At 39.3% G+C, this 257,883-nt stretch overlaps 6 protein-coding genes across 19 annotated transcripts; 4 read left to right on the top strand and 2 right to left on the bottom strand.

The window, feature by feature from the left end:
* The first annotated feature begins 17,840 nt into the window (after positions 1-17,840).
* Positions 17,841-56,179, top strand: TMEM184B (transmembrane protein 184B). Of its 4 annotated transcripts, none has more exons than XM_087723183.1 (10): positions 17,841-17,994; positions 24,814-25,036; positions 30,673-30,838; positions 38,440-38,530; positions 41,247-41,322; positions 45,552-45,643; positions 47,466-47,635; positions 49,468-49,656; positions 50,895-50,918; positions 52,355-56,179. In XM_087723183.1, exons 2-10 carry the CDS (start codon positions 24,833-24,835, stop codon positions 52,594-52,596), a joined length of 1,254 nt encoding a protein of 417 aa, XP_087579309.1. In that variant the 5' UTR covers positions 17,841-17,994; positions 24,814-24,832; the 3' UTR covers positions 52,597-56,179. The 4 variants fall into 4 exon arrangements, with proteins under 4 accessions (XP_087579309.1, XP_013910417.2, XP_013910418.2 ...); XM_014054942.2 differs by having other exon boundaries at positions 17,841-18,161; XM_014054943.2 differs by lacking the exon at positions 50,895-50,918 and having other exon boundaries at positions 17,844-18,161.
* A 13,495-nt stretch (positions 56,180-69,674) lies between these two features.
* On the bottom strand, positions 69,675-90,915 carry MAFF (MAF bZIP transcription factor F). 6 transcript variants are annotated; one of them, XM_087723189.1, is made up of 4 exons: positions 90,712-90,915; positions 88,133-88,198; positions 76,131-76,202; positions 69,675-73,026 (listed from the first exon to the last, which is right to left on the bottom strand). In XM_087723189.1, exons 3-4 carry the CDS (start codon positions 76,164-76,166, stop codon positions 72,613-72,615), a joined length of 450 nt encoding a protein of 149 aa, XP_087579315.1. In that variant the 5' UTR covers positions 76,167-76,202; positions 88,133-88,198; positions 90,712-90,915; the 3' UTR covers positions 69,675-72,612. The 6 variants fall into 6 exon arrangements, with proteins under 6 accessions (XP_087579315.1, XP_013910421.1, XP_013910422.1 ...); XM_014054946.2 differs by lacking the exon at positions 90,712-90,915 and adding an exon at positions 89,306-90,539 and having other exon boundaries at positions 88,133-88,179; XM_014054947.2 differs by lacking the exon at positions 90,712-90,915 and adding an exon at positions 89,395-90,538.
* Positions 90,916-97,630: 6,715 nt separating this feature from the next.
* Positions 97,631-125,287, top strand: PLA2G6 (phospholipase A2 group VI). Of its 4 annotated transcripts, none has more exons than XM_087723179.1 (17): positions 97,631-97,722; positions 100,766-101,013; positions 101,688-101,903; positions 104,046-104,229; positions 105,349-105,536; positions 109,266-109,362; positions 110,228-110,410; positions 111,486-111,594; positions 112,005-112,136; positions 113,225-113,315; positions 113,980-114,143; positions 115,570-115,720; positions 116,636-116,772; positions 118,397-118,551; positions 120,408-120,575; positions 122,237-122,310; positions 124,061-125,287. In XM_087723179.1, the coding sequence occupies exons 2-17, from the start codon at positions 100,805-100,807 to the stop codon at positions 124,203-124,205; spliced, it is 2,403 nt and encodes an 800-aa protein (XP_087579305.1). In that variant the 5' UTR covers positions 97,631-97,722; positions 100,766-100,804; the 3' UTR covers positions 124,206-125,287. The 4 variants fall into 4 exon arrangements, with proteins under 4 accessions (XP_087579305.1, XP_087579307.1, XP_087579308.1 ...); XM_087723180.1 differs by lacking the exon at positions 97,631-97,722 and adding an exon at positions 99,749-100,517; XM_087723181.1 differs by lacking the exon at positions 97,631-97,722 and having other exon boundaries at positions 99,747-101,013; positions 124,006-124,126.
* Positions 125,288-128,918: 3,631 nt separating this feature from the next.
* On the top strand, positions 128,919-158,055 carry BAIAP2L2 (BAR/IMD domain containing adaptor protein 2 like 2). The gene is made up of 14 exons (XM_014054955.2): positions 128,919-129,065; positions 131,530-131,605; positions 132,981-133,067; positions 134,366-134,427; positions 137,021-137,092; positions 139,540-139,656; positions 140,483-140,629; positions 142,241-142,381; positions 145,182-145,311; positions 147,060-147,294; positions 148,144-148,197; positions 149,223-149,409; positions 154,928-154,968; positions 157,843-158,055. Exons 1-14 carry the CDS (start codon positions 129,027-129,029, stop codon positions 157,922-157,924), a joined length of 1,470 nt encoding a protein of 489 aa, XP_013910430.2. The 5' UTR covers positions 128,919-129,026; the 3' UTR covers positions 157,925-158,055.
* Positions 158,056-171,296: 13,241 nt separating this feature from the next.
* On the top strand, positions 171,297-179,174 carry SLC16A8 (solute carrier family 16 member 8). The gene is made up of 4 exons (XM_087722501.1): positions 171,297-171,525; positions 173,807-173,950; positions 175,256-176,122; positions 177,402-179,174. Exons 1-4 carry the CDS (start codon positions 171,297-171,299, stop codon positions 177,779-177,781), a joined length of 1,620 nt encoding a protein of 539 aa, XP_087578627.1. The 3' UTR covers positions 177,782-179,174.
* A 2,936-nt stretch (positions 179,175-182,110) lies between these two features.
* PICK1 (protein interacting with PRKCA 1) lies at positions 182,111-196,932 on the bottom strand. 3 transcript variants are annotated; one of them, XM_014054957.2, is made up of 13 exons: positions 196,755-196,932; positions 193,718-193,808; positions 192,211-192,322; positions 190,977-191,105; positions 190,804-190,870; positions 190,594-190,683; positions 189,733-189,786; positions 188,245-188,307; positions 187,151-187,284; positions 185,335-185,427; positions 185,010-185,060; positions 183,297-183,441; positions 182,111-182,686 (listed from the first exon to the last, which is right to left on the bottom strand). In XM_014054957.2, the coding sequence occupies exons 2-13, from the start codon at positions 193,756-193,758 to the stop codon at positions 182,433-182,435; spliced, it is 1,233 nt and encodes a 410-aa protein (XP_013910432.1). In that variant the 5' UTR covers positions 193,759-193,808; positions 196,755-196,932; the 3' UTR covers positions 182,111-182,432. The 3 variants fall into 3 exon arrangements, with proteins under 3 accessions (XP_013910432.1, XP_013910434.1, XP_013910433.1); XM_014054959.2 differs by having other exon boundaries at positions 193,718-193,804; XM_014054958.2 differs by lacking the exon at positions 196,755-196,932 and adding an exon at positions 196,577-196,677.
* Between the last annotated feature and the right edge of the window lie 60,951 nt (positions 196,933-257,883).

Raw genomic sequence — 257,883 nt, 5'->3', positions numbered from 1 at the left:
ATAACACTCAGCCACGGCAATCAGATCTGTTTAAGAGGAAGAGCACTTAGACTTATATACCGCTTCATAGTGCTTTAGTGCACTCTAAGCGGTTTACAGAGTTGGCCTATTGCCCCCAATAATCTGGGTCCTCATTTTACCCACCTGGGAAGGCTGAGTCAACCTTGAGCCGGTGAGATTTGAACTGCCGAACTGCAGCTAGCAGTCAGCTGAAGTAGCCTGCAATACTGCACTCTAACCATTGCGCCACCTCGGCTTTAAGTCATTAAGAGTAATGATCTTTTTGCCATTCTTGCTCAATAGTCCAAAACTGCTGTCAGAAAGGTGCTCTGTCTAGATCATGTTCCCCCCACTGACTTAAACAATAGACAGAGATGGATCTGTTCCGCCTGCTTCATATCAGATGTTAAGTGCAGCTTTGACTTTAACCCCAACTGCCTAAAATATGGAAGGCATTGCAGCTGTGGTGTAATTTAGCCAATTCTATCCGGTTCAGCCAATCTGGTAGCAGTGGCGGCGGAAGGCTCCGCCCACTCACCCAAAGTCATCACGTCCTGTTTTTTACCCTCTGCGCATGCGCGGAAGGTCCAGTGCATGTGTGGAGGTGGTGTGTGCGCACTCACATTTGCATACCGGTAGCGAAGGTAAGTTGATTTCACCCTCCATTGCAGATATAGTAGGGTATGGTAAATGACTCACAAGCTCTTATCACCAGATTCGATTGGTTTATATAGCTTGTTTCCCACTTGGCAACTCTTTTCATTTAGCTGCTCTCTACCTAAAATCCCCATGTCTTCCACAATAGCCTATCTATGTTGAGGGAAGGATTGGGAGAAGGAGGGCTCGTCATGCCCTGTTGGGCTATAAAGCTCCCCTTGGCTATCTATTCTCTGCTTCTGCCTGGAAACATTGCTCTTACACTTGAGAAAGCCGTACCAGTTTTCTTCACTCTGTTCAGTTGTTCCCTGCAGGAGCCTAGTTGAGATCTTCTGATGTTTTAATTTGATTCTTTAGTGCAGTGGTCTCCAACCTTGGTAACTTTAAGACCTGTGGACTTTAACTCCTGTGGAGTTGAAGTCCACAGGTCTTAAAGTTGCCAAGGTTGGAGACCACTGACTTAGTGGAGTCACTGCTGCTGAACAATGGTAGAATCTAGCAAAAAAAAACAACCCTCCCCTTGGTCTTTCCCACCACAGAATTGTTACTATGAATGTAATGGTACTGTTGACTCCACAAAGGGTCTTCCTTGAAAAAGGGAGGCTGGCTTCCAATAATGAATATTCTAAATCTAAACTACAAAGAAGCTGCAGCAGCTCTTTCTGCTAATGGGAACTTGGCGATTTGTGATGGTTGTGTCTTAATTGGGCACGTGTACCACCAGAAAACTGCTGTCTCAGTGGGCACGATGTGCTTTACCATTTTGTGCTACTGGGGTGCAGAATTCATTAATATGCTTATATGTACATTAAGATACATATAAAAAATTGACCCAGACTAAGAGCCATCAATATGTGAATTCGAAAGTACGGTGTAATATTGGCACAGTAGTGAAATAGAAAATTGAACTTGATTCAAAATAAAACAATCTTTAAAACTGGAACAGTTATATAAATAATTAGGAGAGATTAAAGACACAAGCCCTTGAATTTTTCGAATATTATTGCTCAGCTGACTTGGAACAGAGCAAAGCATTCATCTGCTTTGTGCATCGCATTAAAAGTCCAGTCTACTTTATTATTTGTATTAATTATTAATTACTTCACTATGATTTGAATAAATCTCCATTAATTTACTCCATGCTGTACCATGAGCAGTAATTTATCATCCACAATTAGTCCACAATCCCCCAGTTTCAAGTATAAGAATAATTCACTATTACTTAAAAGAGAAAACAGACTTGCTATAGGTACAGATTTCATTGTTGCCAATCTATAGCAAGAAAAACAATTATTTTATTGGCATAGAAGCCAACCTGAATCTGCTGTTGTTAGTCAGATGGAGCCTCTGCAGAGAAAGATCAGAACTGGTTGTACTTAAGTGGTACAGTCAGTCAAAGCCCTCCTATTGTAGACTCCCAACTGCCGTCATCAGATCAGCTGGTAGAGGCAAGAACTGGCATGAGGAACAGCAGTGCCTTTATTGCTAGCTCATCTCGTCTAAATTGGGACTTGGAATATGAATGTGCAGGAGAGGAGTGAGTTTCCTGGGGCTGGAGTTGCTTTTCAAGATATAATCTCAATGGTTTTAACAGGAAGGATAAAAAGGCAAGGAAGAATCTATTTCCTATACCATATTTATAAGAAAATCTGTAATCTTTTTAACTCCTTTTCTTCAAAAGTGTTGTATACATGCACACTTTTTCATTTTTATTTACCCAAAATAAAAGCTTAGTGGTTTGTTCCAACAATTTACTTTTAAATAGTTTCTTACTGCTGAGAATAGAAATATAGAAATAAAACTTGTGGGGGAGGGGTGTCTAACCCTTTTTGAGGATGATTGTTTTAAATTTAAAGTAGCAGGAAAACCATGTGAGTTGTATTCTAAAAATGTAATTTTGGCTGCTCTTTTTGTGGTTTATATTGTGATATGTCAATCAATCTTTATTTGGTCATAAACAGCAAATATTTTGATGCAGTAAAGATTTGCAATGGAATTCCCTTTGAATTAATATCTAGCATAGCTTTAAGCATGCAAGTACACTTTGATATTAATTTATTCCCTTTCTATTACTGATGTACTATAAACTGGGCCAGCTGGATCTCAAATTGTTTATCTCATTCATTAATTCACTCAAAAGAATTCTCTGGGTCACTATTCTGGGCAACTCACAAAATCATAATAAAACCAACAGTCAAACCCAAATCCTGACATCCTAAAACAATAACTGAACTCTAGCCTCACTTCATCCCAGTGGTTTTGGGAAGAACCAGCTTTTTAAGGTCTTTCAGAAGGTTAGAAGAGTGTGGACCTGCCAGATCCTTGGGGAATGGTATTTCACAGGAGAGGCTCTTACCTGTGGCTGGTCACCTTCTCTCTTCAACTTTTTCCAGCAACTCTATTGGCATTTCTTGCATCACTCCACCTCAACAGACAACAAAGACAAAGAAGTCCATATTTTGAACAGAGAGGATCGCTGGTTTGAAAGAGGGGTTAAAGAGGCTATCTATGTCAAAATTGAACAGCCCTTTCTCAACAGAGGGGGAGGGGGATACAACTTCATCTATCTCCAATCTACTACAGTCCTTTCAACAGTTCCAAGAAGGCTCCACAATCCACACCAATGTGCACCACTCACATGACCTTGATGACACAGATAAACCTTCAGAGGGGATCTTAATGACCCGCTAAAAGAATGCAAATGTCTAGCTGTCTGCAAGGAGTTTAAATCCTTCCATTCCCCACCATCCCGTCAGAGCTGAAGAAGCTTCTTGGATGAGAAGCAAAACATCTTCAAAGAAATACCAGAAAGTCCAGTTGCCTCTTGAAAAAAGCACCTTTGAGACAACCAGGATCTGGGATGACTGAGAATCTCCACAGACACTCCATCTCAACGTTGCTCTGTAGTGAGCCTGCAGGAGTTCTACAAGACCAGCAACCGCAGAATCCATACCAGTGTGACCCAATCCATAGCCCTTGCCATATGCTTATTCCAAACTATGATAAGAGGCCTTGGCTGAAACTTCATTGTCTCCATCAGTCGCCTGGGGCAGGCCAATTAAATAAACCCTGTATCTTTGCAGTGTGTGTGTGTGAGAGACCACAGGAGATCTGGGCCAAAAGGGCTTTATTTGTCTATGGAACTGATATTAATATTCTGAAATTCCAGATCATCATGCCGCTCAGTGATGAAATTCAAATTTTTTTTACTACCGGTTCTGTGGGAATGGCTTGGTGGGCATGGCAGGGGAAGGATATTGCAAAATCCCCATTCCAGTGGTGGGTTTCAAAATTTTTTAGAACCTCTTCTGTAGATGTGGCCTGCTTTGTGGGAGTGGCTTGCCAGCCATGTGACTGGGTGGGAGTGGCTTGCCAGCCATGTGACCAAGTGGGAGTGGCTTGCGAGCCATGTGACTGGGTGGGCGTGGCTAACATGTAAAATGTGGTGAAACTCACTTAACAATGCTCTTGCTTAGCAACCAAAATGTTGGCTCAGAAACTCTGCCATTTGAAGCACGCAAGTCTTAAAGCTGTCAAGTTACAAGACCCTTGCACCCCTAACCCTTTAGGGAAAAAAAACCCAGGGGTGTTCAAACTTGACAGCTTTAAGACTTGTGGACTTGAACTCTCAGAATTCCTCCTCCGGGCATGTTGGCTCAGGAACTCTGGCATTGAAGTGTGCAAGTCTTAAAGCTGTCAAGTTACAAGACCCTTGCACCCCTAACCCTTTAGGAAAAAAAAAACCCAGGGGTGTTCAAACACAACAGCTTTAAGACTTGTGGACTTCAACTCCCAGAATTCCTCCTCTCGCTCTTCATCTTGATGATGTGCAGACGGGCGGGGGGAGGGAGCTGGAACCGGTTCTAAACGGCACTGTAGATTTGTGGAACCTCTTCTATAGAAGAGGTTAGAACTGGCAGGAACCCACCCTTGCCCCATTCCCACCCCACTCTGGAGCCAGCCAGAGGTGGTATTTGCTGGTTCTCCAAACTACTCAAAATTTCCGCTACCGGTTCTCCAGAACCTGTCAGAATCTGCTGAATTTCACCCCCGATGTCGCTGCCTTAAAACAAAAACAAAACGTTGTGTGACCTGCTCTGAGAACTGGGCTCTAAATAAATTGGGCCTACCCATGATAGCCATAGGGAGCACCTCTAATTCCAGGCCCAAAGAAGGCAGGTTGAAGCCTCCCAGGATCACAAGCATGTGAAACTACAGCCAAGCCGGCCATAAAGTCAATAAACATGGGAAGACACTGCTACACTGCAGGGAGAAAGTTAAGACAACGGGTTCCAACAGATTCTTACAGCCAAACCTCATGAAGGGAATATCACATTGCACATATCTGGGGCAGAGCCTAGAAAGGCCACCAGGAATTCCTGGATGACAATGGCCATTCTGATGCGGGATATTAAAGTTATTGTGATAGCAAGAGAGTGCCAAAGAGCAGACAGTTTTCAAGCCTATTTATAATTCCAGATTTTATAGTTTTTATTACATTTTATTGTATCTTTTCATCTGTGCTCAAGGAAGCATGGCTCCTGTCTATCTTCTCTCCCTCCCCAACACTGTAGTTTGATTGCAATGTGAAAGATAAGAAATGGCACTTAACACATACCCTCCCTATAAAGATCAGAATTAAATAGAATGAAACCTGCCTTATGATAGACACAATGTAAGCAAACCCCAGGCTCTTGTATTCTCATTGTGATGTTACACACACTATTGGTATTGTTGCTGTTAGTTGCAAAGTCGTGTCCGACACATTGCGACCCCATGGACAATGTTCCTTTAGGCCTTCCTGCCTTCTACCATCCTCTGGAGTCCACTCAAGCTCACACCTACTGCTTCGGTAACTCCATCCAGCCACCTCATTCTCTGTCGTCCCCTTCTTATTTTGTCCTCAATTTTTCCCAGCATTAGGCGCTTCTTCAGTGAGTGTTGGTGTATGTATCTTAATTTTTGAAGAAAAGTAATTGAAGTTCATCTCAATACCTAGAGTAGAAAACCTATCGCTCAATTTACATATCACATTAAACCGTAAACTCTTCTATACAATGATTTACTGAAGAGGCCACTGTTGGTTGTGTTGATAGTTTACATTAATCATATACATTGATTATAATCATAATGACTTCATACCCACAACACAGGAAGATAAAATCAAAGCTATTACATTATGGCTTGTCATGAACTCTGAGGCAGTATAATTTAGAAATGTTTTCTTAATGGCCTTCCTAATAAAAGATAATTATAATTGGCTGCCACTTCTTAGGCTGACCCTACCAACACCCTCTAGTTTATCTGGTTTGAATTCTTACTTCAAATGAGGACTTCTCCTTCTACCTAGCCCAAGCAAAAAGCAAGAAAAATATCTTCATTATTCCAGCTCAAAAATCCAGAAATGCAGAGCTAGACAAATTTGGTCCCAATTCTGAAACACATGTACAACTGTATTGTATGTGGAAAAGGCTTTAATGCGAAGCCCCTTTCTTAATTAATGCAGTAAAATCAGTAGGTTAAATAAATCTGATGTATTTGGAAAAGGGAATACAGGAAAAAATTAAAAGGTAACTAACGACCATTCTTTTATTTCAAGAATTTGAAATAAGAACAGTAGAATATCGTTTAGTTAAGTTTACTTGCTGAAATAAGATTTGAGGTTTCAGCATCTTTTTTCACACTACAGGAAAAAATGGTGATTGAAGAGAGACAACTGCGTCTCTTGCTCAGATGTTGTTAGACAGGCCATCCTGCTATTGTTACTTCCTCTTCGGCTAGCCTCAGTTTATACAAAGTAGAAGAAAATCATCTCCCCTGTGCAACATTTGTATTATTGAATGTTATTGGTCCAGTGATATTCCATCTCTGATGTTATGGACAAACCTATTAAATCACAAAATTATCTAGTGGCTGCATCTGCCTTTCTAGTGACCATTATTGGAATGATAAAGGCATCAACCAGTCTTTACTGTTTCAACCCTATATTAAAAAGGCGTCAGGTCCACATATGAAGGCTCAAGTTAACTAATTTATCGCTAAAAGCCCACACACAGGAATCATCTGAATGGCAGTCAAAGTGGAGGGTGGATTTAGTTTATTGGTGGCTATGCAGTGATTCTAGGTTGATCCCTCTTTTCACTCCTCCCTCTGTCTTGCGAGGCCTACTTCTATATCAGGTTTATATGGGAAGAAATGTTTTCTAGGAACAAAAGATAAATTCTGTCTATTCAGGCCTCTCAGAATGGGAATTAATTTACAAGATATTTTTAAGAGGCCAAAACACGAAGATTGTCATATTATTTAGCCTAATGTGGGAACCCATTATGAACACTTATCTTCTACTCTAGCAAAGGATACCTGCATCCAAACTCTGCAGCTACTCACTGAAGCTCTTTACTTCTTACCACTAAATCCTGCAGATGACTGAACATTTGTCATCACTAATATGAGGGAAGCTCTCCTCTCCTCTCATCCTTTGCTTCAGCTTTTCTCCATTTTTAGTTCTTTGGCACTTCTTTTTTGTGATGCTATGCCAGCTGAGCAACCGGTTGACAACTCATCTGCTACCACTTGTCTCCAGAGAGGACTTCTTGAGGTGACTGCTGATTGATTGCCAGGCAACTCTTCTGACCAGACATGGGGCAGAATTAAAATGGCTCTGAGCTAGCCGAATACAATGTACTACATGAATATAAGAATGTAAGAAAAGGAACTCTAAAGGAAGGCTCTAGTAAACTATAGAAAGGGAACAGGCGGATAAGAACATGAGACAGGTAGCTAGAAAGATAAAGCAATCAAATAAATGGAATAAGCATAAAAGAGAAAAATACTAAGATAGGAAACAGTGAAATAAACCAGAAGTTTTGAATAGATCTTAGAAGATTGTCAGCTTTTAGAAATCTATTGTAAATATGAAAGCAATGGGTGGCCTTTTTAAACAAAGGTAGCCTTTCTTTTATAATACAGCAACATACTTTTATAATAAAAACACTTTTTAAAAGAATTGGCATCTCTTATGTTCTGCCTCAGTTTGTTACCACTGTATGAATCCACAACAATATGCTTTTGGTGTGTGCGTGTGTGTGTGTGTTTGTTTGTTTGTATGTATTTTAGTCTACTGTTTCAGCTAGTGGCAATGGTGTAAAATACAACCGTAAAAATCTATTTCAGTTGAACAAAATATTATCATAAATTCTTAAACTTTGAGCAAAATAGAATATCCTTTCCTCAACACTGGGCATTACATAATAAAATGATGCAAGAACAAGGAAGAGACGAGAACAGGACCTCAGAAATATGCTGCCAGTATTCAAATAAAATGAAAGGCTGAAATGATCTCATGAAAAGGAGATTGGAGCAAGAAACTTACGTAAATATGAATGTTTATGTAGTGTTGCTTCTGAATACCCAAAACATAGCAACCAAATTCAGTCATTCTGTCAACAGTTTCAACCAAATAATTCTGTGTGGGTTGCTGTTTATCTAAGATGTTCATTGCATGGGAATGTTTCATAATAAAACAACATATAAATATTGAAATACAATAAATAACAAAGGATTCAGATTACTAAAGTTCTGGTGAGAATTCCTGGTGCGTACAAACTGATTAGGGAGGCTGCATTAGCTTGAAAAAGGACAAAGTATCCCATACAAGGGGCAGCTGAGTATTTCCCAAGTTTAATTATTCTGAAACTGATTTAACATTTACACCTACACAACTATACACTCATAGGATTACGATACATACATTCATCTCAATGGTATTTCTTTTATTAAGCTGAACGTGTAGGTCTCACTATTACAAGATGATGTTGGAACAACTAACTTGGCAAGATCCGCATTCTGGCAAACCTAAGACAGACTAAGAACGACATCAATTCTGAGCTCTGCCAATACAGCAATTACAAAGGCATTTTGTTCACCTGTTCCAATGGTACAGCCTGATGGATTGTATACCAGGAAATCCTCCTCCTCCTCCTCCTGCTAGTATAGCATCTCAAAAGGTATTCAGCTCTGGTCAATGGGAACAGACTTAAAGCATCCATATATTGGTTGCACCCAAAAAGTGCCATTGATATCTTGGCTCTTCACAGGAGCTTGCAAGGTTAATAACAATTTTAAATTAATGTCTTTTTAAATGGCAATAAGTTATCCCATTTTTAACTTGGGCGGAAAAAAGAGATCCCAGCTTCATTATTAAAGGGGTTTACTTAAAAATTGCATGAGAATGGAGAAGCAAATACTATCCCCACCATCTAGGAGGACCTGGAAGTATAGATCTCTCAGCTAGCTTCATCTTTATAGTTGGCAAGATCCTTGCTAAGCAGTGTGATTGGCTAAGCATGCTACAATTAACAGGTGTCAGCATGGGTTTGTCATATCTAAATTATTGCCAGACTAACCTCACCTTTGATAATTATAGATTATATATATATGAAGAAAAAGCAAAGGGCATAGAAATAGACGGGTGGGCTTCAAAAACGTCAGCAATGGGTTCTCTGCCTGGTTGCTGGGGGAGCATGGCAGGTAGGGCCTAGTTAGCCTCCTGCACCACAGCAGGGGGGGGGGGGGGCGTTTTGACATTTCCTCAGGCTCCGGAGGCTTTCCTTGAGCCTCTGGGAGGATGAAAAGTTCCTCCCTTGGGCTCCGGAGGCCTTCTGGGGGGCCTGTTTTTCTCCCTCACCAAGCCTCTGCATGGGCCTTGCACTTGCCTCACATCCAAAATGGGCTGTGTGGAGACTCCTGGGAGGGGATGGGTGGGGTGGGCAGGGCCAGCCAAGGGTGGGATTTGGAGGTTCTCCGCAGAGGTGGGTTGGTAATTTTTTAACTACCAGTTTGAGTAGTTTCGGGCATGCAGAGATACATCCACGTAGGTGGGCAGAGCCTCCCACTGCCGTTACTAGCAGTTTGCCCGATCCAGCAGCCCACCTCTGGTTCTCCGAACCAGCCATAATGTTAGCTATGGGTTCTCCCAAACCCGGGCAAACCCATAGCAGCCCACCCCTATAAATAGGGCTATGTCATCCTAAACAGCTTATCTGACTCTAATAAGTAGATGAATAATTATACTAAAAAATGCTTGTTAACGCATCTGCTTTAACCCAAAGAGAAGTACAGAGTAGAATGCAACAGGGACTTGCATTTGTAATAATGACTTGAGAAAACTGAGGGAATATTTATAAATGTGTAGATGAAACAAAGCTGGAAGGGATGGCTTATACTTCAACAAAGAGGTAGAAGAATCAAAAAGATCTAGGAAACTTTGAAAAATGGACTGAAAAGAATAGGATGGAATTTAACAGGGTAAGAAAAATGAAAGGGACATATATTGGGAGACCCAGTTTGGCAACAGTATATGTGAAAAAGATCTGGTGTCCAAACTATGAGCCAGTGTGTTCAACTTTTGATAAGTTATCTCAATCACCCTAGCAAGATTTCTTTTCCAGGCGTGCAATGGCATTAAGCCAGCATTCTGGGGAAACAAATGATTGCTGCAACTGAGGGTTTAAATCTAGCTCCTCTATTGAAGTGAAGAGCAAAAACCTGAGCATATCCTTCTCCAGTTTGGCACTTTCTAACTCTGCTGGTCTAAAACTCACAATTTACAGCCAGCATTGTTTACAACAGAAATAACATTCGCCTGAATACATTTTAATCCTCAGAAGATCTCTTCGGGGATTCAGAAATGAACATCTGAACAGGCTATGAATGAGTCCCACTGTTATAAGCCTTGGTGTGAGAGAACCCAGACTTTTCCAATTTTATTTAATTGACAGAACTGGTTGTGTTCACAGATCATGCTACACCCTTAATATCCTTTGTCTGATTTTGGCTTAGCATGCTATGTGGACCCAGCCCACTTTGATCTATCTCACAAATCATGACCCACAGCAATGTCAGCACAGCTGTTATGTCTCACATAGACTGTGAAAAGTCACACCAACTTTCTACACCCCCTGAAGTAGCTGCCTCACGGTTAAGCCTGGCGGAACAGAAAGACATTTCTGACAACAGTCGCTAGCAGGGAAAGTGTTAGAAGAAGAAGCAAAAGGAGAGGTAACACATACAGGGTCTGTATGAAAGAGATTCACTAACTATACTTTACATATCTCTGACAAAAGTTTTGTGGAGCTCTTCTTTAAGAATACAAACTTCTCTAATCAGATGCGAAAGAGGTTTGTTTTTAAAAAGCTCACGAATATTCTTAACCTGCTAGGCTTGATGACATATTTCTCAGAGGAAGCAGGATGGTGTGGATCAGATCATCCCGCATGGAAGAGGCTCTTGTGTGCATGAGACATGCCTGAGCGTGTTTGTAATTATCTTTTCAATTTGTCTATATGTAAATTACGATAGCTGGCAGAATATTCCTCGTGTGCCTTATCAGAAGGATTCTGGCTGTTTTATTAAAATGTTAGATATCACATACCCACATCACTAACACATTTTTAACTAGTCTTGTTGAAAGATTGAGTAGCATATGATTTAAAATGATTAAGCAAAATCATTAAAAAGAAAGCTTTACATGCAGATAAAGCATGTCGAGAAAACTGTTGGAATGGTATTATAGACGTTTCCATATGGCACAACTTCTAGTCCTTCTGGATCAGTTTGAAGAGAATTTGCTGATCATCTTCATCCTGACAATTGTGGGATGCTGAGAACCTTTTGCATCAGTTAATGCTCCGTCCAACTAAGCAATGAGGAATTCGCCCAGAATTGCACTTCTCATGAGCAAGTGGTGGCCCTGAAGAAATTAAAGTTGTATTCTTTACCACACAAAACAGAAAAAAGGAAAGATTAAAAACCTGAGCATTTGTTATAAGATGCAGCTGCCCAGCTATTGAACCACTATTCCAGAGGTGGGTTCCTACCGGTTCGGCAGAACCGATAGTGGTATGCCAACCTGGATCGCAGAACCAGCAGCGACCCAGCTGGACATGCCTCTGAACCGGTTTCCCGATAGCCACTGTCAATGCCATCTTGTTTTTGAGTTCTGCGCATGTGCAGAACAATTTCCATTGAACTGCACATGCGTGCACAGCGCGCATCCAATGCACAGCACACATCCAGCACACAGCATGCATCCTGTATGCACATGACCAAACCGGCAGTAACACTGGCCAGAACCCACCCCTGCACTATTTGCATGAAATTCAGTTACCTACTCTGAAATTAGATGCTTTTCTCAAAGCCTCTGACCATGGTCATAGATAGTGCCTGAAGTGGGGGGAAGGGTTCAAAGATGTAAACAAAATATATATTTCTTAGGATGTAAGGACTGGAAATCACTCATTTCTAATATTTCCATTCCATTGGAGTAAGGAATTTTCAACTCCACACAAAAGGGAAAGAAAACAACTTTTTAAAAACCCAAGCAGCCCGCCCTCCTCTGTGCCCACTTCAAAGTGGTGTAAATTCAGGAAACTCTTGTCAGTTTTCATTACCGCAAAAAGATAACACAAAGGAAACAAAAGCACATCCTCTCTAGCAACTGACACCCAGACAAGCAATCAAGTAAAAACAATACCCTAATTTAAGAACTACCACAGAAAAAACCACTTACCCACAGCAAAGCAAACTACTGTGTACAACCAGGAAGCAAACCCCATGCTCACAAGCACTGATCATGTTATCTAGTTAGGTACTAAAATGTCTGCAAACAAATAACCAAGCTCAGAGAACACCAAGGACTCCACATGTATAAGATCATACTATAAGTGAAAGCTTTTCATTTTGGAAGCTGGATATAGGTGCTAATTTCTATGAAATATGAAAAATAACCCACCAATCTGAACAATAGTACTGAAGAAGTCTTAAAGAATGAATGAATATGAATGATGAATAGAATGAATTACTGAACTACTAAGTTTCGTAGTAGTTTCAGAAAAAAATCTGAAAGCCAAAATAGGTTATAGTGTGGGAAACTCTTGCTAAGCAATGAAACATGGCCTGTGGAATCTTTTATTCCAGCCTGTAGCATCAGTTCTTCATCTGTGTCATACAAAAGTTAAGCTTGGGATTTTGGGGGGGGGGGGGGGGTTGGAAGACATTATTCACATAAATGGAAGCTTATTCTTAGGCCTAAGTGTAGAACTGAGAGAAATGTGTTCAAGAGACTATAACATATGAGGAGGGGAAAAGGTTCGTTTAGATATGAGGAAAGAGAAAAAAAGGACTATGAGAAGGAATATTTATTTTATTTGTTTGTTTGTTTGAATGTAGTTATGTAGTTATAAATTTGTTATAGCCACCCAACTCCAATTTATATAGCTCCAGAGGAAACCCGAGAACTGAGAGAGAGATGATGTTCAAGGGACAGTAGCATATGAGAGGAAAAGGTCCATTTAGATCAGGGCTGACAAACCTGTGACCCACCGGCCAGATACAGTATGTCATGCGGTGGCCACACCCATGTCCAGTTAGTGAAGGGGGAAAAGCCGCGCTACATGATGCTGCTGTGGCCAGCAAGTTTGACACCCCTGATTTAGATGTAGGGAAAAAGAGAACTATGAGAAGGAATGTTTGTTTATTTATTTGTGTGTGCATATTTGTTTGTTTGTTATAGCCACCCAATCCAACTTCTATAGCTTCAGAGGAAACCTGGCAGACCTAGCCTTTGTGAAAGGTTGGAGTATTGATATACGAGATACTTAATGCTGCATTTCAAAAATGCGTATCGTTCTTTGCCAATAAATTAACATGGTAAAAAATTTACCCAGTGGAAGTAGAAGTGGAGTTCTTCAGGGATCTGCACTGAGAATAGAACTGCTTAAGAATGTAGACATCCTGGATAGTTTTTTAATAGAAAAGCAGAAGAGATTCACTTTCAAACATTTGCACAGAAGTTGTTCCTTATGTATCTTGCCTAGTTCTATAAAATGATTCAAAGCAGCTAAATCTGCTTATGTCTGTGTCTGCAGAGTGAAATGGAATTTTATTCTAAAAGGTATGAAAAAACCACCTACGTATATTCAGAAGCGTTATTTGTGGGCTGTAAATGTTTGCCTGAAGTAGCAAAAACAATATCATATTTGTTGATACTGAATTTGATTGTCTACTCAGCCTTAACAGCTTTAATACCAAATATCTGTTATTCCTCAAATCCTATTTATATAATTTACAACTTGCAAGGTGCTCTTCAAAACTTAATTTTGTTTGTCTTCACAGTAACAGTGGTTGTTCTTATTTGATAATAGGAGACTAACACTGAAAGATATGTTTTATAACAGCTGGATTTGAGTGTAAATCAGTCTCTACGCTTTTTATAGGTTTCGGATTTTAATAGCATAAAACATTTTTGCGGATATAATGTTCATAATATAGCAGAAGTGGCAATAAACTGATAAATCACATACAAACATACTTATGGGAAGTGATATATAACAGCATTTTATAAATTATAGCCCAAATTGCGGCAACTGAGTATCAGGTAGAGCATTCAGGATATGGAGCATCTAAATGGTGCAGCCTCAAATATAAATGTGAAGCCCATGCTGGGGTAGAAGTTGCAATGCCCAGATGTGTCTCCCCATGACAAGAATAATAGTGTCTATTTTTCAAATGACTTAATCAGAGAGTAGAAGCTCACATTAAATAACAATGTGGCAGATTCGTTTTGTTATCATTGATCAAATTATTTTTAGTATGTTTTCTTTATATTTTGTAATACAGATTTACTAAATCATTTAATGGAGAGCCAGTTTTATGAAGTGATTGTGGTATCAGACCAGAGTCAGGAAAATGTGAGTTCTAAGGATGAAAGCCAGCTGGGTGACTTTGGGCCAGTCACTCTTTCTCAGCCTAAGGAGGAGGTTGTAGGCTGTGCCCGAGGGAGAAGTCAAACACATCATCAGTCTCAAGTCCCTTCACACTCATAAGAGACTTATATTCAGCTCATCTTGAATTCTGTTAATCTTTAACTACTGCCAATTTTCTTTGATTGTTAATAGGTCATATTGTTGTAGAGAGCATTAAAGATATAGGTAAAGGTTTCCCCTGTCGTGTCCTACCCTAGGGGGTGCTGCTCATCTCCATTTCTTAGCTGAGGGAGCCAGCATTGTTCAGACACTTCCGTGGTCATATGACCAGCATGACTATATGCTGAGGCAGAACAATGCTACCTTCCCACCAAAGTGATACCTATTTATCTATTTGCATTTGCATGATTTCAAACTGCTAGATTGGCAACAGTTGGAGGAAGTAATGGGAGCTCACCCCATCATGTGATGCTTGGATCCTGAACCCGGGTTGTTAGCTTTCCAGCTGACAAGCTTAATGTCTTTAACGCTATATCTCTAGATGTTTGTCTTTACTATACTATATCCAGAACTGAAAATTATCTAGCTACACCCCTCAGTAACAGCACACACATACTATAATAAGGGAAGGATGCAACTGAGATTCCCATGAGAAATTATTAAGGACATGGCAAAAGATTTGATAGAAAGAACAAGACCAGAAAGAAGAGAAACTAAAGTCCTGGTTCACATTTCTTAGCCAGTGGAAAACATTCTGGTTTGGGAATGGGTGAAATGTACTGCAGTATAAGGCAGGCGACAGATCCAGGAAGAAAAATCTGTTCTGTCAGCAATTCTGCATAAATACAGCCTTCACTCGTTCTGTGAAATATAAATGAAGTTACAATTCGTTTAGAAAGATATAATTTGGCTTTGGGGTTAGAATTCAGTAGGAAGTTTCTCAGAGGCTGGGAAACTTAGTTACTGCAGAGTTGCTGGCAAGGTTTTATGATATCACCAATTCCTTCTCTGTTGGTTGGAGAGGAAGCACACATCTGTACAGGAAACATAGAAACAAAAGGAGAGAAGGAAAGCAAAAAACAAGAACAAAAAAACCCCAAGGACCAGCATGCTTCAAGCAGCAGAACAAAGATTTACACACATACACACAATTTTCTCTGTAACTTTGATTATCTTCCCTTCCAAAAATTACTCAACCTCTGCCATTTAAATCTCTGATCCTTTCCCAGCAGCATTCTCTCCTTGAGCGCCCTGAGTGTAAGGCGACTATCCAAATAAATGGTCTGTGGAGAACAGACACTCCAACCCTCCTTGAAGGAGAACAAAGATTTTAAAGAGGGTCAAAGAATTACAAACCACAACAAGCTTCATAGGTCCTGGAACAACTGAGTGGGGGGGGGGAGTAAAAACAGAAATATAATAATAAGGCTTATGATTATAAGCCAATCCCTGGCATCCAGGAGACACCAAATTGGGAAGCCCCCCAAAATAGGTCAGCACCCAAATCCTACTTCTATATAGCATGTGAGTGGTCCTCCTAAATAAGACTCTGCCAAATATGAAGAGAGTGCCTTGTGCCTTCTGACAGATGGCACTATTGGCCTAAAGGTTGGGGGTGGGATTTGCTTTGGGATGGCATCTGCTATAGCACTTTCAGAAGGCAGAGCAGAAGCATTATCCATCAACACATGCCATGAAAGTCAATATGGTGTTAGCAAACCAGGTATTGGACTAGTACTCCAGGTTCACCCGTGGAAGCTCCAGGAGTGATTTTAGTTACTCTTTCAGTCCAACTAGTCTCATACAAGTTGTTGTCCTCCATTCTTTGTTTGCATATGCCTTGTTCTCAAGTCCCTTGATTGAGATGTGAACTCAAGGGAACCATCTTTTTGGATGAAGGTTCTCCTCTAATTTCTCTCTTTACATTAGCTTTGTGATTCAATAGATTCAAGGTATAAAGATATGCTGTATAGTGTTTAGTATACTAAGTGGAAACTTTTATTCCTATCATCTATCTATCTATCTATCTATCTATCTATCTATCTATCTATCTATCTATCTATCATCTATCTATCCATCCATCCATCTATCATCATCAATCTATTGCTATCTCTATTTTCAAATATATAAAGAAAGTTGGTCCACAGTATCTGGACTTCAAAAACTGGGCAAATATTTGCAGCAAAGAGATCAATTTTGAGAAGAGCAAAGCAGGCTTTAAATAAATATAGCAAAAGGATATTGCAATGTGTATCCACATACTTAAGTTTGTGCTTATGCATGTGTGAGTGTGAGAGAGAGGGAAAGAAAGAGAGAGAAGGTACCATCACATCCATATTAACGTATTTTTTCTCAAATCCTTGCCTCAGATATTTCTTTCTGTCTAGCTTCAAGAGCATCCCCTAGTGTCGTCTTACAAGATCAACAAGAATTTTTTTTCATATGATCAGTCAACAATAGGAATAGTGAATTGTGCAAAAAAACTGCAATTCTGTATTCATTAAACAATGTCCCCCCCCCCCTTCCTCTCCACTTTCCACTTTCAAACCTGGTTTACAAAGTTTAACCAAGACTTTCTAGATTAGAGATTCCCAAACAATTTCATTATACAGTAATGCTTTCATTATTCTATTTTTTATCTTGGTGTTTGGATTTTTAAGGGAGGTGTATTCATTAAGAGTACACTAAAAGGAAGTGTGAAAAACAAAACGTATTGTAATCCTTACTCTAGATGAATAATATCCCTAGATTTTTGTCTTTACCATTATATCCAGAACCAAAAATTATCTAACTACACTACTCAGTGAAAGCACCCATACCTATGTAACTTCATTGGCCAACAAGAAAACTTCCCCCAAAGATAAGATGCCCAAATTCTAGAATTTCTCCAAAATGTTACAAAGTAGACAACACATTTGTAGTACTGCAGGATTCTTTGGTTGGGTTTGCAGATTACATGAAGCGTCGTGAGTGATCATTAAAATCTAAATAAGTTAGAACTAATTTAAGAACGCGCTCCATTACCAGACTGCCTCCACCCTAAAGATCCAACGAGAAAACCTATTTTCATACCTCGTACTTCAATCTGAAGTACAAATTGAATCGGATGTTAAATAATTGAAGCCGTTCTTGGACTTTCGCCCCAAGAACAAACTGTTGAAAGATGGATAGCGAGAAAAAAAACCACGACGCCACATCTTTTAAGCAGAGCCGCGTCCGCCCCGCCGAGGCCCGCAGGAGAATCCCTCTCCGAAGGAGGGGGGTGGGTAGGAAGGAGGGGGGGAGAGGAGGAGAAGACGGCGCCATCTCCTGAGAGGCCGCCGGTTATGTCACCCGCTTGTGGCTCCTCCCTCTCCCTCTCAGGCGGGAGGGGACCAGTGAACGAGGAGGCACTCCAAAAGGGAAGCCAGAAGCCTTCGCGCCTGCGCAGTGCGATTTCGCGTCTTCGTCTGTAAAAATCTCTCCTTCTCCCACCCTCCCCTTTTCTTCTTCCAAACCCATTAGGGCCGCAGCGGTGAGCCCCAGTGGAGGATTTACAAGTGGCTCCGCGACGGGACGGAGAGCAGCTGCCAAGGCACGGAGCTGACCGGGGAAGTTTCGGCCCGGCCATGGGGTCCTGAGGGCCTTTCCCCCCGCCCGTTCCCTTGAGCCCCGGAGGGTCGGGTTCCCTGGCAGAGAAGGGAAGGGGAGCGGCGGCGGCGGCGGCTACAGGGCGGCTGGTGTTTGCAGTGCCTCGTGGCGGTGAGGGCTCAGTGGGAAGCCGGAGGGAGGGATGGGGAGGAGGGATCGGCGCTGAGATGATGGACATAGCGGCAGAGCGGTGGCCTGACTCCCCCGGGTGGGGAGGGGAGTTTGCTGCCTGGCACTTGCAGCGGTGTTGACGGGCAGCTGGCCGCGATAATTCTCATACTGAGTGAGTGAGAAAGATGTGAAAAAGCGAACGGCAGCAAACTCCGAGATTGATGGCGCAGGAGGATGGGAGGTCCTGGGATACACGTTGGTGATGCCCACTTGTAGTAGAAATAGCTGTGGGTGGTGAGTAGGTCTACAAGGGGATCAACGTGGCACCACTGAAAAGTGGGTTTGGAGTTACTTATCAGCAACATGGCCTGGACTCTGTTTATGATAATAAGAGTATGAGTTTTACAGGTAGTCTTCAACTTATGACCACAGTTGAGCTCAGAATTTATGTTGCTAAGTGAGAAATGTATTGAGTGAGTTTTGTTTCATTTTTTGACTTTGCTTGCCCATTTGTTAAGCGAATCACTGCAGTTGTTAAATTAATAACATGGTTGTTAAGTGAATCTAGACTTTGCTGGTCGAAAGGTAAAACATGATCACATGACCCCCGGGACACTGCAACCTTATAAATGTGAGTCAGTTGTCAAGCATCTGAATGCAAATCACATGACCATGGGGATGCTGTAACAGTTATTTGAAAAATGGTCATTGGTCACTTTTTTCAGTGCTGTTGTAACCTCAAACGGTCACTAAGCAAACTGTTGTAAGTTGAGGACTACCTGCACCTATACAAATTGACAGCTCAGCTTTTTTTCAGTGTAGTTAAAGCATTTATAGTACAGAATAATAACCCCATGGTTTGTCAGAGGTGCACCAAGGTTCTTAAGTACATTGTGTGTAGTTAAAGATGGGTACTGTGCACTGTAAAATAACAGTAAGTTCTGATAGGAATGGTTGTGGGAGAAATGGCATATTTAGTGCCACATTACTCGATGGCTTGTGTGATTACCTGAATAATTATGTACATTTCATATAGAACATACTTTGTTCTTTCCATCTGAGAATTTTCATGCAAATACTAAAATTTGAAGGGTCATCATTTAAAAAAAGGAAAATGTTTATATAAGTTAGCATGCTAATTTAGAAAAGATTTTCCTTCTATCTTTCCACTAGTTGAATCTCCTACCTTTCTCATCTTCTATAGTTTCAGTGCTATTGATTAGTTCCTTTGCTTGAGATGGGAATCATGCCATACTTTTAATTCACAACCCCATATTTCAAAATACAGAAATGCCTATTATTCTTACTAAGTAGAAATTATTGATTATGTAAAGTACAGTACATAATACCCTTTATATTTCATAGCTCAGTAGCATATCTTCATTTTTTCTAATTTTTATTATCAGCTAAATGTACATCAGTCTTCTGAAAAGAGTAAATAGATGTTACTGTATATTACTGTATATAGTGATAAATTACTTTTTTATATATTAGAAACGAACTCTAATGGTCAACAGCAGTAATCCCTTAAAATTTCTGCCAGTGGTATCATAGGATGCCAAGGAGACAAGACAATAATGAACTAATGAATACAGGATTTAAATATTTTTAAAATTACTTTATGCCTATCTAATTTGTTCTTGAAGAATTACAAGTAGAATTTCACTTCGATTTCTGTCAAGATAATTAATCCTGTTTAACCCTTTGGGAGTCTTTTTAAAAAATAATCTGTAACTCTCACAATGGTTAAATTGCATTCATATTGTCAATTTATCAAAGTTGTACTGTATGTTTCAATTAGAATATTAGTGTCTGATGTAATTTGAGTCAAGTTTTTCTGCCTTGGGGTTTTCATTTTTTTAAAAGACAAACTAGCAACAGCAAAAGTATTCACTGCAGGTTAGTTTTGTTTGTCAGTGCAAATGCTGAAGGAGAAGGCAACGGATTAGCTTGTGTCCAGGGAGTATGAACATGAAGACTTGAACATATAATGCAGCATGGTGATCATTTTAATCACCCCTGTGGGATGCAATTTACTGGAAACAAATAGGGGAGGGGTGAATTAAAAACCAAATCCTATCTGCTGTACAATATTATTTTAAACATATATTAACTATTCTGCTCACGTTATACAGGAACATTTAGCTTTGGCCATATATTGCAGGTTAAGGGCATTTTATGATGAAAACTATTACCATCTATATGAAACTATGTTATGGAAATAGCAGACCTCAATACAGGTAGGCCTCAATTTACAACCACAATCGGGACCAGAATATGCAGTTGTGAAGCAAGGCATCATGTGACTGGACCTGGATTTATGACCATTATTACTGCACCAAGTCTGGATTCCTCAATTGACTTTTTGGAGGCCAATTGGGAAGATTGTAAATTTTGATCACATGACCATAAGGTGCCGCAGCTATGGTAAATGCTAGCTGATAGTGTGTCAGTCATACAAGTGTAAATCAAGTATAGGCTGTACTTTTCTGAGGCCATCATAAGTTTAAACTATTTGTTAAATGAACAGTCAATAAGTTGAGACTACCTGAAATACTCTAAGGCACGGGTCACAAACTTGTGTCATGTTGCTGTCATGTGATGTTTTGCAACATTTTTCCCATTTGCGGAGCTGGGGTGAGGGTGGCCTGCCCGTGACGCATCTGGCCCATCGGCCGCCAATTTGACACCCCTGCTCTAAGGCATGCTTCTAGCTATTATGTTCTGCAGCAGTTCATATATTCAGTTTCTTGCATGGGAGGCTCATCTTCTATATAAATATCTTTAATTAAATACTGTACATATTGAAAATTTAGGCATATAATATTACTTTTCAACTTGTATTTGCTCACAGACACACCTGTCTAACTTTCTTTTATTTGGATTAGCCCATTCCACCCATATTACTTATTTCTCTTTTTTAACTTTCTTTCACTGTTCAGTATTCAAGCAATCAAGTTATTTTATATTATTATTCTTCCTTAGAATTTTACTTATTTCTGTTAAATACGTTATGCAGATCAACAGTGAAAGCCTCTTACCATGAAATTCTTTTTTCAAGAGAGTTTTTCTCCTCTATTAACTTCTATTTTTCTTTGGCGCATGTGTTGCGGGGGGATTGTAAAATATATGTATGTGGTATAGTCAGGACATTCTTTTTTGGGGAAAGAAACAGGAAATAAGTCAAAAGGGAGTAGTCTAGTTACAACTTACTACTTTTCCTTTGAATATATCAGACAAAGGCTACTGCAGGGTGTGTCTATTTCCTAGCATCATTATGGCAATCTCTATTCACAGTATTAAGAAGAAACGAAACAAAAACTGAATGCTGCAAGTAGAAATTAATTTTCATAAACTGACCAAGTTAGAATGGAAATGGGCATAGTTTTCCCCCCTCTAATTCTTCAAAATAATATCCAGTTATTTTTGAGATGGATCAAGTAAATGGATTTGCATCAAGTTATTTTGAATAATCAAATTCTCTAGTTCTAGTTACAGAGATTTTTATCAGTGATAAAACATACTGTAGTAATTAGTTTGTGGGAAATAAATCACAGGCTTAAGATATTGATTGTATCTTTAGTTATAGGCAAGCAAGAATTCAAAAATGTAAGTTTTAAGCCTCCTACCTGTCCAGATGGAGAAGAAAAGTCAATTTTCTCTGCTATTCAGCACTACATAGATAGATCCTCCACTCACTCAAAAACAACTACCACATCATCTATACAGGTAGTCCTCGACTTATAACCATTCGTTTAGTGAAGTTACAGCAACACTGAAAAATGTGACTTATGACTTGTTTTTTCACACAACTGTTGCAGCGTCCCCAAGGTCATATGATCAAAATTTGACTGCTTGGCAACTGTTTCATATTTATGATGGTTGTAATGTCCCAGGTTCATATGATCCACTTTCCTCTGACAACAAAAGTCAGTGGGGAAGCTAGATTCACTTAACCATGTTACTAATTTAACAACTGCAGTGATTCACTTAACAAGTGTGGCAAGAAAGGTCACAAAATGGGACAAAACTCACTTAACAATCGTCTCTTTTAGGAACAGACATTTTGGCCAGCACCAGTTCAGGGGTTCCCCTGAGGGAGGGGGAGAGAGAGAAACAGAGGGAGGCAAAGAGAAAGAAAGAGAGAAGGGGAGGGAAAGAAAGAGAAAGAGAGGGAAGGAAGAGAGAGAGAAAGAGGAGGGGAGAGAAATGATATTACAAAAATGTAATATTGTTGCTAAATGTAATATTTCAAAAGCAGGGGAAAAATGAAGGGAAATGAAAGTGCATTTATCACATTTTTCTTAGAACAATTAGTTGAACTCTGTGTTTATCATTATTTTAGGTAGTGAAACCTCATTATTCAGGTTAATTTTCAATAAATAAGTGGGCTTTGGATTGCAGTTTGGACACTCAGTCCCTAAAAGGTTCGCCATCACTGTTTTAGAGGGATGTTGAAGCACTTGGAGGCTTATCTGTCCTCAGGGTCAACTGAGTAGGGCTTCTGGTTCCTGTAGTCTTCAATTGGGGCTCAATCGTAGTCATACATCAAGGACTACCTGCAATGTTTCTTTGATCCATTTCTTTGATCCATTTCTTTGATCCATGTAACAAAGGGAAAATACTTCTGTTTTGCTGATTTCTGCTACTAAACACTGAAGGTTGCAAAAAAATTTTTTTTGCACTATTCCATTGAGGTTTGCTATCTTTGACATACTCGGGGTCACTGAAAAAACCCAGGTACAACTTTGGGACAAAGTGCAGAGCATTATTTAGGAAAATTAGCAGGAAGATTCCCAATTCAGCAAGACTGGCTTTTTGCTTTTAGATGAAAGTAAAATATACTTTATAGGGATGCGGTGACTCAATGGTAAGACACTGAGCTTGTCGATCAGGAGGGTTGGCAGTTTGAATCCCTAGCGTTGCATAACCGAGTGAGTTCACGTCCCAGCTTCTGCCAACCTAGCAGTTCAAAAGCATGTAAAAATGCAAGTAGAAAAATAGGGACCACCTTGGTGGGAAGGTAACAGCGTTCTGTGCGCCTTCGGTGTTTAGTCATGCCGGCCACATGATCATGGAGACGTCTTCGGACAGTGTTGGCTCTTTGGCTTTGAAACAGAGAATAAGCACACCACCCCCTAGAGTCGGGAATTAGTAGCACATATGTGCAAGGGGAACCTTTACCTTTACCTAAAATATTCTTGCAAAGAAGACACTCTCCAATATCTGGTTCTAAAATACTGAATTTCACCAACATTCATATATTTGCCTTTTATCAACTGATTTACAACCATCACAGCGTCCTGCAGTTGTGTGATCAAAATTTCAGCACTTGGCAACTGGTATGTAGTTACAATAGTTGCAGGATCCCAAGGTCACGTTATTACCCTTTACAAACTTCCCGGGGGGGCTTCCCACAAGCAAACTCAGTGGGGGAACTCAGATTTGCTTAATCGCTGTTTGATATGACCATGGCAAAAAAGGTTGTAAAATTAAGAGCATTTCACTTAATGATGGCATTACTTAGTGATGGAGTTCTGGTCCCAGTTCCTAATTAGACCGGTAGCCCCTGACACCATTTTTTAAATGACAGTTTAAAGATACGACAGTGATTTTAAAAAAGTTGTTTCCAACCACTCCTCGCACTAATGCAGCATTCCTGCAGTCATGGGATTCAAGCACTTGGCACCCAGCATGTATTTATGATGGCTGGAGCATCCTGGGGGCAAGTCATTGTCATTTGTGACCTTCCCAACTAGCTTCTGACAAACAAGTCAGTGGGAGAAGCAAGATTCTCTTAATGATTTGTTTAATGGCTGTGGGGGGGCGGGGAAGGTGATAAAATTGGGTGTGGCTCACTTAACAACCACATAACTTAGTGACAGAAGTTCCACTGTCAGTTGTGATTATAAATCAAGAACTGTCAGTATTGTAGAGTATAATTTCGGGTTTCTAAAACTAAATGGCTTTGGTGGATTTTGACAACATTATTTTGTCCAGAATAAAAATCAACAGGCTAATGTTGTCAAAGAAAATATAGTAACTATCTGTATTTTCATAGCTTGTGTGCTGATTACATACATACTTGTCTTCTAAGGCTGATCTCTAGTGAAGTCTGCTAAGTATCCGAACTTTATATAATTTTTTAAAATGAACTAACTACAGAGATTACTACGTACTGTAGATGTAAAAGCATTTAGATTCTCTTTAGTATCACATTATAATCTCATTTGTATGCTATGTTTTGGATTGCTGCGGTTTCTTTTTTGGAGGGAAGGTTGTATCAGTTATGGATTTATGTATTTATCTAGTTATTTACAGGGTTTATAAGCCACATAAATTGAAGCTAGTTCTGAGCAGTGTCCATCTCAATGTTTTATAGATTGAGTTAAAACAAATAATGCACATTACATTACTACAGTTTAGTTTTTTCTGTCCTTTCTTCTGTGTTTTCTAAACTTGAGGATAACCATGCTATATATATCGTAAATGCATATATAGGTTGTACCAATTATTTCCTCTGTATGTTTAGCATTGAAGGAAATTTATCCCCCCAAGATTCATGGTTTTGTCTTAGCATTTTTGGATTATGTCTATGTTATTTCAAGTCATTCTGCTGATTTTTTTCCCTACTCTTTCCATTTTCCTGTAGGTTTGAACAACAAAAAATAATGATGATTGTAGTAACTGGAGCCATGTCAGTGCCTGAGTCAGAATTCCCTGCCAGCACCCCTGCCATAGCCCCTAATTTATCCAGGATGCCTGAGGATGGCAGCCTCACCGCAGTGGAGCAGCCAATATTTCTAATGACAACAGCTGCCCAGGCCATCTCAGGTTTCTTTGTGTGGACAGCTGTGTTGATCACCTGCCACCAGGTAAAACAAACAATTTAACATTTTGAATTGCTCTCCATCAACTTCATCATCTAGTAGAGAAGAAGCTTGTTTTCCAAAGTGTTGTTTTTCCATTAACACAGGGCTGTCAAACTTGCGGCCCATGGGCCGCATGCATCACGTGCTGGCCACGCCAATGCCCAATTTAGCGAAGGGGAAAAAAGTCGCAATACATCACATGACGATGCCATGACGACACGAGTTTGACACCCCTGCATTAACATATCCCAGTCTCCTTTCAGCTATAAGCACTGCTGTGTTGCATGATGTAATGATCTGCAGTATATATAAGCAATCCTCAACTGAGACCGTTCTAACATATGTAATCCCCTTAGGCTCCAAATAAAAAATTGAGGCCGGGGATGGGGGTTAACAGAGTACCTGCCAACACGACCACATGTAACAACCACATTGTGGACTTACAACCCCAGAATTTCTGTTGTAAGTTGTTGTAATGGTAAGTCAAGTTGCACCCAATTTTATAACAATTATATACCAGTCATTAAGCAAATCATCATGGTCATTAAAAGAATCAGGTTCCCCAATTAACATTTTTTTTGGCCAGAAATAGGCCAAAACAGTTGCAAATTGTGATCGCTGGATACTGCAACCAGTTGTAAATGTGAGCTGGTTGCCAAGTGCCCAAATTTCAGTCATGTGACTGTGGGGGTGATACAATGATCCTCCATACAAGTATAGATAGAAAGCCACTTTTTCCAAGTCCATTGTAATTTTGTAACTCTCATTAAATGATTGAGTGTAAGTAATGACCTCTATGTGCAAACAGTCATAGGGTGTGAAACTAGCTGCCTCTTTTGGTCTAGCCCTCTTTTGGGCTATCGTATAGCCAATATAGATTTAGGGCATGCCCATCTACCTAGTGGTTAGCATAGTTCTGTGTTAGCCCATTGTTACCGTGGGCTGAGGGGATTTTTAAAGGGCCATGTCCATCCACTGAATAACAGGTTCCATTTTAGCAACCAAGAAGCTGATAGACGAATCTTTTAAGCAAGATTTTACTGCATAGGGACTGTTTTATTGTACTCACAGATCTCTTGTCAAAACAAAGGGCTACAAAGCATGCTGTTTCTCTTTCCTCCTCTTCCTCTACTGTGTTTTTTGTTCTGCATTCTTTCCCAAGCTATCCTGTCTGCAATTTAAAACAAAGGCATTGCTTCACAAATATGTTTTATATGACTTGGATTTTGAATTATATTTTGGTTGAACAGCTTTCCTGGAAGTATGGAAGGGTTACTGCTTCTGTCTTGTTCCAAATCCTCTGCACTTTTAAGAGAAAGTAGGTCACTGTAATTCAGAGTGATATAACTTGACTTTGAGCACTGATAAACTCACGGCAATCATTGTAGGACAATTTGTTTTTTTAATAAACAGCTCTTCTCTGCCAGTGGATGTATGATACTTTAAAGGAGAATTTGAATGTTTTAAAATGAAAACTGTTTATATTTTGTTTTATATCTAGGAGGTTTCTTTGAGATATATGTTTAATTTTTAGTTCAAGTTATGTGAGTATTCTTTTGATTGAATGCATAATTTAAATACCTAATTTTAATTTATTTTATAGTAACTCTTCTGCAATGTTAAATTTAGAGGTGGGGAGGCTGCAAACTTGACACACATTGAGTCTCCAAATTCTCTAAACTGGTCCTGTCTCCAACACTGTTTTCCTTAATGAACAGGTGTAACCATCCTTTTGGGATAAACCAAAAAAAAGTACTGAAAAAGAGCATGGGGCTTTTTTTCCTTTAGTTGCAATACAAATGATTATTGATGATAATTTCTTAAAAATAAGGGTACTGACAATTTCAAGACTAATGCAACTCAATAGTGTATAAGAGAAATAAGGTTTAAAATTCTGCAGATATGCCAATGGGAATTGAAATGGCTAGGAAGCTAGATGTATTTTTCCCCAGCTTGCTTTTTAATTGATTATGCCCACTTCTTTTCAAAAAAGGAATATAAGCAGTAATTTATAGGGAAAAGTGAAGCAATATGAAATTTACAGAAAATCAAATGTCTCTTTTAGGTTTTAAAACAATGAGGCAAATTGTCATTTCAGCCCTGGAGACATTTAGATAAGGTTAAGATAGAGTAAGGTAGGATAAGATCGGATAGAATAGGCTAACTTTTATTGACACTACATACATACGTACGTACGTACGTACGTACGTACATACGTATAGATAGATATATACACATACACCCACAAACACACATATATATATACATGTATATATTAATCACAATCCATTTTGAATTCATAGCAGGAAAAAAAGTATTCTAGAATTCTTCATCATCTGTGGTATATAAGCAATGCACTTCACTCATGATAATATGTTTGGCTAATTTAGGAATTTTATACATTTAATTATATAGGGATAGGTAGAAGGATGAGATGATGATGAAAAACTGTGATTCATAAGGTTTAATAACCCTTTGGCATTATCTTCCCACTTTGTACCTCTGTTTGGTCTCAGTACACGGAATAAATAGTAATGTTTGATTCTTTCTTCCCATTCTATCTGTCGTCATCATTATGACTAATTTCACTGCAGTGAAAAGAAGAGATATATCCACTTTTGTCCCATCTTAGCCTTTGTACCATAAAGTCTAGCTGCTGACTTTTATCAGATACCAACGCAAAACAAATGTGACTTTCTCTTTTGCAATATTATACTTACATAGGTAAACTCTGCCATTTAGCTATCTTGTTGAGCACTTTTTAATTATTAGATAGTGACTATCAGTTATAGAACTTCTGCATGTGATTGAATCAACTGGTGGATTAGGATTCAGGAGTGAATTACTCTCAGGCCCAAAACCAAGAATGGCCTTCAGTAATTCTTCCAAGATGAGTTATTTATTGTTTCACACCTATAGACATCTTGCCAGACTGAGAACTTCACATACATGTATAATATGTGAATTATTAGGGAGGGGTTCTTACCTCATGTTACCTGGACTGAATTACAATTTACTCCTCTGGAATGTACTCCTTCCCTTCTGGGGATCCATCTCCTGGCTAAATTCCATCACATCTATTCATCTTGTTAATTCTACTTCAAAATTTGATCAGGTCCTAGGATCATGATTCTTAATGGAATTCTAGAGTACAGGAACAGGGAATTCCTGTTCCATTATCTATCTACTGTTACAGAATTGCTACAAAAGGTTGGCATAGGCACTGATCTAACAGTTTTTAAAGACATTAATGGATCCGTCTATAGTTTTCAGATGTGATCTTATAGGTAATGAGTCTGTAAAACTATGTACTTTCTGATTGCCAGATGCTACTGTGTTTCCCCAAAAATAAGACAGGGTCTTATTTTCTTTTGACCCCGGAAATAAGCACTTGGCCTTATTTTTGGGAAGGTCTTATTATTTTTGAGGTGCAGGAGGCAGTGAACGTGGTCACCTCATGGCTGCTGCTGTGTTGCAATATTTTTGAGGAGGGCTTATTTTCGGGGAGGGCTTATTTTAGCGCATGCACTCAAAAACCCAATTGGGCTTATTATTTAGGGAGATCTTATTTTCAAAGAAACAGGGTAGGAATAAGGAAAAAAAACTATTTGCTTCCAGTTTGTAAATTTTTTAGTTTGTAAGTTCTGTTAGCTGTCCATGGAAACAAAATGATACTTTTAACCAGGCAAAATAAATTTACTATGCAAAGAAACCGATACGGAACTGCTGTATGATATATGATGGAACTTTTCGTTCCTATGTTGTCTTAAGTCATGGGTTTGTTCTTGTTGATGTGTTTATGTGTGTAAAATAAAAACTTTAAAAAATTTTTACTATGCATTTATTTTGCATGATATTGTTATATTAATTATATTCTAATTAAAGGGTTATATCAAAGTTTTCCTTTGAACTGTTTGAAGCAATAATTGAACATTTTCATCATGAGTTTTGTACTTTTAACGGAATTGACATGAAGTTTCAAAGAATTTCTTTTTTCAGTAGTTTCTGTATTGAAATACTAGGTACTTTGCTGACTAGAAAAACATTCAGTCCGGGAAAAGCCTATTTCAGAATTACAATTAATAATCAACATTTTCCAACCAGTCCAAATATTAACTTGCAGTGGAAGTGTGCTGTTAAATTAAACACAGAATTTTAGACATATTTTTAAAATTATTTTAAAAGTTGCATTTTTTGGCTTTTGAAAGCATGAAGTACATTGAAAGCATGAAGTACATTGAAAGCATAATTGACTTATAATGCCTACTGCAATTTTAATTTTTGTGTTATAGCATTTCCTGTTTTTGGTTTCCAAAAACATACTAGGATTGTGATGGTAATCACATGATACAAAGCATTGCCACAACACAAAGATGGGAATGACCTTGTGTATGCAATGTGCATTTGTGTTATAGTACTACCGTGTTTTTCGAAGTATAAGATGCACCTTTTTCCCTTACAAAAAGAGGCTGAAAACCTGGATGCGTCTTATACGCTGAATACAGCATTTTTTGCCTCCCGAAGCCCCGCCCCCTTCACAAAAATGGCTATGCAGAGCCCGTAGAAGGCTTTCAGAGAGCTCCTGAGGGCTGGCGAGGACAGAAATGAGTGACAAACGGGTCGTTTTTTGCTCAATTTCCCCCCCCCAGCCCCCAGGAGTACTCTATAAGCCTCCTAAAGGCTATACATGCAATTTTTTTGACAAAAAACGGGCCCGTTTTTGCAAAATGTGGCTTTTTTTGCTCGTTTGGGGGGGGAACCCCCCAGGAGCACTCTGAAAGCCCCCTAAAGGCTATTTATGCCTTTTTTTGGGGGGAAAAAACAGGCTCGTTTTTCGCGAAAAACGGGCTGTTTTTAGGAGGTTTGCAGAGTGCAAAAACCTTTTTTTCAAAATTTTCCTCTTCAAAACCTCGGTGCGTCTTATACTCTGATGCGTCTTATACTCCGAAAAATACGCTATATTGAAACTGCATTGTATTTTAGATAGTGATTGATCAGGTTGTAAACTGTATCTAATTAATCTGATAGTGAAGCTGATTGACTTTACTATCCTTATCTTTTATTAGAAGACAGAATTTTGTGACTAATCATAGATTGTATCCTATTAGATTAAAAGGATTTACTTTGAGATTAAAATTAACCCCCAATGGAAAATGATCTCATTAAAATTCACATTCCTGTTTTTGTAATATGGAATTAGCAAACTTCCTGTTTGTAGTATCACTGGAATTTCATTGAAAATAAAATTTACATCTTCATGTTATATGAACTGCAGGACAATTGTTTTTTTTATTATTATATTAAAGTTATTATGGAGAATATAATTGAAATAATTTTGAAACATGTTATATGTTTATTAATTATTCTATAAATTAATATCACAGGTTATTTTCTAAAATAACAATAGAAGGTAATATGATGTATGTCAGCTTCAGTTCCTAGAGAAAAAGCAAAATCTAACTATAATCGATGAAGGGAAAATTTTCAGTGAATGCATCTGACTAAATTATTATCTTTCAGTATAAGAAAACTAGGGAAAATATTCTTGTTTGAGGTGTCCAGTTCTTTGAGTTTTGCATTGATTTTTTTTTTAGTCCATGATTGGATTCTGATCCCAGCCTCCATTTTCTCTTATTTAGATCTACATGCACCTTCGCTGCTACAGTTGCCCCAATGAACAACGCTATATTGTCAGGATCCTTTTCATTGTTCCCATTTATGCTGTTGACTCATGGCTCAGTCTCCTTTTCTTCACCAATGACCAATACTATGTTTATTTTGGGACAATACGGGATTGTTATGAAGGTAAGGTGTTTGAAAGCCTGGGAAGTGGGGGAAAGGAAGGAATGGTCACCATATTAAAAATGATGTTGTTTCACTTACATTTGATTCTGTGAAAGTACATGCAGCTTCTGACCAAGATAGTAGGATATCCATAAGCCCCCACCCACCCACCCCCGAGTGCATCACCTATTGATAATACATTTCTGGTTTCCAGAATTGAAGTTCTCTGAAGTAGCCAATTGAGATATTGGGAGAAAAGGCTTTGTTTTACAGATAAGGTTTGTGGTATTCTACAATAGAGAAAGAGATGTAAGTTGATATTTCTCATTATGTAGGAAAGGAAGTTAGATATAAACTGACAGATATTCTAGATTCTCTGGGTGCAGGATAGAACTCCATTGTACATGCAGCTGAAAGGCACTTGTTTCTGGAGGCTGGCTGCAAACACCCCATGGGGCAAATATTTCATGCCAAAATCCTGTTTGGATTTCAGGATGAACTTTTTTCCGCTACCCTGTAGAAACTAGAAAGAGTCCTGTTGTCCCCGAGGTCTGGCTGCAAACACCCCATGCTACAAATAGCTTGTATTGAAATCCTGCCTGGATTTCAACATAGACCTTTTTCAGCCAACCCTCAAAAATCAGAGGGAATTCTCTCAGTAGACGGTAGCAACTTGGGACTTCCCTGTTAGCTTCCCCATTGACTTTCTGGGGAAGCCGTCGGGTAAGCTATCAAATGGCAATCACATGATTGCAATCCATTGTAAATGCAAACTAGTTGCCAAGTGTTTCGATCACAATCACATAAATGTGAGGACACTGCAACTGACATAACTTTGGGCACAGTCCTAAGTCTTTTCATTCAGTGCCATTGTAATTTTAAATTACAGTATCACTGAATATATCATGTTTAAGTGAGGAGTATCTGTTCTTATATGTAACATTCTTTTAAGTACTTGAAGAATGCTATCCTTTAATCATCTTTTCTTGAAACTAAAAATAACCAACTCTTTCCAGTTCTCTTTGTGGATCTTAGCTCTAGTCCCTAATCATTCCCACTGCCTTTCTGAGAATTTGTTCCAATGAATCCTTCTTTAAAAGTGTGTGCCAAATTAGAGCAGAATCAAGGGGAACAATTCTTTCCTAATTTAGAAATATATTGATGCAGTATAGAAGTGATTTTTTTCCTTCTTTGGAAATCTTAATACACTGCTGGCTTATGTTCCAAGATCTTTTTTCATAAGTACCATTATTAACAAGATAACCCAATCTTTTATCTTTACGTTTAATGTTTGTTTCCTAAGTGAAGAATTTTACAAAATTTCAACTTTTTAGGACATTTCTCCAATGAATGTATAAATTATTTATTTATCAAATTTAGAGACCACCCATCTCACTCACAGAGCAACAGTAATATGGTTCTAGATATTCCATCACATTTTACACTTAATTGCAAATGTTGTGAGCATTTTCTCCATTAACATTGTATCTATTTATTTGGATCATGTCCTGCCTTTCATTTCAGCAGGCTCCTATATTTTGTTAAAACAGTAACCCTGTGAATTAGGTGGGCTAAAAGGGAGTGGCTGGCCCCCCAAAAAAACAGTTTTTTATTTTTGTTTTGTTACTTTCTGCATGTGCAAGATTGTAAACAAACTTTTGCCTTAAAATACATTTTTTAAAGTAGAAGGTCACCCTATTGCCAACACTTTAGTCTAGAGGTCTTCTAATTTGGCAACTTGTGGACTTCAACTCCCAGAATTCTCCAGCGAGTTTAAAGTTGAATTCTCCAGCAAGTCTTAAAGTTGCCAAGTTTGGGGACCCCTGCTTTAGTCAAAAGAGAAAAATTGCAGTTATTTATATACATTTAAGGATGGAATTTTTTTTCTAAGTTTAGTATTGGTACAAAAACAACACTTTAGAAAACGTGGAACCAGGACATCAGCACATTTTTTCAGTATTTCAGGAAACCAATCACCAGCATCTGGAAATTTAAAGTAACTGAAAATAAACAAACATTTCCTGACTATGTTTGTATTAACTCAAGCATCAGGCCTGCCTTTTCTCTCTATTGTAATATCATACTAGATCATGTATGATTTGTTTGAATTAAGTAGCAACCAAAAGCTCTACATTTTCTGTTTCTTAAACTTTTTTTCACCATCATTGAGCAATTAATATACTCATTCATTTTTCTTTTATTTTTAACATATCTAAAAATGTTCACCTTTTTTATATTCACTGCCTCCTTTGCTAAGCTGAGCTCATTATGAGCTTTCTCTTTCCTGCTCTATAATTCCAGGCTTCCCATCTTCCTTTATGACCACACAAATGTCATCAGTGGTGGGATTAACTTACGGTTCACAAATGTGCATGCGCAGATGGTCGGGCATTACTCTGGGGCGGGTGGATGGAGCATTCCGCAGCCGCTACCGGTTTGCCCAAACTGGATACAACAGCTGAATACCGCCTCTGAATGTCATCCTCTTTTCAGTTTCTTGTGTATCGTTTCTTGCTTTCAAGTCTGCTGCAAGCTTTTTGTACAGCTACTCCAGCTTCTTTATGTTCTCCTCTGTTATTCAAATTATTTATAATTGTGTTTTTAATGGCGCTTTATTTAGAAACATTGACATTGTAGGACCCCTTTTCCTACCAGCTTCTCCTATCATAGGGTCCTAGTTATTATTTCTCAGAATTAAATAAAATTCACTTTTTGGAAAACCAAGATACATGTTAGATGGTGGTCAGTTTTAGTTTCTCCTAAAGTCAAAATCATTCCATGGTGACTTTCCCTTGAGTGTACTTAACTCAGGTTTTCTTAACTAGCTCTTCTTTATTGATTAGTTTTAGGCCAAGAATCCTGTTGGGCTTTTCTTTATCCTGTGTAGCAAGAAATTGACACAGAAAACATTCAATCTAAAATTAATGCATTTGTATCCATTATCAGAATACAATGATAACAATTCAAGCAGAAAAAATGTCACTCCTCTTTTTTAAAAAAATGCTATGGTTCATTTGAACACACAATTCAAGAGAATAGATATTCTCATTTCCAGAACATGATTATCTTAAAAGCATTTTGGCATGACATCTTTTTTGTTCTGAGACAAGCTCTTTAAGGGAATTGATGTCATGCCCTCCTTAGGTGACTCATCCTAAGAGTAAGAGGATGACTAGGAGGTGGCTAAATCAAGATATCCACAGACCTAGCCCAAACATAAGGACTTGCAAAGAACCAATCCCCAAGTTTGAGGTTTGTTTCTCACAGCACTAGTGCAGATTCTCTAGCATATCCTCTAGCTCCAAGAGAGACCCAAGCAGAATACAATCAGATATCAAAGGACTGAAATGTACAGAAATACATGACTGTAGGAAAGAGCTCTGTGAGAATGATTGCTTTTACTTTTGTTTTCTGAGCAAGATATCTACACACTGACTGCGGTGAAGGTCTGAGAACACCACCATAACACATTCTCCCTTGAAATCTGCTGACTGTTAAAGATAATGTGTGTTTGAAGCCCTGCTCTAATCCTCCAGCACTTGAAGCCAATTCATTCATCTGAACTCCTGAAGTGTGGTGGCTTGAGCCTTCAGAGTCCGCCTCTCTAGTATAGTTTTCTCCTTTCTGTCATTATGCCATATTCCTTTATTTTGGGATTTGCGGGTGTGCTTTTTTGCTTGGACCACTTGGGATGAAATAAGACTATTTTCCTTTCACAAGAGACTATGATGGATCCCAAATTCTTTCTTTTAGAGAAATGTGGAATCCTTCATAGTTGTAACAATTCATTGGAATATGATACCCAACGGCAGAAATATACACTCCTCAGTAACGTTGAGCCAGTGACATATTCTCTGTCCAACCTACTTCACTGAGTTATGTTATTCAAATAAAATGAATACAGGGGTTTTTTGTAAGCTGTCCTAAGCCTCCTGCAAAAAGGCAGGATATAAATCAAGCAATTGCACAGTCAGAAATTATTTTTGTTTGGTTGAGTGTCCCCATTCCTACCCACTACTGTTTATATCTAAATACAAAGTCATAGGAAGAAGCCTGTTGTTCTGTAGATCTCATCTCCTAGCAACAGCCATTATTCCCTTTGCTTCGCTTAGGGAGATTGCAAACATCATAACATCTGCTTGGAGGGTCAGTTCATATTCTAAAATTTGCCACTTTGTCCAGTTCAATATTCTGTGTGTTAATGGTGTTTTATTTCCCCTCCCTTTCTGTATTTTCTGCTCATGAACTGTTCAGAACTATTTCTAGAAAAAGCAAGAGCAGACAAGGAGAAGAATGCCTTCATTTTAAGGGAGGTGGTTTTGTTTTTGTTTTTTGCTAGGGAAAGACTGCCTTTATACAAAAGTAAATGAACACATTCAGTACTTAATATTAAATGTTTTTTAAGTGTTAAAATATATATGCAAGCCAAATGTATTCAGTTCTTCCTTCCATCTTCCCCACATCACTTTTTTGTTTGTTTCTTAATTTTCTTAACATGGCCTGATGATAGTGATCTGATGAGAAACATTAGTTCTAGAATTTGTAAATAATAAGCATATTTGATAATAAAAATATTGTGGCCAAGCTATTTGCAGACATTTCCACGCAATCTTATATATATCTTCTTGGAAGTTAATTCCTTTCTGGGTAAAATGGACATAAGATTGTTGTATCCTGTTGAAAACATCTTATGATAGACTCCTGCTTTTATATTGTTTGTTATTTATAAACAAACAAACAAATAAATAAATATAAAATTGTAAATAATGTCTACTTTCTAGGAGGATAAAGACTTCCTGGACAGCATGATTTCTTACCTACTTTGACCTGCATCCCTGTTCTGTCTCCCACTATGCTACTATTGATAAGAGCAATAGCACTTAGACTTATATACCGCTTTATAGTGCTTTACAGCCCTCTGTAAGCAGTTTAAGTTGAAGATGTTGGACTATTTTCCCCTTCTGCGTAAAGATAGATGAAAAGAAGGAATTATGTTGATTCATTGGTCACCTTCTTACCATCTCCTCCCATTAGTGGACTGATCATTTTCTTGACTTTTCTTCTTATATTGAAGTAAACTATTTTTGCTATTTTTTTGGCATTTTATTTTGCAAGATTTAGTTCATTCAGAGCCTCAGCCCTCCTGACTCCATCCTTACAGATTTGAGCTGTTAATTTTGTTTTAGTTATGTGTCCCTCTTTCCCCTTTTTATACTTGTCCTTCTTGTGCCTCAGTTTGTCAGAGAGCTCTTTGAGCAACGATGCTGGTCTCATCTGGTGTCTTTTGTTTTTCTTTTGGGCCTTGGAGTATTTTTGTTTTTCAGAGTTTCCCATGCATCCTGAACTGTTTTTTCTTCTAAGATTTCCATCCATGGAATCCTTTCTCATCTCTCTCTGTTTGTTGAAGTCACCTCTCTTAATGTCTAAAACACTAGTCTGACTTTGTTCAGTCACCTGTGCCTACATTGTGGCAAATCTTAGTATAACCTGGTCACTGTCAAATGCAGGATATCAGGAATCCAGGGAGATCAAATGAAAACATAGTTTTATTGTATGCTGAAGCTCTCTATAAGAATATGAATATGCATGAAAAACAAATTCCTTATATGTCCAAATATGCACCAAAGACAAATTCCTTGTGTGTCCAATCACATTTGGCCAATAAAGAATTCTATTCTATTCTATTGAATTAAGGTCAAAGCAAGTTGGAGGTAGATAAAAGTTAATGGAATTCAAGCTAGGCTGGAGTTAGATCTCTTATGGTCACAAAGGGGAGTGATTAAGGATGCATTTGACCCCTCCCTCAGGCTCAGCCTGGTCATCTCCTACATTCACTCTCCCCCAAATTTCCTACAACTTCCAATCCTTCAATCATTCCATCCCTATTAGTTAGGATTAAGTTTAGTATAGCGGACCTTCTAGTTTCCACCTCTACCTTTCAGGTGACACAGTTGTTAGCTAGGCACATAAGAAATCTGTTTAATCTACTCATTGCAGAATTTGTTTCTCAATTGATGTAAAGATAGTTAAAATCTCATTACTACAGTGGTGTTTCCTGCACACCTGGGCTAACTGATTAACAAAGAATTCATCTATTTCCTCTGCTTGGTTGGGTGTCTTATAGTACACACCTATAGCAATGTCATTTATTTTTCCTCTGTTAGTCACCCAAGAAGGCCTTCATTCCTACCTTCCTTCATGTCATTCTTACTATTTATTCTTTTCAAAGAAGGAAGTATATAAGAGCCATCATCCTGCGCATGTCATCTCAGTTGCATGTAAACACTATGGAACGAAATCATAGTGATATCTTACAACATAATTACAGGATAAAAAAATTAAGATGCTCATATTTGCAATTCAGTATATCATATGATAGTTGAAACATCCAGCAACAATCCACTAGCAAAACAGTAAATTGGCCACAAATAACTGGGAAAATATACCATAGCTTAAATAACTCTCTTTGTTATGGATTATTTGAGAAGATATGTTCTTAGAAATTTGTGATTCCATAACAGTTTATTCAGTTAACTAAGACTAAAGCTAATTCTCCTGTTGATAGCAGTATGTGACATTTCAGGTGCTGAAAGGCCTCATGTATGTATTCTCAATAATTTTTGAAAATAGACATGTAAGGTGTTATAATGGGTAGATTCTGGCAACTATTCCCTTTGGATGAGAGAGAAATTTGAATTAGGAACTCACCAAATTATATTATGAGTGCTGGGAAACTACTATTATTTTAGGTGAGCAGAAACTTGTACTGTTCTCTTTATAAAACCTTTTAAAAGCTGGGTTAACCTATGTTCTTTGAAATGTTATAATCGGGCTAAAATACACTATTTTATTCTAAAGGGCAGATTTTTTTATTATTTTTTTATGAACAAGTTTACCCATGTAATAGCTGACTAGTATTTGGATAAGAAACCTTGTTAAGTCACTTCTTCATTGAACATACTAACAATGTCACAAACACTAGGGAGCACTATGATTCTAAAAATATGTTTACATTGCACTGAACAAGACATCTGAACATGTTACTTATTAAATGCTGCAGGTTTTCTTTCAGTTGCACAGCACTTTCTAAAAGAACAAATCAAAGCTCAGAATTTTGAGATAAATTTTATCTAGTGGAAGCATTAATTGATTGTCTTCTAATTTCATTTAATGATCATTACATACATGAATGGGTGTATTATGAAATGCTATATAGGTTTCCTTATTGCTTTCCCCCCACCATTTCTGTTTATTCTGCTAGCCCTGGCAACAAGCAAATCATTTTGTCTTGAGCTATTTATTTGCTGTAGCTGCCAATAATGGTTTTTCCGTATTATAGTGTTTAGCAACATCCATCATATCTCCAACTTGTTTTTTTTTAATGAGCCATTTAAAAGAGCACATCCCATTACTGAAACAGCAATTTTAAAAAATCACAAGCACGTACAAAAATCATAAAGGGCATTTTTCAAACACTCATTCTTATAGTGACCTCTTCTTACAGTGACATTTTTGCTTATACTGAGTGGTATTTTACTAGCTTAATATGTGTTTTTCTTTTTTCTTCCTTCCTTCCCTTCCTTCCTCCCTCCCTCCCTCCCTTTCTTATTTCTTTTTTGCAGCTTTTGTCATCTATAACTTTCTTAGCCTCTGCTATGAGTACCTAGGTGGAGAGAGTTCCATCATGTCTGAGATAAGAGGAAAGCCTATAGAGTGAGTATCTGGTATCTAAATATATACATATGCATATTTTATATGTTTTAGGACTGCAGGAGATTTGAAAGAGGTGCTTTGTGCCATATGGATTGTTAAGGAAGCAGTCACTTTGAATGGTTCAGGAGTTTTGCCTTTTTCAAGGTTTCTACAACCGAAAATTGTTTTAACTCTTGCAAAGGATGCAGTTGCTTTAATGATTTGAAGAGAGATGCTTCATTTGTATTCCCATATTTTTGTAAGCAGTTCTTTCAGATACTTTGCAATATAATCATTCTCTATTTGGTGGGGGAAAGACTAGGTAGATATTAATTGTAGCATTTGTTCTATCTCTTCTACAACGAGCACTCAACAAGGAGATGATAATTTATATTTATAAGACACCTAATTGCAACTCTTGTGATATATAAAAAGTATAAAAGATGTAAGGAATCCAAAACAAAAAGAAACTAGTAATAAAAGTAGCCGAACAAAATGTGTTCACCTTATCAATATCTGCCTTCAGCTGATTGATTAATTGGATTGAATTGTAATATTAGTAGCCTTTTTGTTCTTAATCCAGCTAGAATTTAATTTTAATCATTCACATTGTCTAATGCCATTTCTATTCTGTTCCTATTTCAAATTAACATTGAAATTAACAGGTTCCACACTGAGAATTTGTGGAATTTGTAATACTCTAGAAATACAAATAATGTAGTGTAGCTCTATTGAAATAAGTAAAAGTTTTGTCTTAGAGCAGTAAAAGGAGCAGATTTAATTTGGCACGAAAAGCATGGTGAAAGAAATGTTTGTGTGCCTATTTTGTTTATTTGCTTCTTTGACGGATTTTACTTAAAAGAGATACCACCACTGTTCCCTCTAAGGTGCGCGGCTGCGCGGCCGCGCACATGGCAAGAAACCCCCGCGCAGAGGTTTCTAACTGCCGCGCAGAGGTTTCTTTCAAAGCAAACGTGGGGAAGTCCTTTGCGGGTGGCTAGAACTGGCCGCCCGCAAAGGACCTCCCCAAACTTGTTTCAGCGGCAGCTCTCAGCCTACGGCGGCAGCGTCACGCAGGCTGCGGAAGGAGCGAGAGGAGGAGGGAACCAAAGAGAGGCTTTTGCCGAGTCTGCGCCCCACAGCCAGGACCGTCCTTGCGCCTCAAGCTGCGTTTCTTCCTGCAAAGCCCTTCTGGCGTCAAGCGGAACTCTCAGGTTGCCTGAAGGGCTTTGCAGGAAGAAACGCGGCTTGAGGTGCAAGGACGGTCCTGGCTGTGGGGCGCAGACCCGGTAAAAGCCTCTCTTTGGTTCCCTCCTCCTCCTCCTCCTCCTCCTCCTTCCACAGCCTGTGTGGCGCTGCCGCCGTAGGCTGAGAGCTGCCGCTGCTGCACAACTGAGGGAGGGAGAGCGAAAGCAGAGGTAGCCTCAAATTTAATTTAAATTCTTTAAAAGAATTTTTGGATTTCTCCTCACCAAACCTTTAAGACTGAAAGTTTTTCCTTACATGAACTTGAGCTAATATACTTAATATGAGAAAGGTGCAGCAATTAACACTGCTTTTTAAAAAGAACAATATTTCTCAATTGTTTATCTGTATGAAGTCTGCCTATCTTAAGTTCCTACTATACAAAAGATATTACCTTCTAAGGCAACCTGTATACAATACATTAGTGGCCAATGTTACATTGCTCCTAATGACAAAATTAGAGCTGTGTTAAGCCTGTGAAAAAAATCCCAAATGAATAAAATCATTATTAAGACCCAATGAAAAAATTACAAAAATTATGCATAAACTTTCATGTTCCCCAAATTTCCAATCCAAAACTTAACCCAGATTCTTCAGACATAGATTTGTAATTCAGAGTCAGACTCGATTATTAGAATGAATGCATTAATCAGGGGTGAATAATGTTGGTGAAATCTCATCTAACCTTCCATAATAATAACATACATACACAAATAGCTGACAGCCACATCTCTGAAACACTATTAAATCTGAACTAAATGTTTATCTAGAACTCAAATAAATAGCTGCTTTTTGGTTTTATTTTTTTAAATATTTATCAGTCTCTCTTTTATTCCATACTTCTGGTTGAAAGACTATTCTATGTCATGCTAAACAAATGCATATTCTAGTGGCGGTGGGGGCTCGTTGGCATCTTCAGCAGCAGCCCTGCCTCCTGTGAAAAATACCGAAGATGGAGCAGATCCACGCAGATGACGTTGCTGCAACATGACTGGAGGAGAAATTCTGGGAGTTGAAGTCCACAAGGCTTAAAGCTGTCAGGTTTGAAGACCCCTGGGGTTTTTTTCCCTAAAGGGTTAGGGGTGCAAGGGTCTTGTAACTTGACAGCTTTAAGACTTGCGTGCTTCAATGCCAGAGTTTCTGAGCCAACATTTTGGTTGCTAAGCAGGACCGTTGTTAAGTGATACTGATATTATATAACACTTTTAATTAAGCGGGTACTTTGAATAAACATAACTTTGAGTTTCAAATAACACTGATTTTGTTGTTGTCTTAGGTGACATCTGTGAAAAAAATTCAGGTGCTCAGGCATGAAAATGTGCCGCTCAAACACTATACTTTTCCGCTCACACTGAAAAAAAATTAGAGGGAACATTGGATACCACATTGTAATTCCCTTGTTATATACATAAACATATATTAATTTTATTAAGCCAGTTCCACATACAATTTTATTTTGTTCTAATTTGACCTACTGTCCTGTTGCTTTTAGGTCCAGCTGCATGTATGGGACTTGTTGCTTATGGGGAAAGACATACTCGATTGGTTTTCTGAGATTTTGTAAACAGGTATGGATTAACAGTATCAAACTGAAAAACTGAGTACTATTCACAGTGTTCCCCCCTCCCCTCCATGGCAAATTTCAAGGGGGATCTCTGGAGATGCTTTAAGATTTATCTCATTGATAGAGGTTTGATTTCAGTGTTGATTAATATGAGTGGATTTATCCAGGAAATTCGTTCCTTGTTCTCTCATATAGTATTTTAATTTCAAATCATACAAGTAGCTATGGGAATTAGTCCTCCATTTGTGAAAACTTTAAAAATTAGAACTAGAAAAAAACCCAACATTATTTAGTTCCCATTTAAGCCAGGAGTTTGTGTCAATGAAGTGCAAATTAAGGAACAGGAAACTATAAATTGAAATTTCACTAGCTGCGCTGATGTGACCTGTCACTTCAGTTCTCTCTCTAGTTAAAAATGTTTATCACCTTCATTATTGGTGTCAGTAGAAAGTCCAAAAAAGTAGCCAGAAGTAACAGCATATCTTATTTTATGTTCAGTAAAGTGACATTCTGTTCCTTCCTTTTGCTTTTAGCAGTCTTAATCTTTAGTTCATTCAAACTTTGTTGTAGGATTTGATTCCTTTTCATTTTTTATTTGTCCCATTGCACAGAATTTTTTAGTTTCCTTTGTAGATTCTGTGAAACATCCTTTTCGGAATCATTCTCTTTGCCTGTCAGTTATAAATCCATGTCTTGTTTCGACAGACACATTTCTTCAATAATATTTTTGGACCTAATCCATCCATAGAAGAGACATCATGATTGACATTATTGATACAGCAGCGGTTATTTTCTGATTTCATTCTTTAGAAATCTCTTTAGTACTTTTATTGTCATAATCATTTTTCAGGCCTATATAGCTTTTCTCTGCCTAAAATCTTTAGACTCTTCTAGTTTTTGACTCTTCCTGTTTTTGAAATCATGAAATTGTTTATTTGTGCCTATATCTTATACAAATCAAAACAGGATCTATTTCTCATGAGCAACAGCTTGTACTTTATAATTATTTCCAAAATGATTTTTGTAAAAGTTTCAATGTTCCATTTTTTTCTGGACCTCCGGTCCATTTATATCTCTCTAAGATATAAATTTAGCTTTTTGTTGTTTATTTCAGACTTTTTAATTTCAGACTCTATAATTAAAGATTTCTTTCATTCAAGATTAAACATAGACTCACCTGACATTTTCAAACTTGTCATTCTATCTCTCACAAATTTTTTATTTTCATTTTCATACACTCACATGTCACAAATAACTTAAAAGTGGTTAATGAGTGATTTTAGGGGTGATTAGAAAATGAAGTTTGCAAACTTTGTGTCCTTTGAAAGTCTCTGCTGCACTTGTGAGCAAGATGGATAATCCCATTATCTCCTGACACAAAAATTCATACAAAAATATCATCCTGAAATCTCTGCATGGGTCAAAGCATATATGGTGACATCCTGTTGTCTCTAGAAAGTTTTCAATGAACAGGTGTATTCACCACTCCTTTGGTCTTTTCTGCAATTGTTGGCTTCATTTTTTCAGAAACATCTTCAGTTAGCTCTACCTCTTCCGGAAGCTTCCAGTAATGGAAGAAACTGACTTGCTATTTCACTGAAAAAATAAGGATACTTGAGCAGGAATAGTAAGATAACTGAATATCAGGATGGTTGTTCTGAAGTAATTGTTCGTTTTAACCAATTGATATTGGCAGTCATATCCATTTCATGGGAACATAGAAACATGATTTAACCATGCATAACTTTTAGTGTGACTTATTGCTTTTACTGCTGTAATTATTTTGAATTCGTTCTTCTTCCACATCTAGCTACTACTGACAAATTGCTGAAGAATTTAATAGTTTAAGTAGTAATTTGTGAATACTAAAATGATATGTTTAATGTTTATGTATGCTGAATACTATATGCTTAAGAAGACAGGTCATAAGGTTGTGATCCTTTAATATTTGTTTACAAAAGATTGGCATGAAGAAATGTATGTGCATGGCTTATATGAATAACAAAGGGTTTCTTTGAAAACAACTGTTGAAACTACAGGTTTGACTGGATCATCAATCCATTCATTTCTAGGAACAAGGAGCTTTTATGTGCTTTTTCCTGGCATTCTGCTTGCCTAGGGCAAAAATGGCATTCTTAGGTCTCAGAAAGTGATAGGTGAAGAGATTCCAAAGAGCCATCATAGGCTTTGATTTGTCTCTTTGTCAGACATCTGCCTGATGACTGTGTAGTTGTGTAGGTCATTTGGTCCCACTTGTTCTTCCACTATGTCTTAATACTTTTTTTTACAAGGAAGTGTTTAAAAATAAACACTTGTGGGATTGGGCTACAGGAAAATGATTAAACAGCACCCAGACTGAAGAAGAAGAAGCTCAAATGTTTAGTTTAACAATTAGCTTGACATTTTCCAGTTCACAAGTTGGTTATGACTCACTGTTTGGATTGTGCTTCAATTTTAATCTCTTCAAGTCTTATGATCATCACTCAAGAATTATCAAAAACAAACTTTTCCTTTTCTTTGACTTCCTTTTCTGTCTGACTGAATAGGCAGCTTACTTCCTTTGAAATTATCTTATGGTTTCGCTAGGGCCATTCTATCTAGGCTGTAAAACATCAGGATGACACAAAATGGCAACAAATAAGTAAACTTTTCTATATCTCGGAGATACTATCTAGAGGTTGTCTGTTGATATGGTAGTCCTACTCATCCTTGGATTCTTCTGTGATTGTTAGGCCTAGTTTACATTCAGCTGCATCCAAGACATGTAGTTAACATTTCCTATATTTGAATCATTTCACGGCTTCCCAAAGATCTAGTACCCTAGTCTAAGATAGCATATCACATAGCTAGAACATTTCTAAACTGCTATTTAGGCAGTTACTTAGGCCACTTTTAGCTAGTATTGTTCCCTGCCTTCCAACAATAAATAGAACCACTGCTTTATACTTCATAAGCTGTGGCAAACAAATTTAATTAATAAATAAGGGCTAGAACATTCTTGGCAATAATGATTATGAACAGTTTAAAAAATTAAACAGAAGTAATTTAAAAAGTCTGTAACAAAAGAAGCTTGTATACAAGAAATCCAATAAAATCTATATAGTACATGATCCTGCCTATTGCTAGGTTTATGCATCTGACAATAAACAGGACAGGAGTACAAAGTTATATATGAATCTGACAGGGTTTTTTTCTTGATGTATTTTCGAATTTTAGCCTGCTATTTTAAGTACTGAATTAATTGCATTTGTATTAATATTTGCATTAATTTATATTAATTAATGTTTGTAAAAGAATGATTTCAGACTCTTGATTGCTGTGAAGTATCATTTTTTGTATAGTCAAGGGTTCTTTGAATTGAAGGAAGTTTTTTGTGTACTTTATTCACAAAATTTTCTTTTGAATTGAACTCAGCTTTGAATAATTTACATGGATATGTGCTACAGAAATGGTTTCTCACACATTTCTTAAACTGCCTTATAGCCTATAGTTCTGCTCCTCCAAGATAGACTTTTTTCCCACCTTTTCCTCTTTGGGAATCAAGCATGAAGCAAAGTCTGATTGTCTCTTCTAGAATTTAATTCAGAGAAGTCACATCAGACATATTTTACCTTAAGTACAGTTAATTAGTATTCAAACCATCTGCTTAAACAGAAAAATGAAAGAAAGTAGGTGATCAGAGCAGTTTAAAGAACCTACTTTTGCGCCGTTGAGATGCACTGGGACAACAGTTTCAGAATTCCCAATCCTGCTGGTGGGCAATTGTCACCCATCCCGCTGGCATGCACAGCAAAAGAAACTCCTGGGACATTTTTATTATTAAGATTAAAACTTTACTGATAGATCCATACAGGCACGGGAGAAGAAAAGCCAGTTCTAAGTTTTGATGCGAAGTGCAGTATTATGATTTCCCGGCTGCCCGGTGTTCATTGTCCACCAATCCATGTCAAGCATTTTATTTTGGGAGAACAGTCTGCACCTTTCGAAAGTCTTCAGCTCACAACCTTGGGGTTGTACAATTTTGTCAAGCTGCAAATGGCTAACTTAAATTCCTCTCTCTCCCTCCCAGCTTCCCACACATTCCAATCATACCCCTCCCTCCTCCCATGTTTCATTGTAAGCAGAAAGACAGCAATATTGGGAATTAACACATAAAGTAAAAGATTAAGGAAGTCTACACCTGTATATTTCTTATCTTCATTTTGTTTGCCTTTCTGTTTTCCTTTCTTCCAGGCCACACTACAATTCTGTGTGGTGAAGCCCCTCATGGCAATTATTACAGTTGTTCTTCAGGCATTTGGAAAGTACAAGGATGGAGACTTTGAGTAAGTAAATAGTTTGATTGTAAAGACATTCTTTGTTAAATAACACATACCTGACATGTGGAAACAAGTCAAGTCTTTATTTCAATCACTGACCACCAAAACAAAGCTTTGAATGGGAACTAGTTTTAGTAAAAATGAATTCTTGCCGTAAGAACTGGAAGAACAAAAGAAGACTATGAGCATAAGAGAGAGTAGCATAATAATAATAGTATTAGATGTAGAGTTGAAAGATCAGAGCCAAATAATTATTTTGGCATTATATTTTATATTATTGGAGACTGGATGGGCACAAGATGGGGTGGGGGGGAAACAGTATATTGATTCTATGCAAGTTTTTTCACCTGTAATTAGTATTTCTTCAGATACTTCCAGGCCCTATATTATGTATGGTATATATTTATATTTATGCGAATATAGTGCTTTAGAATAAAGACAGAATAAAACAAATAAAAGACAATAAATCAGAATATAAATGGAGCGGATCTTAAATTCAAAACTTAGACGAGTATCATATTATCTTCATTTGATTTCAGGACAAAAGAAGTGTTGGCAGTGACTTAATTTCTGGAAAGGTGAATTACATTCCATAATTAAGATGCCACAGTCAAAAACTTCACATGTTGTACTGTACCCAATGATGCTATACAGAGCAAGACCACTTAGCAGAGCTTAATACGTCAGATGCATACAGAATCTGCCAAAGCTTCATAGCATTACAGATTTGAGCATTATTACCAACATCTTGATTTTGGATTGGATATATGTTGCCTATAAATATTATTTCTTTAAAACCAGTATAATGTAATTCCTAAATCATATTTCTTCCAACAAACAAAAACTGTCCTTTCTGTGATAACTCTGTAGACTTCTTGTTGTCTCCAGACACTGTCCCAGCATCTGCACAGTTCTACCTGATTCTGGCATCAGGGAGAAATAACAGTTAAGCATTATTAACACCCTCGTGTCATCCAAATCCTAAGGCATGACGGACTCACCAAGTTCATATAAGTGTAACAAATGAGTGGGACCAAAAAAAAGGAGCCTTTTGGCATAAGCCAGCAGTCATTGACTTAAATGTAGCTGCCGTAATACAATCTCTTTGATTGTACTCTTTGAATATAGTGTAGTATTCATAGTGTATGAATGCAGATTCATTCATAAGTCCACTTCCCTAATTTTCATTTTCACTGTTCAATAAAACATCACTATTTACTCTTTTTAGGACAATTCAAGATATTTTTAATTGGGATTGCTATAATATTATTGAAATAATTAATCTGTGTATGCCTCTTTGCAATGGTTCATTGTTTAGTGACTGGCGGATATATTTGGCTAAGAGAAAGTCTATACCCGTGATGGAGAACCTATGGCAAGTGTGCCACAGGTGGCACATGGAGGGCTCTGCGGGCAAGTGGGCTGTTTCCCCAGCTCAGCTTAATTGCACATGCACGCCTGCCTCATGCCGGCCAGCTGATTTATGGGACTCTGCTGCGCATCCGTGGGGGTGGGGCACACACAGGAGATGCACGTGCATGCATGTGGGGGGGAGGAAACGGGGGTTGCAGAGTACTCCTGCACCCCATTTATGGTACCAGGAGGCTGCAGGGATGCTTTCTAGGCCCAAAATGAGGCATGGGGAGGGTTGCCCGCACATGAGCGGGGTGTGGTGTCATGCACGCATTGCATTATGAGTGTGGACATGCATGCATGCATTGTTGGTATGCAACAACAAAAAGGTTAGCCATCACTGGTCTATACTCTAACTTTTCTTAAGATAAACAATACTGAAAACATCTGACATGTTCTTTTTTTTCCTTTCCAGTGTCAGAAGTGGATATCTCTATGTGACAATCATTTACAATATTTCAGTCAGCTTGGCCTTGTATGCCCTCTTCCTCTTCTATTTTGCCACCCGTGAACTTCTCAGTCCTTATAGTCCTGTCCTAAAATTTTTCATGGTCAAGTCTGTTATTTTCCTGTCTTTTTGGCAAGGTGAGGTACTAATGTACATGTTTACAACTTGCAAGCACAAATAATTCGGAACATTTATTAGGTCATTATGATTGAATAATGTTACATTTGATTTTTTTTTTATTTCCGATGCCATTTTTATATGTTAACTTCATTTATAATTCAGTTGTAAATCAGACCTCTTCTTTAATCCTTTCACTTAGTTCCTCTCTGGTGTATTAAGGCAATTCATTCAGTCAAGTGCCAGGTGGTTTGAGAATCAGATTATTTCCAATTGTTATGAATAGAAGATGCTAAATGAACAAATCAATCCTGCAGCAATTTTTAGAACTATATACTTAAGTTTCATTCATTGTAGTTTGAGCAATAAATCCCCATTTGAATTTAGCATCCCTTCTGGATTAGTACATAATATACATAATCAATCACTGGTCACCATATGTATGCTTTATGTTCAAATTAGCATAAAAACATAACAAATGAAAACCTGGATTGGTTAGGGAAAACTTGACATCACGTCTTATATAATCACTTTTCTGAGTCTGATTAGTCATCATTCCAGACTCTGGATGGTGTAAACAGGCATAGAAGTCTTTTTAAAAACTTTTTAAAGATATATCATCAGCAGTGTCTAAACCGATTCTAAACCGATTCTGATATGAACTGATTTTTTTTTTAAGTTTACTCTTTGAGGCCATGAGACATGGACTGTTGTTTGCAGTGGTTCAGATCCTTATTGTATCTGAAGTATAGAAGGTGGTTCTAGAGAAACAATGGTTTAACAACATAGGGCATGAGTTAGGTCTTATTTCCTATGCTATTTGGGATAGGATGCTAGTCAGCTCAACTGCTCCCTATGTTCTATTTCCAAAGAAGAAATAATTACCTTTTAACACTGACTAAATCTCAATAACGAGCTGGTATTCAGCACATGGAAAACAGAAGTGCTCTTGATAAGGAGAAAGTTGGACTCTGGGGTTGAAATTATCTCTGGATTGGGTTGGAGTCCCCCAGAAAGAGTAGATTTACAGTTTGGGAGTTCTCCGTGACCCCCAACTATCACTGATTTTGCAATTGAGGTGAGGAGCACTTTTGCACAATTCTGGCTAACTACAACTTTCTTTTAGGTGATTGTATGCAGTGACTGCCCTAAGGAGCTGCATTTGGCTCCCATCGTTTAGGCAGAAGTAAAAATACACCTCTTCCACCAAACAGTTAACTAGTTAATTTATTTTCATTTTTGTTTTTGCTACTAATTGCACCCAGAATTTAAAAATAAAGTTGAACACTAAGTATAATTTACACTCTATTTTATATTGTTATATTCTGTTTGGAGATTTGGAATAAACTGTAGTAGAATAAAAACACAGGGACATTTAAATCATAGAGTCCAACTCTTAGCTTTGCTCAATAATCCAAATTACATCATCTACACAAGGTAGTTGTCCAGGGTTAGAGTCCAACTCTTTGCTTCGCGCAATAATCCAAATTACATCATCTACACAGGGTTTTCTTGACTACTTCAAATGGGATAACTTTCTAGATAATTGGCTTCATTGTTAAAACATTCTTATCTTTTGTTTTTTTAGTGTGAATCTGTTTTTTTAGAACTTAAAACCATTACTCGGTGTCTTCAAGATGAAAGAAACAGCATGGAGGGAGGGAGGATGAAACAAAATATATTAAGCAAAAAGTTTTAATATAACTAAAATGAATGAAAACATGAACCAAAATCAGTGATAATCTTAGTGAGAAATGCTTGTACTAAAATATCAGAAATTAACAATCCTCATTAAAAACATAAAAATGAATACATGGGGGAAACAGACTTCAGAATATTTCTTTCATTTCAGGGATGCTATTGGCCATTTTGGAGAAGTGTGGTGCAATCCCTAAGATCCGCGCAGCCAATGTATCTGTGGGGACCGTAGCGGCTGGCTATCAGGATTTCATCATCTGCGTGGAAATGTTCTTTGCAGCTATTGCTCTGCGGCATGCATTCACTTACAAGGTCTATGCAGACAAGCACCTTGATGCGCAAGGTATGGAGGTCATTACTGAATTTGCAATAAAAAGCCGACTTAATTCATTCTCTGAATACTTCATTTGAAAAGTAGAATGCGTTTTCCTTCTGTCGTATTTGTACATAGATTAGTACCAGATCTCATTTTCATGTCTGAACACAGCTACGTAGAGATGAAAGACAATTTTATGTAGGATTAGAGGTCATTGTCCTGTGAGCTCTGCCATAAGTCTTTCTAGACTTATAAGGACTCCCCTGCACAGATTATGAACTGAGCAAAAGGCGACTAGAAGGCACATCCCTGTTGAATTGTGCATCTGTGTAAAATCAGAGAAGTCATTTTGGAATAACAGTCTTAAAATGAAGAGAGTAGAAATAGTGAAGGCACAGGAAAGCCAAGTAGTATTTTGCCACTAGAACATATCTCCAAGGATGTAAATACAGACAGCATTACAAGTCTTGTGTTCACTTTTTTTAAATATTAAAAGTGGGGTGAGTGCTTTTATTTCTATTATAAGGGCTCTCTGTGCTTGGTTTCTTGCAGCAGTCTAATTACCCAAACTAGGTAACATCATCAGTGCTAGTAGGGAGTGAGGCTTGCTCTCAGTTTATGTTCTAGTGGCTTGTCCGCTGAGCATTGCTGGGAATGGTCTTGGTTGTTCTTTGATTAGTCTATTTGCTGTTAGCATGTTTGTCAGTTCCTTGATTGTAATATTGTTTACTTCTTGATTGTTGGTCTTGGTGTCAAAGAGGTAATTGGTATCCCAATCAAGGAACTGCCGAACAAGCTAATAGTAATCAAGCCAATCAAAGAATAACCAAGATCACTCCGACCAACATGGACAGGGCAAGGCACTGGAATATAAATTAAGAGCAAACCCCACTCCTTACTAGCATTGATGATGTTATCTAGTTTGAGTAATGAAACAGCTGCAACAAAACAACAAAGCTCAGAGAGCACCAAGGATCCCCCCCCTTTCATTTCAACCCTGAGCAACAAATATTCTCCTTTATTGGTATTTCTATTGTGCTGTTCAGAATTGATTGTATAGTGGTTTTTTTTTTTTTACTGTGAATAAGAGTTGTGGGTCAAGACCTTTGGTGAAATTGGGTGGAGGGTGAGAGTAAAGAATTCAACTTGCTATACAACCTAAGAATTGCTTGCCTTTTCAGACTGTTGTTTCCCATATCTTCCTCTCTTTTTTTTCTCTCCTCCTTTTCTCTTTCCCTTGCTTTGGGCTCTGGTATCTGGCGCAGCGGTTCCATCATATGGTCCATATGGTAGGTGCCAAGCTCTCTCTGCACTTGTTTGTTTCTTCGTTGTTGAGACACTTCAGCTTCCTGCACTATTTCTCCTTAATCATGTTAGGAGCAGTAAATATTTCTACTTTGGGGAAATAGTGAAAGTCCTCATTAAACATATTTCCTGAACACTACAAAAGTTCTGCCTGATAGGAACAGCTGTAATGAAAACTTTAAAAATCCTACAGCTGGAAATCAGCGTCTCTGATGGGTTGGTACACAAGATGACTCAATATGCCTTCAGTAGCAAAGTATTAGTATATAAGACTATATGAAATTCTATTGCTTTTGCTGCAATAGATTACAGGTAATCCTTGCTTACTAACTGCCTCATTTAGTGACCATTAAATTTATGCTGGTTTAAAAAAAAAACAGTTTTGCAATCAATTTATGATCATCACAGCATCCTGCAGTCACGTGATTTGCCGTTTGTGTACTTCCGGTGGAATTAAGGGCAAACACCGAAGTAAAATCATACATTGCGGTCAGTTGCTGTTTCACTTATAAATGGAGTTGCAGGTCTCAATTATGGATGCTAAGCAAGGACCAGCTATAATATGTCCACACCTCTGGAAATTATCTATACTATAGGTTATAACTGCTTTTATTTCTTTAATTGACATAGTGTCAATTATCCCGATGATCTTTTTATTTTCATATTTTAGTTCAATCATAATCGATATATTGTGAATAAAAGTAGCAAAGGCATTATTATTATTATTATTATTATTATTATTATTATTATTATTATTATTATTATTCTGTAACAGTATGTGACCTACACTAGCGGTCACCAACCTTTTTGGATGCCAGGGACTGGTTCCATAGAAAGAGGTTTTGCATGGTGCCTACTTTCCGCACAGGTGCAGATGGGGTTTTGCTCATTTGCATGGCCTGATTTCTGGCGTATCACAGACCAGGGTTGGTCCATGGCCTTGGGGTTGTGAACCCTGATCTACACCACTGGTAGGCAAAATACAGATTTTCTAATTTTTGATAGATTTCTACGTGATTCACAACTTAAAGATTCCCCCCCCCTTTTTTTTTAACAGGAGCAACCAAAAAAATCACCCGCTCACTTCAAATTATATGCTAAATAAATAAAGTTTTACAACTTTATCTATTCATTTAAGTAAATTGACTCTGAGCAGCTTACGAAGATAAGATTTAGAGTTGGAGTCGATATTTTTTATGAAAGAACTGGAAAAAAAATCCCCAAAGTATACTTAAAGTACGTTCACTCCTAATTTGAGATAGTATCAAAACTTCTTTAGTTGTCAAAATTAATTCCTGCCTAATTTCTGCCCTTGTTAATATATAGGCACCAGGGGAAACTACTGTAGGTAGCTTTTGAAAAGGTTTATGGGATAACTGGAGAAAAGCTTCTGTTTTTCACATACGGTGTTTCTTTTTAGGACGGTGTGCCCCAATGAAGAGCATCTCTAGCAGCCTTAAGGAGACCATGAACCCCCACGACATCGTGCAGGATGCTATACATAACTTCTCCCCAGCCTACCAGCAATACACACAGCAGTCCACCCTGGAACATGGACCACCATGGCGGAATGGCAATCACATCATTTCACGTTCTCATAGCACCTCTGGTGTCCGGGATAATGAGAAGACCCTGCTTTTGAGCTCAGATGATGAGTTTTAAGGGGTTGGTGGAACATGCCATAGCCTGGAACTTTCCTTTATTTATTGAACCAGAAAACAGGTTATATTCCTTTTTTACATGGTGCTCAAGTCAGGATTGGGCACCTTCTGATGCCAATTGTAAGCAAGGACCATTATGGCTAATGCGGGTGGTATGGACTTTCTTTTCTAAAAGCTTAACTAGTGCACATTTCACTTAATAAAGAAAAAATTTAAAAAAATACTAAATTGTAGCCTAGAACAGAGATGTAAGATGAGTAAAACACATTATGTTTGAATAGTTTTTATGTTATTTGTAAGGCAAAGGGCTGGTAATACTATAAAATTCAGACAAATGATCCCCTATGTATTTTTTTTCACTTGCTAAATTATTTCAAATGAATAGCAGAAAATTTGCTTTCTGCACTCTATTATGAAAAGGTATCTCCACCCTCATAATTTTGATTATTTGTTATCCTTAGCTATTGCTCAATTAATTTGTTCTATTAAGTTTTTCATTGTGGCCAGGATTTATTTTAATTAATATTCCATAGTATGATATATGCAATTAGTCTTTGCAAAAGACCCAAAGTGTGAATGGGGGAAGACAAGATTGAAACAATCCATAGATCTTTTTCCCTATGCAGAAGTGAAATACAGCATTTGTGGGTATTTCTGGTTGCCTAGTATTTCAAAAGAATCTGCAAGATATTTTTTGCAAAATAAGATTTCTCCCATCTTTAGAGAAAGACATCTCTGTAAGTACTTAATGATCCAGAATTTCAGGGAAAGCTGCCCAAGATACAAATCTGGATGCATATTCCCAGGAAAGTTGCTCAATAAATAGGAGCCCGTATCCTGTATATACACTATATTGCCAAAAGTATTCGCTCACCATCCACATAATCAGAAGCAGTTGTGAGCGAATACTTTTGGCAATATAGTGTATATATTAGGTGAGGGTCATGTTGAATTATTTTTCTTTAGACCTCATCCGATCTTCCTAGATACCAAATCCAAATGTGCAAGATTGCTTCCCTCCATTGATTTAATTTGTGATTCTATGCACTGTTAGAATCCTGTTGCCTTTTGTCATTCGTCTTTTCTTCTGGGGGAGCAATTGTACAAGCAGTGATACTGAAATCTCTTTTGCCTTTTGTCTGTTTTTGAGCCGTGCATCTCCTGAACTTTAAATTCTATAACATTTATGGCAAGTTACCGTTTCTCTTTTCTGCTGTAAATATTTTACCTATGTTAATAGTTAATTTTAAGTGCAGTGGGATGGAATTCGCCTAAGATGGAGAACGTTCCATTTTCCCTTCCCTTCCTCTTGTTCTGTTCCAATCTGGCCAAGAGATCTAAACATATCTGTGTGGTTTGCCATTATTTTCTACAAGCCATGAGATTAAAACATGCTGATCTCATTAGGCATGATGTATCTTTTGTCTAAGAATCACAGGCTCCCTTTGCAAGCAGTAAAATTTGCTGCCACTGGTTTTGCCAGACACATTATAAAGCTGAAAAGGGCAATCAGATTAATTGCAATATATTGCACGTCTTTGTTGCTGTTGTGGTTGTGGTAACTGTGCCTGTTTAACACATTGCTGCATAAAAGGAGGGTAACATTAGGCCCCTCCTGAGTTTCCTGCATAGATTATGAAATCAGTAATGCTGATTCTGTTCTAAGTTGCTGGATCTCCCACAGTATGTTGTGGTTATTTGGCACTTTTTCATATGGTGCTTTTTAACCCCTTCACTGGAAAGTCTAAATATGAGATCTCGGGGGAGTTGACTCTATTGCTCCTTTTCTCTGTGCCTTAATATTCTCACCTGAGACCCCCGCACACACCACATTATAGCAAAGACAGATTTCTACAGCAATTATTAGCATCCTTTGTCCAAATTGCATTTATTTGGGCAAAATGTGTTTGTGTGGACTTGGGAACTTTGCTGAAGTTTGTTTATTTTTTTCTGGGACAGCAAGTGAGGTTGTGGCTGTTATCATTATGGTTTGCACTTCCCTTTTTCCAGAAGATATTGGAGAGAATTTGGATAATGGAGGACAAAAGCGCCATTCACATTTTCTGCCTGAAGTAGTTAGAGAACTTGAGATATGAAGAAAGGAAGACAGAACAGGAACATGTTTCGTAAACACACAATCATCTGCCTTGCTTCAATTTGACTTGTACAATGTATTCATATGGGCTAACTTTTAGAATCCTGTCATTGGTTCTGGGCACCCAGAATTCCACAAACTGTCAGTAGATAATTGATATCCAATTAAAATAACAGACCAGTGGCACCAGATCTATGATGCGAAATACATACATACATACATACATACATACATACATACATACATACATACATGACATAACTTTGGCCAAAGTAACATAAGTATGTTTGTAATTCTTAGTAAAGGAAGGTTGAACACTGTTCTTGCATAAATTATGGAGTTCAGCTCCCTGCAATTGGGGAGTAAGGTCAGTTCAATTATCTTTTAGTGCCAGCAGTAGGGAATTTTTATTGAGTAGGATGACGTATGACCTCAATATTTCAAAAAGACTTTGAAATTAGCATTTTTCTGCTATTCATTAAAGAAGCTGGACCTTTTTCCAGTTTTGACCTTGTGTAGAAGCCAGGAAAAGTGTTGCTACTGCTTTAAGGAATTACACTCACTGAAGGTGACTCTTACAAAGCAACAACATTTTTTCCAGCCATCTGAAGAAACCTGAACAAGGTCAGGCTCCTTTATTGAATTGCAGAACCTCTCATGCACTTCCAAATAATGTTTGAAGCATGCACAGACTTTCTACCGGTATTTATTTCAGCGCTACTTTGCTTCCAAATCATTTTCCTAACTATGTTGCTCTCAGTATACCTTGCTAATACTTGCACGTGTTAAAAAGTTTTCATCCGTAGCCTCCTTTTTAAATAGAATGGGTGAAAAATGTGACTGACTTGCAGATATTTCAGTGTTGGGGAGAGCTCTGTTTTTTATTTCTATCAATGTATACCACATATATGTATACTGTGTGTACAAGCTGATTACGTTGAAGCAACCTTTAAGCAGTTTTAAGTAGTTTTGACATCCACAAAGCAAGTACTCTGGGTCCAATAATAGTGTGACTTTTAAAAACTTAGAGCCATATGAAAGCACCAGTGCTGTGTGATGGGAAGAGTTTATTGTATATCCATACAGGAAAGAGATGAAAGAGATTATTGGTCAATGATTGCCTCCTGGAAGACCAACCATTGTAATACACGTGCTTATACATGAATCCCATCAATGTAATATTGGCACTGCCTGCTTCTTGATCAGCTCTTTTCCTCTCAATCTCTCCTAGTTTTTTTTGTTTTGGCCATGCCACATACTGCGAGTTTTGTTTTACTATTTTTCCATATAGTTTAGATATTTGTATATAAATGGGGAAAAAAACTGTATAATAAGACAGAGTTACTTAGTTTTGTACCTACCATGTAATAACTGACGTGAGTTCAGAGACAAGCTGTTGCCTCTGTTTTTGTTATTTGTGATGTTATATACTGCTTTGCGGAAACAAGCAAATATGACAAATAAAGATATAGAGATAATATAGATTGTATTTATATATGTTTCTGCTGTTTTTGTTCATTTTCTTGGTGGAGTTACTTTTTAAAAGGTAGCAATATTTTTTTTTAATTCTACACTTTGCAAAGGTTGCAGAGAATTGCTTTGAAGCAGCAAAGGGTTACATGACATATGGGAAAGACTTGAAAAGGCAGGTACCTCCAGCCAGTGAAATTTTCCACTTGATACAGATTTACTTTACATAGCGTTATTCTAACATAATGGATTCAATGTGAAGGGATTTCAAAATCCAGTAAAGATCATTTCTTATGCCTGAAATAATACAATGTTCAAATTTGGGGAATTCTTTTGTCTTCTGTTGGAACTAAAATATTGACATAAGAAATACAATCATTCTTTTCAGTTACTGGCTCATTAACAGCAAAATGCTGAGCAGAGTGATTTGAATTGGAAAGAACAGGAAAGGGCACTAAAGGAGTAACCTGGTAACCTTTCATAACTTGGTTGTGTAACTTTACTGATCCCAAGAATCTTGTTTCCTGCTTCCTTGCCTTCCCACACCCCGCCCACACATAGAAATTTTGTTTATCTAGGTCAGAAGTCAGATAAACAACATCTTTTTCTAGAACTAGCAGTGGCAATCTAGTGATGGGCATGGCTACATACAGCTAGCAATGGATGAATGGATAAACTCGGTTCAAATGATAAGTGTTTTGGCCTTGAAGGTGTTGATTTACCAGCTATTTTGGCAGAGCAGGAGTATCAATTTTAATTTTTGCGTGCCTTCCTTTGAATTACAGATTTGTATGCTTAGACTTGTTTCGTATCTAAGTCATAAAAATGAGGAAGTTGTGTGCCTGTTCAATCAAAAGAGTGGGAAGAGAATGTACTGGTGGAAGATATTAAGTATCAACCACTTGTAGACATTTAGATTCCCCATAGACCTTAAGATAAGAAGAAGATTGCTTTTCATGCATATTCTTCCTCCTTGTCTCAGTGTCTCCTCAGACTTCTGAAGGCGGTACAGGAGAACCATTCTTTCCCGTTTTTCTCTTATTTCCTCACCATCAAGCAAAATTTCAAGATTTTTACATTTCATGTTCTATTTCCACTATTTTAAGGCACATTCACATAGCAGTTTTTCACTTTATTTCCATCCCTTTAACAACTGTCTTAGATTGTCGTTAACCAAAAAGAAAAAAGAAAAAACATTTGGTTACAATTCATCCAAAAGTGAAAAATAATTTGCTAATTGAGAGGAGCAGTGAGGCAAGCATTCAAAGCTGGTTATTTTTTTTTTAAAAAAAAATCAAACTGGGAATAATTTTTAACAGATTTTGTAATTAACTAGAGCAGGGGTGTCAAACTCAAGGCCCAGGGGCCGGATCTGGCCCACGGTGTACTTAGATCTGGTCCATGGAGCCGTCCTAGAAACAGCAAAGAGCTGGCCTGTAGTGCCTCTGCCAACGAAAACGGAGCTCGGGAGGGCTGCACGTGGCCCTCCTGAGCTCAGTTTTCACTAGCAGAGGGTTGCAGGAGGCTATTGCCCAGTCCATCCTCCCCAAGGTCAAACACAACCCTGATGCGGCCCTCAATGAAATCGAGTTTGACACCCCTGGACTAGAGGCTTCAATACTAAAGCATTCTGTGTATCTAACAGCCACTGGCTTTTTTCAAGCAGACGAAGCATGGACAGAATATGAATGAAACATGTGGAAGGAGTAGAAGTACCTCATTGGCTAGAGTGAGGGATGATAATTTTTGTTACTAGTGGCAACTTCTAGCAAGATGCTGACTGGATTCTGTTCTATGCATCCTTCTACTGATCAACCACAGGGCCCACTAATTGAGCAGCGCTGCTTTCTGCCTACTCTCAGTGTTTTAAGGCTGGCAGAATTAAAAATGATTTGAGGTTGACTTCAAATTATCTCGGAAAGTGGAAATGGTAATGTTGTGGAAGTTCCCTTTATCTATATTCGTTTAACAAGAACTTGTGTTACATCTCATGACCTCAGTATGTTTGGCTTCACCCCAACCCTTTCTCCATACAATAATGACATTAATGATATAAATATATGTAAACTTCCCCCGGTCCCTAGAAGGAATATGACTATTTCTGGCAACTGACACCTAATGATGAGACTACACTTTCACTTCCCCAAAACTTGCTATCAACGGCTAATTTGTGGCATGTTGCTGGAGGCAGTGTTTGTCACATTGTTGACAAACATGAAATATTTTGTCAGTGTTCCTTTCTTTTGATCAAGAAACTAAATTTGAAATCATTTAATGTAATTAAAAGGGACATGGTGACTCAGTGGCTAAGATGCTGAGCTTGTCGATCAGAAAGGTCGGCAGTTTGGCGGTTAGAATCTCTAGTGCCGCGTAACAGTGAGCTCCCGGAACTTGTCCCAGCTTCTACCAACCTAGCAGTTGGAAAGCATGTAAAAATGCAAGTAGAAAAATAGGGACCACCTTGGTGGGAAGGTAATAGTGTTCTGTGCGACCTTGGTGTTTAGTCATGCTGGCCACATGACCACAGAGACATCTTCGGACAGCGCTGGGTCTTCGGCTTAGAAACTGTGATGAGCACCACCCCCTAGAGTCGGGAACAACTAGCACATATATGCAAGGGGAACCTTTACCTTTAATGTAATTAAAATTTATGTGATTTAATATATATTTTAATACAAATTTTATTAAAAGTTTTAAGAAGGATAATATGAACTATAACAAACTAAATTAGAAGAGAAAAAGTGAAAAATAAAGCTAAAATTGTAACAAGAAGACGGAAAACGGAAAAAAATTAATGAATAAGATTACATGTTACGATCTCGAGAAGTTTTGTAAAAAGATGTATCATAGAACATAGAGTAACAGGGTTGGATGGGACCTTGGAGATCTTCCAGTCCATGGGTGTCAAATTCACAGATTCAAGTTTCTGTCATGTGAAGTTTTTCTTCTTTGCGGAGCTGGGGTGGGCATGGTCTGTGTGTGACACATCTGGCCCACGGGCCGCAGTTTGACACCCCTGTTCTAGTCCAACCCCCTGCTTGAACAGGAGACCCTGCACCATTCAAAACAAATGGCTGTTCTTTTCTTTAAAAACTCCAGTAACTGAGCACCCACACGTTTTGGAGGCAAGCTGTTCCATTGCTTAATTGTTCTCATTATCAGGAAATCATCTTAGTTTTAGGTTGGATGTCTCTTTAATGGTTTTTCATCTGTTCCTTCTTTTCTGTCCTCAGTTGCTTTGGAGGCTAGGTTGACCCCCTCTTCTCTGTGACAGCTCCTCAAGTGCATGCTATCATCTCATCCCTGGTCCTCTTCGATAGACTAGGCCTGTAATGGTGAACCTATGGCACGCATGCCCAAAGTGGCATGCAGTGACGTCGCCTGTTGTTCTTCTGGATTCTGGTGCCAGCCAGCTGGTCTTCACATGCGTGGGAGCACCAGAAACTGGAAGAGCAACCACCCAGTGCGCATGCACGCCCCAACCACCCGGTCGTCCAGTTTCTGGCATGCATACGTGCACGAAGACTAGCTGGCCAGTGTGCATGTGATCGCTTGAAACCAGAACATCACCTTCCCAGCGCACGGATGTTCACCGGGCAGCTGCTCTTCCAGTTTCTGGTGCTCCCGTAAGCATGAAGACTAGCTGGCTGGGGCACTGGAACCTGGAAGAGGCTAACTATAAGACTGTAGTTTTATCAGACTGAATTGTATTTTGTTAGATAGAACCAATATCAAGAGTCTTCTATATATTGAGTCTCAATATACTGTTGACTATTTCTCCCAGCTTGGTGTTGTCTGCAAATTTGATTAGATCCCTTTCTATTCCCTTGTTTATATCATTTATAAAAATATTTAAAAGTACTGGGCCTAAGGCAGAACCTTGAAGTACTCCACAGCATGCTTTTCTCTATTTAGATATAGACCCATTGCGGACTACACACTGAGTGCAGTTGGTCAGTTAGTTACAAATCCATCTGGTGGTGATGCTATCTATCCCACAGTGTTCTATCTTACCAGAAAGTGGGCTGTGGTCTACCCTGTTCCCAAATTCTGCAAATTGTCAATCCTACATTTTCATGATTGTCTTCATTCCATAGTACATCCTGCCCAATCAAAACCAGAAATCACAAGTTCATTTTTATTTTTACACAAAAATTCTATATGAAATTTCTTCTCACCAATAAATGCAGATATCATTCTAATCAAAGACGTTAGTTTATCCATCTGAGCAAGATCTGTCAATTTCACCAACCATTCCTCTATTATGGACAATGTTGAATCTTCCCATCTTACAAGTAGTTTTTGGCTTACAAGCACAATTGGGACCAGATTTTTGTTCATAACTTTTTGTGATTGTAAGCTGAGACATCACCTGACCAAACAATTGCTTTTAAAATGGTTGTTAAGTAAATCAAATCATTAAGCAAACCATTAGGTGAACTAGATGTTGTAAGTACAGACCAATTTTATCCAATGGGTATTTTGAACAGAATTTTGACTGAATAACTGAGTTTGAAAGAATCTTGGAGGTCTTCTAGTCCAACCCCCTGCCCAAGCAATAGACCCTATACATTTCAAACAAATAGTTGTCCAATCTCTTATTAAAACCTCCAATTATGGAGCACCCACAACTTCTGAAGGCAAGCCATTCCATTGTTTAATTGTTCTCACTGTCAGAAAATTTATCCTTAGTTTTAGGTTGGTTCTCTCCTTGATTAGTTTCCATCACTGTTTCTTATTCTGTTTTCAGGTGCTTTGGAGAATAAGTTGATCCCCTCTTATTTGTGGCAGACCTTTAGATATTGGAACATTGTTATCATGTCACCCCTAGGCCTCCGTTTCATTAAACTAGACATACCCAATTTCTTCAATCGTTCTCTATGTTTTAGCCTTCAGTCCTTAATCATCTTGGTTGCTCTTCTATGCACTCTTTCTAGAGTCCCAACATTTCTTTCTATATCATAGCAACCAAAACTGAATGTAGTATTCCAAGTCTGGTCTTACCAAAGCATTATGGTACTAACACTTCACATGACCTTGATTCTATCCCTCTATTAATTCAGCCTAGGACTATGTTAGCTTTTTGGTAACTGTAGCACACTGCTGGCTTATATTTAAGTGATTGTCCACTAGGACTCCCAGATTCCTCTCATAGTTGCTTGTATTGAGCCAGGTATCACCTATTCTATACCTGTGCATTTTGGTTGTTGTTGGGTTTTTGCCTGACTTTTCTCACCATTGAATTTTGTTTTGTTAGATAGGACCCAGTGTTCAAGTCTGTCAAGACCCTTCTTTATCTTGAGCCTATCTTCTGGAGTATTGGCTATTCCTGCCAGCTTGGTGTCTGCAAATTTGATGAGATCCCCTTCTATGGAAAAATGTTGCAAAAATGATCATGTAATCATGGGACACTACAACAGGTTGTTTTGGGGAACAGACAGCTAAGTTGGAAGGAGGAGTCAAATGGGGGCCCAACTTGGAATTGTTGTACAGCTGCAAATGGCATAACCTTGACCTTCCCCAAAGTCCCTGAAGTCTTATCTGGCTGTTTCCAGGGAAAGGAAAGCTTCCTGGGGACATTCTTGCAATATAGGTAGAAAACAATATCATTTTGTATACTTTAGTTATTAATAAGTGACTCTGGTTGCTTGTGCTGACAAGTTGTAATTACGAGGTGGTTGCCAAGTACCCAGAATGCAATCACATGACTGTGAGTGATGGTGGTATGGCAGCTGTAACTTTAAGGGCAGGTCCTAAGTAACTTTGAGTCCATCATAATTTGAACAGGCATTTAGCAACTGGTTTTACATCAAGGACTGCCTATATCATAATCTTGCCACAGTAATCACATATGGATTGAGTAATGACATCTTGCATGACTTTTCTAACTGTGTAGCCATGAATCTTGAAAGGAAAAGTTCTGGTTTCATTTTAATGTTAATCTTTAAGATTAATCTTATCAATGTATGTATTTGAATCCATTTTTAGCTTTATTACATGTCCACCAAGAATATCAGAATGTCTATTCATGTTCATATTTCCAAGATATATTTGAAGTGTTTTTATATATTCTAGATAATTTCTCTGGCATCATGTACCAATTATACATCATTTTATAAAAATTCTCTTTAAAGTTATAATACAATGTAACTTTCAGCCCTTTTTAATCACATATTTTCCCATTGTTCCATCTCTATGTTATAACCAAACTTCTTATCCCACTTTATCATACATTTTTAACCTTTTCAACAAAAGTTTATACATTTTAGCAATTGCACCTTCTTCATTGTCAGCACAGAATTGCACCTCAAATTCCATTTGATCCATACTATAAGTCTTTTTGTCCATTTTGGATCTTTCTGATAACTGTACATGAGAAAACCATTAACAACTATTTCTATCTGCTATTCATTGCTCTCTTGATTTAATTTTAAATTTCCTTTGACAATTTTCCAATAATTCCTGATATGTCAACCATTTGTCTTTACCTGCTGTTTCTCTTCTGTGGCATACTTCTTGAACTTTTTGGGCATTACTTGGCTTTATATCTATACCATATTCTCAACATGGTACAACAAATAAAATTGTTTTTAAAATCAATATTTTAATTTTATCATACCATAAGTATCCATGCTCTACATGGGGCAGCCCTTGAAGAGCATTCGGAGACTTCAGCTTGTCCAGAATGCAGCCGCGCGAGCGATCGTGGGTGCACCTCGGTTCACCCACGTAACACCTATCCTCCGCGAGCTGCACTGGCTGCCTATTGGTCTCCGGATACGCTTCAAGGCGCTAGTCGTCACTTATAAAGCCCTTCATGGTATTGGACCTGGGTACTTGAGAGACCGCCTGCTGCCAATCACCTCCACTAGACCGATTAGATCCCACAGATTAGGCCTCCTCCGAATTCCATCCGCCGGCCAGTGTCGACTGGTGACTACCCAGAGGAGAGCCTTCTCTGTGGCTGCTCCGACCCTCTGGAACGAACTCCCCGTGGAGATTCGAACCCTCACCACCCTCCAGGCCTTCCGCAAAGCCCTTAAAACCTGGCTGTTCCGACAGGCCTGGGGCTAAAGAGCTGTTGCCCCCGTCTCGAATGGTATGACTGTTGTGTGTTTTTAAATTATGCATTGTTATGTTTCATTTTTTTAATTTTTTGTCTGTACCCCCCTTCCCTGATTTGAGTTGTGAGCCGCCCTGAGTCCCCTTCGGGGGAAAAGGGCAGCATATAAATATAATAAAATCCAATCCAATCCAATCATGCTATCCAAGCCTCAGGTGAGGATCCTCTAACTCTAAATATCACTTGCTTCTCAGCAGCATCCGTTCTTTCATCCAGACCAACCACAAGTTGCAAAATAAATCTGAAATCCGGTAAACCCAGTCCTCCTCTTTCTTTTGCATCTTGTAACAGTTCTTGTTTCCAAATCTCCTTGATAAAATCTATGTTCCGGAAGGTTATTTCCTAAAATAGTTCCACTTACTTTGAAACTCAAGTTGATTTCACTTATGTGATGTTCCAGAATTGTGATTTTTTTTTCCAGTCATAAGGTTCTTTGCGTTAGTTCATTTTGCAGCATATGAATTTTATAAGATTTAAAACTGTCACTGATCATGCTCATATCTACTATGACTTTTTCAAGATTATAAAAACCAAAACAGCCTCCAGATGTTGTAGGAACGCACATTTCCCTCTGGAAGAATTTAAAAGTGGTAAAAATCCCCAGTGGTGACCTTTTACAGAAAAATGTACCAAATGTCCTAATAAACACGGCTAATTTGGCGTTCCCTGAGTGTAACTGGATCTGCCAAAACCCACTAGCTGCATCAAGCACTGAGAGTATTCAAACACCTGCAAACTGTAGAAGAACATCAGCTGTAAAGAAAAGGATCTGCATTTCTTTTTTGACAAACCTGTTCTGTTCTTTCTGGTCTGAGTTCTGTGTAAACGTGATCTGAAATTATTCAGAAAAAGTGCAAACATTTCTCTGCTATTTATTAATAAAGAGGGCCATTTTTTCAGAATTTTTGCAAAACTGCAAAAACAACGCTATTGCTTTCAGGAATAAAACTACAAACGCTTCCATTTTGCTTGAGTACCAATGAGATGTTGATTAATTGATTACCTCAGTCCTTTCACATTGGATTATCCTATGGTTCTATTTTTACATTGGGCAGCAGTACAGTTGATTCAATTGTGGCTCTATGGACTGCATATGGAATGGGTCCTTTTTAAAACTACCTGCATGGGAGAAATCTTTAAGCTTTCTCTTTCTTTGTCAGGCTCTGCAATGAAATCTTCACATGTACATTGACCATTAGTTGCTTCCCCCCTAGAGATGAGTATTAGGGGAGACCAGTGTTTCTCAACCTCAGCAACTTTAAGATATGTGAACTTCAACTCCCAGAATTCCTCAGCCAACTGAGGAATTAATTAATTAAGCCAATGCTTCACTCAGATAATATTCCTGTCCAAAGTTCTGACCACAGGATACATGCATTTTAGATTTTGTTCCTCTGATTTTGAAACAGACTATAAAATACCCAAGGCAATATGAGGTCTTCTGGGATCGCAGTTGGAAACAAAGCATTTTTCCAAACTTTTCTAGACAGATTGTGAAATCACAGTGACAAAAGTATCAGTTTTAAGACACACTCAATATGCATTGATTTGCAAAGATACTTTCCACAGGCTGGCAGGAAAACTAAGGTCATAGAACTGCTTCTCAAAGGAAGTACTTTATGGTATCACTTTTTAATTTTAATTAATTTCTCCTATCATTTCAGTACAGTATAGCTAGCTTCAAAATATTCCATTTATGACAAGTTTCTCAGGAGAACATTTTTAGTTTCTGTGCATGACTTTCCCTAAATGAGGTTCCTTCAACAGTACCAGTGGAGATTTACTTATTTATTTATTACATTTATTGGCTGCCCTTCTTACCATGGGTTAACTCTAGGCAGCTCACAATATTAAAAGATGCCCTTGATCATGAAACAAAATTGGTCCGATGAGGCTTTTTCCATTTCTCTATAACTTTCTTTTTAGGGATGCGGTGGCTCAGGGGCTAAGATGCTGAGCTTGTCAATCAGAAAGGTTGGCAGTTCAGCTGTTTGAATCCCTAGCGCCACGTAACGGAGTGAGCTCCTGTTACTTGTCCCAGCTTCTGCTGACCTAGCAGTTCAAAAGCATGTAAAAATACAAGTAGAAAAATAGGTACCACCTTTGGTGGGAAGGTAAGTGTCCCATGTGCCTTTGGCATTTAGTCATGCCGGCCACATGACCACGGAGACGTCTTTGGACAGCGCTGGCTCTTCGGCTTTGAAACGGAGAGGAGCACCACCCCTTACAGTCGGAAACAACTAGCACATATGTGTGAGGGGAAACTTTATCTTTTGTAGCTTTCTTTGAATGTCCTTGATGGTTCAAAGATTATCATCTCCACTGCCCTTCTACAGTTAAAGCAGCTTCCATCTGTAATTTTTAGGCTAAACACTTCTGCAAAATACAATCTGCCTGTCTGTAATAGTTGCATTTCTCTCACAACTCAGTCATCTGTTTTCACCCACTTTTTATATAACCTCAGGCTTTTGTATATGAGAAGCTTTTGTATGGATCAGGGCATTGGGGGATAAAAAGAGAAAGAGTCATTCTTACCTACAGCAACAAAGATTTGCAGTTTAGGCCTTTTGGCCCATGGCAGAAATGAGGATACATACCTGGATTCTTCCATTTGCCATCAGTTGAGTAGCAATGTTGGACTGAACAACTATACCATTATACCATGCTTTCAATTATACCATTTAATAGGCTACTGAAATCAAAGTTTGGTAGAAAAACACCAAGAGGCCAAGTCTCAAAGAGAAATGATTTTCAGTTTCATTTCATAGCAATCTCTATAGCTGCAACATGGTTTACACTGTTGCAGAGGTGGGTTCCTACCAGTTCGCACCTATTCAGTAGAACCGGTTTGTCAAATCTACAGAACCAGTTAGAAAAGGTTCCACCAGTGGACCTGGAAAGCAGGCCACACCTACAGAAGAGGTTCCAAATTTTTTTGAAACCCACCACTGCACTGTTCTTCACAAAATGGCCCGAGAGTTGCATTTGAATTATAACAAATCAATAACTAAATGTATAAACTGCTTGTCATCTTTAATCTATTTTTCTACCAAGATGGCCTCTTTCATCTGTGGGATCTTAACAATAGACAAAATTGGCAGCTCTTTCTATTCTCTTATTAGGATTATATTTCACTACAGCCATGCAGCAATTCAGATCCATTTACAGTATCGTGAACTTTTGATATTTAGCCTAGCATTAATTATTATATGTTATACAGGACACTGAGATTGCAGGTTGCCTTTCACTCCTAAGCAGAAAATATTAAACGGTACCAAACTGGTAGTGGAGGAAATACTGCTCCCGGTAACATGTAAATACTACTTAATATGGTTTTGCCAAGAAAATAATTTGTTAAGCCTTCCCACTCTGTCCCTCTGAGTTTTTTTCAAAATCGTGACTACTGTAGTCATGTTTTATTGAAATGGGCCAAGTACAATTTACTTAGAAACATTAATTTTGAGCTGCTGGTATGTTTGTGTGTGCGTGCACGCTTTCCCCCGGTATGTAAATAGGAACCTTTTTATAATTATGATAAGTCTATGGAATGAGGAATAGGCAAGTCCAGTTGCCAAACTCTGACCTGTAAGCCACATTCCAGGAGATGTTTTTTTCTAGCTGTTTTTCTCCATATTCATCTCGTTTTAGAGCTGCTTTTATTTGGCACAGATTGCTTAGTGGTCTGCCAGTGGTGGGTTTCAAAAAAATTTAGAACCTCTTTTGTAGGTGTGGCCTGCTTTGTGGGAGTGGCTTGCTGGCCATGTGACCGGGTGGGAGTGACTTGGCAGTCATGTGACTGGGTGGGCATGGCCAACTTGTAAAATGTGGTGGAACTCACTTAACAATGCTCTTGCTTAGCAACCAAAATGTTGGCTCAGAAACTCTGGCATTTGAAGCACGCAAGTCTTAAACCTGTCAAGTTACAAGACCGTTGCACCCCTAACCCTTTAGAAAAAAAAAACCCAGGGGTGTTCAAACTTGACAGCTTTAAGACTTGTGGATTTCAACTCCCAGAATTCCTCCTCCAGTCATGTTGGCTCAGGAACTCTGGCATTGAAGTGTGCAAGTCTTAAAGCTGTCAAGTTACAAGACCCTTGCACCCCTAACCCTTTAGAAAAAAACCCCAGGGATGTTCAAACTTCACAGCTTTAAGACTTTAAGGTTTAGTTAGGACTCTTAGAAGTGGGCAGTGCGATTGGTGAGCCAGCCAATCAGTGAGCAGCGGGTGAGGCAAGCGTGGTACAGACCGGTGGGGGGAGGGAAGGAGCTGGAACCAGTTCTAAACGGCATGGTAGATTTGTGGAACCTCTTCTATAGAAGAGGTTAAAATTGGCAGGAACCCACCCCTGTGGTCTGCATATGACAAGAGTCCCCATGGCACTATTTTAATACTTTGGTGCACATGGCAGTTGTAATTTTGTTTCTTCTGCTGCTTTTTTGGGCTAAATGTGTACAGCTGCAACGACTGTGGTTTCACTTAGTCAGGAAACTTCCTGTTTATTAATGCATGGTCATTCTTCAGTATCAGTGAGATCTGATTTACCCTTCCAAAACTCTCTCATTCAGACATTTTCTTTGAGGACATGTGCCATTTACTGAACTAAAGGGCTCAACGAAAATAAAAGCATCTCAAAATACAATATGCTCTGGACGAGGCTGTTTATAGGGTTCTATCATTAATATGTTTTAATATACAATGAGATCTATATGCAAGAATTTGCCTGTTTGTTTGTAAGAAAGCCAATTTAGTTCTTCACACTTCACACCATGCTTCAGCAGTAAATCACTGCTCTTCAACCTTTTAATGTCTTATTCAGCACTTGGCAGAAGATGCTTAGATGTGACTCAGCTAAGGTAGAATTATTATTGCAGGCGAGGAGGTCTGAATACAACAGCTGACTATCCACCACAAAGTCAAGAAGTCAGAGCCTTCATAAATATATAATGCTCCAGAGTTTAAACTCTGAACTTTTTCTGGCTGCCCTTTGAAGCTAGGAGATATTTGATTGCTTTCTTGATACCCTTAGAAGGTCCCCGAGATATATTAATATCTAAAGGTCTCTTTAGCCTGGGAACTGCTGCTCTTCAGTCCTTACAGGTTCCTTACTGGCTTGATTCAAAACTTAATCTCTGTTTACGGTTTGAATCTCTGTTTACAGTGAAGTGGTGATTGTTGTGATAGGATAAAGCAAAGCTACAAATGCTTCATTTTGAAACAATGAACAAGGGAGTCCATCTACCATGAAGTTACTTCTGCTAGAGCAAAAAACCTATTTGTAATCCTCTTCCCTTATGCAGATAAAAAGTTCCACATATTTATATTTAGAAAGTGGTCTGAAAAAGGTGTTCATCAGGCCACTGCCAGAGTTATTTCCTAGGACTTTTGGGCTCTGTCATCCCTCAGAAAAGAGGAAAGAAGAGCAAATGACTCTCCAGTGTCGAGAAAGTGAGAAGTATTGATAACTCTGCATAGTAACCATGAGAAGGGCTTCCGAATATCTGCTCCATCTAGTCCTTCCCCGAATATCTGCAGTCCATGTACTGTATATTGAAATGTTTGTATTTATACTCAGGTAGGATGAGGGGGCGTGGGGTTGAGTGTGATTTGGATGGATGAGAAACCATACAGGCTTAAAGGTAGCCTGAAAGAGAAATGGATAACTTTGATAAGGGACCCTTGGGTGCTGCATTTGGTTGTGCAACTGTGAAAGAAGGATACAGAACGAAGGTTAGAAAAATAAGATTTTGGATTTGCATTTTGGATCTCAGATTTAACCTCCACCACCAAATAATAGCAAACAAATTATTTCTCTTTAGCCTAGAACAGTGGTTCCCAAACTTGGCAACTTTAAGACTTGTGGACTTCAATTCCCAGAATTCTCCAGCCAGCTCTTAATCAGTCGCAAGGCCTAGAAGGTCGTGCCACAAGGCAGAACGGCATAAAGAATGTGAAAATAACTTATAAAAGTTGAAAATTGTACTGTAGATTAAATGAGTACTTATGTATTCCTACATTTAGACCTGTTTCGTGTTTTATTAAGATCGGACTAATGATTTGTACAGTATTTTAATATTATTGGCTTTTTCACAAAAATGTGCCTTGTGATTGGCCTAATCACACAAGCACTTCGTGGTGTACTTAAATAAGAGATACACCCATTGTCTTTAAAAGGTAGAAAATAGTCCCAATACTGGCTTCCAGTAACTCAGAAGCAGATTTTTATCCCCCACAACCTTACCTGGTGTTGAAGGCTCCTAAAAGTGGATGGCATATTCTCTACTATGTCTGAAAATGACCAGCAACCATAAAATTAATGCTGTATACATTTTCAATGAAATTCCCAGAATTGATTCCTAGATCTTCAGCACAATCTCTTTCATTTTCACAAGAAAAGAGCACATATCACTTATTTTCAGTTTCTCCATTTTGGAAAAAAAATCTGGCTTTATTTGTAAATTCTACAAAATACAGAGGAGTCTGGCAGGACACACTGTAAGTCAGAAAATAAATAAGTACTTTTTTTCTTGCTCTATAGAAGATAAAATGTGATTTGCATATATAAAATATAAAGTACAGCTCTGTACCAACATCCCGGCCGTGCCACAAGGCAGAACGGCATAAAGAATGTGAAAATAACTTATATTCGTGCAATAAATAAATCACAGAGTAGGAACAAGGAAAAATAGGGTGAACAAGGGTAGAAACGTTAAAGAGGGAATCCCCACTAAGGATCAAAAGGTTGGAGAGGAAGGATGGACAACACTGGTTTGGAAGCTGATTCCATCTTAGGGGTAGAAGTCACGTTAAGCTGCAGGATGGGTAAACCCAACCATATGTCTTTTTAAAAAATGGATCATATTTGCCACTTAAATAAGTCACTGGCACATGCCTGGAAATGATTACCCACAAATACTCACTGGTTCTTATATTAGCAACATATATTTAATGGAAGAAGGTGCTTTCCTAAGTCTTCTAATCTAACCCTTCTCCATGCTTTCTCCAGAATTACTGTATCCATGTCTCCCAGGTGTATAAACCTCCCAGTTTCTTAAGCAATGGAACTGCCAGCGTCTCTTGATACAGATGTGCTATTCTCATATCATCCATGCTTGGTGTAAAATTTCATACTCACTTTAAAATGAGAAGGCAATGGGCTAAAACTGCTTGGCCAAAAAGGCATACAGATAGGCAGTATATCAATAGCTGATTCTACAAGTCCAGTGCTAATGATATTCTGTGTGTACATGCAGGCAGTTTGGTTTAAATGACATATGGGATTCATGACAGCATGGCAGAGAAAGGGAAACAATACACTGTTCATGTGTTTACTAAGTTAGGCTTTTGAATGGTATCAGTTTTCTCCATGTTTGTGTTGTCTGCAATACACATTTCCAGCCAATATGGCAGAATGCATCTGGAAAACCACTGGACGGTATAAAAGCTGCTATAATGAAAAGGGCAAGATTGTGATTGTAAACATTTTAAACAGTGTGGTTTTTACAGTAAATCCTACTAAGTGCATATGAGAATATTATCTTAAAAGAACAAGAGACAAACACAGTGGCATCCAGGAGAACCTAACTCTGCCATTGTGCTAGCTTAGACCACACTAGGTTTTATTTTCATGATAGAAATTATTTTTGGCTATGATTCAAGCTATTTTCCTGCTCTTGTGAAAAGGCATCCTTCAGATATAAAGAAGAAAAGCGTTTTGAATTTCAGCTGCGACACTTTCCTCAAGAGAAATGCATCTTCCATTTTACATAGCTGAATGGGGCAAAAATTAGGCCACAAAACAGAGGAACTATATTCCTCACCAATGTTTTTCAAACTGAAGCCTCCTTTCCTTGTTCTACGTAAGTGACTGGATCTTTCTCAACTTGCTTTTGGGGAGAAAAAAGAAACTGGAAGAGATGTGCTGGGTTACACTGCATCGCTATGATTAGGACTGATTCTGAACCTCTCAGAACCCCACACCCAATTGCCTGTACTGCTTCTTGGGTTGGGCCAACCTTCGTATAGCTTGGTTCTCTTGAACATATAATGTCTTAATCTCTGTAATAGTTGGGTATATTTCTTTCCTGAGTTTCTATTTCTAGTATTTTGCCAATGCAAAAACAGAAAGAAAATACAAAAGGGTCTCTTCATTACATTCTGTTGGTTGCTATTGGTACCCCTCATGGAACTCGTTGTTTTAGACACCTCAGTGTCTTCTCTAGAACTTCACTTGTAATTCTGATGCCCTTCACTATCCATCAGTCTCACTTGCTTTATCCACCCCTGCCTCATTTAATACACTCCCTCTTTACTTTTCCCACTTCCTTCTCTCTCTCTCTCTCTCCTTCTTTAGAAAACTGCTTCTATTTTGTCCATAAATCTTATAACTTCAGCAAAAGACCACTTCTACAATCAAAAGAGTATTTGGAGCACAGCTGCATCCACACACAGTTGCAGAGAGATTGTCTCTCCAATCACTGCAATGGGCATAATTCCTTTATTTCTTCCTAGGTTGGGTTAGCAGCAACTAGCTCTTTTTTGACCATGTCCCTTTTGTGATCTGTTTTTCCATCACCCTTGCAGTCACCAAGCAATAACCCTTTTCTTGACCATTTTTAAATGTCTACTCATCAGAGGCTCAGACTGATTCTTGTAAAACAACAATTTCATGGTGAAGCAATCAAGAGGCTCTGAATTAAACAGTAGGTAAATGGGAACTATGGTTTACAACAAAAAGCAGACAGGGTTATACATGAATACCTAGACTTGTGTCTGAACAACGCACCAAGAAACTGGGAAATTGATATCCTCTGATAACATCTGGATTATTATAATCACTAGGTTTTAGACATTAAAAGGAGACTTCAATCTTGGCATCCCCTTTTTTTCTCCCATCAGGTAGAAGCTATCTGCCTTTCTCTATAATTGCTGTCAAAACTTCTCTGAAGCAGCATTTCCAACTAAGATCTCATCTTCAAACCTCTCTGTTTTACATTTAATCAGTCGCAAGGTATGAAGCAGCAGAGAAGAAAACCTAACAAATATAAAATGGAAAAGAAAAATAACTGGCCACTGTAATCCAATTCACAAATAACTGACAGCTAAAATTACACACAAGTTGGGCACCACTTTCCCACAATCTTCCAATGAAGGCAAGGACTAAGGACAAAGTTCAACATTTAGCCATTTGGTCTTCAAGTCAACTGTGTCTCCTCCAGTGGCTGGAACAAAAGTGGGAGAAGGAAAGAGCCAGTGCAGCTACAGCCGCTTTAGGTAAGAGCTGTGCAGAGGCATGGCAACAGGACTTAGTTCATGGCTCGGCTTGTAGGCACTAGGAGTAGGTGGCCTGGTTGGAACCAGATTTGACAATGGTGATAACGCTGGCAGTTGCCACCTTTGCAGCAGTGCCATGAGCAGTGACTGTGCGGGCAAAGCCCTGCAGCGCTTCATACTTGCCACGCAGGGCGTCCAGCTCAAGGCGCATGGCAGCATTCTCACGCGCTAGCTTATCAACTTCCCTTTCTAGCTCTGTCTTTTGCTTCTGCAGCTCCTCCTTTTGACACACCCGCTTTACTCGGCAGCTGGCCGCATAGCCACGATTCTTCAGAGTGCGCCGACGTTGCTTCAATCTGGCTACCTCCTCCTTGGACAGGCCTCTCAGATGATGGTTAAGTTCCCGCACTGACAATCCCATAAGCTCCTCATCTGAAAGATGTGGTGTGTTCTCACCCATCTCCCGTTTGATCTGTTTAAGAAAAGGATCAAGTAGTTGAGAATCAGATGTACAAGTACGGGAAAAACGGGAAAAACAACAACAACAACAACAACAACTGGAAAGAAAAATGGGAGTCTAGAAGAATAAAACAACAACAACAGGGTAACAGTTTGTAGCAAAGTATGTAGCCATTGCTATTTATATATACTTGTATATATTTTCTGCAATGTTCTTTGGATTAGGGTTTTCCCCCTCCTACACTGTAATAATTATATTAAAAATTCCTCATAATAAAATTAATTGATTTTATTATAAGATTTTGAGATTTGAAAACTTGACTAAGATCTTTAAATCATTTAGCCAGAAATTGATGGCAATGAACTCAATGGAATTTACTTCTCAGTAGAGGAGTTGTGTACATAAATCAGTGTCAACTGAATCAATAAAAGTTACCCATCAACTAAATAAATAGGATCAAAGTATGACTAGCTCAGTCTGGATTTATTCCCATCACTTTATTTCTTTAAAGACTTCTTTAATCTTTCATTTTATCAGTGTTATTATTTCACAGCAGCAGAAATTACAACCAAATATAAAATTTTGTATTTCTTTTATGCAATTCCCCCATAACTTCATTGTATTAACCCTTTGATCCAGTGCATCAATACAGAAACTGCTTTCTATATAAATTTCATTTTTTCCCTCTTATAAAACATTTTTGAAAGATGGAATGTTCTTTGGATTCAGAGGAAAAAATCTAGAGGAGCAACGCGAACATATCTAGTATTGGATCTCAAGTAGCTCTTTGGGAAAGAACTGCCACAATCCAGATATCATTGCGGAAGATACTCCATTTCTGGGAGTAATAAATCTGATTCAGAGGGCATTCAAAAAGTAGGATCCAGGATGCAACTCTTAAAATTGGTTTGATACAATCCTTTATATCTGGGATCATAGACCATTTACAGTGCAATCCTATGTAGGACTGTGTAGAAACAGAAGAAAAAATCTGTTTCCAAACTCTCAATGGAGAAAGTAACTACATACATATGAGACGTTAGCTTTTGAGGACATCGAGATTATCATATAACCCTGACTAAGCATTGCTCAATGTTGGTGTAAGACACATGTGATATTTTCCTGCTGCAGTTCAGATGCTACTGGTTGCATTCCAGGTCAATTTCCAAACACTTCTTATGAATAGAATTTGCAATTTATCTGCCTTGAGGTATTTCTAAGCAAAGGTTAGTGAATCAATACTTTATTGTCCTGACTGTTCCATCTTATAGGAACACAGCTGGAATACCCATTCCTATTCAAATTGTTTTGGAGCAATAAATAACTAGAAGAAAGTGGCCATTTGGCCGAATAAACTAACCTAGTTTGAGTTTCCACACTTAGACTACATATTGTTTGAAACTATTTTATTTAATCAGTTGACAATTTCTAATAGTCTCAGGAAAACAAAGTCATGTAAACAATAGCTCAGTGTTCCTTTGCAGATCATGCATTGCTACTAGAAACAAAGTTATAACTGAATATTGTCATTATGATATTATCATAATTTCCTAATAAAAGACCTGCTTAGTTGCAGGTCTTTTAACAAAATTCACCAGCTTCCGGACAATAATTGTTGGCTCCCTAAAAAACCTTGGGGTGAGCACACCCCTGGATGTTTCCTACAAAATCTGTCCTAAATTAATGTGCGGGGTTTCCTCTTCTAGAACAGTGAAGCAGATAAATACAGTTCCCAAAATTACTGCCCTGGATTTTTGTTTTAAAATAACGTACTGCTAGAGGCTGACAATGAAGAATGCATTTCTTCACTCAAATATAAAGGAGGAGCTGGCTTCCCTTGGCAATTTCTGTGACTTCTCTGCAGGACACACCTCCACTAGTCCTTACTTTACCTGCATACAATAATGGGTTGCCTCTGTCCTCCAGGTTTGTGTTTAAAGAGCTGTGGTGGCGCAGTGGTTAGAATGCAGTACTGCAGGTTAAGTCACTGCTCACTCCAGGAATTCAATTCCGACCGGCTCAAAGTTGATTCAACCTTCCAACCTTCCGAGGTCAGTAAAATGAGGACCCAAATTGTTGTGGGCAATATACTGACTCCTGAAACCGCTTAGAGAGGGCTGTAAAGCACCTGAGGCGGTATAAAAGTCTAAGTGCTATTGCTATTAAATAAACAATGTGTCAATCTTAAAAATGGGGAGGCAATAGTTTCAATTTTTTGTTGTTTCCTTTCTTGGATACAAGCAGGGAAAATACTTATATGGAGAAGCAAGTGCCGTTCTTCAAATATTTCTGAGAAAATTAAAAGGGGCCCAGCTTGCCAAAATTTGTTTGTGTATGCGTATGTATGGCAAGAATTTATAGTTCACATTAACAAAGCCACATCAGTGCAATAACTCTCAGAGAGGAAAATTACATTAGGAAAGACAGAGAACATCCTTCCCTTTTTGGCTCAATGCTGCTAGACCCATTTGCAAATATGCGTCCATATGTGCTTCAGCAACTGTGTGGATTACAGACTGGCTATTCTTTAAAAAGAAGTCCTGTATCAGCTTATTTAAAATAATTTAATTCCATACAAATTTCCACCCACATGTTCACCATTTCTGAAAAGAGGGTGAGGCCAAAAGAGAAAGTGAACAACAACGCAAGCAGGAAGGAAAAAATGGAGAAATGGGGGGAAGAGAGAACAAGGAAGCAAGGGCACAAAGAAGAGGGAAAGTAAAAGGTGGAGCTAGAATAATTGCAAAGATCATCAAAGGAATGGAGATGTATACAAATTGTGCACAAATTCTGTAGAGCAAGGATCCCCAACTTTAAGACTTAGGACTTCCAACTCCCAAAACCCTGGGACTTGAAGTCTACAAGTCTTAACGTCACCAGGTTTGAGGACTTCTGCTATCGAGTTTGTAAGGTTTACTTTTCTTCCAATAAGAACTCTGGATGTTGTTGGGTTTTTTTTAATGCCAGATAATAATTACTGATTTAAGTCACGATGATCAATCTGTTATAGCAGAATACCAGAGTTTTATGGAAAGGACATGAAATCTCTCGGAGACCCTCCAGCTTTCAAAAAATTGCAGAGAAATGTGTTTTTTTCCAAACGGCTATGTGCTTACCTTTAGGGCTTTGGTTGACAAGCTGTCACCTGACATTTTCTTGGGTACTCCTGACAGTCCCCCAGAAACAGCCTGTAATTGAAGAGATAGAGGGGGGGGGTATAGAAAGATCTGTGATTGCTATTTATTTTTAAAGATTGTTGTTATTTAAAGCTTGTCCAGAGATTGTGTCTTTCACAGAATTTCTCTTCTTTTTCATCTGTCTTCCAGTCTCATTTTCTTACTATCCATCCTGCCCAGCTGGTTTTTTAAAATAAAAATAAAAATCCTGGAGTCACAGTTCCTTACTTCAGCAGGAGCAACAGAGTTCCCAAAGTCTAAATGATTCTGTGTTTTTTGTTTTGTTTTAATAAATGTATTTTTTAATGCTGTTAATTTCCTCCAAAGCAGAGTTTTTCAAACGTGGCAACTTTAAGACGTGTGGATGTCACCTCCCAGAATTCTAAGCCCGAAATGAATTTTTTTTTTGCACAGAACATCTACCTAGCCACCCAAGCAAAATATGAGGTATCTCCAGTACATTCTCCTCCTCCACTGTATAGTGACTCTATAATGGACATGCTCTGCAGTTGCCGGAAACACAGAAGGGCAAACATTTCCTGAGGAGAAGGAAACTGAACAGTGGAGAGCCAGCTGACGGGTGTGTCTCTGAAATGGCAGGGCCTGAAAGGAGACACGAGGGAGGGAATAAGAGCAATATATTTTGGTCTTTGGCAGAACAAGAACTTCAGTCCACTGGGGGAGGGGGGGCTGAGAGTGACTAATAAGCCAAACCCTTACATCCCAAAGGGCAGATGTACTGTATGTCAACCGTCACTACTAAGAATTATGCATTAGAACAGTGTTTGGAAAACATCATTGGAGAGCTGTGTCTGCAGTCAGATACATCTATACAATCTGTGGATCTACTAAAATTTTAACCTATGTTAAAATACTGAAATTTGCAGATGATACAACAGTGGTTGGTCTCATTTGAGATAACAATGAATCTGCATACAGACGGGAGGTTGAACAACTAGCCTTGTGGTGCAACCAGAACAATCTTGAACTAAATACACTCAAAACCATAGAAATGGTGGTAGATTTTAAGAGAAACCCTCCTATACTACCTCCTCTTACAATACTAGACAACACAGTATCAACAGTAGAGACATTCAAGTTCTATTGTATCTCAAGACTTAAAATGGACACCTAACATCAAAAATGTCATAAAAAAGTACAACAAAGAATGTTCTTTCTGTGCCAACTCAGAAAGCTTAAACTGCCCAAAGAGCTGCTGATTCTGTTCTACAGAAGAATTATTGAATCTGTCATCTGCTGCTTATAACTGTCTGGTTTGGCTCCACAACCCAACAAGACAGACACAGACTTCAACGGATAATTAGAACTGCAGAAAAAACAATTGCTACCAACCTGCCTTCCATTGAGTACCTGAACATTGCACGAGTCAAAAAGAGAGCTGTGAAAATAATTAGACCTGGATATAAATTGTTTCAACTTCTACCCTCCAAACGACACTATAGGGCACTGCACACCAGAACAATTAGACACAAGGACAGTTTTTTTTCCAAAATGCCATCACTCTGCTAAACAACTAATCCCCACAACACTGTCAAATTATGTACTAAGACTGTATATCTATTCTTCTTCTCTTCCTTCCTAGTACCTATCTCTTTCCACTTATGACTATAACCATGTTGCTTGTATCTTTAAATTTTATATTGTTTTATTTGTTTCCTAGTATAATTTGATTGCTTATTAGTAACCTATGTCTATCACTAAGTGTGGCATCTGATTATTCTTGATGAATGTATTCTATTTTATTTTTCTTTATGTACACTGAGAGTATACGCACCAAAGCAGTGGTGAGTTCCGGATGGTACTCTGCGCACAGGGCCGGGCGTCCTAGACGGGCACGCATGCACACGCCACCGCCCTGCGACACCTAGCTGCTCGGCAGAGGTCGTGCAGGCGCTACAAGCTGTGTGCGCGTGCACAATGGGCCAGTTGCATTATAAACAGCCATGAAACATGGGCTGCTTGGTCAAACAAGCCACCGTATCGGTACGGTGGCCACTGCTCCTGGCTGCTACTGGTACGGCCGTACTGGGCCGTACCTCCCAGAATCCACCACTGCACCAAAGGCAAATTCCTTGTGTGTCCAATCACATGTGACTTATAAAGACTATTCTATTCTATTCTATTCTATTCTATTCTATCAGCTGTTTTCAAAAATTGGGATTATCCTCGGTTTATCTCCTTTTGGGGAAGCCCTTATTTTTACACTGCCATATTTGTGATTAAAAATGGATTCTTATATAGTAAGGCCAATGGCAGCAGCTGATATCTTGGAAAATTATCCCCCCCCCCCCCCAACCTGGCATTCTGAAAATACCTGGTGGCTGGATCTAGTTGCTCTTTTCATTTTGCACAGCAGTACTTTGAGGACAGCAAGCCATCTCAAATAAAAGTCTTTTAATTAAGTCTTGGAATTCAACATATGACATAACATACAATGCATATACCAGGTTATACCAGAGGACCTGTGTCCCAGGATGATCCAGCAACAATTACAGATACATTAATGTTTAGATGGAGACCGTCCAAAGCAACTTAAATAGCAGTATTGTATAAAATTGAGGACAAATATATAGAATTTTCCATTCTTTCCTACCATCCTTTCTCTTATTTTCTTTAATGATCCTGGCATTTTTCTGATAGCTCATCAATGAAGGGAGCGTCTTGCTGACATTTGCCTTTTTTGTCATTCTTCTTTGGAAAACTGACCTCCAATACAACTGTGCTATGTAGAGCTTTTGGCAGCTAGCAGTCACAACATTGTATTTTATTCTTGGAAGCCTTCTGGAAACAGTATGTGAAGCTCAGATTAAGGCGTTTATACTTTACTAAATTATCATTTCACTTCAGTTGCAAGAGTTGAGAAATGTGGTTCTACAGATGTCCCTGAATTGCAGTTTTCAACATTCTTCAGAACTGCCCCTGACATCCCTGGGAATTGTAGTTCAGCAACAGAGGACAGCAAGGAACTTCCATTGTTCTAATACAGTGGTTCCCAAACTTGGCAACTTTAAGACTTGTGGACTTCAACTCCCAGAATTCTCCAGCCAGCTCTGGGAGTTGAAGTCCACAAGTCTTAAAGTTGCCAAGTTTGGGAACCACTGTTCTAATACATAGTTTCTTAAACTTAGCAACTTTAAGATGTGTGAACTACAACTTTACAAAATGTATGTATTGGTACCTAGTGGCATCATATGATAATAAGTTTGCTCAAATGCATAGGTATGTTTTAAGGATTATGCCCTCATGTCGCTCAGCTCTTAAGAATATGGATAACACCAATGAATTTTTACTTTGTAATAGTATGATTTCACGCAAGTGGTTCTAGTGCTGTCAAATTCTTTGAAGTAACCAATCCAGAAGTGTTGTATTAAAGCTCACCTCTATGCTATGGGAAATGTAATCTAGTAGTCAGAAGGCTAAATTTCAGTTTGCATAAACTATTTATATATGGGATCTGAAGATACCAAATGTAAAGCCCAGCGTATTAGTGTGCAAAGATCAGACTGAGCTGATATATCTGGTGAGCTCTTGATTATTTTGTTGTTCCAGCCTAATTCGTCCAAGATTTGAAGTGAGGTTTAATGTGAGAGATATATTGAGTGGGAGCTGCCCAGAGTTGGTTATCAGATGAATGGCTATATAAATATTTTAAATAAATAGATAGATATTTATATCTATTTATATCTAGAAATAGATATCCAAATAGATAAATATTTTGAACTTTTATCTACTCCTCCAGAATCTCAATTCTTTCACACAAATGAAAATTCAATTGTCACTAAAATGTTTAACATTTACTTTCAGATATTGATGTGATATTTATTCTCAGTCCAGGTTTTGAGGATGTGAATGTAAATGGAAAAGTACAGAATAAGTAAGAGCAGCCTTAGGTAATGCTGAAAATGTTTAAGGGAGATTTAGGGTTTTTTTTAATCTCTCGGAAAGTACAAACATTTGATATCTCAATCTCTGAAGTCAGGATTTCTAAACTTCTCACTTCACCTCACAAGCTTTCTGCAGTACCAGGGATAATATTTGAAGCATTAAGATCATATGTATATTTTTCAATCATCTGCAGGGATTTCCTAGAATTAGGTTATCAACACTTATTTCAGAGTAACGCCTAGCGTTCATGGTTCACAACATGAGAGATGGCCACAGAACATGAGCACATCAAGGAAGGGTTGTGCTTTCTTTGAAAGACATTCAAATTTTAAATAGTATTTTTTTTATTTTATCTTCTGGTCAAAATTAAGTTTTTTTAAGTGCCATTAGTCATTTGGCTACAAATCTAAATAGTTATTGCTGAGATCACATTCATACGCATATCTCATTGGGAAGCTTAATTTTTTTCTCTGCAGTAACTATTATATACAACAATCCTTCAGCAATCTTAAAGGCTGATATTTATTATGGGATGAGGGTTAGTTACTTAATAGATTTAGATGGTTGCCCCACTGGAAATAATAAATATTCCTTTGCCCCTCTCCTTCAGAGAAAGAGTTTATGACTGCTGAGCAAATAATGTTCTTGTATTCTTAATAAAATTACCTTGGTTGAAATACAAGTGACTTAATTGAATGTTATGTCTTTAATTTTAAAATATCTTATAATTCCCCTGCTTGCAAAGCAATACTAGGAATGATAGATTATGATAGAAACAAATATCTAACTTCATTAAAACATGCTTTAAGAATATAATCACCTTTTTCATCTCTAGAAAAACATGGTTTAATTAACAATAGTTAATTAAGCAAGACCTTGCAGAAGACCTATTTTCAAATCTAGTCCAAAGAATTTATTTTCTTCTTTCCCATAGACTCAAATGTCTTACAGCTGAATATACTAATTTACTGGAATCTGTACTGTATATCGGATATTAATACAATTGAGAGAGTCCAGAGGTATTTCACAAGAAGAGTACGCCACTCCTTTACTTACAACAAAATACACTATGGCACCAGGCTTGAAATTTTGGGCTTGGACAACCTAGAACTACGCCACCTATGATCTGACCTAAGCATAGTACTCAAAATTATCTGCTACAATGTCCTACCTGTCAATGACTACTTCAGCTTCAACCACAATAACACACGAGCACATAATAGATACAAACTCAAGGTAAACTGCTCCAAACTTGATTGCAGAAAATACGACTTCAGCAATAGAGTGGTCAATGCCTGGAATTCTCTGTCTGACTCCGTTGTTACTTCCTCAAACCCCTTAAACTGTCTACTGTGGACTTCACCCCATTTCTAAGAGGTCTGTAAAGGGGCGTACATAAGCGCACAAGTATGCTTACCATCCCTGTCCTACTGTCCCCATTTATTTGTACTCATTTCATGTGCTCATGTCCATGTTTATACTTATACCTGTCAACTTTTACATATTTGACAAACTAAATAATTAAATAAATAATAATTTGTTTACTCTTAGTTTACTACAACCAAGGGATAAGGTATCCTACATCTAGTCTTGAATCAATTCAATTTTATATACTTATATAATTTCTCAGCCTTCTCATACCATCAGGATAGGATGGGCTATTTCTTTCTGAAGCCTTGTGTTTCTAAAGCCCCTTGGTCCATGGTCATTGTAAATCAGTAGAAACAGAAATGCGTTACCATCTCTACTGTGCCTTTTGTCATTACTGGAAGTGGAATTCAGGTTCTGAAGTATTCAGGCAGATATACAGATCTTTGTTATCCCAAAATCTTGTGGAACTGAGAAGACATATTGCAAGAAATAATAACAGGTTGGGTAAAGACATTGATGAGAAAGAGGGTTGCTACAGAAACATGGATGACTTAAAAGTTGCATGAATGACACTGAAGAGATTCCAAGGTTTGTACAGTCTGGAGCAGCAAGTGATGCAAAGCACGCATTGGACTATAATAACGACAGCATTTTTGAAAGTCATCAAGCTTTCATCCTTTGCTTATCCTCAAAGCAAATTTGCATCACATCATCTCAAGTGAAGATTCTCTTGAAGTAAAGTCAGCTAGTCCAGGATAAGGTGCTTGCCATAACCCATCAATGCAAAGTTAAATTCCAGTGTGTAATCTATATGAAGTAATGATGTTTTCTCAACGTTGATTCAAAACATTTGGGAAACAAATACTCCTTACTCGTGAGACAGTCTCATCACCCAAAGATGCAAAGACAAAACTAAATATGCATCAAGAACAGCTATTCTCCTAAGAGCTAACTAACTGGGAATCAAGACGTTGAGGTTTACAGTATAAACCCACCAGCTGGAAAATCTGGTGCTTGTAGTACATTATTTCTGGAAAATAGTACAATGGAATGCCAGTCTCTTTAAGTGTCAACCTAAAGAAATGTGTAACTATCCAATTCCTGATAGGAGCACTAATCCAAAGTTTTCCTAAGTCTCTTTACTTTTTAATTGTCTTAGTAAGACTGGAACTAGTTTACAGTTTAGACAAGGTCGCTGGTTGTTTAAATAATGCTGAACAAATCATAATTAGCTAGAACCCAATAAACGATAAAACAAGGTTTAACAAATCATAAGGCCTGACCTAGTAAAATCAAGACTAAAAAATCATTAAGGTTCACTTTTCTGACGCTTCAGTTTTTAAATACATGGTTTTTAAGCGCTTTAACATAGAATAATAGTGAAACAAACACACCAATGGGGGTAGGAAGGGGAAATAATGCCAATAATATAGAAACATCTTTAATCTAGAGACAGCAGACTGATTTATTAAAAATATCCAAATAGTTCAAAGCAAGGTCCTTGTATATTCAAGCATTAGAAGATGCTAAGAATTGTCTTCAGCAAATCCATTCTGTCCATTTTCTGTACAATGAAAACTTGCTACAGCTCTGTTTCATTCTTTGTCATTCCTATATGCTTTAAGTCAGCACTTGTAGCTCTGTATGCCATTTCTATGGATGGAGACACAGAACACATTTCGCAGAGTGCAAAATTCTTGCTGTTGGGAGGAGTTCCTTGTAGATTTCTCTCACCATTCTAAACTTTTAATTTTTTTAAGAGAATAACTGAGTTGGAAGGGACCATGCAGGTCTTCAGTAAAATGCTCTGCTCAAGTAGGAGACCCTGTAGCATTCCAGACAAGTGGCTGTCCAGTCTCTTCTTAAAAGCCTCCCATAATGGAGCACCCACAACTTCTGAAGGCAAGCCATTCCACTGGTTAATTGTTCTCACTTTTAGGAAATTTCTCCTTAGTTCTAGATTGCTTCTCTCCTTGATTAGTTTCCACCCATTGTTTCTTGCCTTGCCTTTGGAAAATAGAATGACCCCCTCTTTTTCTGGCAGCCCCTCAAATATTGGAACACTGCTATCATGTCACCCCAGGCCTTGTTTTCACTAGATTAGATAAATCCAATCCCTGCAACCATTCTTCGTATGTTTTAACCTCCACCCTTGTAATCATCTTTGTTACTCTTTTCTGCACTCTTTCCAGAGTCTCTGCATCTTTTTAGTAATATGGTGACCAAAACTGGATGCAGTATTCCAAGTGTGGTCTTACTAAAGCCTTAGTACAGAATGCAGCCGCGCGAGCGATCGTGGGTGCACTTCGGTTCACCCACGTAACACCTATCCTCCGTGAGCTGCACTGGCTGCCTATCGGTCTTCGGATACGCTTCAAGGTGCTAGTCGTCACTTATAAAGCCCTTCATGGTATTGGACCTGGGTACTTGAGAGACCTCCTGCTGCCAATTACCTCCAATAGACCGATTAGATCCCACGGATTAGGCCTCCTCTGAATTCCATCCGCCGGCCAATGCTGACTGGCGACCACCCGGAGGAGAGCCTTCTCTGTGGCTGCTCCGACCCTCTGGAACGAGCTCCCCGTGGAGATTCGAACCCTCACCACCCTCCAGGCCTTCCGCAAAGCCCTTAAAACCTGGCTGTTCCGACAGGCCTAAGGCTAAAGAGCTTTTGCACCCCCCCTCGAATGGTATGGTTGTTGTGTGCTTTTAAATTGTGTATTTTCCGTTCGTCTTTTTTATTCTTTATTTGTACCCCTTCCCTTGACTTGGATTGTGAGCCGCCCTGAGTCCCCTTCGGGGAAAAGGGCGGCATATAAATGAAATAAATTCAATTCAATTCAATTCAAGTGGTACTAATACTTCATGTGGTTTTGATTTTATCCCTCCGTTGATGCAACATAGCCTTGTATTGGCTTTTTTGGTTGCTGCTGCTCACTGCTGTATATAATAACTAATGGTATATAATATAATGACTATATACTCCCACAAAGAAAGTAGGTTGGAATATATATTCTCCAAATATATTTCTGTTGAATGCTGTTAGAAATTTCTGTGCAGAATCAGGGCAGAATGGAGATGCCGAGTACATTTCTGTATGTTTATAAAATTAAATAATGTAGTAAACTCTTTCAAAATGGACAGCTCAAATACAATAAAGGGAGTGTAATGTGGGCAAAACTAATTCTTCTTTCGGTACACACACATTCTTACCCTTTTGTGACCCTTTACAATATATTTTAAAAGGAAGTTCACTGAGTGCTGCAAACTATTATATGTGGAGGAGGGTAGCAACTTGTCCCAGACATCACTAATTGCATCAGAGGGAATGTCCAATAAGTCTCCATGATACTTGTGTAACTGCATTCCATGAAGCAAATGGAACTTGTTTGCTAGATAAGGGAAATAGTGGACCTCTCACAACCCATTGCTTAAGAACCAAATACTAAGAACTTTTGCCTCTGTCCTGGTACACCGTATAACTCCTATAAACAAATCCGCAAATAAAAATAGTATTCCCATTCTGAATATGATTCCCTGGGCCTGACACAGTTCCTCCTGGAGTGTTCTAGCATAATGTTGAAAGACGTTTGCAATTTCCCTGTTCAATTTTCAGAGGATAGAGTAAAGCAAAGACACTCCCTCCTGATTCAAAAGTATAAGATCAATATTTGGATAATCTATTTGCTAGCATAATTCATCATAACTCTATCAATATATAGTATAGCAGCTGTTTGCACAGTATCTGGTTTTTATGAATTTGGCATCCAGCATCTAAGAAGTTTATTGTTTTGCTAGTGTACAGAACTATTGCAAAACTAACAGATTTTCCCCTAAATAGTATGTTAACTTTTCTGATGCCAAGATGTGCATTTGGATGTGCATACACATCTGTATTCAATGGACTTCTCATATAGGGTATCAAATATCCAAGACAACATAGAAACAGCAAAGAAACAGACATATATCTTTGTTTTGAAAATAGCGAACCTGTCTCCAAACACGTTCACTATTTTCAAAACACAGATGCATGCACAATTTTTAATATTTTGGTTCAGCTCATCTATTTAACTGATTCCAAATTCATAGCCCTTATAGTTCAACAATTCTTAGATATGACCAAATTTTACACAGATATCCGCTGTAAGAAATCCCTGTGTGTAGAGTCTGGTAGTTGTTGCTTCTATTCTGCTATTGATACACATATAGCTTGGAAGTATGGGAATTGAGCTAACATATCTATTGCAATATCTAAAACTCTGATAAACTGAAAGGGGGAAAAAACCCAAGAATCATGATTGGGAATAGTATATATATCCCGTCATAAAATGCCCTCCAGGAATTTCAGGATTAACCCAGAGTCAAGTCAACAACACAGAATTGTTTAGAGGAGGAAAAAAATATCTATACATTCTAAAACAAATTTGCCTTGATGGAATTCTGATTGTAATGGAATGAATATCCTTAAATGCACACTTAGCAAATTTCACTCAGAAATTTTCTTCCACCAAGATCAAAGGGATTTATTCCTGAGGAAATATACCTAAGCCCAAGCTGTGTATTTAGCATCCATAATCTGATTTATTATTCAATAAAAATGACCCTTCAGCACAACATGTGGAGCAATTTTCAACATAAAGCCCAAGAAAACCTATTAGCATTCAAGTGTCCATATATGGTGTGCATTTTCAGCACCAATGCAGATTTGCTTTTAGATTTTTTTAAAAAATGTTTCATTATTTTACTTGTGAGCCACAAACAGTACTGTGCAAATGAGTGGTCAATAAAAATGACATATAGAATATGCACATAATCTGTAAAATATTTTCAACACATATTGGCACTAAGTTTGTCCTCTCCCCACCCATCTCTTCCCTTCCTTGATCAAATTATGATAAAGAAAGCAAAATGTGAAATGATCCTATCAGTATGCTATAGATATAGTTATTCAGTATGTTTTTCATTCTAGAGATTTGTAGTCATGCAAACAGGTAACCTGTGGTAACTTTAAGTGCCCTTAAAATACACTCCAGGCAGAACTGTTTGCTCATCATGAGGCATTACATGCCACAAAATTTAATCACAGATGACTTTGATTAGAAGCTTCCCATTGTAAAAGAAAGCTTCCCAAGAGTTGCCGCTATACAAAAATTATCAAGAAACCCAAACATGGGATCTGATACAATAATTATATGAAATATTCAGCAAGAAACTTTAGCTAGTAAGCATATTCACAGTGGCTTTTTTTTACAGTCCTCCCTGTGTTCACCTCTTCAACAGATGTTTCCAATTTCATGTGACAATCAAATTATAAACATCTGCCTACTTGGGTATCCTTTAACCAGAATGGCATCTTTGAGATTGCTGCAAATTCTAATTACAGTAAAGGGATTCAGTATGGGGGCTTTTTTAGAATCTGTAGGCATAACAAGGAAGCCTCGTTTCCAGAACTGCCTTAATACATTGTGTAAACCCAGCCACTATGGTTATAAATCACAGTTACAACATAGTATACTCCTACCCCAGCCGGTTACATTTTATTTTGTAAGATGTGGTCAAATGAACCGTGTCTTAGCATGATTTGTCCACTCTTTCAATAAAAGGAGATTCACAGGTTTATGTAACAGCCTTCTCTAATCACTGTAGTCCAGTATCAGACTATAATTTTCAAAATTTCTCACCAGAAGGGTTAAGATAACTACAAAGAATGAGAATTGGGAAAGCTGTCTGAATATCCAACACTACATAGAAATGATCATATGAAACACCATATCAAAGGTAGCTTTAATTCATTTCAGCTCTCAAGCTCTTTCCACAGATTCTCTGGTTTAAAAAAAAACACTTTCCAGTTCATTCTTTAAATAAAACAAAGGAACCTTCAATTATAGGAACTACTCAGTTTTGCTATAATCCCAAAGTCTACCAAACACAATCCGGTGTAAAGAGACTTCCCTGTAAATTAAGACATCCCCATTCCTGGCAATTATATCATCTACAAGCAAAACTCAAAAGATCTTCTCTGCAAAAACTCTTAATTATCCCCAACCTTCTTTCACTCTGTGCCTGCTATATAATTTGGATAGGAAGAATGGATTTAATTGTGTTACTAAAAATCTGCACCAATGTACTTTTAAGTACAGCATCTACGTTCTGGTCCTCAGTGTGGTGTCATAGAGGAAGATAACAGCCTTGAAAACAAGCTAACAAAAGTTGCAGGTTTGCATATTTTTAACTTGCCTGCTAAAAAAGCAACCTACATTACCAGACAGGTTTCAAAAAAGGAGTAGCTTCCTCCTCTGAATTAAACCTGGAAGTGGAAACTACATACCTGTTAGTAAGTTAATAACCTTGATTAAAATGTTTTTGCTCAGGAAAAAGGCTGTTCTAGTTATGCTAGTTACCGAAAGGAGAATCTACCTCCCTCACCACCACCACCCCGTCCCCCCATCCTTCTGCTTACTTACTTGCACAGAACTGCAGGTTGACTCTGGCAAATAGGCAAGTAGCTAAATACTGGATGGTTACTTATATAGATAATGGGAGCCAGAAATCTGCACTTTTAACTACTGCTTTTCTTGATCTAGTCTTTCAGGTAGAAGCCTATAGATATCTATTCAGATGTAAGCCTAAATGCAGACTGTTTATGGTTATAAAAGCCAAGTTACCTGGGAATTATGAAAGATACGATTGTATACATCTGGTAGGCGCCAACCTGGGGAGAGTTAATGCATCTTCAAAAAAAGATAGACACACAAGGTGTTACTAAATATAGGCTTAATCAGAGCAATAATTAAAGGATGGAGCACATCACCAGTACACGTTCCTTAGAATCTATAAACAAATATCAGCTGTAGTTTATAAAAGGAATGTGTATGTCATTATGGGAACTGTGAAATCTAACTGTACTCTGAAACAATATATCTTGAGGAACATACATTTTCAAAAATGTGATACTATGCAGACACACATTTTAGAATCCTTAAAAGTTAAAAAAAATGAAAGTTCCCTTTCAATTTTTTTTCTATGCACTTTTACAGAAGAGAAAACTTACAAATACATGGGCTAGAAATTGTTTGTTGAGTCTATAAATTGGAAAAAGTGGAATTAATGCAAAACTACATTATTACAGTAGTTTCTTTTTGTTTCTTAGGCTACATTAATTTAAACTAGGACAGAAAATAATTGCAATTGTACTTATTTTGGCTTATAAAGTTTTTGTTTTACTCACAAGTGAAGGCAACTTTGAGATCAGATCAAATCCTTTTGCTAAATAAACATTTGAGAAACATTTTGACTTGGTTTTCTTCTTTTGTTTTACCATCTGCAATATTTTCTTCTTTCTCTTTAATGGTTAACTACAAACCACCTGCCCCACAGATTAAATATAAACTTTCAAGAGAACTGGCAAACCAGAACTTTTGCAGACCACAGAAGCAGAGTTATTAAACAAAACATCCAAAGAATTAAATAGCTTAATAATCACTTAATTGTGGTTACAGCAGCATGAGTAGCATTAAATACAAGATGCAACTCTATCAGCATGTCCTCAATGATATTCCAATCAACATCTAGCAGAGGTAGGTATCTTTTCAAGAAAAAACAGTTTCTTCTCTATTCTGCAGATCTTTAGATATGTCTGTGACTACACTGGCTGAGGATGAGAGGTCTATAGCCAAATGTATTTTGGGGATACTGGATTGGAAAGGTATACCAAGAGGCTACAAAGCTCCAGGGCAAAAAGAGGCTGGCCATCTTTATATAAAACAAGAATATCAAACACTTTATCCAAAATGCATGGTCTTTTGTGAATTAATAACTATAGACTGAAATCATACTACCTGTTGATGCCAATCCTTGACTGAGTGCTTCTTAGCTTAGCAATACCAGCCTCGGGTAACCCAAGTTCTCCTCAGCTGCATTTCCATACCTGTGCTCCACTCTCCCGGAGAAATCCACCTGCTCCTATTCTGGTTGCTTTTACAGTACTCCTCCTTTTGACTTTGCTTTCAAAAGATGGCTGTTCTACTTCTGCTTTCTCACCCTCCCCCCGTCTCTCTTTGATCTTTTTTCAACTTTGTCATTTACATTGGTGACTTAGAAAAACAACAACAATGAAAAGAATTAAACCCCAAACAATCCCGATATCCTATTAATCCCAAACGGAAAACGAAGTGGGATTGTGCATTTGTTTATTCATCTAAATGAGGCGCACCGAAGAGGAAATAACCCCAAATTAAAATTGAAGACATCCCTCTAGATGTGCGCAAAAAACAACAACAACAAAGGCCCTCGTGATCTTTAAGGAGTTTAACAGGACGGGGTTGGGGGATTAATTAGGACCCCCTGTGCACGGAAGCAATCCCAGGATCTTCCAATAGGAGAAAAAAATCGAAAGTCCCAAGTTCAGGCCAAGTTTTCTTTAGGTTTTTTAAAATGCTGATGCAGGTTATCTGCACGGTTGGCTCCCCAAACTCCCAAGTCACCCTTCGTTTGCTCTTCACTTTCCCTGCGTCATCAGGCGTTCAGCACCATTCTGGAGGTTCAGCCTATTTCGCCGGGAACTCCCGAATCCACCTGAATATTCCTCCGAAGCCGAAATACACCATCATTAAAACCCAACCATTGCCAACTCGTGTATTGGCGGGATAGGAAGGGAAGGGAAGGGAAAGGGAAAGGGCGGATTTAGACCAATCCACATGATTTTCCAATGGAATCCATACCCCACCCCGCACATCGGAACTCGCCTGGGTGCCAAACGGCTTCTTACATGTGACCGAGGCCTCAGCACGTGCAAACACAGGGCTAATAATGTAACGAGCAACTCCTATTTATTAAGCGATTTCCTGTTCTCTTATAACTGCCTCGCAACTGTGAAACCGAGGCAAGTCAACACAACACGACACAGTTTCTTAAAAAAAAACAAAAACAAAACAAAACGCCTTGCTCCAAATCCGAATTCCTTCTACGGATTCTTTCTTCGGAACAGAGCTACACGCTGTACATCAGCGAAATTGAAACCTCTCCCGAGGAACAACTATGACTGTCTAGCTCTGTAGAAAATCAACACCAGACAGCCCCTCCTCACCGCACGGAAACAATCCACAATGAACCACCCTGCCACGGATTTCTCCATCGCTTTCACCTCTCTGCGTCTGACATTCAAACGCCTCACTTTGGCACAGTGCAAGCCGCCATCCGTCCCTGACCGTCTGTAAACTAGATTAGAAGCGAAATAGTCACTTACTGCCTGCCAAAGCGTCCTTTTGTTTGCCGTTTTCCTCTTTATGCAATCGGAGGGGGCCGCGTTTTCGTGACAATTAAGCTTTCGAATCGCCTTGTTTATTTCCCCAAATGAAGTTGTTGTTTTCCCGAAGCGAAGGGCTGAGCTGGGCGCTGCGCTGCGATCTGCTGAGTTGTAATATGAGTTTCCTGGAATTACTCACTCACAGGATTCTTTTCATTCATAAAAACACAGTCATACAATGACATCATTCTTTCCCCTCCCTCCCCATCTTGGTGAAGGGCACAGACTGAAGAATGGTGAAAGGAAGCTGCCATCTTGGTACTGGGCATTTATTTTTAAAGGGACCATACCTAATGCTTTGCAGTTGGTAGCTAGCCTTCAGAATCAAGGCTTTGATACAAATAGATGTTATTTCCGAGCAAAAATAAAGCACTGAAGAATGAGTAGATAAAAATAACCTAACCTAAACTACTACCAAAATTATATACATTTTGTTTAGATCGAAAGGTGTCAATTTACATGATTACTAATTAGCCCTACATCCACTTCAGAGCAAGGAACCTACCACATAGTATACAAAGCCTTTCAGAAGATTGATGCTTGCTGGAACTATACAGTTCAGGTAACATATCTAATGTAACCCAGGGTGAAATTCAGCAAGTTCTGACAGGTTCTGGAGAACCGGCAGCTGAAATTTTGAGTAGTTTGGAGAACTGGCAAATACCACCTTTGGCTGGCCCCAGAGTGGGGTGGGAATGGAGATTTTGCAATATCCTCCTCCTGACATGCCCACCAAGCCACGGCCACAGAACCGGCAGTAAATTTTTTTGAATTTCACCACTGATGTAACCTCATGCCTTCATCATTTTTAATGTTAAGCTTTCCAAAACCATTATTTTGGCAGGAAAAAAATGCTATTGGCCATCCTCACTTCTTTCAGCGATGGACATGTTCATAAGTAGTGCCATAATTTATTTTTACATTTAATTCTTGACTTACGACTACATTTGGGATCAGAATTTCCATTGCTAAGCAACGTAGTTATAACCTGAAGCATGTGACTGCATCATTTAGTGACAGCAATCTTGGCACTCCTTGATGCTGTTATTAAGAGACCGCAACCAGTCATTAGCTGAGGATCCACCCCAAGCTTCAGTTAAGAACTACCTCCACCTCCCCCCACCTATCTCACCCACCCCACCGGCATTTCTGTTCTTTTGGCTCCCTTGCACCCTGCCTTGCAGGAAGGCAAGCAGTCCCAGAACCACTTGGTTCTAGTGTTGCTTGTCGTGTCCTACACACACACAAAAAAGCAGCACTAGAACCACAGTGCAGTGCACAGCCTCACTCCTAAAAGGACTTCCTGCAAAGTCTCATGAACAGTTTGTGAGGCTTTGCAGGTACACTTCCAACACAAACTGCAGAATGCACCCTGTCCCTTGATTCACTTAACTGTCTTGTTTAACAATGAAAATTCTGATTCTTTGAACTTTGAACTTTAATAAGATTTGTATGATTCCAATTGTAATCTTGGTTAAGGACTCCTTGTATTCATTTAACATTTGCTAGAAGCACTATCACTGTCCTGAGAAAGCAAGAAAATCAATTTCCAGATCCCTGGGAGGCCTGGAGTAAATGACTGGTGTGAACTGAAAGAAACAATACCAGATGTATGAAACCTAATGCACTTGAAAGTAAACTAGAAAAAGCCAAGGAGTAAGATGAGAATGTTATGTGAATTCTGAAATTCACCGTACATAAAAAAAAACTACAGAATTTCTTCATCACATTAATAATGAGGTCTGAAACAGAATCTCTAAAATTATTTGAAAGGTTTTAAATTCTTGTTAGAAAGATACAACCATTTGAATGGATATGCATAGATGAATTCAAAATTACGAATTTAAAGGGAAATAGACGTTAGACTTTGTGTAAATATGCCTAAGACTACCCTGTTAAATACTCTGTGGAGTTGAAATTACAATAATGATAGTGAAAGGCAACACACACAATGCCAATGAAAAATCCTTTAGATTAAGGTCACATCTGCACAATGCAATTTGCATATCATGACCATCTGGAAAAGAAGTTTTACTGGCTTCCCTGAATTCTGTTCACACTTCCATGAATTAATAGAGGCTATTGCCCTTCAGTTTTCAAGAACAATTTGTTATATGCTTTTTGCTGATCTAACTATTCACAGTTAAAGAGGCCATGTAAGCAGCAAAAAAAAACCCAACCAAAAAAAAACCCGTGGGGAAGAATGCATAATAAAGAATACATATTTTTAATTAAAAATACATGTCAGCGTGATGCAGTGTGTAACAGCATTGAACTAGGGCTGGGAAACTCCACTTTCATTCTCAGTCATGAAAACTTACTAAGTTCATCATCAGTTCAAGTACTTGCACGTCAGTTGTTAGTACAAAATAAAAACAGATTCCAGGTGCATCCACAGGGGTTGAAGTGCTTTGAAAGCTCAAGGAAGAAAGGTGGAATGTATAACATAATCCAATAAATATATTTTAAAAATCACCTCTAATATTCACACAAGCCCAGAATCTACATTTAATAACAAACTAATCTAGTAAGTAACTAAATAAACATAACACATCCAATTACTACTATTTAAATAGCAATATAGTATCTCTGACTACAACAGAGAAAGCTGTAATGAAGTGAACTTTGTATCAGTTAATCTGTGTATGTCCAGGAGCTGTTGTTGTGCCATGCTGTTCAATGCAATGAAATGTCCTGGTTTTCTTTAAATGAGATTTGAATTCAGGACTCCTAGAAGGCGGAGAGTTGTCCTCTGAGGCACATCAAAGTCTTTTGGTGAAGTAGGGTATCTGAGCATTCTTAACAAGAAGTCTCCTACTTAAAGATGAAGACGTCATGTCTATAGTTCATAGCTTCATGATGGCTTAAAGATGAAGAGGGCATAATAGAGCCAAACTGCTAAAGGCTTTAAAGGTCAAAATCACTACACTGAACTGTACCCATCACCCTAGAGAAAATATAACCCCAAAGTATTGCTGTAATGAAGTATTGTGATCCTACAGCAGCAAAAGACTGGACCGATGTCAGAATAAGTGTCAAATAATAAGCTTCAAATGCCTTGCTTCAGAACAGATATTTCTACAGTATAAAATGGAAGATCTTTAGTTATCATTAATTAATTAATTATAATTGAATAATGTAATTTTATTATAATATATCTGAATAATTATAATCAATTAATCTTGGTATAACCAATACCCTATTGGGTCACTATTTCAGAGATATAGAATTTCCTTCCCTAAACAGAGACATGGAATGACCAAGGATAGGCAAAAAGAAGAAGAAGAAGAAGAAGAAGAAGAAGAAGAAGAAGAAGAAGAAGAAGAAGAAGAAGAAGAAGAAGAAGAAGAAGAAGAAGAAGAAGAAGAAGAAGAGGGAGCAGGAATGATTTCCTGCTAGCTTCCCTTCTTGGGAATTCTGCAGGGAGCATCAGAAATCTTCCCTTTGTAGCAGACAGCTAAGTGGCTGCTGGTGGGTGGGGGAAGGTGCAAGACTTGCTGGGAAACGGTTATAGAACCCTGACTGACTGCAACAGCAGCCAGTAGCATTGAAGAAGCCACAATTTCCCCAAATTTCATTTTCTCGGGAATGATGGGTCCCAGAATTTAGACCCTTTCTGTACATTAATCCATTTGAGATAATCTTATTTCAACAGTTGCCCTCTGGTGCACTATTTCACCCAGTTAAAGGTCGTGATGAGAATGCTAGTGGCATACAGATAGGTTGGATTTGTACTACTACTAAATTCCAAAACATATCAGATTGCAATGTTGGAATTTCATCTTTTAAAGCAGGTTATGGGAAACTGCTTCAATAATAACATGTTTTCAGAATGAATGGGCTGTTTTCCAAAGCACTGCAATTTACTTCTATTGCTTCCTCTGAAAATGTTTGACTACGTCAAGGCTTGGCACTTGGATAGATCTGTTTGAGTCTACCTTTTCTAGTGTTGGAGTACAGTACATCTGTACTGTACTGCCCATCATGCAATGCTTTACATTTTTCTTAAAGAGGTTTGTTGTCTTTCACAGCCTCAGAAACAACATCCAATGTCAAAAAGCAGGAATAGGAATATTGTGTAGGTAAACATCTAATATTCCAAATTTGCACCCAGACCTGCCTCACCTCTAGACATGGCTAGGAAAATGTTGTTATTTAACCTCAACCAACAGGTTCCATTTCTTCATACCAAACCAAACAATGCTCCCCCCCCCCCAAACGCTGAGCTTCATTCTTACATAACAGCAACATAAAGTTAAAGATAGGAATATGTGCAAGTAAACTCTGGCTTTTTTTGAAGGATGAAGGCAAGGTTATAACTCTTTAGCTGTATGTAAAAAGCTGGAGATGCTGCAATTTTCATAACTAACAATAGTCACTAAAATGAGTAAGAATCACACCATATGTAATTATGCAATACAGTATCATTCATGTGTAGGAAATTCATCTTTTATCACACTGATTAACAGAACAAACTAAGGCTATCTAAATGGTGCCCAGTGGTACTAAACTGAATGAAATGATATTAAATATATACTGCATGATTTTAAAAATAGTTTGTTGATTACATATAGACATCACTATAAGTAATATTTACACATACACATATATTATATATCACAATGGTTGGGTGCACAACACAACACAAACCATTTTATATTATAATATGCTGTGTGAACCCAAGTTAAATCTTTAACACTGTTGCTGGATTAATGTTTATGTAACATATTCAAAATTGCAGAATTTAAACACTATCATTGATAATCACAGTATAAGGATATAAAGACATCTCTGCTAAATTGGTGACAAAGTTCTACCTATTTGTCTACCTACTACAGTGAGTAGACAACCAATTCCTGTGGGAAGTACATTCTCTTGTTCAACAACTTTAACAATTGGAACTGGGTTTACAAAACATTCCACTCTGAAAGATGATTGGATATTTTATCATGAGACCCCCACCAACCTAATCAATTAAAAAAACTATGACTCCATTATCATATGTATTGTAAAACATAACCTTTGATTTTGGAAATATGTAGACACAATTGATAACCTTATCCTCAATAAATATGAGGTTCTTACCAATATTAATATCAATTCCAGACTTTCATTGGATATTTTTGCGATGTTCAATTGCAGCTGCAGCTATTCATCAGTTAATATAATGTAATGAGACCGTTTACAAACATTTTGCTTCTCCTCCAATATACCAGTTTAATGATGCAGAGAAGGAAAAATACTGTACACTTATTTTTAAATTTTCCAATCCTTATCACATCAAGATAATTAGAAGTATAAACTCGGGTACTCTTAAAATAAGATTTTTGAAAAAACTACTAAGGGTTAATTTACAGTCAAACGTATGTATAGATATAATCGGGTTTAATTATACTTCGCTTTATTGCACTTTGCAGATTTTTTTTACGAGACCTTCCAACAACAAAAAGATTATATGGCTCACTGAAGGCTCAGATGATTACCATTCTTCAGCAAAAAATATTTTTAAATTAAGATATGTACATCTTTTTAGATATAGTAAATACTTTATAGACTTTAGTCTAATATAGATATCTGTTTTACATGCACTGGGGAATTTTTTTTTTTAGTGTAACTTATTTTATTGTGATATTGACTTTATTGTAGGGGTCTGCAATATTTTTGAGATATGCTTGTAATAGTTCAGCAATAATATGATTAAATTAAGAATCGCCCAACTGATTAGACTAAAATTTAATCAAGCCAACAATTTTCTTTCCTACCAGTGACCCAAGATGCCTTCAGAAAGCTTAATAATATATTGTAAATTCAAAAACCTCCTTTCACCAAGCACACCATACTCAACAGTATATATGGCCACTAGTAACTGATACTCCATTTGACTGGGGCTGAATTATTTTCAAGAGGGTTTCCATTTCTCCAAACTGCTGAACAGACCCTTGATTTGGCTCAAGTGCTAGCCACATACTTCGCTCTGCAGCATTTTGCCAGTATTTTTAACAGGTGTACAACCACAATTGAGCCCACAGTTTCTGTTGCTAAGTGAAACATTTATTGAGTTTTGCCCTGATTTGTGACCCTTGTTGCCACAGTTATTAAGTGAAGTTATTAAGTTAGTAACACGGTTGTTAAGTGAATCTGGCTTCCCCATTGACTTGGTCGTAGAAGCTGATCATATGACCCCAAGGCACTGTAACTGTCATAAATATGAGTCAGTTGCCAATCATCTGAATTTTGAATCACATGACTATGGGGATGCTGCAGCTCCTAAGTGTGAAAAATGGTTGTGTCACTTTTTTCAATGCTGTTTAACTTCAAATGGTCACTAAATAAACTGTTATAAGTCGAGGACTATGTGTACTACCCATAAAAGAGCCGACTGTGCCTTTAATCTGAATCAATTTTAGCTTGTGTCTCAGTCTCCCGTTAGCAGTGTTGTATTGCATTCAGTGGAATTTAAGCTTTGCAACCTTTGCAACCAATGAGAAAACTTTATTTTTATGTACCTCCCGCCTTTCATCCTGAGAATCTTTATTCTGCATCTTCCCATTGTGATCCTGTGTGTACACTTTCTCCAATGCTTCTAGTCCTAAATACTCTTTTATTATTTGCTCTCCACTCAATGTCAACGTCGCATATGCCGTAAACACCAACACTGGGTAAGATGGAAGCAGTACGCTCTAAAGCCCCACCCCACCACCCCGCCTTTACAAATATGGCGGCTTTGGTTCTACTGTTTTAAACTAACATCCGCCCGGCAGAAAGATGGCTGATCTGCCTCCTTTCACGTCAAGGCGTAATGGTTGTTCGCGCGTAATCACGTCGCCCTCTTAAGAAGATCCTGTAAATCGAGAACGAGGCGGCAGTTCGTGATTGGTAGAGGCGCGATCACGTGAGGCAACTGGGACTTTGTTGGCGGAAATAGCTGGGTGAATAATAGCTAAGTAGGAGGTGAGTATCTCTGAGCCCTGCAGCGCAATGTAGGAACTTGGTTCACACGGGTTTTCGCATAGTATTCCTGGTTTCCTCCCAATTTTCCTTTTTAAAATCCTCCAAAGAAGGCCTTTTGCCATTAAGGAAAAATAAAATTGTGATAACCTAGTGCAGATTATCCAAAGATGCCTCCATAGACTCCGATATACCTTCAATCCGTTATTTTATTCTGGGGTTGGAGAATTATAATACTTCCATATAATCCTTGATTTCCTACACTGCGAGCTTGTCTCCCGAAGGAAATCCTGAGTAGAGTTACTTCTTTGTAACTGTACCATCGACAACCACTCTGGGGATGGGGACTTCCAGTTTAACCACAACGAAAGTTTTGGAAGTGCAAAGTTTTTATCTCCTGCAAAATCTTAAAAGGGAAAAAATCATGCCAAGAAAAAGGGTGATTTCTACATAAAACTGCATCGATTGTATTTGCATATTGTGGTTAGCTAGAAATTAGGTTATTTGGTTGGCTTGGTGAGCTATATGAATCTAGTTAATTGTTTTTTGAATAAACACATTGTATTGTTGTTTCAAGGGCTTTTAAGCAGCTTCAATCATTCCAACGTTAAGCACAGGTCACTTAACTAGAGGAAAACACAAGGGTTAGTATTTCCCATGCCTTTGTTTGAAAGGCTAAAAGGATTGTAAAAAGCACCTGACTGTGATTAAAATTTTACACTGATAATCACTGTTGCCATATATATCAGTCTTTTCAAAATTAACTTAATTTAGGAACATGGGCATTTGCTTCGTTAAACAAGAGTTAGATAATTTATTTCATCTTGAAATTTGTAAGAACTTTCTTTTTAAAAAGCAACATAGAAAGGGTTATTTTAATGGGTTCTGAAAGAGTTCTCGGCCTTAAATGGGGGTGGGGGAGGGAGGTTTTGCATAGTGGTACAGAATATGTACAACTTGATTCAATGATGAGGAAATATAGCTCTCCTGATGTGGAAAGTTTTCCATTTGGTTCTATGGTATTCCTTTTAACATGAAGAGCAAGTTTCTCAGTTACTTTATAAAAGCATGGATATAATTCAAAAGCATAGAAATAAAGACAAATGAAAATATTTGTGATGTCAAAAATGCTTTATCATAATGTTCCTTAAATGCTTTCCCCTGTTCCACTATGATGCAATAGTAATCTTCCCCTAGAAAGAAGCATGGTTGATTAGTAAAGTAAAAAACACAACAAATGCTACTCTAAAAATTCCAAGTTTAGCTTTTAAGACTGCTGTTTTTTTTAATATTGTTGAATTAGATTTCACTTCTCTTTTTCCCGTGTATATTTTTATAGAGTGAATAGAAGACTTCTATATTTTTTCTTGGTCTTGTGAAAGTAAAACCATAAAAAGAAAGAAGTCTGAATAAAAATTAGGCACAGTTGTTTTTGTCATTGGTTTGTATATTTAAAAATGGGTAGTATGAATCCTTGGCATAGAATCATTTTTTTAAAAGTATACAAGTCCAGCATATATTATGTTGTACATTGCAAATAAATATAGAGTGCTGAATTTGTTCAAATATACTAGAGATTGTATATGGTTTCCCAATGTTTGCATGCCAATGAAATGTATTTCCATATAAATCAAAAATATTTGCCATTTTTTCTTCCAAAAATATTTACCCTGAAAATTAATAGAAGAAAGTAGAACATAATTATACAAATAGTAAGTACAGCAACCCAATCCATCTTTAACATTATTTCAAATAGCATATAATCAGCCAGTATGTTTTTGGTTCAAAACTTACTTTAAGCAAATACTCAAATTATGGAACAGTAAAATCTACTGCATACTTGCTATATTTTCTTAATGAAGAACTATGCCATGCTACAAAATGCACTGATAAAAGTCATTGCACTGGAGAGTAACTTTATGGAAAGTTTACTCCCATGGAAGTGAGAAAGGAAAACATTCACCAGTTGAATGGCAGAATGATTCTGTAGCGCAGGGGTATCAAACTCGCCATGTCATGTTGCCATCACATGATGTATCGCAACCTTTTTCCCCTTCATGGAGCTCTGGTGGGCATGGCTTGTGCGTGAGTGACACATCTGCCAGTTTTGACACCCGTGCTGTAAAGTATAGTGCGAAAGGAACAGACATGTTTTCTACAAACTAAATCCTCCAAAGCTAAAACAGCCCCAAAATATCAGTACTGATGTTTTCTTTGCAAATAGCCAGTGCAATAAATCACCTGTAACTTGAAAATATTTAATCTATCCAATGTAGTTTGAATTACAGATTACTTACATTGTATTCAATATTTTCCATTTTACGGTAAAATAAAATGTATTAACCTCTCTTAATTAGGAGTTTGCCTTTGGAACCAAACTCTTAGATCTGTAATGGATGCAAGGCTATTAAGTAAAGTTTCCTTTTCTTTTTAAAGTAAATACTATTCCGTGTAACCTTATTACGTGGAAATAGAGTTACAGCCAAACTTGTGTTCATTTATGAAGACTTTGGTGATAAAGGACCATTTTTCAGTCTGTTGAACGCTGATCCTCTTGTTTTGGCTATTTAGTGGCTTCAACATTGGATGAATTTCATAGTAGATATTTCTAACCAGAGTCTGCTTGTTTGTTTGCTTATTTATATGTATCTGTTTATTTTTTATAAATAACTCAAGGCGGCGAACACACACAATACTCCTTTTTTCCCTATTTTCTCCCCAACAACAACTCTGTGAGGTGAATTGGGCTAAGAGAGAATGACTGGCCCAAAGTCACTCAACTGGCTTTCTTGCCTAAGGTAGGTTAGAACTCACAGTTTCTTAGCTTCTAGCCTGGTGTCTTAACCACTAAACCAGACTGGCTCCTCAGTTTGAGTTCCCCAATCCAGTGAACATTAGTAGCGGGCTCCAGACAAATAAGGTTGATCCATTTCCCATCATTACACACTATAGTAACTGATGGAGAGAATAAAGAAATAATTATGCTAGGTCAGAGTTAGTGAATGTCCATGATATTGTGGGAATAAAGATTTTTTCTTTTTGCCAGAGTATTGAAAGAAAATTGTTTAGGACAAGTTTTTGAGGCATGCAGTTCTTTGGACGACTTGTTCATACTCTGAACAATGTCACCAACTTGTTCACAAACCCTCACCGGGTAAAGGAGGTATCCCTGACAGACTATACTTCTCGGAACCTTGTTAAACAAGACGATAGGATAATCCTGTATGAGAACAGTTCAGCTCGATCCTGGGACTGTCTGCTTATTAACCCTCAGAATCAAAGTTCTGCCTTACGGTAAGTAACAAGTCTTTATTATTTTTAAAAAAATATATTGTACCTTTTATCTGTTCACATGGGAGGTTGAGAACAGAAATATGGTGGTTCTGAAGTCCTCAGGACAAAGATGTGAATGATGGCTTGGAAGGCATGTAAAGGACTCGAAATATGTTTGCTTTCTGTTTCTGGTTTCTGTGAGTGAGTGAATTAGCTTCATCCATAGCTGACAGAGAAACAAAAAGAACTGGGTTTGTTCTTAACTGCTTGATAAAAGGTGGTTTGTGCTTTACTAGTTTCTTAGTGAGGTATTACATAATGTTGCAGCCCAAATAACTTTGGGAATACAGTATGTATATAGAAAAGATTCCACCCCTCCCCATCTTGTAGTAGGGACTACGTTGTAAAAAAAATAAAGAAAACATTACTTCTGTTGCCATGTAATTTTCTCTCTATATTTGTAAATGTTTATTTGGCTTCCTTGTTTCATATTCTTTATGCTTACAATGACCTCTTTGTAATAAAGTCTATATGGAACTGCCTTGGGAACAGATTGTGAGGTGCCCCAAATACTATTTTTCTCAAATGTCAAGATTTGGGGTGATTTTCTTCTGATTTTGTGGCAGATGCATTGACTTCCAGTTGATTAGAGCCATCGAAAGGCTATAAACGTTCCAAAACCATTTCCTTTGTAGGCTGTTTCAAGTTGACACTGAACCAAGTGCACGTGAATATTTTGATCTGTATGCGAAGCAATTGCGTCCGTTCTATGAGAGCTATCCTGATCCTTTGTCTCTGGAAACTTTGCAACAGCTGACGGACTCTTTGCGAAGTCACCCCGGCTGGTCACCAGCCCACGTAGCTGTAGAGTGTGGACTTCTGGGATGCTTCCGACACAATCTCATTCTGAGGTACGATGTGGAATGGGTCTTTTGTAGCACATTGATTGACATGGGCACAACACCCCCTCCCCAAACATCATATGTGGAATAATCAAATCTGAGCTGGCCAATATCAGAAGAGATCTTAGAGTCATGATTTATAACTTGGTGATAATGTCAATTATTAGTGCACAACCACAGTTATCCTCAATTTACAACCACAATTGAGCCCAGCATTTCTGGTGCTAAGTGAATTTTGCCCCATTTAATGACCTTTCTTGTGATGGTTTTTAATTGAATCGCTGTTAGTAACGAACCGAGTTAGTAACATGGTTGTTAAATGAATCTGGATTCCTCATTGATTTTGCTTGTAAGAAGATTGCAAAAGGTGATCGCATGACTCCAGGAGACTGCAACCATCATAAATATGAATCAGTTGCCAAGTGTCTGAATTTTGATCATGTGACCATGCAGGGGATGTAAGTGTGGAAAACAGTCATAAGTCACTTTTTTCAGTGCCACTGTAACTGAACAGTCATTAAATGTACCTTTAGGGACTATCTGTTCTGGAGAAAAAAAGATATTCATGTTGGAATCATTGCTAAGGGAACTGAAAATAAAACAGCCAATATATAAACCTGCAAAAAAACCAAAAAACTATAAGTAGTTAGAGCAGCTCCTCTCCAAGAAAAAGTCACAGGGTTTGAATTTTTTCCCCACTTAAGCAAAGATGGCTCAACAAAGTCCTGATAGAATTCTATAAAACCATACTTGCAGGAAGAAATGTTTATCTTCCCCCCCCCCTTTTAACTTAAAACTCAGGTTCATCCATCAAGCTAAATATATGGAGATTCAAGCCTAATAAAAGTATTATGAATTGACAACATATAATTAAAATGTGGAATTTTCTGCCACGAGTTATACTGATGGGCACCAATTCCAATGGCTTTAAAACGGAAGGGAACAGATAAGAATGGACTTTCGGTGATTACCCTGGTAGTTTGATGGCTGTCATTTATCTTCATAACCACGGACAGCATGGTTACCTTCAATGCCAGCAGCTAAGAAGCAATGGTGGAAAAGGCTTCCAACCTCTTCCTGCACATGTCTTTTAACATCCCAAATGCATATGGTTAGGGAGCATGTGACAGAGAATGCTGGACTTGATGGACCACTGGCTTGATCTAGCAGGCTCTTGTTTTTCTTTGGCTCAGTCTATTGTATGAACCAAGTTGGCTGTACTTTAGTAAAGAGTAGTTTAGCATGAAGTGTGAACCCAATTGTTTAAGATAGACTTTAAGATCATTTAATTTTTTTCCTTAATGAAATAAGCTAGCCCACAAAACATAGCGAGTTGCCTGTTTGAATCCATAACCTAATACTTTATACTGATGTGTTAAAACACTACATTATACTATTACTGGTATCGGAATACAAATCTGAATTATTATAGTACACAATAGAATTAAGATCTAAAAATTGCTTAGAGAAATCACACATTTCCAATTTTTGACCTATTGCAGATTATTCAGAAACCTAAATAACAATGTGTCCTCTGCTTATGTGTGGTTCAAGGTATTTCAGCAATCAAGATCTAGAGTCTTGTTTTAGCTCTCAAATAAAAAGGCTATAATTTTAAAAGTATTTTTCTATCATATTGAAAACTAGCTGGATACCTGTGCTTCGCTATGAAACTATGTGATCAGGCTTGATAAATTGACATGTAAAGCCCGCAGGCCGGATGAGTCATGCGCTGGCCACGCCCATGCCTGGTCTAGCGAGGGGGGGGTTGAATAGAACATCTAACTACTTTGTATCGACACATGTTAATATAATACTGTATAAGGAATACTGATGATCTGATTGTCATTTTGAATAATCCTTTGTTAGCAAGCACCTAGAAGCCAAGAGGAACAACGTGCCGAATTTCAAGTTTGTAGGCTTTGCCATTCTAGAGATTTCATGATGAGCAAGTGGTAGTTGGCTTTTATGGAAACGCAAATGCTTTACAAATGTATAACAATAAATTTTGCAATATGGCCTGCATCACAGTAAATAGAAGAGCAGCAGGATTGAAAAATCAGATAATGCCACAACTTTTGGAGAAAACTGTTGGGTAGGCCAGCTTGTACATGAGACTGCATATCTAGCATTACTCTATCTTTGTTTTAGCTACGTAAATAGCCACAGTTCTGACAATGAATGCACCCCACTTCACTTAGCCTGCCAAAAAGGTGATTTTGAATGTCTGAAGGAGCTGATGGAGGAGTGCCATGCCCGGGTTGATCTGACAGACAAAAATGGAGAAACTGTCTTCCATTATGCTGTTCGAGGGAGCAACCCAACGATTATAGAGGTGAGGGTTTAAGGAGCCTCCCGCTTGCAGTAAAGTGCCTTTGTCTCATCTCTTCCTAGGGGAATGCAAGAGAAGCAGAAGTTTGCATCTATGCATCTATCTATATATGCACACTCTCTGTATGTGCACCTATATGCACTATTTAGAGAAAATGTTTAATGCTTGCCTCACATATCTAATGTTTCCTCCTGTCCATCAATTCTCCCATCCCCAAATTTCCATAATGGGCTTGAGGGCCTGTTTGAAGAAATAATGTGTCAGTTTGAACATTGAAGAAAAGTAAGTATCAACTGTGGTGGATGATGAGAATAATTTGTTTATTTTCAGTATAGTTTTATTTCTTTTTGGCTATAACATGAACTATTAGGTCTTTGATATGGTTAAAAAATAAACCCAGTTAATTTAAAGCTAAAGCGCTTAAAACCAGATATTAAATATATTTGAAGCAAAGTTGCCCATCAATATTTGCAATTGCAAAACAATCTTTACAAGGTGCAGGGCAGAATAAATGAAAATTACACTTATTTTCAAAATTAATTTATTTACAGATGAAGAACTAGCAATACTTTTATAATCATATAAGAGGCTTTTAAGAGACTTTCTATCCTATTTTAGATGGATAATGGAATACACAGTAAAAGAATTATTTAGCATTAAAGTGGAAATTTGGAAAATGAAGTATTAATATAAACCTTGAAGGAGAAACCAGTATAACATTTGATCATTACAAATGTTATTAGAATAGCAACCATCTTTATAATTTTGAATCATTCAGTGAAGGGATTTATAACATAAATGTACATTAACGAGCAAAAATACAACATGAAAAAGATAATAATGCCTTACACACCTAAGTAGAACATACCCCCAGACTGTTTCAAGAACTGTAAACACAGTGGTGTATCTACTGTAAAGAGTGCATATGAGTTGATTCATTTCTCTTCTTAAAAATTGGCAACATCCATATCTAGATAAATTCTCTTTTCTATACATATCAAGAGATTTGAAATAAGTCTGAGAAATGCTAAAGATAAAAGTAGAATATTGATTGGGAAATTGGGGAGGACACATCTTGAAGGAGGAATTGAAAGTCACAAGTGAACTTATTTAATTGTTCAGCTCCTGGGCAAGAAAGCAACTGCTGCTTTGGACCATCTGAATAATGAGGGGCAGAGTCCGTTGCACCTGGCCTGCCAGTTGGGCAAAGAAGATGCAGTCTACTCTCTTCTTAAGGTTCATGCCAAGTGCAATAACTTGGGCCCACTGGGTTATCCCATCCACGCTGCTATGAAGCATTCTCAGAAAAGGTAACTTTGCCTAGCTTTGTTGGGATTAGAATATAAGGATTTCTGTAAATAGAAAACTCTATATGTTAGCCAACTGTACTCAATATGCACTTGTTCCCTTTAATTTTAGGGTCAAACCAGATATATCTGTATTCAAGTAATGTAAGTCATCTGTGTGATAGTCCTTCCAGATCATGCGTACTTGGGATACTTTTTAAAGCTGATCTTTATTAAATTGCCCAGTGTAGACTGCATATTGAACAAATGATGATTTCAAATATCATTTATACTTATTCATCATGTAGCTGGCTGGTCACTAATTGGACAACCACTTAAATATGGACTAGCAGTGTGCTGCAGCTGCCAAAAAAAGCCAACGCAGTCCTAGGTTGCCTCAACAGAAGAATAGTATCAAGATCATGTGAAGTGTTAGCACTGCTTTATATCGTACTGGTAAGACCACACTTGGAATCCTGTGTCCAGTTTTGGTCAGCACAGTACAAAAAAGATGTTGAGACTCTAGAAAAATTGCAGAGAAGAGCAACAAAGATGATTTGGTGACTGGAGGATAAAACATATAATGAATGGTTGCTGAAGCTGGGATTGTCTAGTTTAATAATAGTCTTCCAATATTTGAGGGGCTGTCACAAAGAGGAGGGGGGGTCAACCTAATATCCAAAGTACCTGAGGGTAGACAAGAAGTAATGGAAGGAAATTTACAGAAGAGAGGTCTAACCCAGAACTAAGGAGAAATTTCCTGACAATGAGAACAATTAATCAGTGGGATGGCTTCCCTCCAGAAGTTGTGGATGATCCATCAAGAGGTTTTTAAGAAGTGATTGGACAGCCATTTGTCCGAAATCGTATAGGGCAATAGCCTTAAACCTTTTGGGCACCAGGGACCAATTCCGGGCAGAGAGGTTTCTGCTGCCTGCATTCTGTGGATGGGGCTTTGCTTGTTTGCATGGCCTGGTTTCTGGCGTGCAATGTTGCTGTAGCCCAATGTCAGTCCAAGGACTGGGGGTTGGGAACCTCTGATATAGGATCTCCTGTTTGAGCAGGTTGTTGAACTAGAAGACCTCCAAGGTCTCTTCCAACCCTGTTATACTGTTAACCTGGAAGGTGGTGGCCTTCCAGTTTCAGCGTACCTTGGAGGAAGCTAACTATCTTGACCCCTTCCAGTCCGGCTTCAGGCCCGGTTACAGCACAGAAACCGCTTTGGTCGCATTGACCGATGATCTCTGGAGAGCCAGAGATGGAGGCCACGCGTCCATCCTGGTTCTCCTTGACCTCTCAGCGGCTTTCGATACCATCGACCATGGTATCCTTCTGCGACGACTGCGGGAGGTGGGGGTGGGCAGCACTGTTCTGCAGTGGTTCTCCTCCTACCTCTCAGACAGGTCGCAGTCGGTGTTGGTGGGGGGGCAGAGATCGTCCCCGAGGCCCCTAACTTATGGGGTGCCGCAGGGTTCGGTCTTATCCCCCCTACTATTTAACATATACATGAAACTGCTGGGTGAGATCATTCGGAGGCACGGGATAAAATACCATCAATACGCGGACGATACACAGTTGTATCTGTCCGCCCCGTGCCAACTCAATGAAGCGGTGGACGTGATGAACCGGGGTCTTGAGGCTGTTAAAGACTGGATGAGAGCTAACAAACTGGTACTCAACCCGGACAAGACCGAGTGGCTGTTGTGTTTTCCTCCCAACAATTTGGCCAACGTTCCATCACTCAGGCTGGGGGGTCAAAATTTATACCCCTCAGATAGGGTCCGCAACTTGGGAGTCCTCCTGGACCCACAGCTGAGTTTTGACCATCACTTGTCAGCTGTGACCAGGGGGGCATTTGCCCAGGTTCGCCTGGTGCGCCAGTTGCGGCCCTACCTGAACCGGGAGGCCCTCACAACAGTCACTCGAGCCCTTGTGATCTCTAGGCTGGAATACTGCAATGTGCTCTACATGGGGCTGCCCTTGAAGAGCATCCGGCGACTTCAGCTAGTCCAGAATGCAGCCGCGCGAGTGATTGTGGGCGCACCACGGTTCGCCCACATAACACCGATCCTCCGTGAGCTGCGCTGGCTACCTGTTGATCTCCGGGTGCACTTCAAGGTCCTACTTACCATTCATAAAGCGCTCCATGGTAGTGGATCTGGCTATTTGAGAGACCGCCTTCTGCCAATTACCTCCCTTCGTCCCATCAGATCGCATAGAGTAGGCCTCCTCCGAATTCCATCCGCCAGTCAGTGCCGACTGGCGACTACGCGGAGGAGAGCCTTCTCAGTTGCAGCTCCGACGCTATGGAACAATCTCCCCGTGGAGATCCGCACCCTCACCACCGTCCAGGCCTTCCGCACAGCCCTCAAGATCTGGCTATCCCGTCAGGCCTGGGGATAAGACTTTACTCTCGCCCCTCCCGAATGTTGAGTGAATGTTGTGTTTTACCGCCAATTATTTTTACTCACATTTTCTTTTTATGTTTTGTCCTGCACTCCCCTCCCCTATTATTGTAAGCCGCCCTGAGTCCCCTCAGGGAAAAGGGCGGCCTATAAATGTTTAATAAAACTAAAAAACTAAAACTAAACTAAACCTTCAATTTCCATCAACTAAGACCTTAGAAAAGGAATGCCATGCTAAAAACAAGGAACAGAGGGCCACTGCACACTTTACTCCGTGGGTCTCAAAGAAAGAAAAAATATTCTTCTTTCCCATTCAATACATGTATGTAAAATGTATGGCTATTTTACCTCTCCAGCTTCAAATCCATGTTTTTATTTCCTGCGGAGAGCATTTCTCTAAACCCCGAGTGATTCATGTGAAGCCTCAAAAACCATCCAACCCCTTTTCTGTCGAAATATCTGGTAGGCCCAACTGAAATCATAAAGGCAAGATGCAGAGTGAGATAAGAGTCACAAATGGGGAAATGAGCTGCCTACAAAGTGAGCAGAGAGACACCCTCACCTAGAAAAGAGATTTTCTCTGGTGTCAAAGACAGGAAAAATCCAAAGCTCTTCAATCAAACCAAAGTCATGCCTGCTTCCAAAAATGATTTCAAACTGGGGAAAGTTCTTGCATCTTTCACTCACACCAAACTGGCAGTAATTTGCTTGTTGGGATTAAAAGTGGTGATTTGCAAATTGCCAATCTTATACCCATTTTTGTGCTTCTCAGTGTGGCTGCAAGGTGGCAGAACACACGAGAGAGTGTCCCTTCACAATTAAGTAGGTGGGGAAATTCCATGATTGCTCTAAATAGCTGTTGTATAAAATGCCAGCTAGGAGGAGGGGAAGGAGAGAGGTGTGCCAATTCCATCTGTTGTTCATATCCCCATCAGTTGGGTTACAGGTTACAATGTGTAAGTGGGAAGTATTGCCTCCATAGGAAACATACTGAAATATACCTCTGGTCCAAAGGTTTTGGTAAAACTCTTTAGGAGGGTCAGTGGTCTCCAGGAGATTCTGGCAGAAGGTGAAGGCTGGCAAAAGCAGGGAAGCTCCACAATCAAGATAACAGTGCCACAGACAGTATAGAAAGGCAGGTAGGACAAGAGGGGATGTAAGAGTGAACACAAGTGATAACCCAGTGAAATCAGAGGATATTATCTTAAGGCTTATAACATACTTTCTGTGTTTGCTGTTGGACCATTGAACAATAATCTCATTCTTATTGAAATTGCAAATATTTATAAAGCTGATCAGGGCATCTTTGTGGCATGTTTTGTTTATTTCTCCTTCCTTTTTCTTCCAGATGTGCAGAAATTCTCCTTGATAAAGAAATCAATCAGATTCAGTTTCTGGACCCACGATATGGTGCCACACCCCTTCATTGGGCCAGGAATGCAGAGGTGAAAAAGTACAATATCATTGGACATGACAAATCGTGTATTTTTAATTTTACTTTTACTACCTGGGAGCCTTATCCTTCTGGGAATAATTCTTTTCCCCAATCCATTGCTAACATTTCATTCTCTATGATCTTGCTGGGTTCTGGGTTCTTAATATCCGTGTAGAACTAGGAAACCTGAACCTGAAAACATCCTTCCTCCTGCCATTTGTGTGAAAATTGTGGAGAAACAGCATTAGTTGTATTCCAGCCTTAAGAAGCTTCCTTCCAGTGCACCAAATTGATTGTACAATTTGCAGCCTGCTTGCTTCAGACAAAGATCTTACTTGTTAGAGAAAATGAATTCCCAAAATGAAGGATCGCTTAAGAGGAGATTGCAGGACACTAGGTTAAGAAAGTTTTTAAAATGTGGGTATATTTTTCTCACAGAAGAAAATGAAAAATATTTTTTACATATAACATTTTTGCGTGTACTGAACCAGCAGTTATGCTGGGAGCAACCCACCCCTGATTTTGAGGTGCTTTCTTGTGATGTAAATAAGTCTAGTTAGTAGTCTTGTTCAAATGTTGATCATGTGCCTCCAGAGGAGCTGCAGCAACCATAATTTTGGGGACTAGCGTTTGTTTAGTGCAGTCATAACTTTCAATGGTTGCTGAACGAACGGTCATAACTTGAAAACTACCTGTACAGGTGAATGGTTTGGTAACTAAAAACACATTTTCCCCCCAAAGAGCAACAAATATGTAAAAAGACAGATGAAGAAACCTATGTCCTATTGTGAAAAATATCATAGAAGAAGCTCTTGGAAGAAGAGGAGGGCAGATGCTGCAATTCCTATTTGCGATTTCTCCCTTTATGACTCTAGATGACCCGGATGCTTATTGAGTATGGCTGTGAAGTGAATGCCTTCAGTTCGTCAGGGGAATCAGCCCTTCATATTGCTGTGCGGCGTGGGCGTTTTGATTGCACAATGGTGTTGTTGACACATGGAGCTATGCCAAACACTAAAGAGAAGAATGGAAACACACCACTTCACCTGGCCATGCAGGTGAGCCTTTCATCATTTGGATATTTTTCTAGCAAATGAGAGAGAGGAACTTTCTTTCTAAAATGGAGAGAGCAGAGGGTGGTGAGCACAAGGTACCTCTGGAAAACTTTCTTGCAGCCTAAATTTCTCACTCTCAGTTTTCTGGTAATAGAACTAACAATGTGCCCTCCGTGGCTTTAAAGAGCCAAGATGGTGCAGTGGTTAGAGTGCGGTACTGCAGGCTACTTCAGCTGAAGTTCTAGCTGCAGTTCAGCAGTTCAAATCCTTCCGAGATGGGTAAAATCAGGACCCAGATTGGAGAATTCTGGGAGTTGAAGTCCACAAGTCTTAAAGTTGCCAAGTTTGAAGACCTCTGGTCTAAGTGCTATTGCTATTGGCTTTAACAAAGGAAGCTTGCTTTACATGAGTGAAGGAAAAAGTAAATTACATTCTCATAACTGAAAACCTATCTTTGGTTTCAAGCTTCCTTAAACCTGTCTATATGTCTTTTGTACCAATTTCCAGTTAGTACAGTTCAGTTTTTATTGTAAAAAAAAAGAATATAGAGCCAACAAATGTTATGCTCATCTTTGCAGTGAGCGTACTTTCCAATTTTATCTTGATACATCAGTCACTCGATCGAATACACTTTTATATTTATTTATCTCACCACTGCCATTCCAATCCAGATAAGCCAGCTATTCTACCAAAATAAGGTTGGAGATCCTGATCTATTTTGGATGGTTGAGCAATTGGCAGTTTGCCTCGGGGAAAATCTATATCTAGACTGTTCCACTTTATTGGGCTTCTGGAGGTTCATAAAGAGTTTGTTATTCAAGATGGTTTTTGATGATGTGGAAGTTTAGCCTACCCTTGAGGAATGGCATTGCCATATGATGTTGATCAGAATGATGCAGTGTTTTTAACCCAAGGTTTGATATTCTTTAAGCAGCTTTAGATCTACAGGAAACTTAGTGGCACAGAAACACAAAAAAGATGATAAAGTGGGTGGACATTCCAAAGTAGACTAGAAAACAATGAATGGAGAGAAATAGGACAATATGTTTCCATTAACAAGTTCCTTTCTTCCCAATAGCAAGACTGCATAGAAATGATCAAGGCCCTTATTGTGTTTGGAGCAGATGTGGATATCCCTAATAATTTAGGGGAGACACCTGGATTGGTGGCAGCCAGGACAAGCAAAGGTAGGAAGAACCTTTGGATAGAAGGAGGTGGTGGGAGGATTGACCTTGGTCTACCCAACTGGATTCTGTTAACATTGTGAAGAGATTCCATGTATATTGAAGCTCCGAATCTTGGGCTTTAGGGCGTAGATCAGTACTTCCTGGTGAAAGTCTGCTATGGAATGGAAATTTAGAATCATAGATAAATAACCAACACTGGAGGGAAGCATTAAGAATGAGGTCCCTAGAGGTTCCTCATTAAAATTGCTCTTCATTGCCCTTGGCAAGTACATTCACCTGCCTTTCAGATACAGGCTCTTCCCGGGTACAAGAAATAGGTTGGCTCAGAGCTTGCAGTGGTGACTGATTTTTTTTATTTGTTTTAATAACTTTCTGTTTAATGCATGTGATTCCTGCCTCACTTATGCAAGGTGCCAACCGGAAGGTTCTTTTAGATATGCTGAAAATTATAGGGATTGAACGCTTCCTTCCACCTGGCATATCTTCCTCATCAACATCCAATCTCCCAGAAAGATCATCAGCCTCACCGAGTTGTGGCTTAGGTAACCTACTACCTAGCTCTCTGCCTTTCTTTCTTTTCACTCTCTTGGGCCACTTTATATCTGAAGATTTCCAACATGCGGTTGCCCTTAGAATAAGAATTCTTATGTGTAAAATGAATGCCAGTGTATATGCATCCATGTTGTCACCCTAACCCAGTTATGGCTAACCTTTCTGTCCTTGTGTGTCAAAAGAATGCCCGCGTGTACGACAGTGTGTGCACGTGTGCCCACACCCATAATACAATGTACTCCTAGGACCCAAAAAAGGGTGCAGGGGGCCACACTCCCCCCCGTGCATGCCTACCCTGTTATAGGAGTTGTGTCAGCTTTGTATACAGCTTTATTTCTCTCTAGCATTAATCTCCATTGTTCAGTGATGCATTTCCTGCCTCTCTAGATTTACCTCTATCTGCTCCTGTGAGGCACTTCCTGTTCCTGTTGGATGTATATCGATGGCTTGTATAGTGTTTTGCAGAGACCCGAAAATCAGCTGCCTGGCGGCACATGGTTGGTGGAGCTCATCTGTGGCTCCCGTGCCGGCAGACAGGCCTCTGCATGCTACCAGTGGCATGTGTGCCATAGGTTCGCCATCACAGCCCTAACCAGTTCTGTTGATTACAGATTTCCAATGATCATTGCATTGCAGCAATCAGGACAACAAATCTTGTGATTACCTACCATGTTCTATTGTAATTTACCATTATAACCCCAATGACTTTTTCTTCACTTTTCCTTCCTATTCTTACAGCTATACTAATATCTATTTTAAAACACATTAATAAGTAGCTCTTGAATTAGCAGATAGGATTGCTACATATTCACGATAGTCAAGGCTTTTATAAATATTGCATACAAGGAAGTGAGTTAACAGGCATGACTTACTGTCACTGATTATGGTGACTCTAGAAAGATATGCCTATCATTTCCTTTTGGGCAATGCCTTGAGAAATAGAAAGCTCAGATTCTATTGAATCTGGATACCATAGTGAGCGAGGAAATGCATCTTAAACTCTCAGTTTTAACCCGTGCCTGTTGTGTCCTGAAAGTTAGAAATTTTATGTTTTGTTTGTTACTCTATTTTTTTTTAGACTACCAAGACGTCATTCATGTTTCAGTAGCTCTGGGCAACTTGCTGAAGAGACCAGATGTGGTGGACTCTGCCCCCAAGAAGAGAAGAAAGTAAGCAAGTAGGGTTAGGGAGAGTCACAAAGGTGGTTTAGATGTACTTGCGTGGGGAAGATCTAGTAAAGATGCACCAAATTCCTAGAAAGAAAGACTCCGTGCCTACTGTTTCTGATTCTGTGGCTCAGTTGTACTTTCAGGAACAATTACTTTGGTATTTTAGTTATATTATATAATGCATAAAAGGTAAAGGTAACAGTTCCCTTACACATATGTGCTAGTCGTTCCCAACTCTAGGGAGCGGTGTGCTCATCTCTGTTTCAAAGCCAAAGAGCCAACGATGTCCAAAGACATCTCCGTGGTCATGTGGCCAGCATGACTAAAGGCCGAAGGAAGCTCACAGAACGTTGTTACCTTCCCACCAAAGGTGGTTCTTATTTTTCTACTTGCATTTTTACATGCTTTCAAACTGCTAGCTTGGCAGAAGCTGGGACAAGTAACAGGAGCTCACTCCGTTACGCGGCACTAGGGATTCGAACTGCTGGACTGCCGACCTTTCTGATTGACAATCTCAGTGTCTTAGCCACTGACCCACCGCGTCCCTTCTATATAATGCATGTAAACATTTACCTATCTCCCCGAGTCATCTGAATGTGAAGAACAAGGCAGAGTTACTTCTGGGGCTGACACTTCCCTTGTTTTCTCTGTTCCCCTTCTCTAGCGAGGACCGCCTCCTGAGCCTGGATGGAGGAGGCGTCCGGGGCATTGTACTCATCCAGTTTCTCATCGCTATAGAGAAAGCTGCAGGGCGTCCTGTTAAAGAGCTCTTTGACTGGGTGGCGGGGACTAGTACAGGGGGAATTCTGGCCCTGGCTATTATACATGGTAAGAAGTGATGTGAATAGCAAGTAATCCCATGTGGAAAAGACTCAGTGCGGGATGGGAATGGTTACTGAATTGGGAAGTGTGCATGTGTGCGTGTGTGTGTGCTCTTTAAAACTTTGATCAGAATTGGGTTCTAGATTTCATGTCAAACCGCCACATTATGTAGCTTGTTGTGCTGTTGTCTAAATCATTCCCATTGCTGTATTGGCTTTGCAATTGTGTTTTTGATAGATTTGTAAATACTGTATTTTTCAGACTATAAGACGTACCAGAATATAAGACGCACAAAGGTTTTGAAGAGGCAAATTAAAAAAAAAGTTTTTGCACTCTGCAAACCTCACCAAAACGGCCTGTTTTTCACAAAAATGGGCCCGTTTTCTGCCCCAAAAAGGGCATGAATAGCCCTTAGGAGGCTTGTAGAGTGTTCCTGGGGGGTGGGGGTGGGGCAAAAAGGAGCAAAAAACAGTCAATTTTTCACGAAAAAGGACCCGTTTTTGTCAAAAAAGGGGCATTAGGAAACTTATAGAGTGCTCCTGGGGGTTGAGCTCCCAGGAGCTCTCTGAAAGCTTCCTACAAGCTATGCACGGCCATTTTGGTGAAGGGGATGGGGTTTCAGGAGGCAAAAAATGCTGTATTCAGTGTATAAGACGCACCCAGATTTTCACTCTTTTTTGAGGGAGAAAAAGTGCGTCTTATACTCTGAAAAATACGGTTCCTTTCTAGTTATTTTTTATTTCTAAACTTTTAAGTCAGCATTTAACATGCATTCAGTCTAGAAGAGGTCTATAAAAAGCTTTTTGTTGATCAAGTGAAAGAGAACTAAGGGCTCCTGATCCAGAAATTGAGATAGTGTAATGCTTCCATTGCTGAGAGCAGATAGAAGACAACCCTAGTTTATATTTTATCATCCCCATTACCGTATTTAATGTGTCATTCAGATATATTTTGTCTTTGCCCGTCAAACAATTCTTCAATTGTTCTTTACCACTTCTTTACCAGAAGCTGCCCTATTGCATCATGTCATTAATGATAATCTAATCATTAGTCTTCATGGTCTATATTCTAATGCCCAGGTGTTTTTCTAGTTTTTCTATCAATCTTTTCTTTGAGAACAGATAGCAAGAGATTGAATCTGGGATTTCTTGCATCCACAGCATGCAATATTATGGATTCTTTACACAGAGTGGCTCATCTGCATTACACTCTTGCCTTTGATGTAGCCTTATGTGTTCCTTCCTGCTGTTGAACTTTTTCCCCCCTGATGTCCCCTCTTCTGTCACACATTTGGTGATTTCACTCATTGCACAAAACATGGGTTTCCATACTTTCACCAAGATGTTTGGATAATTTCCTGCCTGTTTTCTATCAGCTGGATTGGAACCAAAGATGTTCTCCAGGAAGCCAATCATGTTGTTCTTCTTCTCAGGGAAGCCCATGGACTACATGCGCTGTGTGTACTTTCGCATGAAAGATGAGGTCTTTCGAGGGTCACGGCCTTATGAATCAGAGCCTCTTGAGAATTTCCTGAAAAAGGAGTTTGGAGAACATACCAAAATGACAGATATCAAGAACCCCAAGTAAGCCAAAATGAAAACCATTGGGATGGCTTCCTGAATCCTCTATTCTTCATTAATTAGCTCTGCTGGTCATTTATATACCTCCCATTATTCAAAGTAGGTTTGGCATCTCATCAGTACCTAAATAGTAAATTGCCTAGCTGTTCTGACCTAGGCTTCCCAAGAACATGAAGCAAACTCCTTGTCTTGACAAAAACCTCTTCTGCTTATTCACATCCAGGGAAGTCTTTCAAGGGAGGATTTACAGTCACAGACCTTATCTGGCTTGGAGAGCTGCCAGGCCGATATCTGCAAAGCTTGGCAAGGAATCAATTAAGGAAACTAATTGTCTCCTGCAAACTCCACTCCTCTTTCACTCCTCTTATTTCCTCTGGGAGGGGCCATTCATTGTCCACCTGTGGCCTTACTCCCAAATCGACTCCTGTTCTTTAGCTGTTCCCTTTGTCTGGCAACTCTGCGCATGCACACACTGGGAACAGGCTCCAGCTGTTTGTCTGCCTCATTGATGTCTGACTCCGAAGGCAGCTGATAACTGGCATACGACTGGCCCCCTCTCTGCCTCTGACACACAGACCTCATCGGAGCCTTCCTCAGATTCTAGGACTGTCCCATGTTCCTCCCCAACCTCCTCGCTGTCCGAATCTGCTGCCAGCTCCAGTGGTGTGCCACAACACTACAAAGTTATTATACCACTTTATGACACATAGAAGAATGATAATAGACACTAAGCTGTCTTGGTTAGGTAAATGATCCATCTTCTTTCTAGTAAAGGTATTTTTCATCAAGTACTACCTGATCTCCTTTAATTAGCAGTTGAGTCACTCACTTTCTGCCTGGAGATCAAAAGTGTTGCTATTGCACACTAGTCCCTGAATTAAATCAAGTTGAAATTTTGTTTTGTTCAACTTTTTACAGGGTCATGTTGACAGCAACACTATGCGACCGACAGCCCGCTGAGCTCCATTTGTTCAGGAATTACAATCCACCAGAAGGAAGAAACAAATCCCGTTTCAGAATGATGGGCTCATTTCTACCAATGACCAAGCCAGAAGGTAAATACAGGTAGTCCTTGACCTACGTCCACAATTGAGCCCCAAATTTCTGTTGTCGAGCAAGACAGATGTTAAGTGAATTTTGCACCATTTTTCGACCTTTCTTACCACAATGGTTAAAGGAATCATTGCAGTCATTAAGTTAGTAAAACAGGGGGGTGTTAACTGAATCTGGCGCTCTCCCATTCACTTTGCTTGTCAGAAGGTTGCAAAATGTAACCCCGGGACACTGCAACCATCATAAATATGAATCAGTTGTCAAGTATCTGAATTTTGACCATGTGATTATAGGGATGCTGTGAAGGTCATGTGAGAAAAGTTACTTTTTATCCTGTTGTAACTTTGAACAGTCACTAAATGAACTGTTGTAAGTTGAGGATTATCTGTACCTATTCCCACCGACCAGGGATATAAATTGCACTGGTGAGGGGGGAGTGGGGAGTGGGGGGAGGAACGTGTAAGGCTGTAAAGCTTGTTGGCTGAGGAATTCTGGGAGTTGAAGTCCACAAGTCTTAAGTTGCCACAGTTGGGGACACCTGCTTTAAAGGAATACATGCCGTATTTTTTGAGTATAAGACGCACTGGAGTATAAGACGCACCAAGGTTTTGAAGAGGCAATTTTTTTTTTAAAGTAGGTAGGTAGGTGGAGGGATAGAGAGGGAGAGAAAGTGAGTTTTTGCACTATGCAAACTTCCCCAAAACAGTCCGTTTCGCAAAAGCGGCCCCGTTTTTTGTAAAAAAATTTTTTGCATGCATATTCTTATGGAGGCTTATAGAGTGCTGCTGGGGGTTGGGGGGGGCAAAAACGTTGTTTGCTTATTTCTGTCCTCCCCAGCCCCCAGGAACTCTTTGAAAGTCTCCATAAGGCTATGCACAGCCATTTTGCTGAAGGGGGCAGGGCTTCAGGAGGCAAAAAATGCTGTATTCAATGTATAAGATGCACTCAGATTTTCAGCCTCTTTTTTGAGGAAAAAAGGTGCGTCTTATACTCTGAAAAATATGGTAATTCCTCCTCATTCACCCCCTTGTAAGGAATTGGATGAACCAAAATAATCATACACTTAGTATATGTCATGTTTGGAATGAATGTATACTACTACATATTCTAAATAAGATTGGGACACATCACTTCCTCAGCATCTTCTGCTCATAACTAGTTAAAGACTGGTTGCATATGCAGCCATATTTTTCTCCCATGACAAGAATAATTTATGAATGGAGATAAAAAAACATTTGGATCAGCCCTAAGGCTAAAAACGTGGTGTTAGAAAACTTTGCTAAGTATTATAAAGGAAGCACAAATGGAGCCATCAGTGTTTTCTATTTGACAGCATTTGTGTTGCCAGATGTTTTGGGGAAATATTTGTTATTCACTATAATGTTTTGGAGGTGGTGGTGGGCTTTTTATTTTTCTTCTTCAGAATTCAAGTGTAATCAAAATAATGTAAGGAGATCTACTTTTGGCTTCCCTACTACCTCCCAATCTTTCCTTGATTTGAATTTGACTTGTGTTTATTTCCAATTCATCGAAAGGCAGATAGCCAGATAGTCTTGCTTCGTTGTGTATTATAATATTGATACACATTCTTGCTGATAGTCACCACTTTTTGTTTGTTCTTTATAGATCAACTGGTATGGCAGGCTGCCCGTTCCAGTGGAGCTGCTCCAACATATTTTCGACCCGTAGGGCGGTTTCTGGACGGAGGGCTGCTAGCCAACAACCCCACTTTGGATGCCATAACTGAGATCAATGAATACAATAAGTCTTTAATCCAGCAAGTACGGATTTATTGTGCAAGAATACTTATTAAAGACAAATTCTAATCTGCACATGCAATTTTCTAAAATGTCTTAAGAGTGAACCATTCTGCCCCCCTTCCCCAAGAGACAGTATTTTCTCTTTAAAAAAGAGATTTCTAAGGAATTCAGAAAGTGATGAATGTCCCTGGTTGACTAAAAGGTGAAATGTTTCAGTTGGTTTTGTTTAGCTGTGGGGCAAGAAAAGCATAAAGTGGCACTGCTGGAAATTAGGTATTTTGCTGCCAAATTTGACAGTACAATTTATGGGTACTCCAGATCACTACCATGTTTTCCCGAAAATAAGACAGGGTCTTATTTTCTTTTGACCCCTCAAATAAGCGCTTGGCCTTATTTTCGGGGAGGTCTTATTATTTTTGAGGTGCAGGAGACTGTGAGCATGGTCACCTCATGGCTGCTGCTGTGTTGCAATATTTTTGGGGGAGGGATTATTTTAGCACATGTGCTCAAAAGCCTGATTGGGCTAATTATCCGGGGAGGGCTTATTTTCGGGGAAACAAGGTAATGGGATCTAAAAGTATCCGGCAAACAATATAATTAGAACATTTTTATCACATCCCGTCAGAGTAAGTTGCATCAACCAATTTCTAACAGAAGCCACATCATATAGCCAGCACTTAAGTTTTACTGCTCTTTTTGGTTGTTATCTTTTGTTTTAAAGTTTGATCCAAGTAGAGAAAGATGGTAATTAGGCAAAATTAGGTATGCAAAATTAAAAGCCTGCAGGTCAATTTCTGGCAAAACATCATGGAGGGAGTGACATGTTTTAATGGAAAAATAAACAAGTGCCAGCACACCTCTTGTATTTGTGCTCTGATAAGATTTTTGTAGGAAAACAAACAATTCCTAAAGATATATGTTCCTAAGCTTCTTAGGGTTATTTCCATACTAAGAAAAGTTAGGTGCTTTTGATCTGTGATTCATGGCATGCAACTTTGGTTGCTGCTGATTGGAGCATCTGAAGTTTTTTAAAAAAAGTGTGCAAAACTAGCCAGAGCATTTTGCATTAATCTGTTCAGCTAAACTAACTAAAGCAATGATTGTCAAGTCTTTACAAAAAATGGGTTGGCAAGGACTATATCATACAAGGAAAGAAAAGATTTCCTGAAGGTTTCCCAGGAAGGAAGTTTTATAAAATTTAGCAAGATTTGCACCGTAACTCTTCTTTTAATAATGCCAAGGCAACACAAGTATCAAACCCTGATTTGTAACTAAATACACCTTCAAGCTTTGTGTAAATTCAGAATAAATGTGTAAGACATCAAAGCGCTATAAAGCTACCAATCAAGTTTAAAACAACTCATTTGCTAAATCTCCATACCTGTTTGAAGAATGGAAAAAAGTAAACCAGAATAATATTCCCAAAACCTATTTCACATGGACAATTCACATGCTTCTTTTGTGCTAAATTCAAGCAACATATGTGAAGATGTTGGTAAGACTCCTATCCCCTTTATCAGTAGTGGGTTCCGGATCCTGTTGCAACCGGTATGCTGTGACAGGGCCGGGCGTGCTCCTTAGGCACGCACACTGTGCACACATGCGCACGGCACCGCCCAGTGACACTCAGCTGCTCAGTGGAGGTCACGCAGGTGCTGCATGCTGTGTACGCATGTGCAATTGGCCCGTTTGCATAAAAAAGTGGTAAGGAACCCAGGCAGGCAGGTGGGCCAAACGAGCCACACTTCCGGTACGGTGGCCTTTGCTCCCAGCTATCACCGGTACACCCGTACTGGCCCGTACTGTCCGGAACCCACTACTGTCCTTTATCCTTGGAGGCTTAAAGTACTTGCTTAGTTTTCTTTCCATCTCTCCAGGGAGAAGGTGACAAAGTGAAGAGGTTGGGAGTCGTCGTCTCTCTTGGAACAGGCAGAACAGCAAAAGTGCCTGTGAGCTCTGTGGACGTCTTTCGTCCCTCTAACCCTTGGGAACTGGCCAAGACTGTCTATGGGGCTAAAGAACTAGGCAGGCTGGTGGTGGACTGTGTGAGTATGAGATAGAGAGTAGGCATCATGATGCCAGATCCAAGAGGTGAAGATTTCTACATTTTGCATATAAAAGGAATGTTTTGATAGTTTGTAATATGATAGCAATTCAAACGCCCGATAAAGATGAAGAAAATACTTTCCCCAACAAATGTTGAGGGAGATAAATATATGCCTGTGAGATGCTTATCTAAGTTTCTTTCATACCTATGCTTCAATATTTTTGCCTAATCCATTCTTGCCCATACCTTACTGTCATTTGAAATTAACATTGCTGCTTCCTGAGTTACTTCTTGGTTTCTTCAATGATTAGATGTGCTGTAAATTACTTATAATCTAATAACAGGAGATCATTTGTAGCTCAGGGTTGAAATGAAGGGTCCTTGGTGTTCTCTAGGCTTGGTTGTTTTCTTGCAGATTTAATTACGCAAACTAGGTAACATCATCAGTGCTAGTGAGGAGTAGGGTTTGCTCTCATTGAATGGCATGTAGATATTGTTTATGTCTATGTGCCCATTGATAGTCAATTTGTCAGAATGCCAGGCTTCCAGGAATTCCCTAGATTTGGCTTGGCTTAGGATGGCCACAGTTTTCCAAATGAAATGTGATGTAATGAAATGTCTGCAAGAAAACAATAAACTCAGAGACCCTCAAGGTTCACTCAATATACTGTTCCTAAACATTTTATAATCTTTTTAAACAGTCTATCTGATCCACAGAAGATACTCATTTTTAGTTTCTTAACAGATTCCCTTGTTTTTTGTCCAACTGATGAAAGCGTTTTTCACATATTTTTAGAAATTTAGGAACAGAATATTTGCATGAGATAAGCTTGGTTTATTATATACAATGTCTTACAGAGGTGAGCGTTTTTATCAAGAACCAAATACTCTCCTTTATTATGCATAATTTCCCCCTTTTTGTTTCTTTTTGTTTCTTTTTGTTTCTTTTTGTTTCTTTTTGTTTCTTATTTAGTAGGGAAATCTCTACCTGATGCTAAAGACTGCTATACAATTATTTATTTATTTCTCCAACTTTGTCAAACTCCAGTAGTCTGGTAGTTAAATCTTTTCGTGTCACCCTAAATCTATTGTTTAATGCCCCCACTTGTTCACAATAACAAACTATGCCATATCTTTTATCATATTGGATTTTCCTGGGCGTCCAGCTATACCACCAGATGGTTAGTAGTTTTGACTTACAGGAATTGGTAAAAAGCTAAAGGCAAGATATCACCTTACTTTTACTCCAGCTTCACATAGTTATATACGATAGCATGTTTTCAAGCAACTTTACTATGACTTTCAGCTACTTGATTCTTTCTTATAAAGCTATGAAGGACAAGACCAAATCCTGAATGCCAATAATGTACTGTCATCAGTTTAGCCTACTAGTAACACAGAATACCGTAATTATTAACAGTTGCATTGTTAATCAAAAAGAGGATCTTAAAATTTGGTCTCATTCTCAGGAAAACTCTGCCATATGTTTCATATCTATGTTGTCCTTAAAATTAAATGATCCAACTTGTGCTCATCCAAATCTGCTTGTTGTTTTTTTTCCTTTTAAGTTTTTTTTTAAAAAATTGGACTGGAAATTTGTTCTGTAGAAAAACTGACATATCTTGAATAACGTTAGATTCATTTGTTTTATTTTTGTAGTGCACAGATCCAGATGGACCATGTGTTGATCGTGCAGCCGCCTGGTGTGAGATGATAGATGCCCATTTTTTCAGGTATAAGCCATGCCCGCTATAATATTGTGTCAGAAAAAATCAGAGCTTGAACTTGTGAATGTGATTTCAGAATATGAGCTTATATACCAAACAAGGATCATCATAAAGGGGCTCTAACAGTCACTTTAGTTGAGGGCAAAGCTGATTTATAGCTGAAGATTATTACGCATTTTGGCAGCCTGTATAGGCAGAGTTGAGCAAGCTCTAACTCTCAGTATGTTGCTGAGCTTCCAGCATCATTGGTCATATTTGTGGTGGCTGCTGAGAATGACAGTTTAGCAACATTTCAAGAGACTCAAGTTCCCCATCCTGATAAATACCGTATTTTTCGGAGTATAAGACGCACCTTTTTCCCTCAAAAAAGGTGAAAATCTGGGTGCATCATATACATTGAATACAGCATTTTTTGCCTCCCGAAACCCTGCCCCTTTGCAAAAATGGCTGTGTATTGCCTTTAGGAGGCTTTCAGAGTGTTTCTGGGGGCTGGGGAGGGCAGAAATGAGTGAAAAATGGGCCGGTTTTTTGCTCTTTTTTGCCCCCCCCCCAGCCTCTAGGAGCACTTTATAAGCCTCCTAAAGGCTATGCATGCCCTTTTTTTGATGAAAAACAGGCCATTTTTTGTTTGTTTTGGGGCCTCCCAAGCACCTAGGAGCACTCTACAAGCCTCCTAAATGGCCCATTTTTGTGAAAAATGGCCCATTTTTGGGAAGTCTGCAGAGTGCAAAACCTTTTTTAAAAAAATTTGCCTCTTCAAAATCTTGGTCCGTCTTATACTCCGGTGCGTCCTATACTCCGAAAAATACAGAAAAATCAGAGCTTGAACTTCTAGGCTTCTTTCTGCTTTTCAGGTATTTTATATAGGATATATTTTATATAGGACACCCTCACAATGGAGTGGGATTCAGCAGAGAAATAGGGAAATGTTAACCACTAACTGAGTGTCTGAGCTACAGCCAGAATGCTTTATATGAAGCCAGGCTCATTTTAGTGAAGAAGACAGGACTACGACACAGGATAATTCAAGAACAGGGAACAAAGTTTAGATGAGGCAATGGCTCAGTCCTTGCTGTAGAGAACTTTGTAGACTCAAAAGTAGGCAAGAGCTCAAATATTTATATGGAAGATGAAAACCGTACAGATAGTCCTTGACTAGTCCTTTAGTCCTTTAGTTTAACAACTGTTAGAAGTTATGATGGTGTTGAAAAAAAGTGACTTATGATAGGTCCTTATGCTTACAACCATGTGCTTGGCAACCAACATGTATTCACAACAGTTGCAGCGCCCTGGAGATCACATGATTGCCATTTGTGATCTTACCAGGGGGCTTCCGACAAGCAAAATCGATGAGGGAAACTGGATTTGCTCAATAGTGATGTGATTCACTTAACAACCACAGCAAAAGGTTGTAAAACCTGGTACAAAGTACCTAATGGCTGAGTCAATGATGCAAAATAAGGCAAAATAAAATTGTGGTCATAATTTGTGGACTATTTGTGTTGGCTTTTTCTGTCACCCAGTTCTATCAGCAATATCCAGAAAACATTTTTTTTGGGGGGGGGAGGGGGGGCTGGGCTTTTGGAATCTAAAAGTGAAGGTCCCAGGATGCTCCTGTTTGCACCACATTGTTCCTCTTGTATTTTGTTTGTTGTGCTCTCCTCTGTTGAACGCTTCTTTGCCCTACGTTCCTATCTTCAGTTGCAGCGTATGCACAAAACTGCTGTTCTTGTTAACATCTTCATGATGCCTACAGATTCAATCCCTCTTTGGAGGCAGACATCATGCTGGATGAAGTGAGCAATACAATCCTGATCAACATGCTCTGGGAGACACAGATCTACATTTATCGACACTGGGATAAATTCGAGCAGTTGGTAGAGCAGCTGCTAATCAAATAAAGCTTTTGTGAGGATTTTTGGTACCAATAATGCCTGCCTTGATGCTGCAGCCTGGATTATCAGTGAGAAGTAGCAGATTCTACTGGCCAGCGTCTTGCCCCTTGCCTCCGTACCAGAAAAATCAAGTGGAAGAATTTGAGGATTGCTCCCATCAAAACATCCATCAGCTGTTTTAGGTGCTGGGACTGCCTCCCTCCCCACCTCAGTGTGCTGCTATACCAGTAACCTTAAAGGTTGAAGTCATTTCACTTTGTCTGTTGATCAGAGTTGAATTATTCCTGCCTGGAATCTAAGACTAGTTGTGTGCTATGAATTAATTACTTATACCTTTGTATCTAAGGTTGTAGCATGAGGACCTGAACAACTGAAATTGCCATTTTCTCCTTGTTTACAAGTCATTTATTGAGTTGTTTCTTATGTGGAAGGAGATTTTTTTTTTCCACATGAGAAAACCTACCATTCCCTTTCAACATTATTGATAGTAGGCAAACTCCTTTGCTCATTCCAGACCAAAGCTCTCCCTAAATGCTTGTTTCCTTACTTCAGACTCCTTTTTTTCTGAGTCCCCTCACCCCCGAAGAAATCACTTTGCTATAACTGGCACAAAAGAGTGCTGGAAGAATGGAGGATAATACTTCCTTGGACAATAGTCTTCCCAAAGACATTTCCGAATATGGATGAAAAAAATGTAGGAATGGGCACGCATCAGATAAGGAGACCATTGATTGACAAAGTCAGTAGACGGGGCCCATGCTTTTACGGTTTGTTTTTCTGTTTTCTCATACTCTCTTTCTTACTTCATTAATTTTTCTACTCATGAATGCTGTATTTGCTGTTTTGTTTAGACAAGAAATATAAGATGTACTGACGTTTAACAAAAATGCACTATTTTTCTAGGTTTTAACTGACTTAATAGGATGCACTGGAATTGTTGAATAACTGATAAAGTGAAACTAACAGGAAATACTCCACTCTCCCATTATTTTCATAAGCTTTCAAATTCTGATGAAAATTATGTTGATGTTAAAAAGTCCTCTCCCCCTCCCAAAGTGAGCATTAAATAAAAACAGTATTTTCTGAAATCTGACTTTTCCGTCTTTTCATTTAAGATGTCTTAATACAAATTGCAATTTCCAATGTCAGAGTTGCATTTTAGCTTGCTTTTATTGCAAACTGAGCACATTATTTAAAAAGTAACCTCTTAAAAAACTGGTAATTCAAAATGGATAGGATCAACTTTAGCAATGCTTAGCCTGTATCTGGAAGTCACCTGACAGAGAAAGGCTTCTGTGTATGGCATAAGTGAATTTAAAAAATATTTTGTGGTGTGAGAATTGTTGTATTTAACCTAAAGAAAGATGTCGGGGGTGGGGGTGGGGGTGGGAGGCTTCCCCCAAATAAATCCCTGTGAGTGGGTGGATGCATCTGTATCATTTTGCATTCAGTGAGTAAATTATAAAAGGAGGAGCTGATTGGTAGAAGCAAATTCACAAAAGTAGCTGAAAAGGAACAAAGCTGAGACACTGATGCTTCTTCCCATTCCCTATCTGTTTTGACCCCCACCTTGCCCGTTCAGAAACTGAAGCAAAGAGAACATTCAAAGGAATGTTTTTATCAGTCCTGGCTCTTGCTGGCTGCGAGCCCAAAATAAACACAGATAAATGCTCTGGCAAAAGTCCTAACTCATAAATGGCTATAAACAGGATTATATAAATCAAATCACTTATCCAAGTGCTTTTTCTCGATGGTTACATACAAACGAAGAACTTGACTAGAACAGAAACGGAACGGAATGGAACGTTGACTTCTGCCACTAGGGCGTGGCACCATCCGTCTTTTATCTGCAGGAGGAGATCCTAACGAGCCACAGCTGCTTGTTATCCGTCTCCTGCGTGCATCCCGAAACAACTCACAGGAGGTTTCTGCCAAGTCACAACACTATCCCTCACCGCAGGGCCCTAACACCCTGTCCAGGGTCCTCCACCTCCTCCAAGGCCAATTCATAAGACCCCTCGCCGTTGGATTCTGGCGGCAGCTCCAATGACTCCTGCCGGGCCACAACACCCTGTCCAGGGTCCTCCACCTCCTCCAAGGCCAACCCATCAGCCCTCTTGCTGTCGGAGTCTGGCGGCAGCTCTAACGGCTCCTGCCGGGCCACAACACATATACATAGGGCAAAGCTTCTCTATCCACTAAAAATGCTAACTAAATCACATTTGGGAAGGAAATGAGGATAGTTTGGTTAATATGGTACTTGAAAGGAAGTAAGGAGCCTTGAATTCAATGAAACCAACTATACAGTAACTGGATGGGTTTCCTTATGCTTGCCACGGAGTACAGAGACTATTGAGTTCTTTCTTTTTTGCAAACAAGGAAACAACAGCTTAATGTTGCCTTTCCTGAATTTCCAGCTGATCTTAACACAGAGTAAGCTGGATGAAGCGATCCAGCCAAAGCATCTATAGCATCACCAGTCTACATGAACTGGGAATACAAGCCACTCAACTCAGTGAAACTTAGTACAGACTAAGCACACACATAGATTTGCTATGCACAACATGATGTGTACAATAGTGGCTTTAGCTTCTTGTTTCCGGTTTTTAAAGTGTGTGTAGCTACCATGAGTATAAAATTGCCAGAACACAAGTTGTAAGCATTTTATTCTTTCTCTGCCCAAACTAACAAAGGAGGCCCAATTTTAATAAGTAACATGCTTTTTGGAAAGAACATTTAGTACAAGATTCAACATTTTTTTACATTAGCTACAAGCAGTATAGCTGAATATTTCTAAATCCCACCAGGTGTGATCAGGACTGAATCATAGTCAAAGAGGGGCTAAAGGTGCCGACTTGCTTTCTGAATGAATTTAATATCTATTTCAAAACTGCATGGTAGGCCAATATTATATCAATATTATTACAGCACAGCCTTATTTAGATCACTCTAAAACAGAAAGAAGCATATGTTGTTCTTGCTTTCTATTTGGGAGTAATGCTGATCATGCATTGATGACCTGAGAACTAAAGAGGGAACTAAGTAACATGTGACACTATATTCTCTATGACTTGAGTATTGTGTTTATCTAAAAGAGAAATTCTTGTTTTTTTCCTTGGTTGTTGGATGAAGTCGTTCCTTATGGAACTACCAAATGTGGCCCGTGCTTCCTATGCAAATCTCAACCTAGCTGCATTCATTAAATCCCTTTTACCTACTAAAGCCTAATGCCAACCCAATTGTGCTTAATTAGGCCTTTCCCTTAATAAGATTTTTCATTCCGTTGCTGTGCTTTTGTGCAGATGAGGGTGCAATTTAATGAAAGGCCACCTTATTTCACTGGCAATAAGTACTCAATAGTGATGGGCCTTTATAAGTGGGTGTGTTTGTTTCAGGCTGGTCCTGTGTTTGCTTGGAATGTGTCTGCGGATAACCACTTGGTGGCTTTGGTTAATGTAAATTGAGCACTTCTGACAAGGGCTGACTCAGAGGTTTACTTGCAAAATTGCTGGGGGGGGAGACACTAAGGACCTATTGGATAGATTTGGCACTTAGTTTCATTTCGAATTGAACTCTTGCAGGTCCTATGGAGGTTGGTTATCAGGGCTCAGTCTGGTTTGCTTCTCTGAGAAGAGTTTAATCCATTTGGTCCTAATGACAAGGACAGGATCCTTAGGGCTACAAACTCAGGTACCTATTTTTTAGATCCATGTCCCCTCCAGATGACTAAAACGTCCTGGGAGGTTCTGATGATGGTGAATTCTTTGAGAGGGGTGATTTCTCTGCCCCTTACAGTGGTGATAGTTTATCTACCACTCACTGAACCCAACTATGCTGAACAATTTTCAACTAGTATCTAGCCTTCCCTTTATAGGGAAGGTTGGAAAGATGATGGTTATATGGCAGCTCCATAAACCTTGGGGAAACTGGATTATCTGGATTTCTTTCAGTAGGGATTGTGACCTGGGTGCAGGATAAAATGGCATTATTACATTTGGTGGAAGTGGAATGGTGTTTATAGTCCCATCTTTGCTTTTCTTGACCACTCAGTGGCTTTTGATATCATTAATCATGGTATATTTGGACTGGAGTGTCTTTTTGGAGATTGGGAGTAAGCAGATGATGTTATGCTGGTTCTCTTGCTTTGGGACTTGTTCCAGTCAATATTGATCGCGGAGAAAGGTCTAACCATGGTCCATTTTTTGTGGAGTTTCATAGAGCTTGCCACCTTTTTCCACTCATGTTTAACATCTGCATGAAGCCATGAAGTGAGATATGCTGATGATATCCAACTTTATATTTCTATCCATGGCCACTCAAGTGATGGTATTAGAGGGAAAACATTACTTCAGCACTGGAACAACTAAGGGAAGCAAGCTTGCTCCACTCATGGACTGAAAATGAGATAAAGAACATGACATGAAGACATAGAAGAAAAAAGATACAGCCTGTATGTGTATTGCCTGGTTAGGCAGACGTGGAAAATGCTCTTTAAGCCAAACCAGAGATAAGTTGTTCAAGGTGCTCAACCCATCATAATTATTTCAGTCAAGATAATTCGATGGAACAATGCTCCACAAAGAACCATATATGGAAACTGCAATACATAATTAAGAGTAAAGATCATATGACCCCCATAGCTGTCACAAGATTCCGCCCTACCTGATATCTGATTACACCTAAAGATCAAGTTCCAACAGCACAACATGATTATTAATTATTAAACTCTCTGGCAGTGTGTTCTTCTTTTTCAAAGCAAGCCCAGCATATCTTCTCAAAAACTTCCATTCCTGGAGAAGTGAATCTTGGGTCTTAAAATATTTGAGGATGGAGCAATCCTACAGATCGACAATCACTATTTATAAGGTGAGGCCTAATTTTCTTTGTTCCCTGGGTTGTAACAGGCTCTCTTGTTGGCCAAAGGAAATGTGGTTTAAGAAGACTCTTCCTTAATAATGGATTCTGCAGGAGACAAAATGGAAGTAGAAAGAAGTTGTTAAAATATAAATGGAGAAAAACTTTGATTATGAAAACCTGTGATTCAGATTGCTTAACAGAATATCGTCTATGTGGTATAGCTTTAAAAAACTTAATCTCTGTTTTAAGTTGTGAGATAGTTAGAGTAACCAAGGAACCCAATTCTTTGAATCTCAGTCTGCTTTAGTTACAAATTTCAAAATACGGAAATAATTTATTCACATTATATGCAGCAATTGTGTTTGTACCCAGATAGTTTGTTCTATAGCATCAGATCATGCAGCCATTCATGGTAGAGGCAGTATCGCTTCCAGTAAAGACCAGATTCATACATCTTGGAAGGACATTCTGTATTTTAAAAATATTTTTGTTGCTTTTTAAAATAACAGGGAAAAAAACAAAAGGCACAAAATCCAAAAATTTATATTAAAAATGCATAACTAGTGCTTAGAAATAAGTGAAAAATACAATATTAAAAAACCCAAAATATGAAGTATAATATGATCCAGTAAACAGTTAAAACTCTCTTGATTATTATTTAATGCAAACACACATACACACAAAAATACATTTTATATATATACACACACTCATTTCTAATACAAATGTGTACCATATCTTTTAGCCTATTGTATTTTGTATAAATGAGTCTCCTATTTCACTAAACTTACTGTAATAAAGCCACATTAGTTTTAATTTTCTGATTTGGGCAGCTTTGTAATATGTATACATATAGCACCTTTACTTGAATGGACAGAATTAGGATCCAAATACAGTAGAATAAAATATTATCTCTGGAAATAATAATTGTACCTGTTAGAAAGTTATGGAATGGAACATCTCATAAAAACAGATTTGATCTTTTTTCGAATGCTAAATTGATTTTATAGAAAAATCCAACATTAAAAATTGAGGGAAAATAGTGACATAGAAAAATTTGATGAAAGCTGGGATATTGATTTTGGACGAACTGACAAGCTTGAACAACATTAGGAATGAAATAAATGGTTGAAAGTAAGGAGATGTTTTGAAGTGGGCAAAATTTAGAAATTAGTAGGTTGTTCCCAAGTGGGATTGTAATAAGCATATGACTTCCATTTTTTCTATTCTTTGATTCGCCCAAAATTTTGCACTTCATAGAATCAGAGAATGTAAATCTTGGATGACATATGGTTTAACCTCATGACCGGTGACGTTTGGCCTAACTAAGCTAAAAAACTATTGAGAGGCCAAGAGGTTCAGCTTAGAAGTAACAAGAAGGTAATCCAATATGCAGTGAAAACTAAATGCTAGATGAAATGGAAACTATAGTTGGCTGTCCAGCACACACAAAGGTTGACATCTTTTGCACACTTACTCAACAGCAAGCTCATTGATTTGAAATACTTAAATAAGTAAACTTAGCAAGGCACTGTTTAACCAATAGGCTGAATCATGGTTAACTCTGCCCAAACACACTAGTACTATTGTTACTATTGGACAGAGAATATCCACATGGAGAGGTATAACTGAGACTGATAATTTAAGGTATACCTTTTAGAAAAAGTGTACAAAACCTTCAATTGACAAAAGCCATGTAAGGCAGCGAGATCTACGGGCCCCTCGGGTAAAGGCCACAGCATATGGAAGATAGCAACATGGAAGGTAAAAAGAATAAATGATGAAGTGTTCCCTTCTCCACGTGTATAAAGAGAGCTCTCATTTGGGGGAGGGGGGTGAGAAAGGAATTTGGCTAAGGAATTTGCAGGAGCACAGAGCTGTGTTGGAGTTGGAAAAGCAGAATAGAAGATGATGATTGGCAAATTAAGTTGCATTTGGGCAGTTCTGAAGAATAGCCCGATTCAAGATGGCTGAGACAGGAAAAAGTTTCTAGGTGAAGGGAAGATTACCAAAGTTGGAGAAGATGGTGTGAAATGGGATCATATTAACTCAATGAACAATCCCTAAGGGAAAAAGACATCCAGACGTCTGTTTTAGTAGACGATACAATTTACTAGCCATGGGAAATAGCTAACTAAGCATAATTAATGACCTTGATTAACTCGGGTGGGGGAAGGAAAGAAGGTGTTGTATCTACCCTCATTTTGCTCACTGTTTACATTGGATCCCAATATTGGGTCCATAACACTACCTTATATTGTCTGGCACCAATTTTCTTCCAAATTTGGGCCAATAATTGTAGTTAAGATATTTTCCGCATAAAATACTTTTAAACTTTATGGATGGCTCACTTGATTGATTGACTAGAATATAGAAAGCAATAATGCCTGGGCTACAGTAAGTTTTCTTTAAGGAGACCCAGATGCTGAATGTAAGATTATTTTTATTTTTTCTTCATCTGGATGGATAACAGAGCATCTTGGAACAGTTTAATCCAGCTTTGGAGAAGCTGATATATCTGGGCAACAAGTATCTGCAGGCTTTTTATGGTAAGTAAGACAGCTAATTGAATGTCTATTTGCTTACAGTCTGGAACATTCTTTTTGACACTGTGGCACACACACATACACCTTGCTAAGATTCATGAAAAACTGGTTGTCCTCCTAGACCTGGAATAGGCTTGATAGCCCATTAAGTTATTATAATTTTTTGATGCTATATAATATCCTCTCTTTTTCGGTTGCATGAGTTGTTTCATTATTTCTTATTGTTTCTTTGCTTTTCAAATAAAATAAGCTGCTCTTAATCATTTGGAGTTGGGCAGACATAATGTAGCAAATAACAACTGCATTAGTTCGTGTTTAATTTGGTAGAATTTCATATATACATGATAGAGGAAGTGATTTTTCTCACCATTCATGGACAGGGAAGAATACCAGTGTGCAGACAAATCCATCTGTATAATCAGATGCATCACAATCAGTACTATGCATATTGTAACATAAATAGTAGAGAGGGCGTGCATAAGTGCACTAACGTGCCTACCCTCCCTGTCACTGTATTTTTATTCTTGTTCTCATTTTATTTGACAAATTCTAATAATTCTATATATATAAAAGGGAAATACCGCTCACACATCATCACGAAATCTCCAGAATAGTAAAGCCTACAAACTTTAAATTTGGCACTTATGTTCCTCTTAGCTTCTAGGTACTTGCTAAGAAAGGATTTTTAAAAATTACCATCAGATCATTAGTATTTCTTATACAATAATTAACGTGCTCTCATGCTAAGGAGTTCTACTCCCCCTCCTCATCTGAAAAGAACTCTGTTCCAACTGCCAGTTGCCTCACATTCTGTTACCTCAGTTCAAGCTGACAGACATTCCATTCCTTCAGTGAGGAGCGGTCTGGGGCTCCTTAGAGTACTAAACATTGGTACTTCACCAAAATGTCTATGCCTTCCACCTATGGAACTACTTCCGGACTCGGGGCAGGAGCGATATTCCCCTATGTGTTTCAATCACTCACCACCACTGAGCCAACAGATTGAACTGAAGTGAACCGGATTTCTCCTGCATTGCCCAATCACATAGTTTTGTCATGAAGCACAGGTATCCAGCTAGTAAATAAATAAATATAAGAAATGCACAGCTTTGTATGCTCTACTTGTGGATAACATGAAATAAATGGAATTTCTAAGCAATCTTATTCTTTTCTTTGCCCAACACAAATTTCAAAAGATTCCCAGAGAGGCAGTTTGGGAGCTGACCTGAATCTTTGGCATAGGAAAACCCAAGAAATGAACTCATTTGAAAATGTTTTAATAATTGAAGAACAATTCTTTAAAAAAAATTAAAAAGAGAAAGAGAATTCTCGGCGACAAATGCATTATAATTTTCTTCTTTAAAAAAAAATCCTACAGCATTATCTGAGGCAGCAGATGTATATTTTACAGCAGTTCAGAAGATTGGAGAACAAGCTCTTCAGAGTTCTACTTCACAGATTCTGGGTAAGATGTGAGTTTCCATGAGATGATATATGATTGTCACCTGGTAATAATAGTTTATATTACTATGTAATATAAAAAACATATACTATGTTTGCTCATCATTCCACTGGATTCAGCATGCAAAAGATATTTTGTGAGTTTATATCTAGACATTGATCCATCCTTTTCACAGTAGACTCATGTTTCAAACTGATATAATTCAATCTTATCCAAGGTCTGCCTAGCTGAGCTAGAATACAAACTTGTATAGCCAGAGTTCAATAGGCTGATCAGTTTACTATTTTGGAGCAGTTCAAACATTCTCATCTGACTCAGTTCTCCTTTCATGTGCAAGTTTTTAAAGTTTCATTTTTTTTAAAAAACAAACAAACTTAATTGTCTGACAAAATGGACATAATGTATTTTATTTTTTAGTTTTCATTCATTTTTAATCATTTTTCTTAAAATCTGGGGTCAAATGCATTCAGATGTGTACTTTGAGTTGAGTTGAGGTGCATGAGCCATTGTGGCACAGTGGTTAGAATGCAATACTGTATGTTAATGTACTTGAGCCAGTCAGAATCTGATTCTGATTGGCTCAAGGTTGACTCAGCCTTCCATCCTTCTGAGGTCGGTAAAATGAGTACCCTGATTGTTGGGAGCAATAAACTGACTCTGTAAGCTGCTTAGAGCGGGTTCTAAAGCACATATACCACTATCAAGTGGTATATAAGTTTAAGTGCTATTACTATTATGTCATCTAGAGAAGTATGAAATGTAGATAATTTAACTCTGGTTCAGGAGTACTGCAGATCAGATCAGTAATATTTTTATAATTATTTTTACAAAAAAATGTAAAAAAAATACAATTATTATTTATTTAATATCTATATTATTGCAGCAAAGCCATCTTTAATCTTAAAAAGAAATACAATTTTCAAACAGTTAAAAGAAGAAAACAAAAATACAGAAAAAAAACGTATTTTTTAAAATCACTGGTTTACCAATCAATTCACTGCTATAATATATAAATAATGCGAGATATTATTGTAAGTATCACAGCTGTATTGCTGCATCCTTTGGTTAGTGGAAAGTACAATATTGCTTTTTTCAAAACAGATAAATCTCACATTTCTGATGATAATTCCTTGACATTCGGCATAATATCACTTTTCCAATTTCCGCTCTACTCATGCTCAATAAATCACAATTCTTGATGAGCAGTAATGTTGGTTGTGTTTGGAGGTGCTACACCTTTGAGAATTCCCTGCCATTGCCAGAAGAAAAATAATTAAATGGTTTTTCTTTACCTTCTAAAGGTGAAATTTTGATACAGATGTCGGAATCCCAAATACATCTGAACCGCAACTTGGAAATAGTTGTAAGTATCTTGGAGATACTGCTACTAGCATGCTACTATTGCTACTTTGTCAAGAGAACTATGACAAAAAGTTCTGTCAGTTGTAGTTGTGACCCTTTTGACATATTTTCTGTGTTGTCCCAAATAATTACTGAAAAGAGAAATTATTTTCTCTCAGTTGCTTGCAACTCAAATTTTATTTGTACAAAGACATGGAGGAGAGGAACATGTGCAGAGGCATACATGTTCACCTGGGTTCGGGAGAACCCTTAGCTAACATTATAACTGGTTCCACCTCTGGCTGGCCCTTCCCTTCACCTCCCAGGAGTCTCCATTCATCGAGGTAAGTGTAGGACCCACGCAGAGGCTCGGGGAAGGGAAAAAACAGGCCTTCCAGAAAGCCTCTGGAGCCTGGGGAAGCCTCCCCCCCCGCCGTTGTGCAGGAGACCGACTAGGCCAGTGATGGCTAACCTTTTTGCCATTGTGTGCCAAATGTGGGGGGAGCACAGAGGGGTCATGCGTAGGTGTGTCCACACCCATAATTCAATGCGCATGCCCCCCCACATGCACGTGCACCCCCCTCCCTCTACTTTTTGTATGCAATAGACCCATTTTTTGCCCTCCCCAGGCTCCAGAGGCTTTCCAGGAGCCTGGATAGGGCAAAAATGGCCTCCGCTGTTCCCGAACTTCCAGATTGTCTGTAGGGCCATTTTTCTCCCTCCGGCGGCTTTAGGAGGCTTCCGTTCCTAAACTTCCGGTTTGCAAAAAAAAGCAAAAAATGAAGGCCGAAGTCAGCTGGCCATCGCACACATGCGCACTGGAGCTGACAGGGCAACACCTCACATGTCCTAACTAATGGCTCCATGTGCCACCTGTGGCACACGTGCCATAAATTCGCCATCACGGGATTAGGCCATGCCCCCTATGACCACGCCCATCCAGCAACTGGGCAGAGAACCCTTTGCTGAAATTTTTGAAACTCACCCCTGACAGTATCTGCAAAGTTACATATGGTATCTCTATTATACCTTGGTCATATATTTGTGTCCTGTATACAGTTTTTTCAACCTCTTTGCCTCTAGATATGTTGCATTTCAGATCATTTAATCCCTATCTGGCATGGCTAATGGTCAAAGGTTGACAATTTATAGGACATACACGCACACAATTGAAAAAAAAGAGGAAATAATATCAGGTGTGAAAGGTTGAGTCTTATCTTCTTTTTATTATTTTATAGGCCAGTCTAGCAGTCTTTTATGAAGAAGGGTGGAAAATAAATGCTTTACGTTCCTAACTAAGTATATTTATGCTTTTTAATTTGCACAAAGTTCTGGACATGCTTATGCAGAGATTCTCAACCAACAACATGTCATTGCCTGAATACAGTACAGTCATATTCATGTTTCCATCCAATATACCTCTAACCCCCCTACAAGTATTCCTTACTCATTTGTCCATAAATGCAGTCAATAATCAAGGCAAATGCACACATCCTTATATTACATACCACTCAGTGCTGAACTATTGAATGTTCCCTTGCTTTAGTTTCATTCCAATCATTTCACCATTGCTATTCTTCAATCCATTCCCTTGGTTGAAGGCTCCTAATTTAGTTCTTTTCACCTGTTTCTGTAATATTTTTAAATTATTTCTATTTCTGCATTTTCTCTTCCTTGCTGTCTCCCCTATATGCTTTGCACCTACTTTTGTCTCTTTCTCATTTGACAGAAATAAGTGATTACAATCAGTGATTGCCTGACCTCTGTAAATGTCATATCCTAAATAAATAAAATGCATTTGACAGAAATCATTTCCTTATCAACATTTTTTTCTTTTACACCACCTCACTTCATCGTATTATCATCTTTTCTGTACTTCCTATAAGCATAGCTCCACACACTTCTGTAATTCTTTTCATTCTATCACAAGCAATTTCTCCATTTTATTTTCTTACCTCCATTTTTCTTTCAATCTGTTGGGAAAGTAATTTACTAATTATTAATTATAATTATACTAATTATAATATATAATTAGTCATGTATTATCTGCTGCTATTTCATACATGATTTGTATTTTCTGTTTTTGCAAATGTTCTACTTTCACTCTCATTTCTTTCACTTTTTTTCTATCTCCATTTTTGCCCAACATCTATTCTTGACATTACTACATAAATAATGGCCCATTGCTCTTCAGAATCTTTCATTTTGCATCCATTATTAATTCCTTTCCTATATCATCATAAACCAATCAATCATGTTTTGGAATTTATTGCTTTGTTATATGTATGCCTGAATGTTTAAGCCACATATTCAAACAGATTTACATGCTGAACAATTGCATTCTTGCTCATTTCTGCATCTTCAAATGGCCTCTCCCAACTCATTCTCAATCATCTGTTCATATAATGCTTGGGAGTCAAACTCGCGGCCTCACATGGCTGTCATGTGATGTATTGCGACGGTTTTCCCCTTCGCGGAGATGGAGTGGGCGTGGCCTGCACATAATGAATCTGGTCTGTATGTCCTCTACTACTGAATGATGGTCTCATCCCCATTTAATACTCAGGTATACTAGGTAAGGCATGATTTCTGACAATACTTTCTTTTTTGAATAGGCAGAGACCTTCCATGTAGATTTGTTGCAGCACATGGAAAAAAACACCAAGCTGGATGTACAGTTCATTAATGTAAGAGTCAGACTGATCCTTTGCCTCCTCCTCCTCCTCCTCCTCCTCCTCCTCCTCCTCCTCCTCCTCCTCCTCCTCCTCCTCCTCCTTAGCTTCCTCTCTTTATTCTCTAGTGCAGTGGTCCCCAACCTTTTTATCGCCGCGGACCAGTCAGCCTTTGATAATTTTACCGTGGCCCGCTGAGCGCGCGCAGGGGTGGGGGGGCGTTGTTCCCTCTCTTCCCTGGAGCCTTTGCGCACGGCCCAGGAGCTTTTGCGCACGGCCCAGGAGCCTTTGCGCTGCAGCGAACATCAGAAGCCCAAAGCAGCATATATAAGTCTAATAAATAAATATTGTGCCATTTTTTCCTGCAACAACAGTGATATTGGTTCATCTGAGAGCAAATGACCAAAATTACCCAGTGGACTTTTAGGTAAGGGACACCATTGACGGGGGGGGGGGGATGTTTGATTTAAAAAAATTGTCTCACTTAACAAATGTGGCAAGAAAAATTGTAAAATGGGGCAAAACTCAATCAATTTCTCACTTAACAACATACATTTTGGGCTCAATTGTGGTCGTGCATTGAGGACTACCTGCACTTACCTTCAGTGTTACTTCATTCTACTGTAGCATTAAATTTCATATAGAACAAGCTTGTTCTTTCAGAATTGTGGAATTGTTATATAACTGTCTACCTTTAGAAAAGTTTCTCTTGAGTTAAACTCAGCTCCTATAATTTTATTGATGTGTCGTAATTTTCTTAGCAGTAGTATGAAAATTGTCATTGTTGCTTTTGGACAATTTTTAATATTTTACTATTAAATATACATTACTGAGATTCCCAGGTGGGTTCCCCTCCAATTATTAGCCAGGTTCAACCCTGCTCATCTTTTTGAGAGCAGGCAAAAACAGCCAGGTTACATCCCTACAAATTGAAAGCTCTCTCTCTCTATCTCTCTCCCCTCCCTTCCTGTCTCTCTGTCACTCTGTGTGTATGTGTGTGTGTGTGTCTATCTCTCACTCACTCACTTAATCACACACTCTGTGTGTGTCTCTCCCTCCCTCTCTATCACTCTATCCCTCTCCCCTCCCTTCCTCTCTCTGTCACTCTATGTGTATATGTATGTGTGTGTGTCTATCTGTTTCTCACTCACTCACTCACTCTGTGTGTGCATCTCTCTCTGTGTCTCTGTCTGTCTGTTTTTCTGTCTGTCTCTCCCTCCTTCCCAACCTGCAGATGGGCTCCGGACCAGTGGAGCCTCTTCCTTCTTTTTAACCAGGTGATCTTTATTAAGGCATAAAAATGAACCTTAATTAGAGGCTCAACAAAAGAAGCTGGAAAGAGATAATGAGATAATGGAGCCAAGAAGCTGAAACCTGGAACTGAAGAAAAACCTTTTCTATCCCCTTACCAGCCCATTCGGGAAGACGATCCCTCCCCCCGTGGATGGGTTCTAGACCAGCGGAGCCTCCCTGGACATCACAGCAGCAGCAGCCCCAAGTGTGCCGATCTCGGCGTTTTTCACATCGGGGCGTGCTGCAAGAGGGAGTGAGTGAAGACCGGGGATTCAGTAGAAAGGAAAGCAACTTCAGAGCTACGGCTGGCGTTGGGCCAGCAAAGGCTTCCCACTGACCTCCCCCCCCTCCGAGTTCCTGACAGATCGAATTATTTCAGCAACAGCTTCCCCCACCATGGCGCCCAGCCTCCCCCTCGTACGTCACCTCCGCTCCGTTCTCCAGCAAGCCTCATGGGGTTTTTTGCCTTTAGGAATAAGAATGTTTAAAAGGCTTTTTTTTTTAAGTGCGCTCCCTGGCTCCCCGCTCCAATCTCGCCCGCCCAGTTCCCAGACCCTCTCTTTGGAAAAAGTTCTCCAGCAGCCTCTGGCGAGGTGTTTTCCCCGCCCCACTCGGGCGCAAAGCAAATAAAGCAAATAAAATATAAAATGCTGGTTTACCTTTCTCTGCTGCTTCTCTCCCTGGCTGGAGCCAAGAGGAGATCCCTGTCCTAGTCTTCCTGCTGCCCTCGTGGCATGGGCAAAACGGACGGTACTTTGTACCGGGAACTCCGGGAAGGTCCTTTGGTGGCAGCCCCCGGCCGCTGCAGCGATCATGGCCCCCGGCTGCTGCGCGGCCCGGTGCCAGGTACTCCACGGACCGGCACCGGTCCGCGGACCGGGGGTTGGGGACCACTGCTCTAGTGAAACATCACTGTAGGTGTTGTGTCCCTTGAATTATTATTGTCTTTTACAAGTTGCTATGTACAGTATATTAAGGGCTGGGCTGGGCTGAGCAAACAATTTATTGTCAAACAGCTGTGTACATAATGGCTGGTACTTGATGTTAGATACCCAGAAAATCTAACCAGCCATAACCTTTGTAGCTCCTCCATAATTATACTAAGTTGTTAATTTTTTTTCCTGAGTTCAGAGTAAAGATTTTATTTATTTTAAACATTTCAATTGTAGGATAGTTGGCAACAATATGAGAAGGAATACCGGCATAGAGTCGCCAGTATAGATAAATCCATGATGGACCTGCGGAGAATGGAGAGTCGTCGAGATAAGAATGTCTGGGAGCTGAAGGTAGGAAGCAGGCTGGCTGAATCTGGTGGGAAGTGGAGGAAGACTAGAGTTGAGGATCCAGCTATGGCCAAACTAAATGCTTAAAAAACAGTGGAGTAAGTCCAGAATATTGGATTACAATGGAGAGACTTTGGTTTAAATCCCCACTTTCATAAAGTGTCCTGGACGGATGTATCCTTGTAAGGAACTTTAGTGATTTTTTAAAGCTAAATTTGTTTCCTAAGAGTTTTTCTTTTTCAAAATAAAAAAATAAAAATAAAGGATCTTGTTAGTTGCCTTGAGTTGTTTTGAGAAATAGTAGGATGCTAGGACATGTCTAAACCTGTCTCCAATTTCCCACAAAGATGGGTCATGCATAATTCCTACCAGGGGATCCAAAGGAGAGCTTCAAAAAAATCAAGATGGCAACCTCAAGCATGTTATAACACACATGTAGGTGTGTTATTCATAGTCACCATCTTGACTTTGGGCACACTCACCATGGATGTTACTATGCCGTAATCCTAAGGCTATTCCCTGTGAAACAAGCATCAGATCAGGCAATATAATGGACTGTAAGAATAACCTTGGGAGACAGGAGGAAGAGCTGTGATCTAGACAGTGATCCAATAAATGAAATCTGAGTCCAAAGGAGGGATAGGTGTGGAGAAAGTATCTTAGAAGGGAATGGACCTTGCACTGCAATGATTCAACGACTGCTGTGTAGGCCCAGTCAACACTAAAAATTCAACAATACCTAGGTTTTGAAATAACCTTCCCTATTGGAGAAACTGGTTGACAGGGATTTTTTTTCCTCCCCACCCCCTCTCTCTTTCCTTAACTGCAGGAGAACATGGTTCACTTGCGTAGTGAGCTGCAAGTTTTTGTCAGTGAAAGCCAACAGGCTGCTGAGCTGGAGGAGAAACGCCGCTATCGCTTCCTGGCTGAGAAGCACCAGTTACTGTCCAATACTCTTCTCCAGTTCTACACCAAAGTGAGGAGCAGGGGAGGAAAATGTAACATGGGGAAGAGATGGAGACAATTGCGTGCATTGGCATAGCTTGGGTTTTTTTGTGAGATACCTTTATTTTTATTTTTAAAAGGTTCTGGATATGGTGTTTTCTGGTGGGGAGAGAGAAGGAACAAGAATCTTAATATAAGATCTTTACTTCTCCTTGTCAACTTCCACAAGTTAAATACAAGCATGGAATGTTTATACCATAAATGAAGATATGATGACATCTTAACAGGACAGAAACCCAAGCCCATATATTTAAATGATGCTGACTTTCTAGTCAGGGGTGGGATTGAAAATTTTTAGCAACCGGTTCTGTGCCCGGTTGCTTGGGGGGCGTGGCCATGAAGGGCCTAGCCTACTCAGCTTCCTGGACCACGGTGAAAGGGGAAGTTTTTGCTCTCCCCAGGCTCCAGAGGCTTTCTTCGAGCCTCCGGGAGGGTAAAAACAGCCTCCCCTGCGCTCTGGACGCCCTCCTGACGCCCTCCGGAGTCCCTCCAGTGTCCAGAAACAGGCCTGTTTCTGGACTTCCAGAACTTCTGGAGGGCCCATTTTTCACCCTCCCAGAGCTTCCGCGCTGGCCCTGCATTTACCTGACATGATGAACGAGCCCCGTGGAGACTCCTGGGAGGGAAGGGGTGGGGTGGGCGGGTCCAGCCAGTCCTTCCAATTACCGGTTCAGCGAACCAGATGTAAAATTAACATCCGGTTCACCCAAACTGTTCCAAACTGGCTGAATCCCACCCCTGCTTCTAATTCTCTTTGAAATAGGCCAGGAAAGAGTGAAATGACTTAAGATTTTTTTTTTAAAAAACTGTTTTGTTAAAAACAAAAAATTGGCCAAGTAGTGCAGGCTGTTTTTTTAATTAAATAAATAAATACATTCCAGTCCCTTTTTGTGATGGCGAGTGCTTGTCCCTCGCCAGAATTGTTGAGTTTCAACCTGTAACTTCCAAATTCTTGAATCCTGCTAAATGAATTAAACGGAAAAGAAGGGGAAAAAAATGCTGGTTGTGCAAAATAAAAATAAAGATGCCTACAAATCACAAGGTTAACATTATTGATTGTCTGATATTATTTATGTTTACATTTGAGAGCATTTATATCTGCTCGGGGCACTCAAGACGGGAGCATTTCGAAAAGGGGTCTGTAGGCCGATCAAAAAAAAATCAAGGGGGCCACAACCATGTGATTAAACCTAAACCTTTTAATCTCACCCTACTCCTTCCTGGAGAACCTCTGCATACTTTAAAGCAGTGTATCTCAACGTGGCTACTTGAAGATGTCTGGACTTCAACTCCCAGAATTCCCCAGCCAGCATTTGCTGGCTGGGGAATTCTGGGAGTTGAAGTCCAGACATCTTCAAGTGGCCAAGGTGGAGAAACACTGCTTTAAAGGAACAAGAGAGCATTTCAAATGCATTCTTTTAGTAAAATATTTTGGAATGTTTTACGTCTTCTACAGCTTTTTACAATAATATCCAGGATGAAATCTCTTTTTATTAGCCCTGCTAAAACTGTGCAACTGATGGCTCCCTTTCTCTTAGCTTTCTTCAGATGAACTAATGTTTTAATTGATTTGCTTCTGAAGGCTCGGACCCTCATCCTGAACAAGGCACCACTGTGGAAAGAGGAACTGGAGGCCTCTCACAATCCTGTGCAGAATGTGCTCAACTCTCCACCTAGCCAGAGACAACCCACTGGCCACCTCACTCCTACTCACCTTGAAAATGTAAGAGAAAGTGGCGTAACGCGGGAGCCCCAGGAAGGGAGGAGGCTTCAAATGAATGACTTTTAGGTTAGAATTAGCAAGGAATAGAGACGAGTCTCCACCACCATATCAATATGGATTCCCAAAATTCTATATCTCAACTTTTCGTGCAATCAACTTTCACTCCAATTCTCTCCACCTTCTGCACTTCAGAGGCACCTGGGCCACGTGCCACCATGACTGCAGTTCATAGATAGTACCTTCATCCAATTCATACTCAGTTTAATTTTGTACTAAAAGACAGAGCAACTATGGGAGAATCAGCCAACCAGTTCCCAATCTTCCTCTTTCAAATACGATGCTTGTCACTGTTCCCCCCCCCAACTTTCTGCGAAATGATAAATAACAAAAAGGATAACCCAAAGCTTAAGAAAAGGCAAAAAGAGCTTCAAGCATTCATCTGCCTTGCAATCTCTCAGTTTATCCTCACGTATCTGTGTTTATGCATTTTGTGAGTGCAGTTGGGTAGATTGCCTTGGGAAATTAGATCTGCTTCATTTCCTAATGCAAAAGTTCATCAATGCCTGCAAAAGTTGCATGGCGGCTTTACATATTACTACTACTTAAAGCCTTATTGCCAGGTTTGGCTGGGACTGAGAGAAACATGAATTATGAAGTGGAGGAGATGGTGAACCCAGCCAGAAATCAAGGGCATCTCGGATACTGAAAGTATGCACATTCATATGTGGTGGAAGTGCCGAGGAATCATAATCTTTGAAGATTAACTGAAGTGCATAGCTCTTTTGCATTTGGAGACCTGCATTGGTCGGACTTAAAAAATAGGTTACAGCCATCAAAATCTTCAGGAAATTACAATATGTGCAATTTTATTAGCATATTTTGAAAAGTTGTTGAAAGAAGACAAACCTAGTACCCAACTGTTCACTGGACTAATATAAATGCTTTGAATGTTTCAGAAAATAGAAAGGATAGTTTGGGGAAAGCATAATAAGTGAAATTATAGTTGGTGTAGGTATTCAGAATTTGTGTTCCTTTCCTCCTGAAAGTATAAGTTGACTGACAGTTGATTCAAGGGGAGCAGCATATCAGGTGTCTAGGGAACCAAGGTTCCCAAAGGGAGGGGGCTATGGATGTATCTCTTTTCCAGCAAAGAGGGAGGCAGCTTTAAACTTCATTTATGCTCCCCTGAAGTATCTACATCTAGTTGTAGGTTCTGTTCTTAGATTATTGCTTTTCTCAGCCTCAACCAAAAATGGTTAAAAATAACACTGTAAGAGTGCATGGTAGCTCTGCAGCATCTGAAAAACCTGAACTCTCCTAACACTAAATTATTTTTGTAGGATATTAGATATAAAGCAAATGGGGGTGGTGGTGAGAAATGAGGCTTTTCCTGCTTTTCAGTATTTTTTTGTTTCTTAACCACACAGATTGTTGCAGAGGAATTCAACTGACAATGAGATAGAAATATAAAGAAGCGAATTAAGCAAACATTATAGGCATATTGCTCTAATCACCTAAACATTTTAATGTTCACTTATAGTTTCTTTCATTGGGATATAGCAGGGAGAGAGAGACATAATGCACACATGGAAATGCTGTTGATGCTCCTGGGCTTCTTAGTTTTTTCCTAAATACATATAATTTATAAATGTATCTTTTTAGACATTCAAGTGGATCATAGTCTTTTTTGCACACAAAACCATGGTGATTATTAAATCATAAGTTTATATTGTATACGCTCATTTTACTTAGATCAGTGATGGTGAACCTTTTTGGCATCGCGTGCCGAAAATGGAGTGCGCGCGGGTGCGGGCGTGCAGCTGTCTGGGCCACAACCCAGAAGAAGAGTTGCCCAGGGGGCATGCATGCACTGGAAAATAAACTTCTGATTTCTGCCTTGTGCATGTGCGCCGGCCAGCTAGCCTTCCAGTTACTGGAGTGCATGTGCGTGTGACAATCAGCTGGCCAGTGCACATGCTTACAGCGGAAAATGGAAGACCAGTTTTTCCAGTTTTCGGCACTGCTGCATGCACAAAGGCCATGCATGATCATTGTGCGTGCATGCGTGCCAGAAACCCGGAAGAGGAACGAGCAGTGCCTTGCATGCCAGACGACATGGCTCTATGTGCCACTTCAGGCACGTGTGCCATAGGTTTGCCATCACGGACCTAGATGATACTTAGACAATCAAGTAGCAACTGTTTCTGTAGCAATAAAGGGGTGTACAAAATCATTTTGTAGTTTGTCACTTGTGATACTGTACTACGTTTAGCCATATCCTAGTAGAATTGTGAATTTTCTGTACTGAAAGGAATAATAATGTTCATATCCAGTTTTATCATTGGCCCACTTTCTAAACTTTGCTTGCTATATGATTGTGCATCTTGGTTTTCTATCTTGGTATTTGTCTAACTTGTAGAATTGTTAAAAAAATAGGGAATTTATTTTTCCAGCACTAATTGAGAAGTATACCCATAATTTAATTTAAATTACATATTAAACTAATTAACAATAACTTAATTTTAAATTATAATTAAATATCTTTAAAATTATTGAAGAACACAAAGGAAATAGTGGGCCTAAACCTCCTAGTCTGGGCCAACAGAAGATACGGCAATTTTGGGTGTAAGAATATCTTGATCACTGCAATGGAATTTGCTTTCTTGAATGCTTTACTGGAAGGGCCAACAGAAGATACGGCAATTTTGGGTGTAAGAATATCTTGATCACTGCAATGGAATTTGCTTTCTTGAATGCTTTACTGGAAGGATTCACTCTTGCTATCCTTCTTTTGGTATAGCTCCCAAGGCTTCCAACCGATTTTGGTCCAATTATGGCAGGACAGAGCTTCTCCCAAGAGCCTCTGCAGATGACGCCATCCGCTCAGCCAGAAACAAAAAGGAAAACAACGCCAAGAACTCCTTCACTTGGTAAGATTATACAGGGATTATATAGGGATTACGAGATTGAGAATCTCTGCTAAGACACATTTTGTAGAGATTCCTTGTTGCGAGTGAAATACGGACGTTTCTGTTTATTTCAACCAGTCTGTCGGGATTTAAATGTGAGGATTATTGTGAGGATCAAATAAAGTGATTTGGGACTACATAAAAATGAATATAATGAAAGCAATTATAGCAATAGCACTTAGATTTATATACTGCTTTACAGTGCTTTAAAGCCCTCTCTAAGCAATTTACAGAGTCAACATTTTGCCCCCAACAATCTGGGTCCTCATTTTACCCACCTTGGTAGAATGGGAGGCTGAGTCAACCTTGAGCCTGGTGAGATTTGATCTGCCAAACTGCTGGCAGCTGGTGATCAGCAGAAGTAGCTTGCAGTACTACACTCTAACCACTGTGCCACCACGGCTCTTGTTCATTATGACAAATGAATTGTACTTATTAATCAAATTTATATACAGTAGCTGCCCACCTCATCAGATGACTCTGGGCGGCACACAATAACCAAATAAAGCAATAATATAAAATAAATCATAAAAATAATCAATATAAAATTATGGACAATCATTATTTTTAAAAAAAGAGTATAAAAACCACAAAGAGAGAAAGTAAGTATAGCAATTACATATCATCCCTAAACTTGGCATAACCAAGTCTTGAGAATGTCTTGGACATTAACAGAAATGGAACTCATTTAACTTCTGGGAGAGAAAGTAAGGAAGACAGACACCAAATAGTTGTTGTGGTCCACCAGTGGTCTGCAGAGCTGACATCAGATTTGGATAGTGAGGAGATTGGGGAGGAACATGGGCCAGTCCTGGAATGTGGGGAAGGCTCGGACAAGGGCTCTGCGTCGGAGGCAGAGAGGGAGCCAGGGCCATCTGGGAATTATGTGCTGCCTCCAGAGCCTCCGGAGTCTGACATCAGTGAGGCAGAGGAACAGGGAGAGCCTGTTCCCAGTGTGCACATGCGCAGAGCTGCCAGAAGGCAAGAACAACTAAGACAGAAGGGGCGACTCGGGAGCAAGGCTTGGAGATGATTGGCCCCTCCCATAAGACATAAAAGAGGAGCAAACAGATGTGAGCCTTTTCAGGAAGCAACTTTATTCATTCTGGTTGGTTTAAACTCTAATGTTTTATTTGGCCTTGCAAAAATAATTGGCAAGGTTTCAAGGGAGATTAAGGTGGGTGCTTATCAGCCTTATCTTGAAAGACTGTGGCAGACTTCTGTCGGACTCTAAACAGACTAGTTGTGATCATTATGGACTGTGAATGAGCACAATTCACAGCCATTTAAATAAAAAGGGGTTTGGGGACTAAGCCAGAGGTAGGCTCCTACCGGTTTGGACTGGTTCAGCTGAACTGGTAGTGGTTTGCCGGCCTGGGTTGCCACAACCGGCAACCCTGATCAGCATGGCATGTTTGTTTTTCTTCATTTTTTAATGTTCTGTGCATGCACAGACCTATTTATGGGTAACTGTGCATGCACGTGCGAGCGAAGCGAGCAAAATTGTGTGCGCACCGAACCGGCAGTAATACCGGCAGCAACCTACTCCTGGACTAAGCATGTGACTTTTACTGTGTCAGGAAGCCTAGGTCAGAACAACAGTTTTGCCTCAGGTGACACATCTTATGAACCAATCATTATGGAGTTTGGGTCTCTTTTGGAACAGCAGTGTAAGTTCATGAAGAGCTTTGGTCTTTCATGTATCACAGGCTCTGCTTCTGGTCTTTCTCGCTCCACCTCCTTCGGAGAACAAGCAGCATGGAGGGCAGAGGCTGACAATAAAGAGGGCAACAGCAGCCATCCGCTCAAAATGCAAGCAATTGTGCCTTATGTCACGGGTTCAAACCAGACTCTTTTGCCACTTAGCGTTGGAGATGTGGTTACTCTCCTCCTACCAGAAGCTCAAAATGGCTGGCTGTATGGCAAATTGGAAGACACATCAATGTAAGTCTGATCAGATTTATTTCTGTCAAATGGGGTTGGATGGCAAATGGTGGGCCTGGTAAACTTTGATGCAGCTCCTAGATCTTCTCATAATGGAATAATTGGTAATGGGGTAGAAGGCTAAAATTATTAAATATAATAATATTTTATTTTAATTGTTCCTTAATGAATAGAAGGATCAGGGATGTTGGATGGCAGTGTCCCAATATTTAAGAGGCTACTAAAAGAAGAGGGGTTCAATCTAGACTCCAAGGCACCTTTAGGCAGGTCAAGAAGCAATGGATGGAATCTAATCAAGGAGAGAACCAACATAGAACCAAGGAGAAATTTCCTAACATTTAGAACAATTAATCAGTCGAATGACTTGCCTCCAGAAGCTGGAGATGCTCCAACACTGGAAGTTTTAAGAAGAGATTGGACAACCATTTGTCTGAAATGGTATAGGATTTCCTGCTTGAGCAGGGGGTTGGACTAGGAGATCTTCAAAATCCCTTCCAACTCTGTTTTTCTATTTAATAAAACAATTAGTGTTTTTGTATGTAAAACAGTGGTGACTCAACTTATCTTTTCAAAAATTCTGGAACTTTATATCATTGAAAAATTTCAAAAGCTTTGCTCGAAAGATATCCCTCTTGCCCTCTGTCAAGAAAAGCCGAAATCAAAATTTTGCTTTACAAATCATAGACAGGAATAACACAGGTATAGATTTACTATTTCAGCATTGTATAAGACATCAAGAATATATATTGTATTCTTGCAATTCAATTTTAATTAAATGTAAATTTATGACCATGATTTTTTCCTGGTTCCACATCAAAAGTGACTCCTGCCTTGTGCCTTTGATTTCAGGAGTGGCTGGTTTCCTGAAGCTTATGTAAAGCCTTTGGAGGAGTCAACCCCTAGGTACAGTACTACAAACCTGAATTGTATATGTGGTGAAGTTTAGGAGACACAGCAGATTAAGAAAACTTGGCTAAATGAACTTGAATGTATAACCATCTTATCTCCTATCATGTATTGCTGTACCACTTTCCATTGTGTTGAGTTGACACAAAATTGAATTTGTAACCAAGTCAGTGGTGGGATTCAAACTTTTTTACTACTGGTACTGTGGGCGTGGCTTTGTGGGTGTCACTTTTTGGGTATGGCAGGGGAAGGATACTGCAAAATCACCATTCCCACCCCACTAACCTGCTTTCCAGCTCCGTTCTCATTTTCAGGGCAACAAAAGAAGATCAGCTGGGAGGCTGGGAGGTGGTGAGGGCGGGGCCAGCCTATTTGTCTTTTCTTTGAACTACTCAAAATGTATGCTACCGGTTCTCCAAGACCTGTCAGAACTGGCTGAATGCCACCTCTGAACCAAGCCAATTTCAGATGCCAGCCTGTGCAAATTCAAACTGAAATTCATTCCACAATGAGACAGTAAGCTTCAAATCTTGGCTAAAGGGTAGTATGGGAAGATCAAATCTCACCAGGCTCAAGGTTGACTCAGCCTTCCATCCTTCCGAGCAGAGGTGGTATTCAGCATGTACTGACCAGTTCTGGATAACCAGTAGTGGAAATTTTAAGTAGTTCAGAGAACTGGTTAATACCACCTCTGACTGGCCTTGCCCCCATCTATTCGCTGCCTCCCATTTCCCAGCTGATCAGGAAGGAATGGGGATTTTGCAGTAACCTTCCCCTGCCACACCCACCAAGCCATGCCCACAGAACCGGTAGTAAAAATTTTTGAATCCCACCACTGCTTTTGAGGTGGGTAAAATGAGGACCCAGATTGTTGGGGGAAATATGCTGACTCTGTAAACCGCTTAGAGAGGGCTGTAAAAACACTATGAAGGGGTATATAAGTTAAGTGCTATTGCTAAGTGCTATATAAAACAGTATGTTTACTCATTTCCTTGTCAACTTTTTTCTCCTTTCTTGCTTAGAGGTTTCCCTCTGAGGAGCAGTCGTAGTGTGGACAATCTTCTAGATCAGTCTACTGCTTCAGCGCCAGATAATTATTGGCAGAAATCCAGTAGGCCTCAGTCTTCACTTTCTTCTCCATCTTCAGTGGGAGAAGGCACTCTTTCAAACAGCACATCTAATGCTGCAACTCCCAGCATGGGCTCCAAGGTAAAGCTTTATATGAATGAGTAATACTGCAGGATCTTTTCAGAACTCCAGATTTATTTACAGATCAATAAATTTGAATGAATGATGGTTTGCAGCAGATATCCTCAGCACGGCCTTCCAAAGGAGTTAGGAATGCATCCTGGTTGGAAACTCTGGTAGTTTGGGCCCCAACACCAGGTTGGAGAAACTTATTCTACAGGGATCTTAATGACATTTTTTAGTGCAGTAGAAGAGTTGGCTTGCGTTCAAATCATACAATTTCCTATGTTTACTGAAAATGTGCTAGAACCAACCTAGCTGCAGCTGCTTTGTAAATAAGGACAATCATATGATCACCCACATTAATTAGATTAATTAATTAATTAATTAGAGCATAAAAGGGTGGAAAACAAACACAATCTGGGCAACATTTTTGAATTGGTTTAAGTAGGAGTAGGCATTTTTTTTGGCAACCACTATATTGTAAAAATTAGCTTCCAGTTGTTTACTTCTCCCTCCAGCACCAAACAGCTCTGCAGGTAGCTTGATGTTGATTATGAGGCAGACATTGTGAACAAGAATGTTCTCCCCCACTGGGAACAAACAGCTTATGATGGGAAATGTTTTACTGGCCCTTCCCTTTGTTCTACTGTAGGGAGAAACTGGTGGGTAAGGTAGACCCAACATCTCCTGATTATCCCATACTACTTTTCTTATTAGAGACATTAGATGTTTCTCACTAGAGATTAGAGACGCAAAAGTAGAAATTAGGCTATGCATTAAAGGATGTAGTTGCTCATTTGGTAGAGTTTGGTGTACAAAAATAGTTACTCATCTACTGAATGTGGCACGCCAGTCTTCCCTGGAGTGAAAGTGGGGCAGTAATATAAGCATCCAGTTCAGGATAAGGTACTTCCAGAGTTTGAGGGCACAGCAAGTTATGCTTGATCATATCCCAAAGGTTGTAAAGCAGTGTTACATCATATCCTCAGTTGCATACCTGCAATTAAACTGAATATCAGGCTTGGAAGGGATACTGCTATGGGATATATGATAGCCATTAGATTGTGAAACTCACCAATTGAGGCAAAGAGAGCAGCTGCCTTAAAATAATATTTTAATATGAACTCTTTATTGGACCCATTGCATAAATTTACCATTGCACTGAAGACAATAAACATGGGCATTTATGGAAAGCACAATTAGTACTAGCAGGGAGAAGACACCCCCCACATACAGTACCCTTCCCACAAGATGTAGCAAGCCTGCATGAGATAGGAAGGCAGAGTTCATTAGTTACTCCTTGCTGTGGCCTAAAGTGAAAATTGCTCCCTTAAAGTTGTTGTTTCCACAAAGGGACAAATCTTGCGTGTTAGTTGTGTTCCCAAAATCACACCTAGTTTGACCCCAAATGGTTAAGGAATTTCCCTTTTCATACTCAGTGAATTCTGTCTGTCATAGTCTGTCCATAACCTCCCACAACTTCTCCAATTCTTCTTGATATATTAATTTACAGTCCCTACTATGAGGAAGTTTTCAACCTTTTTTGAAGCTGTCGTTCTCCTTCCTTTTTTTATGTAGAAGCATAACAACCCATCCTTCTTTGCTTCTATCCAGTTCCCCCTTCATTCATATCAATTTTGGTCCTCTGTTCTTCTGCCCCACCAGGAGAATCTCAGTCACTTCTCTTTCCCTTCTTAGGGTCCCTTCAGTTCTCTCCTCTTCTCCATGACATCCCAGCCTGATTTCTGGTGGCTCCGGGGCAGCAGCTCTTTCTGCTAACAGTAGGACCCTTGAGTGGTGAACATGGAATGGGATGGTGGTGATGGGAATTGGCCAGCTGGGGAGATGCCTTCCTTGGCTTTCTTTCTGGGTTGGGCACTTTGGAGTACCTCTTGCAAAGGGGTTTAATTTATAAAAGAATGCTAGTATTATGGTGGTCCCTGCCTTCAGAAATATAAAACAGTGTTGTTGTTTATTGTTTGCTGTGGATTGAGAATTAGGTTGTGTTCACATGAAGGGTTTAAAAAATGTGCTTCAGTGTTCTTTAATTGTGACATGAGGAAAGCAACATTTGAATTACCTATTTTACACTCCATTGTTTTTGAAAGCCACAGAAAGTAGAAAGTTTGTTGGTGGTCTAGAGTAATATTTCTCAACTTTGGCAGCTTGAAGATGTAGGGGCTTCAATTCCCAGAATTCCCCAGACAGCATGCTGGCTGAGGAATTCTGGGAATTGGAGTCCCTACACCTTCAAGTTGCCAACGTTGAAGAAACACTGAGATATTGACAGGAAGCATCCTCAGTGCCTTTCCTTCTGGAAAACAGTTTATGACTGATCCCACTGATGGCTACTTTGTAAATGGGGAACTCCACTCCGCCTAGGATGAGATCTTAAAATGCATCCTGGGCTCCTCAAAGTCCGAGGACTCATTTTTCCTTTAAAAGAGTTTGCATTGCCCACATTGAGTGCTTTTCTCAGGACTTGCAAGTGCTTCTGTAGGTAATTTTTCTTGGGATCACAAGGAAGGCCTTGCCTGACCCATCATGGGCTTTATCATCCTTCACACCTGTTCTTTAGAATTCAACAGTGATCCATGGATCTGAAGTGATGCATTTTGACTCACGTGCAGTTTGACCCCACAAATATATTTATCTGCTCATTAAAAGAATTCTGTGATTTCTTCAGATAAATTCACCAAACATATATGATTGGGAGGAGCACGCCTGAGCTTTCTGTTTCCATCTTAACATATGTGAACACTCCATAGAGAAGTGTTCTCCATATTTCTGAAAAATGAGGTTTATTTCCTGCTCATCACATCAAACATCAAAGCAAATACATTTTAAAACTTTGCAAGTTCTGAAAAGAAGATTCACCATAGTTTTTGGAGTATAAGATGCACTGGAGTATAAGACGCATCAAGATTTTAAAGAGGCAAAAACCTCTTTTGCACTCTGCAGATCTCCCAAAAACAGCTCATTTCTTTTGCGAAAATGCGTCGTTTTTTTGTCAAAAAAGGGCATGCATAACCTTTAGGAGCCTTATAGAGTGCTCCTGGGGGCTGGAGGGCAAAAACGAGCAAAAAACTGCCCATATTTTGCTCATTTCTGCCCTCCCCAGCCCCCAGGAGCACTCTGGAAGCCTCCTAAAGGCTATGCACGGCCATTTTGGTGAAGGGGGTGGGGTTTCGGGATGCCAAAAATGCTATATTCAGTGTATAAGATACACCCAGATTTTTACTCTCTTTTTTGAAGAAAAAGGGTGCGTCTTATATTCCGAAAAATATGGTATATTTCTTTATCTATCCAGGGTATATCTATTAAAAGACATGCCAACAACAAAGCTGGAAAAAACGGTAGCTGTAAAAACTTGGAGAGCAGTCACCCAAGAAAGATCAATCTGATTAAAACCACCCATTCTCCTGGAATGGTCCATAACATACTAAAGCACAAAAAGTATTACACTACACACATTATGTAAATTGTACAAAATTGAAATAAGCCCAGAATCTTGAGTGCACATATTGGAATAGCCATTAACCAAAGTATCCAGTGCTGTTCATGTGAACATATCCTTGGGTGTAGTGAGTGTTCTTTTTTGAAGTGTGTATATACGTCTCAACAAAGTGAAACGAGAAGGAAGTTGCTCACATAACCAAATCTCTCCACATAAAAAGCCAATATTTCTGGCTCACCTGTATTGTCTGTGAAACCATCTTTAATTTAATCCAGGGGTCCCCAAACTTGACAACTCCAGCCAGCTGGAGAATTCTGGGAGTTGAAGTCCAAAAGTCTTAAAGTTGCCGAGTTTGAAGACCTCTGATTTAATCTGTCATTTTAAAAATACTAAGCCCATGCAAAATTTGCACACAGTCCAGAAATTCCTGCTCACCGGCTCAGGGTTGACTCAGCCTTCCATCCTTCCGAGGTGGGTAAAATGAGGACCCAGATTGTTGGGGGCAATATGCTGACTCTCTGTAAACCGCTTAGAGAGGCCTGAAAGGCCTATGAAGCGGTATATAAGTCTACTGCTATTGCTATTGCTATTGCTATTTATGTGTCCCACCCCCTGTCCACATGTCTTTCAAGGAGAAAGGGTCCTTTATGCCCTTGTATCCTCCTTGTAAGAACAGCTGGGTTTTTCGTTTGTTTTTGCACATGATGTACACAAAACAAGAACGTGGATCAGGCAGGGGTATGTGCGTCCAAGTAATTCATTTTATTTCCTTCTTCCATAGTGTGGGGAAAATGTTATCCCTCTAGAACCTCCAGCAGTTTGGGGCAGGATTATGATTCACTGCTTCTTGTTCTTAGGATAGCAGGACCTGAAGGAATAGAAGAGAAGAGAACTCTTTATTGGCCAAGTGTGATTGGACACACCAGGAATTTGTCTTTGGTGCATATGCTCTCAACGTACATAAGGAGAATAAAAATACATTCATCAAGAATAAAATGATACAACACTTAGTGATAGTCAAGGTTACTAATAAGCTATCAAATCGTACTAGGAAACAAATAAAAACAATATAAATTGAAAGATACAAGCAACGTGGTTGTAGTAATAAGTGGGGAGAGATATATACTAGGAAGGAAGAGAAGAATAATAGTAATACATTCTTGGTAAATTATTGACAGAGTTGTGGGAATTAGTTATTAAGCAGAGTGATGGCATTCGGGGAAAAACTGTCCTTGTGTCTAGTTGTTCTGGTGTGCAGTGCCCTATAGTGTCGTTTGGAGGGTAGAAGTTGAAGCAATTTATGTCCAGGAAACTGAGACTAATCTTCAAAACTGTTTTTCATTGATTGAGGAATGCAAGAATAGAAGTGGCCTTAAAAAACGTAAAGACCAGTTTTGTTCTTCCTTTAAAAAAACGCTCTACATCTTTCCAAAGATGATAAAGGTCACATTTCTATTTGGGAAAGGTCATATCAGAGGTGGTATTTAGCAGGTTCGGACCAGTTCCGGAGAATTGGTAACGGAAATTTTGAGTAGTTCAGAGAACCGGTAAATACCACCTCTGACTGGCCCCACCCCATCTATTCTCAAACTCTTGAGTCCCAGCTGATCGGGAGGAAATGGGGATTTTGCAGTAACCTGCCTCTGAAGTGGGGAGAAACTGGCGATTTTACAGTATCCTTCCCCTGCCATGCTAACCAAGCCATGCCTACTGAACCGGTAGTAAAAAAAATGTGAATCCCACCACTGGGTGCTATGGTCCTACTGTTGGGACTTAGGTGGACTGGGGATGGATCTCTGGACTACCTGTTCATGCATACCGTGGAACGAAGCAGAGGTGGGGGTGTTCATTTGCCAGACAGCTGGGAAAGAAGATGGCTTGAGCAAAGTGTGTGATTAAATCACACCAGGGAAAGAGTCATATTGTGGATCCCTTGAGCCAAAAAGATACTAGCCTCATAGAAAAGCAGTTCTGGAGTCATCTGCGTGTATGCATTTGCTGTGTTCATGCTTTTTTCCTCTTCTGAATATTTATAAGGGGATTCCTTCCCAGCTTTAACATACTTTTGATTTATTGCAGAAGCCAGCAACACGGGATCATCCTCCAGAGCTCTTTCCCAGGTACACTTTCTCTAAATTTGAACTTAATGTCCATTTTTTCTTGAGTTATTTATTAAGATTCAAGAAATAACAAAGAAACATCTTTCTAGATACACTTTTTACGTCTGTTTAATGACAACTAACCTTCATACTATTGCAAATGCAACCACTTTGAAGTAAACCAAGATTTAGATCATTCAAAATTATCATTTATTTATATAATTAAATTCAGTTTAATTATTGTTTCAAACAGGAAACAAAATGGAGAGGTTGAGTATACATATAAAGAGTTGTTCAGGTGACCCAAATTGCACCAATGTCCATTTAATTAAAGAAGGTTCATTTTGCAAACTAATTTTACTTTAGTTTCTAAGAACTATTTCAGTGCTTGACTGGTCCAAGCCATTTTGCTATTTGAAAGTGGAGCAAAAGATGGGGGTTATGATCTAAAGCAGCCAAGAGGCAAAACATAAAATTAAAAATTAAAATTCCTACATGTCTTTCTCCCTTCATCTAGCAACAACATTTTATTAAGAATAAATAAAATTGTGTCTTTTAAGTAAGGGTTGCCTGCTCTGGAGTGCTAAAATCTGGAGGGCTATTAGAATGAACCCAACATTTTTAACCAATTCTCTGCTGCCACCTTGTGGCTGTCTAGCTCATTGGTAGCTGGAAGCATCTATAGCAGCCATGGTGAACCTTTTTTGGCTCGTGTGCCATAAGGGGGAGGGGGAGCACGGGGGGGGGTCGTGTGAGGAAGTGCCGCATCCATAATGCAACACACGGGTCCCCCCCAGTGCGCATGCTCGCATGAGAGGCACTCCCCCCATTTTTTGCATGCTTTTTTCGCCCTTCCCAGGCTCCAGAGGCTTTATAGAAGCCTGGGGAGGGCAAAAACAGCCTTTCCCGCCCTCCGGAGGCCCTCTGGAGGCTTCAGGGACCTTCAGGAGGCTTCCCTGAAGCCTCCGAAGGGCAAAAAATGACCCTACGAGCAAACCGGAAGTGGCTTCTGGTTTGCTCATAGGGTCCTTTTTAGACCCCCGGAGGCTTCAGGGAAGCCTCCTGAAGGTCCCTGAAGTCTCCGGAGGGCTTAAACCGACCCTATGAGCAAACCAGAAGTTCGTTCACGAACTTCCAGTTTGCCCATAGGGATGGTTTTTTGCACTCCGGAGGCATCAGGGAAGCTCCTGAAGTCTCCGGAGGGCCTCCGGGGGAGGCGGGGAGGCCCTTTTCGCCCTCCCCAGGCTCCTATAAAGCCTCCGAAGCCCGGGGAGGGTGAAAAATGGCTTTTAAAAAGGGTGAACTCAGTTGACAGGGCAACGCCTCACCATAGGTTCGCCATCCTGGATCTATATAAATGATGGAGTATGCACGCTTGTCTCGGCCGCAACCCATAAGAAGAGCTTACAGGTGGCATGTGCACACTGGAAAATGAACTTCCAGTTTCCAGCCCTCACATGCACACCCGCCAGCTAGCCTTCCAGTTACTGGTGCGCCTGCACCCACAAGGATCAGCTGGCTGGCATGCATGTTCACACCAGGAAACGGAAGACTGGTTCTTCCACTTTCTGGCACTGCTGCACGCACAAAGCCAGCTGATCATCGCGCGCACATGTGCCCCAGAAATCTAGAAGGGGAAGGGGTGATGGCGTGCGTGCCAGGCATCATGGCTCTGTGAGCCACCTTGGGCATGTGTGCCATAGGTTCGCCATCAGAGATCTCTATCCTGCTGATTGAAATAGCTGCTTTAACCTACCTAATGAATGGGATCCCTCTCCCTGTATCATCTTCTTCCACTGAAGATCGTCTCCAAATTCCTTCTAAAATGAAAGTGCCCTGCAACAAAACAATGAGCCTCATATTTCATGTAGGGATCCTTCTCCTTAAACATAAGTGTCCTAGCCACACTTTCAGTCTTTTTAGATTGGATTGTGGCTTTCTTAAATAGTGAGTTTCTTTAAATCAGGTTAAATGACTTAGCCTGCTGTATATTTTCATCTTCTGTCCTATTAAGGCTGCGGTTTTGCTCGTGATACTAATGTCACGATTATTATATTTGTTCACTCTCTTGGAAGCTAATGAATGAAGAGTACAGTACCATGGCTATAGGATTGCATTGTAAAATATTTATATCTCATGTTTTTCACTCCCTTGAAAGATTAGGCAAGATCAAATGCACCATTGTTTTGTATATGTGCGCTATAATTTTATGTTGTGGGATTTTTTTAAATTAAATGACCAGAATCACTTTCACCTATTTTCTAAACAATTGTCATTTATTGTATGGCTTGAGACTTGCTTAGTAAGAGCATCAGTTGCTGTTAAATCATTCTCTAATCTTAGAATTTGGGGGGTGTTAAAAAGAGAGACGGTTGACATGATAGCAATGTTTCAATATTTGAGTGGCTGCCACAAAGAAGAAGGAGTCAATCTATTCTCCAAAGCACCTGAAGGCAGAACAAGAAGTAGCAGATGAAAGCTTAAAAAAGAGAGATACAGCCTAAAAATAGAATAAATTTCCCATCAGTGCATTAATGTGTGAAATGGGTTGCCTTCAGAAGTTATGGGGGACTCCATCACTGGAGGTTTTCAAGACAACATTTGTCTGAAATAGCAAAAGGTCCTGCTTGAGCAGGGTGTTGGACTAGAAGACCCCCAAGGTCCCTTTCAGCTCTGTTATTTTATTCTAAATATGCATCAGGAACACCTTGAACTGTTAGAAAGCATTTCACAGCCAGCTGGCTATAAATGCCACAGGGATTTTCAGGAGGAATGGGTCACGGATACATTTCTTACACTTTAGTGCAGCATTTTTCAAACTTGACAACTTGAAGATGTGATGTTATCTTTTGTCCCAGTGATTGAACTCATTTCACTTCGTTTTCATCCATTTAGAGGTACCAACCCATTTGCCACTGTCAAGCTGCGACCAACTGTAACCAATGATAGATCAGCACCAATCGTCAGACGAAAATAATTTCATCATAACAATTATGCAACCGTGTCATTGTACACTTTATTGTTATTTCCCCCCCGTAAAAGATTTCAGTGTGTTTTTCAGTTGAATTGTACAGCTTATATCTTATATTAAAAGTGAAAAAATTCTGATTTCCCTTGGTCTGATTTATTTTACATCTCAAAAATGTGGCATTTTAACAAGGATATGCAGGCTTTTCACATCTACTGTATATGACATATAGGATGGGTGGGAGGGGTAGGGCAGGGTGGGAGAGGCCAGCCAGGGGTTATATTTGGGGCTTTGCCAAACTGGGCAGAATCCTAGCTAGAGAATCGCCCGAACCTGTGCGAACCCCCAGCAGTCCACACCTGAAAATAGACGTTTTGTTATAATTTTATTTAATGAAGCTGAAGGAACCTGGCTTGGCTGCTCAACCTGGTACTAATGTGGGGATCCAATGGACTGATGTACTTTTGAGATCCCTTAAATCCCCATGTGGATCTATCCTGCCAATATGTTACTTTCTGGGGTTGGGGATGGTGAATCTTTCTAAAAAGTGCTGTGGGATTCCTGTCTATATGTTGCTGTGGGGAAGGTTGGCCCTCGTGAAGACTAGAGACAATTTGGCTTATGTTTTAAAGATACTGTTGAAAGAAATGTCCTTATGGGTTCAGCTCCAAGTGGGGAAGAAGACACTGGAGACATGGAGGCTGCTTGGAAAGATGGTTTATTGTTGGACAGGGCCACATGGCTTGAGCCCTGTATAGAAAAGGTGATCACATGTTTCAATGTAGGTGGAGAAGAAGAGAAGGGCTGAGGAAGGGGCTTGCTAGGCTTTTTATACCCTGTTTAGTCCCACCTCTCTGTTTCCTGTTCCTGTGTAAGAAAGATATTCTGATTGGTTGTCAGACTCCCATGGTGCCATGCAGGGGGCTACTCTCTAGGCTGTTTTGAATACAGGTATGAGTTCTCAGATGCCATGTGGAGAGTTGAGTAATATCCCTTCCCCCTACAGCTGCAGTGGGGAAGTCTTTATTATGTAAAATGGGCTAGCCTGGCCTTCTCAATGGCCTATTGACAAAGTGTGGATGGGCAGGAAGCTACAGGCAACTATTCTGTCTTTTAAAGCATGTTTCTTTCTTTTCACATCCAGAGAAATATTCTGCCTTTTCAATATTTCCTAGGATATTTCATTTTTCTGGGAGAGGGCTGGATGATAACTTCCCACAATACCTAGAGAACCAAAATTGTGCAGATGCCTGGAATAAAAACCTGTTTGCCAAACCAGCAGACCCATCTTACTAGTGATTTTCATTTCATCAATCTTTCATCCTTTATGGTCAATTCATATTTTCCCATGCTTGTGTGAATATAACCAACACTGCACCATCTGCCTTCACAAGGAAAGGTAGCTGTGATACAACTCCCAAGGTTTGTACGAATATGAAAAACGAGAACATTGAACTAAGTTGAAAATCTCACCCAATATTATCAAAGTAACGTTTGAACATTGAATCCAGTCATAATAATTTTAATGTCAATAATGTGGGGTATCTTTAGGAAACAGGTGCCAGCGGGGCTGACGTCCAGGTTCCTTGTCTGCTGTTTAAGCTAATAGCCACCAGGTGGCAGCACAGGCTAGCAGTCAAAGGGCCTTGTATTTTTTTTTTTTTTTGATGTATTTTTTTGTAAATATCCTGCCTGAGCCCTGTTGTTGGAGTGGATGAGTTAGCAACTAATATAATTAGCCTAGAATATTGCCTTGAATCAGTTCAGGCTCTTGAGTTAAAATATCTATTGGCCTTTTTCTGATATACAAGTGATATTCGTGCCTTCTCTTCATGAGGAAGTCCTCATGTTATCCTTGTTATCTTCCTTCCTAATTCACCCGAATCATTGCCACGTACAGTTGCCATGACTGGTACGAGTGTGCCACTGGTTATAGGCAAGAGAAGTGGTGAGTTTTCTCCTCCAGCTTTGCTGCTATTAACAATTTAACAGTAACAGAATTAGAAGGGATCTTGGAGGTCATCTAGTCCAACCCCCTGCTCATGCAGGATACCTATACTAGGTTTACTGCCAAACTGCCGACCTTTCGGATTGACAAGCTCAGTGTCTTAGCCACTGAGCTATTCATCTTCAGCACAGCACTATCAGCAGGGAAAACATCCACTTTTGCCAGAAATAAGACTTGATGGCCTCTCCTTGAAGTCCCCTAGGCTTAAACATTCCATCGGACATCTCCCAAGTTAAAATAATGGGAACCAAAGAAAGATATGAGAAGACCTTGGACAGAAATAGCTTCAGAGAGGAGGGAGAGCCACATTCTGCCTCTCCCACCTGATATTTTATTGCTCTGGACTTTAAAAATGTTTCCATCCCTTCTGCCTAGATAAGTCTTATATATTTTTGTCTTTTTTACTACAGTGCCTACAATGCCACACTGAAGTGACAAATTTAGAAAAAAGGTAGAGGGAAGATGGAGTGTCTCTCCCAAGTGCTGTTATGATAGGATTGCATTAGTTCTTTGGCATGAAATAGAAACAGGTCTGCCCAAGCACAGCATAAATATTGATCTTCTCTGTGTTCCTAAACTGTAATCCTAATCTTTCACTATCAGTACAGTCCTAACCAAAACTAGATATCAATAGTCATCCATTTACATCAGCATTGTTTCCATAGTTTTCATAGTTTTACACCCACCATAGTTTTCATATCTAGGCAGGGGGGTGGGTTCCTGCCAGTTCTAACCTCTTCTATAGAAGAGGTTCCACAAATCTACAGTGCCGTTTAGAACTGGTTCCAGCTCCCTTCCCCTGCCTGTCTGCACATCATCAAGGTGAAGAGCGAGAGGAGGAATTCTGGGAGTTGAAGTCCACAAGTCTTAAAGCTGTCCAGTTTGAATACCCCTGGGTGTTTTTTTCTAAAGGGCTAGGGGTGCAAGGGTCTTGTAACTTGGCAGCTTTAAGACTTTCATGCTTCAAATGCCAGAGTTTCTGAGCCAACATTTTAGTTGCTAAGCAAGAGTGTTATTAAGTGAGTTTCACCACATTTTACAAGTTGGCCATGCCCACCCAGTCACATGGCTGGGAAGCCACTCCCACTCAGTCACACGGCCGGCAAACCGCTCCCACCCGGTAACATGTCCAGCAAGCCACTCCCACAAAGCAGGCCACACCTACAGAAGAGGTTCTAAAAAAAATTGAAACCCACCACTGCATCTAGATTAACTTCCATTATAGGCAGTCCTCAACCTAAAACCATTTGCAGTTACAACAGCTCTAAAAAAGTGATTTACAACTGGTCTTTGCACTTAAGACCGTCAAAACATCTGCATGGCCTCATGGTCAAAATTTGGGTGCTTGGCAACCAACATATATTTACAATGGTCACAATATCCCAGGGTCATGTAATTGTGTCTTTTCCAGAAACCTTCTGACAAGCAAAGACAATGGGATTGGATTCACTTCATTTCCATGTGATTTAAGTACCGTATTTTTCAGAGTATAAGATGCACCTCCCCCCCCGTAAAAGAGCATGGAAATGTTGGTGCATCTTATACACTGAATACAACCATTTTTGGCCTCCTGAAGCCCCATCCCCGCATCCTATTTTTGCAAAAAACGGGCCATTTTTTTGCAAAAACGAGGGCATTTTTGCCTTCCCGCAGCCCCCAGGAGCACTCTGCAGGCTTCAGCAGGACTGGGGGAAGGCAAAAATGCCCCCGTTTCTTGCCCGTTTTTCACAAAAACGGGGGTGTTTTTGCCTTCCCCAAGCCCTGCTGAAGCCTGCAGAGTGCTCCTGGGGGCTGGGGAGGACAAAAACTTTTTTTCTTACTTACCTCTTCGAAATCTCGGTGCGTCTTATACACCTTATGGCCTGAAAAATACAGTATCAACTGCAGTGATTCACTTAACCACGGCAAAAAGGTTATAAAATCAGTCTGACTCACTGAACTGCCTTGCTTAGCGATGGAAATTCTGCTCCCAATTGGGATCATAAATTGGGGACTACCTATATTCACTCTCACCCATCCAAAATCCTGCTGCAGCATTTCCACTGTTCTCCACTAACTGCAAGCAGAGAAGGAGTGATGCTTGTTGGGAATGTCTCCCAACAAATATCATAGATATTAAAACTAAAGCAAGCGAGACATGATGGAACTTTGAGAGCTGACACAAGCGACACTGCAGTCCCATTGTCTGAAACTGCCCCGCCAGAAGTGATCGGAAACATCATCCTCCAGGTTCTAGCTGGAGGAGAAGTTCAAAAGTATTTTCATAACTGAAAGGACTGGAAACTGCTAAAAGATCCAGCAGTGTCAGCGGAAGTGTATTATCCCATTCCTCCACTATAGGGGGGAACACAATATCCAAATCGACAGTTCAGATGGCGAATACAGACAGACAGACAGCATTTACCTCCCTTTGCCCTCTCTCTTGTCACACAAGCATTCCCCTTGTCCATCCACCTGTATGGAGTTTGGTTTCTACTTCAGTTGAGCAGGGTAAAACACCTGTCAGTCACCCTTTAAACCTAGTTTAATTGAAAATATGCCTGGCTTTCATGGTCAGAGGTTGCTCGTTTTGATCAGGAAAGCTTGTTTTGCCTTCCCCAGAAAAGCCTACATTTCAAGGCCTCGTGTGGGCCTCCACATAAACGCGGCATTGTTTCAGGAGCTTGCATAGGCGGGAGGGAAGAGGGGGAGCAGAGAGACCTGTTGTGGCTCTTTCAGCCGATTAGCCTTATTAAAAGAAATTAAGCCCAGTTTTCAAGCTGCCTTTCCTACCTGGGCTCTTAGTCCGTTTCTATGACAGGAATGTCTGGGTAAAGGAAGGGGGTGAAGGTGAGAATGAAGTTAAGAAGCTTAGCAGCTTAAAAGCCAAGATCTTTCACTTCTGCAAGGGTAGGTATTAAAAGTCCGTGGGCTCACTGGTGAAAGGTGAGGGCCAGTTTATAGGAAGGATCTAGTCTCACTCCCACTTACTTTTTTACTACTTTTCCCTTTTAATATTGTGCCACAGAATCCTTTCCTAAGTGTTTACTTTTAAGGATAGAGCTTTCCCGCCTGCTGGATCAACTGATTATGTGCCATCAAATTGGTATCAACTCTAAGTGACCATATAAATGGATTTCCTCCATAATGATTGGTCCCTAACCTTCCAATAGTGCACCTACTATGGCTTTATTATTTGATTCTGTCCCCTTCGATGTTGGTCATCTACACATCTTAAAGTTGCTAAGACTGAGAAGCACAGGGATCGATTAAGGCAGTGGTCTCCAACCTTGGCAACTTTAAGACCTGTGGACTTCAACTCCCAGAGTTCCTCAGCCAGTTCCTCTGAGAGTTGAAGTCCACAAGTTTTAAAGTTGCCAAGGTTGGAGACCACTGGATTAAGGTACCTGCATGAGTCCCAAGCTAAGAGAAAATGAGGAGAAGTTGGGGCACAACTGTCAGAACAGTCTCGTCTCTGAAGTTGTTTTTGGAAAGAGGTGAAGGTTTTCCTCTTTCAACAGACTTAAGGAATGGTACTGAACTTTGGACCTGGCCATTTTTCTTTTGCTGAGCCTTGCTTAAGTTTCATGGTTTTTAGGTTGATTTTATGGTTCTTATGTTTGGAGACATTGTTTATACTGAATTACCCAGGGAATATTGGTTCCATATTGTGAAATAAATATATACAATGTATTTAAAGAATATAGTATTGCTCAAGATTTTTTCTTTAAAAAAAAAAACCACGGCGGGAGGAGGTGGAAGGAGAGAGAGAGAGAGAGAGAGAGAGAGAGAGAGAGAGAGAGAGAGAGAGAGAGAGAGAGAGAGAGAGAGAGAGAGAATAATTTTCAGGTTCAGCAATCCTCAAAAGTCAAGCATGCTTGAAGCTAAAGAAATTTTAAAATTTTCTAAATTTATGATCAGTCTTATACATGTCTCATGATTTTCTTTCATTCATGGGATCTTTAAGCACATTTAATGTTCTATCATAGCAAGGTGTACTGACGTATAACATGAAAGAGTTTATGTGTTGATAGAATCATTACTTTACTTATCTTGGCTTTAGCCTTTAGTTAAATGAGGAAAATCAGATAAATGTTGGGAATTATTATTTTATTTATCTTTCTTTTATTTGCGGGAGTTGGGGGCGGGGGAAGAAGAAAATAAATCAAGTGCAAAAATGGTGTGGAAGTGGAGTTGTGCCTTGAGGTGATTATCTGATGCTTCTTGTATCCAGGTAATAGATATGAACTCCTTTGGTAATTCGACAGTGCTCTGAATTTGAGTTCCACATCTTGCCTTTTTTTGGGGGGGGGGGGTCTGTAGCTTGTTGTTTCCTCTCAGTGCCATATTACTTTACTGTATCATATTAGCAACACTAGTGCATCTTCTTTATATTTCACTAGCGGGATAAACTCGCGTTGCCTGGGTACTTATTTATCCTAATTAGGTTGGTGCCCCTTGTGGAGTACTGTGAAGCCATGGCAACTCCACTGTGCTGTACAGTAGATGCCATCTTAGGGCACAACAGGCTGTATCCTAACACTATCATACTAATGCACACTATCACTGTCAAAAGTACTGTGATTTGACAAGATAGATATAATTCATTCCTTTTTGTTTTAGCAGCCAAGGCGTTCCAGAGCTGGAACACACAGACACACACACACACACAGACACACACACACACATACTGAGGGGTGTTAGGAGTGCCTTACCCCCACAGTATTTGTTTCCAGAGAGTAAGTCATCTGTGTACCAAGTTTGGTTGAAATTGCTCGAGGCATTCCAGAGTTATGCAGGAACATACACACACACACAGCCATTTATATATAGATAGATTAGTTTATCCTAGTCTGATGAACCCAAACTAATCCCTCAAATAGTGCAGGAAATCTTCTAGAGCAGAAATCCTTAACGAGTCCTTCCGCCTTCTGCTGTTTTCTCTTTTTGGGGAAAAACAGAATTCCTCAGAGGATTCTGGCCCAATTATAAATCTTTTCATTCCCGTTGGCTGGGAAAGCCTCTTAAAAATAGTGAAGTGTTTTCTTTCTGCGAAAGCAACTTCTGCTTCTTTAGCACTTTCACAACATAAGCAGTTGCTGACCCACATCCATTCACTTTGAACAGCTTGGTCCTTGAACCCCAGGGCAATCTGGAGGAGCCAAGCTAGAAGCCATTTAGATTATTACTACTCTTGGCCATTGAAACTTTGAAATCCCAGCTTGAAGAAAAACTTTTGCTGGCTAGAAAACTGTAAACAGAAGGCTTCTTCCAGGAGTTATATTATCGTGGTCTGAGCCGGTTAAAGAAATATCCCTTCCTTTCTTCCTCAAACTATACCTGGCTGAAAAAGAGGATTCTCAAAGGTGTTGGTCTCCTTGGGAAGGAAAGTTTCCAGGTCTGTATATTTATATAGGTAAAACTGTATTACGACAATGTAAGATGAATGTACTGTTGTATCTGTTGTCGTTAATTTTGATTTTTTTTAAAAATTGATTACGTGCCATCAAGTTGGGGTCACCTCTTGGTGACCACATAGGTAGATGTCCTCCATGATGATCTGTCCCTAGCCTGGTCTTCCAGGTCTTCTAGCTGTGCACTCACAGCCACAATAACCGAGTCCATTTCACCTTGCTGTGCAATGGAAGATGTCCAACTAATTTTCATTAAACCTAAGTGCTAATCTGATATCTTAGTAAACTGTTCAAGGTGTGTCAGTAAAAACCAAATTAATTTGCCATAAAAGCTTTTGAATCTGGTTGTTGTTGCCTTGTTAAACTTTGAAAAAGAAAATAATTTAATAACAGCCCCCCCCCCTATTTTTACACATTGCTGCTATATGACTTCAAATGCACAACTCTCTAATTTCCTTGGATGTAGGAATGAAGAACTTTCTTAGCTTGTGGATTCTGCTGTACAGAAATGTGTACATATACCATTTATTGCCCTGAGAATAAATTCTCTAACTCTTGAATCCATTCATCTTTAAGACATTTAACTTTTTATCTACATACACGTACAAGGCAGCAGCAAAGAGAAGGCATGCAAACTTCATGCACACCCTAAACTATAGCTATGTTCCCATCAATCAATCTTGTTGTTCTGAATTAATTAATGTCACTAAGCTAAGAAAATTCTTCAGCTATAGTTTTATTCAGGGATAACCATTTTTTTCTGGTGATTTGCCTTCTAGTTTGTTTTATACAGTAACAGGTGTAGCAATGAAAAAAACCCTCTGTGTGCTGATTGTTGAAGTTATTGAAAATATATGACTTACAACCATAGAAAAAAAAGTAGATGTGTATGCTTGTGTGTATTCATTTAGAAAGATGATATAGGGAAGGAATATAACTCAGTAGTGGGACTTACCTATTCCCAGGTAGTAAATATTGAAAAAGATTATTGAGAAATAGATGGATAAGTGAGTTGATATTGTATATAATGAGATCTGTTTTTTGAAAATGCATGGCTAACAATCCAGTTACATTCCTGCATTATGTCAGTATATGGAGCAATCTCCCATGGTCTTATTTATACAGTTAGTCCTTGACTTACAACAGTTCATTTAGTGACCATTCAAAGTTACAATGGCACTGAAAAGTGACATGATCATTTTTCATACTTACGACCATTGCAGCATTTCCATGGTCATGTGATCAAAATTCAGATGCTTTGCAATGGGTTTGTATCACTGCAATGTCCTGGGGGTCATGTGATCAGCTTTTGGCAATTTCTGACAATGGGGAGGCCAGATTCACTTAACAACTGTATAACTAAGTTAGTGTTCTGACTAGGCTTCCTGAGAAAGCATAAATCACAAACTTAGTCCCCAAACCCCTCTTTCATTTAGACAGCTGTGAATTATGGTCATTCACAGACATCCTGTGAAGATTCCGACAGATGTCTGCTCCAGCTGACACAGCCTTTCAGGATAATGTGGAAACTTTATCTCCCTTGAAACGCTGCCAGAGGCCTAATTGCCAATTAGTTTTGCAAGGCCAAATGTAGCACAGAGTCAAACAGGACTTCTCAGAGCTCAGAGGACTACCGGTATTTATATTTAATTGTTTTTTTTTATTGTTTTAGATTTGTTTTTCAATCTTTGTTTAATGTATATTCACCCAGAGTCTAGCCTGTGAGATCAGTGGCTATATGAATTTGATAAATAAAATATCAAGATGATTGGAAATCCATTGCAAGCATCCACAAAGGAAGGCAAACAAACAAAAACAAAACAAAATCCCAGAGGCGAATGGCTGATGCATATACTGCCATGTTTAAAAAAGCCTATGCTATGATAGAGTTTTGCCTTCAGGGTAAGCTTCAGAGGTTGTATTCTGTTGGCCTGAACTGGTAGCGGAAATCGCGGGTGGGCCTGCCCGCCCATCCACCTTGGCTCTATGCTATCCTGTTTAGCCACCTTTTTTTAGCCAAAGCGCATGTGCGGAAGGCTGAGCGCATGCACGGATAGGGCACGTGCAAGTGAAGTGTGCATGCGCTCACACCTGCAAACTGGTAGGGAAGATAAACGAATACCACCCCTGGTCAGCTCCATAAATATTGGAGCAACTTAATCAGTGGTGGGTTTCAAAAATTGTTCGAGCCTACTCTGTGGGTGTGGCCTCCTTTGTGGGAGTGGCTTGCCACCCATGTGACCAGACGGGAGTGGCTTGCCGGCCATGTGACCGGATATGAAGATGCCGACGACACTTGAAGGAACCTCCTTAAATTACCTCACACACAGCACTGGCATGCATAAGAATTTGATGTAAACTTGTTTTTTAAAAGGCATCTTTGGTTTGCGTTAAAACAACTTCAACACATGCAATGTTCTGATTGCACCACAAATGCAGTAGTCATCCTTACCTTTCACAGAGGCACTGAGTTTTATAAATATGAGCATGATAGTGTAGAATAATCATATCCAAGGACCAGTGGTGGGTTTCAAAAAATTTTGGAACCTCTTCTGTAGGTGTGGCCTGCTTTCCGGGTCCACTGGTGGAACCTCTTCTAACCAGTTCGGTAGATTTGACGAACCGGTTCTACCGAATAGGTGCGAACTGGTAGGAACCCACCTCTGAACTTAATACTTCAAACTGGGAATCAGGTTTGAAGATCTGAACGGCAAATGTGAAAAAAAAAAAAGAAAACCCCCAAAGGCTGTTTAAAATAGCTATTAGTGGAGCAATGAATGCTACCCAAAACCGATTTCCATGCGAGAGAGGCTATCACTGTGAAGTTTCTATCTTTACTCTGGCTAGCATTACTAATTTGATTTTTATGTGTGCTTTTTCAGTCTGTGGGTCTTTATTTAAACAGTTCAGGAAAAAGAAAAAAATAAGAAAAAAAAAGAAAGGAAAAAATAAGCAAGCAGGCAAAACAACAGCCAACAGCAGAACTATTAGGTAACTGAGGGCTTCTTGTTCTATGGGTAATCCTCGACTTCTGACCACAATTGAGTCAAAAATTTATGTTGCTAAGCAAGACAGTTAAGTGAGTTTCCCCGCATTTTGCGACCTTTTTTTGGCATGGTTGTTAAGTGAATCCCTACAGTTGTTAAGTTAGTAACATGGTTATTAAGTGACTCTGGCTTCCCCATTGACTTTGCTTGTCAGAAAGTCACACAAGGAAATGAGATTGAAGGAAGACGCCTCCCCTCTCCTAGAAGAATGAAATATTTTGAGAAATATTAAAAAGGCAGAATATAGCATTTTCCTGCATGAGAAATGGAGAAACATCCTCTTGAAAAGCAGCCCCCACCTTTCTTAATAGCCCCCAGATGATATTTTTTTGCCCATTAGGAAAGACTGGGCCATCCTACCTACAAAAAACCCTTCATCTCCAGGACAGGGGTGGGTTCCGGCTTCTATAATTGCCGGTTCACTCAGGGACGTGCTTTGGGCGGGCGCTTGCTTGCGTGATGCATGCACAGTAGTAAAAAAGTTGCTTCTGTGCATGCGGAGAAGTAAAAAACAAGATGGCGGTGCCTAGGGCGCCACCAATAGAACCAGTTTGGGGGCATGGCCAACCGAGTTACTACTTACTCGGCCGAACCAGTCTGAATTGGTAGGAACCCCTCTCTGCTTCAGAATGATGGGATTAAGACATGTCTGTCCAGGACATAATAGGATTAACCCACTAGCAGCAGAGCTCACTACATTGCACAATTTTCTAGGGACATTGCATCAGAGTCCAAACCTCAACCAAATCTGGGAGCTCAGATACCCAGCTATGACCTCTACAACAGTCAATAGAATACATGTTCTTGCACAGGAACAGGAAGTTCAAGTGCAAAGCCCAAGAGAAGGTATAAATAATCCCCCACTCTCAACTCCATGTGGTCAGCTGCCCAGGACCTCAAACCCATCTGGTTTTGCTCCACCAATAAACCATCTTGGTGTCATCTAAACCAAGGTGGAGCAGTGGTTAAATGCAGCACTGCAAGCTACTGCTAGATCACCAGTTCAGCGGTTCAAATCCCACCGGCTCAGGGTTGACTCAGCCTTCCATCCTTCCGAGGTGGGTAAAATGTGGACCCAGATTGTTGGGGGCAATATGCTGACTCGCTGTAAACCGCTTAGAGAGGGCTGAAAGCCCTATGAAGCGGTATATAAGTCTACTGCTATTGCTATCTTTCCAATCATCCTCCATGTTTCCAGTGTCTTTCTCTTGGCTTGGAACTGAACCAGGTGGACGTTTCTTCCAACAACATGACTCAGGGATGCTGCAACCATCATAAATACATGCCAGTTGCCAAGCATCCAAATTTTGATCATGTGACCACAGGGATGTTGCAACAGTCATGAGTGTAAAAAAGATAAATCATTTTTTTCCAGTGCCATTGTAACTTTGAACGATCACTAATTAAATGGTTGTTAAGTCAAGGACTACCTGTACAATAATCTTGATAGTGGCCAGCAAGGTTTGTGATGATAACATAATTAGATGCAGAGGGTTAATTTTCCCAGTGGTTTCCTTATTTCTAAGATATGGAATACATTGACCACATTGGGTTATACTTGTGCGTATCTGTGAGTAATCTGTGACTCTTGTAGGGGTTTTCTTGTAAGCCAAGTGATTAGCAGAAAACAAGCAGTGAAGTTCAGTTGACCAAGGGGATCGATCAGATGGAGAAATCACCCTCACCTAAAATCACTTTTAAGCCTCTGTACTTAGTGCTTGAAGCTTGACACAAAGTCAACATTCTGTGAGTCATACAGTCCACTGAACCACTTGTTAGTCTTCATGCCTAGGTAGAGACAGGTAATCTGAAACAAAGGTTCTGAAATCTCCAAGAGGTTTGTTTTGAGGCAATGGTGCACATATAAAGCCCCTCAGCTGGAGTCTTTTGGAGCTTCATATTGATAACCAGAGCATGAATAATAAAAGGATTAAGGTAAATACCTTGGCCTTCAAACCCATTAACTGGGCATGCTGTTACATTGGTGATAGTGGCAGAGAAAGCTTGGAGGTTGCTCTCTTCCATTTACTTGACATTTTACAGGTAAGGTCACTTCAATTATCACATGCTATAGCATGGAAAGATATGTCTAGAACACTGTTTGGGGGGCTATCATTAGCTCAGTAGTCCTTGCCATCCATGATTATTAACATTAGCTAGGATTGAATTTTTAGTTTGGACAAGGGATAAAATGCGACCGGTTCGGACCGGTTCACCTGAACTGGTAGTAAATATGCTACCGGTTCGGATGAAATGGTATTTCCAACGATCAGCTGTGATGCACAATTTATATTAGCTAAAATAGTCGGATTTCTTGCTTTCTAGCTAATCTAAATTGCGTGGCACAGCGGATTTGCCCCCCTGGTTCTACTTACCTTTGCAGGTGTGCTCAGTAGCAGGCTCCGCCCACTCACACAGATGTCATCATGCCCCATTTTTTAAACTCTGCGCATGTGCGGAAGGCCCTGCGCATGTGCGGAAGTGGCATGTGCGCTCACATTTGCGAACTGGTAGCGAAGGTAAGTTGATTTCCCCCCCTGGTCTGGACCTCTGAGACGACCAAAGATGAGTATGAATTTTACTGCCCAAGGAAGACATTTGTAAAGACTGATTCATTTTATTCCCAAAATCTGGTTTAAAAAAGCAAAATTTAAAAATGAAAATGTTTTGTCTGTCCTCTGATTTTACTATATTATCAGTTAATATTGCTAATATACCCAACCTCTCTGGTGAGCACCAGGTTGGAAAACACTGTTCTAAATTTAAGGTGCAAGAAAATGATACACATGGACAAAAAAAGGAGGCGGATACCCAAAGCAACGGGTGGCCCGTTGGCCGCCTCTGCAGGCTGCCCCTGTGACCATTCTTGTCCTTCTGTCTTTGCTACAACCTGTGCTCCACTTGCTTCCAGGCTTCTTCTCCTCGTTTGGGCCATGAGCAGAGATGATGTGGAGGAAGGGCAGCTGCCTGAGAAAGCAAAGCCTCCTGATGGTGGCTGGGGCTGGATCATATTACTGGGCTGCTTCGTCATCACTGGCTTTTCTTATGGGTTTCCCAAGGCAGTGAGCATATATTTCAAGGACCTGATGCATGATTTCCATGTGGGATACAGCGACACAGCTTGGATCTCATCCATCATGCTGGCCATGCTGTATGGAACAGGTAAGAATTCCACATGGAAAAATCCCATTGAGGTATAAATCCACTTAGGGTTAGGTCTCCTTGAATTCGGACAGCAAAATGGAGTTTGGCAACAAATCCGGAGTACTTGGGTATGTTTAGGAGGGCACTGACTTTTTGAATCAGCCTTATCTACACTTCCTGGTAAAATACATGGAAAAATCCCATTTGGGATGTAAATCGACTTAGGGTTAGGGTTAGCCTCCTTGAATTCAGACAACAAAATATCCCCATATCTTTAGAGCAAAACTGTATACAGCCACACTAATGTCATGAATGATTTAGCTATTTGTTGAGAATGGCTATGCAAAAGCCAGCCCTTTCCATCTGTCTTCCTTTATGCTCATTCACAGGCCATGGCTACCACTATCTTAAGCTTGGCAGAGACCTATGGTATCCATTGAGCTTTTTAAAAATCTTCAATCCCAATATGTTTTGGGACAAGGGGGGATGTGGGAGATGTTAAGAAAGAAAACCCCTACAACATGCAAAGACATATTTTTTTAAAGTTGAAAAGTTCAACTCTATTCATTCTACACACGGACACACAAATAGTGAACCCCACAAGCTAAAAATAGCTTCCCGAACCATGCCTTAGATCATGGGTCACGTTATGTTCTTAATAATTACCCTGCGGGGCTTCCTTGCAATTTTGAAAAATTGAGCAGAGAAAGTCTTATTCCACATCAAAAGTTAAAACTGGAGCCTTTGTCTTCATTGCTTGCAAGCGTTACCTAATTTAATTTTTTTTTAACGAACGCTACAGTCCAAGTTACAGCAAAACCATATTGTCCCTTCCCTAGACAGATTTTTGAATAAGTAGAAAGAAAATGAAAGGGAAGATTATGTCGGCAAAATAGAGTGGGGAAAAAAGAGTGTGACATAAGAGTTTAGGTGGCTGTACCCATTGCCACATGCAATGCAGCACCGAACAATTTTTCCTGTTGGAACGCAGCCCACAACAACCAAAACTGATATTGTCTGCCGCCCTATGTCTGGCAGCACCGGGCTTCAGCGTGGCTTCAGCGGGGCTCTATGGCAGACACGGTGGCATGGCTTTAAAGTCCCAGTGCAGCTTTCTGCCATAGAGTGGGACGCGTCCTGCTCTATGGCGGGCACAGCGGCATGGCTTTAAAAAATAAAAAATAAAGTGCCAGCCTGTGCGCCAACAGAGGCAGGTAAAACACACACACACACAAACACACACAAATTACTTATAATAATACAAATTACAATTACTTACAAATTACAATAATTTTGAATTCCTCCCCCCCTTCCTCCGACCCACATACCTTTTCCAGCTGTTTCACAGAGGATTTCAACTCTCCTCTTGTCTGCATGATGAAAATGTAAAAAATGTAAAAAGAAAAAGGCAAGAGCTGCTGGTCAGGCTGGATTAGCTTTTGCCAGAGTCTCCAATGGATGACTCTGCTTAACTGTTTAAAAAAAGCCTCTAAAAAAGTGCCCTCTACAGGAGGAGGCGAGAGCACCATGTGCCTCATCTACATAAGGAATTTTTCGCCTTTTAACCCTTGCTTAACTCTGCTCAAGTGATCATAAAGATAGACTAAATGAGGCACGTGGTTCTCTCGCCTCCTCCTGTGGAGGGCACTTTTTTTAGAGGCTTTTTTAAACAGTTAAGCACTAAGCAGAGTCATCCACTGTGACTCTGGCAGCAACTACCTCAGCCTTTTTCCTTTTAATTTTTTTTTCTTTTCATGATGACAGTGGTGAGGCCCTGCCTCCCCTGACTGCACGTCACTGCTTTAAATATACCCAATAAGATGGATAAGATATCATCTAACATTCCAGGAAGCTCTATAACAACCTAGACACTTTTGTAGTTCTCCAAAACGTCTTAGTTTTAAACATTTCAAAGCTTGCAGTTTTTCACTCTTCCTGAACTGAGTGATCTTCAATAATGCAAAGTCTGCAGTGCCCAGGCGGCTGGGACTTAGAATCAATCTAGCAGCACCTGATTGGGGAAAACTGTTACCCACAATCATTGCTAATCATGAAAGCAAAAATATCTATCTGTTCCACATTTATGGCATTCCCCCTCGCTCCTGACACCACATATGCAAAGCTTAAATTTTCCAAACTCCACAAAAACCATGAAAAGGCAACGGTACCTTCACTACTCAACAAATCCAGGCCATCTTAAGATCATCTGTTGTTTGGGATTAGGAAATTGCTGCGGTTTTGCCTTCCTTTCATATTATTCTGGTCTTGCCCCTTTTCTGATTTCTGGGATGCCCTGCAGGACCTTTGAGCAGCATTATGGTGAACCAGTTTGGGTGTCGGCCTGTGATGCTTGTTGGGGGGCTCCTGGCTTCCTCTGGAATGATCCTGGCCTCCTTCACCACCAACATCATTGAACTGTATTTGTCTGCTGGAGTGCTGACAGGTGAGCGTTTCCAAAGTGGAAAAGAACCCCCCTTGTGCAAGTCTACTTCAGAAAATGATAGGTAACATGACATTATTGAAATATTGCCAGGATGATGTATGCTATATAACTGTCATGGCAAACCTATGGCACGGGGAGCCATATTTGCCAGCACGGCAACCCTCAGCTCTGGCGTGCATGCGCGTGCTGGCCAGCTGATTTTCAGCCTTCTGGAGGGCCGGGGGAGGCAGTTTTCGCCCTCCCCAGGCTTCAGGAAAGCCTCCGGAGCCCAATGGGCGAACAGGAAGTTCGTTCCTGAACTTCCGGTTGGGCAGTTAGGCCTGTTTTTCACCCTCCCCAGACTCAGGAAGCTTTTCTGAATCCTGGGGAGGCGAAAACAGAAGGCCAGGGAGGCTCCCCCTCCCCAGGCTTCAGAAAAGCTTCAGGAGGCTGGGGAGGGTGAAAACTCACGTGCAGGTGGGTGGGCACATACACACAATTTTGGCACACCTTTAGAAAAAGGTTAGCCATCACTGCCATCTAATGTAGCTTTCATGTTTACCCTTCAGATCCGATGTTTGAGAGAAGCTCATATATGTCTCTATTGATTGTAAGGAGAAATAGCTTTAAATAAGGGTGGAAAACAGTTATAGGGACTTAGGGTTCCCAAGATATTTCTAATATACAGTTCTCAGAAGACCCAATATAACCAGTGAGAAATGATTCTGAGAATTGTAATTCAGCAACATACACTGGGCTATACGGGTAGTCCTTGACTTACAGCAATTCATTTAGTGACCATCAAAGTTGCAATGGCACTGAAAAAAAGTGACTTATGACCGTTTTCACACTTATAACTGTTGCAGCATCCCCAAGGTCACATGCTCAAAATTCAGATGCTTGGCATATTTATGATGGTTGCTGTGTCCCAAGGTCACGTGGTCCCCTTTTACAACCGTCTGACAAGCGAAGTCGACGGGAAATCCAGATTCACTTAACAACCATATTAGTAACTTAACTGCAGTGATTCACCTAACCATGGTGGCCAAAAAGGTCATGAAATGATGCAAAATGTACTTAACAAATGTCTCATTTAGCAACAAAAATTTTGGGCTCAATTATGGTCGTAAGTCAAGTTTAAAAAAAAACTGTAGTTTTTTATTACTTGTGTTGAAGAGCAACTTTAATGAAGTTAAATTAAATAGCATATTTGGGGGGGGGGGGGATATCTCCTTCAAATATAGGGACCCTGAAACTTTTGCATCAGTTGAGACTTGAGAGCTGATGTCTTTCCATTGATGGTTCCTCTTGTAATTTTTTTTCCAGGTTTAGGGATGGCTTTGAATTTCCAGCCTTCTTTGATAATGTTGGGATCCTATTTTGACAAACGCAGGCCACTGGCCAATGGGCTAGCTGCAGCTGGGAGCCCAGTCTTCCTCTCAGCGCTTTCTCCACTGGGACAAGTCCTGCTGGAAAAGTTTGGCTGGCGAGGGGGATTCCTCATCATGGGGGGGCTCCTCCTGAACTGCTGCACATGTGGGGCACTCATGAGACCCTTGGCAGTTGGCACGAAGAAGACAAGGGAGAAAGTCACGGACACTTATGAGACTAAAGAGATGCTACCAATGGGAGGAAGAACAGAAGAGGTGGACGGCACCCTGGACAATGTTAAGAAACCCAAGAAACTCAAGAAGAAAAAGGCCAAGAAAACGAAAAGCTTGTTAAATTTTTCGATCTTCAAAATCCGGGGTTTTATCATTTACACCATCGCCAAGTTCATCATGGTTCTGGGCCTCTTTGTGCCCACAATTCTATTAGTCAACTATGCCAAAGACACAGGAATACCTGACAAAGAGGCGGCGTTTCTTTTGTCCATCATTGGCTTCGTAGATATTTTTGCCCGTCCATCCTGTGGGTTGTTTGCTGGGATGAAGAGGATACGACCCCACATAACCTACCTGTTCAGTTTTGCCATGCTCTTCAATGGCCTGACAGATATCGGTAGTGCCAGGGCCAACACCTACACATCCCTTGTCATCTTCTGCATCTTCTTTGGCATTTCCTATGGCATGGTGGGAGCTCTGCAGTTTGAAGTGCTCATGACTATTGTTGGGTCACAGAAATTCTCCAGTGCAATTGGGCTTAACTTGCTCATTGAGGCCGTTGCTGTGCTCATTGGACCACCTTCCGCAGGTAAGTCTAACTACCTTTCTTGTGTGGAGCTTCCTTTGAGGTAGGCCATATTCAGGCTTAGTCCTATTTATTTATTCTGTTTCTCACAAGCTGCGGTGGTGCAGCGATTAGAGTGCAGTTCTGCAGGCTGCTTCTGCTGACTGCCGGTTGCCTGCAATTTGGGAGTTCGAATCTCACCAGGCTCAAGGTTGGCTCAGCCTTCCATCCACCTGAGGTGGGTAAAATGAGGAGCCAAATGGTTGGAGGCAATAAGCTGACTCTGTAAACCTCATCTGCAGCATGCTTCTTCTGCCAGACCTAATGAGATGGACAGATGTCACTGGGTGGAGGTGGCCCTCAAATAAGGCAGAGGTCAAAGCCCACACTTTGAATTGGACCTGAAAACAAATTGTCAACCAACGCAGTTTGCAGAGCAAAGGTATGGCATGTGCCACTCTAGGCATACGCATAACTGTTCTGCAGTGCTCTGCTTTGTATCAGCTGATACTTGCTGAGGGCAGCCCCAGGTAAAATGCATTATAGTAGTCACTCAGGAAGTGACTGAACTTCCTGGGCCAGGAAGGCAAAAGAGACAGAATGCAAAGTTGTGCCAAAGGTCTTCCAGCCACAACATCTATCTGCTCTTTGATTTACTTTATCATGTTCTGTCTCTAAGGTTATACTGTAATAAATAAGTGACGGGGAAAGTGTGTGGAATGCCCATCCAGTTGCCATTAGTTGATCAGGTTAATGTTCATGGATACTTGAGGTCAACAGCATTTTGAAATACAGGGTCTAATGGGAGAGCCAGCTTGGTCTAATATTTAAGGCACCAGAGTAGAAAGCGGAAGCTGCGAGTTCAAGTTCTGCCTTAGCTGTGAAAACTAGCTGGGTTATTTTGGGCCAGTCATTCTCTCTCAGTCCAATCCACCTCACAGAGTTGTTGTAGAGAAAACAGGAGGAGGAAGGTGTGTTGGCTATGTTCATTGCCTTGAATTATATGTAAAAATAATCAAGGCAGGATACAAATAAACAAATAAATCTCCATGTTACAGAAATACTGTGTTTATCTCTTCCGTAGTGATTCTAGTGCAGCCCTCAGTAATTCTGTGAATGAAAAGGGGGATGTATGAAAATGTGTTTATATGTATGTTTGGAATTCATACTAAATAGAGGCCTAATTGAAGTTCTACGTTTACAAAACCTGCAAACTTACAAGCTGCATGTCTAAGCACCTCCGTATGAAACTGTGGGAACAGATTACAACGCAACTATGCTATGCTTTGTTTCAAAATCGCAGGGCTACTGGTAGACGCACTCAAGAAATATGAAATTATATTCTATCTGGCTGGCTCAGAAGTGGTCTTGTCTGCTCTCTTCCTGGCTGTTGCTTCGTACTGCTGCTTGGACGTGAAGAAAGAAACTACGCCTCAGCTAGAGAATCCATCGATAGTTAGAAGTAACTGTGAAACGGAAGAAGCAGAAGCCGATCTACAGGAAGCAAAGGAAAGCCTCGACAATGATCAGTCTCTGGCCCACAGCACTGACAGTGTTGGAAGTGACAGCGGGAATCATTCTGCAATGGACAAAAATGGTGGACACCCCAAAGGGGAGAATATAACTATGGTTCCAGATGGTTGCAGTTCTGATCAGCTAGAGGAAAGAGTTTTAGCAACATAGAGAGCCAAAAACAAACCAAAAAGACCCAAAGGCCCAGTGATATCAACACATGGGATCTGATTTACTCAAGGAGGAGGATATGGAAAGAATAAATTCTTGAATGGTATGATGGCAGGGTGAGGATCCAGGGAGAAGCTTTTTTTAAAAAAAAGATACATATAGTCAGAATGGTACTATAAACAAAAGTTATGGAATCCAAACCATAGCATACCTCTGCCATGAATAACAAATTGTATAAATCTCTTCAATATTATATGAGTTTGCACTCATACATATATCAGCACTTACAATACGTTACACCCACATTAGTTTTAGTGATCTGTTGGCTGCTAATTTAATATCACGTCTTTATCCATCTACCTCTACAGTCCTGGTGTTCAGCAAAACTTAAAACGTGGTTATTCTAGCTTGAACATGTGTTTAATTATAATATCAAAAATGTAGAACAGAAGAATCCTTGTAGCTGGGATTGAAGAAGGAATAATGTTACAAACTGGCAAGCAGGCATTTTAAAACATGTGGCCAAATATCATATTCTTGTTACTGATAGTAAGTAGATAATTGGTCAAAACTAGAAGCTTTTATCCATTCTAAATTAGTATTAGATGACAGATGTGTTGGCCAGATTCTATAAATTTCAGAATAAACCTCTTCGATAAACATGACAAGAAATTAGAAACAATTTTAGCTTTGCCTTAAATAGAGCTAGCATGATGGTGCTACGGAAATTAGAATTTTTGTATGCCCGTTGCAAATGGTATATCAGATAATTTATGCTATGACTCAAGCCATAAACTGCAAGTGACTGTCCTTTGTGGGAACAATTTGCTACTAGAAACTAAGAAATCATAGAGCCACAGTGGTGCAGTGGTTAGAATGAAGTACTGCAGGCTACTTCTGACAGCTGCCTGCAATTTGGCAGTTCGAATCTCACCAGGGTCAAGGTTAATTTCCAAGGTGGGTAAAACGAGGATCCAGATTGTTGGAGGCAATATGCTGACTCTGTAAACTGCTTAGAAAGGGCTGTAAAAGCACTGTGAAGCGGTATATAAGCTTAAGTGCTGTTGCTATCTAGATCCTCATTGACAATATGATGCAGGACTTGTGGGCACAGAAATTTAAAGCCAAAGTAAATACTTGTATTTATTGCTCACAACAGAAATTATAAGACTTGTATGCCTAATATATTTTCAGAGTTGTAAAACTGTAAGCATATGTGACCAGTATATGACTAAAAGTAAAAACATGCCATAACTTTTTATCTTATTAACAGACCCAGTTTTGTATGTTTTCTTGCATTCTGCTGGAAGAAATAGTCTTGGAATCTTTTAAAGTCTATACATAACTAGAAGGAATATTTTTAAAAAAATAAACCTTCTCTGATCTATGTGTTGTTCATGTATTGTGTATGTTATTGTATGCATGTATGGATACACACACAGGCATGCACACACAGAGAGAAACAGTCTCAGCTGCCTTAGTCTAGGTGTCATAGATTGACTAGACTGAGATCTCTAGGGCTTTCTAGATGTGAATTTGGAAGGCAACAGATTTTTTTAAAGGTTTCATTTTTAAAATAGTTTGGATTTAAGATGCTTTTAATTATTGCAGATGTTGTAGATCAGCTCGTTTGGTTTGCAAAAAAATAATAATCGTGGATAGTCTGATAGCATATTTTCCAATTAAGACATTTCATTAAAAGTATGCATGAGTTTTTGTGATCTGTAGCTCAGTTCTTCCCACAGGACAGCAAAATCAATGTAGGGTTTCAGTTCAAATAAGGCTGGGGGTGGGTGGGTGAGAGAGTTTGTTTGCCAGATGTCTCCCCCTTCTGGGAGGTGATACGATGGGAAATGTTAAAGGAAAAATCAGGCAAAAAGGAAGAGGTAAGATGGCAGAGCACGGAATATTTTAAGCCAGTAATATTGTTCTACTCAGGCAGGTTACAAGTTCAAGAAGTTTCCACATGACTTTATGACTATCCGTAACATTTAATCTAAACGGAACTGTATTTCCATATATTCTGAACAGTCAATGTTAATCTTACAAAATGTGCTGTCTCTTATCATAATGCCAATGTGGTTGGAATAGGATAGAGCTGTAGTCCAACAGATTAGGAGTACTTTAGGCTGTATATGTGAGATGAGCCCAGAACTCCAGAGAGTAACTTTCGTTTCAAACAAGACAACAGGCACAGAAACGTATCTGTTCTGATGGCCGTTTTTTCCTGCAATAATTTTGCACACAAAGCAGACAGCCTTATTTGTAGGTGTATTGTAGTGAATTCACATATGCCACATTTGATGTGGATCCAGGAGAGAAATTCAATTGGGAAAGTTCTTATAATAGCTTATAGTATATGACACCATAGCTACCGATAGCCTTATCCAACATTGAAATATTCAATGGGGTACTGATGGAGAGCAACTGTCCCCGTCTGGAGAAGGGGTCAAGCAAGAAATTAGTTTGGAATCATTACGTAAACACAAGAGAATAAGGTCTGACCCCCTCCTGAATGACTTTGAGTCTTATCTAGTCTTTCCCAGGTGAAAGCTACCAACTGAGCATTCCTCTGGAATAGACATAGAACAATAAAGTAGCTTGAAGTGTGGGTCTGGTTGTTCACACCTGACAGGTGCCTATCAATACAACTTATTTTCTCATTTCTAGCACATTTGAGAGGAGTTGCTGATCAAAATGATATAAGAAAGTCCACCTGTGCTTGTCTGTGGGTTTGGTTTTTAGGGACATTTTGGAAACGTTTCCCTTTTGGAACCAAATGACTTCTGCAATCTGGAAGGAATTTGATTCTTCCATTATTCAATTTTTTTTCTACTATGGTGTAAACAGAAGGATTAAGGAGACACAAACCTAAAGCTTAAGTTGGAAGGAAAAAAACCAGAAACTTCATATTCTTATTAGAGAATAAGAATCAAGTGGAATCGAGTCAAATTGAATTGTGGGGCTAGCTAGGACCTTGGAGGCATCTTAATCCAACCTCTTTGTCAAAGCAGGAGTCCTTATTCCAATCTGGACAAATGGCTGGCCAATCTTTTCTTGAAAACCTCCAGCGATGGAGCCACCACAAATTCAGAAGGTAAACTGCTCCATTGTTTTAATTGTTCTGTAAGGAGATTTCTCAGGTGGGGATAAGCTTCCGCCCATTGTTTCTTGTCCAACCCTCAGGTGATTTGGAGAATAAAGATACCCTCTTCCATGTGACAACCCTTCAAGTATTGGAAGACAGCTATCATGTCACCCCTAAGATTTCTCTTTGTTAGTCACTCTGTTTGACATGTAAAATCCCAGAGATTATTTTGACCCTAGCTTGGCTTTCTTTTGGTGTGTGTGTTTGTGTGTGTGTGTGTGTGAGAGAGAGAGGAGGGGGGAGAGAGAGGGATAGAGGACAGGAAGCAAAAACCAAAACCACAGGGAAACATGTTCGTCATAATACTCATATAGTTTTTCTTCTTGCCAATTGGCACCAACTACACCAATTTAAGGAGGAACAAAGGCCCTTTCTTCTCAAAGGCAATACTTTATAATTAAACTATTTTATTTGAAAACTCAACAAAACTTTGAGCAGCATTCCTCAACTTTGTTACTTTGTGGGTGATGGGACTTGCAACTGGAGGGTGGCAGCTTATGGAAACTGTGATATAGGATGGGGAGACTTCTTCACAGCATATTAGTGGCATTTGTCAAACTTTCACATTATTAGCCATCATGTAACATGTTCTATCAGTGATTCCTGATAGGTTGTCCCCATTGGTATAAATATTATTGCAGACAATTTTATTCTTTTTGATTTTATTTCTGGCCTATTTTTTGTAATTTTGTTTTTAGATCACGTCTGAATATTGCACTTATTCGAGAAAAAAAAAAGCAAGAGTAATATTAGTAATTCTCCCCATTTCTTTTGAAAGTTTATCATTCTCATTTCTAAGGCTGCCAAATTGACGATTAATGAGTGGGAAAGGAGTGCTAGGGGGACAAACATAAGTCTCTCTCTCCACAAAGACAACATTCAAAAGGGGAAAATGTGTAGATGGTGAATTGTATGAATTAAGAACTTAAGTCTTAAAATGGTGGACTTACTGTTAACCGCAATAATCTTTATGTCTCCCTTTTAAGGGCCTTGGCAATGCAGAGAAGTCAACATTTTAACACTAAATTTCCCCAAGGGCAGTAATATCATTCAATATTAAAAATGACAGAAAAGTGATGGAAAAAGAAAACCCCAGGAAACCAAAGGTGTTCAGCATTTTTACATGAGATACTCAGCTACTGAAAGAAAAAAGAAATAGAAAGAGAGAGGGAGACTGAGAGGAAAAGAAGGAGCTGTATATTTAATCATAGTCCATCTACACAGGAAGCCATATTGGGGAGATGGTTGAAGGCTGCTTAAAGGTAATTTCAGTCCAACCAGGTCTGGAGGAGGTCCATGAGATTTCGAGAAAAGCACAAACGGAAAAAGAGAGATTCCCCCTCCCCGCAAGATTTTGCATACATCATTACCCAAATGCTCCCATTCAACACAGAATCTTGATTCCCTAGTTGGCCTTGTACAAACAGAAGAGTCACTGGACAAGCTGCCTAGAGAAATAAAATTTATCAGTCTCTGACGGGATTTATGACAGGATTTAGAAATTCAGGCATCATCAATGAGTTTCTCTCCATTTTCTTCCTCTTTTTTATTGCATTCTCTACTTCCACAGCCTTCCTCTTCCTCCTCATCGTCTGCTCCATCCGTGAAGACATCCTTTTGGCCGTAACTCAATGTGGTACGTGCAAGGTCCACCTCTATTGGGAAAACATCTGCTTCTCTTAGCACAGCATAACAATCATCATAGTAGTTGGAAAGCGTGGACACAAAACGCTGGAGTTGGAATACAATATCTTGCACTGCAAAGGAGAGAAATCATTGAACAAAAAGGAACAAAAATACACCTTACCCCTAAGCTTATAGCCCAGGTCGGGGATGTCAAACTCAATTTCATTGAGGGCTGCATCAGGGTTGTGTTTGACCTTGGGAAGCCCGGGTGGGAGTGGCCAGCTTGACATCAATCATGTCGGGGGTGCCTGTGGTGGCCCAAGTGCTCTGCCAGTGAAAACAGGCTCCCGGGCTCCGTTTTTGGCTGCGATAGTCTCCTGCAACCCTCTGCCAGTGTAAATGGAGGTTGGGAGGGCTGCCTGGCAGAGGCATTGTGGGCTGTCCTTTGCTGTTTCTGAGGCGGCCCTGGGAGCCAGATCTAAGCACCCCACAGGTCAATTCCGGCCCCTAGGCCTTGAGTTTGACACTCCAGGCCCACTCAAGGCTTATGCATGACAATAATCAAGCACTTTATAAGTGGCTAAGGTGCTATTTTGGCTCTTTCAGGGCTCTTTCATATATATATATTCATCTTAGAAATATTCTTATTTCTAAGGAGCTTGATAGTTTTCATCTGCAGATCTGGGTCCCTCAACATTCTGGGAGGCGAGTTGGATCTAAACAAAAAGCAACCACACTTACCATGTTTCTGGTCTAGCAGCTCCATCTTTTCTAGCACATCCTTCCTCATTTTGGCAAAACGTGAACGTGCCTCCTGGCGGCAGCGCAGGATTAAGCGATATTCATAGTTCCCAGTTCCAACCCGGTAGAGAGGCTCTCCCATGGCCTACCAAAAATAGTGTTACTATAACAACCGACGGGGTAGATTGAGCAACATCTCATGTATGTATTAAAGCTTCTTTCATGCACCCTAGCAAACTCTGAACTCCTCACATGATGCTGCTACATCTTTACTTGGCCAAAAGTCAGACATTAAAGCATCTTTTGCTAAAGGAGCAGACGCCTAGAACCCCGAGGGCAAGAAAACCAACATTTAAGGAAACAGAAACTCATCACAAGGTCATCACATGGTAAGTGAGATCAAGGGACAAATCAGAAAGGTTGTCAGTTTTTCCAGTCCAAATTAATGGTGAATCTATCCCATAATTAACAGCAACTTTAATGCAAATCAATATTGACAGAATATGCTCAACGCTCCCTGGAGCTATTTGCTCCACACTTTAATCTTGATCTTTAAAACTGAAACTTTAACCTCTGTAATTTGCATTAGCTATAATTTTATAGCTAATTATTTCATAATAATTTCATGTAATTTGCATTAGCTATAAAGTTTCTTACCATATGCCTTTTCAGTAAAAAAAGAGAAAAATCTGCTATGAATCTGGTTCTCAAGATTTCAACTTTAGAAAGCTTTTCTTTTTGCTCAAATAAAAATAACGGCCCGCCAGATGCTTATCAGATGATTTGGCCTTTCCATCTAAGGCTGAGAAAGGATGATGTGCTGGAGATCATAATTGTCATTATGAGTAACAAAAGCCACAAAACACTTCTCTGTATTGAGTCCACTGGGATATTATCTATCCATCTTCTCTGCAGTGACAATCAAACATTTGGCCTCTCTTCAGTGGAACTCATTAATACTTAAACAATCTATGATTGTGCAACGCAAGCGAAACAATCTATGATTGTGCACTCAAAATTCCAATCTGGTCCATCGTTTCTGGAAGGTGTCAGGGTGGAAATGCTGTCCTTGGAGCATGCCAGATGAAAATGATAGCTGACATAAAACATTATCAATCTCAGTTGAAAAATTGAAATCTATCTATCTGTCTGTCTGTTGTGTGTGTGCGTGCGTGTTCCAGCATAACTCTGGAATGTCTCAAGCAATTTCAACTAAACTTGGTACACAGATGATTTACTTTCTGGGAAAAAATACTGTAGGGGTAAGACACCCCTAACAACCCTTTGGGTATATGTTCTGTTAAGATACAGCCTATTGTGCCTTAAAATGGCTTGTACTGTACTGCCGTAAAATGGCTTCTACTGTACAGCGCAGTGGAGTCGCCATGGTAACAACCTCACAGAACTCTATAAGGGGGCTCCCCCCGGTAACAGAGAAAATCCAACATTAGAAATTACGTTTGGACTGAATATTTTCCTGCTATAAATAAATACCCAGACAACATCGGGTTATCAGCTAGTAAGGTATAAACTTAATTCTTAAGCATCTTAAGAGTTAGGGAAAACTGAGGCATCTAGAAGGTTCATTTGATAACAACACGGAATGAACACAATAAACTTCCCTAAATTTAAATCTTTGAAATCAAGCAAGTATCTGAGTATGTCTATGAACAAATCTGGAATCTCAGCAGAAATTAGAACCTCTGTACTTACAATGCAACTGTATTCTTCATCATCCATCTCTTTCACCTTTAGACAATACGACTGAAAGGGAACAAAAAGTGCAGTGTTACAAGTTACAGAAGAACCAGTTATAACAATGGAAAAAATAAAATGTCCACAATCCATTCCATTAAATGCAGCATTATCCTGAATTGTTAGGTATATTATATGCACAACATAAAAAATTTAAAAAGCAGAAAAGTTTGATCAGTTTACATTCAAAGCAAAGCAAAGACTGAAATTCTCTTTCAAAGAACATGCATTTTAAGCCCCTTATTTTTTTTCTAAAGGAATAATTAAACAAAAAACAGCTCACCAAATACTCAAACTTGACATCCAAATACTTCTTGATAGTTAATCTGGTGTCAGGAATTGCTTTGTTCAGATAGGTGTTCAAATCAGTCAACATCTGTAAGGAAATACTGGGAGTGAAAACTGAAGATAAAACAAAATAAAACAGACAAGCTTTCGTATGTGAGAAGGCTCACCACCCAAAATTAGCTAGTAAATAATTTGGGGATATTTCCATCAAGTATCATAGTAGTTAAGCCATTTGACGCATAGTAATAGATCAACTTTGTCATTAGAGTAGATGACAATCTTATTCCTGAGCCAATATTTTTCAGAGTATAAGATGCACCTTTTTTCCTCAAAAAGGCTGAAAATCTGGGTGCATCTTATACATTGAATACAGCATTTTTTGCCTCCTGAAGCCCTGCCACTTCACCAAAATGGCCGTGCATAGCCTTATGAAGGCTTTCAGAGAGCTCCTGGGGGCTGGGGAGGGCAGAAATGAGCAAAAAATGTACAGCCCTCCTGAGCATTGCTTTTGCTGGCAGAGGATTGCAGGAGGCCATCCCAGCTGAAAACAAAGCTTGCAAGGGCCACTTGTACCCCTCCCCTCCCCGAGAGCTCCATTTTTGCTGGCAGAGGATTGCAGGAGGCCATTTCAGCAAAAAACAGAGCTCGGGAGCCCATTTTCTCTGGCAAGCTCTCGGGCCACCATAGGTGGCCCTGACACAAGTGAGCTCATGCTGACCATGCCCACCCTGGCCAGACCCACCCTGGTCCCCCAAGATCAAACTCAACCCTGATGTGGCCCTCAATGAAATCAAGTTTGACACCCCTGATTTAGAAGGAAAGAGCCGAGGTGCCGCAGTGGTTAGGGTGCAGTACTGCAGGCCACTTCAGCTGACTGTTATCTGCAGTTCAGCGGTTCTAATCTCACCGGCTCAAGGTTGACTCAGCCTTCCATCCTTCCGAGGTGGGTAAAATGAGAACCCGGATTGTTGGGGGGCGATATGCTGACTCTGTAAACCGCTTAGAGAGGGCTGAAAGCCCTATGAAGCGGTATATAAGTCTAACTGCTATTGCTATTGCTAAGGAAAAGGTTCCCATCTATATCTTTGGGTAGTGACAGTGCTACACTGGAATTCTAGACAGGTAGACTACAAACTTAAAACCATTGGGTTAACAAATGCTTGATGTTATCATGGTGCTGAAGCAAATAACTTACAACAGTTCTTATGCTTAAAACTATTGCAGTGTCTCTTGCAGTGTCACATAATCAAAATTTGACAGCTTGGCAACTGGCACGTATTTATGATGCTGCTGTGACCCAAGGGCACATGATAACCCTTGGCGACTTTCCCAAGGGGCTTCCAACAAGTGAAGTCAATGGAGGAAACTGGATTCGCTTAACGACTAGAGCAAGAAATCAGACACTATTCCTTTAACAATTGCATTGCTTAGTGACAGAAATTCTAGTCCCAATTAAGTTATAAATCAAGTACTACCTGAACCTCAGACATAGTGGTATAAAACATATCAACTCTCAAACAGTTGTGTTACCTACCTAGATTATCATACTAAAATGATATTTTATCTATTTTATTTAGAACATTAATATGGCCATCCATCTCACATGAAGTGATTCTAGAGAGCATACAACCATTACAATAAAACAACAAACACATATTTAAATTATCAATTATAGTTAATAATTGTTTTTATTTTAAAAAATGAGAATCTCCATAAACATATTAAAAATCTAGTGTTTAAGCCTGTGTGTACAGTTTTTACATAAAGAATTATTGTTTTGAGCATAATAAAGATAAAACACACATTCTTACTGGTTTAATGGTTTTTAAAAGATGGATTCCAAATTTCTCAATACTGCGATGAGCATCAGCAAATTTTACAAACGCTTCACTGGCCGCTGGCTGAGGTTCCCGTACACCAATAACCGAAAAAACATCACCAAATGCTGGTCATCATACAGCAAAAACATGCAATAGAAACTGGAGTCAAAAATCATAGGTGTACTTTCTACATGGCTCAATTTTTTCACTTCAGAATGACTGATACCCTGAGGATAATGAAACTTGAAACCTGACATGGTTTCAGGAGGGCACCGGAATGCAAACATGCCTAGATTTAGACTTTATGCTGTCCCATTTTAAATCTCATTCTAGTCAGTAAGCTAGAAGATATTTTTCAATAGGTTTTTCTGGATAATGGCTCACACAGACCTGGTACCAGCCCTGCATGCAACCCAGATAGTCTAGCCCAAATTTTGGAAACCAGTGGCCATATCTGGAATTTGGAAAGAATATTACGGCCATTCTCACAAAATTGGTGCCATGATGGTTATGGCCAGGGATAAACCTGAGATTGTGCTTCGCAAGGTTTTCTGTTTCCTTAAGTTTCCTTCTGTTTTTCTTGTAGGCAACCAAGTACACTTCCTAAACACTACTGCAGACCCCCATCAGTTTTTTTCTTATAAATTCATCTCCGACATTAGCAGTGGCCAGAAGAATGTTGGAAATATATAACATGCTTACTTAGCCTTTTATTTTGTAGCATACTAGTTGCATATTATTTTAATGACAATGAGCTAAAAATAAATTAGACAGAGTCAAGTTGGCGGAATCGGATTAGAAACTGGGTGTCTGTGAGTTCTAGTCCCACCTTAGGCACAAAACCATCTAGGTGATCTTAAAGCCAGTCAATTTATCTCAGCCCTAGGAAGAAGGCAATGGCAAACCACTTCTGAAAAACCTTGTCAAGAAAACTGCAAGGATTTATCCAGGCAGTCTCCAAAATTGGACACAACTGAATAGAAGGTGGGGGGGAAGGTGGAGCACACATTAGCATCTCAATACAAGCTGCTATGCTATTTTTAAAAAGGTTATGGCCATAATTGGCAAATGCTCTATCCATTTACCTCTGTGAGTTTGAGACAGTTCAAAGAAGGCTCTGAGGAGACTCTTTGTATGCTCTGTCATCCCTAGGCAAAATAGAAGGAAAAAAAATACTAAGTCATTCATTAAAATCTCATCTATCTAGGAACTTTTGTTACTTTTCAGTCTATATTTTAACACTAAACCAGATGTTTGGTAAAAGGAAACAAAATCAAAATATGGTTGGGGACAAGTCAACACTGATATGGTTTTAATCTGAGATTGCCTGCAGAGGTAACTGAGTAGCGAAAGCTGTACTGACCAAGTGCAAAAGTCATTCTTTGCTCTTCACTAGTCATATTCTGTGCTTCTGGGAACAGTTTGCTCACCACAATGGGCCTATAGTTACTAAACCACACAAAAGCATCAACTCTTTCCATCTAATGTAGGATATCTGCTTGTGGCTCTAGGGAAGAAACTCTACCTACAGACCGAAGAACTTGTCAACAAGACTAAAAATAAGCCATGCTGAAAAATTTACTGATAAGAAGCCATGCTATCAATATATCAAGCAAAATAATGCTTCAAGGTGATTTTATATGGTAAACAGGATATAAGCAAACAAATTGGCAATTCCACCACTCAATTGTGATCCTGATCTCAGGATCTACCCTGTTTCCCGAAAATAAGAGCCACCTGGAAAATAAGCCCTACCATGATTTTTTTCAGAATGCTGGTAATATAAGCCCTACCCCCTAAATAAGCCCCGGTTAAGATTGTCAGCAAGACGGACACATTTAGTACTGTATTTTCCCCAAAATAAGATCTAACTGGAAAATAAGCCCTAACGCGTCTTTTGGAGCAAAAATTAATATAAGACTCGGTCTTATTTTTGTGGAAATAGGAGTACTTGTAGTTGCCAAATATTCTCTACTTCTCTCTACTACTGCTCCTTTCCTTCTACTGAGAAACATTCACTCTCAAATTCATAAACTGTTATTGTACTAATTTGCAAGATAGCAGAAGGTGGGAGACAGTGCAATGTCAACACATACGAGGGGAGTTTTACTATTTTTCAATTATTGTGTTTTAATGGAGTGGGGGAGACTTTACAGCAGCTTCACAATACCATCAGCCATGGTTGAAATGATACAAAGTCTGTCCTGATGATCATTATTGGCACAATAATGGTTGGAATGTTCTTGAAGATGCTGTAAGTCACTAGTGGGGAAATTATCTCATTCTGTGTGTTTGCATAAGAGGGAGTTTATCTTAAAAAGGCAGTGGATTGAAGAAGGCAACTTTGTAGATGAGAGAGGTGAGAGAGACAGTCCACATCTGCTCGTCAAATGTTCCAGATGCACGCAGGCCTAACCTGCCACTGCATGTATGTCATTAAGGGCTGAAAGGCTGCTCATGTACTGTATGTACAATGTACTTACTAAAAATCAATTGATCTTCCAAGAAATCATGATTGATATGAGCTTAAGATAACATTTTTCCAGACTACAAAGGAAAAAAAATGTCAATACCTTTATATAGTTCTGCAGTCCTCTCCAGCTCTTCTAATCGCTTTACCAAGCCATCTAGAACAATAAATAAAAGAAGTGGATTACAAAAGTAAATTATTCTAAGAGCATAAAGTGTTACATCTATTATTTTACATCCTGCACTTGGGAATGATTGTCTTTCTTCAAGGACACTGTTCCAGGTACTGTAGGAATCCCCTAAAACAGAGATAAAAACTCAAACGTCTGCCAACTACCCCTGCTTTCACCACCACAGAGATATAAATAATTGGAATTGAGATCGTGTCAGATATTTATTTCCTAAACATTGAGGTTCATACTAAAAAGACAAATGCAACAATGAAATACAATCTGAGAGTGAGATAAATTTGATAAATCTCTAAATTTGATAAATCTCTATATATAAAAGCAAAAAACCACACGCATCATCACAAAATCTCAGGAACCGTAAAGCCTGCAAACTTGAAATTTGGCACCTCTGTTCCTCTTGGCTTCTAGATGTTTGCTAAGAAAGGATTTTTCTAAATGACCATCAGATCATTAGTGTTTCTTTTATTATTATTAACACGTTCTGATGCTAAGGAGTTAGACACTCTACTCCCCCTCCCCATCTGAAAAGAACTCTGTTCCAACTACCACTTGGGCACAGGCATGGGCAGCACGTGACTCATCCAGACTGCGGGCTGAGAGTTTAGACATTCTACTCCCTCTCCCCATCTGAAAAATGCTCTGATGCTAAGAAGTTAGACTGAGGGAAAGAAGGGGATAAGATAGGAGAGGCCTCTGCTGGGCAAGCAAATATAAAATGTGAACAATATCTTTGTTTATCTTGATTTAAACATGCAAGTTCAGCATAGTACTTACCATTGCAGAGGATAGCTCGGCTCAGTCCTAGGGCATCTGCTGTCCCTGAGCTCATGTTCTCTACCAGACGGTGCTTCACTTTCTTTAGCACTGCATTCCAGAAAAGAGACATATAATCCATAAGCACCATTTTCCAAAATGTAGCATAATCCCTGCATTTCACAAAAAACAGGCTAAAAATAAATAAAGAGAGTCAAAGTCTTTCCTTACCAATGTCTAAAGTTTTTCCCTGCTTTGGATCAGCCTGGAGCTTGTTGTAATGAATTGTCACTTCTCCCTAGAAGACCAAAACCAAATATTATGGGTTGGTAAGAGAAAGGCACTACTACTTGCATGAGCAAAAACCCAAAATTTACATTCCAGCAATCCTTGGAGTTTCTCACCTTCACTATCTGTATCATTTTGGCTACTTCTACTTTGGTTTTCCCTTTGACTGACTTCCCATTCACGCCTGTGATTTCATCACCAGCTGCCAACGTTCCATCAAGAGCTGCAGGAGTATTGTCAAATACCTGAGGAGAAATACATAGTGATGATGGAAGAGCCGTGGTGGTGCAGTGGTTAGAATGCAGTAACTGCAGGCTAACTCTGCCCACTGTCAGGAATTCGATCCTGACTGGCTCAAGGTTGACTCAGTCTTCCATCCTTCTGAGGTTGGTAAAACGAGGACATAAATTGTTGGGGGCAATATGCTGACTTTGTAAACCACTTAGAGAAAGCTCTAAAGCATTGTGAAGCCGTATATAAGTCTAAGTACTATTGCTATGATCAAAGAAGCCAAAGAACTATAGTTTTCATGCATAATTGCTACTTTTCTTTCCACATTTGTTACTTATAAAAATACCTTAATTTTCAGAAGTATCATGACAGGACATTTATAAACACTTGTTGCTTATATCTATAGCATGTGGTGCTGAAGCCGTAGAAAATCTAGAGTTACTTGGTTGAAATATGCCATTTTACTGAAGGTTTATCTGATATCCATTCTTCTATAATAAAAGTTGCTAAATGACCTGAAGTGTTTTTTAATCCAGAAATTTCAAACTAGGCGCTTTTTCCTCCACTTTCCATCGTTCACTCACCATTTGGGCAGCTTCCTATATCATACTTCATTAGACACAGAAAGAAATCTTACTGCCACTTGTGAAGAGGTTCATAGTCTTTTGAAATTAGAATACATTCAAAACTAGGACTAAATTGAAACTCTCTTGTTTAACATCCACGGTTAGAGCATTCTTTTAAATGTTGAGTTCACATATAAGATTCAATGAAATTGAAGTATCTTCTTAGTCCAGGCCATGCTTATTTTTATGAAAAAGAGAAATTAGCCAGACTAGAAAATACATCAATTTTGTTGTTTAATTTATCTCATTGACACATAAATGGATAAATCAATTAAAAAATAAATTATTTATTATCCCATAAGCTTTATGCACTGTAATCCACCACTCTTTGCTTTTTGCTTTTTTTACTATTGTTGTTGCTATCGCTACAGGCTACAAGACCGGATCTTTAGAAAATGTCCCACAATCAAAATTCTGCTTCCAGGATGTTGCATGCAATTTTCATTATTATTATTTTCTTTCTCAGAATATATTCCTCTTCCCTAACACTAACCTGGACGATATACAGGCAGGGGCAATACTGGGCTCCTCCACCTATACTAATTCCAATCAGATTCTGAGAGTCTTTCTTCAAGGTCACTGTTCCAGGTACTGTAGGAATCCCCCTAAAATAGAGATAAAAACACAAATACCTGCCAACTGCTCCTGCTTTCACCACATCAGAGATATAAATAATTGGAATCGAGATTGTGTCAGATGTTTATTTCCTAAACATCAAGGTTTAGACTAAAAAGACAAATGCAACAATGAAATACAATCTGAGAGTGAGATAAGTGGTCTCTAAATTTGATATATATAAAGCAAGAAACCACACGCATCATCACAAAATCTCCAGAACCGTAAAACCTACAAACTTGAAATCTGGCACACATGTTCATCTTGGCTTATAGGTGCTCGCTAAGAAAGGATTTTTCTAAATGACCATCAGTTCATTAATGTTTCTTATATTATTATTAACACACTCTGATGCTAAGGAGTTAGACGTTCAACTCCCCCTCCCCATCTGAAAAGAACTCTGTTCCAACTGCCACTTGGTAATGGACATGGGCAGCACGTGACTCATCTAGCCTGCGGGCTGGGAGTTTAGACATTCTACTCCCCCTCCCCACCTTAAAAACACTTGGATGCTAAGGAGTTAGATTGAGGGAGAGAAGGGGATAGGAGAGGATCAATGGGGCAAGCCTGAGGGAGAGAAGGGAATAGGAGAGCCAAAACGTCTTGCATGATTAAACTCTGGTCTCTTGCTGATATTTTTTAGCCTCAGATTACCAGCCAGCACGCCTTAGATTTTAAATTAGTTTCATGGCAGCATAAAGCCAGATGCAAATTTATTAAGTTCATTCCATTATTTTCCAGCACAGATTACTGCTGCACTTCTAGGACTTACTGTCTTTTTAAAAATAAAATCTGATTGTTTTTCTTGCAGGCATTAAAATATGATACTTTCAGACATTTATCACAAACTTCTCCTGTAATTTTGACAGTATATATATATCTATATTCTTATTGTAATTTATTATTTTCTCACTCAGTTCTCTCCAAATCTGTTGGATTCTGAAATCACAATCTATATAATAAGACTGCCAGGAGAATATAAATTCAATCAAATAAAAGCTGAAAAAGAGTAATCACCTAATAACAATAGAAAAATTAATCAAACTATGTCCATAATTGCCTAGGTTACATGTTTCTTTTTTGTCATTTAACCAAAGAAATACTGAATATTTTGACTTGACTTCTACAGAATATTCTTTCCCAATCCAAACTGGAGAAAAAGGTCTGTAAATGAATAAAGTGCCAATATTAAGGCATTTTGATTTGGCTCTAAATCTATTAGTCTCTGAGTGTGTTTTGCTATTTTTCTGAATTCTTGTTGTATCTTTTTTTTCAGTTGAGAAATTATTGTTGTGTGCTTTCCAAACAATTCTAATTCCACTTCTCCCCAAATCAAACACAAAGACAAACATTACTAGCAGGAAACAGGGAAAAAGAAAACTTACAGCTTATCTTCCTCAATGTCATACTCCAAGTCTGCAAACATTGTTCTAAATTAGTGATCCCTTTATGAAGAATCTGATTTTTCCAGACTACCTAAAAGGAAAAAAAAAATCATCAATGGAGATTACTCATCTCATATTTTCATATGCCTATCAAAATCTTTGTCTTTGAGTTTCTAACTTCTCCTGTATCAGTTGAACAATAAGAAAAACTGCCTCCAGGAATCAATACACGGAACATATTACCATTTATGATGGACCTATGAGGAGGCTAAAAATTTTTGGAAAAAGATCAAAAATTGGCTGGAAGCAATAACAGGGGTTAAAATAGAATGGAAACCTGAAGTTTTTTTATTAGGAATAATGTCTGCGAAATACAAAAAAGAAATCCAATATTTAATATTACATATAATTACGGCGGCAAGGATTGCCTTTGCCCAGAAATGGAAAAACAAATGTAACTCCAAGCGAAGATGAAATAATAAGAAAGGTTATGGACTGTGCTGAAATGGACAAACTAACTAAAGAAATCCAGGGAAAAGAAGAATCAGAATTCTACCAGATATGGGATAAATGATATAGGTGGATGGAGGAAAGAAACAAGAATGAATGAAGGAATATAACAAAACTCAAAAATAATGGTTATGAGTAAAATAAGAGGGTTAAGAATGGTGAAATCCAAACGAAATAGGGGAAGGGGAAATAATATAAGGTGAGCGGTATCGATTGATAATTGCTATTAGAAAGAACAGGAAGCCCCTGTTCGTATTGTATTGTGTAAATGTGGTGTACATCTAAGTTTTGTGTGTGTATTTTACATGTTTGTTAATAAAAAATAAATAAAAGAAAAAAAGAAAAGAAAAACTGCCTTTCTTCTCAGGTTATTATCATTAAACGATCTATGAAGCTATTTATAAAATATGAAAAATATCACAATATAACGTAAAGGCCTAGTTCCCAACTTTAAAATGTTTACAGCTAAGAGAGTATAAATTATAATAAATGCTATGTCTCAATACTACCAAAGCTTTATTTCTCAAGCCCAGTCTTCAAGTAAGTGATTCTGCTTGGATGATATCCGGCATCATTAAGCAAATCACTGTGGTCATTAAGCAAATCTAAAGTTATGAAGGGAATTCCACAGCGGCAAATATGAACCCATTCTTCCCAAATGAGTATTTTTGCCATAAACCAGCAAAAAAAACCTTACAAACCATGATCATGTGACTGCAGGAGCTGCAACTAGTTCTAAAGACCAGCCTGTGGTCAAGCACCCAAAATGTGATCATGTCAGGCAGTTGTGGCATGACATTTTACAATTGCTAGAAGTGCTTTATAGACCATACAGCTTGCTACACAGGTAGTCCTCAACTTAGGACCATGTAATGATAGATAGTTCAAAGTTATGACAGTCTCAAGAAAAGTGATTTGTCCTCAAAGTTATAACTGTCAACTCTCCTTTTGGTCTCATGATTGCAATTTGGACGCTTTATAGCCAGCTCACATTCATGAGCGTTGCAGGATCCTATTATCACATGATCACCATTTGTGATTTTCCAGCAGTTTTCAACAAGCAGTATCTATTGGGGAAGTCAGACAACATGATTTTCTTAATCAGAATAAAAATGGTAATAAAATTGAGTCCAATCATGTGATGACTCATTTAACATATCACTTAGCAGCCAAAATTCCGATCCTAATTGGGGTCATAGATATATCATATTTTTCACGGATGAAGCATCAGACTTAAAATACCAACTTTATTTTCAATCAGATTCACTAGTTTATCTAACTCTATACTGTCTGGTCTGGCTGGCAGTACTTCCCAATCTCAAGCAGTCCTGATTTCCCAGTCCTGCTTCTTGACTTTTCAACTGAAAACTACTTCAAATGGAGCTGTCAAAATTTAAATCATCTTTTAGCTATCATTATTTGTGCTAGCTACCAAACAAGTAACTCTTTTAAAGATTAATGCATAATAGCTGCAGCAATTAGGTATGTGCATTCTCAAAAATCCATGTGATTTGTAATGACCAAAACCTGCTACACAAGTTCAAATTGGTTAACTCTTAGTCTTTGACAACTATTCTCTCTTCCTATTTTGCCATGTCTTGGAAACATCATTGTAACCTGTATCTTGGAATGTCTAATAAGTTTTTTTAAAGAAAGGCCTTTAAAACGTTTGATATAAATTGCTTTCAATATCCACTAGATATGTAAATACAAACTGGTGCTAAAGCTGCTTTTTGAGGCTGCAAACAGTCACTTATTTTCAGAAGAGGACAACAATAGTGGTATAAGAGTTAGAGTGTGATGTAGTGGTTAAAATGCTGGATTAGAGCTGGAGAGTTTCTGGTTCATCCTCAGCCACAAATAGGAGGAGGAAAAATTTCCTGACAGTTAGAACAATTAATCAATGGAACAACTTGCCTCCAGAAGTTGTGAATGCTCCAACACTGGAAGTTGTTAAGAAGATGTTGGATAACCATTTGTCTGAAATGGTATAAAGTTTCCTTTATATATAGCAGAGCTATATATCCCACCCTGAGCTTCTGGACGAAAGACATACATCTAATAAACAATTGTTAGTTTTGAGGACCAGAAAAAGTTGAACTTAGCCACCAAGCTGCAAAATTGACTTGGGCTGACGTGTTCATAGGATAGGCTTTTGCAAGGTATAGGTAATAAAAGGCTGTCTCCCCAATCTTTCTACACCCCCACCTCTTCCACCCCACTCCCACCCAGCAAAGCACAATGAAATATACAAATAAATAAGCTAGGCACATCCCCCCTCCGCCCCCCATTGACAATCTTAGGCACAGGAGTCACCTTGCATAAAGGACCGTGGACCAGAAACGTTACCTGTTTTCAGTGGCCAAACGGGGGGGGGGATTTACTGCCGAACCCAATAGGGAACCCCTCTTTCCCCCAATCATCGCCCCTTCCCAGAGGAAGGACAATGCTCTTCCCCCAAGAAAAATGCAGCCATTCAACCACTGCCTAACCGGAAGCCTCTGCCTCCAGCTCCTCGCCCACCTACCCGTTTTTCTCTTCCCGTAAGAGCAGCAGGACCCGGGTAGGAGCGGGGGAGCTGTCTCCCACGTCACTGCCAAACCTGCCCGTACGACTCCGCCCCCAACTTGCATAGATCCAGGAGGCTTTGAGTTAAGGAAGATATAGGAAACACCGGGTTGGGTTGGGTTGGGTTGGGGGGGGGGGAGAGAAATCACCTTACTAACGTCTCGCGATACTAAGCTTGGACTGTGCGATCTAGTTTTAGAAATGAGCCGCCTCAGTAGGTACTGTAGTAAGACGCTCTTTTGACGTCACAAAGGCGCGGGCGGGGGGAACCGAGGGAAGAAGTCTGGTTTCCTTAGTTAAAGGTGAGCAAGGTGGAAAGTGGAGCGCCACGTTTTCAGCACAACGGCAGAAGATTGGTTGTAGTCAGAGGTCTTCAAACTTGGCCACTTTAAGATTTGTGGACTTCAACTCCCAGAATTCTCCAGCCAGCATTGGCTGGAGAATTCTGGGGGTTGAAGTCCACAAGTCTTAAAGTTGCCGAGTTTGGGGCTCCCTGGGTTGTAACAAACGATGAATAGGATCTGTTTCAGGGGTACAAATTGGCAAGTGGCTTAAACACAAGGGAGGGACGGTCCTTGGTGTTCTCTGAGCTTACTTGTTTTCTTGCAGACGTTTCATTAACCAAACTAGATAACATCATCATTTCAACCCCGAGCTATAAGTAACAGAATAAATGACAGAATAACAAAGTTGGAAGAGACCTTAGAGGTCTTCTAGTCCAAGCCCCTGCTCAGACAGGAATCCTACCATTTCAGACAAATGGTTCTCTTTAAAAAAGTTCCAATGTTGGAGCAGCAACAAGTTTTGGAGATAGTTGTTCCACTGATTAATTGTTCTAGCAGCTGAATTGCATCACTGCATTAGATAGGTAAGAAAATGCTAATTTATTCTATCATGTATTGCCCCCCTGGTCCCATTATTTTCTGCCAAAGGAAAATGGGAGTGATTTTTTAAAAATGGGAATCGTGCTTGTTGGGGAATTCTGGGACTTGGAGTCCACAAGTTTCAAAGTTGCCAAGTTTAAGAAACGCTGTGACATTTCAAGATACCAGGATTGGGGGGGAAATCATACAAATGAAATATGCTAACATTGGGAAGCTAATTAACATATGTGATCATCTCTTTATTTATTTAGTATATGGCAATATCATACATGGATTAGCAATATAGATATTAACATTTAGTCTAAATTAGTAGAACCCAATAAAATATAAATGTTAAAATGATCCTAGACATTGATATCTATGATGAGATAAAAGGCAAATGTATTATTTTCTGTGATCAGTATCACTAACATTTAGGGCAGCTGAAAGCAAAGACCTCCTCCTTTATCTCTTCTTACCTGTATTTTCTCAGTGGTTTAACACCGTAGCCAGAAAACTCAGAAGTTTGTTCATTAGGTTTTGTTCTAATAGAAGCAGAAACATGGCCATATTATGAGTTTATAACTTTTTTTCATAAGTACTTCATGGCTACTAGCAAATGACAAGATTTAATTATACAGCACTGCTGGAGTTTATGTACTGACAATATAATTAAGCAAGTATACAACCAAGTGTGAGGTACAGCTTGACAGAGAAAATATTGCATACATTTTTACCTCTGCAAAAGAATTCAAGTCTTAAAAGGGGGATTTGATTTATGGAATCAATAAGGAATTTTATTGCATCATGTGCCATTCTCCCCCCCCCCCCCAGCTGCTGTTAAAATGTCTGGAGAACCAAGGGTCTCCTAACTTGACTCTTGACATGAGGAAGAGAGCTGTTCTTCTATTCAAAAATGTGTCTGTGTGGGACATGAGTTTGTTAACAATTGCTTCTCTTTCCCTTGCTCCTTTAGGTTTTAAGTGCACAGTTAAGTGACATGAATGGGAGTACTGATCAAAGCATCTGACAGTGAAGCCACCCATGTTGAATGGCAGCATGTCATGCGTAGGAAGGAGTTTGATGTTCATATATGTGAGACAAGTAATAGATTCTTCCGACTAATTGAATTATGGTGAAGGACCCATTATAAGCAACAGTACTGTGAGAGAATAACCGTCATGCATTACAACTATATCTGTTTTGTATGCAGAGTTCCAAATACAAGCTTTGATATCTTCTAGCTTAAAAAAAATCAGTGGCAGATGATGGGAGGGATCCCACCTGAAATCCAGGTGATGCCTTGGAGCGCCTGCAAATCAGAGTAGACAATATTAAACTAAACCATTTCATCTGGAATAAAGTATGATTACTTACCTAGACTGGCTAGTTGGACATATTTTCTACAGGAAATGTTTTACCTGAATAGAAATCACTAGATAAGGAACACTGCATGCAGAGGACCAAAAGAAATTGCTAAATCACATTTCTCTGATATCTAGTCCTTTATATCTGGAAATAAAGTATTTTTCCATCCAAGAATTATTTCTTTTATTGTTAATAGCATAAAAAACCCATCCTTGTTCTGAACATGCTAAATCCTAAATAATCAGTTCATAATTCAGAACCATATAAAATACATATTTGAACCAGTTTGTCTAGTGGTTAAAGCACCAGGCTAGAAAACAGGTGACAAAGTTCAAGTCCCACCTTAGCCATGAAGGCCAGCTGTGTAACTTTGGGCCACTCACTCTCTCTCAGCTCAGCCTACCTCATAAGGGTGGTGTGGGGAAAAGAAGAGGAAGGTGTGCTGGATGTGTTCATCGCCCTGAGTTATTTGTAAAAATAGTAAAGGTGGGATACAAATAAATAAAAACAAAATCACAGCTTTTTTCCCATTTTATAAAAGTATTGTATAAAATTACTTGAAAAGAGGTGTAAACAAGATTGTGAACATGCAGCCGAACATTGCAGTTGAATTTTAAATTGAATTTTTAATATTTCATAATCACCTAAGAGAAAAAGCTTCGGTACATAGTGTGCAGGTAATCCTCACCAGCCATGATTGGAATTGGCAACCCTGTTTCTAAACGAAGTGGCTGAAATTGGTAAATCATGCGAAGTGCCTGACTTAGAACAGTAGTCGGTTCCAACTGCAGTTAAACGAATTACTGTGGGTTGTTAAGCATGATGTCATATGACCATGACTTCTGACTTCCTGCTGGATTCCCTACTAACTTTGCTCATTGATTGTAAAGATCACAAATGGTGATTATGTGACCATGGGATGCTATGACTGTTGCAAATGCATCCCAGTTGCCAAGCAACTGAATCAAGATCATGTGACTTACAGGGATGCGGTAAAAACCACAATTTCAAGGAGCGGTCATAAGTATCATTATTCAGCATGGTTGTACAGTACAATACAATAGCAGAGTTGGAAAGGACCTTGGAGGTCTTCTAGTCCAACCCCCTGCCTAGGCAGGAAACCCTATACAGTTTCAGACAAGTGGCTATCCAACATCTTCTTAAAGACTTCCAGTGTTGGGGCATTCACAACTTCTGGAGGCAAGCTGTTCCACTGATTAATTGTTCTAATTGTCAGGAAATTTCTCCTCAGTTCTAAGTTGCTTCTCTCCTTGATTAGTTTCCACCCATTGCTTCTTGTTCTATCCTCAGGTGCCTTGGAAAATAGTTTGACTCCCTCTTCTTTGTGGCAACCCCTAAGATACTGGAACACTGCTATCATGTTTCCCCTATTGTAACTTTGAATGGTTCCTGAACAAGATGTTAAGTGAGGACTAGCTGTAATGTATTTTAAAATATATGTAATGTTGCCATGGCCCCATCAACTTTTTGGAGCTCAGCCTCCATTATGCAAGTCAAAGAACTGAACTGGCTCTCGCTTGATAAAAATCTGAATAAGCAAGGAAAATAGTACAAGAGCACCATCATGTGGCTAAGTATCAAGATTGCTTTTCATTCATCTGACCACAAGGAGGAAAACAAAATGTAAATCGTAGTCATGCATAATTCTTTCTAATGCAGTAGTAAACATTTTTATGGTTTTTTCATACTATAGTATAAATAGAAAATGGACTGGAGATTGCAAGGGCTGCATTGGAGAATGGGCTTTAGTCCCTGATTGACAATTCAAACCCAAACATTTTTATATAAGCCCTTTTAATTTAAAAGGTCATCTGCCTAAGGCTTCCAAATGAAACCCATATCATTACGAAAATGTTTAATTTCTTGTTTTTCCTGGACTTTAATGAATTTTTGGGGTGATGTGTTTGAAATTTTACTAATTACATACAGCTCTGTTATAATCAAGAATTTGTTCTATCAGAATATTTTCTTCTTTCTTATTATAGAATATAAATGCAGTTTTATATGTAATTGAAGGAAATACGACTACTTATCACCTTAACCATAGTCAGAAAAGCATAAATTGAACTGTTCTATTGCAACAAATTCTATTGGTGAGATGGCATCTCTAGATTAATTCCTATCTAATTTAGTCTGTATGAAGGAGGAAGTAAAAGTTACTTCTGATAACTTTTCACTGAAAACCTAAACTTCATATACATTATGAATCTTTTGACAGGTCATATTTGAAATATTTTCAGTAGCAATACCTTGACTGGACTTGGAATTTAAGCAGAGTCAGACCTAATTAGTACTTGTACAGTATTTCATCAGGAAATACCAGGACTAGAGTCTAAATTGGGAGGTTGGGAATCACACTGGAGGAAGATAATGGCAAATCACGTTATTATTATGAACATGAAAATTGTGTGGATACATCCATGAAATCACTATGGGTCAAGCTTGACTCTAGGGCATTCTTTCTTTTTTATATGAAAGGGCTTTTGTAAGAGTGATAGAAATTGTGCATTGATAAATGTCGACCATGGTCAGCACAATTTATGCAAATTATTAGAAATTATAGTGTAGATCTAACATTACCATAGGAGGTTCACACCACTCTAAGCCCTTGAGGTTCATTGGTATAAATGGCATCCTCAGAAAAAAACCTCAAATTTGTGAAATAGATATCAGAAGCATACAATGAAAAAACCAGAAAAATTGAGCTCATGAGTGGTGCTAGAGATAAAAATATCTCTCTAAATTTTGTTACTGTTTCAATTGTTCACCTGTTATTTCAATTTCTCTGTAAAATAAATTAAAAAATCATTTGCAATTTTCCATATTGATCCAGTTTTGTATGCAGGTATCCCAGATAAATGAAAATTCTGTACAAATTTTTTTTACTAATTCTGGAGCTGTGTATTTACAACTAGACACAAGAACAGTTTTTCCCCGAATGCCATCACTCTGCTAAACAGATAATTCCCTCACCACTGTCAAACTATTCACTAAGGCTGCATTACTATTAGTCTTCTCATCGTTCCTATCACCCATCTTCTCCCACTTATGACTGCATGACTGTAACTTTGTTGCTTGTATCCTTATGATTTATATTGATATTGATTGCTGCCTGATTGCTTATTTGTACCCTATGACTATCATTAAGTGTTGTACCTTATGATTCTTGACAAACGTTATCTTGTCTTTTTATGTACACTAGGAGCATATGCACCAAAGACAAATTCTTTGTGCATCCAATCACACTTGGCCAATAAATAATTCTATTCTATTCTATTCTATTTACAATATGTGCACTTTTAAGAAGGAAGAGTGACCCCAGCAACTACTGGGACTACCCCAATGTAGTTTTGAAATGGAGCTCCCCTCAAATAATCATTCTGGACAGTTAGGACCAAAAAATAGTCCAGTAATTGTTACTGGACACAAAATGACAAATACTAGAAAACAACTTCCTATCCAGTGACTGTCCCTGGGAAGATGGTCACATTTAAACCCATGGAAGATTTCTTCCACATCTCTATTCAGTGCAGAGATTGAGAGGAAATTATCTAGGCTCATGCAGCAGAATCACCAGATGATTCCCAGATATAGGTGAACAACTTTGCCGCATGAGAAATACAATAATACAAATTACCATTTATGCATGCAATTATATAACTGCATATCTCACCAAAGGTGATTCTGGGAAATGCACAAAAACAGATTTAAAGGCTAGGGGGCTGTGAAAGCAATATATGCAAAATTTAAAAGACAGTTAATAACCTGAGACAAGTGTATCACCTGTCCCCAAAGTTTTCTACATGGAGATGCCTCAAGTCTTTCTGCATACAAAGCCTATATGCTACCACTGGGTTACAGCCTTATTTGTACATATGAAAGCCAACACCATCTAAAGAGTGGCAGCTTTGATTATACATTTTTCTGTATACAATATTACAATAATGATTTTATTTATTAAATTTCTATGATATCTATCTCACTAATATAGCAACTCCGAGTGGCTTACAATATAATAAAAAGTTTAAAAGTGCTAAAAACATTTAAATTTTGAATAAAAATATTAAGTTAAGACTCAAGATGATGGGCAGCCTGGGGGGGTGAAGCACCCGCAATGTAGCAGGCCTTTTTGGGGCTCAAGGCCAAATGGCAGAGCCAAGTGTTTAGGCTCTTCCAAAAGCATAAGGAGATCTGGGAAGAAGAAGGGGGAGTGGGAGAAGATCTCATCTCTGACAGAATATTCCAGAGGATGGGGACTAGAGGTTTAGAGGTTTTATTCAACTTGTATGCCGCCCTATTCCCGAGGGACTCAGGGCGGCTAACAAAACCGGAAGGGAGGGGAACAATACAAAAGGAAAGAAAACAAAGACAAACAACAATACAGAACCAATTTAAAAGGTCTCAGCAAGCACACCACTTCGAGTGGGGATGGAACTCAGCAGCCCCAGGCCTGCTGGAACAGCCAGGTCTTAACGGCTTTACGGAAAGCCTGAAGGGTGGTGAGGGTCCGAATCTCCATGGGGAGATCGTTCCAGAGGGCCGGAGCAGCCACAGAGAAGGCCCTCCTCCGGGTAGTCGACAGCCGGCATTGGCTGGCAGATGGAATTCGGAGGAGGCCTAGTCTGTGGGATCTAATGGGTCTTTGGGAGGTAATTGGCAGGAGGCGGTCTCTCAAGTACCCAGGTCCAATACCATGTAGGGCTTTATAAGTGACGACTAGCACCTTGAAGCGTATCCGGAGACCAATAGGCAGCCAGTGCAGCTCGCGGAGGATAGGTGTAACGTGGGTGTACCGAGGCGCACCCACGGTCGCTCGCGCGGCTGATTCTGGACAAGCTGAAGTCTCCGAACACTCTTCAAGGGCTGCCCCATGTAGAGCGCGTTGCAGTAGTCCAGTCTTGAGGTCACAAGGGCGTGAGTGACTGTTGTGAGAGCCTCCTGGTTCAGGTAGGGACGCAATTGGTGCACTAGGCGAACCTACAGCAAACAAGGCTCTTATCCTGGACCCCGCCAGCTGGAATTCTTTTGGCTGACAGAATCTGAAGGGTTAGTCCCATCAAGGTACCTTCTGAACATCCCTGTTTTACTCTTTCCTTCCAGTTATTGAAAATGCCGCCAACCAATTTATTCCAGTGTGATACTTTTCTAAAAGTTGAAATATGTAGCATGCAATGTCAAATATCTTTATTCCATTCCATTCAAAATTCTACCAGATATGGGATAAATGGTATAGGTGGATGGAGGAAAGAAACAAGAATCAATGAAGGAATATAACAAAACTCAAAAATAATAGTTATGAGTAAAATAATAGGGTTAAGAATGGTGAAATCCAAATGAAATACAATAGAAGGGGAAATAATATAAGGTGAGCGATATCGATTGATAATTGCTATTAGAAAGAACAGGAAGCTCTTGTTCGTATTGTATTGTGTAAATGTGGTGTACGGCTAGGTTTTGTGTGTGTGTGTATTTTACATGTTTGTTAATAAAAAATATTTTTTAAAAAAAAATATATAAAAGGAATGGTTGGGCTCATAACTCTGGACAGAAGAACTATCTGAGATCCAGCACTGCCTCAGTGGTTCTAGGTATTTGTTAAGAGTTTTGTGAGCCAAAGAACCCTTTGACAATATTTGTGGATCGCAAAACTGATGAATCTGAAATAGGCAGCACTCACTCTTGTTCTTGATGAATCAATGCGTCATATTATCAACTCACAAACGTAAAATGCAGCTGTTATTCACAATAACACCATTCTTTTTATTTAATTAATAAGGGGAATATGTAGCTGATTTTTTTAAAAGTGATTTATTCACAAATTCCCCTCATAAAATTGGGACCCCTACCCAGGGTTACCCCTTGCCACTTCCCGACGCTATTTCTGGTTAAAAATCCTGAGTTTAAGCAGGATGACCTCATGACCTGGCTGCCCCCAAGGGTCATGGATGAAAGCAGATGGAAGTTTCACAGCCAGGTCCCTTGTGTGTGGGGCTTTTGTTCAGGGGGGTGGGATGCAATGGTCGGGGACAGTGCTGAATTGTTCAGAAGCATTGCTCTACCCATCATAATTTCCCTCGGTGACTCCCACACCCATTTCATCCTTTATAGGAAGGAGGCAGATATTCTATCCATGCTCAGAAAGAAATTCCCTTTCTGTCCATTTAATTAGTCAACATCACTCATTATTTTCTGGATGTAGAAAATGGGGATGCTAGATCTAAAGGTAAAAGATAACTTTCAAAATATTCTTAAAGTGGACTAGTGCAAATATACATCTTCTTTTTTCTCTAACTAAAGTAGCAAAGCAGCGTCATCTCTCTTAGAAGTCTGGAGGCATTTTGGTATCAAAATTGGGGATGATCATTTATCTTATTTATTTATTCTGTCAAGTATGAATTAGATAACAGACATACGTATAGTCACAAACTGACTACCTACAACGCCATGACCGCGTTGCTAAGATCATTCACCTTGAAATTGTTCCAAAAGTTTGGATTTGAGTACAGCAAAAACCACTGGGAACATCAGGTTCAGAAGGTTTTAGAGAATGAGAAAATCAAGATCTTGTGGGACTTCAAAATTCAGACTGACAGACACCTGGCCCACAACACATCTGACATAACAATAGTTGAAAAGAAAAAAGTATGGTTCATTGACATTGCAATACCTGGAGATGCACGAATTGAAGATAAAGAGCAAGAAAAAAATCACAAAGTATCGGGACTTGCAAATTGAAGTTGAGCGACTGTGGAAAAAGAAATCGTGTGTTGTCCCGACTGTAATTGGAGCCCTTAGAGCAATACCTAAAGGGCTACCTCGCTATTTGGAAATTTTAAATGTATCAGACTTGAACATTCTGATTCTACAAAAAACCACCCTACTTGGAACAGCTTATATCCTCTGACGTTACCTTAACAGTTCCTAGGTCCTTGGTTAGGACTCGAGCTGTTGAGCTATCAACCAGCCCCAAAGGCTGTGAATCTCACCAAAGATTAATCACATAATAATACAATATATTATTACATACTTTATTCATTAAACATGAAACTCAGCCAACTGAACATTCAAAAATGCATTACAAATACCAGTGACTGGTGCTAATGGTTGATATGGTTTGCTGCCAACGTCCTGGGTAGCAACAAAGTACCTCCTTAAAATATAAGATGTTCTGAGTAGCAGTTTTTTGCAGTTCCGCTGGTGTTATTGCAGGAAGCTGCAATTGGTTGATGTATCTTGTAAAATTCTTGGACATGGTGCCAAGTGCCCCGATGACAATGGGTATCACTGTTACATGCTTCATCCATAGCCGTGTAGTTTCAATGGCCAGGTCGCGATATTTCATTATTTTTTCTAGTTCTTTTTCTTTGACTGGCATCTCCAGGAAGAGCGATATCAATAAACTGTACATTTGGCCCTCTACAACCATGATATCTGGCGTGTTGTGCTCCAAATGATGATCCGTTTGTATTCGAAAGTCCCACAAGATCTCCACCTTCTCATTTTCCATAACTTTTTCCACTTGTATCTGTCCGCCCCGTGCCAACTCAGTGAAGCGGTTGACATGATGTGTCAGTGCCTGGAGGCTGTTAGGGTCTGGATGGGGGTAAACAAGCTTGCACTCAATCCGGACAAGACCAAGTGGCTTGTGTGTTTTCCTCCCAACAATTGGCCAGGCTGGGGGGTGAAATTGTACGCCCCTCAGACAGGGTTCGCAATTTGGGAGTCCTCCTGGACCCACAGCTGACTTTAGAACACCATTTGTCAGCTGTGACCAGGGGGGCATTTGCCCAGGTTCGCCTGGTGCACCAACTGTGTCCCTACCTGAACCAGGAGGCACTTGCAACAATCACTCATGCCCTTGTGACCTCAAGACTGGACTACTGCAATGCGCTCTACATGGGGCAGCCCCTGAAGAGCATTCAGAGACTTCAGCTTGTCCAGAATGCAGCCATGCGAGCGATTGTGGGTGCACCCCGGTACACCCACGTTACACCTATCCTCCACGAGCTGCACTGGCTGCCCATTGGTCTCCGGATACGCTTCAAGGTGCTAGTCGTCACTTATAAAGCCCTTCATGGTATTGGACCTGGGTACTTGAGAGACTGCCTGCTGCCAATTACCTCCAACAGACCTATTAGATCCCACAGAGTAGGCCTCCTCCGAATCCCATCTACCGGCCAATGCCGATTGGCTACCACCCAGAGGAGGGCCTTCTCTGTGGCTGCTCCGGCCCTCTGGAATGAGCTCCCCGTGGAGATTTGGACCCTCACCACCCTTCAGGCCTTCCGCAAAGCCCTTAAAACCTGGCTGTTCTGACAGGCCTGGGGTTGACGAGTTCCCGTCCCCGCTCGAACTGTGTGGTTGTTGATTGTTTTTAAATTCTTTTTGTAGTTGCTTGTTTGTTGTTTTTCCCCTTGTCTGTATTCCCTCCCTTTGATTTGTTAGCTGCCCTGAGTCCCTCCGGGAATAGGGCGGCATATAAATGCAATCAAATCAAATCAAATCAAATCACTTTATGTTCCCATGACTTTCTAGATACAGGTAAATCATATTTTTAGCAACTCGGTCATGTCTAGCTTTGTAATCAGTTTGTGCGATTTTGCTGCAATCACATATTAAATGTGAAACAGTTTCGACTTTGTTATTGCAAAGTCGGCAGTTTGGATTGTCAGTGGATTTTTGTATCTTCGCTTTCATGGCATTAGTTTCTAGTGCTTGTTCTTGAGCAGCCAGTATTAAACCTTCCATTTCTTTCTTGATAGTTCCCATCTTAAACCATGTCCCTGTCAAGTTGTCATCACATTTTCCTTCAATGTTTTTCAAGTGCTGTCCATGCAAAGCTTTGGTTTTCCATCTATTTAATCTGTCATCCAGCTGTCAATATATTATTATTACTATTATTATTATTATCACAATTGTATCACAGCGGCCAGTTGTTTCGCCGGATTTGGCATTGATTACTAGTCGGGCCCTACCCAGGGGCCTAGGACGTTGTAACGTATTATTATTATTACTATTATTATTGTTATTATTCCACCATTATAACTGCTGAACCGGGTTATAAAATGCCAAAAAAGAAACCCACTGGAACAGTGAAAAATTCAACTTCAAAATAAAATAATAAAACTACAAAGGGATGTCAGCAATCTTAAGTACTTGAAAGAAGGAAAACTAAACAGCAAAAAGCTGAAAAATAGTTTACACAAATAATACCACCTGGAGGAAAAAACAATAACGGAAATCATGGAAGAACTAAAACAACGTGTAATAGCAACAGCAAAGAAAATTGAAAGATATGAAAGACGAATAAAACAGTATCATGAAAATGTCAATTTCAGAAGAAATCAACACCTCTTCTACCGGACCCTTGATGAAAATCGAGTCCAAACTAATTTTCACCCATGTAAAGAAAAAACTTTGAACTTTTGGAAAGAACTATGGGAAAACCCAGTGGAACACAACAAAACTGCCTCCTGGATCAAAGTTATTCAACAACAAACAGCACGAAACAAAACGGAAAATATTGTAATAAAAACTGACATTGTGGCAAAACAAGCAAAGAAGATCAAGAACTGGAGTGCTCCTGATCTGCACAAACTTCATGGATACTGGCTAAATCACTTGACCCACCTCCATCAGCGTGTGGCCACTCAATTTGATCAAATGCTTCAAAATGCAACAAGCAAAGAATGGTTAACAGCTGGTTGAACATACTTGATAAGGGAAAAGATCAACTTGATATAGATATACCAAATGAGGATTTAAGATCACTTCACTGAAGAGCTTGGGTGGCCATGATGGCAGTGCAGGATACAGATCTAGTCAGGTTATTATGCTATGTCAAGATGCAAGTGGGGACAAGGCCAGATAGAAGAGGGTGAGAAAGAAGGGAAACCTGCATTATTTTCCTTGTTTGTGCTAAATAACCTTCTGGCAATGAATTAATTTATAGGAATATCACAAATCTATTCTGGCAAACTTATTTTTCCCCATGTCTTCGTGACATAGCATTGATTTCATCCTGACCTGAACCCATACACGAGCAAGAGTAAAGTCATCTGTTAGCTGTTCCATTGTTCAGAAGTATTTTCCCATTTAAGCAGGCAACAAGCCAGGGTTTTTCACTGAATGCAGTCTGATATATTTCATTGACTACCCTGATGACCCCCTAAGGTTTAGCCACCCAACCATATTGGTCAGTTTAGGCCAGAGTTCCTCAACATTGGCAACTTGAAGATATGTGAACCTCAACTCCCAGGATTTCCCAGCCAGATATTAGTCTGATGCAGGCACACCCCACTCCTCCAGTCCTTGTATACTGCCTTCAGGGCAAGTCTGTTTGAGCAGCAGGAGAGCAAAGTAGGCCTTCCTTTTGAATCTACAAGATCATCATGATGGCTCAGAGACTCGGGATCAGCTTGGGTAGCAGTTGAAGTAAAAACTATTGATGGCACAGGAAGTTGGACAACAAAATATGAGAGAGGGGTGGGGAGGGAGGGAGAAAGAGAGAATGCTCCGCGGACTCATGATGCAACTCTTCCTACCATAATTCTGTCAGCTGTTGTTCAAGTTGTTTTTGAATCCACGTTTGGTGCTCTATAGCTTCTGACTGCACCTAAACAAAATACATGGGCAAAAATAGAGCACTATCCCTGACAAATGGTTGAACCTGCCAGTCTAGCCACTTACTAAAACTCAACTCCCCATGATCCCACTCTTGATATACTTTAAGGAGAGTGATTAGTGACTGCTTTCTTACCAACGGTGAAATTTGTTGAAGTGAATAGAAAGTCAGCTGAGAGAATCCACCAACATTAATGTGCCTGTACACCATAAATCAGGGCTCGCCCTTTGCCGGGGACATTGCCAGTGGGAGTGGTCAATGTTATGTAAATAGTCTTATGCTGGTTCAAGAGCTGATGGATAACATTGTATGTTGACATCGAGAAGAGCTTGAGTAAATGTAAATTTCTGGTTGATTTAATTGGAAGTAAGAGAACATGAATTTAGCTGAGTTAGCTAGCTCACAGAACTGGGGAAGAGATTGGAGTAAATGTGTTGATGTAGAGAGATTTGGGAGGATGACCTGCTTGCAGAACATTCTTTACAGAATCTTCTTTGCAGAATGACAGAGTTGGAAGGGACCTTGGAGGTTTTCTAGTCCAGTTCCCTGCTCAACCAGGAGACCATGCACCATTCCAGAGCAGTGGCTGTCCAATCTCTTCTTAAAAGTCTCAGATAATGGAACACCACAACCCTGGGAGGCAAGTCGTTCCACTGATTGATTGTTCTCACTGTTAGGACATTTCTCCTTAGTTCTAGTTCCTTTCCTTGAGAGAAAGAGTTTGCTTTCTGTGAAATAGATATTTTGTGCTATTTTGTGCTTTGTACAAGCATTCTCCTGGAATAGAAAACTTGAGTCAAATGAATTGCTTTGTGTCTGGAGCTTCTGTCCTACCTCTATCTTGTAATTGGCTCTTAGAGTGTATTTGCTCTTTAGCCTCCCTAGTTTCCAGCTTTCCTTCCGTGGTAATTGCTGCTAGTCTTGTCCAGCTGCCACTTGCAAAGAGATTCCAGATTTTGAGTGACAGCACAAGCAATCCTTCTTTAAGAACCCATGTGGTTCCATGGTTGTCAAACACATAAAGGTTAAATGATTATCTATAATCCTAGCATGATCATGAATCACAATTTGACCCAAATAGAATGCCATCATTTCCAACAGAGCAAGGAATTCTTCTAGTTAGTTTGAAAAGCAGGCGTGGACATGTCCATCTTCTGGTAGTTGGAGAAAAGGGGGAACATGGGGAAGGCATCACTGTGAACTTTACTGCTGCCTAACGTTAAGGGAGGTTGAGTGTCAGGCAACCTTATAAGCCGTCTGTAAATGAAGAGGTCAGATATTTAGCAAAATTTGTCCAGGGGTGGGATTCAGCCGGTTCGGACTAGTTCGGGTGAAACGGATGCTAATTTTGCATCTGGTTCGCCAAACTGGTAGTTGGAAGGATGGACTGACCCTGCCCATCCCTCCCCTCTCCTCCCAGGAGTCTCAACACAGCCCATTCATCATGCCAGGTAAGTGCAGGGCCCACATGGAGGCTCTGGGAGGGGAAAAATGGGCCTCCCGGAAGTCCCAGAAGTCCAGAAATGGGTATGTTTCCAGCCTCCGGAGAACCTCCAGAGCCCGGGGAAGGCCATTTTTGCCCTCCCCGAAGTTCAAGAAAATCCTGGGGAGGGTGAAAACTGCCACCATGCCGCTGTGGTGCAGGAAGCTGAGTACGCCACGCCCCCATGGCCATGCCCACCTAGCAAACAGGCAGAGACCCATTTGTTAAAATTGTCAATCTTACCCGTGGATTTGTCCCTTAGCAGGCACTAGCAGGGAGACAGAAAGAGAGGGGCTATGCTTATCCACATCTGCTTGCAGTCCTTTGCAGCTTATCCCCAAAGGTATGTGGCCCTGAGCAGAAAAAGAGTTCTTATTTTTGGTAGAATATTATTTCTGATGGGATAACTACAGGTCTGTAATCTACTATGTGGAGCCTGATTAAAGGAATACATATTTGAAAAAACTGTAATCTCCTGAACTTCAGGGAAAGCCAGTCAGGATCACGGTGACTAAAACTGTGACTGATCTCTGGCACCCATACCGGGAAACTAAGATTACCAGAAAAATAAAGGGGGAAAAAAATGGAACATTTTTAGACCTAGTGATGTGGGATGCCAAGAATGTTTCCTGCATTCTCAAAGAAATAGCCTTTTATTTCCTTTTGAGTTTTATGACTCTTTTTGTCTTCCTTCCTAAACTTTCTCTCTTAAATAGAAAAAATATACAAGAAAGCTTCTTCCCTGCTTCCCATTATGGAGAAGCTACTGTACTGAGAATATGGGTATGACAGAGTAAAGGGTCAGAGCTTAATTGTTCTGTTGCAGGGGTATCAAACTCAATTCCATTGAGGGCCACATCAGGGTTGTGTTTGACCTTGAGGGGCCGGGTGGGCATGTCCAAGGTGGGTGTGGCCAGCTCGACATCACTCGTGTCAGGGGCCCTTGTGGTGGCCTGAGTGCTTGCGGCCCTCCCAAGCTCCATTTTCACTGGCAGACTGTGGGCTGGTCTGTCGCTGCTTCCAGGGCAGCACCACAGGCCAGATCTAAGCACCCTGTGGGCCGAATCCAGCCCCTGGGCCTTGCATTTGATTCTCCTGTTCTATTGTATTCTCAATTAAATGATAGAAAATTTGTCAGAAGGTCATCTAACAATTGTTCTATCAAACTTGTCTGGAGAAAGATGCTCTGTTAATCAAGCACGGTTTACTATGCAGCCATATTTAGACTACAAAAACCAAACAACCACTAGAGGACAGCAAAGAGTTATTGTTTTCTTTGTCTCTTTGTTGCCATCTACTGGTCTTCAGAATTGTTACTGCCCTGGTATGCTAAGCCTAGGTTTTGTTGTGGTCCGCCAGTGGCCTGTGGAGCTGGCAGCAGAGTCAGACAGTGAGGAGATAGGGGAGGAATATGGGCCTGTCCTGAAATCTGGGGAAGGCTTGGACAAGAGCTCTGCATCGAAGGCAGAAAGGGGGCCAGGGTTATCTGGGAATTATGTACTGCCTATGGAGCCTCCAAAGTCTGACATCAGCAAGGCAGAGGAACAGGGGGAGACTGTTCTCAGTGCGTGCATGCGCAGAGCTGTCAGAAGGCAAGAACAGTTACAACAAAAGGGATGACTTAGGACTAAGGCTTGGAGATGATTGGCTCCTCCCATAAGAAATAAAAAAAGAGAAAATGGACGTGAGCCTTTGCAGGAAGCAACTTTGTTCGTTCTGGTCGGTTTAAACTCTGAAGCTCTGTTTTGATTCTGGGCTCTGTTCGACCTTGCAAAACTAATTAGCAACAAGGTCTCTGCCAGCATTTCAAGGGAGATAAAGGTGGGTGCTTATCAGCCTTACCCTGAAGTACTGTGGTAGACTTCTGTCGGACTATTCACAAACTGTTTGTAACTCATTATGGGCTGTGAATGAACATAAGTCAGAGCCGTTTAAATAAAAAGAGAGTTTTTGGGACTAATTGTTGGGCAATGCCAAAAATGACTATATATGTCTCTCTCACACAGAAACCAATGTTGCATCAGTTTGAGAAATATTTTATTTACTTAAACAGTGACTAATATCCTCCCCAGTACATCCTTGTATCACAGCTCTCACATAATTATTCATATTTTTTTTAAAAAAAGAATTCTAGTAATTGTCAGACAATAATTTGAAGCTTGTTAAGAGCAACTTTTGCCAGATTTTCCTTAGTCTGTTTTTTTCATATTTCATATATTATACCAGTGTTCCCCAAACATTTCGGCACCACGAACTGTTTCTGTAGAGAGAGGTTTTTCTGTGAACCGGAAAGGGCGTAGTTTCACGTGCTGCCTGCATCCTGCAGATGGGGCTTTGCTTGTTTGCATGAACCAGTGCAAACCGGTGCTGGTCTATGGACTGTGAGTTCTGGACCTCTGGATTGGACAATTGGCATAATATATCTTGATTTTACCAAAGCGTTTGACTATGTATCCCTTTGATGCTTTGATTAGCAAGGTAGATAAATGTGAACTAAATAATGATATGACAGTTCAGTGGATATATGGGGGCAGGGATCTAAAAATCATACGCAGAGAGAACTCAGCAATAGTTCTTCATCAAGCTGGAATAATTTCCTAGGTGTTTGCTACAGGCTGGCATTTTGATCCTTCAATAATATTACAGTATTAAAAACTTGGACAAAGATATGAAGGGAATGCTTATCAAATATGCCTACACAAAGTTCTTCACTTGGGCAAGAGAAATTAAATGAATAGGTGCAGGTTGCAATATGTGTTGGGGGGTGGTTACCTAGCTTGATAGTATTACTTATGAAAAATATTGGAATAGTGCTGGACTGCAAATTGAATATCAATCAGCAATATGATGTAGCTGGGGAAAAAAGGCAATTGCAATTGTAATTTGTAAGGATAGATTCTTTTTTAAATCATAGGAAGCAATGATCTCATTTTATTCAATTTTGTTAAGATTTCATCTAGAGTATTTTGCCTCATCCTCGGCATGAGATTTTGTGAAAGATTTGAATCATTAGGAAGAGTTTCAGAGAAAAGCAACAAAGATAATCCTGGAACTCGTAATAAGGTCCTATGAAAAGAGAACGAGGGAACTCAGCATGCTTAGCCTTGAGAAGGGAAAATGAAAAGAGATATGATAGCACTCTTCTAGCATCAGAACGGATGTTGTATAGAAGGTCAAGACATGTTCCCAATAACTCCGGAGGGCAAGCCATTGAATAAGGACATTTAAGTTACAGGAAGGCAAAATCCCACTCAATATTCGGAAAAATTCCTAGCAGTGAGAGAAATTTGACAGTGGAACCAATTACTAAGGGAAGTGACAGGTTCCCCTTCATTGGGTGTCTTCAAGCAAAAGCTGGACAGCCATCTGTCATGGATGCTTTCATCTGGAACTGAGGATTGGAGACAGTGGTTTAGATGGCCCCTTCCAAAACTAGGAAGTAAAAAACAAGCAAACAAAACCAAACCTGAGGTACAAATCAAATCAACCTGTATTGCTTGTATAAAGACCAGCAAAAGGAGTGTGAGGTCCCAAAAATTAAAATACATAAAAATGCCTAAATTAGAGCAATGTCCTATCACTTTACAAATATGATATTCTATATATGCATTCTAAAAATTTTTTATCTACTGTAAAACATTATGTCTATTCCCATGTCTGTTTTACTCCTTGGATTTATTATCTAAAAAGTAGAAAACAAGATTGACCTGTTCTGTGATAAGAAACTTTTGATGCAGGATGGATCTATATTAACAATATGGATTTCTGTGTTGCTCTGCAAGTCTGTAATCTTCTTTCTTAGGCTGCCAACAAGCTGTCTAAATCTTTCCACTTGTCCGTTTATCTCATTTTCCCCATTTGTCATCACAAGGATCTCTCCTTTTGTTCCTTTTTTCACTCTGCTGCTCCCTGTGATCTACCTGCCACTAATTCTGGAAGTCCGCCCTTCTGCCTATGCACCTGTCCCTTTTCACTCACTTCCCTCCTCCTCTTTCTTTCTTTCTTTCTTTCTTTCTTTCTTTCTTTCTTTCTTTCTTTCTTTCTTTCTTTTCCACCTCTCTCTTCATCTCTTAGTGTCTTTTGCATGAATCAGTTTAGAAATCATGAGATCATTCTGTTTTTCAGCCTCACTGTGTTGATGGGAACATCACATTAAGGAGCGTGGAGAAGTGACCGGGGGCCATTGGGGTGACACTGACACCCCCTTTCCTCTGCCCTCCCTGTTCCTTTCCAACTGAGTATCAATGGAGGCCTTGTTGTCCAAAAGGAGAATGAGAGAAGCAAATAAAAAGGCGGAACATGTGATCTCATTGGCTTTATTTAGCTCTCCTTCCCGCCTTTCCTTATCCATCTACAACCATCTAAATAAGAATCCATAATCTGCCTTCCTTTGCTCTAAAATGAGAGGATGTCACTTTCAAAATTTGTTTAAATATTTGGGCAATGAAGGCATTTTTTATTCCATTAATGAACAAATTACTGTTGAAAGACATATTTTTCATATTTCTAAGTTCATTATGTGATACCACTCAACCCAATTAATCAGAACCCTATCAACAATCTGATTCTTGAATAATAAGGTCAACAATTGAAATATATTTAATTAACTCTTACTGCAAAGTGGAAACAAAACTTTAGATAATATTCTGATAGTAAACTCCATGTCAGATATACTCCATGCCCATCAGAGGACAGATATAACTCCATTACTCCTCCAGATTTACTTTTGACTAAACCAGTCTTGGTAGGAAATACATCACCAACTATTAGGAGATGAGGATGCTAATTTGCATAATATTTTCTTGGACTTGTTTATTAAGAATAAATTACTACTTTCAACGGGAAATACAATATATCTGATTGGAGTATGGTCAGGATAAAGTCAGGTTTGATTCTTCCTTTAGAAAGGCTAAAGTAGTTGCTTTAAGTGATTGGCGAAGACAGAAAAAGACAACAGCTCAATGCCTATTCCTGCAACCTCCATATCAGTCTGTCTGTCTGTCTATCTGTCTCTATAGTTTTCTTACTCAGAGTTAAGGCATTTGGGGAGTGTTGGAGAAGTAAGGCTTTCATGGCAGCCAGCCAGTTGGATTAGAAACTTATGTGCAGGTGGACTGGGAACAGAGCCAGGCACAGATTCAGACATAATAGTACCTGCAGATTTGTCTACCTCTAACAAGGATTCCTCTAGTCATACTCGTTGATATCCAAGTTCAAAGTTCTTGATCTTCTTTCCTAATATGGGTCTTTAATCTGGATCCTCTAAAATGGATTTGGATTGGAGAGCTCACAAATAGAGGAAAATGGTCCAAATGATGCTCTCCTTTTACAATTTTTATATTGCCGATTGTCTTCTTCAAGTGGTCACCCCAAATCCTGGAAGAAACGGGGGGGGGAGGAAACTTTCTTCTGGACATTTCAGATGACTTGTTGTTTCCTTATCAATGTCTTGCACACAAATGTATCTAAATAATCCACTTTATGTTCTGCATGAATAACATTAGACAGTTGGTAATACCAATTCACTACTATTGCATTTTTAAGAAAAATGATTTGGGATTCTGAATGGCAGTTGACCAGTGGTGCACAATCCGCAACCATAGGCCTCCAAGATAACTTTGGTTGTGGCTCTCAGAGCCCTTCCAAACGTTGCCACAAAGCAAAACAGAAAGAATGAATTACTGATATCATGAGAAATAACCAATAAACAACTAATGTAGGGGTTTCCACCTTGTTCCTATATATTTATATAATCCGTGTACTACTAATAGAAGTTGGGTTTATTCACAACAGAAAAGGATTTAGTTGAGATTTCTCATTGTACATTGCAGAAAAATATAAATGTTGAACAACAAGGTGTGATCTATGCAGAAGCATCTGCAGAACTAACCACTTTTCTCACAATGACAAAAGCCATGTCACACAACACAACCTTCATCCTGTGCCATCCCCTTGCCAGTTCCTGCAGGTGTCTCTGCATCTAGGCATTCATAAAAACAAATTCTACAGATGGCAACCACAAGATCAGCATTATCATTAATCCAAGTTTCAACCAGAGGTTTTTACACAGAAAACTAGCCTCTATGAGAAACCAACTGGTTCTAATTATTTTGAATCAGAGTACAGGACTGTTAGAAGGAACTCCTAGTTTTCAAGTGAACTATCACAATGTACTGCTTTGAACTCAAGCACGCTTTTGCCTTTTTGTACGTTGATTCTCAATCCGGTGCTTCTTCTACAGGCTAAAAGAATATCTTGATTTATGAGAAAGCCCAGTTTTCAGGATGAGGTTCAGCAAGCCCATCTTCATATTTTAGAAGCAATTGAAATCTAGGTTTTTCCAACCTCAATCTGCTTTTGGAAAAGAAGTCCTATGAGCCTTACCAAGGTGACTAATAGCCTGTCGTTACGACCATTTGGTCCAAAACATCCAAAACTCTTTCCTATCACAGATTGATTCTCACTGTTTACCCAGTTCTGGAGACTGTTCATTTGCAATCCCTAGGAAAGATATCATATGCATGTATTGGATTGAGTAGATCTGTTTCCATTTTGACTCATCCACTTAATGGGACACTCCCATTGCAGAAAACCTTAAGATCCCACTCAAATAATAACCAGAGAAATACTTGCCATGATTATGGCTTGGTCATTTTTTTTGTCATTCCATAGCTAGTTGGCAGCCAAGAGGGGTAGAGGCCAGAGCTGGAGGATTGGGGTGAGGAAAGGAGTCTGGGAGGAGGGAACAAAAGATTCCTTTGTAGTACAAGAAGAGAAGAAAAAAGGGAAAGCATCACCAAATGCCCAGAAGCCATGTTTGTAACAAGAGAACTATTCTCTTGAATTCTTAAAAAACAATTCCGAGCAAAAAGAGCCTGGCTGAATTAACCCTTCACGAGGGCGATGCAGTAGTGTGTGAGAGGAAGGCACCATAGTTATATTCTTAATGTTAAGGAAATTATTTGAGAGTGAGGAGAAGCCATGATTAGTTTCATCATGTCTGACCTCAGTCGGGACATAAAGGTTTATTAAAGCAAGTCTTAAAATGGATTCCACAATTATGAGAAACCCCACCCCCCCCACCCCAAGATATTGTGTTTTCTCTTATTCTAAGCTCAGATGGCAGATTGTTCCTAGCCAACCTGAGGATTTCATTACTGGCTAATTGTCATTAGTGCTACCACTCAAAGTTTCCCAATATTAGCTGGATGGAAGTTGATCAATCTACAGAATAATATATTCAGAATATATCTGTCTCTACATCCAAAACTATTTGGGGGGAAAGTCACTGGAGAATTGGTAACATTAAATTATGGAAATATTTAGGCAAGAAATGTTCATTAAGCCACACAGTGTGAAAAATCCTCTTTTTTTATTGCTACCACTACCTGTTCTTTGTTCTTGTTGTGGCCCCTCAGTGGCCAGCAGAGCTGGCAACAGATTCAGATAGTGAGGAGGTTGGGGAGGAACATGGGCCCGTCCTGGAGTCTGGGGAAGGCTCTGATAAGGGCTCTGTGTCAGAGACAGAAGCCGTATGCCAGTTATCAGCTGCCTTTAGTGTCAGACAAGTGAGGCAGACAAACAGCTGGAGCCTGTTCCCAGTGTGCGCATGTGTAGAGTTGCCAGACAAAGGAACAGCTAAAGAACAGGGGTCGACTTGGGAGTAAGGCAACAGGTGGATGATGAATGACCCCTCCCAGAGGAAATAAAAGAGGAGCGAAAGGGGAGTGGAGTTTGCAGGAGACAATTAGTTCAATTAATTGGTTCGTGACTCTCCGGAGACTCCTTGCCAAGTTTTGTAGATATCAGCCTGTCAGCTCTCCAAGCCAGATAAGGTCTGTGACTGTAAATCCTCCCTTGAAAGACTTTGCTGGATGTGAATGAGCAGAATTCACAGTAAATTAATAAGAGGGGTTTTTGTGAGCCCAATCACAGCCCCATTGTCAGAAAGATATGGCAAGGCAATTCCTTCTTTCCTGGAGCACTGTAACTGTTCCTGTGCTTGACAAGGGGTGATTTAAAAAAAGTTCAAATCATGCTCTCATTTTCATTGATTTAGACATATTTGGCAAATGCCAAACTTTCAGATCCCAATCCTGAACACTGAATTGCACTTGCCTCTGGAATATTAAATGCTGATTTCTATGATATTTTATATTTATGACATTTGATACTTAGTCCTCAAAATACTTTTAGATAGTTTATCCAGTTGTGGGGATAACCGTAAAGCACAGTTTAACTGGACATTTTCGTTGTCGTTGTTGTTCTGTGGCTTTCCAGTAAGATTCACATTTTCAGAATGGAATTTTTAATGTCACCTATTTCAGTACAATCTCACTGTTTAAGACTTGTGTTCGTTGGGCCACCCTTGTCATTCAAAGGAATGGGACACAATCAGTGGGACTAATCCCCATTACAGCTGAGCTAAAACTAAGGGAAGAGAATCACTTTGCTGTGTGGTGCACTGAAAGTATCAGGGACAAATCAGACATGTGACAGTACTGATTATTCAGACTTCTGATTACTTGGAGTGAAGCAGAGCAAGCCACAAATTCTGCACTTTAATATTTCCAGAAAACCAAACCAGTGAGACCTAATATTCTGGATAATGATGATATTGGTGTCCCTGGAAATATCCTCGAAACCCAGCATAGGGGCACAACAATAGACCGTGGCAAGACTAATGATTTCTCCGAAGGAGCTGTGTGATCTTCCCGGTTATTTGTCTCTATATTCCTGGTGCCCTTTGTGCTAGAAAGCCCTTAGACGTTTCAGAGACATGTGGGTTGGGTGGGATGATAGGCAGATGATGATGATGATGCACTCTGATTTATGCTTTTGCTTTCGTAAATACGAGATCACATGTGTTGTGAGTGTGTATAGTTCAGCAGCACTTCGAGGAAATCATGTGGAAGCATGACCCCATCACTCCCTTTGATCTCCTTTGCCTTCACTTTAGGCTTTACAACTGCTACCAATAGTAACTCTTGCAAGGGATCTGAGATGTTTCTTGCTATGTACCTCTGCTCATCAATATTTTCTCTGCTAAATTCCCTATGCATTTTTCATTGTTATATCACTGAATTCAGATTATCTCTATACATATTGCAGTCTAGATATGGGAATTAATTACTTTGTGACCTGCTTTATATTCAACCCATAAACCACAGTATGGTGTGTTTGATTTGTGTTACTTTTTTAAATTTTCCCAACAAGGAGGCTTTTGATTATGCAATAATATACCCAAAAGAGATAACAAAAAGTTAGAGCCTTATTTCTGGGTTTTCTATGGGTTGCAAGGCCGTGTGTGTGTGTGTGTGTGTGTGTGTGTGTGTGTTGTTCCAAACGATAATTGCATGATCAAAGCCTTGTCTCTTTTTAAAAAGTGTGTTGAAAGGGGCAGGGCATCATTCCCATGGCCGCAGTTACCTCTTCTGGAATACCCTTAGTGAATTCAAAGCAAAAACTATTTTAAACACTTACATTATTTTTTTTTAAACGTGAAACATTGCACCAAACAAAATTGATGGTTTGCTGCTTTATTTTGATTACGCTAGATTAGAAGAGGTAGAGGGAAGTCTGCTAAAATGAGGCTTAGTGGCTTCAGGAGGTAAGAGAACTACAGGAAACAAATTCTACTGCAAATCAGAAATTATGGGCTGTCATTGGGTGAGTTTAGCTACTTGTGGCTTGTTCAACAACTGAAGAGTAAAGCAAGAAATATCTTAGCGCAAATGTTGAGCTATCGCTTAAGAGGTTTTGAATGGGGCTATGATCCACTTTTTCCTGACTGAAATCCCCTCCCGCCTCCAGCTGCTTTTAGCTGCAAGAATAGAAAGAGAAATAGAGAAAGGAAGCCTTCAAACCATATTTTTTCTATTTTCCCTTTTGTAGCTAATTGAAGTTGGGAAGGAACAGAGAAGGAGATTTAAATCAGACAACTGATATGGTATAGTAAGGAGGAACAGACTATAATCTATCCTTAGAGACATAATCTTTCCCAGCTTCTGCTTCTTCTCCCGATTGAAGGTTATTCATACTACTCTTGGCTTATATTCAGACATTATACGAACAAATATTTATGAATGTCTGGAGTTCATACATTTGTGTTAAACCCTAATTGCTTTAATAATGGTTTGTTAAACAAAGCATTAATACTAAATAAGCAACAACATAGATTAACATGATATATACATCTTGCTATTTATCACTTCCTATTTGAGAGCCTAACCATACAGCATATATAATTATTTAATCAAATCAATCATTTTAGATGAAATAATAAGTTGAAATTTAATGCAGAGAACGAAAATCAATGGACAATCCAGGAAATCATATATTTACTTTATGTAAATTTTTTTTTGTAAATAATTATAAACCGTGAGCAGGAGGACAATAGGAATGAACTGATCTGGAAATATATTCTGATCAGTTTATTGAAACGTATGTGTGAGCATGCATGTATAGGAGTTTTGGGTTTCTTTCATTGTACAATAATCTAATAACACGACCACATGTCCTAAGTTTTTGTCTAACAAATTTTTAGTACACACAGGAATAGCCAATATACCCTAGATCCAAAAAGCTCAGGATCCAAAAAGGACTTGACAGACTTGAACAATGGACCCTATCCAACAACATGAACTGTAATGTGGAGAAAGGCAACGTTTTACAATTAGGCAGGAAAAATCAAAAGTGCAAGTACAGATTAGGCGAAAGCTGGCTCAAAAACAGTAATTGTGGGAGAGAGCTTGGAGTCCTAGTGGACAATCACTTAAAACATGAATCAACAGTGTGCAGCAGCAGCCAAAAAAGCCAATACAATCCTTGGTTGTATAAACAGAGGCACAGAATCAGAATCACGTGAAGTATTAGTACTGGCTCATAACGCCTCAGGAAGGCCACACCTGGAATCCTGCATCCAGTTTTGGTCCCCACATTGCAAAAAGGATGTTGAGACTTTGGAAAAAGTGAAGAGAAGAGTAACTAAGATGCTTAAAGACCTGGAGACTAAAACATATGAAGAACGGTTGTAGAATTTGGGTTTGGCTAGTCTAGAGAGAAAAAGGACTAGCGGGGACATGATAGCAGTATTCCAATATTTGAAAGGTTGCCATAAAGAGGAGGGATTTCATTTCATTTTCATTTCATTTTATTATATTTATATGCCGCCCTTTCCCCCGAAGGGGACTCAGGGCGGCTAACAAATCAAATCAGGGAAGGGGGGGATCAACTTATTTACCAAATCACCTGTAGGACAAGAAACAATTGATGGAAACTAATCAAGGAGAGAAGCACCCTGGAACTAAGGAGAAATTTCCTAATAGTGAGGACAATTAACCAGCTTGCTCTCAGAGGTTGTGGGTGCTTCATCACTGGAGGTTTTTAAGAAGAGACTGGACAGTCACTTGTCTGAAATGGTATAGGCTCTTCTGAGCAAGGGGTTGGACTAGAAGCCTCCAAGATCCTTTCCAGTTTATTCTGATTCACACACACACACACACACAACATATACACACACACACACCACACAAAAGAGTTTTTAAAAAGTCAAGGAGGCAGTAGTGGGCACACTGTTGAACCCTCACTATTTTTCCCACATGCTTTGTGCATATAATGTACATAAAAAGGGGACAAGGCGGCTGTATGGTTGTGGCTACCCTTATTGCTTTGTTGACCTTCCTTATGGAGATTTATATATATATCTATATATCTATATATCTATATATCTATCTATATCTATCTATATCTATCTATTTATCTATCTATCTATCTACCTACCTACCTACCTACCTACCTACCTACCTACCTACCTACCTACCTACCTATCTATCTATATGCATACCAGTGGTGGGCTGCAGGCGGTACGCCCCAGGGCAGGCATACTGGAGCCTGCCCGGAGCACCGGGTACCATTCTGGTACGGTGCTCCGGAAGATCTCACCCACCCACCCGAGCTCCTTACCTGTCCTTTAAAGCCTTTGGTGCTTCTGTGCACGTGCATGGCATGTACAGCGCCTGTGCGATGCTCTGCAAAGCAGCTGGAGCATTGTGGAGGCTTGCGGAAGTGTCGCTGGCAGCTACAATGCATGTACGCACCGCACGCATGTATGTGCACACTGCGCGCGTCCAAGTGGGTGACGCCAGGCCCATTCCACCTGTACCAGTTGGAACGGGATCCGGAACCCACCACTGGTGCATACCCACACCCCTATAAAATAATTCCATTTGAGGTAAACAATAGTATCAGAGTGCCAAAATAGAGTACAAAATGTTAAGCTAAAAAATTAAAGGCGAATCAAGAAAAAGGAAAAAACACTTAGTTGAATCTTGTTTATACCAAAACCATTCATTTTATCTTTCAATCCTTGTTAACCTAACAAATAATCATGTTCTTTATACATTGCACTTTGCATTTAAGATTCTTGCCCTTTCCTTTTTGACGATTTCATCAAATACGTCAACCACAACTTTATGGTCTTCCTCCATTTCTCAGCCCATTTACTCTTGCTTCATAGATTTGTTTTGCAATTTGATTCTCACTGATTTCTGAGCTTTCTCCTATTTTATTTGAAGTGTGACTTCACTATTTTTCTTTGGGATCAACTGAGACTTTCACATCATTTGACAAAGATGAAGGAATGTAACTAGCAAAAGATTCCAGCGGGCTCCTTGGTACTCTCAGAGCTTTCTTGAAACATCTGCAAGAAAACAACCAAGCTCTGAGAGCACCAAGGATCCCACAGTTCAACTCTGAGTCACAAGTATTCTCTTCTGACAGTAAAATGTTCCAGATTAGAGAGTCTTGCTTGCATAGAAAAGCACAAGCATGCTTTAAGGAAAATTGGGCTCCTGATGTGCTTGTGGCAAACAGGACAAAATGTCTCAGCATTGACCATTACAGCCCTTACCACTGAATGCTGTATACATTGTACCAATATCTAAGGCTGGTGATCTATATAGTACACCATCTTACAGAAAAGTCAACAATGAAAATATTTTCTTTATTATTATTTTCAAAGCATTTTTAAAAGGAACACTAATTAAACATTTCTTCAGTCTTTGCTTACTACTTAATAGACTAAAGCAGGGGTATCAAATTCAATTTCATTGAGGGCCGCATCAGGTTGTGTTTGACCTCAGGGGGTTGGGGTGGGCATGGCCAGCTTGATATCACTCCTGTCAGGGGTGCCTGTGGTGGCCTGTGCGCTCTGCCAGTGAAAGCAGGCTCCCGAGCTCCATTTTTGGCTGCCATGGCCCCCTGCAACCCTCTGCCAGTGAAAACGGAGCTTGGGAGCCTGCTTTCGCTGGCAGAGTGCACAGGCCAGCACAGGCACCCCTGACAGGAGTGACATTGAGCTGGCCATGCCCGCCCCGGCCCCATGAGGTCAAACGCAACCTGATGCGGCCCTCAATGAAATTGAGTTTGACACCCCTGCCTTACGGAAACTGAGAACTCTTTAGAGAACCATATGCTTTAAGTTCAATAAAATATCACAATGGCAGCATGAAGGGACTTAGTCTTAATTCACCACCTACTCCAATCTATTAGTTGTCCAGGTAGTTCATCAATTTTTAGTAGCACAGTACTTCCTTGAACTTCTCCATAGCATGGCATCTCAATTCTATGAACCCATCTCTTCTTCTTCCTGATTCCTCTTCTATCTCTAAATTAATCTATTTAAAAGTTAATGCAGCAGTCCACTTCATCAAACTATTAAGTAATTTCTTGTCTATACTGCTGTGTTTATGTTAACATAAAGTAAATCCATGAAACTTTGGAAAGGTGAATTCAATGGACTGAAGACTTGCCTGCACTTGCCACTAATGAGCAGATTGCCTATATAATGTAGGTCAAGCATCATGAAATATGTGACTCAAATTTCATTATACTTGACTATGTTTATAAGGGATCTGCTCAGAAGTGGCAAGTGCTTCACTATCATCTTCGCTGTTATTTTCGTTTTTGGCTTTTTAAACTTTTGTTATTCATTAAAAAGCAAAAAAATAAATGAAAATGTAAATCCTTGGAACATGATTTTTTCATTTTGCTTTATGAACTAAACTAAAAGTTCTTGTTTGTAACTACAAGAAGTTTTTTGAGTTTTTTTTCTCAATTGTGTGTAAAAGTCGATACTGAAATAATATATCCCCAAATTATAATTTAGGTATGGTTCAATAATTAAGAGAATAACAACATAAAAATCAGCTTTGGGATGGTCTATCACATCCATTACATCTTTAGTAGCATAATTTGTTAAATTTTCTTACAGTTTTTAATGAGTTCCCCCTGAGTTTTGTTCAGTTTTATTTATTTATTATAGTTGAGTATTTTGGCATTCTATTTTTTTTGTAATGTTCTAAACTAAGAAAAAATAAAGTTTAAAAATAAAAAAAATGCTATGTGTGCATCTTAGTTAAAATGTCCCACACTGTTATGCAGCCATGCAAATACACACGTGTTTGTCTATAAAGAAAAGATGCTAGGTGTGGCATTCTTCCACGTTTCCCACTAGTGCACAAGAAGTTGTTTCTTACCTTTAGTGTCTTAGTTGCTGTTCCAAATAGATTACGATGAAATCCCACAATTATGTGGCTGGTGACAGCAAGTAATTCTTATTATGTTCCAGCTCCCTTTTCTATCCCATTACCTTCAACATCTCTTATATCTGGTATTGTAGCTGAAAGCAACAAATTTGCTACAAAATATATGTATTGTTTATAGAATTTATGGACTCATATGTGCACTTGATTAAAACAAAAAAAATCATCCACATTTTAACCTAGTATATTAACAAATTTGACCCATTTGAATTATAATCTAATGTATCATTTAAACTCAGAAAGATGGATTTAATAAATCATGTGTAAGCTTGCCATACATTGATGTCTAGTTGGCAAAGTTAGAGCTGCAACCAATTCTGCAATTCTGTTTCTCTTTAATCTCACCAAAATTAATTTATGTTTCTATGTTATTATAATAACAGGTCCTGCTATGGCTTCTGTAGCCTAATATTAGCTAGTATTAGATCTTCAAAATCTCGCTAGGATTCTTTTTCAATGTTGCTGTCCAAGATTCTTTGATTTTCACTTCCTTTTTTGTCTATGAAATTTTTTGACAGATGATGGATGCAATTTTCTACCAGTAAAAAAAAACACTACACCAAATATTTGTTTATTTATTTTATGTCCCATTTTCCAGATGGCTGCCAATGTGGTTCACAATAATGAAATTAAGTGTAAAGTATAATTACATTGCATTGACGAAATGAAAAGTATCACTCCTGTGAACGAGCCATAGAGCTTCATCAGGCATGAAATCCTTTTATCTTCACTACCGGTTCAGAACTGGGAGTGTGCGCGGCACTTCTGCGCATGCACAGAGCATCCATGATGATATCTGGGCGGGTGGGTGGAACCTCCCGCCGCCACCACTACCAGTTCACCCAAACCAGGGCAAACTGGCAGAATACCACCTCTGTGCTTTATGTGAATTGTTACAATCACCATCTTCACTTTCTGATCATAATTTGCTGACATCCCTGTTAATAATTATAGTCTCTTTCATCTAACCTAATGCTTTAAGGATCTCCTACTCTCATTTAAAGCTATATTTATATTTTAAAGTAACATTTAATTTTTTAAAACACGATCTAAACATCAAAGGCTGGGCAATACCTTCACTAAGAGAATAGAAGAGCATGAGCAAATGTTTGAGTTCTCAAGAATTCAGGCTATCACAGAGATCAGAGGAAAAAGCAATATTATTTAGAAGATGTTTTGGTTACAAGGTCTGCAGTTTAAAGTCAGCAATAAAAAGGAGGTTATACTATAGATTTGTTAGAGTAGCATTCAGTCACCTACTATTCAGCTCTAGAAAAACCTGATACAAATAAAGTAGCAAAGCACTGTAATTTGCTAGCTACTGCTTACAAAAATCTAATTGTTTTATAAGGCTGCTAGCTAATCACTCATTATTCTTCTCATAATGTTCACAGGCACTATGGTTTTACTCCTCCACAATCTGCTAAACAGACTTTCATCTACTGAAAGAGCAGTGTATTCAGCATGTGTGACAGAGTCCTTCATACAAGCGAATGTCAAAATTATTAGTAAATGGTATTGCCTATTGCCATATAGAAGCATTAATATCTTATTCAAAGCAGAGTTCTCAAGACCCAACTATGATGGACAGCAAATATTCAAGCTGAGTAACAGATCTACAAAGAGTTCTATGGGCAGCTCAATGCGGAATTGTGTTTGTTTGTTTATTTTATCATATTTATATCCTGCCCAAAAAACTCTGTCCAGTATATAACAGATAAAAGCAACAAATATTAAAAATAAACATAACAATAATTAACAGCATAAATACACAAACACACACACAAACAAACACAAACACACACACACACTATTGCAATTTAGATCAACCACCGCCTGAGTGCATTTCAAACAATTGAATATCCAGCTGCTGTGCCTATTGCTATAAAATCTGGAAGGCACCTAGGTGGGGTATATGTAGGATGGCTGCTTCTGAAGCTTTTGAGTCAATTAAACATTTAATCAAATTGCAAGCAGGTCACGTTTCTAATTTCATTTTTTTGGAAGAAGCTGTTTGTTCTTAAGAGCTGTTTAGTTGAAGCCAGTGGTGGGATTCAGCCAGTTCGCACCACTTAGGGAAAACCAGTTGTTAACCTTCTGAGCAGTTTGGTGAACTGGTTGTTGGACAAAATCATCAGGGCAGAGAACCGGTTGTTAAATTATTTGAATCCCACCACTGGTTTGTGCCTTTTCCCATTCAAGTGGCCAAAAGCCTACAATGAAGCAGATTGGTTTTGAGTTAGCATGCTGTATGAGCACAACCACTGTATTTGTGAAACATGGTTTACGGCGTGCTGGGTTAACACCCAGCAGTGGTTTTTCAACAAACCATAGTTAAGGAAACCGTAGCTTTATGCAAAGAGGAATGCCAGCTATTGGTTCTGACAAGGCAGAACCTCTGCCTTTACTTTTGGTTCACCTGTGGAATTTTAAGAGTGGGAGGAAACAGATAAAGTGACTAAATCAGGCTCATAATGAAGAAGTTACAGTTTTCATTCATTTCTGAAAGTTCCCAACAAATGATATTTACTGTATCAGCTTGAAATCTAATTTCCATACCCATTTTTCTCGATGCTTTCAGAATGTTATTTAAACCACCATTCTTCTTCATAAATGAGGGGAACCTGTGCCTATCCAAGGTTGCTGAGTTACAATTACATCCCTCATTTTAGGCCATGCTACCTGGAGATTTGGAATAAAATAATAAATTTGGGATATTTTGTAATAAAGTGTATTCCCAGATAGGCAGTTCATTTTATATTTATATGAGAGATAAGTTAAATAATACACAAAATATATCTGATGCCTTTGATATATCTGATTTTTATGATTTCAGTAGGAGTAACCAGGATTAGGATGAGAAGCCATGTAAACAAGTCCAAAACTCCCACTCCTATAGAATGGACAAATACTAGCCAAAAATGCAAATAAGTTCATAGATTTTTGTTAGGACTGCAGTCTCTGGGGAAAGCATCTGTTATTCCTGTTTTGATTGTCCCTTTCCTATGGCTATTATTGAAATAGCAAACAATCACACAACAACCGACCACACTGACACACAAGAGATTTATAATAAGCTAATGAGGAATTGGACAAATTGAAATCCTGATGATGATATTACCTAGTCTGCTAATGAAACGTTCAGAAACTAAATTGAAACAAGCTTGGAGAACAAACCGCTGCCAAAATCTAAAACCCGAGCTTACAAGTATTTTCTATTATTTCAAAACAAAGATTAATGCTAAAGGATTCCCCACACACACACAGTTTACTACTAAATCAGCTGTGAGAGACAGGCTAGAAATCAGAAACTGTGAGTTCTAGTCCTGTCTTAAGTGTGAAAGCCAGTTGGGTGCTTTTGGCCCCATCATTTTCTCTCAGTCCATGACGTCAGGCTTAGGTGACAAGCCAGTTTGTTAATTTCTGTCACAGCCCATGGATCAATGGTGTGGACCCTGCACTTGTGGGAAAAATCATAGAAAGGAATCAAATACTACTAAATCAGCTCTAAATATGGGCACTGGCTTAGCTGTATAGATCCAGTATGTAGATGACACCTTCATCATAATAAAAAAGGAACTAGAGAACACACACAAAATCATCATCATCTTCAAAGGAATAAAATTCACTAGGAAACAAGAATACAAAGAACACAAACACACTGCGGCAACCTTGAACATCAGAAACAGGAAAGAGATCATCTATATATCGTCAAACAGAATGGATACCCACCAAAAAGTGCCTAACTACTCAACCCAATATAGCCATACCAACACAAGTTGTAAAAAAGTTTACACTGGCATACATCAAAAGCATCTCGGAACCATAGACTGTTATAACTATATGGCATCAACCTAGCATATACACCAACTAAAGCCCTCTAAAATACCCTAAGAAACCAAAAGATCCAGCATCTCCAGAAGAAAAAAACAGGAGTCATCCACAATATACAGTGGAAGGACTGTAATAGTCACTCTGTAGGACAAACAGGCAGAAGACCAGCAGAACACATCCATAAACATCAACTAGCAGTCAGTAGACATGATAGAAACTCCTTGATTTCACAACACATGGACAGACTTAATTATAGTTTTAATTGGAAAACTGTGAGCATCCTAGACCAAGCCAAGTCCCAAAATGCTAGAGAATTCCCGGAAGCCTGGCATTCAGATAAATTGGCCATAAACAGGCACATAGAGATAAACATCTACATGCCATCCAAAGGAGACAATCAAATAGCCAAAAAGGAAACAAAAAGACCAAAACATCTCTGCACCAGCAACCTGTATCCAGATGAGCAGAGATCAACACCAAGATTAACATTAGACCAACCATAAAGAAGCAAACAATACCCCAATCGAGGAACTAGCAAATCAGACAAACAAGCTAAAAGCAAACAATAACCCAAGGAACCACCAAGACCATTCTCACCAATACTGACAGAACAAGTCGATAGCATATAAAATGAAAGCAAACCTCACTCCCTAATAGGACTGAAGTTGTTACCTGGTTTGGTAATGAAATGTCTGCAAGAAAACAACCAAGCTCAGAGCAAGTTCCCCACAGTTCAACCCTGAGCTACGAAATTTATTTTCTATCGGTATAGGCTTACCCACATTATGCTTTTGACTATTAAGTATGAAATAATGCATTACCAAAATCTCATATCCTATCTAGGATCACCATTTTTCTGATTGTCAACACATCAGATTTTTTTTTTAATATGATGCTGAAAATGGGGCACCGTGTACAAAGCTGGAGATGTCTCTTAAAACAAAAGGATGTCCTTTAAAGAAGTAAACTTATTTAAGATACAAGCCACTATAGGTAGAGCCATATTGCCACTGCCTCTTGTTCTCCCCACCTGCTCCATCTGCCTTTCAAAGGAAGAATAGGCACATTTGGTGGGAGTTGGAGATGGCGTGGTCTTTTGGGGCATTGGTAAATGCAGAGGCCCAGCTCTCTAAAAAGCAAGGCAGAGAATGGAGCAAGAGAGAGGAGCATAGCTTAGCTCTGTACAGCTGCAGGGCGCTCACAACAGGGCAGAGTTCTCGCAGAATGCACTCTTTGTTCCCAGCCTTTAAAGGGTAGGAGAAACACTTATGCATGGCAAATTAGCCCAAAAATGTATTTCTCTAAAACACCCGATTGTCTAGCCAGCTCTGCAGCTGCAGGGAACTTTCAGTGAGTAAGAGAGAGAGAAGCACACGCGTGCGTGCACGCGCACACACACACACACACACACATACACTGGTTTGGGGAAATGGGGGACAAGGTGACGGGGCGTAAGAAATTTTGCTTGAAGGGTGAGGAAGCAGAAGATAAATTGCATTTATTTGTCCAAAAGTGGCAAATCTTTTATCCCAAGAGAAAAACCTGGCAAAGCCAGGTTAAATATCATCATGTGTGATGATATTTAAAGTTACAAATTAGGGGGAAACTAAATAATGAAGACAGGCTGCATAGATTGAATAGGATAGTAGTTCACTGCTCTGCCATCTTGGAGATTCACTTTTTAAACTAATAAACATTTTCAGAATATGCAATATTTAATTGAAGCAAGTTTAAAATAATGCAGCTAATTGCCATTTTTGCATTCATAGGATCACGACGATTCTTTCTCTATTTTTAATAAATTATCTATTTATTGCTAACATCTTTTCCCTAGCCTTATTACACTGGATTTCTGATATCTCATTTATACATTATATTTACATCTCAATATGTAGTTTTCCCCTACTAACACGTTTTTATATATTGTAGTGAAACATTAGATGTGATTATTATTTTGCTTCATGTTTTCTATTTAGCAGAAAGCTAGCAGTTTTCCTCCTTAATTTAACTCCTTCCCTTCACACCATCTTTCTTTAATTCTTTTGCAATTAATTTGTAGGGAGGGCTGATCCCATTCTATACAGGTAGCCCCTTAATTACAACAGTTTATTTAGTGACCATTCAAAGTTACAACGGCACTGAGGAAAGTGACTTATGACCATTTTTCATACTTATGTCCATGCGGCATCCACATAGTCACATGATCAAAATTCAGATGCTTGGCATTAATTTGTGACAGTTTCAGTGTCCCAGGGTCATGTGATCACCTTTTGCGACCTTCTGACAAGCAAAGTCAATGGGGAAGCCAGATTCACTTAACAACCTTATTACCAACTTCACAATTCCAGTGATTCACTTAACAACTGTGGCAAGAAAGGTCACAAAATGGAGCAAAATTCACTTAACAACTGTCTTGCTTAGCAACAGAAATTTTGGGCTCAATTGCGGTCATAATTTGAGGACCACCTGTAATTTCTATGCCTTAATTGGAAGCCATATGAATGAATGATAACTTACCCAAGAAGCTTTCCAATTATATCAAATATTTTAATCCATTTTTTTATTCATTTCATTACCCCTTGTCTCCACAGAGGTGTATAATGTCTATGGATGATTCATTCTTGAAAGTTGACAACAAAGCTTTAGCATCTGGGACAACTAAGCCTTTCTACTGGCACACTCTTACTTTTGTTTATATATTTATTTTGCAAAGTGCTTTTTAAATAGCAGTAGAAAAGTTCACTGCCATTGTTCTGACCCCGGTGTGCAAAATTGGGAATTCTGAATGAGATGGATTGGAGGATGTTCTCATTTTCTCAAATGTGTCTTGGAAATGGGGACATGCCTTGGAGTTAGTGTATTCATTTCCCCTTCTACTGACTACAGCAGTGTTTCTCAACCTTGGCCAGCTTGAAGTCCAGTGGACTTCAACTTCCAGAATCCCCCAGCCAGCTGTGCTGGCTGGGGGATTCTGGGAGTTGAAATCCACAGGACTTCAAATTGGCCAAGGTTGAGAAACACTGGACTACAGCATTTGATCACACTAAAGATATATTTATATCTCTAGTTGTATCCCACCTTTATCATTTTTATAAATTATGCAATGTGGCAAACATATCCAACACACTTTTCTCCTTCTATTTTCCCCACAACCATGCTGTTACCGTGTTTCCCTGAAAATAAGACAGGGTTTTATTTTCTTTTGACACCCCCCCCCCCAAATAAGCACTTGGCCTTATTTTCAGGGAGGTCTTATTATTTTTGAGGTGCAGGAGGTGGTGAGCATGGTCACCTCATGGCTGCTGCTCTGTTGCAATATTTTTGGGGAGGGCTTATTTTTTTGGGGGGGAGCTTATTTTAGCGCATGTGCTCAAAAGCTCGATTAGGCTTATTATCTGGGGAGGTCCTATTTTCAGGGGAACAGGATAGGTGATTGAGTTAGGGGGGGAGAGAGAGGGGGGAGGGAGGGAGGGTGAGGGAGAGAGAGAGGGTGGGAGGAGATAGAGGGAGGGCGAGGGAGAGAGGGAAGGGAAAGGAGGGCGAGGGAGTGGGGGAGAGGAAGGGAGAGGGATGGATGGAGGAAGAGGTTGAGAGAGAATGTCCCAAGGTCACCCAGCTGACTTTCATGGCTAAAGCATGACTATTTTCCCTTACAAGAGGGGACGGGGATAACATGTCCCCAAAAAAGGTTATTAGTGGTTGGAAAAAAGGTAGTTGGTTATTACAATGTTTGGAGGTTGATGGAGAAAAATAACAGGTGGGTCAGAGAGAAGAAAAAGTCCCCCAAAGTAGAAAAGAACAATAGAAATAATTATTTTAGAACAGCATTTAAGGAACTGTATTAATTATATTTTTTCCTTAAGATGGTGATGATATGTATCAAATCATTTTCAATTCCTAATGACCTCATGGATAATTTCCTTCATAATGAACTGTCCCTAACCTAGTCTATCTTTCAGGTCTTCCAAAGATACACCAATCCTTACTGCAATTGAGTCTATGATCCTTCTAGCTGCTGGCTGTGTCTCTTCCATTCCCCCCCCCCCCCCCGCTTCCATCTTTCCCAGCATTAGAGCATTTTCCAGAGGAGTATTGTAAAACTGAGTTGCTTATTCAGATTAGTCCCTTGAGGACCATTTACCAGCAAGTCCCTGCCATTTGAGAGCTATTATTGTCAACCTGTCAAGCAAAAGATAAAGGGATTCCTATTTTGCTTTCCAGCCCTGGAATTCCCTTGTAATCTCCCAAATACTAACCCAACCTGCTTATGCTACTGAGCTCAGATGAGTTCCACCAAATACAAATACAGCTTCACCCTTATTGGGTGACACAATAAAAATGTATTTTTTTAAAATTATTGGAATCGTTTCATTTTTTTAAAAGGGAAGAGAAAAAGCGGTCTTTTTCATGAATGATGCATCTACTGTGTTATTTCCATTATTATTATTTATTTATTTTTCAATCTGTTTGGTTGCTTGTTTGTTTATTGTTACATTTTACCAGTTAGTTTTTGTAAACTGCACTGATAAAAAAACAGAGCATGTAAATATTGTTAATAACAACAAACAAATGCCAGTAAAATGTGCTCTTTGTGGAAGCCTTAGGATTAAAACCCCCAAAGAACCTAAAACATCAACCAGAGGACAACTTGGAAATTCCTTTAGTATCGATAAGTCACTCTATCTCTTTCATGCTATAGAACCATATCTTGAGAAATTCACATTTTTTAAAAGGAAAATGTATCTAAGAAGGTTTTGGATGTTATTTAAATAAAAATGTCCATGCAGATTTTGTAAAACTGCAGATAGATATGTAGGGAATTAGAATGTGACTGGTTTATGAGCAGACACAAAAGTGACATAATCTAGAAATGAACTCTGCCATCCACACAGAACAAGGACTATCCATTGCAAACAAATGGTCTGCTGGAGGAGAAGATATCTGCTTGTCTGCCTGGAGAAGTCATTTATGTAGTGATGTACCAGTGTTAGAGTGTTAGACTAAACCCGTAAAGATCCAGGTTCAAGCCAAGCCTCAGCCTTACAAGCTCCCAAAGTGAGTTTGGGACAATCACCATTATTAAGTCCATCTTATCTCAAGGAAGAGGGCTCAGTGGCTAAGAGGCTAAGATGCTGAGTTTGTCGATCAAAAAGATCAGCAGCCCCCCCCCCCCCCCGTAATGGAATGAGCTTGTCCCAGGTTCTGCCAACCTAGCAGTTTGAAAGCATGTAAAAATGCAAATAGAAAAAATAGGAACCACCTTTGGTGGGAAGGTAACAGTGTTCCGTGCGCCTTCGGCATTTGGTCATGCCAGCCACATAACCACGGAGACGTCTTCAGACAGTGCTGGCTCTTCAGCTTTGAAACAGAGATGAGCACTGCCCCTAGAGTCGGGAACGACTAGCACATATATGCAAGGGGAATCTTTACCTTATCTCAACGAAATGTGGAAAAAAAATGGACAACAATGCTACATAGAGTATCTTGAGATTTTAAAGAAAATAAAGGATGTAAACCACCTACATAAATTATTTAATTGCAACAGGCTGCAACTGTTTGAACTTGAATGAACATTTATAAAAATAGCATAAACAGCAAAGGATAACAACAACAAAACCCATCCTGCCATTTTCATAGTCGGGGCATGATGCTAAATACTGTATCATGACTTCCAGCTAGTCTTTAATAACTAACAGTGGTCTCACTGCAGCATAACTATTATTGCAACCGAGCTCATCACCACATTGCTTTTCAGTCAGTAACACCAAATATCTACAGTACCTTGAACAAAATGAAGCATTATTATTTTAAAACACTAACAATCAATACTGAAATGAATACTGTTACAGTATTGAAATCATTCATACACTCAACACAGTGTGTTCCATAATAGCAGCAGAAGAGGACATTTAAAGTTCATTAACAAAATAACCCTCTAAAATGTTAGGAAGGAGCCTAAGGATTTGCAAAGAAAAGCATTCCAATGTTTTGGCACAACTATTGAACAAGTCCTGTTTCTAGTATTCATTAATCTGATGGGACAGATCATGAAACTTATCTTGAAAGTCACACAGGAAACTGTGATGGTTCAGTTAACAACCTGAGGGAAAAGATGGCTCTGTAATAGAGCATCTGCTTCTCATGACAACTGCTTTGACACGAAGATCTCAAATTCAACCTCAGGGATCTATGATGAAAAGGATTAAGCCGCATTTGATGGGAAGACCTCTGCCTGGAAATCTGGGTCTTTGGAAATCCATCAGGCCCTCTGTCATGGCAAGTATTGAATTGTTGTTGTTGTTGTTGTTGTTGTTATTGATCATCGCACAGTCAGCCAGATGTTCAGACTTGCTTTGGCATTTTTGTCTATTGAGTCCTTACCAAGGACCTGGGGTAGTCAGATCTAGATATTTGATGGTGTTACAGATGTTGTTGCAGGAAGCTGCTCCCAGTAAATCTGCCTTTTGCAATTGACTGATGATGAATTTGTTGATGTTGATGTTGATGTTGTTGTTGATGATGATGATGATGGTGATGGTTCATCAGATGTTCAGACTGTTTTTGGCATTTTTGCCTACCTATCGAGTCCTTTCCAAGAAGGATGATGATGATTTAATTTTATTTACTAAATATGTATGTTGCCCAATCCTTCCAGACTCATATCAGCTCACCACAATATATAACGTTCATAGTACAATTAACTCACAGTCCTAAACAATCCCTACATCAGTGCTTTCCAGTTTTGAGACCCTAAATAGCACTGAACTCCAAATCACCTACAACTTTGGTCACATTCCAGAACCAGCTGAAAATAGTACTTTTCCATGAAGCATGCAGGGGTTAACACCAGATGCTTTTTCAGTTTGTAAGTTTTTGTATACCTGACTTGTTATTATTATGTATTGTTCTATTGTATGTTGTGAGCCACCAAAAATATTTCATGATTGTGATGTAAATGTGATTAATAAATAAATAAACTCCTAACATTCCTAATTGTTCATCAGAGAGGCTGAGGATTATGAGAATTAATGTCCAGCTAATTAATAGTTAAAATTGACTTTGCTATCTAGACATGTAGCCAACTTTGTAAAAAGGACCTCTTCAGTAATGTGAAGGCTCTTATACAGGCATCATAGTCAAGGGCAGTGTCCCTATTGGTCCAATTTCAGAAGGTATGTGGATGTATAGAACTAACTTTAATTTATAATTATGTAGGACTGGAAAAGATGATTTAAGAATGTTATCAATTACTTGGGAAAATTGCTATTTCATCACACTGTTTCTATTTGACTAAGGGCACATCCATAAGGAATCCATACAAGGATTCCTTACCTATTCAAAAGAAGACTATTGTGAATTATATTGACACCACTTTGGGAACTGAAGGACTGGGAAACAGAATGTGTAGAAGTGCCTTCACTCTTACTAACGAGGCCCAATAGGTTTCTGAAATAGAACAACAATCTGACTGCGAGAAGATGAGGCAAAATGAGTGCATATACAACCCAAGGAGTAGTCCTTCCTACAATCTGTTTTCTGGAACAAGTAATAGTTTTTTTTTTCTTTAGATCCTGCAACAAAGGCTATTTCATCTCCATTTTCAGTTTCGAGGACAAATCTAGCTGAAAGCATGTGAAACTCTTCCATCTGAATGTGAATTCTTTTAAAAAGTCTTGGCAAGTTTCCTTGCAATGTGTATTTCTGAGAAGGGTGGGAAGCTGCTGGTGATGGATGGACTGGTTCTCTGAGGTTTGATTCCAAAGATTGAAAAAGACTATTGCCCAAGATCACTCCCTGATCTCCCCACTGACACCAAGATACCAAGTAATAAACTGGCAATAGGTTATCAACAATGATACAGAAGCATCACGCGATGCACTCATTTGGGTTTCTGCAAAGTAGTACAGCAGAATGAACCAAGTCAGGGACCCAGAGGAGCTTTTATTGTGGAGATTAACATAAGAAGAATCCTGTCAGATCACAAAACATTCCATCTAATTCTACATTTTGCCATATACTGGTAGTTGCCAATCAGAAGCATTCAGGAAGCTCATAAGCATAGACATGTGGGTGATAGTTTTCTTTTGATGTTGTTCCATTTGTAACTGGTTTTCAAGGACTGCTGCTATGATTCCAGAGGTAGTAGCCAACCAACAACACTAGGTCCGTTGATAGTCTGATTGTCCCTAAATCTGTTCATTCCTCTTTAAAACATCTATATTTGTTGGAAACAAATTCAACATGATCTGTTCTATACACTGTGTAAAAAAATACTTCGTTTTTCAATTTTATATTTTTCTACATTTAGTTTCAATGGATGACCCTGAAACCTAACTTTGTGAGAGAAATATCTTTGATTGTAAATCAATTAATTGATGATGATTTGCAGGAAGCAAGGCCCATAAGATTTGATTTCTATAGTTATGAGTCAAGTTTGATGTGATCCCATAACGCTTTTTATTTATATAAGAATACTTATGTCTACATATGCATCTCAACATGTAAACTACCACACATTTCATACAAATTAACATCATGTTGTGAACCCATTTTTGAAACACATTTTCCCTTTTTGGGCAATAATTTCTTGTCAGCCTTTGAAATTATAACTTCTTTCTCCCCCCCCCCCAAGTTGCATTCATAATGCAATTAAGTTTTCACATGTCTGTATTAGCTCAGGAGGTTTTTTTCTCCCCAATAATGGCGAGACATTAAATGAAAACTGCTGTATTTAAAAATAATTCCCATTCACGTGGATCAGAAAGAAGGATAATTTAGAATTCTGTCAAGTTTAGAAAAAGATGGAACATTCCTTGAACTGAATACTTTCCTATATGAAACTTGGAGAGAAATTTCTACCATGGCAAAAGTGTACCATCCTACACAACGCATGAATTAGCCTTAGATTATTTGTCTAATCAAGACACGATGCCAGCGGGGGTTGGTTAAAGAAATGTGCTAATTTTGGGGAAAAAAACATAAAATGAAATTCATGGGTAGTAAATATCACTTGTACTCCTTTTTACAATAATAATTAAGAAGTGTTTCAAAAAAGAATCTTGTGGTATTATAAAAGCAAATGTATTATTACCTAACTTTTTGTTGACAGTGTAATCATCAGATACACGGCATCTAATCCTATGAGAGGATTATTATATAAATATACAGTAGCTTTTCTGGAAAGGGGAAGGAAGAGAAAAGGAGGAATAAAGAGAAGAGTTGTGACAAAAACACATTAGCAATAACTTTACAATAATGCCATTGAGATCTACAGATTGAGATTTATGATTTACAGTAATCGTAAACCCTGGATGTCAGCAGAGGCACAATCATTTCTGAGAGCCCGAAACTCCACCTTCAATGCAGGAAATGAAGATGAATACAATGAGGCCAAGGCAAACTTCAGAAGAGGCATTAAGGCTGCTAAACAGAAATACAAACAAAAGGTAGAGAAGCATCTGGAACATAATAACTCAAGACAGGTGTAGCAGGGGCTACAACACTTAACTAACTATAAGGGCAATATGAAAAAATAGCCAATGCTAATGCTCTGCTGGTGGAGGAGCTAAATAGTTTCTTCACCCGCTTTGAGGTCAAAAGACAGGTCTGTGGCTCTAGCCCAAAGGTCCTCTAACCTCCAGCCACTCACCCTGGATGAATATCAAGTGAGAGCTGTGCTGAAGGCTGTAAATCCCAACAAAGCTGCAGGTCCAGATGGGGTGCTGTGGAAAGTGGTAGAAACCTGTGCTGACCATTTAACAGGGGTCCTGACAGGGATTTTTAACCTCTCCCTGCAACAGGCTAGAGTCCCATCATGCTTGAAAGCAGCCACAATTATCCTAGTTCCGAAGCAGCCATAAACAGCCTGAAAGACTATAGACCCATTGCACTGATGTCTATAGTGATGAACTGCTTTGAGAGACTGGTCCTACAACACCTCAGGTCCTATCTTCCACCAAATTTCAATCAATACCAGTTGCTTATAGAAGCAACAGGTTGACAGGGGACGCCATCACCACTGCTCTACATATTGCACTGAGCCACCTTGAGAAATCTGGGAATGATGTCAGAATGCTTTTTATAGACTATAGCTCGGCCTTTAACACCATCTTACCAGGCACTCTGATTGAAAAGCTGACTGACCTGAATTTCCCTCCTCTCACTTGTGACTGGATCAAAGACTTCCTGATGGATCATCCACAAACCGTAAAGGTTGGGTCCTTTACATCTTCCACGCTGAAGCTCAGAACAGGCTGCCCTCAGGGCTGTGTGCTCAGCCCCTACCTGTACTCGCTGTATACACATGACTGCATATCCTCTGCTCCATCCAACCTCATAATAAAGTTTGCAGATGACACAATGGTGCTGGGTCTCATAACTAGAGGGGATGAATCAGCATACAGGAAAGAAGCCCAGAAGGTATCCGCATGGTGCTCAAAAAACAACTTACATCTAAATACTAGTAAGAGAAAGGAGATGGTGCTAGATTTCCGGAAGCACAGAGAGGAACCTGTCCCACTGTATATCAAGGGGGGCTGTGTGGAGACGATTTCCTCTTTTAAATTCTTGGGAGTGTTTATTAGTCAAGATCTCACCTGGGAAAACAACACATCCCTGATGATTGGCAGGGCGCAACAGAGACTTCATTTCCTTAGAGTCCTGCGAAAAAATCAGGTGGAACAACGGCTGATTACCTCTTTCTATCATTCCATGATAGAAAGTATCCTCACATATTGCATTACAGTATGGTATCCTGGTTTAACTGCTGTGGACAGGAAGGCACTACAGAGAGTAATCAATTTGGCACAAGAAACCATTGGTTGCCCTCTAATACCACTGGATGACATCGCCAGGTCTCGCTGCTTTAGCAGAGTAAGGAAGATACTCAGAGATGATTCACACCCTGGTCAGTGTCTCTTTGCACTTCTACCATCGGGCAGAAGACATCAAAGCATAGCCAGCCGAACAAATAGGTTTAAAAATAGTTTCTATCCTTGGGCTGTCAGACTCTTAAACACAACCATAATCACTCCACGCACACACGAAAACGTATGGCTAGTTTTCTTGTTCTTTCTTTTTCTTTTTTCTTTTCCCTAATTACTTGCATTGGGATTATTCTTTATACTATTTATGTTGTTTCTATTTGTTGTCATTAATTGCACCAGTGGGCTAAAACCAATTTTGTTGTATTTATTTTGTACAATGACAATAAAGGCTATACTACTATCTATGTGGTATGAACTCCTTGTCACAGCGAGCTTCTGGTGAACGGATGTGAAAGTCAGAGGATGACCATTGATCTTTTTTTAATAATTGACACCTGTGGATTCCAGTGCTTGTCACAGAGTGACAGATCAGAATCCAAAGCAGTAGAATAAAAGGGCACTGCAACCCTGCCATGCCTATGTCCTGGGCCATCCTCCAGCTGCAGTAGCATCCGCTCGAGACCCAGACAACAATTCCTACCAAGTCCTTTGCACAGATTTCTCTCTCTCTCTTTCTCTCTCTCTCCTTTTCTTTTTAAATCCCCCCCTTTTTTTCAAACATATCATTACAGCGAAACAAAAATGGTGGGACAATAACGCCATTGATACAGCCTTCTCATCACCCGCTCCTCCCTCCCTCCTTGGTGCGTGCCAGCACTCTTTCCACCCGCCCAGAGCTGGAACCAGTGCCAAACAACCTCTGCTAATAAACAAGAGGAACCAGATAAACCAGGAAGACAATAGAGGGATTTGTTGCATTTAGAGATGGTGGGAACAATGTCAACGTCGCGCGCAGCTGCATAGAGCCCCCACACACTTGCACCCAAGCTAGTATGATTTATGAAAGGTCAAGGTTTGTCATGTCTTAAATGGTCCCCTCTTTACATCATTTATTAACCCTTCTTGTACAATGGGCCCTTATTTTATAGGGTGAAGGGTTTGTATATTCAGAATTTCTTTGAGGTGCTGAGAAAGAAGCACACAGAGATTCAACTGTAGGCATTTTTCCAAATTTTTGAGCTCCGATGGATGATGGCTGGTATGAAATATAACTCGGTTTATAAAACTGAAGTGATGATAAAGCAATGCAAATCAATAGCAAACAGAGGAAAAAAGAATAGCCCCAAAGAATGTGCCCCAAAGATAAAAGATTATAACTGAAAATCAAATGACAAAATGTAGACACTGAAATGGAGAGGACATAAAGATAAGCATGGTGTGATACAACAGATTTACATATTAGCAAATAACCTAGTGGAACAATAGGTGTGAATTATTTTATTGCTACTTTTTACTAGTCCGATGAATAAAAATTATGAAAAATGTTTTAACAGAATTTAAGATTTGTCCCTGCAAAAAGTTTAAAATATGCCACCTCAGTTAAGATGTTCCTGATTTCAGTTATTTATCCATTATTTTCAGTTTACAAATATTGACATCAATCAGTACTTACAAAATAGCATTGCCATTCCAATATCTATATTCATTTTATAATTTGAAAGTTTCATTGACAGTAAAATTGGCAACTTTATATCTTTCCAACATCTAATTGCTAAAATGCATTTGTAATCTCCATGGGGTACTGGGGAAAATATGTAGGTATTCCTGATTAAATATATCAAACTCTGAAGATTAATATGTGAACTTGTAAGACTGATCATATTTTATTTTATTATTTATTTTATTATTTATTAGTTCGTTTTAAATTTATATGCTGCCCATCTCACTATCCAGAGTCTCTGCCTGTCCATCTATCACACATAAAATTGAAAGGACTTTCATATCCAATCATTTGAAATTTAGAATTAATTAGGGGTTGCATATTCTAGAAAATGCAAATATCTATGCACTGTAATATAGTGTAAAATCAGAAAAGATATTAATTCTGGTGTATTTTGGTATTATTAGAATTCATTCTGCTGTCTGAGAAGAGTTCCATCATGCCATTTGTGCTGGCATTCCAACTAACCAAAAAGGGAACATATCCTACCAGCATCTCAGTGATGGGATTCAAATTTTTTTACTACTGGTTCTGTGAGCGTGGTTTGGTGGACGTGGCAGAGGAAGGATACTGTAAAATCTCCATTCCCTCCCCACTCCTGGGGAAGGATACTGCAAAATTCCCATTTTCTCCCAATCAGCTTGGACTCAGGGGGCAGAGAATAGATGGGGGTGGGGCCAGTCAGAGGTGGTATTTACTGGTTCTCTGAACTACTCAAATTTTCCACTACCGGTTCTCCAGTACTGGTTGGAACCTGCTGAATACCACCTCTGCAGCATCTACCTCCTACCCATATCTTGCTGCAATGCTTTTTTTCTTTGGCCGCTTCAAAAAACATGGTCTGCCTCTGTGAGGGTAATTTGCAAAGTATCTCTTGCTTAAAAGGGTCCAGTTTAAAAGGACTGATGCAAAGGTAACATGGAGGAGAAGTTTAAGGCAGGGGGAAAAGCTTAGGAATTGGGAACCCTTGTCAGTGGGGAAATCCAGCTGCAAGATACATCAACAGTGATTCTTTTTGCACTGTTATCTTGGCAAAGTTAATCAGTCCTACTGCCCCAACAGAGGTTATAGAATCTGACCACATGGACACAAAATTGACTTGGAAGCTATACAATTTTGCAGGTGAAGAACAAGCAACGTGCCCCAAACATGCCCCAATTATGGCTTTTGAGCCAGAAATGGTTGCACTTTGTATTTTAAAAGCAAGTAAATAGTGATCTAATCGGAAATTTGTCAGGATACTGATTTAGGCACAGGCACAGCAAATAAGGAAAGAGCAACTCTATATTAAAAGAGAGAGAGATCGGATCATTGTGGTGCAAAGCATTTAATCTCTGTTTGGACCATTGGGATGGAAACAATTCAAAGAAAGGAAAAATATCTTCCTGAACATTTTCCATTTTGTTCTCTACTTGCCAACAGAATTATTTCTGCCCTTGCTTTGGCATCTCGGCCTCAGGGACCCTCTCTTTCTTTCCCTCTTTCTTTTACTTACACACACACACACACACACACACACACACACACACACACACACACACACTCTTCTGGGAGCAGAACAGGGTTTGAATGACACCCCAGATGACTCTTTGCTATTAATTCTTGAAAACAGAAAGAGCTCCTTGTTCTTATTCCCTGGGAGGAATTACAAGGAAGGAGGCAGCAGGCCGAAATGTTCCTGCCTTAACCCTTTCCCTGACTTCCTGGGATGTTTCACAGAGCAAGGGTGCCAAAGACCCAAGTGCTGTGCCTGATTCTGGTTTTCCATGAATGTTCCCTAAAAGAAGGAGTGCCTTGCCAACATATGGGCCAAACCCCCTTCTATCTATTTCACACATACATGCCAACCAGTGGTGAAGTTCATTTTTTTTTACTACTGATTCTGTGGGCATGGGCAGGAGGAGGATACTGCAAAATCTCCATTCGCACCCCACTCTGGGGCCAGCCAGAGGTGGTATTTGCGGGTTCTCTGAACTACTCAAAATTTCCACTACCGGTTCTCCAGAACCTGTCAGAACCTGCTGAATTTCACTACTGATGCTAACCTTCAGCCTAACAAACTGTTGTAAAAACACTCTTTGTCACACTGATTATGATATCAAAACCTATATAGACTTCATAGTAAAAGATACCCATAATCTTACAGTAGATAATGCAAGTCTGGGAGGCTGAAGGCTAATTTTTAAAAGCTATTGAAACTGATATTGTAGTTGATACTAGAAACTTCTTATTCTGCATCAGGGCAGGAAGGGTTAAGGAGAAAGGAATAGGAAGTGAAGAGATACACCTGCCCTCTTTCATCTTTTAAGACTGGAAGTAGGCAAAGACATTGATCCTTTGGCAATGGTAGACCTTGTTTTCTTTCTAAAAGACTTGGATATGTTATGTTGAAAGTTTCATTGACAGTAAAATTGGCAACTTTATATCTTTCCAACATCTAGATTCCAGATTGATCCAAAGATTTCAATAAAATCTATTGCATAGTTATTCCACCTTTTCCTCACACACAGAAGAAGGAACAGTATGAAAAGATTTTAAAAAATTACAAATAATGAACATATATCTGGGTCCTTATAGAAAATGTTAGGGGTAACTCGCTAAGCAATGTGTAAGAAAAGCCCAATCGAGATACATTTTGGTTCCCAAATTCATAAAAATCATTCCAGTTACTTTTGCCTATAAAAATTTAAAAGAGAGAAAAAGACAGCGTGCAACACTTCAAGTATACAGTATTCCACAAATTGAGATATAGGATACTGATAATATTCCTATGTTCTTAACTTCTGTGAGATTGAGCTCTCTGCAAGTAGCCATACCTTAATTTGACAAAGTAGTCCTGATAACCCATGGTGTTAATTGATAGCGAGAAAGTTTGAAAGTTTGAAAAGATCACCAGACCCTCACTTTCTCTATATAAGGGAAGCATGCAAAATGTTTGTCAGTAAAGACAAAAATCATCATAGTTTGAATGCAATTTGAGAAAGACACTGGGAGGTATAGATCTGAGTTTAGTCTTTAGTTATCCTAAGGTGGGTTCATAAGTTGGAATACTTTCATAAAAGTCTTGCTCAGGTAGGATAGACCATTACGAAATGATTGCATGGGCATGCACACATATATTTTTATTTTTTTTAAAATGAGCATGGAGCCATTTGTGCTAAAAAAAACATTTTTGGGAATAAAAGTACTTTTCCTTTATACCATCCCAGCTTCCTATGTATTTATTATTGTAATGTGCAAAATTAGGTGAAGCGGGAAGCCTGGGCGCGTGTGTGTGTATGTGTGTGTGTGTATGTGTGTGTGTGTCCAGGGGCCCAACGATTCCATTTGATTATCTCAAATGCACTCAATGTCATATTCAAATGTATGTATTTGAGGTGGTATTCAGCAAGATCTGACCAGTTCTGGAGAACCTGCAGTGGAAATTTTGAGAAGTTCGGAGAACCAATAAATACCACCTCTGACTGGCCCCACCCCCTTCTATTTGCTGCCTCCCGAGTCCCAGCTGATCAGGAGGAAATGGGGATTTTGCAGTAACCTTCCCCTGGAGTGGGGTGGGAATGGGGATTTTACTTTATCCTTCCCCTGCCACGCCCACCAAGCCCAGCCAAGCCACACCCACCAAGGCACACCCACAGAACCGGCAGTAAAACTTTTTTGCTTCCCACCACCATCTGTTTATCATCTATTTGTAAATAAGCACAAACATTAGCGAAAGTTAATGTTCTGTTTTGTTTGTGGAAAAAAAGTTCAGTCTTCCTCTTCTATTTTATCCTTGTTTTCCCCAGTAAATTTAAATGTTATATTTCAAGAATTCTATATATTTTAATTTGTATTATGTATCTGTTGTATGTCAGCCTGCTTGCTTGCTTGCTTGCCTGCCTGCCTGCCTGCCTGCCTATCTATCGATCTATCGATCTATCAATCTAACGATCTAACGATCTAATGATCTAATGATCTATCCATCCAACTATCCATCTATCCATCTATCCACCTACCTAACTAACTAACCATCACCTAACATCTCTCTATTGCCAGCAAATTTCCAGCTACCTTCTAAAAGAAACAAAATTTAGGTCCTGAAATTTCTTTCAATTCAGAGAGGCATCACGCAACATTATTTAATTTATAGCAATTTTGGAAGCATGCCAAGAAGTAAAAATATCAGATGTCAGTAAAACTCAGAATTGTATTAGGATTTTGAATTATATTATGATCTTCTAAATTCATCTCAAAGAGTGATGGATAACCTGCAGTTCATAAACCTTTTCTGATCATTTCACCCCAAGTCAGAAGAGATACATTTCATGGCAGGAAGCATATGTAAACTATAATATAAATCCTAAAAGATGTTTTGAAGTACAAAGATATCCAACCTGAACATATGGTTAATCTAATCGTAGAAAATTACACTATTGTCCCAACAGGACAGACAGAAGACATGCAACCTATTACATAACCAAGAGTCCTTTCTTTTACTTCTTTATGCAAAAAACCACAGTGATAACCAAGCAGTTGTATCGGGAGCCCTGAGGAGCAGAGCAAATTGACAGATTTCTTTGCATATATTGCAGATATTAATACTCTGTCACCACTCTTATGATTAGTAGCATTTACTAAAACATAGCTTCAGTACCTGAGAATTCCGGCTTAAAAGTTGCTCTTATATGGAAGGGCATGCCTTTTTCCAAGCTTTCTTTTAATCTCCTTAATAACTGAGTACGCAATCCAGCACATGAATAAGACTACTTTCCAGGCTATGGAAAAAGACTAAATCAACTGCAGTGTCTAATCCAGAATGTTTGTTAAATAACTCATTAGAGAAGAATAAGAATAATTAATTACTTAGCTACTAAAACTTATCAGGAACCTTAATATTCAGAGATATAGTTTCTTCACTAGAGGAATAATTAGATTTCACCTAGTACAGGAATTTCTAGGAGAGCTGGAAACACTTTCAAGGAAAAAAGTTAAAACTGCTAATCAATATCTTGGAGATTTGCTCTTATAATATCTGTTTAACATAATATGTCAACCTGTGATGTAGAGTGATTCTTATCAGTGATCAACAGAAAGCATGGCACTCTGATTTCTAAACCAGTTAAACAGACATGAAGATAAATTGGGACCAAGATGGCCTTTAAATACCTCATTAGTAATAAAGATCCATTTTAAAAGTGATCCCTTGTCCATCAAATAAATTGATATATGTGGCCACCATACATAACTAGAATTGTATTTTCCAGAATTCTTTGGGGAAGGATAGCCATGGGTTCTATATAGCTGTAACTGTCCTCATGCTGCTTCCAGTTTTCTGTTGCTTAAAGCATCTTACTTCAACACAAAATGAAACAGGATTAGCAAGGGCTTTCTTGATAAAGAAGAGTCTGGGAATTTGCATGTTTATTCCTTATGCAAGTCAAATGTGCTTACAGAAATACAGCATCATTCAGAAGCACATAGCTATGTAGTCAGCCAGTCAGCTAGTAAAGGGGATCCCACAATGAGATGAGATGAGATGAGAGAGACAGAGAGAGAGACAGAGAGACATGTTTATTGGGATTGCCAAATATCTTTCCAATCTTTTGTGGACACTTATGAGTCTTGATTCTTGCTGTTAGACTGGAATATAGAAAACAGGAGAGTTGGATGAGCCTCCTCCTGTGATTACCAATGACCCCATGCCATACAAACATATGCAATGATAGTTACTGCCTAAAAATGGAAGATTCCTGTTACCAACAAATTTCCCAGCTGCAGCAGGAAGCAGCCAGAAAAAAAGCATATTGGGATGTGCATCTGAATATTAACTTTAAGACATTTTAATATGGCAGCTTAATCAGAATCTGGAAGAGACTCTAGGAAAGCTAATATCGCTCACAAGGTCTGTCTAGGCTCAACTACACATTACATTAACTTCCCACTCCTTGCTCCTTCCAGAATTGTAATTGGAATTAGAATTTCCCAATTACAATTTAACATATCACTGCAGCCTCAAAAGAGTCAATAACTACATAGAAAAGGTGGCTCAGAACATCTCATACTTCTGAAAAAAAAATGTTAAAAATAGACTTGTTTCTTTAAGTGCATATATTCACAATATAGACTTACCGTAGATTGCAAATCTAAAGCTTCATTCTAAACTAGGAAATGAATAAATGCTATCTTTATTAAAAGGTCCTCTGAGGCCTTAGGTTCCATTATATTTCTGAAATATTTGGATACAACCCATAGAGATATCTCAGAACAGTTATCAATTTGTGAGAAAAAAACCCAGATATATATTGTACATTATTAGACAATAATATCAACTATATTAATTCTAATTACATTTAATGCAAATAAATGGAAATCTATTTCCTTTTTTTAGCTTCACCCACTAATTTTGTAGTGTAGCCTCTAACATCCAACTCAAAGAACATTTGTATATTTGTGGCATAGACCTCATAGACTTCAGGCTGTCACAGAAGTTAAATGGCCTTAACGAAATAGAGATCAATATCTAACAATATGAGGAATAATCAGCCAATTTTCATCATGTTCATAATTAAAGACATACATTTAACATGATCCTAAGGGAGGCTTTCCATTCTCCCTTCCTTCTGCTCAACATCTTCGAATCTATAGTGCACAAAGGGAATGTTCGGTAGATCCTATGCAAATTTGTCTGACTTTATTGGCATTTCTTTTTGTATAGACTTGAGATAAGGGTTCAGATTGTTGTGTGTCATCAGAAACTCTCACTGTCTTTGGGCAACAGTTCTCAAATCCCAGGATTTCCTGTTGGAGGGAGGTATTGAAAGTCCATGCAGCAAAAGTGTTTCACTATTTGTAATACAGAACAGGAGGAGGAGGAGGAGGAGGAGGAGGAGGAGGAGGAGGAGGAGGAGGAGGAGGAGGAGGAGGAGGAGGAAGAGGAGGAAGAGGAAGAAGAGGAAGAAGAAATCACATATACACATGCAAACGTACTGTTACTTTTTCCAATTCCTCAACACCTGTGGCTTTATTACTATTTTACACACTATATTTCATCATAACAAAATCATTTAGATTTATCTCCATTAGATTAGAAGTTGTTTGAAATGCATGGACTCCCTTTTGAAGCCTTTTGTCTTAACCCCAATTTGAAAAGGTCTAATGAAATTCAGCTTCCACATCTTCAGCTCTTTGCCTATCTGCTCTTGCAAGGGAGCCTACCCCACAGAACCCAGCAGAGGATGACATTCATTTCTGTGTTTCTACCAAAGAAGAACCTAGATGTTTTTCATGACATCTGCAAAAGGAAGAGGACATGGGAGTCCTTTCTTAGCCTCTATCAGAAGTTGAAGAGAAGTTCAAAGTCTGCACTTTATACATCTCCTCCTTCTACAGAATAAAACAAAAAGAAAATAGATAAATACATAAATAAATAAAACTAACCTTCATTCCTCTGATTTAACTCCAGGAAGACCTCCAAACATTGGCAGTGGCAGATTAAGTAGGCAGTTCCAAGTAGTCGTGCCAATGATCTGCTCTACCAGTATGACCTAGGAAAGTGGTGGAGAATCAGGAAACCGGCATGGTGATCTCAAAAATATTTTTTAAAAAATGGTACCACCAACCAGGGGTTTATGGTTCCCTCTGAAGCAAGGAATAAAATGGGCCTCTCCTCCCATTCTCCCACTGTCTGAGGGTACTTCTTGCTCTGTGAGGAAGCATTCATTCCAGCGAGGCCCTGAACAGTCCAGAGCCTTCAGAAAAGGCTCAGGCATAGTTGTGCTGTGACCACTAGCCCAGCTCTCGAGGTCTCTGCTTCTTACAGCCCTAAGTGCTCCCTGGTTCTGGACAAGAAAGGACGGGCCTTTAAGGAGCTGTGTGCATGTGTGTGGTGTGTGTGTGTGCGTGCGTTTTAATCACATGATTATTGTTCACCTGTATCTTGAACAAAGGCAGTGCACTGTTAAAAAGCCCAAACAAGAAAGCAGGCAAGAGAAAGGGGGAGAAATTGAAGGGGTTGTTGAGAGAAAGAGAGAGCCCTTATCAAACTTTCAATTCATGGGTCTCTCTTTCTGTCTACACACTGGTGTTATTGTTCAGCCATTGCGTGTTGAACGTTTTCCCCTCTTTCCTTCACCCGTTATTGCTCTAGTGTATAGAAATAATTAATAGAGTCCCTCCAATTTTCCAAAGGGGTATGACACCAGTCTATTGCCCCCAAGACGAGCATCATCTGCAACAGATACCTCTACCACATTTACAATGTGTCTGGACACCTCGGTTATGCAATTGGGAGTATAACCCACCTGTGTGTATCTTTCCCCCAAATGTTGAGATCATTAAAACATCAGAACTAACTCTTTAGTGGCTGAAACATTTTCTAAGAAAATAAATAATATCCTTCAGCTCTCCTTCATATGTGGAATCTATTGACTAATTTCTCTTCTGACAAGTTGTTTGTTTAATGTGCTCATTAATTTCCCCATTTAATTTTGAATAGGAAATTAGTTCATTTGGGGAGGTCTAGATTAGGCCTTTGTTTCTGCTGTTGGTTCAATCAGAGAAGTTCATACTATCCAATATCAAAAAAAATATCAAAAGTAGAATAATCTCAGTGCAAAGGAGGCTAATGCTGAACAAGGACCACAACAATCACAGTAGTCTGATTTTTATTAATGTAACATAATTGTAATGCATTTTCATTAGTGCCAGCCTAAAGGAGGAGGAACCTTAATACAGTTAGTACTTAATGGTATCGTTCACACTTAGAAAATCTAAGGTTCAGTCACTGACACTTTCAATTAGAAATAAATTCAATTAGAAATAAGCAAGTGCTAACAAGTCATCTGCCTGTGATCTGAAGAACCGCTGTTAGCACCAGTAGATAGAGACAAAGGATTGAAGGTCATACATGACTTAAAAAGCTGGTATGTAATATTGTTGTTGTTAGTTGCAAAGTCGTGTCTGACCCATCCATTTAAATGGAGTCCATTTAAGCTCATGCCTACTGCTTTGGGTCTCCATCCAGCCACCTCATTCTCTGTTGTCCCTTCTTTTGCCCTCAATCTTTCCCAGCATTAGGCTCTTAGATATGCAATATGCAGGTGCCTATTCATGTTGCTACAAAATTGCAATGGCTATGCGGCAGAAAATGGAAATCATGAAATACATGGGAAGTAAGTATATTAATTGTTTTTAATTAAGCTCTGTGGGAAAATGGAATCCAGAATCTGGAGTCCACATTTTCCTATCTTTCCTTATATATTTCAGCTTTCCAGACTGTCCAACTCTGTCCAAATGCCTGAGTGACTTAATATTATCTTGTATTTAATGTATCTTATTTTCTGATTTTGTCCTGTTTTGAGACTACAAAAGCACTGGAGTTACAACTCGCAGGATTTGTAATTCCACACATTTGGAACAAGCCGTGTCTAGTAAAACTATGCAAGGCTTCAGTTTCTGAGGCAAAAAAAGTATTCCGAGCGGGTGGGGCTGGTCCTGTAGCACCCCAGCAACTGTTGAAGCAGCTGAGTGTTTTCTTAGGATTGCACATCTGTCCTCCACAACTACCGCATAATCCTGGGAAAAGATACATTTCGTTTAAGATTTTCAGGCAGGTGTTATTCAGCCCAAAGCTGAATAGAGTGAACAAAAGCTCTCTTAACCAAAGGCTCCTTCAGACAAGGATGCAATTGCAACATTAAAGTCAATTGAACCCCCTCCCCACCTGAATTTAGAGTTGGTGCTATTGTGTATTGTTCTGGGATCTTCCTTTCTTAGTAATCGGGTTTGCTACAAAATTTTCTGTTTTCAGCAGAAGTGATAGTATTGATGGTTCCACATTTCCTCATCTGCTAGCAACCTTGGAATTTTAAACAGCAAAAATAATCCACTCAAATTATTCTATACAATACAATTTGAGCACAAATAGGAAGACTGCCTATCTGTAAATGCCCAGATTTATAGACAGGTGTCAACACGTTCATGAAAATCTGATGGATTGAACTTGGAAAACTATTTTCTCAAGCATGAGATTTAGTCTAATCAGAATAGTATCAGAATGTAATGTCACTTTCATTACAGCTATAATACATAGTAGTGGAAAATATATCGGAGAACTCCATACTGACACTATATGTTCACTAAATGGGTATCTGTAGTTGCAGAGTGGGAAAGTACCCCATGCTCAGAAGTATTTCAAAGTGTAAGGGGGGGGGGTCGCCCAACCCACAGAGATGATGCCACATAAAGTGTAAAAAAAAACCCAGAAATAAACTCAAAATAGTTACTTGTTCGTTTTTTTAAAATCAGCGAAGCTATGATTTTTCCTTGTCTTTATAGCATTTTTAAAAAAAATATAAGCATCAAGTTTACTTGTGACCATGGATTTGTGAATGTGTTTCAGCTACGCTAATAGGCTGTTTCCTGGCTTCAACAATTTATTTATTAAATTTATATAGCTGCACATCTCACCTAAATGACTCTGGGCAGTGTATACTGCAAGAAACAAAAAAACCCAAACCTTCAAAGTAATTAAAAACAAAACCATTAAAAAGATAATTAAAACAATTAAAAACTATGAGAAAAACATGGAAGAATGCATTCTGAACTTAAACACGATGCAACTATTTAACTATTTAATTAGCTAGTTTAAAGAATATACCAAAGTAAACAAGTTACGGTACATTTTCCAGGTTTCTCATGTCATAAATTACCACTTTGATGCTTTCCAAAATAATTGTGGTTATGAAAAATTTCTTCTGGTTCTCCAGAAGATCCTCACACACACCCTCACCATCTATTGTGATGAGAAAGGCAATCTCTGATTGTAAAGCATGATTGATGGGTGGGGGAGAAGATAGAAATTTAAATCCAGAGGTAGGTAACCTTTGTGTACTTTGAGAGCATGCTGTGGGTTATTTCACAAAATGTTTGCCATATGATTTGTGTTCTGATTGTGACATACCAATCTATTTCCTACAATCTCAGTTTGTTTGTTTGTCTGTCTGTCAAACAGAGCACTAAGTTGAAATTATCCATCATTGTTACTGACTGAAAATATCTAGGGAACCAGTAGCAGCTCAAGATGATTCCTAGAAATGAAGATTTTGAGGTGGGGGGAGGCTAACGGTTGCCTTAGCTGCATCCTAGCTTCCCATTAACTTACAATTTAAATAATCTTAAAAAAAATAAGGACAGGTAAAACAGGGAGCCTGGATTAGTCGTGTTGATGTTCTCATTCTAAGTAGGATCCACTTTTCTTCTGAGATTCAAAGAAACAATGATTTATACCAGTGGTGGAATTTAAAAAAAAATTATTACCAGTTGTGGGGATGTGGTTGGTGGGTATGGCATGGCTTGGTGGGTGTGGCAGGGGAAGGTTACTGCAAAATCCCCATTTCCTCCCAATCAGCTGGGACTCTGGAGACAGAGAATAGATGGGGGCGGGAGCCAGTCAGAAGTGGTATTTACTGGTTCTTTGAACTACTCAAAATTTCCACCACCGGTTCTCCAGAACTGGTCAGAACCTGCTGAATACCACCTCTGATTTATCCATGTTGTTCTCTGAAATATACCTTTCTCTGCACTGGCCTAGTTAAGCAGCTCCATTCATAGTTAACCCAGAAACAAAGAGAAATTTCTGTAGGTGTCCATTTTTCCATCCTAAAATCTTAGGAGAAGCAAGCTGGCAGAATTCTCCTTTCTAGATGAGATTGGGAGTGCCCTTCCAGGTTCGCGGTCGAGTCCCTTTTCATGAAGTGAACTCTTCTGTCAATTGATGCCTCGCTTCCTCTTGCTTGACCATGTAATTCCAGATGCTTGAAGATCGCTATAGCATCCAAACTACTATTGTCTTTCACTAGCAAACTGCACCTGGGCATGGGGGAAATTGCTGCCCTACCTCTTTTCTTTTCCATTGTTTCCCAAGTTGCACTTCCCCACTCGAAGCTGAATTTTAGCCTGACTTTGGAACAATCAGACCAGTGTTTCCAAGCCATGGTGATATCTCAGGGGACCAAGAGATCCAACCCCCCCCCCCCTCCGCGCCTTTCCCTCCCTGGGGCTATTGCTCCCTCTAAAGAGTCTTCCATCTCTCACGCTGGCTGAAGATGACCCTTTCTAACCAGGCTTGATACAGCTGAGTTGATGTAATATAATTACACCATTTGAAGTAGGCCATAGAAATGAACAGTCCCCCTGGGTAGAAATTACCAAACTCTTGTTTGTTCCTTTTAACTGGTGGGATGAAGATATTCAGGTTATGATCACAGAGGGGCCTGGTTTGAAATGCCAAAGTTATTCTTCCCAATTAGCACATATTTTCTGGGAAAACATAAATTTATCACTAAATTTTCCATAAAATATAGCCAGAATTTACAGAATTTAGATACAGATGCAGAATGATATGTCATAATGTCATTATGTGTAATAATATATTTTTAAAGTAATACATTTTGATGTAATATTAGGCGTGACTTAATCAGTTTTGTAGTTTTTGTGCAACAATTATGTCAGTCTGGGATCTATAGGGACATTTTCAGCATCCTGGAACTCACAGGAAAAAAACATGTTCATGTTTTTATAAATATATATTTTACTTGCATAATAACAATTAGTTTCTTCATTGAATGATAATTATGGCTCCAGCCATGTAGATCCATTAATATCTTTTAAATACTTTAGGCCATTGTTTCTCAACCTTAGCAAGTTTAAGGTGGGTAGACTTCAATTCCCAGTTGCTGGCTGGGGAATTCTGGGTGTTGAAGTCCACGCATCTTAAATTTGCTGAGATTGAGAAACATTGCTTTAGGCTACAACTACATAGCAATAGTAATAGCACTTAGACTTATATATCGCTTCACAGTGCTTTACAGCCCTCTCTGAGTGGTTAACAATATCAGCATACTGACAATCTGGTCCTCATTTTACCCACCTCGGAAGGATGGAAGGCTGAGTCAACCTTGAGCCAGTGGGATTTGAACTGCCAAATTGCTGGCAGTCAGCAGTCAGCAGAAATAGCTGCACAATCCCTGAACACTTGCTGCATTGGCTAGGGTTTATGGTTATTATAGTCCAAAGTAGTAATAATGTGTTACACATTTGTTAACAAAACCAATCAATTTTACTTGTGAGTTTTTATGATGCGTTGTCTCGTTAATCTGTCCCCTTGATTTTTTATTTTTATTTCATTTATCAAATTTTTAAATCACCCCTCTCCTTCACAGAGGGAGTTTTGGGCAGTGTACAAGTAAAATATGAAGGCATAAAAACTGTATGGAAAATTTAGATAACAGGCAAAGATAGTTAAAATTCAATATTAAAAGTTAAAAGTTAATTCAAAGGCAGGGGAAGGGCCATTGCTACAACATCAGTTATTTACTAAACCCTATGTTGACAATTTGACCATTGTTGTTGATTTACTGTTGCAGATGTATAATATTTGTCAGTCATAATCTTTGCTGCCACCACATCATTAACTATTGTTAAAAGAGAGAAAAGTTACCATTCTGATGTTAATATTGTTTTGTAGTGCAACCTGGTGCAATCTTATACCACTCAGTGACTCTAAGGTTGCCTCTTCTCATTTGGATGGCTCACCATGAACGCAGCTTCAGTTAATGTAACTGTCCATAGTGGGGAAAATGGCAGCGTGGCATTAGGAATTTAGTTAAGACATGAGTGAGAAAGCATTAAGTCTTGGTCTCCCAGTGGGTCCACACTCATTCCTTCTGTAATAATTCAAATCAAATCAAATCAAGCTTATTACAGTCAAAGACCAGACACCAGAACAAGTAAAAACACTCAAGGAATATCCAGTTAAAAATTATAGAACAAAGTAATAGATCAAATCTATATTAAAACCATAATTTGGCATCCATGCCTAACTATACTATAATATCAATCTTTAAACTGTGAGACCCACTTACTCCTTCTGTAATAGCATTAAGGACAGTAGCTGGGTTCATACATCTGAAACCCAAATTGTATACTATTATTGGTTTCCACTTCCCATGTGGGAATTGTTTTTATTTAATTTAATTATATGATTGATATTTGTTTTAATTATATATTTTGAATGTATGTATTTATTATTTTTAAACATGAGTTATAATTGTATTTCCCCCTTTATTTTGTAAATCACTGTGCTTCTCTGTCAATGAATGTGACAGAGAAGTAAAACATAACAAAACAGAATGCATGAATATGGTCCTCTCCGTAGACTTATAATTTTCTTCTTTTGTCATATTAAAAATTATTGTTGAATGGATGGCAATATTTGGAATGGTTTTAAGAGCCGCACTTGATCATTTATGATCTATGTTCACGAAATCTGCAGGATGTTGTCTAATTCTTGCTAGAGACCTTAAGCTGTAATATTGTTCAGTTGGTTTTAGTTTAACATGTTATATTATGTGAAACCAGCTAGTTGCGATTTATTAAATATACTGTGGTTAAACATATTATGGCTTTGTGTGCAATAGTTGTGAGTCCAGCTACTATGTAGATATCACAGCTGCTTTTATTGTCTGTCTTAGTATCTCAAGATTTCCTTCACCCATCTTTGTTTGGTGGAGCAAATACTACAACATTGTTATTACCTCATCTTCCCAACAAACCAGAGAGAAAGACAACAGTTACAGTCTCAAAATTAGCCTAGACAAAAATATAGCAACTTCCTGTTTTGAGGCATGATTTCTCAGCTCCCCGACCAAAGAGACAGACAGATAATACAGCCTGTGCAACACCAGATTTCTCCAATGGTCTCAGATATGCAATAACCTGATTTGTATTATAATATTTAATTTTGCATCAGAATGGGGATTGTTAGACATCACGGTTAACATTATCATTTCGGTACTTAAATGGAAAAAAAATGTTTATTGGAGTGGTTGCATGTGACAGTTGCCAGGGTTCAACTGATTTTAAAAAAGCATTTTTGTTGTAACTAGAATGGAGAAGTAGTGAGAATTCCACAAGGTTGTGGAATCATCTATACTTGAATCTATATTTCATGGTTATGTTGTGCAAATGTCTTTCCTGAGTTTCACTGCATCTTTGGAGTTGTCTCCTGAGGATTCTATTAAATGTCTGCAAGTCCATTCCATCAATATTAATATTAATATTGCAAGAATCATTGGAAACTTAAAATGGTGATTCAAAGGGAAAGAAAGATGTAGAATTTTCTTTCTTTCTTTTTTTCTTGTTTATATGTTTTCTCCACAAGAACATGGAAAAACCCTAGGAGGGATGGTTTTAGCCCTTCTTCTCTATGAATACAATAGAGAAGTCATCAGATACATAATCACTGCACTGAGGTACATTTAAATTTGATCTGCATTTCAGGAGTGTTTATATAGACAGGAATTCCTACTACAGGCTGAACAACAACAATAAACTACATAACTGTAAAAGTACAGATTTACACTTCCTCCCACAAAACACTTTCAAAATTGTCTGAAATTATCTTGTTTGGGAGAAACTCTTAATCAATCCACCAATTCCTTTCCCCCAGTATCTTCCAAGAATGGAGTCTCCAAGAGAAGTATAACCTATCTCAGTATGTCTCAACCTTGGCAACTTTAAGATGTGTTGACTTCAACTTCCTTCAATATGCAGACTGGGGGATTCTGGAACTTGATGTCCATATATCTAAAAGTTGAGACGGTTGAGAAGTACAGGCCGAACTTCAACTGGTAACAGGCAATTCAATTACAAGTCTTTCTAGATTATTCTTATTTGCTAGAATGTTCTGAACTCTTTTTGTAGGAGAAAAGCATTTATTTTGAGGGTTCTCAGAACTCTCAAGTATTGGAAGCCTGCCCAATATC

Source organism: Thamnophis sirtalis, unplaced genomic scaffold (genome assembly GCF_051295495.1).
Source record: "Thamnophis sirtalis isolate CommonGarterSnake01/CBP01778 unplaced genomic scaffold, rThaSir2_p1.2 scaffold_9, whole genome shotgun sequence".
Lineage (NCBI taxonomy): Eukaryota > Metazoa > Chordata > Lepidosauria > Squamata > Natricidae > Thamnophis > Thamnophis sirtalis.
Note: the sequence above shows the minus strand (reverse complement) of the source record. Positions and strands in the feature narration are given on the sequence as shown.

What these genes read in the sequence shown, in the direction of transcription:
- PICK1 (XM_014054957.2), bottom strand. Translation starts at nt 193,758, where the DNA reads ATGTTTGCAGACTTGGAGTATGACATTGAGGAAGATAAGCT. An exon ending in GGGAAAAACTTTAGACATTG is followed by an intron (nt 190,684 to 190,803) that starts GTAAGGAAAGAC and finishes TCTGGAATGCAG; the next exon opens with TGCTAAAGAAAGTGAAGCAC. An exon ending in TTTTAAAAACCATTAAACCA is followed by an intron (nt 185,428 to 187,150) that starts GTAAGAATGTGT and finishes ATTTCCTTACAG; the next exon opens with ATGTTGACTGATTTGAACAC.
- TMEM184B (XM_087723183.1), top strand. Translation starts at nt 24,833, where the DNA reads ATGATGATTGTAGTAACTGGAGCCATGTCAGTGCCTGAGTCAGAATTC. An exon ending in AATACGGGATTGTTATGAAG is followed by an intron (nt 30,839 to 38,439) that starts GTAAGGTGTTTG and finishes TCTTTTTTGCAG; the next exon opens with CTTTTGTCATCTATAACTTT. An exon ending in ATAAGAGGAAAGCCTATAGA is followed by an intron (nt 38,531 to 41,246) that starts GTGAGTATCTGG and finishes TGTTGCTTTTAG; the next exon opens with GTCCAGCTGCATGTATGGGA.
- SLC16A8 (XM_087722501.1), top strand. Translation starts at nt 171,297, where the DNA reads ATGAGCAGAGATGATGTGGAGGAAGGGCAGCTGCCTGAGAAAGCAAAG. An exon ending in GGCCATGCTGTATGGAACAG is followed by an intron (nt 171,526 to 173,806) that starts GTAAGAATTCCA and finishes GATGCCCTGCAG; the next exon opens with GACCTTTGAGCAGCATTATG. An exon ending in CATTGGACCACCTTCCGCAG is followed by an intron (nt 176,123 to 177,401) that starts GTAAGTCTAACT and finishes TCAAAATCGCAG; the next exon opens with GGCTACTGGTAGACGCACTC.
- BAIAP2L2 (XM_014054955.2), top strand. Translation starts at nt 129,027, where the DNA reads ATGGAGCAATCCTACAGATCGACAATCACTATTTATAAG. An exon ending in GTATCTGCAGGCTTTTTATG is followed by an intron (nt 131,606 to 132,980) that starts GTAAGTAAGACA and finishes AAAATCCTACAG; the next exon opens with CATTATCTGAGGCAGCAGAT. An exon ending in AAATTGGAAGACACATCAAT is followed by an intron (nt 147,295 to 148,143) that starts GTAAGTCTGATC and finishes CTTTGATTTCAG; the next exon opens with GAGTGGCTGGTTTCCTGAAG.
- PLA2G6 (XM_087723179.1), top strand. Translation starts at nt 100,805, where the DNA reads ATGCAGTTCTTTGGACGACTTGTTCATACTCTGAACAATGTCACCAAC. An exon ending in GCAACCCAACGATTATAGAG is followed by an intron (nt 104,230 to 105,348) that starts GTGAGGGTTTAA and finishes TTAATTGTTCAG; the next exon opens with CTCCTGGGCAAGAAAGCAAC. An exon ending in ATGAAGCATTCTCAGAAAAG is followed by an intron (nt 105,537 to 109,265) that starts GTAACTTTGCCT and finishes TTTTTCTTCCAG; the next exon opens with ATGTGCAGAAATTCTCCTTG.
- MAFF (XM_087723189.1), bottom strand. Translation starts at nt 76,166, where the DNA reads ATGTCAGGTGACAGCTTGTCAACCAAAGCCCTAAAG. An exon ending in TGTCAACCAAAGCCCTAAAG is followed by an intron (nt 73,027 to 76,130) that starts GTAAGCACATAG and finishes TTTCTTAAACAG; the next exon opens with ATCAAACGGGAGATGGGTGA.